This window comes from Nelumbo lutea, chromosome 1, assembly GCF_056320005.1.
Source record: "Nelumbo lutea isolate HS-2025 chromosome 1, American lotus-T2T, whole genome shotgun sequence".
NCBI lineage: Eukaryota > Viridiplantae > Streptophyta > Magnoliopsida > Proteales > Nelumbonaceae > Nelumbo > Nelumbo lutea.
This window is the reverse complement of record NC_142684.1, coordinates 22,158,699-22,447,056: the sequence shown is the minus strand read 5'-3', so window position 1 is coordinate 22,447,056 and position 288,358 is coordinate 22,158,699. Positions and strand designations below refer to the sequence as shown.

At 38.0% G+C, this 288,358-nt stretch overlaps 5 protein-coding genes and 2 long non-coding RNA genes across 12 annotated transcripts; 2 read left to right on the top strand and 5 right to left on the bottom strand.

Annotated features, from left to right (window-relative positions):
• Positions 1 to 12,029: 12,029 nt before the first annotated feature.
• Positions 12,030 to 20,234, bottom strand: EMB1968 (ATPase family associated with various cellular activities (AAA)). Of its 2 annotated transcripts, none has more exons than XM_088964168.1 (12): positions 20,118 to 20,234; positions 19,893 to 19,971; positions 19,729 to 19,808; positions 19,119 to 19,241; positions 18,956 to 19,025; positions 18,777 to 18,850; positions 18,385 to 18,505; positions 18,206 to 18,268; positions 13,884 to 13,943; positions 13,312 to 13,437; positions 13,134 to 13,226; positions 12,030 to 12,344 (listed from the first exon to the last, which is right to left on the bottom strand). In XM_088964168.1, the coding sequence occupies exons 1-12, from the start codon at positions 20,159 to 20,161 to the stop codon at positions 12,243 to 12,245; spliced, it is 1,035 nt and encodes a 344-aa protein (XP_088820294.1). In that variant the 5' UTR covers positions 20,162 to 20,234; the 3' UTR covers positions 12,030 to 12,242. The 2 variants fall into 2 exon arrangements, with proteins under 2 accessions (XP_088820294.1, XP_088820295.1); XM_088964169.1 differs by having other exon boundaries at positions 13,134 to 13,217.
• A 7,334-nt stretch (positions 20,235 to 27,568) lies between these two features.
• Positions 27,569 to 30,638, bottom strand: LOC148873921 (uncharacterized). Its single transcript, XM_088966492.1, has one exon. The coding sequence runs from the start codon at positions 29,856 to 29,858 to the stop codon at positions 27,717 to 27,719; it is 2,142 nt and encodes a 713-aa protein (XP_088822618.1). The 5' UTR covers positions 29,859 to 30,638; the 3' UTR covers positions 27,569 to 27,716.
• Positions 30,639 to 47,759: 17,121 nt separating this feature from the next.
• On the bottom strand, positions 47,760 to 58,231 carry LOC148873920 (putative plastid-lipid-associated protein 4, chloroplastic). 2 transcript variants are annotated; one of them, XM_088966638.1, is made up of 8 exons: positions 57,166 to 57,281; positions 56,158 to 56,548; positions 55,873 to 55,986; positions 54,354 to 54,449; positions 51,989 to 52,063; positions 51,277 to 51,344; positions 49,179 to 49,263; positions 47,985 to 48,525 (listed from the first exon to the last, which is right to left on the bottom strand). In XM_088966638.1, the coding sequence occupies exons 2-8, from the start codon at positions 56,539 to 56,541 to the stop codon at positions 48,400 to 48,402; spliced, it is 948 nt and encodes a 315-aa protein (XP_088822764.1). In that variant the 5' UTR covers positions 56,542 to 56,548; positions 57,166 to 57,281; the 3' UTR covers positions 47,985 to 48,399. The 2 variants fall into 2 exon arrangements, with proteins under 2 accessions (XP_088822765.1, XP_088822764.1); XM_088966639.1 differs by lacking the exon at positions 49,179 to 49,263 and having other exon boundaries at positions 47,760 to 48,525; positions 57,166 to 58,231.
• Positions 58,232 to 112,275: 54,044 nt separating this feature from the next.
• Positions 112,276 to 198,797, top strand: LOC148873919 (Small GTP-binding protein). 2 transcript variants are annotated; one of them, XR_016104788.1, is made up of 22 exons: positions 112,276 to 112,568; positions 112,692 to 112,868; positions 130,618 to 130,704; positions 131,291 to 131,347; positions 131,464 to 131,529; positions 146,051 to 146,113; positions 148,142 to 148,186; positions 148,385 to 148,485; positions 152,887 to 152,983; positions 172,179 to 172,250; positions 185,668 to 185,822; positions 185,923 to 185,980; positions 187,861 to 187,941; positions 188,070 to 188,156; positions 189,117 to 189,188; positions 189,311 to 189,445; positions 189,544 to 189,617; positions 194,790 to 194,877; positions 195,634 to 195,716; positions 197,535 to 197,610; positions 197,842 to 197,882; positions 198,296 to 198,797. XR_016104788.1 is itself a non-coding variant. In XM_088963638.1 (22 exons), the coding sequence occupies exons 1-22, from the start codon at positions 112,314 to 112,316 to the stop codon at positions 198,389 to 198,391; spliced, it is 2,061 nt and encodes a 686-aa protein (XP_088819764.1). In that variant the 5' UTR covers positions 112,276 to 112,313; the 3' UTR covers positions 198,392 to 198,797. The 2 variants fall into 2 exon arrangements, 1 of the variants encoding a protein (XP_088819764.1); XM_088963638.1 differs by having other exon boundaries at positions 195,634 to 195,711.
• An 18,951-nt stretch (positions 198,798 to 217,748) lies between these two features.
• Positions 217,749 to 219,313, top strand: LOC148873918 (uncharacterized). Its single transcript, XR_016105389.1, has 2 exons — positions 217,749 to 218,115; positions 218,812 to 219,313. It is a non-coding gene; the product is annotated as an uncharacterized LOC148873918 (long non-coding RNA).
• Positions 219,314 to 229,972: 10,659 nt separating this feature from the next.
• LOC148873917 (putative 6-phosphogluconolactonase 1) lies at positions 229,973 to 232,039 on the bottom strand. Of its 3 annotated transcripts, none has more exons than XM_088982724.1 (3): positions 231,741 to 232,039; positions 231,159 to 231,294; positions 229,973 to 230,881 (listed from the first exon to the last, which is right to left on the bottom strand). In XM_088982724.1, the coding sequence occupies exons 1-3, from the start codon at positions 231,803 to 231,805 to the stop codon at positions 230,402 to 230,404; spliced, it is 681 nt and encodes a 226-aa protein (XP_088838850.1). In that variant the 5' UTR covers positions 231,806 to 232,039; the 3' UTR covers positions 229,973 to 230,401. The 3 variants fall into 3 exon arrangements, with proteins under 3 accessions (XP_088838850.1, XP_088838843.1, XP_088838837.1); XM_088982717.1 differs by lacking the exon at positions 231,741 to 232,039 and adding an exon at positions 231,526 to 231,690; XM_088982711.1 differs by lacking the exon at positions 231,741 to 232,039 and adding an exon at positions 231,436 to 231,672.
• An 18,597-nt stretch (positions 232,040 to 250,636) lies between these two features.
• Positions 250,637 to 253,547, bottom strand: LOC148873916 (uncharacterized). The gene is made up of 2 exons (XR_016108860.1): positions 253,404 to 253,547; positions 250,637 to 250,931 (listed from the first exon to the last, which is right to left on the bottom strand). It is a non-coding gene; the product is annotated as an uncharacterized LOC148873916 (long non-coding RNA).
• Positions 253,548 to 288,358: the final 34,811 nt, after the last annotated feature.

The window sequence follows — 288,358 nt, the reverse complement described above, 5'->3', positions numbered from 1 at the left end:
GATATGATCTGATTTGTTTTCTTTAAAATTTAATAAATTATTAAAAAATAGAATATACCAATTTAAATAAAGAAAAACAAAAAATACAAGTATTTTTTAATTATTTTCATCATATATACATGCTTTTTATAAAAAATAAATAATATAACAAATTTACAAAAATAAAATAAAATAATATATTTATAAATAAATAAATAAAATATATATATATATATATATATTAAATATATAGTTATATAAATAAATATATAACATATATCGGATCGGATAGGGGTGATCTGAATCCGATATGATTTCTGATCCTATTATCCAACTCGGTCAAAGATTCGAATAGGGGTGATCCGAATTCGACCAAATAGGATCAGATCTCAGATCATGATCTGATCCATTTGCAATCCCTAAGGACAACCAATGTTGTTATCTATATTCTGGCCAAGCAAGAGGATATAAGGACACAACTGTATTGGGTTCAGTTGTAATTATTTTTGTTATTTAGATAGTTGAGAGAGGTCGCACCTCGTGTCTCTCTTTGATAAGCTTGTATTGGATATTGAATATAGTAATTATTATGATCCATGAATATTGAATATAGTAATTCTTCCACTATTCTTTTATTATACACTCTTCATAATTTGGATTCCTTTACAACCGTATATCCATGTCTCTTTTTGCAACTGAATTCTCAGTTGTTGCAAATGGTTTTGATGATGCGCGATCTAGTGCTCCCTACTGGCAGACAACTCGGACGTTGGACTGAGTAGGTCGCCTGGCCACACTATAAGAAAGAAGTGATTAGAGTGTTTGAGATGCTTTACCTAGGATGGGAACTCCGATGCTTAAGTCAGCGAATTGATAATGTGATTGCAAGAATGTGAGAGAGCTAGAGTGTGTGAGAGCTAAATCGCACGTACCTTTTCTGTGAATAAGGATGCCTTTATATAGGCAAGCTGTCGTGAAGCTCACGAAGCGCGTCTGAGATCTCTGACATGTCTGGTTTGGAGGTGGTTTCCTTCTCAAAGATGGACTTTGCATAAGCGGGTAGTGTCCATCCAATCACGCCCAAAGCAGGCGGGGTGACAACCAGCTCTTCCGATGTGACGTTGTGATCCCAGGGAAGTTGGAGACAATAACTTGTTCATGGAGGAGTTTGCCTGGCATGTCAAGCAGGTCACTAACCGAACTTGGGTCAGGTCGGCAGAAGCAAGTCGCCTCTTATGCCGACTTGATGTCTTGTCGGACCGTTCACAATTCAGCCTGTCAAAGTGGTGCCGAGGTCGTCAAGGCGCGTGTGAGGTGTCCAAGGCGCTCCCAAGGTTTTCTTACATGGTGTTGAGATGTCGTCTTGTTATTTTGAAGTGCCATGTGTCATCACGTCACTGGAGGGCCAAATTGCCCCTCGTTAATTACCCCCTACTCCCAAGTCGAGCCCAATTCGACAAAGGGAGTAGCTCGTCACAAAGCCTTTGGCCCAGAATGAAGGGTCTGGTTGGTTCTCCGTAAGCTCAGTCTGATTCTCCCACCCAGCCTAGAGAGCGAGTTGTCGCATGTGCCAAGTTCGAATTTTTTTGGGGTGTGCGAGTTCAAATTTTGAATCTCACCACCAAGTGCCGAGGTGGTTGAATGGGGCACACAAATTCGAATTTTGAATTCACCGCCTAGCACTAAATGGGCACACGAATTCGGATTTCAAACTTTGCACCTAATGCTGAATGGAACTCTCTCTTTCTAGGTTGTCAAATAGGGCACATCTCCGCCATCTATCTAAGGGTACTTTCTCTATAAATAGGGGATCCCCCAGCAGGTCTCCACTACACTGTTTGGAGTCTTCTCTTAGTTTCCGATGAGTTTTTGCTTTCCACGCTATGTCTAGTGGGTTGGATAGGAGTATCCCCAAGCTGCTCGAGATGAGGTGGGGACCTCGGCTCAAGAGTGATGAGGATCCCATAGAGGGGACTCAACCTCTCTACAACCTAAGACCAGGTCAGAGTTCAGACCTACCGAACTGAGTGGGGAGGAATTGATTGCCTTGGTAGCGACCTTTTAGATCCCCAAGTCCTATGGTTTCATTCTGCCCAGAGTGGATCAATGTCCTTGGAACCATGGGCGAACTAAAATATGTGTCTTCAAAGAGGTGCTCATGGCCAAGCACCATTTCCCACTGCACCCTTTTATCTACAAGGTGTTGTCACACTACGGCATCTCCTTAGGGCAGCTCCACTCAAATTCCATTAGGACATTGGTAGGAATGATATCCATTTGTTTCCAACTCGGTTTTGAGTTCAGCTTTGACATTTTCCACGGACTCTGCCAAATAAAGAAAATGTACTAGGAGCCTTATTGTTTTTATCTGAGCTACTGACCTAGTTGCAAGTTGTTGAGCGACTTCCCTTCGAAGGTGGCAGATTGGAAGTCGAGGTACTTCTTCCTTTCCTAGGAAGGCAGCTGGCCCATGGATACCACTTGGAGGAGTGAGGCAAGGAAGATCCCTAGTGTTGAGTTCGACGATGAACTAGTGGTCTAGGTTTTGTTCCTTGTAGAGAAACACTCTTTGGCTGACGAGTTCTTAGCTGAACCGATGCTCATTGGGGCCAGACTGAGTCTCGTAGGTAGGTCGCCAACATGTTACTTTATTATGCTACTCTCTTTTGATACTCCAATCTATCCAGATCGCTTTCTCTTTTTAGTAGGTATATTAGACACAACGCCTGTTCTGACTGTGATGAATAGGGCTCCTCGGAAAAAGAGCATGGTGGTTGAGTTAACTCATGCTTCGGAGATGGAGCAAGAAGAGGCGGAGGCCGTCGACTAAGTAGCCCAATGTTATGGACATCGACGATGATCATCTCGGTCTGACCTCCGTTGATCCCACGAGCATGTCTAATCAGTTCGCTCCACCCCCAATGTACATGTTCCCTGATGCCGCCTATGAGGGAACCAGTTTGTGTCAGGCCTACCTCCCGAACTGGGGTGTCACAGCCACAGATAGAATCTGAGACCCTCGCATCGCTTTCAAGGTGAGCACTGACATACTTCTTCCTAAGGACAGGAGTGACTTCAGTCAATGAAGTGTTGCCAACCTCAGTAGCTCGATATTCCAGGGCACACTATCGGTAAGTATTGGTCCTTCAACACTTGGTCTTCATACATGTTCACCTTGCTAACTGTTTCTTATTTGTAGGCGAGTGGTATGACCTAGGATTTATACGATTGTGCCATCACTATGGACGCAACAACATGTAAATGATAGCCAAGATCGAGTTCGTTCGGTCATAGCTGGAAAGTACTTAGATGGAAGCCTAAGAAGATCGTCGACTATTCCTCAGTGCATAGTCCAACCTGACTCGCCAACTGGAGGAGGCGAAGAGAGGTAGACTAAGTATGCCGAGGACATCTAGCGGGCGAAGCAGCTCGGTGCTGAGGAGTTCCAGAGGTTTCTCGAGTTTGAGCGTGTAAAAACAGAGGCTATTGTGCCTTATCTCAAGAAGGGATTTTGCCTGTGTCATTGCTACCTTTGGTAGCTGCATCCAAACTACAACTTTGGGCATGTCTCAACCAAATTGGTTCCAAACAACGTGAGCACCTACATGGATGCTGAGCCGAACACTTCAGACAACATGGAGGACGGTGAGGACAAGGTTGAGGAGGGCATTGGAGACGTCAACAACTAAATTGCTTTTCTTGGACCCCCCCTTTACAAATTGTACTTCGAGCCTTTGAGCTCAGCTTTCTATTGAGCAAACTGCCCTTTTTCTTCTTTATTTTGTAGCGATGTAACTTTTCTCTTTATAATGAAATCACCCTTTCACATGTCTTGTGTCACCCTTTGCACGTCTTATTTTCTATCTTTACAAAATAGGCAAAGTGTAGAACATTAACTGAGGTGCACAGATTGTTTAGATGCCAAAATGACTAGGCTTACGATTTTGGCTAAGTCAAAATGCTATCAAACTGTCAAACTGCCTATGTCTTTCGAGGTCATCATAGGAGTTCTTAGAAATGAAAGTGGTTCGACTTCCCTAGTTTGTTTGACCAGGTCGTCATAGCGGGCAATCTATGATTTTGCTCTTGCAAACATAGCTCAAAACTTTTGAACTCATAGGTAAATATCTCCTAAGGTTATCAACGTTTCACGCACGGGGTACATGCCTCCCCTCCAATGTTTCTAGCTCGTGCATGCCTTCGTTGATCACCTTGAGCACTCTATAGGGGCCTTCCTAGTTCGGACCTACCTTTCCTATGTCAGACTCAGGTACCATAACTTTCCTGAGCACTAGGTTGCCAACTCGAAATTGGCATCTCTTAACTCGATTGTTATAGTACTGAGCTCCTCATTACTGGTAAGTCGTAGTCCAAATGTAGGCTAAGTTACAGACTTCCTCCACTAGGTCAAGGTTAGTCCGTAGCTCATCCTCGTTAGCCTCCTCGCCATATGTCTTAGACCACAAGGTCGATACTTCAATCTCAATTGGGATGACAGCCACTGCTCCATACGTTAGGTTGAAAGGAGTCTCACCGGTCGCCATCTTGATGGTGGTTTGATAGGCCCAAAGAACACTGGGCAACTCATCCACCCACAAACCCTTAGCTCAAAAAAGCTAAGCTTTCAATTCATGGAAGATTGCCCTATTCATCACTTCGAACTGCTTCCCATTGTTTGATATCAACACTCTGGGAAGTCTGAATCTACAAATGATGTTCCTCTAGAAAAAATTTTGGATGTTGCAAACTATGATGGATACTACCAACTCAGTTTCCACCCACTTAGTAAAATATAGGGGTGCAACTTGGGAGGGCCCAGCCCGAGCCAGAACTGGCCCAACCGGAATTTTACACAGGCTGGGCTTGGGCCCAAGAAGTCGGGCTTTTCTATTTTTCAAGTCGGGCTCGGGCCTAGCCCTTAGGTAGTCCGAACCCGGCCCGAGCCCGACCAAATTATATACATTTATACATATATGTGTATATATGTGAATGTTGCATACGCATTTACATATATACATACATATTTGTATATATAACATTTGTATAGATATTTTGCATATATATTTACATGCATACATAAATATATGTATATATATTTGCATAAATACATTTATATATGTATGATTTTAGAGTGGGTTCATTGACCAACCCGAACCTGGCCTAGGCCCGAGCCCAACCCAAGTGCATCAAATTACAGGGCGGGATGGGCTCGGGTTAGGAAAATCAGGCTTGACCTTGGGCTTGGGCCTTAAACCAAAATTTTAGGGTCGGGCTTGGGTTGACCATAAACTCGGCCCAACCCGCCCAACTTGCACCCCTAGTAAAATAGTCCATCACGACCACCAAGAACCTCTTTTGCCCAGTTGCAGGTGGTAAGGGACTAAGAATGTCTATGCCCTAGTGTGCAAATGGCCACGAGTTGGTAAGGTATATCAGGTTGGAGGCAAACTAGTGTGGTATGTCAGCATGCCACATACAATTGTCACACTTCCGAACTAACTCCACTACGTTTGCCTTCACTGTGGACCAACAGTAGCCTTGTCGTAGGGCTTTCTGGGTTTCATGGATCTCGCGTAACACCTGGTTCACTTCTATTGGATGCAAGCAGTGCAAGTAAGGGAGCATAAACAACCTATAGTATAGCTTCATGCCAAAGATAACATATGGAGTTGGCTACTGCTCTATCCTCTAAGTTGCATTGCATTGCGTTCTACTGGTAGGGTCCTGTGGCGTAGATGGTCAACGAGTAGGTCAATCCAACTCGGTTCCACAGCCAAACTCTTCTGCTACCCTTTCTATGCTAGGTCATGGCAGTCTACAATGTAGATTGTTCTCTTCGTGATGTCCGTTGCACTGGCCAACTTTGAGAGCGCATCAACCTTAGTGTTCTCAGACCTTGGAACTTGCTAGATGTACCAAAAGTAAAAGTTAGGCATGAGCTCTCTAACCTTGGCTAGGTAGGCCAACATGGCAGGCTCCTAAGCTTCATACTGTCCATTCACTTGGTTCACCACTTGGTTCACCACTAGTTGGGAGTCGTTGCACACCACTGGATATCAGTGCTTCATACTCAGCTTCATTGTTCAAAGCTTGAAATGCGAATCGAAAACAATACTCCAGCTTTACCTTGCTAGGTCCATAGAGGATTAGCCCAACTCTACTTCCGCACTTGTTGGATGAGTCATCCACATGGAGGATCTAAGGCTCCTCATCCCAAGTTGGATCGGGCATCGCATTGGTAGATGCCTCTAAGGTGGCCACAGGCTCAACAACTTCAGAGGTCGGCATGCTAAACGTGTACTCGACGATGAAGTTTGCCAGAACTTGGGCCTTGATCATTAGGCGTGGCTCGAACCGGATGTCATACTTGTTGAGCTTGATTTCCCATTTTATTAACCTTCCTGAGACCTCAGGCTTCTGAAGGACTTGTCTCAGAGGTCGATCAATCAGGACGACAATGGTATGGGCCTGAAAGTAAGGACATGGTTTACAAGTTGTTAGCATCAGTGAAAAGGCCAGCTTTTCGATATTCGGGTACCTCATCTCGACGGTGTGCAGGACTTTACTTACGTAGTAGACAAGTCCTTGAACCCTATCCACCTCGTGAATGAGAACCGATCTGACTACCTTGTCACTATGAGAGGTAGAGTTTTATCTCATCTCCAGGCTCCGACCTAGTTAGCAAGGGTGGTGAACTTAGGTATGTTTTCAGCTTATCAAATCAGAGCTAGAAGTCTTTGGTCCATTCAAACTCTTGGTTCTTTTTTATGGCTTTAAAGAACGAAAGGCACCGCCTAGCTGATTTAGACATAAATCGGTTTAGAGCAGCTACCTGGCCTGTTAGCCTTTGAACTTCTTTAATCAACCTAGGGGGTCTCATATCTAGGACGGCCTGGATTTATCCGAGTTGGCTTCGATGCCACATCGGTTCACTATGTACTTGAGGAACTTGCCCTACCTAATCCCGAAGATGCACTTGTTTGGATTGAGATTCATGTTATATTTTCTTAGAATGTCAAAAACACTATTTAGGTTAGAAATTAAAGAGTTTGGAAACTAGGTTTTAAAAATCATATCATCAACATAAACTTCTATTTTATTTCTAATTAAATAAAATAAATACTTTGTTTACAAGACGTTGGTAGGTCGGTCTAGTGTTTTTTAAACCAAAGGGCATAACTTTATAACAATACAAGCCCGTTTTAGTTACAAAAGCAGTTTTTCCTAGTTGGTTGGATCCATCTAGATTTGGTTATAGTTAGAGTAAGCATCCATGAAGCTCAATAGCTCGAACCCCGATGTTGCATCTACCAAGCGATCTATCTTAGGAAGTGGGAAGTTGTCATTTGGGTAGTGTTTATTGAGGTCAGTGTAGTCGACGCACATGCGCCACTTGCCATTAGCCTTTTTCACGAGCACCGGGTTTGTAATCCAACTCTTGTATTGGACCTCTCTAACGAAGTCTGATGCAAGGTGCTTCCTTACCTCCTCATCCACTATCCTCCACTACTCCTAGGCGAGGTTCCTTTTCCTCTGCCAGACTGGTCTAACTAAATGGTCAACATTCAACCTATGAGTTATGAAAAAGGGGTTTATGCCAAGCATTTCTACTACTAATCAAGCGAGAACATCTAAACTATTAATTAAAAAGCTTACTAGTTCAAAGCACAATGGTTTCGTTAGGCAGGCTCCAATTTGCATCGTCTTTGCAGGGTTTGATACTTGAGACCAGCACCAGGACGATGTCCTCCATGGGGCGAGTTTTCTCATCATCGTTCTCCAGGGGCAACTCCAAGTCAATGTCCGTGGCTTGCTTTCCTTTCCCTTTCAACATGGCCATATAGCACTTTCGCGATTCATGTTGATCACCTCACACCACTCCCACTCCATAGTCTGTCAGGAATTTCATCGGTAGATGATAGGTCGACACCATGGCTCTGAGTGCGTGCAGGATCGATCGACCCAAGATGGCATTGTAGAGCAAGGGAGTCGCGACCACTAGGAAGTTGTGGTCAAAGTGAACCTGGTTCAGTGGCGAGCTTGCTGTCATTAGCACTTTTATTCAGCCTAGAGGCCACATACTTCTCCACTGAAGCCGACCAGGGGAGACGTCGGCCGATAGAAGGTCCTTCCTCTCTAGATCCATTCGCTCGAATGCCTCTAGGAAGATGATATCCGTCGACCTATCAAAGTCGACCAGAATCTCCTTTACCTCGAAGTCATTTATCACTAACTTGACCACAAGGGAATCATCATGTGGATACTAGATCCTGTGAGCGTCATCCTTGGAGACATAGATTACTTCTTCCATGCAAGGGCACTTAGGTGGGTTCTCATCCTCATGCATGAGATATCGAATTGAGTTCTTCCCAATTGAGGTGTTACATCCTGCCACGATGGACCTGCCCGTGATCATGTTGATTACACCATAGATGGGCCACTATGTTGGTGGTGGGTCTCAGGGAGGCTAGTCCATATTCTGATCCCTACTCGACTACAACACTTATCTAGGTTGATCGACAGGTTGATGACAGTCTTCTTGCTTTATGAATTGCTTCAGGTAACCTTGGTGGATCAGCTCCTCGATCTTGTCCTTGAGGTCTCCTTTCATCCAAGGTAACCTTGATGAATTGCTTCCAAGTAACCTTGATGAATTCCTTTTCTGTGTCATGGCCGATGTCCCGGTGGAACTGGCAGTACTTCTTTGGATTCCTATTGGCGAGGTCTCCTCTCATCTGAAGTGGCCATCTGACATATTTGGTTGTCTTTATCTACATTAGGATCTCCCCTCTCTTTGCTTTCAGTGCAATGTAGTTTTGGTTATGAATGAAAGGAGTGCGAGAACGTCGACCTAAGGACATGTTGCCTCTGTAAGGGGGACCTGCTCCTTCTCCGTTGCGACCTACTATGCCATTTATGAGAGGATCTGTTGTGCCTTGGCGATTTACTCTTCTACCTCTGCTTGTTGCTCCTAGATTCATCTTCTGATCTCCTTTATTTTTCGTTCAGCTCTAACAGAGACCCAAGCGCTTCTTCGGCCTTTGTGAATCTGGTGGCCTGGTTGAGGAACTCCTCTATAGAGGTCAAAGGGTTCAACTCGACCTTCCAACACAAGTCAGGGTGTCGGACGTCATTGACTTCTGCGGTGAGTTGTACAATCAAGTTGAGGTTAGGTATCTGAAGCCACTCTAGGTTGAACCGCTTGATGTAGTCCTGGAGCTTATCATTGGGTCATTGGACCACGTTTAGAAGACAAGTCGCTAACTTCATACACTACTTACTTGTCGCAAAGTGAGTGGTGAAGAGGTCGGCGAACTGGCTCCAACTCAATTGAGCTTGTAGCTAGTCCCGAGTACCACATCCGAGCTGTGCCCCAGAAGGTGGTCGCGACGACCATGCAAAGGCTCGCATCATTGGCCCCATGCAGCTGCATCAAGGCCTGGAAGTTGTTGAGGTGATCGACCAAGTTGGTTGTTCCATTGTATGATTCCAATCTAGGGGCCTTAAAGTCCTTAGGCCATGGGGCCATGAAGATTTCAGCGGCCAATGGCAAAATGCAGATCATTGGCTGTGCTGACGAGGTGGCGATCTGGCTCACCTCCTTCTCTTCTTCCTTTTCTACCTCTTCATTGTCATTCAGGGCGAGGTGGCTCTTTCCTACATCACATTCGGGTTGATTCCACGATGGGAACTTGGTTCAGGTCTCCATGACAGCAAGGTGGGTCCGGTACTTGGTTCTGGTTCTGGTCATCGGGCTGATAATTCTAGTTGATGTTCTGCCCGTTGTCCTAATGTTATTAGTGTTGTTGTTGATGCTGTTGCATCACTACTAATGCCACAAAATGGCCTTACCACGTTGTCATCTATAAATTTATCCCGCGGACAAACTGCACCAGCTCGTGAAACTAGCGACCATCAATCCCGATAGGAACCATCGACCGCTGAAAGAGGTACGTTAGGATTCTACGCGACAAGGATGCCTAGTAAGGTCAAGGGCATAGTGAATTGCCAAGTAGTGACAAAGGGGATCTCAGTGTGCATGGCATGGTGGTCCTGCCCCCCTGTGGTTTCTCCATCAACACGTGCGTTGTTGTTGATGGGGGTGTTGTTGGAAGATGCCATTAGATCGAAGTCTTAGAGGTGAGAACTCAGCTTTGTGTAATGTGTTCCCACAGACAATGCTAATTGATGATGCGCGGTCTGGTGATCTTTGCTGGCAGACAGCTCGAACGCCAGACTAAGTAGGGCACCTATTCAAGCTGTAAGAAAGAAGTGATCAGAGTGCCTAGGTTGCTTTACTCGAGGTAGCACTCCGATGCATAAGTTAGTGAACTGATAATGTGATTGCAAGAATGCGAGAGATCTAAAGTGTGTGGCAGCATAAATCGTGCATACATTTGATATGAATGGGGATGCTTTTATATTGGCAAGTTGTCGTGAGGCTCACAAAGCGCGTCCAAGATCTCTGACTCATTTGGTTCGAAGGTGGTTTCGCACTCAGTGATGGACTCCGCGTAAGCGGGTAGTGTCTATCTAGTTACACTCGAAGCAGGAAAGGTGATAACCAGCTCTCTCGACGTGGCGTTGTGATCCCGAAAAGTCATAGACGATAACCCACTCATGGAGGAGGTCGCCCAACACGTCATGCAGGTCACTAACCGAACTCGGGTCAGGTCAGCGAAAGCAGATTGCCTCTTATGCCAACCTAATGTCTTGCTTCTTACACTGACCTGATGTCTTGCTGGGTCGTTCGCAGTTCGGCTTGCCGGAGTTGTGTCGAGGTTGTCAAGGCGGGTACGAGGTGTTCGAGACACTCCTGAGGTTTGTTTACGTGGTGTTGTCTGGTTGTTTTGAAGTGTCACGTGTCATCACATCACTAGAGGGCCAAATCGCACCTCATCAATTTCAAATGTACTTTCAAGTAGGGGTGGGTTAGGGCCGTTGGAACAGGTTTAAGATCAGCCTAAATCCAACCCTTAGATTTGGGCCCAAGGCCTAAGTCCAAACAGATCCCAAGGTCAAGTCTGACCTATCTTATATGTGCATATATGTATGTAACTAATAACTATATGTATAATAGGGCCCGGCTTGGATTGGAATGAGGTTGGGTTGGGTTCAGGCAATGTAAAGTATAGGCCCAGATTCAGCTTGAAAAATAAAAAGCACAAACTTTTGGGCCCAACACAGCCCGAGGACCAAACAATCAAGCCCTCCATGTAAAACTGTGGACTGGGTCGCATCGAGCTCGGCTTGGGCCGGACCAAGTTGCAGCCCCATTTTCAAATGAATCTATTATAGTATCCAAATTGTTGAAGATTTTTGTTCTTAGATATTTACACCTGGCCAAAAGGTTTGGATGAAAATAAGCAAGTAATAAATATTGGGAAAGAGGATTATTTCTCAGGCTTCTGTAGAATAATGTTCTATTTGTTCTTTTATTGGCTCCTAGTCTTACGACGTCTTAGAGATCCTGCTGTCATAGGCAATACCTGAGGCAGACAGAATTCAATGCCTTGGTGGTAAGTGGGTTCACATTCCATATTGAAAATGCAAACTTGGTTGCTGATTCACTACAGAAGCAGACTGTTTATAACCTAAAGAAGCTCAGCTGCTGATCAATGCTCTATTATTACTTTTCTATAATTCTACTTTTGCAGGAGGAAGAGTCTGCTCTTCTTGAACCATTATTAGGAAAAAGATGACAACCAGTGCTGGTCACTGAAAAGAATTGCAAAGCTGTGTTTATAAAGAAGTCTGTTTCTCTCTCCTGTATATATTATAATTTTTTTCCTAATTCAACTTTGGCATATATGAAAACTTTTAGGCATTTCAAAGAATTTTCCTCGCCTCCTGCTCCTGGTTTACGGTGTCAGAGCATTATGGGATGTGACCCAACTCGCTGCAACTTGGGCGGGCTGGTTTACGGTGTCAGAATTTTCCTAATGCATCGAGGTAGGGAACGAGATTCACTCCTTTTTAGTTGCAGACTGAACCATTCCAAATGGATGAGACCCAGAAGACGACGGTTGCACTAAGAAAATAGTCAAAGATTAAAAGAGACTGAAAGAGAAGGGACCTTTGAATAGAAAAACTAAAATGTCGAAGATGTTTAAATAGCTAGCCCTTCCAATCTAGAAGCTACATTTTTTCTCTATAGTCAAGCAAGATGCACCATCTATTTAAGTAAAGATTGGACTGTTTGTTGATGTGCCGAACAGTCAAAACAAAATCCCTTGTGTTGTTCCACCTCTTTCTATGCAGCTCTACTCGTATGAGAACTCCATTGGCATGTTACAAAGTGCTCGCATTGTATTGCTTGCCACATCCATAAGCTGCAGATACTCATCCGCTCCATCAACTAGACACTGAATACACAATAGAACAGGAGTAAGAATATATTCCAATACAAAACAAGCAATGGATTTATTCCAGTTTCAGTAAGAAAAAAAAAGACATTAGTTATTATTTTGTTCTCTCAAAGTAGTTCCATGTCCTTATGGTGGTGTACCGTGTACATGGGCGAATGGCCATGCTTGGGTCCTAATGAGAGGCCAAGTAGTTTGGTGATTACTTTTTCACAAAAAGATAAACGGGTTCAAGTCTGATAGTGGCCACTTTGTGCAGTAAAGAAATGCCATAAGTTAGGACCGTATCCAGTCCACCCCTTTCAATACCCCAGACAGCTGGGACCAACATTGGCCATTGAGTAATGGCCTTTAGTGGGCTGGGGCATACTTCAACTAAGCACAGCCTAACCTAAAATGGTGCTAATCGGTATGTTAAGTTTTTGTTAAAAATGTGCTAACCAGATTTGAAGTTTTATTAAAATCCTAAAATTTTTAATTTTTGCAAATTTGGAATTCCAACCAATTTAAACTGAACCCTGGTATTTATAGTATGATGCAAAGGGGCCATCACTTGGTGTAATAGTAAAATCTCGGGCTGGCAGGCTATGCTGAGAACTGACACATTGTGCAAACAAAATGACAAAGGTACCGTATCCAGTATAACCCTCCCAAGACCCCAGATTGCTGGGACTTGGGACCAACATTGGGTAATGGCCTTTTTATTCAGCAAGGACAAAGGTCTTTAAAATTGAGACTTTAAACATTAATCAAGTAAACAACACAGACAAACAGATCAAGGATGGTAACCTTATCTGCTTCAGCCAATCTCTTGCAGATTCTTGCCTTCTGTTCATCTGATATATCATTTGCTTCTACAATCACCTCAAACAACTGGCAGAACTACTACGCGTCACCAAAAATATTGATCTAATAGAAATAGACACCAATGGAGATAAAAGGCGCAAAAGAAAATAAGTGATAGAACCTGAGAAAGCATCTGAGAAACTGGATATCCCTCTGAAATTACATTACTGACTTCCTTGTTGGCCAACTCAAAATCACCACTTCTACATGATGCTAATAGAGCCTGAACAACATCTTGTGGAATTACCTGGTAAATTGAGATCTCAGCAGTTAGGGGCACCAATAGAAAGAAGGTCATAAGGGAGGGGGGGGGGGGAGTTTTTAAAGGTATATACTGTTTCCTTAACAACAGGAATGTTGCACTCTAACAATTAATGTTTTATGAAAAATTTTCAGCGCAGCATTTTTATGCTTGCTTAATTGTATGGAACTGTTTAAATACTCATTAAAATGCCAGGCTTAACACATAGGCGGCAGTTATTCTACATTAGTTATAAAAAATAAAATCTCAAACCCCTTCTCTGCAGGAGGCCCAAGAGGGGGAAAAAAAAAAGAGAGAAGGCATTCTTTCATTTCCTCTAGACAGGAATATTAGATATATTTATTTCTAAAAAAAAAAGAAGAGAACAAAACAATTATTCAGGAAAACTTAAATGAGGATATGGAGAGGAGCTGAAATATCAATTTACATACCCCAGATACACTAATTAGGTCCTTGGCAGAAATAGATGAACCAAATAAGCGAGCAGCTCCCTGAAATAATTCAAAACATTAATCCAATCGTTTTTGCTAATTCAAATATGAGAATCTTTGGTCTGTTAGATATATATAGTTCAATTATTAATGGTTGTCAAGAAAAGAAAAGATATTTAAAAAGCCAATATTAAGGGGCAACTCAGTCTCAGTATCATACATGGTTTATTGTACAAAAACACGATCATGGGGCAACAGTCTCATTATCATCAGTTCAGAAAAAATACATAACAAATAATCACCCTCAGTGATGCAAATTCCCCTCAAGCTACGTATTTGGAATGTGGATATGGCACGGATGGTCAGCTCTGAAAGTCTGAAGGGAATGGAGAGGGGAAAAATGAGAATTATCCGGACACCGCAGGGGCTGCACTATGCACCCTCTCCAGTGAGGGATCAGGCCTCCTATAGTCCCTGTAAGTCAGTGATGGGGAAGGAAGTCTAACAAAGGTTCAGACTTCCTTCCCAGAGAGAGAGGGTGGATTCAGGTATTGGGTCCCCCGTTTGGCTTATAGTGTTTTAAAAGGCGTGGGAGGTTACACCTGAAGGTACACCTCTAGGTGAGGCGCCCCCAAAATGCCCTGAGGCATATGCCAGAGGCGTTGATACCTCCGAGGTGTATGCCTCATATGCCTTTTTCATGAGAAGTGCTAGAGGTGTAATGCCTCGTGTGCCTCACGCACACCTTATACAAAATGACTGAAAAGAAAAGAAAAAAAGAAAAGAAAGGGAAAAGAAAGAAAAAGAAAGAAATGAAAGGGAAGGGAAGATAAGGGGAAAGAAGTCTGTGTAGCTCAATTTAGGTTTTTTGTGCCAGGGGGTTCTTGCTCCACTCAGCATTGCCCAGAACAATCCATCTTAAGGAGGCTTGTCCCTTCCTCTTCCTCCCCCCGCTCTTTCTTCCTCATCCCCCTCCTCTTAAAAAGGCTTACGCCTCTTTGTGCTCAGGAGGCTTATGCCTCATGCCTCCAGGTAGTAGAACGCCTCACATCATGCCTCGGCATTTTAAAACATTGTTTGGCTATGGGGCGCTTATTTATATAATTTCCCCCTTTTAAAGATAATTCTAGAATGTTCTTGGTGCTAGGTTAGTGCAGACGGTTCTGACCAAGTAACTTGGATTGCGGTCTCAGGTTGAACTGGGCCAGCTCAGTCTAGATTCAAGTTGGACCAACTGGGTCTATGGCGGTTTGCAAGTTTACAATTATCAATATTGTTCTGTAAATTATTTCGAGAGATAATCAAGGATTATGAAGTGCAGTTGTGAGCCAAGCATTTCAATATTCAATACAAATAATGTAAATCTCCTGTCTTGCTCCAACTAGAAATCCAGCAACCAAGAAATTCTTTCCTTGTTTAAAGCTTTAATAAATTCCTAACCACCAAGAAGTTTGTTTACAAAAAAGATAAAGGCACAATCTTTTCACAAATAGAACATTTTCACAAAACTCAAGGTACCCTCCTTAAAAATGACATGAAATAAAATAAAATACTGATCCATATACTATGCTTCAATCAAATTTAGAGACATACATGGTATAGGCAAATCTTTCCTTGATCTTTTACTGTTTAAAGGACTTCTATGAGTGCAAAACCACAAGCATACCTGGTCTCTTACATTCCCAAGAGTGGTGTAAAACTACCCCAGGCGGGCCCTTTGCATTAATTTACCAATGGATGCTAAAATGTATAGAAAGGAATACTTTAATTATATATGCTATGTCTACATCTTTACATTCCGGATAATAGTTATTTATCAGAGCTCAATCCACAGTGCAGTAATTTTTCTGATAAGCAGGGAAGTTATATCAGGAGAAAGAAGATACAGAGTGCGTGAAAGAAAGGCTACAAAAGCTAAAATTCTTTACAACAGTAAATGTAGCCCCACTATAGAGGAAATCCTTCCCAACCCCTAATGCTTCACACTCATTAACCATATCTTTTGCCTCCTTTAAGCAGCCAAAGGGATAAGGTGATTACTTAGATGCAGCGATGTTGGCCATTAGATCATGCAGAGGAGAAAAATGACTTTTGTTTCTTGTCTATAATAACTGGATCAGTCACTACATCATGAAATTTATGCTTGACCTTAGAAGATGTAACGTGCTTAGATAAACCGTGGCAGTTATAACGGATCTTAAGCAAACTCTAAAGTTAATTTTCCCAGAAAATCTGTTCCATCTTCCGTGACAAGATTAGTACGATCTATTTAATTCCAAATTGTTATGGATGCAGATTACGAAAATCAGTAACCCGTTACAGCTGTAGCAGAACTATAGAAGCTATTCTATTTCCTGGTTTTTTCTTCATCCCTTCTAGCTATTCCACTACTTTTTTCATCAACAAACTAAGTGGCTAACCATTGACGAAAGTTATACATTTATTTTGACATGAAATTTGATTGTTTTAGATTGGTTTGTAATACTACAAATTTTGAAGACCTAGAAAAAAAATCATCGAAATGTCAATATTTTCAAAATTTCTTGAAATCAAAACAAAATTCTGGTTTTCAAGTTCTATAAGTACAGCCTTCATAAAATCTGGTTTCTTGGGTTTCCACATTTGAAACCAATGAAGAACTAAATTAATCCCTAATGTATAATTTGAATAAAGTATTTTATAAAAAAAAGGTCATTAACCTATGTTTAACCCAGTTACATGGTGTCTTGGACGGGTAGACTAGACAAAAACGTAAGTTTGGCATTTTTTTGCATGAATTAAGTATTTAATAATTCCTATAAATTGTTTATGTAGAAGCTTTTCCTGATAGAGATGGGTCATATATCTTCTAAAGATCTATTGAAGGTAATCATCTTGCAAAAGAGTCCAATAGTATGAGAAGAAACAAGTCAACATTAATGCAAAATGTAACCTTGCATATTTCATCTCTATGAAAATAGAACACAAGTTTTTGCTTTCATCAACCAGTATTTTCAATGGTCATTGTCTCAGATGATCAAACTGCTGACCCTGTGACCTGCACAGCTGACTGGTTCCTACTTCCTAGGTTTTGGACAATTTTGATCATTTCACTGGGCAAACTGCCTGGTAGAACCACAGGGACAACAATACTTCATCAAATATCAAGAAAGTTCATTCCACATCCACAATAGGGGAGAAACAAGTTACACAAGGAGCATGGCTTAAAATGTCCCTAATTCCCCTAATATTTGCACAACATGTTTCCATTTCCATAGGTAGCGACATGAAGTCTTACCGGAATTGACATATTCCCCAATGAATACTACCAACACTATGTGGAGTACAAGAAATAGTTTCCATGACATATTTCCATTTCCACTTCCATGGGTAACAACACGAAATTTTACTGGAACCAACACGTTCCCCAATGAACACTACCAACACTATGTGGAGTATAAGAGATAGCATTATAACATAAGTTGGTGACAATATTGTAGATATGTTGAATAACAATGGTATTGCCCACCTAACTTACACAATTATCACTTTAAGCTAGTTCAACATTCATTTCAATCATCGAGTTAAACATTAGTTTTTGTTTGTGTAATAAATTATTTGGTTGATCTATTACAACCATTTACATTTTTTATGGGTAACAACATGAAATTTTACTGGAACCAACACATTCCCCCAATGAACATTACCAGCACTATGTGGAGTATAAGAGAGAGCATTATTCTCAGTATTGTAGATATGTTGAATAACAATGGTATTGCCCACCAAACTTACACAATTATCAATTTGAGCTAGTTCAATATTCATTTCAAACATGGAGTTAAATATTAGTTTTTGTTTGTGTAAAAAATTATTTGGTTGATCTATTACAACCATTTACATTTTCTATGAGCTTAAATTTTTCTTTAAATCATTCTATCATGAAGCTTTAAATCTTAAGGCTTCAGAATGTATTCATATGTCTATAATCTTAGTTTCTTAGCTTTGTTTAATGATTATAAGAACAAGACAATAATTTAAAAATGTATGCCTATGCTTCTTTTATCATTTCATAAAACACCATTCTATATTTTGTATATTTTACAATGTTTCCACCATGTCTATAATTTTTACAATATTTCTGACATGTTTCTATATTTGGATGACCGATATCTCCACTAGCACTGGCACTGGCACTGGCATTTTAAACCTAGGAAGGGAGTTGGATGACCTAAAGATTAGACTTTGGTTTGAAGTTTATCTTGACCAATGAAAAATATCAGGCACATGGTAATGGCTTAAAATCATAAGCATGAGATAAAACAATAGTGAAATTTTTAAGATACCTGCAAGTACGTTATGGCCCGACGAAGATCACCTTGAGAGATGCTACTCAAGGTTGAAAAAGCCTAAGCAAGAGCATGTATAAAGATGTTGAAGTTAACAGTATGTACCATGCAAAACCAGTTTAATGTTGAACCATTAAATTCACAATAAATAAATAAATAAAGCCACTAATTGGCACCTCTGAGTCCAGATTGAGACCTTCTTCTCTACAAATATGCATTATTCGACTACTCATGACATTTTCGGAGAGTGGCTTGAACCTAAACTTTGCACACCTGGAAGCAAGTGGCTCAATGATCCTAAATAAAAAGGAAGCATGTGAGTTATTTTCATTTTCTCTTTCCCTTGAACATCCTTTTTATAAGAAAAAGCCAAAAGCATAATTTTTTTATCAATATAAGCAAAAGCATAATTAGATTTTAATTGTATCAACAACTTTAAAAGAATAAAGAAAGAAGGAAAATGTAGCCTGGTTCTGACAACACCTCTCTCTCTCTCTCTCTCTGAATATCCTTGCATAATTTTTCACAGTAATAATAGGAGAACAGAGGAAGGAAGTAGGAAAGGCACCTGCTAATGTAGTTACAAATGAAGAAGAATCGTGTGACCTTAGAGTAGGTTTCCATAGTACGTCGCAACGCATTCTGTATGACAAATATATATAAATACTACAACCATCACATTTTGTTTAGAAATGATTCAACAAGTGGTTCTTAAGGATCATAAGAAGAATTTTGTACTCAACGTGCCTGAGCATCTTCTGTCATTGAGTCAGCTTCATCTAGGATTATGATCTTGTAGGGTGGGCAAGGATGACCCCTGAAGTCAACACAACAAAAGCATCCATATGAAATGAAAGAACAAACACGAGATAAAGGGAGCAAAAAGAAAGGGAGTATGATGTAGCAATACCCTTGACGGCCACCAGAGCCTACAGCAACAGCTGCAAAATCTTTAATCTTAGTTCGTACTACGTTGATCCCACGGTCATCACTTGCATTTAGCTCCAGTACTCTAGACTTGTAAAGTTCAGGTCTGTGAAAGACTAATATAGTGAGTTATTTTTCAGACAAATTTGGCTAAAGAGTAAAGAAACACATCAAGTAGCTATAAATACATTAGTTTCAATTGTAAAAATCTTGACCCTTATCTATTTCTTCTAGTGTATAGTCATAACATCCAAATGAACATCTGATGTAATCCCCGTTTCCTCATTCCTTAGGCTATCATTAACCTCCTCATTTCTCAATAAACTCTAACTTTCCCTTTTAACCAAACAACATAAGATCAAACATTCCTTTTCTCCTCTAGCCTATTAAGCTGGATGAGGATGACAAATCTGATAATTCTATCACTTGCAAGAGGGCAACCTTAGAAAGAGAATGACTATGCCCTAGCAAAGAATCCCAAATAGAAAATGAGAACTTCTCATGAAATATCTACCTACCCTATGATTCCTAAGAAGTTAAAAAATGAAAGAAATATGAAAGCGCCATTAGAAGAAAGCAGTATAACGGCATACCCAAATAACTCGTGAGCAATAGCGAGGGCAGTTGTTGTCTTTCCCGTCCCCGGAGGGCCATAGAAAAGCATGTGTGGGCACTGCAGCATAAGATTGGAAATCAAGAACATGATCAACACAAGCACAATTCAAGCAATATCTGGGCCAACAGAACTGATACTCACATTTGTAGTCTCGAGGGTATTGGTTAGAACCCGAACAACCTCATCCTGGTGAGCTACGTCCTTCACTTGCTTTGGTCGACTGTTAACCAAAGAAAACAGCAAAAAAAAAAAAGAAAAAAAAAGAAAAAGAAAGAGATTCTTCATTTTTCTTCCTCAAACCTGAAATAGAAACAGAAGAAGCAACCATTTTTTAATGGAGAAACAAAGATAAGAGAATGATATTACTATTTCTCCACCCACGGCTGCGAGCTCGGAACTACAGGTGCCATCTCTCTCTCTCTCTCTCTCTCTCTGCGACTCTCCTTTCCCGCCTTATTAGAGGACTCCTGTGTAAAATTTGGCCATTTTGGTCCGTATATCATAAAGACCGTCTAGGAGAGGCAACTGTACACGTGGCATGCAAGCATGAATGATTGGAGTGGTTCCAGAATTTATAAATTCAACGGTTCGGATGAATGGAAGCAATCTACCACATATAGACTGGACGGTCTTGATTTATGACTTATGGTTCCATGGCCAAGTTGATGATTGGCTAAACTCAATCTAACCTGTTGATCAAGTGAGTTTTGGTTCGTTGACTTCGTTCCCTTGCTGTTTGGTGTGGTTTGGAGTATATCAGAGGCCAAATCAATAAATTAAGGTTTTAGAATTTTTTAGATCAAATTAAATCAATTTGGTTTGATTTTTAATACAGTTTGGGGATCGGTTAGAATAATAAAAAAAAAGATATTAATTGAATATGAATAACATAAATACCAATACCAATAGAAAAATAATGAAATAATGAGTTTGATAAATTGATAAACTTATAATATTTTCTATAAAGCATTATAGAATTTATTAATTAATAGATCATATTTTGTTCTTCTTCATATTTAATTTGACCCAAACAAGTATGTACATCTGTTAGTAAACAAATAACATATAAAATTATGAACATTTGAACAAAGAAGGCTGGAGCATATTTTATATATAAATCTGTTAATAAATTTGCAACAAACAATATATCGGTTTATTTTTAACAATTTATAACAAAATCCAAAAAAAGCTTAAGAACAATGTAAAATAATCAACCAAATAAATGTGTAAAAAATCAGAACATGCATTAAAACATTTTCATGTAAATAAACATATAATTAAAAATAAATAAATCCTAAACCTTTTGGTCCAAAAATTCTGAACATGGTTGATATGTTCTGCTAGTAGTGTAATTTGAGTTCTGCCAGTAGGTATATTAAGACACCCAAAAAGCACTTGTATACTGAACTCAACCTGAAGTTCAATGGTAGTTGTAAAAGTTTCTCAGGCCAGCATTCGGGGATTAATCCTCAAATCAGGTGGCAATGTGATTTGGGGTTTCAGTGGGCCAGTTAGTGTAGCTAATGCTTCAGAAGCTGAAGTTAGAGAGCTCTTCTAGTGGGTTTGTGGGCTGTCAAATTCATCTAAATTTACAATGTACCGAGTTTACAAAAGCTGAAGTCAAACTAAAACAAAAGTTCACTAATTCCAGCTGAAACATGATTATAGATGGCACTAAGGCCTTGTTCACTTTTCAGATAGTTACTTATCTGGGTAAATATATTTATCCCGGTAAGTGTTTTCCAGGAAAAACTTACCTAGGTAACTGCATTTATCCATGTTTTTTAATTTCTCATGTAAATAAGGTAATGACCATTTTAGTCATATAATTCTATTATTAAAAGGGGCATTTTTGTCTCATTCAAGTATTGATAACTTCCCCCTAGGTGGGAAAGTTATTTACCCACCTAGGAGATGGATAGGTAAATCTAAAAAAAAAAAACATGAAATTGTTTGTCAATGGGAACCAAAATCCCATTGACCAACTTTCCCCCCCTCTCAAAACCCAAGAAAAGAACACCCCTAAAATCAAATTGGAATCTGGTGAGTACCCCTTTGAAACTAATTCCAAGTGAGGTAAGGCTACTGAAACTAATTACAACTATCACAACAACAAATCACCACCACAAACCAGAATAGAGTAAGCCTTTATCTTTGATGGATAAAGAAAGCATACATGTACATATTAACATGAAATTAAACCATGTTAATAATCTTTTTTTCTTTCTGTTTTTCTCAACAATCCCACTGTACATGCCTTAAGTTTGGTCGGTACCAGACAACCCACTCAACAATCCCAACACTTGAAACCAATTAACAAGGTTAATTAACATCTATTTCTAAACACTGCTCTACATCAAACCATTTATTTTTTATATGGAAGAGCAGCTATTATCTGTTACGAGGAGCAAACTAGCAACTATATATGAATAATGGAAGAGACAAAAGTAATTTAAAATCCAATCAAAGGAAACTGTAAAGGCAAACTAACAACTATATATGAATAATGAACATGAACATGAAGAAAAGAAGCCTATCAAACTCTCGAAGAGGGCTAAGAACCAATCTCTTCTCTCTCAAGCTATCAGAGTGGGCTTAGAGAAAATAATTAAAATCGATGCAATAGGTATATCTGTTTACTTCCACCCATAAAGAATGCAAATTTCACTTTGGTTATTTTGAAACAAAGTTCCCTCTTATTTTTTTTTATGGAAAACCTTGTTCTGTAAACATTTTTGCATCGAAAATAAATGTATTTTTGAACCCTAACCAAATAAAAGCAAATCTAAACCAGAGTGCAAATTTGCAACGGTTCAGATTTGCACTCCAACCAAACGCAGCCGAAATGTCATTATCAGGTTAGTGGAATTCATTTATTTATGGAAATTGTTTCGATAAATATACTCCATGCAGGTGTTGATGTTGGTGCATTTTCCGGCAATCCTGAGCCGGATTTGTTAGTTGGATGGTATCAGCTTGGTGCCTTGTATCCATTCTTTAGAGGTTATGCTTACCATGACACCAGAAGGCGAGACGAGAACCTTGGTTGTTTTGGTAATATATGTCCAATTGATTTCACATTCTAAGTTTACTTTTGATTAATAGTGTAGAATTTCACTCTCTCTCAAAAAATTATTTTTTCCCTTTATTGGAGAAAAGTTGTCTTTCTTTATAAAGAAAATGTCATATTTGAGTATTTGAGAAATTGAGCGTACCTCTTGGTCTATTGTTGCTGTAAAGATTGTATACCAGAGAGTGCACACTTCTGGTTAGATAAATCTTCATATCTTATTTTTTGATATGCAGTTGCCAAGGTTTAAAATATCAAGACATGCCAATACGTTGGTTGGGGCGTATCAGCAAAAGTATCAATCCTTTTTTTTTTTTTTTGACAAACTGGTTTAGAGAGGTGATGGGGTCGATTTAAGGCCCATCTGCCCTCTGAACCAGGTAAGATCCCAAAACACCCGCTTTAGTGGTGTATTGGGAGTTCATCAATACAATATGTCTCGGCCGTTACCTATACTACTTTAAAAAGCACATATGGTCTCAAAACTATTTTTAAAATTTTCTAAGGATAAATTTTACCCTTCTATATTTAAATTTATTAATAAAAAATTAGGGCAAATAGGGCGATTGGTTCTTGATTTTAAATGATTTGAAAATAGGTAATTTAAAGATATTCAGTTCATTTAATTCTCTCTCATTAAATCCAACATTTGAGTTATTAACTTGTATTCATGTTCATTGAATCATATATTTAAGTCATTTTTGTTTCTTCTTATCATTAAGTTCTACTAATTAAATCCATACTTAATGAACTAATTATTCTAATAATATAAAAACTTATACTTTTAAAATTTACCTAGCAAAAATAATATTTTCATCTAGATGGTGGTACAAAATTAAATCATTTTGAGTCAAATGGGATAATCCATGTTGCCACGACTAAATAATAAAATGAAAAAAAAATAGAAATTAAAAAAAAATTGGGAACATTTTTAACATACATATTAAACAATAATAAGTATGATAAATAAGAAATGTTTTTATTAATGATGGAAATGGAATGTAAAATTTAAAACCAATTGGAAATAATAATATTTTCCTATTCTCTCTCATTAAACCCAATATTTAAGATATATTTTTCTCATCATTAAATTCTTGTAATTAAGTCCACAATGTTAATTTTAATAATATAAAAATAAATATTTTGAAAAGTAATTTAAAAACAAAACCATATTCTTCCCTCCCAGTGGTGGGCAAGCAATTCAACCATTTGGAGTTAAATGGATTAATAAATAATGTCATAGTTAAATAATAAAAAAATAAAATAAATAACTATGAAATGTAAGAAGTATTTTTGTCAATTGATAAAAATGGAATGCCAAATTCAAAATCTACCTAAAAATTAAATGATGTCATAGTCAAATAATAAAATTTTTAATAATAGAAAACACAAAGAATCACAAAAAAAAAAAGATAGAGAAAATTTTGGGCACATATCTAATGTTATATATTTATAAAAATAAATAAAATATTGGGTACATCTCTAATATTGTGCATTCATTATATTAACAAAAATAAGTTTTATACATAAGAAATAATTTTTTCAATGATACAAATGTAATACAAAATTTAATGCCAACCTAGAAATCAAACAATTTTTATTTTTAGATGGTGGATTAATGGTTCGAGTCAAATGATATCATAGGCAAACAAAAATTAAGTGTGAAAAGTAAAAAAATATTTTATATAATGTAAATGAATATATAATTTAAATGGAAAATTATATTCAAAGTCGATTATACATTTAAAATTAGGTTGCAGGTTGGTCTAAAAACTAACAAAACTCTGACAACCAACTCTACATTTCAAATTATAAAAACCCCCACCATGTCTTCAGAGGCTTATGTTGCTATTGTCAATATGGGACTTTTAGTCCATGTTGGACACAACAAAAAACCTATACCGAATATAGGTTTTCAGTTTCTCTCCCACTCCCTTTGTCTCTCGATCTCCCTCCCTTCTCTCTCACTCTCACAATCATCTCTTGATCTCTCGCTCCCTGTATCTCTCCCACTCTCTCAGCTTCGGTCTGTAGCCAAATTAAAACATCTCTCTCTCTCCCTTTATTGTTCTCCTTCAATATTTCTCATTCTTCTCCCTTACTTTTCCTTTCACTCAATATCTCATTCTCCCTCAATCTTTGTCGTTCTCCAATTGGTGTAAATTTCATAGCCAAGAGTTTCTTGTGAATTTTTATCAAATTGGTGTAATAATTTTTAAACCTTACCAAGTTAGTCTCATGTTCTTTTATACAATATGATTAATACCATATAAGTGTGTAAGAAAATAAAACAAACAAGAGAGAGAGAGAGAAACTGAAGGAGAATGATAAAAATTAAGGGAGAATGAGAAATTGACCAAGAAAGAGAACGATGAAGAATTATAGGTAGAGAGAAATTGATATAAAGAACATAAATACAAAAACAAAAAACCATTTTTATTTTTTTCAAATCACATAGTTGTTGAGCAGATAAAAATGATTGTGAGGGAGATTGTGTGTGTGTGTGTGTGAGAGAGAGAGAGAGAGAGAGGGAGAGAGAGAGAGAGAGACTAAAAACGTTTTTTTTTTCTAATCACCCAACATTAAAGGGAAATTTCAGTATAAGCTTTTCGTTGTGTCCAACATGGATTAAGAACCCCATGTTGGAAACAACCCACATAAGTCTCCGATGACATGGTGAAGGTTTTTATAATTTGAAATGTAGAGCTGGTTGTTGGAGTTATGTTGCTTCATGGATCAACTTGTAGCTTAAGTTTAAATGTACAACCGGCTCTAACTATAAATTTTCCTAGTTTAAAATTAATCCAAAAGCGATGCTATTTACTTATCTAGATGGTGGGTCAATAATCCAACTTTTCCAAGAAACCCATGATGTCATAATTGAATAACAAATATTTAATTTTTTTTAATCATATTGTTACTTTTGCTAATTTTCAATTTCTATCTTAACTATAATATATCTAAAATTCAAGTAATTAATATGAAGAAAATTTTCTCATGTGCAACGCATGTACTTAATTACTAGTACCCTAATACGTTTCAATGTTTTGGTAGTTGCTGATTTCTAATAGGGCTCTCAAATATAGAGTGCATTCATTAGGGAATGTGTGGGTTAGTATCTTGATCTACATATTCCCATGTTAATTAATTCTACTGAGTTTGAATAAATGGGGCAATGGGTAGTCCCCAATGAATGCTACTTGTTTCATTAACTTCTGTTTTTCTTGATGAAAAGGCATAATTCCCTTCCAAAACTTACTCCATAAGTGGATTAGACATCCCTTTATCCCAATTAAATCTAGCAACCCTATACTCATAAGCTATAACCCTAACTTCATACTGCATATTCCCCTACTCTATCATAGCAGTTCTTTATTGGATTTTTACAAAATAGTAAAAGGATTTCAGGCCTTCGTCCTTATTCTTTAACTAAGAACACAGAGTAGCTTTAATCCACTTAGACTTTGTGAAATCCATAAACAATTGATAAAAGTAAATAAATAAATAAACAATTGATGAAAAGGCATAATTCCCTTCCAAAACTTACTCCATAAGTGGATTAAACATCCCTTTATCCCAATTAAATCTAGCAACCCTAGACTCATAAGCTATAACCCTAACTTCAAACTGCATATTCCCTTGCTCTATCATAGCAGCTCTTTATTGGATTTTTACAAAATAGTAAAAGGATTTCAGGCCTTCATCCTTATTCTTTAACTAAGAACACAAAGTGGTTTTAGTCCACAGACCCATCTGGTTCCATGGTAACACTAAAATGGGGTGATTCAACCAGTTGATGGTTCAAGCAATACTCCAATCTAAATTTAAGTTTCAAAAGTATATATGGGGGTTGAGGAGTTGATTAACCTCATGTCAAGGGGTGTTCATTGGACTTAAGTAGTGAGGATAAATGTTTCATTTATGGTTCATTCGTTTTTTGGATTTTGAGAGGGAGAAAAGTTGGTCAATGGATTTTGGTTCTCATTCACCAAGATACCCATATTCTTTATTCAAATTTATGTGGGGTTAATGAAAAAACTATTTCCAAATGCCCATCTAGGATTTTTGTTAGAGGCACTCTCAAAGGGTTTTCTTTGGGGGCCCATCTGGGCTCTCCTTCCCCTTCCTCCTTCTGGCCTTTCTCCCTCTCTCCCTCTCTCTCTATTTTGAGAGAGCCTTCCTATCGAGTTTTTCTCGAGGCTTCCTCTTGAGTTTTCTCAAGGTTTTGTTTTTTGTTTGTAGTTTAAATCTGTTCGTGGTTCTCCGACAGATGCTGTTCAAGGTGAGTTCCGTTCATAGTTTCTCCATCGATGGTGGTCATTTGGAATTCTACTAACAAATTCACTCACCGTATGTAGTGGATTGGAGATGTGCTTATCTACTTCAGTTGGTGATGTTTATTCACCTTTATTTGGTTGCAGAAGTTCTTTATGTTCTCCTTCATCAAATTCTATATTTTGTTTTCTTGAGAAACTGTTTATGGGCTTTTCTGATTGGCCTTTTTGGCATTTTTTTTATCAATTTCTTGATTGAATGGAATATGAAGCCTATGGGCGGTTCAAAAAAAAATGAAAAATTTATTTCCCCTGGGTATCGCTTATTTGGATAAATGATACCTATATGGGTAACTTTCTCACCTAAGGGGAAAGTTCCCAACACTTGGATGGAACAAAAATTACCCATTTTAATAATAATTTGTTATAACTAAAATGGTCATTATCTTATTTACCTAAAAAATAAAAGAACATGTAAAAATGCACTCACTGGAATATATTTTTCAGGAAACTCTTACATAGATAAACTCGAAAAGCAATCATAACGTACACGGTATCACACGTGCATACAACATACTATTTTGCTACAGTAAATGTATATATTGCCCTAATGCTGTTTCACTATGCTGAGGCTTGTTGAGTCCGAGTTTGACAGCCCAGGATCCCAGCCTTATTGTCACGTCTCAGGCCCAGCCAATGACAATCATCAAACGAGCACCGCGGCCCACCGAACGGGGACTCCACCACATCAATGGGCCTCATGAACATGGGCCCCCAAGATGGCGTACCATCCTCGTATGAGTTATGCGTCAGCCTGCGGATGCCTGAGCCGTCCGATTTAGCTATGAAGATTTCACCGTACGGCTGATAGTGATGCGGATTCGCTATGGGCTCAGCCGATACCGCCGCATAGTCGGACGTAAACACAAGGCTCTTCCCGTCCGGACTGAACCATGGGTGGTTGGTCCGACCGCCTTCACCGCTATGGACCACCTTCTTGAGCCCGGTCCCGTTGGGATGTATAAAGTAGATTGCGAAGCTGCCTCCGCCCGGGTTGTCCCGGTCCGACGCAAAGGCGATCCACTCACCATCTGGAGACCAGTTGCACATCGTGTCCGTCCATGGCCCCTCTGTGAGCCTCCGGACCCCAGCTCTCTCCCCTTCTAAAGCGTCCATCACGTATAGGTTCTTGTGACCGGAGCGGCCTGACCTGAACACCACCCACTTCCCGTCCGGAGACGGTGACGGAAAAGCATTGTTTTGGCCGCCGATCGTTAGTTTCTTGTATTGACCCATTTCGTCACCGTCGACGGTGATGGAGATTACATCAACTTCAGTGCTTTCCTCGGCGAAGGTCGGACCGGCACTGGTGTAGATCACCCCTTTTCGTTTCCAGTCCCAAGCAGTGGCGAAGGCGGTACCGGGGAAGACTTCACGCTTGCTGGAGCCATCGCGATTCACCACGTAAACGCCTGGAAATCCGGCATAGGCGATTCTGTTTCCGTCCGGGGAGAATGATGGAAAAGACCCGTCGATCCTGAAGAGGGAGATCTCTGGTGCTGGACTTGGTAGATTTTCGAGTAAAAGCGGGCTTCTTGTTCCTCCATTGTTGCTGCCTCTGCATCTGTGGTAACCCACTCGGGTCGAATCGGAGGACAGGAATGGGTTGAAGTGGTGGGCTTGTGGCGAAACAGGTCGAGTGACCTCTCTAAACTCATTGCGAACAAGGTCGAGCAGCTCGATATGGCGGAAATCGGAAGTGGGTCTCCTCGTGGCCAGAGCGATGAAACTCTTGTTCCCAGGTGAAGCAGCTGGCGTGAAAGCATGGACACCCGGTGGTGTGACTCGTTCTACTACCACCGATCCAGCACGAATCGACGGAATCGTTCTCTGTCGAGGAAGAATCGCTCTGTAGACACTCCACCAACCATCATAGCTTTTTCGGTGAAAATACAAAGTAAAATCATCAAGCCAACATGGCCAACCGCCATGTTCGACGAGTTTAATCCTCCCGGACCCATCACGAGTCCTGAAAACGTAGATATCCGTATCGAGCTCCTGAACTTCCCCGTCCCATCCTCTCTCCCCGGACGAGGCCACTGCCGTCCAAAGCCCAGAAGGTGATACAGAAGGGCTGAAATCGGCCACACCGTAAGGCGTCAACCTCCGAGTTTCCCCTGTTCCGACATGGGTCGAGTACACCGCAGCCCAACTTTTTCTGGGCACCTTGGAATCCTCATGTGTCGACACATAGATGAGATAATCACCCGAGAGAGAAGGTCGGTCTTTCATGGAAATCCGATCTGCGTCGCTCTGTTCTGGGTTCAACAGGGGAACCTGAACTCGACCTGGGGTTTCAATAGCAGCCCTTCTTGTGGGGCTGTTGTAGTCAAACGCATGGAGGTAGATGTTAAAGGAGCCATAGCGCTCTGTGACATAGAGGAGAAATTGCAAAGGATGTGGGTCAAGGGTTAAGGTATGGTTTGAGAAAATAAGTGACACGGCTGAAGAAGAGGAGGGAGAAGGGAAGTGGCCGTTATAATTGACTGATTCGCCGTCTGTGATTTGAAGCTCGTCGTCGTGGCTTGGTGTGTGAGAAGTCGGCTGGGTGAAGATGTCGAATGCGTACCGTGCCCTCCCGAGCGTAGCGAAGACTATGCTGCTGCTGCTCGAACTGCTCCATGGTCCGTCATCATCCGCTGTTATCCAGAATACGATGGTGGAAAGATAGAGAAAGAGGCTGAGAGATGATCGAGGCCTCATCTTTGGGGGCTCTTCTTCGCCTGACGAGAGCTTGCTATGGGGAAGACAAGTTTAGGAGTCGCAGGGGAGAGAGAAAGAGGGACAAATTATTTGAGAATGACCAATCAGTCCATATCAGAATTTTATAACCCCCGGCGAATGCATCCTGACCGTTAATTGATGCCAAATTCACGGACGTGATTTAACGGCTAGCATGGCTACCAGGATTCATCATGGGCGCACACTTGCTCATGGGGACAGTGTTGGACCGGCAATGTGCTATCGACTCTCAAGGGAGGCTTGGCATGTGGGCTTGGCTCAAGCATGACCCTTCCACGCCAGTCCCTTGTCCAAGCTGAGTGAGCTATCCCATTGCCTCTAACGCACGGATGTGTTCCGGCCCAAGCGGTTGCCTATCATCATAGCACACAGGTGCTTGTCATCATTGGCATTCAGGAGACCCATTACATCAGTGCCAAATTACTTCATCGGCGCATTGTCGCCTTGCATTATGGTTGTCCCTCTTTAGCATGTAAGTGGCGCCTCTCATGAACCGATCTGAGCCAGAAGAGTGCCCTGGCCATTGGACTTGAAGTCATGATCCAGTGCTACCGACTTTGGTGGAACCATCCTATCGGACAACTCCTAATCTCCATGCATATAAAGGCTTGCCGCACGGGTTTATTCCCATGTAGGACTATCCCCGTGACAAGGGGGCTGACAAGGGGGCTGGAATTCAGAATTCTACATCGGATGTATCCGTACGTCTCCGTAATCAATTTAATAACAACTTTTTATCAATGGCAATGTTCATCATCTTCTCAGCCTTCCTTTTTATTCATGCCAGCCATTTCAACGGGTCAATAGGTCCCAACAATCCATCCCATGTGTCGGAGGTTCCAAAAGTCAAAAATACGATGGGCTCTATGCAGACGGGCTCTTCTAACAGAAAAAGTAGAGCTCCTTGAAAGGGCTGGCAAAAGGATCCCCGGTGAAGTTAGGTTAGTCGATGGAGTTTTGTTGCAGGGAATGAAGCCAATGCGCGCTGCTCTACTTCTAGCTCTCGGGGCCCCAACGTTAGTCACCGTTATCTTGTATGTCTGCGTAATGTTTTGGGCACCATTGTCAAAAAGCAAAGCGAACGATGGGTAGTTCAAGTCGCCTGGCTAAAGAACTTGATTAGTAGGAGGACAAGTTAAACTCCGCCGAGCTACGACAGCCATTTGAGATGAAATTTAGTTCAAACTGCACAGGTAGTTCAGGTAGTCCACAGTGCCAATATCATAAATTAGCCCCGGATTGGGGATGCTCTCTCGGGGTTGACATGTCTTGATCCAAATGCAAAAGGTATTGCTAAATCTGAAGAGGAAAAGAACCAGCAGCATCATCTCTGATTTGGAGTAAATTTGTTGTTTAGCATATAAGTTGTTGTCATTAGAGCTCATTTGATCGTTGAGGGAGACCAGTCTCTCTCTACAGATTTAAGGAGGGCAGCCAGGTCACTCACATGTGGACATGATGACATGGATGTCCCTGAGATTATGTTGAATTCAACACTTCTTTTATCACTCTTCAGCCGAGTCAAGCTCATTGTAGGAGGTCAGGCAGCCAATATATTTATCCCTGGTGCCGTAACGTCTGGCATAGGGTTGGGTCCTTTTGCCAGCCCTTCTCTACTTCTTTTGCTTGAAGTGTTGGAGAAGATGGGGTCACTGTAATTTAGGAAGAGAAGCTCTGATGCGCGTCTAAAGACACTGTCTTTAGAACGTTATTTGCCCCCACTCAGTTTTACTGAGTTTGCTGTTGGGTTACAGGCAAATTCGTTCACATGATACAACAGAGCCTTCGGCAAGAATCTGCAACAAGCAAAGTTGAAGAGTCTCTAAAGAAACCTTTTGTGAGACTGTAGCAGACAGGACTGAGAGAGAGAGAGAGAGAGAGATAGTGAATTTCGAAATTGTGTTTCTGGAGTCTGATTCATGCTCCTTAAATAACTTGTGAAGAGGTATGAGGAAAATGTAGGTGCTGGTTTAGAGAAGGCACCTTGAACAGTCACAATTTCAACCATTATGATTGTTTAAAAAGTTGTTAACAGTTGGTGACTGTTAACTTTGAATTGTGCCTCTTGATCACACTTGATCAAATCGTGACCGTTGATCTCATCAATGGTGATCAACGGTCATCAACGTACCAAAACCAGAGCCACCCATTGCAAGCCACGCGGGTGCGAGCAAAGTGCGCCTCTAAAGCGCCTCATTGCGCCACACACACGCGTGCATACGTACGCGCGCGCGTTGCGCGGTATCGAATCCCCATACTCTCCTCTACTAATTCTAAGGAGTGTAAATCAACTCCTATTGAAATATTGAAAACAAAACTTATAATTTTCCAATGTGGGACAAGTTCAAAACTGGGTTTTGTAAGAGAAAAATTGATTTTTTCAAACAAGTGTACAAGTGCAATTTCTCATGTAATTGACCAATCAAACTCATTGGATTTAATCTCTTATGAGATTAAAATCCAACAAACCCCCACATTGATTGATTAATTACATAGTTCTCTCTCAATCCAAACTACTATGACACAGTTATGCATACAAAATGTGTTTATCAACTTAAACCTCTTGTTAGTATAATTATCTCAGAGCCTTGTCAAAGTTATTGGTGGTAAGACCTTAAACCAACTACTCTCAAGACAGACCGGAGACACCTATACACATAAAAATGTTCAGTCTCTACAAGAGTTTCAAATTTTGCTCAGCACTGTTATGGCCATGTGCTTCTTTCCTGGTTTCATGAACAATCCCGAGAGCAAACCCAAACCCTCATGAGAAGCGGCACCACTTCTATGTTCACATAGGTGAAATTCCACTATGTGCTCCGTTATTTGACACATTTCAGAACTTCATTAAGAGTTTATCTCAACCTTTTATCATAACGGACAATACTATTTATGTTGTGACGGGAAATTTCTCAATGTCAGTGCTAACAGTCACATTGCTGTAACTTGTTGTTACCCATTAAACCCAAAACTGATGGCTTTTCAGTTCAGGTTGGGTTACCATTACAAGTGACTAAGTAAAGGGTTTTAATCCCATCTCTTTGGTTGTCATTCTTACCAATTCTCTGGTTAAATCCTTGGTAAGAGGATCAGCCAAATTTTTACTTGACCTCACATAGGTTATAGTGATGACTCCATCTTGAATCAGTTGCCTAACAAATTCATGTCTCAGACTTATATGTCTAGACTTACCATTGTAGGTACCACTGTAAACCATTGATAGAGTAGCCTCACTATCACAGTAAATGAAAATTGGAGGCATAGGACTAGGCCAAAGTTTTATATCCAATAATAAATTCCTAATCCATTCAGCCTCTTTTCCAGCAGTCGCTAAGGCTATGAATTTGGATTCCATGGTCGAGTGAGATATACAAGTTTGTTTCTTGGATGCCCAAGAGATCGCACCCCCACCAAAGACAAAAATCCATCCAGATGTGGACTTGTTATCTCCATTACCGGTAATCCAACTTGCATCAGTGTACCCTTTTAGTACAGCTGGATAATCACAATAAAACAAGCCAAGTTCCAAGGTTCTCTTGAGATAACCAAGAACTCTCTCAATTGCCTTCTAGTGCTCTGCACCGGGATTACTTGTAAACTGATTGAGTTTACTTACTACAAATGCAATATCAGGTCTGGTACAAAGCACAGCATACATCAAGTTGTGCAATTGCTCTACCAATATTTTCTACTAGTTTTATACTAGAATCATATGGCGTGCTATATTCTTTAAAACCTAAATGCTTAAATTTCTCAATATAATGTGATTGGCTTAGTGCATAGCCCCTACTATGCTTTTTAACTTTTATTCCCAAGATGGTATCTATTTCTCCTAAATCTTTCATCTTCAAAACAGAGGATAAGTAGTTTTTAGTTTCATTTATGCCAACCATATTTGTACCCACAATAAGCATATCATCTACATAAAGACACACAATGACTCCATAATTTTCAGTGAATTTTGAGTAGATGCATCTATCAGCACTATTATGTTTAAAACCAAAAGCTAGAATGCGAAAATCAAATTTCTCATGCCACTATTTAGATGTTTGTTTTAATCCATATAGTGATTTAACCAGTTTATAGACTTTCTTCTCGTTTTCAGGAAGAATAAATCATTATGGTTGTTCCATGTAAACCTCTTCATTTAAATCACCATTTAAGAAAGCAGTTTTAACATCCATTTGGTGAACAGATAAGTGATAAATGGATGCTAATGCTATAAGTATTCTAATAGAAGTTGTTCTAGCCACTGGTGCATAGGTGTCAAAGTAATCAATCCCTTCCTTTTGACTAAATCCTTTGACTACCAATCTAGCCTTAAAAGTTTGCACAGTTCCATCAATGTTGTATTTTCTTCTAAACACCCATTTACATTTTATTGGTTTTGATCCTATAGGCAGATCTACTAGTACCCATGTGTTATTTGACATTATTGAATCTATTTTATCATTTATAGCTTCCTTCCAAAAGGTAGCATCTCTAGAGGTAATGGTCTCATTATAGGTTTTTGGATCATTTTCAATATTTATGACAATTGGTATTTTATTTAAAATCTTATCTCTATCAGCCTCAACCAAAAATATAATTGATTGAGTAGAGATAAAATCTGAACCTAAGTGTTTCTCTGTTCTTTGTCTTTGACTTCTTTTAAATCCTATTGTAGGTGTTATAGTTGTGTCATTTCTTCTTTCAGTCTCATTACTATCAACAGGTATTGAGATTTGAGTTTCTCTGTCATTTTCTGTGGATTCATTTTCTGCAGGTTCAGAACACAGTTTATTTTCAAAGAATTCAACATTTCTAGTTTCAATTATTATGTTGGATTCTAAGTCTAGAAGCCTATAGGCCTTGCTACTTTTCTTAGCTCTGAGTCATAATTTGGTTCTTTTAGGACCTGAAACTCTATAATATGCTAAGCACCCCCACACTTTTAGATATGCTAAAGTAGGTTTCTTCCTGTCCATAATTCATATGGGCATTTGTTATTAACTCTAGAAACAATTCTGTTATGTAAATGGCAGGCTGTTAGGAGTGCTTCCCCCCACAGGTTTAAGGGTGTATTAGCTTTTAACAACATGCAGTTTATCATTTCTGTAAGTGTTCAATTTTTCTTTTCAGCCAAGCCATTCTGCTGAGGGGTATAGGGAGCAGAATACTAATGTATTATTCCAAATTCTTCACAGAAAGAATTAAACTCATTTTTAAAGTATTCAACACCCCTATCACTTCTAAGGATTTTAATTTTCTTTTCTAGTTGATTTTCAACTTTAGTCTTATATAGTTTAAACATGTCAAAGGCTTCATCCTTAGTTCTCATAAGGTAGACATAGGTGTACCTAGAAAAGTCATCTATAAATGTTATGAAGTATCTCTTGCCTCCTCTAATTAATACACCATTGAGTTCACAGATGTCAGAATGGTCAGAATGGATTAGTTCTAGAAGTTGAGAATTTCTCTCAACACTAGGGAAATGTTTCTTAGCCATTTTAGATTTTACACATATTTCACATTTTCTAGTCGATTCATTACTGTAAGCAATTATACCTAGTTTGTTCATGTTTTTTATGGATTAAAATTCAAGTGTGCTAATCTATCATGCCATAAAGAGAAAGAATCAACAATATAAGCAGAAACTTTTCCTTCATTAATACTTAATTTGAACATACCATTACAACCATATCCCTTTCCAACAAACATCCCATTCTTGGATATGATTAGTTTGTCGGATTCAAAGGCAACTTTGAATCCTCTCTTACAAACAAGATTTACTGAGACCAAGTTCTTTCTAATGTCAGGAACATGGAGAACATTTAGGGGAGTCAATGTCTTTCCGGAGGTGAAGTTCAACTCTACGTTGCCTCTTCCAGCAATTTTGGCACATGTTTGGTTTCCCATCTGTACCTCCTGGCCATCAGTCACTTCTTCATATGTCTTGAATAAGGACATGTCTCTACAAACATGGACTATGGCGCTTGAATCAAACCACCATCCAGAAGACGATTCTGCCATGTTGATTTCAGTAATCATGGCCATGAGATTGTCTTCTACCATGTTTGCAGACTTGGTTCCGTCTTTCCGATGTCGGCAGATTCGGGCATAATGCCCATTCTTTCCACAAACATAGTAGGATCATTTCTTGTTGTTGCTCATTTTGAAGTTCCCATCCTTCTTCTTTACTTGTAATGCAGGGTTAGTCTTCTTCGATCCGTTTTCCACAAAATTTACCTTAGAGTTCAGCATACCGGTCAGCGTCTTATCCCTACTGTCTCTAATTCGAGACTCTTCTTCAATACAAAGGTGTTGCTGAATTTGCTCCAAGGTAAGTTCTTCAGCCTTGTGTAGAAGCTTCTTCTTGTAATCCTTCCAAGAGGGTGAAAGTTTGGCAATGATTGCTCCCAATTGAAAAGATTCAGGAAGGATGATGTTAAAGGATAGAATTTTATTGACTATCACCTGTAGTTCATGAACTTGCTCCAGTATAGGTTTATGGTCGTTCATGGTGAAGTCAAAGTATTCTGCATTAAGATACTTATTCGTACCTGCTTCTTGTACCTTGTATTTGAATTTCAAGCACTTCCAGATTTCTTTTGGAGATGCAAGTTCCTTGTAGAAGTTGTAAAGCCGATCTGATAAGGCATTCAGTATGTGTCATCGGCACATAAGTGAATCATCTTCCCGTTTTGCTCTTTCCTTCTTTAGTTTCTCAGAGTCTTTGTTAGTGGGTTCAGGAAGTGATTGCAGATTCGGGTCCAACAGATAGTATAACTTCAGTGTGGTCAGAAAGAAGATCATCTTGTCTTGCCATTGGCTGAAATTTGCTCCATCGAACTGGTCTAGTCAAACAAGATCTTGGTTCATCATTTTGATTGAAGTCATGCTTGCTTCTGCCTCCATTGCAGAATAACGTTCTAAAATTGTTGGGGAAGATGGGGTCACTATAACTTAGGAGGAGAAGCTCTGAGGCGCGTCTAAAGACACTGTCTTTAGAATGTTATTTGCCCCCACTCAGTTTTACTGAGTTTGCTGTTGGGTTACAGGCAAATTCGCTCCCAGGATACAACAGAGCCTTGGGCGAGAATCTGCAACCAGCAAAGTTGAAGAGTCTCCAAAGAAACCTTCTGTGAGACTGTAGCAGACAGGACTGAGAGAGAGAGAGATAGTGAATTTCAAAATTGTGTTTTTGGAGTATGATTCATGCTCCTTAAATAACTTGTGAAGAGTTATGAGGAAAAGGTAGGTGCTGGTTTAGAGAAGGCACCTTGAACAGTCACAATTTCAACCATTGTGACTATTTAAAAAGTTGTTAATAGTTGGTGATTGTTAACTTTGAACTGTGCCTCTTGATCACACTTGATCGAATTGTGACCGTTGATCTCATCAATGGTGATCAACGGTCATCAACGTACCAAAACCAGAGCCGCCCATCGCAAGCCACGCGGGTGCGAGCAAAGTGCGCCTCTAAAGCGCCTCATTGCGCCACACACACGTGCGCACATGCGTGCGCGCGCGTTGCGCGGCATCGAATCCCCATACTCTCCTCTACTAATTCTAAGGAGTGTAAATCAGCTCCTATTGAAATATTAAAAACAAAACTTATAATTTTTCAATGTGGGACAAGTTCAAAATTGGGTTTTGTAAAGTGTACAGGTGCAATTTCTCATGTAATTGACCAATCAAACCCATTGGATTTAATCTCTTATGAGATTAAAATCCAACAGGAAGAACCAGTCTCGCGTAGAGCTCATCGTATTTCCAACTTCTAGAACCTTTGGCACGCGGGATAGACTGTCGGGACCTGTTAATCCGTTGAAATGGCTGGCATGAATATAAAAGAAGGCTGAGGAAGATGATGAACAATATCATTATTCTTTTTTTTATATTTTTCTAAAAAATTATCTTATTTTAATTATTTTATATAAAAAAATATTTTTTATTGATATTAAAGACAAAAAGTTTTCCTTATCTGCTAAAAACCCAATTTAGAAATCTGCATACTTTTCCGAATCTTTTCAAAGCTCTAAAGATCATGCGGTCGGTTATTGGACGCTCGTTAATAAATGGCCAAGAGGAAGCAAAAGTCTAAGGAGTAGAAGTTATGAGGACACACCATGCATATGATTGGATAGTTGGATTAATATTGGCGCAACGTTAAACCAAGCTGACGTGAGTGAAAGGAACAACCGATTCACACTAATCCAAGACATCTAAAGACCAATAAGAAGCATACATGCAATCTAAACAAATTTTGTTTTCTTGTTCCAAAATAACAGATCCGTTTGCTCTCGTTTTTTATCTTTTATGTAAGTGCAAAGTCTTATCTATATATCTCCAAAGGGAATAATGACGGGTGCAAGCCACTTATTTCCTTTTTTTTTATTTCTCTTTTTTATTAAAAAGTAATGATTCCTCACTTTTTTTTTTTAAATTATCTTTAGTGATGAAGTAAAAAATGGTCCTACCAATAAATGAGGCATAGAACTTATTCACTCCTTCAGGTTTGATGAGGTGGTTCAGATCGAGTTCAGCCTATGGTGTGAGTCGAGTTTTAGTGCCGAGCTATGAGGCCGAGCTGGGGGGGTCCAAGGTAAAAGCTGAAAAGGAAGAGAGGTTAGAGTGTTTGGGTATATTTTTACCCAATGGGACACTCCGATGCTTAAGTTAGTGACTAATCCTTTGTGAGAGAGGATATGAGAGAGTGAGAGTTTATGTGTGCATACCTTTTAGAATGGTCCTTAGGTCTTTTTATAACTACCTAAGATTTAGGTGCTATCTAGTAATGCCTTTGAGCTTTGTACGGAGTTGTTTCCTAAATCCTAGGGTATACTGGTCAATTATTTGCTAGATCCATGCGATAGTTACAAGTTGCATGCTGGTCTGGGGGCGGTCAATTCGGTGGACCATTCTCTATATTGTTGTTATAACGCTTATGCGGGCGTTGTTCGCGGGGCTGTTTCGGGCGAGCTAGGGGCTGACGGAGGATCGAGCTCGCCCCAACTCGGTCGCGTATCTGATGCTGACTGCCACGTGTTACTCCAGCGAGTTGTTCTATTGTGTCGAATGTTGTGGGCCAAGCTTGCTCTAGCTCGGATTCGTACCTGATATTGACTGCTGCATGTCGAGCCGGTGAGTTGTCTTGCTGAGTGGGATGCTGTGTTACTAATAGCATCCACGTCTCCATCATCAAATGATTTAACCAAAATGCCCCTCATCAATAGCCCCCACTCTTGAGTCGCTATTTAGCAGACGAAGAGAGTAGAGGTTTTTTTTTTTTTTTTTTTTTTTTTTTTTTTACCCTGGTTCTTTTTCTCCTGTAGGCAAACTCTTATGGCCAGGCTTTGTTGGATCGTGCCTATTCTTGTCAGAAGGAGCGAGCTGGCCTGTAGGTCAACGTCGATTTGCTCAACGCTGAGTGCAGAAGTTCAGGTTGGACTTAGAGGGGGAGAGTGGAGAGCGTCAACGTTTGCAGCACGAGCTGTCCGAGGCGAGGTCGAGGTGTTCTCAGAAGGAGTGTCCAGGGGCTGAGCGAGCTAGGGCAGAGGCGATGGCTTCTTACCTGACGTCTCCTGAGTATGAAAATCAAAAGGCACTGGACGGTGTTCCTTCAATGAAGAAGGGCTTCAAGTTGTGTCGCCACTATCTCAAGTCTCTCTACCCCAATATTGACGTCAGCTCCATCACTTCTCAAAGAGTGCCACCCGAACTTGTCAGCTAGGTGGATGAAGAGCCCCCTAATCCCGAAGGAGGAGGAGGAAGATGATGAAGAGGAGCTTGATGGGGGAGAGGGTGAAGAGGCTTATGACGGTGTTGATGGTGATGAGTAGCCTACTTCTCAGCTCGGTTGAGGGATCTGTTGTGTTGTCTGGTGGTTCTTCTCTGTTGTTTTTGGGGGTTTTTCAAGCTCCTATCAAGATTTTGGGGGCCTACATGCTCCACATTTGGCTAAAGAAGTTTTTTTTTTTTTTTGTAGTAAAGAAATCTTGTTTTTCTCAATATTCCATGTATGTCAATTCTATGCCATTCAATCGCGCCATATTGTTCTGAGTTCTTGTGCGACCTATCGAGTTGTTTTTTGGTACGGGCGAGCTATTTGGATCCTTGTTCATGTGTAATATCGTCATAGATTATCTATGTTCCAGGCTCGAGGAACTTTTTTCCCTTCGAGTGTCTCGATCACATATGTGTTTCCACCAAAAACTTTAGAAACCCTCTAGGGTCCTTCCCAATTCGGACCGAGCTTCCCTACTCCAGGCTCAGGTGCCATGATTTTCTTGAGAACTAGGTCATCGGTCCTGAAATTTTGTTTCCTGACTCTAGCATTATAGTATTGTGTAACACATTGTTGGTACGCTGCAATCCAAATGTAGGCAAGTTTTCTTGTTTCTTCAAGTAGGTAGAGGTCAGCTCGCAGCTCTTCCCCATTTGTTCCTTCGATGTACGTTTCAGATCGCAAGGTTGGAATTTCTAATTCTATTGGTATTATGGCATCGGTACCATAAGTCAGGTTAAAGGGTGTTTTACCAGTTGCCGTTTTGACAGATGTCTTGTAGTCCCATAGAACACTGGGTAGCTCGTCTACCCATAGTCCTTTGGCTTGAGATAACCAAGCTTTGAGTCATCGTAGTATCGCTCTATTGGTGACTTCGGCTTGCTCATTATCTTGGGTATGTGCCATCGATGTGAGTCTTTGTTCTATTCCCATTTGTTCACACCAGTCTTGGAATTTAATGTCTTCAAGCTGTTTTCCATTGTCGGATATTAACACTCTTGGCAGGCTGAACCTGTACACAATGTTTCGCTAGAAAAAATTTGGGACGCTGCAAGCTGTTATTGTCACTAGGGGTTTTGCTTCCACCCACTTAGTGAAGTAATCAATAGCTACCACCAAAAACTTTTTTTGTCCCTTGACCGATGGGAATGGCCTCAATAGATCTATGCCCCACTACGCAAATGGCCATGGGCTGATTAAGTATCTTAGGTCAGTTGTGGGTTGATGTAGGATGTTCACATGCTATTGGCGTTGATCACAGCGTTGGACCAGCTCGGTTGCGTCTACTTCCATGGTGGGCCAGTAGTATCCTTGTTGTAGGGCTTTTTGGGTGAGGACCCTACCCCCTTTGGTGTCCTCCATAAAGGCCCTCATGGATTTCTCGTAGAACTTGATTTGCCTCATCTTGCCTCAGACATCATAAGTAGGGCATCGTGAAAGATCTTTTGTAGAGCAGCTCGCCTACTATCACCTGCCGCTCTACCTGGCGAGCTGCATTTCTTTCCACTGGTAGCGCACCATGTTTCAAGTAATTGTATAGTGGGTCATTCCAACTTGGCTCAGCGGTAGTGATATTGGCGACCTCCTCACTCACTTTTTCTATTGAGGGTCACGATAGTTCTTTGATGTAGATAGTTCGTTTTGCTGAGTCCAACGTGCTCGCTAATTTGGAGAGGGCATCAACCTCTGTATTCTTCGATCTCGGGATTTTTTGGAGATACTATGACTTGAAAACTGGTAGGAGTTCTCTAGCTTTGGCGAGGTATGCCATCATGGAGGAGTCTCGAGCCTCATAATTCTCATTTGCCTTGTTTACGACGAGCTGTGAGTCTCTACATATCACCATGTGTTTGGCTCCTACTTCCTTTGCTAATGCCAATCCTAATAGTAGGGCTTCGTATTTAGCTTCATTTTTTTATGCTTGGAATAGAAACTGGAGCGCATATTCCAGCTTTGTTCCATATGGTCCGTATAGTATTAACCCAGCTCTGCTTCTGCCCCGATGAAATGAACCGTCCATGTGAGGTATCTAGGGCTCCTCGTCCCAGCTCTCTTTCTCGCGAGGTGGGGGTGTCGTGCTAGATAAGGCTTCTATTGTTAGCACCATCTGCTCGGTCGATGGCGAGCTAAAAGTACACTCGACAATAAAATCTGCCAGGACTTGTGCTTTGATCATTGTGTGCGGCTTGAATCGGATATCATATTCACTGAACTCGATTGCCCATTTGGTGAGTCTTCCTGAGATCTCAGGCTTCAAGAGAATTTGCTTTAGCGATTGGTCCATTAGCACCACTATGGAGTGTGCTTGGAAGTAGGGTCTCAACTTCTGGGCGGCTAATACTAAGGCGAAGGTGAGCTTCTCGATGTTTGGATACCTCGTTTCAGCGGCCTGAAGTACTTTGCTAACATAATATATGGGTAGTTATGTTCTGTCTGCCTCTCTGACAAGGACTGAGCTTACCACTTCATCACTTGTAGAGAGGTAAGAGTTTGAGCTCGTCTCCCGCCTCTGGCCTATTCAGTAGAGGAGGTCAGCTGAGGTATTGCTTCAGTTCATCAAAGGCGAGCTGACATTCCTTGGTTAGCTCGAAGTCTTGGTTCTATTTTATGGCCTTAAAGAAGAGAAGACACCTCCCAGTTGACTTAGACATAAACCGGTTCAAGGTGTCTATTTGTCTTGTTAGTCTTTGGGTTTCCTTAACCGTCTTGGGTGGTTTTGTATCTGAGATCACTTGGATTTTTTTTCGGGTTGGCCTCTATGCCTTTCTAGCTGACGATGTAGCCCAGGAACTTTCTTGAGGTCACACCGAAAGCACACTTGTTTGGGTTTAATTTTAGGTTATGTTTTCACAAAATTTCAAATACAAGATTTAAGTCAGAAACCAATTCTTTTGAAAACATAATCTTTACAACCATATCATCCACATAGCATTCTACTTTATTACTAATTAATTTTGAAAAAACACAATTCAGTAATCGTTGGTAGGTCGCTCTAGCATTCTTTAAACCAAATGGCATGACCTTGTAACACTACAAGCCTATCTCGGTAGTAAATGCAATCTTCTCCCGATCTTCAGGGTCCATCAGGATCTGATTGTATCCCGAATAGGCATCCATGAAGCTGAGCAGTTCGAATCCTGAGGTCGCGTCCACCAAGTGGTCTATGCTAGGTAGGGGGAAGTTGTCTTTTGGGCAGGCACGGTTTAGGTCCGTAAAATCTATACACATCCGCCACTTGCCATTTTCTTTTTTCATTAAGACTGGGTTCGCTACCCAGCTCAGGTACTAGACCTCTTCTATGAAGTTTGCAGCTAACAACTTCCCTACTTCATTTACTATGTCCCACCTTTCCGGGGCAAGGTTTCTCTTCCTTTACCGGACTGGTCTAACTATAGGGTCCACATTAAGTTTATAAGTTATTAGTTTATGGTCGATTCTAGGCATTACAGTTGCCGACCAGGCAAAAAAATCTAGATTTTTTAATAAAAAACTTACCAATTTGGACCGCTGGGGATCTTTTAGGTGAGCTCCTACCCGTAGCATTTCTTTGGGTCGGTTTTGGAGACATGTATTGCCACCGTGTCTTCGGTTGGGTGAGCTCTTTCCTCAGTGTTTTCTAGTGGTGGGTTCAGGTTGATGTCGACTATCATCTTCCCTTTAGCTTTCAATGAGTCCACGTAGCACTTCCGAGATTCTATTTGATCACCACGTAGCACTCCTACCTCGGTGTCTGTTGGAAATTTTAATGCTAAGTGGTATGTGGATACTACAGCTCGCAATGCATGTAGAATTAGTCATCCCAAGATCGCACTATAAGGCGATGATGCCGCTACTACTAAGAAATTATGTTCTAGGCGAACTGTGTGGGGTGGGGAGCCGGCTTCAATCGGTAACCTAATCTTACCAATCGAGCGAACTACTTCCCTACTGAATCCTTTCTCTTAAAGGCCTTTCTCAATTCCTTTATCTTAAAGGCCTCAGCGAATAAGATGTCAGCCGAACTGCCTGAATCTACCAAAATCCTTTTTACCTTGAAATCATTGATTAGCAATTTTACCACCAGTGCATCATCATGAGGGTATTGGATCCCCCGCATGTCATCATCATAAAATAAATGACCTCTTCCATTCTGGGACATTTGTGGGGCTGGTCATTCTCCTATTCCAGCTTACATACCGCGTTTCTCCCAGTAGATGAGGTGCATCCTGCTATAATGGGTCCCCCCATGATTACGTTGATTGTCCCCTAACCTATTTTTATAGGGCCTATAAGGTTCTAGTTGGTGGTTCTTGTTGCCTACTGTTCTACGGTGCTTCCTTATTGGCTTCTATTCCTTGGATCCACTCATCTTTGATGAAGCATTTCAGGTAGCCTCGCTTGATAAGGTCCTCGATTTCAATTTTCAGGTTCCAATTGTTCTCAGTGGCATGCCCGTAGTCTTTGTGGAAATGACAATACTTGTTTGGATTCCTGGTGTTGGAGTCTCCCCTCATCTTGGGAGGCCATTTCACGTAATCATTCGATTGGATATGCATGAGAATTTCCTTTTTGTGAGCATTTAGTGGTGTAAATATCTTGTTGTATGCGGGAGGTGTTTTCGGTCGTCGTCTTGCTGTTGTGCCTTCTCCTTGGGGATTTGCTTTTATGAGGCGATCTACTCCTTTGCCCGGTTCAAATGATGCTTGCTTCTTTATCTGTTTGTTTCCTTTTTCCTGTAATCTGAGTCTCCCCACCTACTGCTTCTTTCGCCCTAATGTATTCATGGGCGATGGTGAGGAACTTTTCCAGGTAGCTAGAGGGTGGAGTTCTAGCTCCCATTTCAACCTTTTGTGTCTAACACCTTTCTTGGTTGCTATCAACTGTACGGAGGGATCCAAATCAGGGATCTGCAACCTTTCCATGTTGAAACGCCGAATGTATTCCCTAAGTGGCTCTTTGGATTTCTGAATTATGTTGAACAAGCACGTAGCTGATTTAGAATGTGATGTGCTTGTGATGAATTGGTTGATGAAGAGTTAGGTGAATTGCTCTCAATTTTATGGACCTTGGAGCCAATCCTGAATACCATAACCAAGCTTCTTTTTTCAAAGTGGTGGGGAATGTTATGCACATACTAGCATCATTAGCTCCATGAAAGAGCATTAAAGCTTGAATGCTGTTAACATGCTCCACTGGATTGGACTTCCCTTGGTAAGATCCCATGGTAGGTGCCGGGAAGTTTTTAGGGCATGGAGCTTTGAGTATTTCCAGTGCAAGCGGGGTTTCCCTAGTTAGACCAGGTTGATCAGATAAGGAAATTATTCTCCCCGTTGCCGTGCTACCTTCTCTTGGTTATGCTTCACCCCTTACCCGGGTGAGCCATGTCTTTCTCCCTACACAATGCTTTTTCTTTCTTCTAGTAACCTTGGTGGAGCTCGCCGCATTAGATTCAGCGAGGGCCTCCGCAGGTCCTTGTTCATCCGGTGCCGCAATGCCTTCTTCGTTTGGAACGTGGATATGACTGCACACATGAGATTGAGGCAAGCCTTCTTGATTCTGGTGGTTAGATGGGGGGTGCTATTGATTGTCATAAGGCTGACTGCCCCAGGGTGCCGGTAGTTTAGTCATCACCGGCATTTAGGTTGACTCCGCTATTGAGATTGGGGCTGCTGCTGGTGTGGCTACTGGGATTGCTGTTGTTGTTATCCAGTGATAAATACAAACTGATTTTCCCACGACCACATTTGTTCGGTCATGTTATTGACACATCGTACCAAGTGATTAAACTGTCGCATATCCACCGCTATAGGTGTTGTTGGTTCCATGGATGGGGGAGGTATACTCACATTCTCTGCGTGTGGTAGTGGAACGTCGATTTGACTGATGGTGATGGTTGGGATTTGGCCATTGATGTTGTTGGTGGAGGGGTTTTCTGAAAGTGCCATCTAAAGAGCTTTTTCTTAGTAAAATGAGAGGGATAAAAAGATGAATGAAAGGGAACACTGGCTTTTTGTTGCTTTTGCCATAGACGATGCCAATTGATGAGCCAAAAATGGTCACACCAATAGATGAGGCATAGAACCTGTTCACTTCCTTAGGTCTGATGAGGTGGCTCGGACCGGCTTCAGCCTGTGGTGTGAGTTGAACTTCAGAGCCAAGCTATGAGGCCAAGTTGGGGGTCTGAGCTAAGAGCTGAAAAGGAAGAGAAGTTAGAGTGCCTAAGTATATTTTGACCTGGGGGACACTCCGATGAATAAGTTAGTGACTGATCCTTTGTGAGAGAGGATATGAGAGAGTGAGAGTTTATGTGCGCATACCTTTTGGAGTGGTCCTGAGGTCTTTTTATAGCTACCTGAGGTTCAAGTGCTGTCTGGTAATGTTTCTAAGCCTTGTACAGAGCTGTTTCCTAAATCCTGGGGTGTATTGGTCAGTTATTTGCTAGATCCACGTGGCAGTTACAGGTCACCTATTGGTCTGGGGCGGTCAACTCGGTGGGCCGTTCTCTGTGCTGCGGTTATAACGCTTATGCGGGCGTTGTTTGCGGGGCTGTTTCGGGCAAGCTGGGGGCTGATGGAGGATCGAGTTTGCCCTAGCTCAGCCGCGTATCTGATGCTGACTGCCGCATTTTACTCCAACGAGCTGTTCTGTTGTGTCGGATGTTATGGGCTAACCTTTCTCTAGCTTGGCTTCGTACCGAATATTGATCGCTGCATGTCGAGCCGACGAGCTGTCTTGCTGAGTGGGACGTTGCGTTACTGACAATGTCCACGCGTCCATCATCAAGTGGGTTGACCAAAATGCCCCTCATCATTTATCTTTCCCTAATTTTTATTTATCTCTTAAATTATCTATAATTCTTATTTATCCTCTTCCTCACCTTTCATTGAGTTCATGGATGCATGAACCCACCAATAAAGAGTTACCATGTAGTATTTTATATTTTAGTTTTAATTAACAGACTTTCTATTGTTAGCAACTGGAATCCGATTGAACTGGATTCAACCGTTTTAGTATATATAATAGATCTAAGTTTTCCTCATATTTTTATGATCTTAGGATTCAGCAATTCCATTTATAAAATATCTAGAATTTGTCATAATTCAATTCCTAAAATACCCCCAAATTCCCTTAATCCTATTTGTAAAATATCCACAAATTAAATTATTTTTAAGTGATAGGGAATGGGTGCCTTGCCTCAACACCCCCCACCCCCTGGGGATAAGGCGGGGATGGGGTAGAGGGATTTGGAGGAGTACTCCATCCTGTCCATCGCATGGGCCCCGCTAGTATTTTTTATTATTTTGTTTGTATTTATACTATACACATTTGCATTTGCACTCTTTCTCAAGAGATCTGCTTGTATATTACTGCCGAGCAGGAAAAGAGAAATGGTGGATTTGCTGGCTGCTGTTCAAACTCGAGTCTAATTAGGTTGCCGCCCAATTGAAGAGAAATTAATGATTTATTGTAGTAGAAGAAGAAAGAGGAAGGAGAGGAAAAGTCGGGGGCTGTAGCTGAACATGGGGAGAAACGATCTGTTGCAAGTTGTCAAGTTGCGGCAGGGAGATGGGGGTAAAAAAATAAAAAAGAGAAAGAAGATGAAGAAGAAAGGAGAGGGGAGGGACCACAATGAACAGTTGATGAATAAAATAAGGAGGAAAGAGGGAGAGAGAGGGGGTGGAAACCTGAAACTCCATTGGAGCATTTCCAAATCTCTAGATATATTTTCTTAGATGCCCCAAGAGATTTTTCTTGTCCAAATATCCATCACTCTGCTTCTGCATTGTGTTTTGCTGTTGCGGCTAAAGCGATAGATCCGTGCTCAATTAGGGAATGAAACAGGTTACCCCAATATGATGCTCAAGCACACAGAGGAACATGGATTCCAGAGATTTGAAATGTTAGTGCTTAGCAGCAATTGTAAGAAATGACTATCCTAATATTTTTCTGTAAATCATTTCCTTAGCGGAGGTTTGGTTCTCTTAATGCAAATTTAAACTATCAATGTGTTTCTCAATCAGAGGGTGCCAAAACCATACATGTTGATGAATACTACTTGGCTCCTGCATCAATAATATGGAATTTGAGGTTAAAAAGAAAAGCAGACAAAAATTCAAGTAATCCAATTTAAGTATGATAAAACAATTGAGTACCATCCTTACTCCATGGTAGTGAGAATTATCCTGTATTATCTCTCATGTGGTCTCAGTTATCCTATGCCATCTTGTTCTTGTTTCTTACAAACAATCTCCAGTAAATGAACCTCCATTCTAGGATTTTTTTTCTGATAAGTAAATATAAAAATTTTCATTAAAAGGAAAAAACGAAGTACAAATTGGGTAGGTGTTAAGGCAACTCCTACAAACATAACAACAAAAGAGAAACACCAATTCAGACAGACCATCCAAGTTACATATTTGTAATCCCAAGACCTTCCCCAAGAACTATCCCCTAGGTCCTTTACTTAATTAAGTTCTAGCACTACAGGGCCCAAACTGACAGAGTCTGTTGGTTATATAATCATTATTATTAGATTCTACCAAAATTATTATGAAAATACAAAGCACATTGACCAACTAGTGTCTGAAGTAGCTAGCAAGGAATCATCTGTAGAATGTCGAGAAGCAATTCTGCATTCAGATACGTGCTCAAAAGTCAAAACAAAATTTGGCCTGCAAGATGAATCCATCTATCCTCTTCAACTGAAATATGGTGGGAGGAATGGTCAAGAAGACTTGCAGGGGTGTCCCATTCTTATGGGGAAGAAAACATAATATGCAAATGTAAGTTGCATTGGAATTTGCAGATTAGACAGGGACTCTGTAAGATGGATCGACCATTTTCAAGATGAACAAGTTTCCTTTGTCTCCCCTTGAAACTCTGCACCAAATAACAAAAAAAGCAATTACAATTATGATAAAAATTAATTTACCACTTTAAGGAGAAAAGGAACTTGCTCACAAGCTAGAGCTCACCATAAACTATAAAACTTTGAAGTGAGTGAAGAAAGAACCTATGGAATTATGCTGATTAATTTTGTCATCTCAATTTAGACTAATTCTTTCCACTGTGTGTTAATGTTATAAATAAATATTGAAGGTTTATAAAATTGTTAGCTGTCCACTTTTCATTAAGGCATCTTGTAGATACAAGAACAGTAGTAGTAAATTTACCAAAAATTGTTCAGACAAACAAAAAGTTGAGTTCTGTTTGTATTCCTTTTGCCATTTAGCTAGTAGCTACTGATGTGGTTGTTGTAATAAACTGAAAGAATTTATACATTCCTTCCAGATTATTGAACAATGTTTTGTTAATCTTTTGTTGCTCGTTAGCTTGTAACAAGTGGATAAAAATGCTGATCCAGATTTCGAACATGGTGAAGGTTTTCTTTGTTCCAATCTTTTTTTTGTAGGTAAGAATTAACTTTACTAAATATGTGAGAAGTTAACTATGGCAGGCAGATTTAAATAAAAAAAAGAAATAGAAAGACGATTGTTGATCGAAAAAAGGATATACAACAATCACAAAAGTACATTATGCCTCACTCCCCATGAATAAGAAAAGATCAATGTTTCACAATCACATCCCAAAAGCCTTTGTGCTGATCTCCTGCATATTCTGGAACTCTTTCAAAGTCAATGTAAGTGTTAGAATGGATGTCTCTACAAATTCAAAGAAGTGATCTTAACTTTGTCAAAAACAAAAAGAAAAAAAAACTCATGTTCCTTTCCTTCAATAGCCTTCAAAAAAAAAAAAAAGAATAAATTGTTATCATTCATAAACTTGAATGTTTCTCCTCAAGACTTTTGGTCATTGTTGAATTGTCTGAACAGGAGATGCAGGAAGTTTTCAATCAACCTTGAAGAAGAAAATCAGAGTAACTCCATACATAAGACACCATTTTTTCAATAAAATTTTATGATCATAAGAACCTTTAGTAGACCCACCAATTAGCCACATAAAAGCTTCCAGTCTTGGAGAATAGGAGATTGTTGAATCATTCCCAGATCTTCACCAGAAACAGCTTTCCCCTTAATGAGTTTATTGCAAAAAGATCTCACTGTGAACATCCTGTTGTTTTAATTTCTTTTCTTTCACCGAAGCTTTTGGATATCATCCATAAAACTCGATTAAGTCAACTCAGCCTGAACTCCAACTATTTAGGATAATCTAAATGAATCATGCCTTGCCATTTTGCTCTATCAAGAGCCATGTTTTCTATCAAATTTGAATAGCAGATGAAAATCCAATATGTACGATTAGGAACCTGTATCTATCCACACTATAGCTTCTCAATGCATTTATCTTTCAGGATGATATAATTTGTTTCTGATGTTATCCAGACTATCTGGTTAGAGTTCCATATGTTTTGATTTTGATATTCTCAAGATGCTTTTGATCTATGATAGCTAGACCAGAGTATGCTTTATAGAATCAACACTTGTAAAATTTGGTAAATAGTTTATTCTAACATACAATACTGATGCAAAAACTAAAGATCCAAATATGGAATTTTCTGATTCTTAATGCATTTTTTGCTTTCTAGATAGTAGGGTTATTGGCCATTTTATATGTTGTCTGTGTGGTTCTTGAGATCTTAGGCATCCCATTGAGTGATTTTTGGGTTTTCTCTCTTCTTTCTCTATCTATTTCCTCTTTAATATTGCAATTGGAAAGCAACCATTACAACTATCAACAGTCATAAGTTCATCAAAAGGCATCGATTCAACAGTCTCAAAGAACTGGAACTGATCTAGGTGAGTTTTCTGTTATTTTTCTGTCCAAACCAAAAGAAGAAATCCCCATTCCATTCATTTTTGTCCTTTGTGCCAAACCATATCTGACTGCTTCCATGTTTGGATTCTGCCTATCTATTCACAACCTTTCATCTCCCCAAATTCCACCTGGAATCCAACATTCTATAGTTATCATTTTTACTTTTCACAACCTAGAAGACGTACTTGAACCTTACAAACTTGGTCGCCATCTACAACTTTCCTTTTCAAAGTTGTCAGTCTTAAGATGAATTTGCGGTTCTTGCAATTAAGCCCCTATACCTTTTCTAAACTAACCAACCTCTACTTGTAGTCCTAAAATCACCCTAAATCAGTCCTAGCCCTCCTAGACTCATCCTTCGATCATTTAAGTCCTACATCAATTTGGTATCAAAGCAGCAATCCTACATTAAATACTGTAAACAATCAGTATTTGTTAGAAGCTCGACTAAAAGCAGTAGCTAAGTACTGAGAAACAAAATGTATAAACACATTAAATGCGGTACCCATACCCATATCCATGTTCCAGACCTCAAAAGACAGAATCTTAGCCCAATTTCCAGTATTCAATTCTGAACCTGATCATCTTAGCTTTCAAGCAGTTAGAATGAACAAGCCATGATACTAGGACTTAAAGCAAAAAGAGCCTTCAACTTCCAATATAACTTCTGGTTTCTGTTGGTCTTCTTCATAACCTCTAATCAAAGAAAATAACATTCTAGTGCATGTTTTAACTGTAGTTCTGTGAGACCTTATTTCAGAAACAGCAATAAATTCTGAGCATTTATAGTTTTTCTTGGACCATGCTTTCTGAATGTGTCTACCATATATACTGAATCTGATCGTTGTAGCATACCGTAATTCTTCATCCAAGTATGTAATTTCCAGTTCACCACGAGCCCTTCCGGGTGCCTTAATTGGTATCTGCACACCATAGATGCAACAAAATAAAATAAGCAACAACAGATACAAGTTGAATTTAACGTGAAACTTTTCTACCAATTAGAATTTGGAAATTTTAGTTAAATAGTTTTGTCCCCTATATTCAATAGTTAATGCATATGTATGTAAAAAGTTGAAATATTTGAATGACCATATTTAATTTATTGAGACAAAATAGTTGCATTACAAGATTCCTAAAGAAATAACTGAGCCAAATTGTAGAAATTCCCCTGTTTCTCAACTTGTAAGCCTTATCTAACTATGTGCAGTCATCCGCATGAATCTTGCTCCTATAACCCATTGTATATAGGGTGGTGTATTAAGGATGACCATGGCCCAGGCTGGATTGGGATAGGCATCTATTTTTGCCCATATATATTTTAATTTTTATAATCAAAATTACAGAATATATATAATTTGTTATATGCATTTTATTATATTAAAATATCAAAATTTCCAGGCCTGGCTGGACTTACAAATGCGTGCCCAAATGATCAACCCTATTGTTTATGCAGTATAACATGAGACTCAACCATCATGACTATTGTCAAAGTAATTAATATAGCAGACATAAACATCGAGAATTTACATTCAACAAATATGCTTCAGTAAGAGGAATCACTAACCAGACCAACAATTTTGAACTTATCAAATTTAACAGCCACCTTTCTTGCATTGAGAGGGGTTAAGTCTGCTGTTACCTGTAAAAACATTGATCTCAACTTGTAAATGAAAAATATTAGGCTGAGACTTTGAGGGAAAGAGAAAAGAACTTAAACCATCATCATTCTTTTCCTTTTTAACTTCCAAAAAAATATTTGTCGAAATGACCTAGTTCTGACCTAGCATGCAACATTTGAAGATGAAATACAATATCACAAAGATCAAAAAATTCATCTCAACCTGAAATGTTCCAAGAAATACTTGGACTTAAGTGGGGAAAATTTTTATAGGAGACTTAACTGGGCACGTAGGGAAAAGAAGTATAGGATATGATATGGTGCATAGAGGATTTAGGTTTTGGGAGAGGAATGAATTAGGAGGTGCAATACTAGATCTTGCAGTAGCTTATGATATAGCAATTTTAAACACCTTTTTCCAAAAAAATGATAGACACTTCATAACATTTAAAAGTGGATCAAACATAAGTCAAATAGAATTTTTCCTTACGAGGCGAATAGAACAAATGATGTGTAAAGATTGCAAAGTTATTCAGAGAGAAAACTTGACAACACAACATAGACTAGTGGTGGTAGATGTGCACATTAGGAAATGAAAGAGAAGTGGGGAAGCAATAGGTGTCCAAGAATTATGTGAGAAAACCTGAAAGGGGAAAGCTAGCTCAATTTAGAAACAGATGATAACAGAGGCGAATTGGAATTTAGATGGAAAGATCAGTGGTATTTGGGCTGAAATAGCAAAAAATATAAAGAAAGTAGCAATGAATGTCTTAGGAGAATATGAAGAGAAGTGGCAAGGTACTAAAGAAACTTGGTGGTGGAATGAAGAGATTCAAAATATAATTAGACTAAAACAAGCATGCAACAAAGAATGGCAAAAAACTAGAAATGTAGAAAATTGGGAAAAAATATAAAATCATAAGAAAGGAAGTTAAAAAAAGAAAAAGTGAATGAAATAAAAAATAAGGCTTATGATGAGTTTTACCATAAATTAGACACCAAAAAGGGAGAAATCCAAGAGTTATTAGAAAACTGAATTGCACTCCTCAGTCATTGGTTTACTGGCTTCAAAATTTAATAGAACAAAGCTATTTATAGAGATGCAAGGCTCTCTTTACAAAGAAATGGTAATCCTAACTTGCTAATCAAACAACCTAATAAGACAAAGAAACAAAAACAAAATAGGAAAACATAAAATATCTCCTGAGCATTTTCTGGAATATTTTCTTGTTGTCATCTTCTTATTCAAGCTTAGAGTATTGGACTGTGGGCCAAGTTTAAAGTCCATTAGCCTTAAGTGATGGGACTGGTTCCAAAGAGATAGTAGTGCCTGCCCAATCAAACCGGATGATTCTGGCATAGGCTTGTATCACCTATTTAAAACCTCAGAAGAAAATGTATAAAGTTACTTCTCAAGAAAAATCAGATGTGAAATGGAGCAAAAAAGTTTCAAAATGTAATTCAAACTTGACACTCTAGAACCTCTTCTGATAAACCATGTCACAAGTATGTTTTAAGTTTTTCTTCAAGTCCTTTATGATTTGATGCCAATGGCAACACTATTTACATAGAAACCTTGGAGTTTAGTCCGCGTCTTATGGATGTTATACGAGCAATCTGTTTCATGTGCTATTAGATTTTTTTTCTTGAGAATGGTAAAGTATTCTATGTACTTCTGTACCAAAGATTCTATGCACCAGAATCCATGTAAACTAAGGTTCTGTACAAAATAACAGGTTGTACAAGTACAATGTTTACAAGTTAGTCTGATCCAAAAAAGATTCAAAACTAAACTAAGAAAGTAAGGTACAGGCCTGAAAAGTTGCTGCAGCAATAGCCGGACTGAGAGTACCCACTGCTCTCAGGTTATCAAGCTTGTTATAAAGCAGTATACTGGATTTCCTTTGATTATATAACAGCTATTTTTCCAGGCTATTAGTGTTTAGCTAACTATTCCTCCAGATTATTAGTGTGTTAACTCTTTGTTTAATCTACACCAAAGATATTTTGGAAATAGAAAACAATTTAAGGAACATAGATCATATCAAATCATATAAAGATCAAGTTAAATATTATCTCTAAAACATCCAAATTATATTCCCCAGTCTATTGTCCAAGGCAATACAGAGCATAAAGAAGCATGTTCACATAAAATTCGTTGAGGATAGGCAAAAAGATTGGATTTTATCTACTCCCAGAGCTCCAAGATTAAGATTAGGAAAACTCATGTTGTTGATGCTTCAATTAAGAGAAAGAAGAAAGTTATACAAAACTGAATAAATAAAAAGGAAGCATTACTCAGAAACACCACCTGATTGAAAAATGGCCAAGATTCCATGTTTTGGGCCCTCAATGTATCCACATTAATTGCCTGGTAGTTTACACGTGATCTTAATAATTTTGGTCTCTGCCACAATATGACTAAGTGAGTAACATATTTTTACATGAATTATTTGGAAAGCAAGAGAAAATCAAACAGGACCTAATGGTATATTTTATACATGCTAAAAAGAGGCTAACAAATGTGGAACATGATGAAGTAACTTTATAATGTTTATGAAGTCTTTAAAGCAAACCATGTGTATTCTTCAGAAAGTTAACGATATGAAATAGAGAGAAAACAGCAAATTGATTGAACATACTGGATTGCAAGGGAAGTGCACATATCATATTTTATATTTATAAATCAAAAAGAAAATCAATTAGGACCATTATGTGTCAAGGGATTGAATATCTGCATCCCAAAAAGAGAGGAGTTATAAGGATCCAAAAGAATGACATGGAAACATATGTGAAAGGGATCTCATTTACGTCTGAATCAAAGGCCAATTTGGTATTCATCTTATTGACAACATGCTTATGAGTACATGTCCCCCATTTCCCATCCTCCCCTGGGATTAAGACAGCAGAGATAATATAAGGAATCATATTTTAATAAAACCCCCATTATAAACTCCAAATCATACCTCTATTGATAATATTCAGTAAACCAATACATATGTTGTCCACTTTGCCAAACAGAACCATGAATGAATTTTGTTTAGCCAGTACTCTCATGAACGGTTATATCTACCAGTTCAACTAAGTTAGCATGAATAATTTCGTTCTTTTGATCTTCTCTTTTAATTGCAACAAGAAAAGTTCTATCCAACCATATGGGACTAGTTACACGAATTCTTTTTTGCAATACTATATTAAGGGCCATATTCTTTGATAGACTGTGAGACCTCAAATCAATTGCCATTACCTTCTTCCTTTGTCCTTTTTGGCCTGGTCCTAGCTCTTCTAAAACCATCAATTTGCATAAGATTAGGGACTTTTTTCTAATGCTCCAATTTATGCATATCTAACCTTCTTCTAGTTTCCCTCATTTCATGACCTATTGGAGTTCCTCCCAAGTTCTCACAAGTATACTCGTTTTAATCCTATTATTTCTAGTTTTGCCTCTCATCCAGAAGAAATTCTTCATGTCCACTCATTTGAATATCTAGCTTGTTTATTGTCAAACACTGTTTCATAAAACATTGCTGGCATTGAATTCTTCCTCTTTAATAACCAGAGTATTTTGCTCCAACGTTTTTGTCCTATGTCCTATTATTCCACCATTGTCCTCATCAGATATGATCGTACTCTCCCTCATTAATAAGAATATCAGTATGGATGCATTCATGAGCAATATGGCACAAACCCAAATCACAAGTAGTACTAACAAGACTTATCAAACAGGGGAGGAAAAGATGTGCTTAGGAAATTGAACTCAATTCCTGAAGTGGACTTTCCATAATTTTTTTTAATATTAAAAAAAAGAGAGGCAATACCATCATTCATACCTGGGTTTGCAAAATTGATTTTGAAGTAGTATATACAAGCTCCCATTTTCCATTCAGCAAATCAGATTTAAGCGGCTGCTTTGTTGGATTAACAGCTTCTAGTTTGCGCGCAATCTAATAAACATTCAATGGAGAAAAATCAGGAACTAAAATTTGACTATTCGAAATATCCCAGGTTCTGATTCTTGTAAATTTGCGCATCTTATCCTGAAGCGAGAGAGAGAGAGAGAGAGAGAGAGAGAGAGAGAGAGAGAGAGAGAGAGAGAGAGAGAGAGTAAAGTTCACCTGATCGATTTGCTCTAGGTCTTCAGGAGTGGCCTCGGCGCCTCGGTCGAGAGGAGCAATGGCCTCTAGGAGCTCCTCCTTGAGGGCCGTAGCGTCCTTTGCTTTCTTGAAGAAAGAAGGAAGAAAAGAAACCCTGGTTCTCCATTTCGAATCACCCGTAGCGATTGACAGCTTCTTGATGCTGCCATCGTTGCTGGGTCTGGCTGGGAAACTCAAGGAGATGAGTGAAGAGTAAGAACTGGGTCCTGTAAAAAGAGCGGCGGTGGAGCGAATGTTGATCGCAGTAGCTTCTGTAGCAGAAGATAAGGCCATGGAGAGGATGACGGAATTGTGGGGAGCTGCAACTGAGACACTAATTGGGTTGATCGATATGTGTCGCCACATCTTGACCCTACAATTTATAAGAAATGTTTCCAAAAACTGTATGCCAAACACAACCAGAATCTATGATTCTTAGATTTGCCAAGTGTGTATAACTGTCAGCGTTGACGGGAGTTACTGAGTTAGTTGGTAGTTAATGAATTGGGATTTTTTCCCTGGATAGTGTAAACGCTCCAAGTTACCTGCAACGTGGCAGGTGGCCGTTGGATAGGTTCGACGTTTCCACTTTCCACAGCTTTTCTTACACTAAAAATTGGCCTTAGCGTTAGTTATTTCCAAAATACAATTCAACAAATCAGATGGCTGAAAATAATCAGATCTCCACTTTATTTTCTGGGATTGGGACCCGGTTGATGCATTGATGGTGGTACGACTGGTGGATATACTCCCGATATGAGACACGGCCACACGGGGTAGTTGCTGGCACTCGATAGAGCCCAAAATAAATTAATAGTTTTTTTTGGATAAATTTCTTAAACCACCCTTATGATTTAGTTCATTAATCTTATTGTTTGAAAATTGATTAAGGTTCTTATTTTTTCTAAAAATTACCTAAAAGTTTTCCATCCGTTAACATTCCGTCTAAACCTAACATCACATGATCATTATATTTTTTAAAATCTGTACCTTTTATGTTCGAAAAATCCCCAAACCCTTCAAATGCGTAGTACTGCAGAGGTTTTTCCGACCAAGCCTAGTTCCGAACCTCATCACCGACTGCTGTTTTCGATCTGTAAGCACCTCATCGACTGAACCTGAGATGAGGTAGGCGAGGTGGGGGAGGGAGGGTTTGGCGGCAACAGCTGCTATGTTGTAGTATTTCATCACCGACAACTATAAGCACCTCACCGACTGAACCAGAGATGTAGCAGCGAAGTGAGGTGGGGCAGGGAGGGTTTGGCGGCGACAACTGCTGTGTTGTAGTATCTCAATACCGGTGACAACTCAACTGTAAGCACCTCACCGACTGAACCAGAGATGTAGCGGCGAGGTGAGGTGAGGGAGGGAGGGTTTGGTGACGACAGCTGCTGTGTTGTAGTACCTCATCACCGGCGAAAACTGTAAGCACCTCATTGACTGAACCGGAGATGCAGCGGCGAGGTGAGGTGGGGAGCTCGCAATCGAACAGGGACTTCTCTCTTCGCCTTCTCCGCAATCGAACAAGTCGAACAGGGATTTCTCTCTCCTCTTCGCCTTCTCTACAATCGAACAAAACCAAACAACTCTGCTAGGCTTCATCTTTCTCTCTCTTCTTACTCGTCTTCTCTACAATCGAATAAACCAAACAGGGCTCTCTCTCCTCTTCTTCGTCTTCCATGCAATCGAACCGTTGTCCCCTGTCCTAAAACGAACCCTCTTCTTCATCTTCTTTGAAATTAAGCATCTATCCTGAAGCGGACCCCTATGGGGAACCAATGAAGCGAACTCGGTTACTCATCGTCTTCCTTGCAATCAAACCCTATTCTTCGTCTTCGTTTTCTTGGTCACCGCCGCTGCAACTCCTAGCAGCGGCATCGTCTTGAATCGAAGACCCTGACCACAGAGTGACGACGTCTCTCTCTCTCTCTCTCTCCTCCCGCTTCTTTGAAGATGCCAGATGATTACAAGTTCTCTGGCCAGGGTCAGAGTGAGAGGGGTTGGGCAACGTTCAGGGGTGGTGCGATTTTGTCAGTGGCTCTCCTTTCTCAGACACAAATGGCTGAGAAGGAAACCTTAGAAGAAGAATGGAGGAGCTTCGAACTTTGATTTAAGGGCAAAATGGATATTTCAGCCCTTCTGTCAATATTTTAATGGTAACGGTAATTTTCAGAAATAGTAAGAATAGCCTTAATCAATTTTTAAACAGTAAAGTTGCACTTAGTCAATTAACTAAATCATAAAGATAATTTAAGAAATTTATTCTATTTTAATTTGATCTACATATTAATTCCCACCTAATATTGTTACCCATAGTTTTTTCTTTTTTGCCATGCCACCAAACGTTTTTCTGAACTTGATCCACAATGCCGAAGGGAGTAACTAACAAGGTTTGCATTGTGTCATTGAAGACTTTAGTAGGTGTTTGGTACTATGGCCATTTTTAGTGAGATTATTGAAAACGGCCACATAATACCTCACTGAAAATGGCCACGAAATGGCTTATTGTTTGTTTGGCAACGTTGCTGTTACGTAAGATGAATTGCAATAGTTTCACCTACATTTTATTTGGTTGAGATCATTTTCCCAGGAGTGTTACCTTAATTCAATGTAAATATGAGTCCTGATGAAGGGTACCACCTAGCATGCAATTAGTATTTGTCTGTTTGATACTTTGGCCACTTTACTGTACTAGCACGAGTTTAATTGACTATCGTCTGTGAAAGCAGCTATGGATGATTCCTCTGGTAGCTTGTGGTAGCTTGTACTACTATTGTTCTTCTTCAATGCCTCCATTGGGATTAGCTAAATATATAATCTTGTTGATCATAGAAAAGAGATTTTTAGACCATTTCCACTAGTTAATTGATTTCATCATGTCCCTTTGGCAATACCACTGCATCTGCAATGTCGTTGGGAACTTGTTGATCTTCCAGTATCATTGGATGTTGATGATGATTTCTTTGTTCTAAAAGTGAGAATGCACAAGGGCGAAGCCAAGTATATTGGTGGGGGTTTCTTGTCCTCCACCCCCCAAATTCTTGTCAAAATCATTATTTATATATGATTATTAAGTGGAGGCTGGATAAAAAATGTATTAAAGTAGATCTTTGCCCCTCTCCCCCCCCCCCAAAAAAAAAAAAAAATCAACAAAAATGTAAAGGATCACTCTCTCTCTTTAATGTTCCTTTAACTCTCAAAATAAAAAAATAAAAAAAAAAATCTTTAAAAAATATTGTAATAAACCCAAACCTTCTCAAGCCACTGGGAATGCAAATGCATCATTGATATTCCTATAGTCTCCAACCATGATTCCTCATCCTCTTTGTCCTTCATCTATATTATCATCTTCTTTCTTGTTCTCTTTAATTCTACAAAGGATCAATTGTTGGAACTTGCTACCCACTTGTCCATCACCTTCTTGTAATATTTTGTGAGTAATCTCCCACAGACTGTTGCTTTAATGGTTTGATTACCCGGATCAGTGGTTTTTTTGACAATTTCAACAGTTTTTTTTTTAAATAACGGTTTAGTCCAAAATCAGACTTGAAGTCCTGACCAATTCTTGGGTTGAATGGTATGACCGTCCAGTATGGTCCAGTTTTCAGATTAAACAATGCTTCCACCTACCTCCTTTCTCAACAGGATAAGTTACCACAAGATTTGATCGTGATGCATTTTCTGATTTCTTCTATCTTGGAACGAAGTAATATCTTTCATTTATCAAACCACCATAAGGTACAACCTAAGTAACTGCCTACATTAATTAAAACACCAAGAACATAAATAACATATCTAAAAAAAAGATTAAGAGTCCATTTGGTTTACGAGAATAGGGGTTTAGAATCAGAATCGAAATGCATGATTCATTCCAATTCCAACTATTTGGTTGGACGGAATTATAATTCAAATGGTTCATTCTGATTCCAACAATTATGATTCTAATTCTAATTCTAGTATGAACCAAACAGTGAGCAGAATAGACCATTCTGATTCCAATTTTAATTCCAATTCCAATTCCAACTATAAACTAAACGGATCCTAATATATTTATATATTCATCTATGCATATATGTACCAAAAAGAAGGTGTACATGATGATCTTTTCTGATGTTATCAAGAATTGATTGCACCTTGGTCCAATGACATAATAGATGATCTAGTTTTTACAAATATTTCTATAAGATGCATAGTCTTTAGTACATATTGTAATAGAAACAGAAAAAGATAAAAAAAAAAAAGATAAAATAAAATTCAGGTTTTCAATAAAGAAGTTGAAGTGATAAATCTTTAACAAGTAACAAATAAAGAAGAAAAAAAAGGGCTAAGAAAGTAATAAAAAACTTACCTCGTAAAAATTTAGGCTCAGGTTGATAAACATCGAAGTCTTTAACATCATTGGAAGGCGATGGGGGGTGATTTGGCCCTTCAGTGACACCGCAACATGTGGCATCCCAGAACTGCAATATGACACCTCGACACCACATAAGCATTGACTTTGGGAGAACTTCAGACCTCCTTGACCCCACCTCAGCAAGTTGACCTATGGACCGCCTTGAACGGTATTAGGTCGGCATAAGAGGCAACCTACCTCCACCGACCTGACCGAGGCCTGGTTGGCGACCTACATGACGTGACAGGTGACCTCCCTCACGAATGGGTTATCGTCTCTGATTCCTCCGAGATCACGTCGCCACACTGATGGAACTGACTCTTGTCCTGCCTGCTTCGGAGGCAATCGGATAAGCATAAACGCTTTATGTGGAGCCCGTCTCTAGGCATGAAACCACCTCCGATTGAGACATGTTGGTGATCTCGGATGCACTACGTGAAGCCCATGACAATTTGCACCTATGTAAAGGCGTCCCATTCCTCAAAAAAGGTACGTGCGATATAGCACTCACAACTTTCTTGTGTTCTCACTTTCTAAACATCCAAAACTCTTCGCTGACTTAAGCATCGGAGTACCCACCCCGAGTAAAGCAACTCGAGTACTCTGATATTGTTCTCTTGTAGCTTGACTAGGTGATCTAACTAGTCAGGCATTCGAGTTGTCCTCTAGTAGGAAGCACCAGATCGCACAATATCAATTGGCACTGTCTATGGGAACCGCTACATAAAAGCTAAGTTGTCACCAGCTCTTTGAATTAAGCAATAACCTCATCAAGCAACAACCCTAGTAGTAACATCAACAATGCCGACGACATGTAGGTTGACGACATTGCCACTAGGGGGTAGACCAGCCCATGCAAAATGTAGAGATTCCATCTATCACAATTTTGTAGATTACCGTCCCCCTAACACTACTAGGCATCCTGGATACCTAGGGATTGACAGTCCCTATAGGCTACAGTTGAGCCCTCAGTGGTTCCTGTTGGGATTGACAGTCTCTAGTATTATGAGTTGGTGCACTACATCTACGGGATAGACCTGCAGATGCAGACATGGGAGCACGGGGATCTAACTGCCACAATTGTGCCTCGCATGTAGATGCCATAGGCACTACAACAACAATAATAATAGTAGGTCATCGGTCAGACCCCCATGCCGGCATTGAGTGCGAGTCGGAACCAACAACTTTGTGGCCTGAACTAGAACCAAAACCAAGTGTCGGATCCCCCACCATCAGAATGATTAGAATTAGGTAGGGAACTGCATTTTGGAAGCTCAGGATCCCACCTATGTCCCCTCCGAAGAAACTAGCTAAGTTACCTCCTCGGTTGGGCCAACTAACACCTGCTCTACTGAGGGGTCCCGAAGGAGGTGCCGCAGACACTTATGCCACACCACAGGAAAGAGTTGCTTCACCCCGATGGACAAGGATGAGGCAAAGAAGGAAGAAGCAAGGAAGGAAGAGGTGAGCTAGATCGCCACATCATCTACGTCGCATGTGTCCTGCACATCCCCATTGGTGGCTGAGATCCTTGTGGCTCCCCGCCCCAAGGACATCAAGGCCCCCAATAGCCTCAAGTCTTATGATGGCACTACCGACCTGATTGACCATCTTGACATCCCCATTGGTTGTTGAGATCATGGTCTTCCCAACCACTTTCCGAGGCGTAGCTTGGATGTGGTACTTAGGGTTGATCGTGGGCTTAATAAATACATGGAGACAGTTCACGGACCTATTCATGACTCACTTTGCGATCAACAAGCGATGCTTGAAGTTTGCAACCAGTCTTCTAAACATAGTCTAGCACCATGATGAGAAGCTCAAGTACTACATAAAAAGATTTAACCTGGAGAGGTTATAGATCCCCAACTTCGACCCCGCCGTCTAGCTCACTATGGCAGTTAACGATATCCGACACACTGACTTGCACTGGGAGGTCAAGTTGAACCCTTCTAATTCCATGGAGGATTTCCTCGATCAGGCAACCAAGTTCACAAAGGCTGAAGAAGCGCTCGGATCGCGGATAGAGCTGAGTGGGAAGAGGAAGAGGTTGGAGGATGACAAAGGCAGTAGTAAATAGAGAAAAAAAGCAGGTCCCCTATGTGCAGCAGGTCATCTTGTAGAAGATGTAGTAGGTCACCCTGTTGTAGAACCAGATTGCTGCAAAGAAGTAGTAAATCATCATGCCGACGCTCCCAGACTCCTCTAGTCAGAACAAAGAATTGCACTCCCCTTAATGCTAAAAGGGGGAGATTCTGATAGAGATTAAGTTTGTTGAGTACATGAAGTGGCCACCTCGTCTCAAGGGAGACCCATCAAACAGACACTGAGAACTTCTGTAACCTTAAAGACGAGATCGATGAGCTGATCAAGAGAGGTTACCAGAAGAAATTCATTAAGAAGGACGATCGAGACCACCCCACCAACTAGCCAAGAAGAGATGAGCCTCCACCAAGGAGAGGTCATCCCTCATGCAACCCACTACAAGAAGACCACTCGCTAGTTCATGAAAAAGAGAATCCGTCAAAGCACCCGCGTATTGAGGAAGTCATCTACTTCATAGAGGATAACGCATGCGGAGTCCAATACCCACATGATGATGCCCTCATATCAAGCTTGTAATACATGACTTTGAGGTAAAACATCCTGGTAGACTCTGATAGCTCAATGAATATCTTGTTTCCAGGAGCCTTTGAGTATATGTAGCTACAAAGGTAAAACACATCCTCCCTCTTTTGACTAATGGGGGCAATGTTTGAGTTAAGTTATAATGAGGGACACAAATGTAACTTTATAGAAGGTAAAACGGATATTTGAATATTTTTGTCTATGCTTAACGACTCTTAGAAGATTAGACGATTGTTAGAAACAGTAAGGGTAGCGACAGTCAATTTTCGAACAATAAGGGTACATTTAGTAAATGAACTAAACCATAAGGGTAGTTTAATAAGTTTACCCTATTTTATATTTGGTTTTTTGAAAATACTGAATTAATGATTACTCTTGATTTGAATGTATCCCTCTTTCCCCGGTATCCTTCTTCCATCTCCCCTCCCCCCTATTTTTCGGTTTGAGCACTGAGATTTCACCGACGACGAAGGATTTTATCCCATTTGCACCTTGGGCTGGTTCTGGTTAGAAACCCCACCTACATAGTCGACTGGTAGGAGACCCATCAGCACAGGAAGATCCTAAAGTTGTTTGAACACAACACCCACCATCGTTTTTCTTTTCCATTGCAGAAGATTGCCAGTTTCAAGCCACATTGCAAATAAGTCCCCAGTCAGGTAAGATATTCCTTCCCTGTATGTTTTTATCAGTTCTATTGGTATATGGTTTGTATTTTGTTTCTTCTAGTGTGATAGGTTCAAATGAACTCTATCTACATGTGTTTTCAAGGAATAGAAAATTTGTTGTATATAGAAATTTCTGATGAGAAGAAGAGTTTCAGTAAACGGTGGTTAACCAAATCGGGTTAACTGTTCCCATTTCATAAAGAAGCTTAATCCCAACCCCCATCTCTCCAGAAATAAATGAATAAAAGTAGAAGCACAGTAGATTAATACAATAATAAGATAATATTTATTTACATATAAAAGAATAAGGTGGATAATAATTATACATCCAAAAGAAAAAATAAAAGTGAAATAAAAATTTGATGAAAATGATATTAGAGTGGCAATTATGTAATATAATATGTGGAAAGGTAGAAAAATAGAAGTAGTAATAAAAATAAAATAAAAACAAAAAATGAAATTAAGAAAATGAAAAAATATATAAGTAATAAAAAATATAAATAAATAAAGATATATATAATAAAATAAAAGATAACAAAAAAATGTGCAAAAAAAAATAAATAAAGAAAAAATGACAATAAAAAGCAAGAAAAGAAAAGTTTTTCTTTTATGATAATTTGTTTTTGGCTTGCTCCATTGTTGTTGCCAGTGTTTTCAACCTGTCGTTGACTTGACCGATTAAATCATTTGAACCGTCACTTGGTCAAGATTCCAGGTTTGGTTCGAGTAAAACCTAAAGAAATGCCAAAAACCATTCGACTTGGACTGTTGGACTATTGACCCAATTGATCCGGTGACTGGGTCGCGGGTTGCATACTAACTATTTATGCAAACTTCGGGAGGCCATAACTTTGCACCCTGATGTTCGATTGAAGTGATTTTTTTTTTTTATTTCGGGTAATTTTTTGAGAACTATGCATCCCAGCAAGCCATAGGCACCTTGCCCCCACCATTTTCGTGAGAAAACCCCTTTTTTGGCCTCAAATTGCAATTTTTAATACTTTTGTAAATAAACAATTAAAGACTAAATTAAAAAAACATAAATTAAATATAAAAGAATACATATATCATAGCTGAAACATAATTATACATTATTTATTGATAAAATATGTATTTGTACATATATATACATATATACACATGTATTTATTGATAAAATATGCTGATGTGGCACGATTTGAACTGTTCGGTCCGGTTGATCGAACTGGTGACCCATGACCCAGAGATAAAAATGGTTTGGCCTTTGGGTCGGTTTTTAAAACATTTGTTGTTGCTTAATATTGATGTTTCTTTGATATTCCATCTGGGCCCCACTATCTGACCCGGGAGTGGGGTGGGGGTGCCTAACCCCTCTCCTTTCCCATCCGAATCTTACTCGGACTGGTTTAGATAGTGCCTTGGGTTTGGAGTCAATATTAAATGAGAAATGAATTTTTGACATAATTCCCAAAGGCTCCATCACATCTGTTTCATTTGAATGATGGGTGGCAACTTAAATCAATGACATTTAGATTTTCACAAATTTTTATAAAAAAATATAGCTGAAAGGATGTGGGTCCATTTAGGTTGGTATTGGCAAGGTTGAACCCCATAGGGGTAGTGCGGGCTCAGAAATTGCATGGTTACTGAGTTAGGGTGGAGCGGTTCAGATAGGAACATTGGAGGTTCGAGTTAGGGTGGAGGAAAATTTGTATAGAACTTGACCCATTGACATCCATAGTTCCATTTAACAATAATATTTATATAAATAGTTCATACAATTTAAGATGGAACATATATAGCTATGTATTTAACATATAAATAATAGGCGGCAAATAAATCGGATCAGATCTTATTGGAATCTGAAGCTGGATTTGGATATCTCCCTTGATTGTAACAAATTGCTTTGAATAAAAATAGTCCATCGGTTAGTTATGAAATATTATATATTATATATTATTTATACATAATATATATATATATATATATTCTATATGTTATTTATATAATTATATTATACATAATATTTATATTATATCATCAGGTTTTTTATATCTTGTAAATATTCGAATTTGAATTCAAATCATAATCTTGAAAATCTTAGAGATTCTTATCTGATTTCTTATCAAATTGGGTTGGATATACCCTTACCAAATCTGATCTAGTCCATTTGTAATGCTAATAAATAATATATTGTGCAGGACTAGGCTAGGCTGGAAATGATCACTTCAAATGTTATCATATTTTAATTTCAAATGTGTCACTTTAACAAATAAATAAGTTTATTATCAAATTACAGGTTTAAAATATGATCGCCAATTGCAATTGTGTTTGGTCTGGGTCAAGGTAGATTCGGTCCCTACCTGATAAAAAATATGTAGATGAGTTCTGATAGTGTTTGATTGTTTCCAACTTGCTGTTGACTCAGCTGCTTGGACTTCTCCCAGGAAATACTTACCCATGTTCTTTTTTTTTTTTTAATTTATCTGGGTAAATGAACTTCCTTACTTTCCAATGTTCTTTTGCAACACCCACTTTCTTGGGTAACTTGTTATTTTTTTCACCTCTTGCCAATTTTACCCTTTGGGTTAATAACCCCCCAAAGAAACTGGTTTCTGCTTACTCCCTGCCTAAGCGCATCATTTCCTGCTTAACATATAAGAAATTATAATAGGTGCATATCTATCTATCTATCTATCTATCTATATATTATTTTAGGCAAGTTGTTGAAAGTGTCTTCTTATGTCTTAGAGCCAATTGAGCTATAGAATGTGGTATTGATGTGTCTAAGATTTTCCCGACCATATCCTTGTGTAAATCTTAATTATTGCACAATACCCTAGCATTTCCCAAGCATATCTTAATATTTCCCTTACACTGCCTTTCAAAAACACTTTCCAATACCAATTACCAAGCCCTTTGAACTTTGCCAATTAGAAAGCATCTCGAAACTGATATAGTAAAATATTGAACAACCGTAGCACTCCATCACCTCGTAAAAGGATAAGCCTCAGATAGTGTTCTTGTTGGTGCAATATCAATCACTTAGCACTTTGGGTTCTGTTGGTACTCCTATTGCCGTTAGCACTCCTGTTGCCTAACTTGAGATTTATTGGCCAAAATAAATTGTCCAAAAAGTTCCAAGAAGTTTAAAAGATGAGGTGCTTATAGAACTGAAATTCCTGGAATGCATCCAAAAAGATGTCAAACATGCAATTAAAATCCTCTTGTCAACATGGTTTTGTCTTTACTCATCCAAGTTCTAGAGACAAATTGGAAATCAACAATCTTCAATGGCATTGGTTTCTGGGTCCAATAGAATGATAAAGTTGATTCCAAGGTGGTAAGAAGATGAGCATGATACTACAAGCCTTATTAGTATATAGCCAATCAACCCAATTAATTATCATAAAACATTTATGTTTCTTTCTTTTCTTTTTCTTTTCTTTCCCTTTTTTCTTTTTCATTACTTTCCTTTCCTTTCCTTTTTTTTTTCTCTTTTTTTTCCTTCTTTTTGTCCTTTTATATGAGGTGCACATATGCCTTATGAAAAAAACATATGAGGCGTACACCTCTAAGGTGCCAACGCCTCTGGCATATGCCTTATGGTGTTTTTGGGGCACTGCCGCCTCTAGGCGTACGCCTCCCATGAATTTTAAAACACTATTAGGGACAATATCAATTAGCTTCACTTCCACCCTATTGTTTGCTTTGAAATTGCCCTGCTCTCTTCCACCCTTCACCCACCCACACGCACACCCCTTCAGTTCATAGGTTTTACCTCATTCAATTTGCAATTGCTCTGCAATTAATGTTGGATGTCCCTTATTTGACAAGTACAACTTTCATAGCCACAAATGATATATTATCCTTATTGATTCATAAATGAGCCAAGGAATCTCCCCTCTCCAATTTGTTTCTCAAATTAGTTAGCACCCACCTTTTTCACAGGGTGAACCAGGTTTTATTTGGGGTTCAGATCTATGGATCAGAGTTGGTATGACCACAACCTAGACCAAACCTAACCTGTCACCATCCCTAGGATGAATTAATTAATTTCATTATATATATATATATATAGAAAGCAGTTGAATTAAAGGGGTTTGATTAGGGAGAAAACAATTAAACTATGTATAATTCCACCATTAGCATTTTTTTTTAGTGGCTTTTGCCTTCTGAGTAGGGAGAAGATTTCTATTTAGTGGGGGTGGGAGTGGGAGGGAATCACATGGGAAGATTGAATCAAGTTAACACATTTTTCCTTCCATGGCCATCTGCAAAACATAGTTGGAACCTTGTGCAATTGTTGTTCTCCCCCATGACCTGGTTGGAATCATAATACAAATTATTTTTGACAACTGAACTTGGATCATGTGTGAGGTTTTTACCAGAGGTTAATTTAGATGTAAGTACACTTATGTTGTGTGTATTTCGCTTGGCTAAAAATGCACGGAGACAGAAGGTTGAGAGAATTGTTCTTAAGGAACTTGACAAAATTTGTTAAGAACTTCCCCTTCAACTTTCTGTCTCCCTGTATGCAACTAAACATAGCCTTACTGTAACCATAAAAAAATGAAAAACACAAAGGAAGAAGGCACACAAATCTTTATGTGGTTCACTTCCATAAAAGGAAGCTACGTCCACTAAAGGGTATATGAATTGTTTTCATTAGTTAGAGAAGTAAATGTAGTAGTACACAGTAATAGGATGAGACAACCATATTATCTTCTTCTCCTCCTCATCCTCCTCTTTTTTCTTACTCATCTCTCCCTTTCTCCTGCCTTCAAATATATTTTAACCACTCCAAATTGTGGCTCCTATGGCCAATGATGCTGAGGTAAAAAATGTGGAAATGGGACCATTGTATAAATCCCGTAGGTATCCATCATCCCTTATCTGATTTGTTGCTGGCTGTGGTTGTAGACATTGTAGTAGTAGTTGTAGCTGCTGCTGTTGTTGTTATTCAACCACAAATACCCAAGAATTATAACATCAATCACATCATACACAAGATTCACATCATTATTTTCTTGTTGACTTGCCTGTAGTGTTATCTCCATGGGCTGTGGTTGTGGCAGTAGTGGCTGTTGCTGCTGCTGGTAGAGCACTCCATCATAGTAGATACTCTCCTGCATAAGAACTACACTATCCTCGTTGTGGTTGTTGTTGCTACTGTTGTTGTTTTTCAATGTCTACACTGGGATGAGCTGTATTAACTTCCGGAGAATAGCTAATAGAGTTTTCAATCATCTCCACCATTTCATTCATTTTTGTCTCTTCATCATCCACTGACAACACTAGTAGTACATATGCCACACTATTCCCTGGAATGACACCAATGCTTCCTTTGATCATTTCCTCATCCCCCTCTGGCCACAACGCTGCATCTGTAATGTTGTTTGCACCTTGTTGATTTTCCAATATTGTTTCTTGCTGATGATAATTTTGTTGTTCTAAAGATGGGATTGAGGACACAAACGCATCATTGAGATTCCTATAATCCCCAACCGTGTTTCCTCCTCCTCCTCACTTTTCTTCTTTATCATCACCTTCTTTCTTGTTCTCTTTAATTCTACAGAGGACCCACTGTTGGAACTTGCTACCTACTTGTCCATCATCTTCTGTAAGGCTGAACTCATGCATAATCTAGTTGGTTTTTTCTCTAGATTTGCTAGATTTCTTGGTATCCTTCTTGTATTGGTAGAATACAAGACTCTTCTTATACCCCACGATCCTCCTTTTTTCATCAAAAATATTTTTATTGCCTTGCGTTGCCTTCCACCAACCTCCTTCCTTAATAGGGTGAGTTACCACACGATTTGGTCTTCATGCGTTATGTGATTTCTCTCTTGGAACAAAGTAATACCTTTCCTTTATCAAACCACCGTAAGTAGGAACCACTGTAAATGCATAAATTAATTAAAACATCAATAACATCAACAACATAGATAAAAATCATGAGCTTGCCTTATGGGTCAAGCTCCTATAGTGCAGATAATAAAAAAATGATGAGCTAATCGCTTACAAATTTCTGAGGGAATCTTATAAAATCTGGAAAATAATTTGTAAAGCAATTTGGACTTTGTTTCCAAAACAGGGGGTCCTAATTTACAGGAATGCTAAAATTAAAATCTGGAATTGTCCTTGGATCTATGATGGAAATAATTTTAGAACTCTGGTAGGAGGCCCACCAGCAAGAGGGGATCAAGCTCTAACAGTGAAAGAGGTGATCATGAAGAATGGGGATTGGAATGTGACAAAGCTAAATAAGCTGTTTTCCTATAAAGAAGTTCAATTCATTTTAGGAACCCATGTCTTCAGAACTCTGGATTGGGAAATTTTTCTATGGCTAGGAGCTCCTAGTGTTAAATATTTTATCACTCTTTTATGATTACCTTGGGCAGGATTCAAATGTAAGAACGGAAGAAAATCATAAATGACTAATTCAGAAGGCTTGGAAACTCAAAACACCTCCAAAATACAAAATCTTTTATTCCCACTAAGTCCTTTCTAACCAGAATTGGTATGCAGGTGGAGAATGTTTGCTTTCTGTGGTATGCAAGGAGAAGATGTTTTACACCTTTTTGTGAAATTTCCATTTTTGAAAGCTGTTCTGTTTGCTTCTTTATGTGGCCTTAGAAGTATGGTGTCTCATTTTGATTAAGTCAATGAATTTCTGCATTTTATTTTATGTCAGTGCCATTCAAAGGAGTTGGATAATTATATGTTAAGTAGGTTGGCCACTGTTTATTTTCTATTTTGGAAGGCTTGGAATGATATAATTTTTAACAATCTTGCTCATTCTCCCAACTGGATGGTGAAAACAAGAAATAATTTGTGCTCTGAATTAGGTCTCTCACATCCTGACTGATGGACTCCCCTCCCGAGCCAGTTTTCGCTAGACCTATGCCTCCTTCAATCTTATCTTCTATTAGCTCTTTTGATGTTATCTGTACCTGTGATGGAGGGGTGGAAGACTGCTAATATTTTCTGATGCTAAATCAGTGGTTGATTTTTTTGGACTCTGGTTATTCTCCTTTACCATGGGAGGTCTCTCATTAGCCATTAGGTGGATACTACTAAATCTTTAGGTCTTTTAATGGGGCTTTTCATTCAATAGCTTCTCCAATGAATAATTCAGGTAGTGACGTAATTATTCGGGACAGACTGCCTCATTGTATAGACTGTTTTTCTCTTTTGTCTCTGTTAATACAGTTTTTTACTTATCAAATAAAAAAGAAAAACAAAACATAGATAAAAAAGATTAAGGGTCTGTTTGATATGTGGGATTAGAGGTTTGGAATCGGAATCAGAATGGTTCATTCCGGTTCCAATTATTTGATTGGGTGTAATCTGAATCCTATTCCCATTCCCTTTCCGAATGGCCATTCCCTGCCCCTCCCCAATGGAATGAGGATCCATTTCATCCAATTCCAGTTCCAGTTCTAATATGAACCAAACAGTGAAGGGAGTGGGCCATTCCCATTCCCAGGTTCACAGACCCTAATATGTTTGTAATATTACTTCATGTCTATTGATCAAAATGGTGCAGAGTATTCATCGGATGGGATTGGGGGTTAAAACCAAGAATCGGTCTAAACTCAGTACACTAACATAGGAAAAAAAAAACACATAGTGATCGAGAAAGAAGTCAACAAGAAATTGAAGAACAGACAGAAAAAAGATTATCTATGCATATGGGGTGTTAAATTAAAACAAGAAAAAAACATAAAGAACAGCATAGATTAAAATATTTAGTTATTGACATCTGTTAATCAAGAATCTGTCTAAACTTGGTCCATTTGACGTAGAATAAAAAAAACACGTACTGATTAAGTAATACAGGCAGAGAGAAAAAAAATATTTAAGACCAGTTTTATTTTTAAGAAAGAAGCCAAACCAACAAGAAATGAAGTAAGAAAATCTTACAAGGTAGAAACGGAGGCTCGCAGCGATAGACATCAAAATCTTGAACGTCAATTGAAGGCATGCCAATACCCAAAACCTTGGGTCTGAGATAACAATGGATCAACTAGTCTTCGTCAGTTGGCTGAAATCGATATCCAACAGGAATATCATGTATGAACAACGTATTCTTCTCTTCCATTTCGTTTGGCAGTACGTACTCCTCGATCAATGCTTGCAATTCCAATTCCAATTCCAAGATAACAACGATCGTACGTGAATGAGTTAATAGGCTCTACCAACTACTTATATTACTTATTTATAAACAAAGAATTGAAAGACGGTGACCCATCAAACAAATGAAAATATATTCCATCGGATTCAGATGGATGCCCCATTTCGGGTCGGATAATATGGTTCGCTTAAAATGGATCTAATATTCGGATCACCCCTATGGCAATAAATCATTTTGATTCCAATTCCAGAGTATTTTGATTCTGATTCTGAGTCCGACTGTAAATCAAACGGACCCTAAATTTTAATTGGTGTTCCCCACATGTAGCTGTGGTTGGGACTATAGGCGTACAATCACTTTCTCGGAACTAAACAACAGACCATTTCTATTCCTGTCTGAACTAAATAAACTATGGGAATAAACTATTTCGATTCAAATTCCGAAGGATTTTGGTTCTGATTCCAATTCCAATTCCGGCCGCAAACCAAATGGACCCTAAACTGTTATTGATGTTCCTCATATGCAGTTGTAGGCTATAGGGGTGCAAATACTTTCTAGGATTCGGATCCCCTATCTCGAGTTTTGGGTCCGATTAAAATGGATCTAATTCGGATCACCCCTATCCAATCTCTAAGAATCCAATCCAATATTGTATGTTATTTATAAATCCGTTTATATTGTGTTATTGTAATTTTTTATAAAATAGAATGTATATATAATGAAAATAGTTGAAATCCATGACAACATGACAACATGTGCCTCCGAAGCGGGCGGGACAGGGGTCCATTTTGGCGACATGGTATAAACGGATTTATACCATTCTATTTTATGTGAAATCCATGTGAAATCCATGACAACATGTGCCTATATAAAGGTGGTCCATTCCTTAGAAAAGGTACATGCAATATAGCACTCACAGCTCTCTTGCATTCTTGCTTTCTAAGCATTCAAAACACTTCGCGAACTTAAGCATCAGAATACCCACCCCGGGTAAAGCAACTCGAATACTTTGATACTACTCTCAAGAAGGGAGCGCCAGATCGTGCAACATCAAAAGGTGTGTTAATACCCAATATATTGGGTTTAATATCCAATAGGCAACATGTATCAATGCCATTTTCAAGCTCTATAAATCGCTAGTCATTGTTCTATGTATGTTTTTTCTTCTTTGTTTCCCCACCAATACCAATTGCATCTCACTCTCTTAGTTTACCTATTTATACCAAAGACATTGGCATGGGTTTGTCGGTTGTGCAATACCTCATCATATTAAAATGGGTCGGGTCAGTTTTGGTCCTTTCGTCATTTGATCATTTGACAACATTTCAAAATGTTTCTTCTCATATATACGTACAATTTTATCTAATTTAGGGGTAATTACGAGCCTGTTGCAAGTTTGTTTTGTACATTGACAAGGATGGATGAATGCAAGTTTGTTTTGTACCTTGACAAGTTTTGGTTTTGGGGAAAAAAGGAAGGAAGATGTAAAAACTTGAAACTGATTGTTGTTGGTCACCGGTATTTGGTGTCATAGTTGTTAATGGCTGCCATCCAAACCGGTTAGGGTTAGTTTTTTCATGGCAGAGATGCAAAGGGGAAAGGGGAAGAAAAACAAAAACTTGAAAACAACCAATACTTGAAACCTCTGGTCGCCGGTAATGGTTGTTGGTTGCCGGTATCCGGTGATGGTGCCTACCATCCAAACCGGTTAGGGTTAGTTTTTTCATGGAAGAGATGCAAAGAAAAAGACTTGAAAAAAAGTCAATACCTGAGGTTAACTCCAATCACCGATGATGGTTATTGTTTGCCGCCGGTAATGGTTGTCTGTCGCTACCAGCAATGGTAGTTTGTCACGACGGTTGGAAGGGGGAGAGAGACAGAGAAGAGAAGAGAAGAGAACCTATGAATGAGCAAGAGCAGAGGAGAGGAGTGGGAAGTGAAAACTCGAAAAAGTGGATGGATTCCACCTTTTTTTGTTTTTAATGGCTTTAAACTCTCCAACACGCTTCAAATGTTCACACAAAGTGGAGGACGCGTGGCGCATCCTCCCATTGCACAAACGTGCCCTGACTGAAGCCGAACTCGAGGGTAATGGAGCAAGGATAGGGATGGGTGGACTGTCTTGCTATATATATATATATAGATAGATAGATAGATTCCATTACAACTAATCTTACAAGCACCCACACAAAGAACCTCTATGCACCCTTACATCCCTCTCAACCAATGTTTTAAAATTCAACCCAAAGGCCAAATTGTTTTTACCTTTGGGTCATGGGTGATCGGTTCGATCGGCTGGTCATACGGTTTAGACTGTGCCACAAAGAAAAACAAGGGTTTTGTAGCCATGAGAAATAGGGGTTTTTCATGACCACTGACTTTACAGTGGTCAAAGATAGAGAGCTAGCGTAACAATTCTGTTCCTAGGCGATAATAGGATAAAATAGTCTTTTTATCTTATTGTTAATGGTAAATTAAGGGGTCTTAATGGTAAAGGAAGTATTAGTGAATTGTCAGAAACAGTAAGGGTAGCATTAGTCAATTTTCAAACAGTAAGGGTACACTTAATTAATTTGCTAAACCATAAGGGTAGACTCCAAGTACATGATACCCATCACTTAGGCTAAAAAATGCCTAGTTAATAAACACAAAAAACAATGTATACACTGAATTTTTAACTACAAAAAGGAGATAATTTCTTAAAATCAGGAATGCCAAATGCAACGCAAATTTAAATTTTTGTGTGTCAATGTCAAATTCCTTCCAAACTTTACACAAAAAGGGTATTTGATTTTTTTATTTAAACAAAAAAACTTTTTTTGTCGTCTTTGTATGTAAGTGCCCAACATAATTTGCCTAATTAGGATACCCAATGGTAGGGATGACAACTTTCCCCTTCCTTGATGGGAGCTGACTTCCCTGACCCGATGGGGTCAGAGATGGGAATTGAGGTCCCTGCCCTGCCATAACCCCGGTTATATATATATATATATATATGTTATTTATATTAAACATTTATTATTTATATATATATCAAAAACATATTTAAAACATTATTTATAATTTAAAGTTTTTATTTATTTTCAGTAAATTTATTTTTCAAAAAATACTATTATCTAAAAAAATTTTGGGGATTCGAGTCCCCGCGGGGAACCCATTCCCATCGGGGATCGAGGATGGAGGACAAATTTTATCCTTGGCAGGGATCAGAGATGGGGATGGGGGTTAGTTTCAATATCGGGGGCAAGGACGGTAAATATGATCCCCACCCCGAACCTGCTCTGTTGCCATTCCTACCCAATGGAAGTCCCATTTTCAATTTTTGTTTCTCCTTTTCTAATAGAAATTATAGTCAAAGACAGCTGCGTATATAAATTTATGTTACAGGTATTTGGTGTCATGAAGATGTACAAACTTGAAACTGATTGTCGTTGGTTGTCGGTATTTGGTGTCACAGTTGCTAATGGTTGCCATCCAAACCGGTTAGGGTTAGTTTTTTCATGGCAGAGATGCAAAGGGCAAAGGAGAAGAAAAACAACCAATACTTGAGACCTCTGGTCGCTGGTAATGGTTGTTGGTTGCCGATATCCGATGATGGTGCCTACCATCCAAACCGGTTAGGGTTAGTTTTTTCCTGGAAGAGATGCAAAGAAAAAGACTTGAAAAAAAGTCAATACTTGAGGTTGACTCCAATCACCAGTGATGGTTATTGTTTGCCGCCGGTAATGGTTATTTGTCGCTACCAGTAATGGTTGTTTGTCACGACGGTTGGAAGGGGGAGAGAGAGAGAGAGAGAAGAGAAGAGAAGAGAACCTGTGAGTGAGCAAGAGGAGAGGAGAGGAGAGGAGTGGGAAGTGAAAACTCGAAAAAGTGGATGGATTCCACCTTTTTTTTTGTTTTTAACAGCTTTAAACTCTCCCGCACGCTTCAAATGTTCACACAAAGTGGAGGACGCATGACGCATCCTCCTTTTGCACAAACGGTACCCTGACTGAAGCCGAACTTGAGGGTAATGGAGCAAGGACAGGGATGGGTGGACTGTCTTGCTATATATATATATATATATATAGATAGATAGATAGATAGATAGATAGATAGATAGATAGATAGATAGATTCCATTACAACTAATCTTACTAGCCTCCACACAAAGAACCTCTATGCACCCTTACATCCATCTCAACCAATGTTTTAAAAATCAACCAAGAGGCCAAATTGTTTTTACCTCCGGGTCACGGGTGATCGGTTCGATCGGCTGGTCAAACAGTTTAGACTATGCCACAAAGAAAAATAAGGGTTTTGCAGCCATGAGAAATAGGGGTTTTTCATGACCACTGAATTTACAGTGGTCGAAGATAGAGAGCTGGCGTAACAATTCTGTTCATAGGCGATAATAGGATAAAATAGTCTTTTTATCTTTTTGTTAACGGTAAATTAAGGGGTCTTAATGGTAAAGGAAGTATTAGTGAATTGTCAGAAACAGTAAGGGTAGCATTAGTCAATTTTCAAATAGTAAGGGTACACTTAATTAATTTGCTAAACCATAAGGGTAGACTCCAAGTACATGATACCCATCACTTAGGCTAAAAAATGCCTTGTTAATAAACACAATAAACAATGTATACACTGAATTTTTAACTACAAAAAGGAGATAATTCTTAAAATCAGGAATGCCAAATGCAACGCAAATTTAAATTTTTGTGTGTCAATGTTAGATTCCTTCCAAACTTTACACAAAAAGAGTATTTGATTTTTTTATTTAAACAAAAAAGCTTTTTTTTATTGTCTTTGTATGTAAGTGCCCAACATCATTTGCATAATTAGGATACCCAATGGTAAGGATGGCAATTTTCCCCTTCCTTGACGGGACGACTTCCCCGACCCAATGGGGTCGGAGATGGGGATTGAGGTCCCCGCCCCGCCACGACCCCGGTTATATATATATATGTGTGTGTGTGTGTGTGTGTGTGTGTTATTTATGTTAAACATTTATTATTTATATATATATATATATGTTATTTATATTAAACACTTATTATTTATATATGTATATATATATATATATATATCAAAAACATATTTAAAACATTATTTATAATTTAAAGTTTTTATTTATTTTCAGTAAATTTATTTTTCAAAAAATACTATTATCTAAAAAACTTTTGGGGATTCGAATCCTCGTAGGGAACCCATCCCCATCGGGGATCGGGGATGGAGGATAAATTTTATCCTTGGCAGGGATCAGAGATGGGGATGGGGGTTAGTTTCAATATCGGGGGCAAGGACAGCAAATATGATCCCCACCCTGAACCTGCCCCATTGCCATTCCTACCCAATGGAAGTCCCATTTTCAATTTTTGTTTCTCCTTTTCTAATAGAAATTATAGTCAAAGCCAGATGCATATTTAAATTTATGTTACAGGTTGGTTTAGAAACTAACAAAACTCTGACAGTTGGTTGTACATTTCAAATTATAAAAACCTCCACCATGTCATCAGAGGCTTATGTGGTATTGCCAATATAGGACTCTTAATCCATGTTGGACACAACAAAAGAATTATACCAAAATCAAAGGATCTACCTCTCGATCCCTCTGTCTCTCAATCTCCTGCTCCCTTTGTCTCTCCCACTCCCTCTCCCTCTTGATCTCCCTCCCACTCTCTCACTCTCACATTCATCTCTCGACCTCCTCTCCTTCTGTCTCTCCCACTCTCTCAGCTTTGGTCTATAGCCAAATCAAAATCTCTCTCTCTCTCTTGATTTTTCATTATCTCTCAATCATTCTCTCGCTCCCTCCCTCATTTTGTTTTAATTTTTCATAGAAACTTATATGGTATTAATCAGACCATACAAGTTATAAGTTAGTCAAGGGACCAACAACTTGTATAATCAAGTTATAAATTTCTATCAAGTTGGTGTAAATTTCATGTCCAAGAGTTTCTTGTGAATTTTTATCAAATTAGGCTGAGGAGTTAGAACCATACCAAATTGGTCTTATGTTCTTTAATATGGTCTGGTTAATATTGTATTTGTGTAAGAAAAATAAAAAAAGAACGCGAGAGGGAGCAGGAAAGAAATTGAGAGAGAATGATAGAGATTGAGGGAGAAGGAGATTGACTGAGAGAGAGAATGGGGGAGAAGGAGAGATCGACCAAGAGAGAAAATAAGGGAGAAGTATATTAAACAAGAAGCAGAATGAGAGATTGAGGGAGAATGGTAGATTGATAGAGAGGGAGAGATTAACTAAGAGAATGTAAAACCCTTTTCTCAAATCTCAGTCGTTGAGTAGGGAGAGACAATTGTGAGAGTGAGAGAGTGGGAAGGAGATCGAAAGTTGGAGTAAAAAAAAAAGTGAAAACCCTTTCTTTATTTTCAAATAATCCATGTTGTGTCCAACATGGATTAAGAATACCATGTTGGCAACAACCACATAAGCCTCTGATGACATGGTAGGGGTTTCTATAATTTCAAATGTATAGTTGACTGTTAGAGTTTTGTTGGCTTCTGAACCAACCTGCAGTGTCATTTTAAACATTGAGTTGGCTTTGACTATAAGTTTTCCTTCTTTTTTTTTTTTTTGCAAAAAAAGGAAGCAACTTCATTATGTTGTTAGTATAGGTGCATCTGGAGTTCCATACTTTATGGTCAACTGGCCTTTACATGCTATACAAGCCAAAGTGTGAGCATCCTTGTTTAATGTTCTATTTACATGCAAAAAGGATAAGGAGGTAAAGCTTTCATAAGACATGTAATTCTTGTCTATTGCAACTTATCTTAGGGATGGCAATTTTCTCCATCCTTGATGGGGACCCGACTTTCCCGACCTGATGGGGTCGGGGAAGGGGATTGAGGTCCCCGCCTTGCCCCAACCCCAATTATATATGTATATATATAAATGTTATTTATATTAAATGTATATTATATATATATATATATATATATATATATATATATATCAAAACATATTTAAAATGTTATTTATAATTAAAATTTTTTATTTATTTTAAGTAAATTTATTTTTCAAAAAATACTATTATCTAAAAAACTTTCGGGGATTCGGGTCTCCGCGGGAAACCCATCCTCGTCAGGGATTGGGGGTGGAGGACAAATTTTATCCCCGACGGGGTGGGGGTTAATTTTAGAATCGGTGGCGGGGATGGAGAATATGATCCCCGCCCCAAATCTGCCCTATTTCCTTTCCTAGTTGCTCTAACCAGTTCTCCGACTTGTTCTTATCTTATAACAGAGTTCCTAGTTTTAAGGTGTCAGTAAATATCAATAGTTGTTGTTGCTTTAGTTGCAAAGTTGCTTTCTGTCATATTATAAGTGCTCTCAATTCAACATCGTAGTTGGATGCAACCAAGTAGTGAAGAAAAAAAAATATTGGAAATCTGCATAACATTCACCTCTGAAAATTTTAAAACTAAAGAGAAAATCAAATAGGCACATACCTTCCATTTGGGCTACTCAAGACTTGAAGAAAACTCTAACTCAGTTTGCTGGTCTGAGACACTCTCCACTTGACCCTAGGCTTCCAACAATGGGATAGAAGCGACTAAGAGGATGCCTTGCCAAGTGGTGACCGTCTCTATTTATAGGCATTCTTGAGGCATTCAGAAAGTCCTCCCATCAAGGACTTTGAAATTTCTAAACACGTTACATTCTGCTTCAGCTCTTTATTAATTAATAGGAGTCTATTGATCTCCTACAACGTGATCTTCAATGATACCACTCCAACAATCAATGTGACCGCTCCAGTAATCTCCCACTTAGTCTGTTGTTTGTTGTTTATTTATTTAAGATTGAAATTTTTTAAAAAATTGAGGCAAGGATGTTAACTACCTTGGTTTTGATGATTTCAGCAAATACTTGAGCATGAAGAGATCATTGTCAATTTAATACAAGCAAAACCCATTTTCATGTCAAAGTACTTACATAATCACCACCCCAAGTTACAAAGTTACCAAACTGGGCATAATAGAATGAGCTCACAACCCTAGTAATGATCAACAAAACATAATGGTATATGTCATCTAGATTTCAGAATGACAAAAGATAACTGGTAGTGATCAACTACCTGAATCAAATGTGCACATAATAACAAATATTTGAAATACAAAACAAGCTCCCACTAATTAAATAAATTCATTTACATCACAGACTCCCATATCACTAACTTGCAGTTTGATTGTCCCAATTGGAAGTCTTTTAGTTATAGGATCTGTTAAATTGCTTTCTAAGGCCACATAGGATATATTTATTGACCCATCATGCACCTTTTCATGAGCAAAATGATACTAGACACTGATATGTTTAGCTCTTCAGTGATGTCGTGCATCCTTCGAAAGTGAAATTGTACCATATCATAATAAAGTTGTAAGGGTCTGGATACAGAGTCAACGACAAACAATCCTCTTAGAAAGTTTCTCAACCATATGGCATGCCTTGTAGCCTCACAACAAGACATGTATTCTGGCTCCATGGTAGATAAAGCCACACATGTCTGCTTTTTACTCCTCCAACCATCATAAAAACATACCAAGAAGTAGATTTTCTGGAATCTAGACATCCCTTATAATCAAAGTTAGCATCTCTGGTCACCTCCAGATTTTCAACTTGGCCATATATGAGCATATAGTGCTTAGTTCGTTGAAGGTATCTCATTACCTTTTTAGCTATTTGCCAATGTTTCCATCATAGATTGCTTTGATATCTCCCAAGCATTCCTACCATAAAACTCAAGTCAGGTCTAGTACAAATCATGGCTTACATTAGGCTTCCAACTACATATGCAAAAGGGATGTTCTTAAATTTTTTGTCTTAGGACATTGATCAAGACTTTAAGTGTCCCTTTTAACAAATGGAGACTCCAAAAGAACAACCAAATTTCTTTAGCATTCTCTTTATGTAAGTTTCTTGTGAAAGGCCAAGAAGTCTCAACTTCTTATTTCGGCATATTTGAATTCCCAAAATATAGGATGCCTCACCAAGATCTTTCATGTCAAATGAGGTAGATATGAATTGCTTAGTTTCTAACAACATTGACCTATCATTTCCTACTAAGAGAATATAATCAACATATAATATTAAAAAAGCAACTCTACTTCCACTAACCTTCACATGGATACATTTGTCTAAAACATTCTCTTTGAATCCAAGCACTGCTATGATAGTACAAAATTTTATGTACCACTGTATCAAAGCTTGTTTAAGTCCATAAATGGATTTTTGTTCTTTTCCTTATATGAGAAAACCTTCAGGTTGAAGCATATAAATAACTTCTTCTAATTATCCATTGAGAGAAGTAATTTTTACATCCATTTGAAATAAATCATAGTCATAGTGAGCTAGCAATGTCATTAGTGCATGGAATGATTCCTTCTTGGATACTGACGAAAAAGTCTCATCGTAATCTACTCCTTCTCTTTGAGTGTAGGTAGGGTGGTTAAGCTAAGTAGATGGTCTCCTTGAAGGACAGAGGAAGTCCAGGGGCAAGGAGTCAATCAGAGGGCTAAAGCAAGAAGAGTGGAGAGGGATGGCTGAACAAGGAGTCTAATGATAGGGTTAATCAATGACTAAATGAATGCCTTTCGTTATGAGTGGGACCTCCATTTATAAGGAAGATCCCGAGATTCTGAAAGGAAGGAGCCAAAAATTGTTGGTTTTCTATTAGGAAATGAAATATTAGATTCGTTGTCAGTCATTAAGAAACATTGCTAGGGTTTTGCCACGTGTTCCTATGGGATCTCTTCGAGGACTGGCTTTCCTTTCACCCAAAGATCATGATAATCCACGTGTGCTACTGCCTTTTGCACCTTAACCGACATGGCGCTAGTGACGTCACTACGTGGCGGGTAGCCTCTTATTATGCCTATATGGCGCCTGTCACACTCATTGCTTGAAATTACATGTGCAGTCAATATTTAGGCATGCTTCTTAACGAACCGGGATCCCATAGCGGTTCATCGCGGGACTGAAAGTGTGTAAAAACTTCTCGCATGTTCAACTTGAGTTTATTTTTGGGCTTACGTTAAGCGTAGGTTTATCGCAATCGTGTGATGAACCATGGGTTCATTGCAAACCAACGAAGTACTATGAGTTCATTGCAGAGGAAAGATGAGCTACAGATTGATCGCAAGTGTCCATATTGTATCAATTTAGTGTTTTCTGTGCTCTAAGTGAAGGGATGAGAGATCCATCATATAGATGCCCAAAACTTGCGGAATAAGGTGGGCGAATTTCAAAAAAAATTCTTTCCCTTCAACTGGGAATCGCATTCCATATTTTAGAAAATCATATTTTCAATGATCAATCTTGAATCATAAATCGAACCAGATCTGAACAAAAAGAGTAGGAGTGGATTATACCTGATACGAAGAAATAATATCTCCCAATGAAGGTGTTGACGCCCAAGGAATGATCCAAAGACTGCTCCGACTGAAGATGGCATAGTGTAGGATGGAGAAGAATCAGCAGTGTTCTCTCCAAGAACCTAATCCTTCGCAAGAAATAGCAGAATGGCACGTGAGCATAGCTTCCTATCAGTCCCTTCACAAGAAATTGATGTCAAGATCGAATCTTGATTTCTCCCACTGAACTGGAGATTGAACTGGCAGGTGAAGCAACAGCAGGAAGGAGGCGGCAAGAAAGAATTTTGCAGGGATGCTTAATTCTTCCTTCTATATTTCAGCTTTGAAGAGGATGTGAATATGTGTCTTCTAAAAGCTGCCGCCCCCTCTTCTTTTGCAACCTTAATGGGATCAACTCCTAATCCCATTAGGAGTTGCTAATCCAAATCATATTTGGACCAGACATCACTTTAGGTGATAAAGGTAAACCCTTATCTTATCTACAAATTAGATCAACATTCTCCTAATCTCATTAGGAGGTTTCCATATCTGAATCACATTCAAGTCTAGACTTTCTGAGTGAATAGGGTTAAAACCCTATCCTATCTGCTAATCCATTCCCAGAATTCACCCATTATTTAACTACTTAAATTAGCCCAATTCGAAATAGGCTTTAGGCCCATTAAGGTTATGTGCTCACTTAGCCTTCCTAACTGCTACCCAGTTGGGATTCCTTGTATGGCATGGGACCCAAACAATGATCTACACATCAACCACATGGGTTCAGCCCAGCCTTTGTTACAAGACCTGACCGAATACACTATTACGGATAGTGCACCCCATGAAACGCATCATATTGGCCCTATGGGCCCAACACTTACCCTAACTGGTCCCTGGGCCAAACCACCTTGTAACACCCAGGGACTGTGGGCAAATGCAAGATTAGCCCATCAGGTATTACCCCCAATGGTCTTACACTTAACCTCTCAGCCCATAATGATCAAACACTGCCCGACAAGAGAGGACCTCTCCCTCGGCTGCAAGGAACATTGTTGCACTCTCTACTTATATGGATCCCGAGAATTAAAACCTTTTGCAAACATTTTTGGAAACTATAATATGTATATATACTTTTATATCTCATATAAAATATATTTTGCAAAACAAATCTCAACAATTGAAATCGGCTGCAGGCAGTCTCAGTTTCCTTCAGTAAGACTACATCCCTGATCATTACCTTTGTCCGACAAAGGGGCTGATCCTATCACTATGATTACCCACTCAGATGAATTCTCAGACTGTCCCAACATACCCAGGTTTTGACCCCTGCTAAGGATCTCACTGATTGGTACATCAAAGACAACCCAATCCGACACCTAGTGTAGTATTATAATCGAGTCTAGGGGTTGGGTGTAACTTTTCAGTTTTGCCCATTAATCTCCAAGGTCCAGGGCAATACTGAAAATCTGGTCCGGCTCAAAGATTCAATTAATCCTACACTGCATGTGCCTTGGGTCTCACCCTGGTGGCTGAGACAGGCCACCCCAACCGACTTGGTGGCACATCAGTGTCAGCTTTATCAGGATAGGTCTCCCTACACTGACCCACAGGCTATGAACAGTCTAAACTAACACGATTCTCATTAAGTATCCAGTTTAAGGGTATTACACAAAAACACACCACAGGAACTTGAATCAAATATGTACTTTATTCATTTAAAATAAACTCATAATGTACATCATTCTGATTGAAGCTAAGGGCATACAAAAACTGTCTAACAGCTCCCACTTGCACTTATGTCCAATCTGGTACAAGCTGGAGTCTCATGCTTTCCACATGTTTCTCAAACACTTTCCGTGATAGTGGCTTCGTCAATGAATCAGGACGTCCCCTCTACCAACAATCTTCTGTAGTACGTGGTACTTTCTCTTGATGTGCTTTGACTTCGAGTGGGCTCGTGGCTCCTTAGATTAAGCAATGGCTCCATTGTTGTCACACAACAATGGGATGGGTGATGTGCAAGATGGAATTGCTCCCAACTTGTGAATGAACTTCTTCATCCACACGGCTTCTTTGGAAGAAGCCTCACTTGCGGCAAAGTATTCGGCTTCGGTCATAGAGTCTGTAGTGGACCCCTGTTTGTTGCTTTTCTAGCAAACAACAAATGATCCTATCGTGAAAATATATCCAGATGTAGACTTTCTAACGTCTGAATCCAATTGGAAAATGACATCAGTATACCCCTAGATCTGTAGTGAGCTACCATCGAATATTAGACCAAACCCTTTTGTCATTTGAAGGAACTTAAGAATGTTTTTCACAGTAGTCCAGTGCTCCAGCCCTAGGTTGGCCTGAAATCTGCTTACCACACTCACTGCTTGAGCAATGTCGGGCCGAGTGCACAGCATGGCATACATGATGCTCCCTACGGCAGAGGCATAGGGAACGTCCTTCATGCCCTCAATCTCCTCAGAGATCTTGGTAGACATCTTCTTGGAGAGAGTGGCTCTGTGCCTCAAAAGAACATTTCCTTTCTTGGAGTTCTCCATGCTGTACCTTTTGACTATTTTGTCAATGTAAGCAGATTGGGATAATCCTATTATCTGCTTCGATCTATCTCTATAGAGTCGAAGACTCAGTATATAGGAGACTTCTCCAAGATCTTTCATAGAGAATTGTTGTGAAAGCCATACTTTCACCATAGTCAACATTCCTACATCATTCCCAATGAGTAGAATGTCATCTGCATACAAAACCAAAAAGTAACTTTATCCCCACTGGACTTCCTGTAAAGACAGGGTTCATTCGAATTCTCCTTGAAGTCAAACAATTTGACAATAGAGTCAAAACGGATGTTCCAACTCCTTGAAGCTTGCTTAAGTCCATAAATGGATCTATTAAGTTTACATACCATGTCCTCCCGACCAGCAACAATGAAGCCTTGCGGCTGCTGCATATAGATATCTTCAGTAAGATCTCCATTCAGGGATGCAGTTTTGACATCCATTTGCCAAATCTCATAATCATGGTATGATGCTACAGCTAGTAGGATCCTAATGGATTTAAGCATGGCCACAGGCGAAGTGGTTTCCTCATAATAGATGCCCTCTTTCTAAGTGTACCCTTTCGTTACCAGACAAGCTTTGAAGGTCTCAACCCTACCATCGGGGCCCTTCTTCCTATTGTAAATCCATTTACAACCAATTGCTTTTACCCCGGAGGGTGGATCTACAAGAATCCAGACTCCATTGGTCTCCATTGAGTCCATCTCAGCTTTCATGGCCTCCACCCACCTCTGGGAATCTATGTCCAACATAGCTTCCGCATAAGTCACGGGATCCTCCTTACTAGTCAAGGTTTCCACCAGGTAACTATACTAGTCATAACATAATGGATTGGTGGCCTAGATACCCGAGTGGATCTTCTAGGTTGGTCACTACCTGAAACTTGTAGGACATCTCCCACTACTCCTGAGCTCTCTTCATCAAGAACTACTTCCTGACGATGTGTGTCCAGGATGTAATCGGTTTACAAGAATTGTGCATTTCGGTTGCAGAACACCTTCTGCTCACTGGGGTCATTGAATAAGTAACCCACATAGCCTTTTCGGTTGCCTACAAATAGGCAACGAATGGTCTTGGATTCCAACTTGTCTGCACTTGTTCTTTTAACGTGTGCTGAACAACGCCAAATCTTCAAGTATCTGACACTTGGTTTCTTTCCGGTCCAAAGTTCATATGGAGTGTTCGGAACCGGTTTGGTTGGAACCCAATTCAGCACGTAGGTCGCAGTCTCTAATGTGTAGCCCCAAAAGGATGTGGGTAAATTTGAGTGTATGAGAAATGACCGGACCATATCCAATAAGGTCGTATTCCTCCACTCTGAAACACCGTTAAGTTGTGGTGTAGCAGGTGGAGCCAATTGTGATACTATCCCATTGTCCTTTAAGTAGTCATTGAATTCGTCAAAGAGATACTCGCCACCTCGATATGATTGAAGGGCTTTAATTTATCTCCCTAACTGTTTCTCAACCTCTTGTCTGGACTCTTTGAACTTTTCAAAGGATTCAGACTTGTGTCTCATTAGGTACACGCAACCATTTCGTGAGAAATCATCTGTAAAGGTGATGAAATACACGTGTTGATTACATGTCTTAACACTTAGGGGACCACATACATCAGTATGTATAAGGTCAAGTGTGCCTGTACATCTTTCAGGCTTACCGTTAAATGGTCATTTTGTCATCTTACCTTGTAGTCAAAGCTCACAAGTGGGAAGATCTTCTATAGTTAGAAAAGGCTATAGTTGGAAAAGCCAAAGGACCATCATTTACCAATTTTGTGATTCGGTCAACACCGATATGGCCAAATCGGTAATGCCATAGGCACGTGGGATTAACTGTATCATAGACTCTTTTCATGGGGATTTCAGCCGACGTAGTTTTGGTTATGTTAGTTTCTAGAGAAGGATGTACAACATAGAGACTGTTCTCAAGTTCCCCGTATGCAATGAATCTGTTGTTTCTTTTAATAGTAATCGTATTACTAAAGAAGATACAATAACCATCCGCACACAGTTTTGAGACAGAAATCAAATTTATTCTTAAATTTTGTACATAAAGACAATCTTTTAGTACAATAGTTCATTCTCTAAAAATTAACTCCACGGTTCCTATGGCCGCGGCTGCAACACTTGCAGAAGTCCCCAAGTAGAGCATAACTTCTCCTTCACTCAGCCTTCTGCTTACCTTGAACCCCTGCAGTGAGTTACACGCATGAGTTGAAGCCCCGTAGTCAATACACCAGGACGCAAAAGCTACCAATAAATTGGTTTCTATAACACAGGATTCGAAATTACTTTTCTTGGATTTCAGGTAGGTAGGACAGTTCCTTTTCTAGTGGTCAGTCTTCTTGCAGAAGTGACAGGCATCTGATGCTTTATCTTTCTACTGCTTCTTACCCTTAGTGGCTTTCTTCTGAGGCTTCTTTGCCTTCCTCTTTCTCTTGTCTGTTTTGCCAGCTTCAGCAAGCATAGCTACATGCTCATCCTTTTTAATCAGTTCTTCTGCTAGTTGCAACATATTGTTGAGCTCTTGTAAGCTGACATTCAACTTGTTCATGTTATAATTAATGATGAACGGATTAAATGAAGGAGGCAAAGAATTAAGGATGGCATCTATCTAGGTTGCAAGGTCCAGTACAGATCCAAGAGCTTCAAGCTCATTGATGTAGCCCATCATCCGAAGACAATGGTCATGAACTTGTTACCCTTTGGACATTTGTGTGGTCATGAACTGTTTCAAGACCTTTTGTCGAGTAGAACGATTCTGCTCTTCATACATCGTCTTGAGACTGTCCAATATATCCTTGGCAAGTTCGATTTGATCAAACTGCCTCTGTATTGGATTGTCCAAGGAGGTAATGATGTAACATCAGGCAAGGGAGTTTTTCTCCTCCCAATCCTGATAGTCTCTCCTTTGGGCCTCAGAAGCCCTATCACCCGAATGCTCCAAGGCAGGATTTTTAGTCACTTTGTCTAACTTTTCAGAAGTTAGGACCAGCATAAGGTTCCTATACCAGTCGACATAGTTTGGGCCCTTCAACTTGTTGTCGTCAAGAAGCTTTGCAAATTGTCTGTTTGCCATTTTCTGATAAAAGAACAAACATCAGTCCACAACCTAATTTGATTCATGTTCATTACATAGATATGACTTTTAATCTACGTTCCATTACCATTTATTCATCTCTGAAATTTCCCTCCCTTCTCAGTGACAGAGACTGCGAGTTGTCTCTGGAAATGTGGGAAATCACATAGGGTGCATGGAGCCAATTGTTTCAGCTGCATAACCCCACCACCTTTCTGTGAAGGATCATATCCACTCATCATATGAGCTTTCCCTTTGGCCTCTGTCAGACAAGGTTCAGAGCCATTTTTAGGTAAACCTTTCTGTCTAGTGATTACTTACCCATCATATTTGTGAACACCAATGTACCATGAGAGAGTTCCCATTTTCTGGTGAAGCCCCTCCCACATCGGCTTATGACGCCTCTATCATCTTATGAAACACTTAGACAAGCCCAATAGCAAATGGATAGCCCATTTTCTGGTGTGTTTCCTCATTACTGAAAGACCCATCCTCATGCTAATGATGGAAGGCCTTTAGAGAGTTCATCAAATGAATCTCCCTATCACATGCACTCATATTAGCTAGAGGGAATAGTAAATTACGCCCTAGTTTGATCTAGGTCAAACCAAAAGTGGCTTCCACTGACTTTCATAAAGCCAGATTTCGGTGGGCCCAAATCGGATAGGGTTCCGCACGTAACCTCTCCATGAGGCATGGGGCCCACCACCAAGGGAGGTCATCCAATGACCAAAAGGGACACCATGGCAATGATGTGCATTCAACCATGGTGTGCACAAGAGCCACTATCGATTCAGCATGGGCCAAGCACTTATGGCCCATGTACGTAGCACATCACACATCCATACATCACATGCAAGGATAAATTGATCCAATCAATTAAATATCTGTACGGCCCCTTTGAAGCCCATTTTCAATCTATAATATTAACTATTAATATTATCTAGGTATATGGGCTGAATTAGGGTTGATTGGTTTGGCCCACATAGCTTTATCCGCGAAGTGGGCTTTGAGCAGTTTTAACAACTTAAAACTAGGCCTCTACAGGTTGGGCCGAATTAAACATTTAATTAATTATCAATCCTCAGGCCCATTAGTGGGAAGAAATAGGGCTGACATTCATCCTTGATTGAACCCTAGATTCGGCCCAACCAATTTGGACCAACCTGGTGCGAATGGGTCTAGGGTTTGATCTTTAATTAAAGATTTAATTCAAGAATTAATCTGAAACTAATTAATGATAAAAAATAGGCAAAAATCAGTCAAATAGGGTTGTCCACACAATCCATCCTGCAAAACAGAGGTAAGATCACAGGTTGCAATTTCACAAATTGCAAATTGCAGATAACGATTCTCCCATCTGCGAAATCTCCTTTTCTGCGACGCCATCTTCGATCCAAAATAAAATAAATAAAAAATCTAATTTTTATTAATAATTACATCAGATCAAATGCCTATACATTGAGTCTAAAAAATAAAAAATAAAAAATTATTTTATAGACCAAAAGTAATAGAATAATCAGGAAACTACAAAATCGCAAGTTCCCTACGCCAATCAAGATTTCTATCTCCATGTGTATGAACAACCCATAAATCAAGAAAATTATAAAGAGCAGTTCTAAATAATAATCAGATTTATAAAAAATTAATTCCAGATTAATCGCCCATTAACTGGAAACAAATTTTCCAAAGAAACATCAAATCTGCGCAAATCGGGAAGAACGCCTTCTGCCCATTTGCGCAAGTTCAGATTTGATCCAATTTGGTTCAAGACTTGAACCTGGCTCTGATACAACTGAAGGGATGAGAGATCCATCGTATGGATGCCCAAAACTTGCGGAATAAGGTGGGCGAATTTCAAAAAAAAATTCTTTCCCTTCAACTGGGAATCACATTCCCTATTTTAGAAAATCATATTTTCAATGATCAATCTTGAACCATAAATCGATCCATATCTGAACAAAAGCAGTAGGGAATCACATTCCCTATTTTAGAAAATCATATTTTCACGCCCAAGGAAGGATCCAAACACTGCTCCCACTGAAGATGGCGTAGTGTAAGATGTAACAGAATCAGTAGTGTTCTCTCCAAGAACCTAATCCTTCACAAAAAATAGCAGGATCGCACGTGAGCACAACTTCCTATCACTCCCTTCACAAGAAACTGATGTCAAGATCGAATCTTGATTTCTCCTACTGAACTAGAGATCAAACTGGCAGGTGAGGCGGCAACAGGAAGGAGGCGGCAAGAAAGAATTTTGTAGGGATGCTTAATTCTTCCTTCTGTGATTTCAACTCTGAAGAGGATGTGAATTTGTGTCTTCTAGAGGCTGCCGCCCCCTCCTTCTTTTTCAACCTTAATGGGATCAACTCCTAATCCCATTAGGAGTTGCTGATCCAAATCATATTTCGATCAGACATCCCTTTAGGTGATAGGGGTAAACCCTTATCTTATCTGCAGATTCAACCAACCTTCTCCTAATCTCATTAGGAGTTTTCCATATCTGAATCACATTCAGATTTGGACTCTCTGAGTGGATAGGGTTAAGACCCTATCCTATCTGCTAATCCATTCCTAGAATTTGCCCCTTATTTAACTACTTAAATTAGCCCAGTTTGAAATGGGCTTTAGGCCCATTAAGGTTATGTGCTCACTTATCCTTCCTAACTGGTACCCAGTTGGAATTCCTTGTATGGCGTGGGACCCAAACATTGATCTACACATCAACCACATGGGTTCAGCCCAGTCTTTGTTACAAGGCCTGGTCGAATACACTGTTATGGATAGTGCACCCCCTGAAACCCATCATATGGGCTCTATGGGCCCAACACTTACCCTAAGTGGTCCTTGGGCCAATCCACCTTGTAACACCCAAGGAGAGTGGGCAGATGCAAGATTAGCCCATCAGGTATTACCCTCAATGGTCTTACACTTAACCTCTCAACCCATAATGATCAAACACTGCCCGACAAGAGAGGACCTCTCCCTCGGCTGCAAAGAACAATGTTGCACTCTCTGCTTATATGGATCCCGGGAATTAAAACCTTTTGCAAACATTTTTGGAAACCATAATATGTATATATACTTTTATATCTCATATAAAATATATTTTGCACAACAAATCTAAACTATTGGTTGCCGGCAGTCTTGGTTTCTATCAGTAAGAGTGCATCCCCGATCATTACCTTTGTCCGACAAAGGTGCTGATCCTATCATTATGATTACCCACTCAAATGAATTCTCAGACTGTCCCAACATACCCAGGTTTTGACCCCCGCTAAGGATCTCACTGATTGGTACATCACAGACAACCCAATCCGGCACCTAGTGCAGTATCATAATCGAGTTTAGGGGTCGGGTGTATTTTCTAGTTTTGCCCATTAATCTCCAAGGTCCAGGGCAATACTGAAAATCTGGTCCAATTCAAAGATTCAGTTAATCCTACACTGCATATGCTTTGGGTCTCACCCTGGAGGCTGAGACAGGCCACCCCAACTGACTTGGTGGCACATCAGTGTCAGCCTTATCAGGATAGGTCTCCCCAGACCAACCCACTGGCTGTGAACATTCTAAACTAACACGAGTCTCATTAAATGTCCAGTTTAAGGGTATTACACAGAAACACACCACAGGAACATGAATCAAATATGTACTTTATTCATTTAAAATAAACTCATAATGTACATCATTCTAATTGAAGCTAAGGGCATACAAAAACTATCTATTACTAAGGGGCTGAGCAAGCACTATGTTCCTACATTGAGTGAATCCCTTAGCAACTAATCGTGCCTTAAAATTTTCAATGGTTCCATTAGATCTTCTTTTGGTCTTAAAGACCCATTTTCAACCATGGGGTTTACACCCCCTTGGCTAGTCAACCAACTCCCATTCTGAGTTATGTTCCATATATTTAATTTCTTCTTTCATGGCTTCCAACCATTGCTCAGAATTCTAATGTTTTAAGGCTTTTGAATAATTTCCTTAATCATTATCCACATGATCAAGTTTAGTAAGGTATACTATGTAATCTTTTGAAATTGCAGGTCTTATAATTCTCTGAGGTGTCTGTGAGGGTCCAACATTAACCTTATTTGGACTAACATGTGGAGGGAGATTTGGTAAAACTTCATCAATCAAGTCTTCCATTTGAATTTTACCCCTTTCAAAATTGTCATTACTACTTTCAAAAAACTTCACATCCTTAGATTCGATGATGTTAGAGTTAGGGTTTGACATATCATACAACTTATATCCTATTGATCTTTTTGGATACCCCACAAAGTCGCAACTAATGGATTTGGATGAAGTTCCTGGAGATAGAATCTTAGCATCCGCAACACAACCCCATACATGTAGGTGATTTAGACGCATATAGAGTTATGATGAAACCGAGACCATTACAGAACTGCAGAATTGGGAATAAATGCCGGTTACACGTGCATCTTTTAAATTACACATGTGGGCTTCATAAAAGCGACCTGCCAAATGATGACATCACCCGCGCTATGTCAGTATAATATGGTCACATATGGAGAGAATCTAAAAGGGATAGGATTCTCTAATAATGATCCCTTAATAGTCAAACAAAAGGAAATGTCTCATTTTCTAACAAAAAAGATCCCCTTTCCTAACAAGAAAGAACTTCTTCTTTGATAACTCTATCTTTTTCTCTGTAAAAGCGGGAGAGCAATTATTCCCCAAAGGGGGGGAGACAACAAAATAACAGTTTTGACCTAGGGTTTGACACAAAGAGAGTGACTCCCTTCTCTCCTCTCTTCTCTTCCCTTCCCCACGTCCTCTCTCTTTCTTACCGCTATCTCTAGACCTTCGAAGACTGACCAACCTCCGCCTTATCGTGGTATTGCCAATCGGCGATGAAATCCCTCCCTCATCCTCCCTCTTCTTCTTCTTTTTTTGTCTTTTTTTCTTGTTCCTTTTTCATATCGCAATTCTTCGCTATTCAACGTCTTCAACCAACGAACTAGCAGCAAAGCGACAATAAGTCTTAGTTTCTCACACGCTATCTATTCCTCTATTCTCTCCATCCATATCTCTGAAGTCCACCACCAATCATCCAAGGTGTCTCTCCAGCTGTTGCAACGATCATCCAAGGTGTATCTCTTGTTGTTGCAAGTCGTTGCAGCATGTCTTCACACGTAACCAACGGTGACAACAAATCCTATCTCTAAATCCTCTCCTCCCTAGAATTTTTCAATCCCTCCACCTTCCTCCCACTCTCTCCTCCTCACTCGCGTAAACACTACTCGTCGCCACTGTTCATCGTCTTCCTCGATTGAATAGTGGTGGTAAACCCTATTCAAGTCTACCTCTCTCCCTATTTCTTTCTCTCCCTTTCTCTTACCTTCTATAACTTTTTTTATCCTTTCCCATTGTCAAAATTCAATGATTCTTGAGGCTGTGAACAGCTAAGAGATAGGGCTACAATTCATCTATTGATAGTTGCCTCTAAATCAATCTCTATCTAGGCAAAAATTAAGGGATAAGACGTGGATCTGGGCATAGCAGATTGAGGAGTCTGGCAACACAATAAAAAATAAAAATCTGACCAAAACGGGACGATTTGCAGAGGTTATTTTGGCATTATTTTCTCAATCTTTCACAGAGGAGAAGAGGGGAGAATGACGTCCAAGCGTGGCTAAAGCTTCAACAAGGCTAGGGAGGATCTTGATTGATGGGTTTTACTTGTTATTTTACTTTGATTCTTTGAGAGATTTCAATTTTTTATTTTTTATTTTTTGAGAGAGTTCTTTTACTATTTTGATAAACCCTGAAGTTATAATCGTCAATTTCCATATATAAGATTAGTCATGCTCTTTTTATGTGCAATTTGTTAGAAAATAATTGATTGGGTAGATTTATTTTCTGAGTTGATCCTTGACTGCAATACATTCAATCTGATATATTGTCATTCTTGGGTAGTTTGTAAGAATAGATCATTCTGTTCTTTATCGAAAATTAATTCTCTCAGAACAAATACTTTTGTTCTTGTTGTTGGCTTCAAAGTTATATTTTTTCAATTGTTTGTTTTGGATGTGAAACTTGCAATTGAGTGATAAATAGGAATCAAAGTCGAGACTAGTTAAGCAAATCGACCAAGTGAATCTCGAAACCTTGTTAATCACAATATTACTTTTCATCCTTTAATCATCGTTATTTTTATTCAAATATTTTTGCTCTTTTTATTTTTAGAAAATAATTTTCTCTAGGTTATTCACTCTTAGCGATAACTCCTTTTGTTGGTTTAATCAGCTTCTCTTTGGATTCGACACCTAAAGCTACGCTTCAATGACCGCTTAGGCAAGGGTAATAATTTTGGGCAAGACATCAGTAGCCTTCAAAAGACTGGCCTTGGCCACTTTAAGGTGAAGATCACACACCTACCAGACGTCACTTAAGTGTTTCTCGATAGAAGACATTCTATTAAGATATAGAGAGAGCTGAACATTAAAGTAGCCAAACATTCATTTCACTTGTCTTTTGATACAATAACTTCTATCAAGAAATAGGGAGCAAAAGTACAGAAAGTATTGAGTTTTACCTTACAAAATGCTCCTATGGTGTTTCCATCACTTAACCTTCAAAAAACTCCAATGACCTAGAAAGCAAGAACGAGTTAACACGACACCCTCTCAAAAAGACAGAGGGACTGAATCACAAAATGAAAATTCTCGATTCCCATCCAAGAACATTATTAAGTCGAATACCACAATGCTTATTGACAAGTTCATACTTGTCATTAAGTAGGGGGGCTATCAAACATACCCAAATAATTTTTTTTTCCGCAGGCAAAGTTTGTAAAGCATCTCATCAAGAACATGAATGATCACCAGACCTAATGCAAAAAGATCAGAATGCCACAACATCTACAAATATGTTCTTAATCATTCCATCATGAAACCTTGAAAAAAACAAGATGACAAAAATGCTTATCAGTAAGATTCCACTTACCGATAAGTAAGGGGGCTAATGTAGGTACATAGTGGTCACTAAGACCATCAGAATACAAAGGGTAGCAAACCAACGCTACATGGATGCCTGTAATGAATCCATAACCCATCACACATTTGCAATGAGTTCATCGCAAACTCATACTTGATTCGGGTCGTCATGAGCATTGGCTAGCGCGAATCCGCGATAAACCTTAGGCATACATAAACTTGTGGTAAAGGTTAAACACGTGCGAATCTGTGATAATCTATAAAGACGTGTACGGATTCGTGATGAACTTTGGACACATGCAGAGCTGCGATGAACCCAAGAGCATTACAGAACTGCGAAGTTAGGAATAAATGCCGATTACACGTGATGTGTGGCTCATTGTGACACTAGCAAGTGCACTAGCCATTCAAGTAATAAAGTAGTGAGTGAAGTATCGTTCCCACGAGGATTTAGGAAACAATTACCAATACTAAATTGAGCACTTCTTATCTGATCAACAAATAAATCAAAACTCTAATGAAAGCTAAGAAATCCTAAATTAAAATCTATCTAAATCATTGGTCCAATTGCCTTCAATTCAGGTTAGAAGAGTAAGCAGTAAATGTCAATCTCAGAATTCAGCAATCTATCAATTTGGATCATTCGAATGAATCATGATTGAGCCTTGGTTTGGTGAAACCCCAAGGTCATGAACAGCCTCTCTCAAGAGCATGTTCATCCTATGCATGAGTGACGGTTCTTCTATCTCAAGCAAGAATCTAATCCCCATGCATGCATTTCTTCAAACACTTCTAAGGCATCAATTCAAATCTGAATTGATCACCAACTGAATTGTGCAAGTTATCTCTAACCTTGCACTCAATTCAGTTCTTGAATAGTAGATCTGAATTCCTAGAGTCTCTCTCAAGCACTCTAGGAATTTCAAGCTGTAGATTAATTCGCCCAATCTGAAATTTGCATATCTGAATTCTCTTTCAAGCAATTCAGATCTTGCAATCTCAGATCTGGGAATTTAGATCTGAGTTTTGAAGGTTAGTTGGCCGAATTGATCTACAATCACACCCTTATTCAAGAAACTTCAAGTACAATACATGACCATTTGAATGAATCAAAAAGAATTAGATTGCTGAACTGAAATTTTACAAGCTGAAATACATCAAAGAAGAATGGAAAAAAAGGAGAAAGAAGAAAGAAAATATAACAAAGAAGCTGAATTCGAATCAAAAGAGAATGAAACTACAATTGATTTATTACAAAAGATCTTTGAATCACAAACCCTCAATTCGAACTCACCTTCTCTTCTAGCTTGCTTGTCTTGAACTTCCTTCAGACCTTCTTCTTCTTCTTCCTTGCACCTAGCCTTCTTTTCTTCTCTTCTCTCAAGGTGGCCGAACCTCTAAGAGTGGGAGAGCCTTCCTCTCAAGCAATTGAACCCTTTCTCCCCTCCTAGAGGCCTCCTTATATAGTTTTTCAAAGGGGCTCTTGCCCCTTCTTGAAGCCTCTAGAATGGGGTGTATTACACCCCTCATGAACCTTCTAGAGTGCTCCCTCCTTCTCTTCAAGAAACTTCTAGGAGTTGCCGCCCCTAGCTCCCTTTGTGCTGCTATTTGGGCTACAATTTAGCTTGCTTTTGAGGTCAAGTGGGCTACACTCTAGGCTGTTATTTGGGCTAAAAATGGGCTGGGCCGAAATTTCCTTCTTGCTAGGCTTCTTCCCTTGGATTTTCCAAAGAGTTTCACTTGCTCTTCTTGGGCCGAATGAAATTCTCTTGCTCTCATGGCTGAGCCGGGCTGAACTTGATAAATTTTGGGTTTTCTTTTCTTGCTTTTGCCTTCTTTTTTTGTTGATTTGGCTCCCCCTGAAATCTTTCTTGCAATCAAGCTAAAATAGGGCAAAATTTAATTAAACCATCATAAAATTTCATGCGAAAACCTCATAAAATATAGATAAATTGTAGGTTCATCAACACGTGTGCCTTTAAATTACGCATGTTAGCTTAATAAAAGTGGCCCACTGAACGATGATGTCACCCACACCACGTCAATATAATGGAGTCACATACGGAGAGAATCCTGAATAAACATGATTCTCTAATAATGATCCCTTAATAGTCAAACAAAATGAAATATCTCCTTTCCTAACAAAAAAGATCCCCTTTCCTAACACGAAAGAACTTCTTCCTTAATAACCTTAACTTTCTCTCTATAAAAGGAGGAGAGCAATTATTCCCCAAAGGGGGGGAGACAACATAATAACAGTTTTGACCTAGGGTTTCTCACAAAGAGATTGACTCCCTTCTCTCCTCTCTTCTCTTCCCCACATCCTCTTTCTTTCCTGCCGCTATCTCCGGACCTTCAAAAACTGACCAACCTCCACCTTACTATGGTACTTACACCCTCTCTTAATAGTCTATTAAGACTATCTTTGGATATGTGCCCTAACATTCGATGCCAAAGCATAGATGAAGGTTCCATCTCTTTTCTTTTAAGTAGCAAGCTATCAATATGACAAGATTCAACATTCACAAGCAACAATGATTTTTCATATGATTGATCAAGATTTAACTTGTAAAGCCCATCTAAACAAGTTGCAAAGCCAATATTATTCAAACCACAACTGATAGTAAGACTTCCTCCAGAAAAATAAAATGAATACCCACAAGTATCTAAATTTGAAAGTGAAATTATGTTTCTTCTAATAGAAGGCCCATAATAAGTGTTAGTAAGATCAAGTGTGATTCTAGATTACAAGATAAGTCTATAAGTGCCAACTCCTAAGACTTCGACATGCTCTGCATTACCCAAGTAGATGTAGATGCTCTTAAATCAACCTTCCTTACATTTAGGAACCCATGTGAATAGTGCACCCAGAATCAATCCACCATGTGTTTAAGGGTATGTCCACAAAATTCAATTCTGAGCACACTAAGGCTAAGGGGTTACCTTGCTTGGTCTCCTTCTTTGGCTTCCAACAATCAGACTTATAGTGTCCTGGTTTTTTGCAATAATTGTAGGTAATTCCTTCTACCTTATTCTACTCAGGCTTAGTGAAACTTTGCTCCTTAGGGTTATACTTATGGTTTTTCCTTTTTTTCGTTCTTCTTAAACTATTTCTTCTTTAATCCTAGAGCAGAAATATGTGCAGATTCAATTCTACCTTTCTATTGTCTCTCCTCTAGAACACATTGGTTTGTCAGTTCATTCACACTCCATTTGTGAGTACTAGTGTTGTAATTAACCACAAAGGTTTCAAATGACTTAGGCAAAGCATATAACACTGCATAAACAAGGAAATTCTCTTCTAGGTTTGTCTTCAGATCACGTAGTTCTTAAACAATCCTAGATACTTTATTGATGAATTCTCTAATATTCTCAGGTTGTTCAAATTTTGCAACAAAGAGTTGGGAAAGCAAACTCATGATCATGGCCTTTGTGGAGCCTATAAACTGACTCTTGATAGTATCAAGGGTTTCCCTGGCAATATCAGAAGTGGGAATGCCAACTTTCAATGGTTCAGAAATTTGACTTTGAATAATAAGAAGAACCATTTTATTGGCTTGTTGCCAACTGTTATATCTAGTGTGAGCTTGGGTACTTGCATTTGTCAGAGGTTGTAAAGGTTTGGGTTGTGTGAGGCAAATGTCATACCCACAAGATCCCAAGACTATGTGAATCTAACTTCTCTATCTCTTGTAGTTGGTTCCAGTCAAGAGTTCAACGGAGAATGATTGAAATTGAGCAAATATGTTTTGAGTGTTCAAGGCTGCCATACAAATATAAATACCAAATTTACACATTGGGAGTGAAATAAACAAACTGCAAATGGCAAAGTTATATATGAAATCACCCTCTCTCCTTTGGGTTCAAGAATGATTTCATAGTAACCAAGTGAGTTTAATTACACTACAAGGAAAATCATACATGTATATATTGACTATTAATCACTTAAAGCTTTGGATTCAAGTAATTAATAATAAATATACACACATGAAATTCCCTTGATCACTCCAATTAAACCACAATAAATAATGTTACCTTTGGGTTAATCATTCACGGGTTCAATGGAATGGTCAACTAATGGATTGGTTCGGACGGAAATAGTTTGGCATGCGTACTGTGCCGGACATGGTATCGTGGCCACGATGGTCCACCATATACGGTACAATTTTGTTGAAAATGGGTCATAGTTAACCCAAAAAATTCATCTTCTTCACCTAACTTGCTCAATCGGGTTTTACACAACCCGAGCTAAAACACTAGTTTCAGATCATCTATTTTTGGTCATTTCTGGCAACTGGTCAGCCTCCAATAGATCAAATATGGACGGCAGTCAAATGGGGATCTGTTTCTAGCATTTATTTCTTTGGAATCCAACCAAATCACCGGTAAATGCAATTTTTTAAGCATTTTAGATGGCTTTGATACCAGTTTGAAGAAAAAAAATTATGGAAATCCGCATAACATTCACCTCTGAGCATTTAAAAACTAAAGAGAAAATAAAATAGGGGCATATATACCTTCCATTTTGGCTACTCAAGACTTGAAAAAAACTTTAACTCAATTTGTTGGTCTGAGACACTCTCCACTCGACTCCAGGCTTCCAACGATGGGATAGAAGTAACTAAGAGGATGCCTTGACAAGTGGTGACCATCTCTATTTATAGGCAATCTTGAGGCATTTAGAAATCTTTCCATCAAGGACTTTGAAGTCATTGAACACGTTACATTATGCTTCAGTTCTTTATTAATTAATAGGAGTCTATTGATTTCCTACAATGTGATCTTCAACGTTACAACTCCAACAATCAACGTGACCACTCCAACAACTAGGACCTGCCTTCCGCACTGGTCTGGACTCAATAGCATTGGATGATGAAAGTGCATCCTGCATGTCCTATGGTGGGATCAAAAGAACCACCAATTTGTAGGTAATGAGTGTTAGTGGATGGCATATGTTGAGGCGATGCTATAATTGGAGCAGTTATATACGATCCAAGCTATGATAAAACTTGATTAATGATTGAGATGGGAGAAATCAGTTCATTGTTAAAGATGAGTTTGTTCCTTTCCATCTAGATGTAGTAGAGTATAACACAACCCTTTCTAAAGAGGTAGAGTTGGGTCTCCTTATCAACTGAATTTTGTAAAGATTGAAACTAGCCAGAGATAACGATAAAGATTGATTGATCTGTAACTCTGTTCGAGTTGAGTCCTACTTGTCCTAGCAACCATATTGCCCTGGTATATGAATAGGTGAAGAAGATATGGGTGTCTATCTCAAGTGTTGAGAGACAAAAAAGGACATTTTAGGTCATTTGTTGATAGCCAAGCAGAACACTTGTCTTTGGTGAGCATTCCGTTCCATATAAGCTTCCATACAAAAATTTGGAATCTTTCCAGAATGTTGGTACTCCAAAGGTGTTTCCATGCAAGAATGGAGTGGATGAGGATGGTAGAGTAGAGGAGAGCTAGTGATAGGTTGAAGCAACTAAAAAGTTTCTAGAGATGTTGGTTTCTAAATTAGTCAGTCCGAATCCAAATTGTGGTTCAACTGTGTTTTTAAGATGTGTTGAACACTAGAGGCCTCAAAGCAATGAGAAATGATGGAGTGATTCCAATTTTGATTGTTTTGGATGAGGTCACAGACTTTTAGGTTCCTTGGATTAGGGGAACTTAATTGCCACTCATGGTGAAGGGACACCACCATGGATAGTTGGTATCCAGGGATCGTGAAAGGCATGAACTGACAATCCATCCTTTAGTAGCCAAAGCAAGTTCGACTTCAGATCTTTCAAAATATCATGAGCACATTTCCACTAATGTTAACTTGACAGACCTCTTTTTTCCTTAAAAATGTTGGATTTAGGAAAATACTTGGATTTTATAGCCTTAGCACATGTAATGTTGTGTCTGATCTCTAAACCTCCCATTTTCTTTGAAAAGAAAATTTTGGACCAAGATATTGCATGCTTCGTCTTGTGCTTGTTGTTATACCACCAGAATTCTCTCATTGTTCTCTCTATGCTGGAATGTGTCTCTACTAGCAAAATGGTGGTTTGCATTGTATAAACTGGTATGGATTGGAGATTTGACTTAAATGAGAGTGTTCCTACCTGCTTGAGAGAGAAGCTTAGTACTCCATTAATTTACTTTTTGAGATAGCTTCTCTGTCAACTCTTTGTAGGGCCCACGCTTCTCTCCTTGAGACCTTAGTGGATGCCTAGGTATTTGGAGCCTTTTAAGGGTTGTTTAATGTTGAGCATGTTTGAGAGGAATTTTTGGTGTTGATATGGCACATTTCGTTTGAACATGATGGATGACTTTGCATAATTTATTTTTTGTTCACACAATGCTTCGAATTCCCGTAGGATGCAAGACAAGGATCGGGCTTGTGTAGGATCAACTTTACAAAATAGTATGACATCATCTGCAGATAGTAGGTGTGTGATTTCTAACCCATTTCACCTCAATTTAATATCCTATAGAACTCCTTCAGTAAAATCTTTCCCTAGCAGTTGGGTACGGTTTCCATACCTATGATGAAGAGGTAGAGGGAGAGAGTGTCTCTCTGTTGTAATCCTTTGCTTAGATTTAAGTGGTGATGTGATTCTCCTCCTATTTTTCTTGAGAATGTGGGAGTGGAGATGCACTGATGTATTAAGTTACGACCCTTTTCCTTTTTTGAGTTCTTAGCATGTGAATGATTTCCTTGGCTAGTAGGATATTGTCTGAGATTTGTCTATCTTTTAAGAACCCATACTGATAAGGAGAGGTGTACATGTTCTTGCAAGATAGGCTATAACCTTTAAACCACCCATTTGGAAATAATTTTATATAGTATGTTATAGAGGCTGATGGGTCTATAGTTGGATGTATCTACTAGGGCATTATTTTTAAGAATGAAAACCATATTGTATTATTTATTTCTTAGGGGAGTTGTTATGTGTGAAAGAATTCAATCATCATGTTTGATATCTTAGGGCCATGAATATTCTAGTATTGTTGGTACCTAGAACAATTAAAATATTTAGGCCCCATTTGGTTCATGGGAATAGGGGCCTGGAATCGGAATCAGAATGGGCTATTCCGATTCAAACTGTTTGGTGGGCAAAATCGGAATCCCATTCCTACTGGAATGGCATTCCCCCATGTTTGAGGCAATGGCCATTCCCTACCCCCCTGGGAATGAAATCCCATTCCTACTGATTCTAATTCTCATTCCCATTCCTAATATGAACCTAACAAACTATTGAAATGGACCATTCTAATTCTGATTCTGGAAGATTTTGATTTTGATTCTGATTCCAACTATGAACCAAACGGACCCTTATTTCCTCCTTTGAAGTTCTGAACAAAAGCCACCAACTATCACCAAGAGGAAGAATGTGTCCTAAAACGAGTATCTTGAAAAGAATGGAGCTCCAAATTGTGTCTATAGCTACCATAAATAAATACCCAACAAAAAGAAGCTCCAAAACAACTTGTCCTTGTAGAAGCCATTTCCAAATACAAGATTAATTTTGATCATTGGTATGAAGGATTGAAGAATTGGATTAAGGCATTCAATTGCTTCTACCAAGTTCCAAATAAGCATGTTAAGGAGGTCAGAAAACAAGTTTGTTAAAGGCGATACTAACCATGGACAAAGTTCTATTTTAAAACACTATGATTGAAGAATAAAATGAAGAAAAAAATAACAAGGAGAAAGTAAGAATTACCCATTGGTTGTGAACAAAATACAATGGAAAGTTGTAGATGGAGTTTTGCTTATCTGATTGCATAGAAATGGAAAGTAGTAACTCTAAGGCTATGTTTGGTTTGAAGGAAAAAGTAGGGAAAGGTAAGGAAACCTTCAAATCTTGTATGGGTTTCCTTACTTTTCCCTTCTTGTACTTACCTTTTCCTTCAAACCAAACATAGCCCAATCTCTTTTTGGTAATTACAAGGAATTTGATGATATTTTCTAGCAAGATTTCTGCACTTGTAATAATTATATGATATTTTAACTACTAATTGTTATTTTTGTATGATGTCAGTTATATTCAGGCAACTCGTTAAACCAAAAAAAAATGAGTGGGTTAGTATTCATGGGCTTTAAGTTAACCTATTTATCTTATTTAGATCAACTATTAGAGCTCTAGATTTTACTTGGGGGGAGATACGCACGATTCTGTCTTTTAAATTGTCATTAAGGCTCAATTTGGATGGAGTACAAACACAAATATATACGATACAAATACATACAAAATAATACAAAAATACATAGTTTTGCACTCTACATATTTGTATTTGTACTCCTTCCAAACTGAGCCTAAGTAGCATTCTTTAAAATGGAAAAGTACAATTTTATAGCTTTCCAAGTTGTAATCATGATACCAAAGGGAGAATATAGTTGACCTCATCTGATAACTAAATTCTTCAGCATCCGTATGGTAACAAAATATATGCTCCTTTCACGTGGCACTATACGAGGTAGAAAGATGATTAGGTAAATAATGCAAAAGGAAATATTATAGAGAAAAAATACATATAAAAAAAGGACAATGAGAGGAAGTATCTAGTGCCTATCTATCATGGCTACTATAGTGTTCTATAGTGATTTCTTTAGCCCATCATAAAGATAAAGCATGACAGAGCCCTTACTGATAGAATTTAGTTCTTCAACAAAATCCATAAAATACAGATTTCTATTTAAAATTTTAAATCAAAAGCTATTATGCACTGCCAAACAACTTCTAGTGTCCTAATAATTAAGTCTGCCACTAATGTCAAGGATCAATGATGCATCTAGTTCACGACTTGCATCAAACATTGGTTTTGTTCGGGTGATGGTTGAGTTGGCCAAGTATGTCACGTGGAAACCTTCACGGCCGTCCTTTCTCTTCAGCCACATCGACACCACATGTAATGGAAAAGGATGACTAAGGAGTGTCTTGCATATACAAGGAAGCAGACTCCGTCAGGGAAGAGGAAACCTCCCAAAGACCTCGACGGAAGACTCAATCGGCAACCCCAAAAGCCCTATCCATCTAGGAGATGGACACCCAACTATAAATAGGTATTCCCCGCTTGAGGCAAGGGACTTTTAGAAGAACACTCTTTGAATATTTCTCTGCAATATCTCTTAGGTTTGGACCAACATTATTTCAACCTGCTCGGCCCGACCACCTCTTTCTCTACCAAACTGACTTGAGCATCAAAGTACTTACCCAAGGGATAACTCCTCGGGTCTTTGACCTTTCTCTTGGTTATAAATCTCCTTTTGTCCTTCCACCTCAGCCTCATCCAATTGGTAGGATTATCTAATTGTGTCATTGGTTCGAAACACCTCAGATAAGTCAGCATCAGGTTTTATGGGGCTCAAGTTGAGGGGATGGTAAACATGTATGTGAAACTAATATAGTAAGAAGAATTTCACCTCTAGCCACCGGTATCCATCTAAGCCATCTTATTAATGAAATGTAGAAATGATTCATAATTAATACAATGAAGAATGAAACATGAAATTCATTTTATTTTATTCTTTTATGGTTTCAGACATATTTAAATCTTTTTGGAAATAGTAAGTATATTGTCCTAATATGAAAGAAAAAGTACAAGTACAAGCCCCTGCACTTGGTACGAAATTAAGAATAATATACTGAGTTTGGCACATAGGCAGGTTTCCTACTCACAAACATACAAAAATTAGTTCAATATAAGCAAAAGATGTGGCAATGCCCTAAAACATTTGACTCTAGAATACTCCCTCTTCCACTAGGCTATTAGCACTTGAATAGAATGATCTTGGAACCCTATTGGCTTATTTTTAATCTGCATAATCATGACCCATGCATCCATCCTATCACAACCTCATAGTATACCTGAATATCCCCTATAGAAGATAGTCAGAGCCCATGAATAAGAGATAAGAGTTAAGCTCTCAGAAAATTGCTTGTGCCTACTAGTCTAGAATATGCTATGATAGCCACAACTTCACTTTTATTGAATATTTCAATTCCCCACTAAGGTGCCTAGAGAATAGTCATTAAACTGTTGATCAAAATAATAAAAAGAAGAAAAGCCAACAAAGCTTAGTTCAATAGTATTCTCACTGTTGGCAACTAATAAGGATCAAAATTGAGCATAAGGGCAAGGATGGAAAGTTGTTAGAATAAGGTGCCACCTCATCTCGGAGTGTCACCTCAGCTCGGAGTGTTACCTCAGCTCAATTCATTGGTTGTTAAGAGAGACCTGCAACCATAAGAGATGTTAGAGGCCTCGGGTGATCCCAAGGGCATGGACTTCGATGGTTAAGTCAGTAATGGCAAGGGAAAATAACTTGAGCTGGAGAGCTTGTAAGGAGAGCTGGGGAACACATATGGATGGGATGAAGAGTTCCGTGTGATGAGTTGAAGAGCTCATAGGGGGAGTTGGAAAGCTCGTATGGAGAGCTAGTAGGCTCCAAGTGCTGAGGTGTCCGGCGTGCCTTGTGTTAGAGATAAAATAGATCCCTAACACGTGCTTATCAAGTGTTCAATTAGCGGTTAGTTATTATTATCTAGATAACTACAAGTTTTGTAAAGCAGATATATTTAAGTTATGGAACTATAAAAAAAATTATAAATACAAAACCATCTCACTTTTTTTTAATGAGGAGTGAGTTATTTTGTTCAATTATGGTTTCAGAGTAATCAGACTTACATCATACTCCATTCATGATAACATCTACAACAACCTCTTTAACTAGTTCTACTGTATTTGCCCTTCCTATTGTAAACATTTCACAATTAATTTCTATCAAGCTTGATGATACAAACCATCTAGTATGGAAGTCTCAATGGCTTCTTATTCTTCGAAGTCACAAACTCTTGGGCTATGTGGGTGGCACACAGAAGTGTCCTCCAAAATTTTTATTCACTCAAGGCGCAACTCTTACTGCTGAAATAGATGCTATAACAGAAATGAACCTAGAATATGCAAATTGAGAGATACAGGACCAACTCTTGATGAGATGGCTTCAAGCTTCAGTCACAAAAAAGTGTGTTTGTTCAAATTATTAGCTGCTCAACATCCAAAGAGGCATGGAAAACTCCTGATCGATTGTATTCTTCAAAGTCTTCGGTGAGAATCATGCAGTTATGGTTGGAATATCTATGTAACATGAAAGGTATAGTAGATAATTTAGTAGTAGTTGGCCAACCATTGTCTCAAGTAGATTATGTTCTCTCTCTTTTACCAGGGCTTGAACCCGAATATGAATCATTTGTGGCTTCCATAATTACCACATGCCCAGATCAAGTATCTTTTGGTGATGTTCAAGGTATGCTTTTTAATCATGAAATCAGACTTGAACATCTTAAGTCCTCTCTAGACACATCTCCTTTCTCTACAAATGTTGCTACTAGAAACAAACAAACTATAATAAATTACCAACAGAATACATCCAAAAGCATAGGAAATAGGATGTACAGCAATAACAACAACAACTCTAAGAACAAAACCTATCCTCGCTAAATTTGAAAGAGAAATGGATTTAACTGTTACTTTAGGTTTTATAGGAATTATGAACAACACCCACCTCAATCACAACAATGATCAGCATATCATGTTTCTTCTTCTCAATCTCAACCTCCTGAAACAGTTGGTATCCTAATTCAGGGGCAATGAATCACCTCACTATTGATTTGCATAATATGAACATTCACTCTGAATGCTCAGGCACTGATCAGATCAAAGTTGGAAATGTTGAAGGTTTGTCTATTTCTCATATTGTTTCCTCCATCCTTCCCACTACAACTAGACCTCTTGTTCTTCATAATGTTCTTTGTGTTCCTCGTATTACCAAAAACTTATTATCTGTTAGTCAGATTACTAATGACAACAATGCCTATTTTGAATTTCATCCTTCACATTTTGTTGTAAAGGATCTATACACAGGGGCATAGGTTCTACGTGGGGTGAATGAAAATGGACTTTACAAACTGGTGGCTGAATAGTATCAATTTGATAACAACAATAGTAGTAGCAATGCCATGAATAAGGATTTCTTTGTCGATATTGGTGAGAGAGTATCCTTTGATGTCTGGCATAATGGGCTTGGCCATCCAAGTCACAAGATTGTCCGTAGCATCATCTCTTCTTCACATCTTCCAATCACATGGAAGATAGTTCCCTTTTTTTGTTCATCTTGTCAACTTGGCAAAGGAGATAGATTGCCATTTTCACCTAGTGTTTCTCATGTTAATGCACCACTAGATATTATATATATTGATGTATGGGGACCAGCCCCAGTTCTATCAATTGATAGGCTCAGATATTATATGATATTTGTTGACTCATTTACTAAGTTTACATGGATATATCTTATGAAGCTCAAATATGAGGCTCTCTCTCATTTCATTACATTTAAAGTGCTTCAATCTAACATGGGGGGTGAGTTTCATAAATTCACTTCTTATTTAAATCAGCATGGCATTCTGCACAGGTTCTCATGCCCATATACATCTGCTTAGAATTGGTCAGTTGAAAGACGTCTCTGCCACATTGTTGACACTGGACTAACCTTACTTGCCTAGTCAGTTGTCCCTTTATCCTATTGGTATTATGCATTTCATACTGTTGTTTACATTGTAAATAGATTACCTACCCCTGTTCTTGGGCACATCTATTCAGAATGGGTCAGCTGAAAGACGTCACCGACACATTATTGACACTGGACTAACCTTACTTGCCTAGTTAGTTTTCCCTTTATCCTACTGGTATTATGCCTTTGATACTGTTGTTTATCTTGTAAACAGATTACCTACTCCTATTCTTGGGCACATCAATCCTCTTGAGAAGGCAATGGGTAAGAAACCCGATTATTTATGGTTAAAAAGCTTTGGTTGTGAATGTTTTCCATTCACACAACCATATAACTCTCATAAACTTGATTTTCATTCTTTACCATGCACTTTCTTGGGGTAAAGATGTCTTCATGTTCCCATAAATAGAGTATACATCTCATGGCAAGAAATTTTCAATGAATCCAAGTATCCATTTAAGGTTGCTATCGTGATTCAACATGATACAACTTCTAGCTCCTCTTGGACTTTGATGAATGTACCACTCATTATTGAACCACCTCATGTTCTTACACAACATAATGGCCCTATTTCTTCATCACTTCAAGCTCCACCTGCTAATTTCGATGTTGGTGTTTCTTCACCTGTCATAGTTTCTGAACATAATACAAATTCTTCATTGTCTAAGACTACTCCTAAATCATCTATAGTTGGCACTCCTGCTATTGAGTCTCGACATCCCATGTTTACAAGGTCAAAGACTGGTTCACTTAAGCCATGTGTGTCCACTTCTACACGACATCCTTTATCATAATTTGTTGATCCAACATATTTCTCTAAAGCAAATAAACATGCTGATTGGAGACAAGCTATGTGTGATAAATATATAATGCTTTAATGCATAATAGAACTTCGGAGCTTACACCACATACACCTAAGATGAACATTATTGGATGTAAGTGGGTATTCCACAACAAATAGTGTAGATGGAACCACTAAAAGGCACATTTGGTTGCAAAAGGATTTCATCAAAGAAAATGTCTTGATTTCTCAAAATCCTTTAGCCATATTATTAAACCTGCCACTATACACATGGTTCTTACATTGCACTCACCAATAGTTGGCTTGTTTGTCAAATGGATGTGCAATCTTCATGGCAATTTGCATGAAGAAGTCTTCATGGAGCAACCCCTTAGTTTCAAGGATGAAAACTTCCCTTCACATGTATGTCATTTACAAAAATTGTTGTATGGTTTAAAGTAGGCTCCCAAAGCCTGGTACCATCATCTTAGAGATTATCTTCTCCTCTTGGGATTTAGGGAATCTAAATCTGATTCCTCTATTTTCATTAAAATTTGTGGGGCTGATATCACATATATTCTTGTTTACATTGACGATATACTAATTACTAGATCCTCTTCTCATGTGGTCCAAGATGTTATTAACTCTATGGTTTCTGAATTTGCAATCAAGGATCTCAATACTCTCCATTATTTTTTGGGCCTTGAAGCTCATTGGTTGCAACATAATTTATTATTATCACAACGAAAGTATATTGAGGATTAGTTGAAGCATACGGGTATGGATGGGGCAAAGCCTTGTAATTCCTCTTCAGCTACTGGTTCTAAGTTATCCATACACAGTGATGACCCTCTATCCCTTTCTAATGCTTCCCTTAACAGAAGTAATGTTGGTGCACTTCAGTACTTGAATATTACACATCATGATATCACATACTCTTTTAGTAGTGTGTCAATTCATGCACTCTTCTGTGACTGTTCACTGGGTAGTAGTAAAATGTATCCTTCAATACCTAAAATGCACAATTGATTGTGGTCTCATGCTTTGTCCTTGCTCCTCCATGTGCCTTAGTGCCTTCTCAGACTTTGATTGGGCTGGTTGCCCTGATGATAGGAGATCCCATGGTGGATATCGTGTTTTTCTTGGTGAAAATCTCATTTCATTGTCTAGCATTGAAGCATAGTACCACTCTTTAGCTATTGCTTCTTGTGAACTATCATGGCTTCAATCTTTGCTCTCTGAGTTAGGTTTTTCATCATCCTCTCCAATCCTTTGGTGTGCTAATTTAGGAGCTACATATCTTACAACCAATCCAGTTTTTTTATGGGAGAACCAAACATGTTGAAATTGACTTTCATTTTGTCCATGAACGTGTGGTTCAAAAACATCTTGAAGTTAGATTCATTTCCTCTGCTGATCAACTAGCAGATATCTTCACCAGTTCCCACTTTTCCTTTCTCAAGACCAAGTTGAAACATTGCTTCACCCTCGTTCAACTTGAGGGGGGATGTTAGAGATAAAATAGATCCCTAACACGTGCTCATCAAGTGTTCAGTTAACAGTTAGTTGTTATTATTATCTAGATAACTACAAGGCTTGTAATGTAGTTGTATCAGTTAGCAATTATATTTAAGTTATGGAACTGTAAAAAAAATTATAAATACAGAACGATCTCACTCTATTTTAATGAGTGGGTTATTTTGTTCAATTACCTTGTTCATAGTAGTGTACTACCATGTTCAATTGTGTCCAAATGAATGGGGGACTCACCTATTTGTAGGAAAGGGGCTTCATCCAAGAACCGACATGCCTCTCACACGTGGTCGGAGATCAGTCCACTTATCGCTCCCTCAGTTGACACATTGTGTGTACGTAGTTGGTAGTGGACCTGTATGGAGGGTGCTAGCATTGATGTTCTGATCAACTCAACTACGTGTTGCTTGTGCATATTATGAATTGGTGTCAGATCAGCTTGTTAGGACCAAGTGAGCTTGTAGCTCATCAGGACTAGGTTAACTCGCCAAGACAGGTTAGCTTGTAGCTCGTCAGGAGTAAGTTAGCTCACTAAGACAAGTTAGCTCGTAGCTCGCTAGGACCAGGTTATCTCGTAGCTCGTTAAGACCAAGTTAACTTGTCAATTGACAACTTTTCCCCCAACATGCTACCACTTGGCAATTTCTAACTGATGGTTGGTTTTGGCCTTATCAGCAACCATGGCGAGAATCATCAATCTGCAAAACATGGGGCTAAGCATTAATATTGACTTTCTAATAATTGAGTCAGTTGCAACTCCACTGAGTATATACCCAATGGATTACTCAAATGGTAACCCATCCCTGCTTTAAGAATTTCTAGAAATGATATCTTTCCATATATTGCAAAGAACCACATGAAATTGAAATAATCATATAAATTTACCCCTAACACTAAGATTGTAGGAAGGAGGATGTTGAATACACATCCTAAGAAGCAGAGCCTTAAATAGCACAACAGAAAGAGAGAAGTAGTATCGGGTTTTAGATATGAAGATACATTAGATGAAAAGATAGTTCACTTATCTGCTATTTGCTATGCACAAGGTAGTATGCTCATAATGTAAATATTAACTACATGTCAAAATGAGCTAACGTCTAGCAAGGATTCTTCTATTGAGAATATCTTTTGTCTCATGATAGTTCACTCTTCTATTGATAACAAAGGATGTTTGTTTCAACAGAAGAGTAATTAAACGATCTATTGTGAGACAGAGATTATGTGTGTGTATATGTTTTTTATAATCCACTTTTTCTAAAGCTATAATAAACAACCCATGCTCAATGAAATACTCTAGAATTCACACAATTGTGAGGGAAAGGATATAGGTGCCTTGTTGGATAGTTGTTGATGCCCTATAATGAAAAGCCTACTACTATCTAAGGGTATCTGGGCCCCACCGTAGCAACTAGTGAGAAAAATAATGAAGCAGCTGCATTACCTTGGCTTAAACATGTACTCTTTTCTTTATAATCTATACCTGAAGACAACCTCAAGTAAATAAGTAGAGCCTCAATTTCAAAATTTCCAGTGTTAACATTTTCAAGCTCCAAGTAGATGAGGTTGTGTTTGTCTTAGTTTTGTTGTTATTTTGTTAACTTCTCTTAATGATTTGAAAAATTCATCCTTGTCTCATTCTAAAGTCTCCTTCTTAGATCTTAGGCCCTGTTCACATTTTGGTTACTTACATGGGTAAATACACTTACCAAGGTAATTGTTTCCCAGGAAAGATTTACTCGGGTAAGTGCATTTACCCATGTTCTTTTATTTCCCATGTAAATAAGGCAATGACCATTTTATCCATAAAAATCCATTATTACAAGGGGCATTTTGGTCCCTTTTAAGTGTCGGCAACTTTCCCCCAAGGTGGGAAAGTTATTTACCCACCTCGGAGATGGGTATCACTTACCTGGGTAAATGATACCCAGGAAAATAAACTTTCCCTGGTCTCCACATAAATCTGAAAAAAGAACATGGGATTTTTGGTCAATGGGAATCAAAATCCCATTGACCTTCCCCCCCTCTCAAAATCCTGAAAAAGATCGCTCCCTTAATGTAAAGTTTGTTATTGGTCTATTCGTATTCAATTTCTTTGTTAACTTTGTCACTTTTATACAAAAAGAAGGAGCCATTGCTTGGTGCAATGGTGAAAGATGGTGCGAAAAATTATTATACTTTCAGATGTTAGACTTCAGAGCAAACAAACAGGCCTTAACCGGAGTAGATTCCTATTTTAGTTGTGTTTCTTGTGTCCAGAACATGGTGATCGGCTTTCCGGAGGGCCTTAAATAAAGCCCAGTGGTCTCCTAGAAGTCTAGAATGTTATGGGAGTCCATTTGGCCTGGGCCCCAATAGCAAGGCCCAGCTCAATTGCCCTCACTTTTTTGTGGCTCAAAACGCTCGCGCCACACACCCAGGCCTCGTAATATAAAGACACCAACTGCCAAGCAAAAAACCCGAGTGTTCAAAGAAAAAAAAAAAAACCAACTGTTGCTCCAAGATGGCCACGGCCGTCACTCGGCTCACACTTTTCTTATCCACAGACACTCCGCAGCAGCGTCGCCGGTGCACAGAATTCAAATTATCCACCGCTCTTTCTCCCTCCCAAACTCGTCTATCCCTGCCTTCCATTTCTTCGGCTACCTCCACTCGTCGGCGGAGGCTCGGCGTTTCCTGCCAGACTGCAGGAACACAACCCAAAGGCGTTTCCGACGCCGAATTCGGCACCGAATTCGGTCAGGATCGTCTGCTGAAGGTACCATGTCGTAAGAGAGCTTTCTATTTCTTCTTCTTCTTCTTCTTCTTTGTCGTCGTCGTCTTCTTCTTATTGTCTTTTTTAGGTGGAGTTGGGATTTACATTTTGGATGCTTTCGAGCAGGTGCCCGTTTCAAATATTAGAAATTTCTGCATTATTGCGCATATTGATCATGGGAAGTCAACTTTGGCGGATAAGCTGTTGCAGATGACTGGTACTGTACAGAAGAGGGAGATGAAAGAGCAGTTTTTAGATAACATGGATTTGGAGAGAGAGAGAGGTATCACAATCAAACTGCAGGTCTGCATTTTCTTACTATGCTTTGCACGCGTTGCTTAAGTTACTGTTGAAAATGGCATTCTTTTCTCAGCAGAGGAGATGAAAAGAAAATGATTCCTTTATCCATTCTGTTCAGTAGAAGTAGTTTCCTGATTTTTTTTCCCTAAGGACTTTGAATTTATTTATATTGTTGATTTCGTGAGTTAATTTAATTTTAATGAAGTAAATTCTATTTCCTCGTACAAGCTGTTCTCAATTAACATAGCATGCTTTTTGCTTTAAATTTCATTGCTACTTGTTTAATCAACTTCCTGTTCTTTCATGCTATTCGTCCAATTTAAGGAAAGATGTGAAATTCTTTATCCCATTTTTGATTTCGTTGCCATACAAATGTTATGGCTATATAATATTTGGTTCACTAAGGGCTGCGTCCTGCTCTAGAAACTTGCCAAAGTATCTATTTGTTTGGTGGTTGTTGGTTCAGCAACAAATCTTTGGATCCCTACTTCTCATGGTTTGTTTACTTGCTCATCCTTCTTCAATATTCTAACCCTTCCGGAAGCTAGTGGGGGTCCATCTTTCCCTGTTAAAGAGGTGTGGAGTAAACTTATTCCACCTAGGATTGGAAGTTTTTGTTGGGAATCATATTTGGAAAGAATCAACACCTGTGATTTACTTCAAAGTAAAAGACCAATAGATGCTTGTCCCCTTATTGGTTCCTTCTTTGTAAGGTCGATGGTGAGAACTGCTACCATTTATTAATCTCCTGTACTTTTGTTAAAGGTTTATGGGAATGGTTTTCCTCTTTGTTTGGATGCAGGTGGAACCCACCATCAGATGCGAAAAGTTTGTTTGAACCTTATTTTTTTCAGTCTGCCAAAGAGAAGGGGAAGAGTGATGTGGCGTTGTGTTAAGGGCTGCTGTTATTTGGACCACCTGGGAAGAAAGAAATTCCAGAATATTCTCTGGGAAGGAGAGGAGCAGGGAAGCCATTCAAGAGGTAATTCTTATCAGGGTTATACATTGGCTTAAATCTTTGGAGATATTCAACAGTGTGTCAATGGATGACCTGTCAAGAAAATGGAGAGAAGTTGCTTTTTCAGCCCCGGGTAAGGAAGTGACTCTAACCACAATGATTAATTCCTCTTCTTACATGTTATGATCAGACAGTGATGATCTCACTCTCCCCTGGTTTGAGCTTCATTAAGTTCAACTTTGATGGATGCTCCCTAGGAAACCTAGGACCTTTAGGAAATGGTGATATTTTTACTTAGGCTTGGACCCAACTGACTCAGTGGAATTATCAAAAGTTGAACTCTTATCATTGATACAGTGTGTTGGACTATCCTTGTTGACCAGCTCTCATGGGACAGCTATTAAGGGAGGCTCACAGATCATGATAGGATGATGAGAGACTGAAAAAGGTCCAGTGATCCTAGATGTTATGCTGCCAAACTAGAGAACAAATCTTTTATATCTAGAGGAAGCACTTAATAGCGCATGGAAAAGGAGGTGAAATTCTTAGGATTACTTGTGGCATTTGGGGAAGGCTTGGGGGGGTTCCTAGGGCATGTTGATTTTCCCTAGGGATGATTTGGGTCTTGTGCAGTTAGTCCTAACTAATAGACAAACCGAATAACAACCATAAGGTAACTTGCATGGATTAAGGTAGCTTAGTGATACTTTTAGGGTCAGGTGATTTATCCTAGTGGTTTCTCTTTCTTTCTTTAAGGCTATTCTTTCAGGCCAAAGTGAAACAAGAATGGAATGATATGCAGTAAAATAGGTTTTGGCAAGAAAGAATTGAAGAAAGAGGAATTTTCAAGCAAGAAATATCAAGAAAGCGAGAAAGATAAATGTTAGAGTGAGCCGAATAAGGGTAGTTTAGTCAACTTGTTTTTGTTAAGTTGTATGCTTATGTGGCAGTTTTATTAGAGACACTCTGCCCCACACTTAAGTAAGGGCAGTTTAGTCTTTGTACAAGTAATTAGAGACTAACTAGTATTAAGGGGTTGACCGATAGGGTTAACCCATCAGATTCGACAGTCCCTTCATTTTCCTTCTTCTTCCTCTCTTCTTCTTCTTCCTCTTGCTGGTTCGGGTTACTGTAGCAGCAGCCGAAACATGGTATCAGAGCCAGGTTCCTGACCTACTTCAGTTCGTGAACATCTCAACAGTGTTCGTGACCTCTCTTTCTTCGTTTCTGGGCTGTCAATGGAGAAAACTGGTTCGCCCTAGGTCTGAAACATCTCAGCTCGTCTCTCTCTACTGCGCATAACCTTCTTCATTAAGAAAATGACTTCAGCAGTGAATGGTTGGTTGAAACTCTCAAAAGAAGGTCGGTTATTTCTTCTCCTTGTGCTGTTGGTATTTCTGGGTAGAAAACCTTCAAGAACCTGCAAGTACTGATCAGAACCTAGAGAACTAGGTTTATTGTTGCCCTAGTTCTTGGAGAAAATCCCAAGAACAGACTATGTTTACAGTAGCCAAATGGTGTAAGGGCTGCTGTAAGTGGCTGAATGGTGTAAGGGCTGCTGTAAGTGGCTGAATTGTGCAAAGTGTAATGCAGTGACCTAGCTGAGTTCTTTGTGGTCGTGTATTGCCCTCTTAAAGGTGTTAAACAGGTCTGTACCGGGTGTAACAGATATGACTATGTGGTGGTGCTTGTGATGCACAATCTTTGTTGAGTGGTTGTAAGAGGGATTGCATGTGATTAGTAAGTGTTGAATTGATGTTTATGTGGTTCGTGGTGTTGTGAAATCAGTAGTGGTGTGAACAAGAACAAGGCTTGTGTATCTATTATTGTGCTTAGGGACTGCTATAGGTGCTGGAACATCAAACTCCTAATAACAACACTTAGTTGGTAGCTGGGAATTCAGGTTAGAAGCAGCGGTGAAAGAGTATCATGGCAGCAATGGGAGATGGGTATAATGATTAGAAACCTAGTGTGGTAGTTTTCTCTGATTATCTAGGTGTACGGATTACCTCAATTAAACTGAATGGTGAGAACTATGTTCCATGAGCCAAATCAGTGGAAGTTTTCCTCAAGGCAAAGAGGAAAGTGAAGCATGTAAAAGAAGATAAACCACCGGCTGACTCTCCAGGGTTTGGTGATTGGGAACAAGAGGATGCTCAAATCATGACCTGGCTATGGAATAGTATGGAACCAAAAATTAGTGCCAACTTCATGTTCCTAGATACGGCTAAGGATATATGGGAACATGCTAAGAAGCTGTATTCTGGACAAGATAATACTACAAGGGTATATCAACTTTATCAGGAATACTTTGATTTGCAACAAGGAAACAAAACCCTAGAAGAGTACTATGCCTGCATGAAGAATCTTAGAAATGAACTCAATGTCTATCATCCCCTCACTCCAGATGTTAAAGTTCAGCAACAACAGAGGGAACAACTAGATGTTACAATATTCTTAGTGGGGTTGAAATCGGAGTATGAACCAGTTAGAGCCAAATATTAGGGAGCTCTATTCTTCCTACACTTGAGGAAGTATTTGCACGGCTTCGTAGGATTTCTTTTGGACAGATAGAGAATCCCACACAGTCTGATAGATTAGCACTTGTGATAGCCAGAGAAGGTGGACGTGGTACAAGAGGGGGAGGACATGCTTCCCGAGGAGGCTGTGGCAGTTCCATGTTTGGCCGGGGTGGTGGTCGTGACTCAGGGGGAGGCCGTGGCAAAGGAAAGAGTAACTCTGCAAGTTAATGTACCCATTGTGGCAGGGAGGACACTCAGTGAATTTCTGTTATGATCTACATGGCCCTCCCTCTAAATGGGCTAATCATGCTGTAGCTGGTGAGGTTGATATCAGTGATAGTAAACTGGCAAACCTAACTCCCTCTACATCTACATCTGCTTCTGGGAGGGAGATGGTAAGTGTACCGCGTGATGAGTATGAACGGTTCCTTCAAACCACTTCACAGCATACCACTGCTACTCTAGCCCACTCAGATTTTGCTTGCATGTCATCTAAAACCTCTCCATGGATTATTGACTCTGGAGCCTCTGATCACATGACCGGGACTCTAGGTGTGTTCTCTTATCTTTCTGAAACTTCCACATCACAAACTGTTACACTTGCCAATGGTTCTTCATCTCCCATCTGTGGTGTTGGTAATGTTGACATGGCTTCTCTTTTCTTTATCATCTGTTCTATATGTACCTAAGTTTCCCTTCAATCTTATGTCTGTTAGTAAATTAACCAAGACTCTTAACTATTCTATTACCTTCTTTCCTTCCTCTTGCGTTTTTCAAGATCTCAAGACGGGGAAGAAGATTGGTGGGGGGCATGAAGCTGGTGGGTTGTATTATCTTGACGGTGGTGGATCCTCAATTGCTCTTCAGACTTCACTTACTCCTCTACAGTGGCATTGTCGACTGGGACATCCTTCTCTCAAGGCACTCAAGATATTAGTTCCGTCTTTGAGTCATTTATCAGTTTTACAGTGTGAGTCATGTTAGTTTGGGAAACACCGTCATGTTTCCTTCAGTCCTAGAGTTGAAAGTCGTATGTTGAGTCCTTTTTCTTTGGCTCATTCAGATGTTTGGGGCCCGATCAAGATAGAGTCTTATAATGGGTACAAGTATTTTGTCTCTTTTATTGATGATTGTTCAAGGATGACATGGATTTACTTAATGAAATAAAGAAGTGAATTATTCTCCATTTTTTAAAAATTTCATGCTGAAATACGTATACAATTTGGTGTTCCAATCAAAGTTCTTCGTTCAGATAATGGTCGTGAATACTTTCTTACTTCGTTTCAACAGTATTTAGAACAGCATGGCATTATTCATCAAACCTCATGTGCATCCACTCCTCAACAAAATGGTGGCTGAACGAAAGAACCGTCAGCTCCTCGAAACTGCTCGGTCTATTCTTCATCATATGAGTGTTTCTAAACGGTTTTGGAGTGATGCTGTATTCACTGCATGTTTCCTCATTAATCGGATGCCCTCCTTCATTCTTAATGATCGGTCCCCCTTCTCTATCTTGTTTCCCACTTTATCTCCATTTCCATTAACTCCTTGTGTCTTTGGCTGTGTGTTCTTTGTTCACAATCTGAGTCTTGGAATAGACAAGCTAGATGCACGCTCCATTAAATGTGTCTTTCTTAGCTACTCTCGGACTCAAAAAGGGTACAAGTGTTATAATCCCATTACTCGGAAGTGCTATGTCTGTCCTGATGTCACCTTTTTTGAGTCTGTCCCCTTCTTCTTAGGACCTGAAACATCTTCATCTCCACCCTTACTTCCTCTTCCTCTTCCTGTCAGTGATCCAGTTCCGGATGTTCCTGTTGGAGTAGACTCATCACCTCATCCAGTGTAGATCATTATTGAACGACCACTGATCCGGCAAGTGTATACACGTCGAACGACACCGGCCCCTCCTCCAGCTTCTACCTTATCTGCGGATCCTGTCATGGCTCCTGTTGCTGAACCCTCAGAACTTGACCTACCCATTGCCTTACGGAAAGGTAAACGTAGTTATATTCTCCATCCCATTTCTAATTTTGTTTTATTATCTCGCCTTTCCACCTCACATCGTTAGTTTGTTTCACTTTTGTCATCTATTTCCATACCTAACAATGTCCAAGAAGCTCTTAGTTCACCTGGGTGGCGGTAGGCAATCGAGGAGGAACTCTCTGCTCTTCAACATACTCAAACATGGGAGCTCACTACTCTTCCACTTGGTAAGCATGTTGTGGGCTGTAAATGGGTGTATATTGTTAAATACTTGCCATATGGTAGTGTGGAGCGCCTGAAGGCCAGACTCGTTGCTAAAGGTTACTCACAGTTGTGTGGAATGGACTACATGGAGACCTTCTCTCCGGTAGCTAAGATTGGCTTTGTTCGCGTGTTAATTTCCCTGGCAGTTATGTATGATTGGCCTCTGTTTCAGCTTGACATAAAAAATGCCTTCCTTCATGGTGACCTTGTGGAGGAGGTATATATGGAGCAACCACCTGGGTTTGTTGCTCAGGGGGAGGATGGTAAGGTGTGCAGACTGAAGAAGGCAATTTATGGGTTGAAACAATCGCCCCGTGCTTGGTTCCGGAAGTTTAGTGAAGTGGTGAAGAGTTTTGGAATGAAGCAATGCCAGGTTGATCACTCAGTGTTCAGCTATGACTCAAAAGCTAGAAAGGTTTTATTAGTGGTCTATATGGATGATATTGTCATTACTGGCAGTGACAAATTGGGGATTGACAAACTAAAGGTATTTCTGCAAAATCATTTTCAAACAAAAGACCTTGGGACATTGAAGTATTTCTTGGGCATAGAAGTTGACTGGTCAAAACAATGTGTAAATCTGTGCCAAAGAAAATATGTTCTTGATCTACTGGAAGAAACAAGACTGTTAGGTGCAAAACCGGCTGAAACCCCTATGGAACCAAATGTTAAGTTGAGCAATGATACAGGGGAAGTATTTGAAGATCCTGGAAGGTATAGACGACTAGTGGGGAAGCTGAATTATTTGACTATCACGAGACCAGACATCTCCTTTGCAGTCAGTGTGGTGAGCCAATTCATGTAGAACCCTCGTATACCTCATTGGGATGCAGTTCTTAGAATTGTAAGATATCTGAAGGGAGCTCCGGCCCGTGGGCTAATGTATAAACCAGGAGGAAAACTTGAAGTAGTTGGGTACACAGATGCAGACTGGGCAGGCTCAGTGTATGACAAAAGATTTTCTACAAGCTATTGCACATTTCTTGGAGGAAATCTTGTGACGTGGAAGAGTAAAAAGCAGATGGTTGTGGCTAGAAGCAGTGCTGAAGCCGAGTATAGGGCCATGGCACACACTACCTGTGAATTAGTGTGGTTGAGGAATCTCCTACAAGAAATCGGGTTCCACATGGACAAACCTACGAAATTGTACTGTGACAATCAAGCTGCACTCCATATCTCATCCAACCCTGTTTTTTCATGAGAGAACGAAACTCATAGAGGTTGATTGCCACTTTGTGAGGGAGAAGGTTCTTGCTAGAGAGATAAGCACAGAACATGTGGGCTCGGGTGATCAGTGGGCAGATTTGTTTACAAAAGCTCTAATCTCAGGGAAAGTGAACTATCTATGTAACAAGCTGGGATTATATGACATATATTATCCAGCTTGAGGGGGAGTGTTAGAGTGAGCCGAATAAGGGTAGTTTAGTCAACTTGTCTTTGTTAAGTTGTATGCTTATGTGGTAGTTTTATTAGAGACACTCTACCCCACACTTAAGTAAGGGCAGTCCCTTCATTTTCCTTCTTCTTCTTCTCTTCTTCTTCTTCTTCTTCTTCTTCCTCCTCTTGCTGGTTCGGGTTACTGTAGCAGCAGTCGAATCAATAAAAAACACTTCAAGAAATCAAGAAAGATAAAAAACACTTCAAGAAATCAAGAAAGTGGAATTTTACATAGTTTCCTTTTCTCCCCTTCTTTTTTTGGGGGGTACAGATATACCACCTAAGTTCAATGCCTTTTTTTTCCTGGGAAATTTTCCATCAAAAGATTAACACATCTGAGGGCCTATAGAAAAGGAGGCCTAGTTGGTTTCTTGCCTCACCACATCTGCTTGTTATGTAAAGCAACTGGTGAATTCATGCACCATTAACTAATCTCTTGTTCTTATGCTTCTAGTATTTGGGAGCACTTATCAAAATTTTTTCCTTATTTTTTTCTTTAGTTTTATTGTGACTGGAAAATGAGTAATGCCATAAATTGCTGACTTTTTCTATTTAGGAAATATGATGGTTAAAGTTCATTTTTTCTTGTTATATATTTTTTGAGCAGCAAGAAAATTTAATTCATTAAATTAAAGAGAGAAAAAAGTACACAGTGGTAAAAAGACTGCCAGCCCAAACAAAAACCAATTACAGTGAAGCCCAAAAAAATAGCTATCTCATGACCCCCTGTTTAGCAAGAGTATCAGCCATTCCATTTACAGTCCTTTTAACCCACTTGAAATCTACATTTAAAATCTTGACAATTGACAATACTTTCCACTTCCCTAAAGGCATGACTGAAAGTGTATTAGTTCATTTTTCTGTTATATTAGTTTTTAGTTAATCTATACTACTATTAAAGTATGAATGAGGGTGTGGAAATTTTCTTTTACCAAAATACCCCTATTTTCGAATTTAGTCATTCTTTAATTGTGAGGGCTGAAAGTGTAATTTGAATTGCTGCTTTTCATCACCTTATTTAATTCCCTCTCATTTAATATTGTATTTAAGGTATTTCTCACTAATAAATTCTACTAATTAAATCCATATCCAATACTTATAACAATATAAAACCCATGTTTTTTTTAATTGACCCAAAAATAAAATCATTCTTTTGGCTAGGTGGTGGGTAAGTAATTCAACTATTCAAGTCAATGGGTCAACCCATGATGTCATAGTTAAACAGTATTTTTTTAAATAGAAATAAATACAAAAATATAAAAAATAATAACATAGAGACAAATTTGGGCACATCTCTAATATTTTATATTGATCATATTAATGAAAAATAAGTTTAATAAACAAGAATCATAAGTCCTCCACATGAGCCACATTTCATTATTTTTATGCTAGAAGCATAAAGAGCTTAGCCATTGATGTTATACCTAAGAAAGTTAGTGAAATTAAGGTTTCATATGTACTATGGAACAAGGCAGAATTTAGAACAACACTATATACACACACACACACAAACACACTTTTGTAGATAAATAAATTTAAGAAATGAAATTCTGATTACATTATTGCAGGCCAAAATTTTACTTGGAAGAGTTTTATTGAAGATGGAAATGAAATATGAAATTTAAAACCTGACGAAAATATACAATTATTTTCCTATTTGGTGGCAAGTCAATGGTTCAACTTTCAGGTCAAATGTTTTAATCTTTAATTCATAATTAAATAATAAAAATTAAAAAATTGATACAAAACACAAAAAAGGAAAAGATATATAAATCTATACTACTATCAAAAGTGTTAATGGGAGTGTGGAACTTTTGTTTGGCTAGAATACCCAATTTTTGAATTTGGTCCCTCTCTAATTCTAAGGACAGAAATGTAATTTGAACAACCACTTTTCTCCTCATTCAAATTTCTTTCATTAAGTCTAATATTTAAGGTATTAACTCCTATTAACATTCATTGAATCCTGTAGAGGAAATGGGCCGAATGGCCCATAAGCTGTCATTCTACGTTATGTTTATGTTTTTTCTTTGTAATGGGCCTTATTCTGGGTCCATACTCTTATATACTCTGTTTTGTAATTTCTTGCCCATCCAAGGGCCCCTCTGTAATATTTCAAAGATTAAGTTAATAAAATGATTTAGAGTGTTAGAGGGAGGTTGAGTTCGAACCTCTCTTCTCTAAGTTTCTCATTGCCGCCAGCTCTCTTCCTCTCTCAACTTCTTAAGCTTCTCTTGTTCTTTTTTTGGTTTTGTATCTAATCTCAAGCTGTTCTATACTACAAGAGGGTTGTTTTCAACTTGGTATCAGAGCAGGCTAGACCTTGGCGTGACCCTCATGTGGTTCTAGTTCAGACAACTACATGAGGAGGTTCTAGGGCTGAAAGTTTAAAGTCATTCGCTGGTTCTTGGAGGTCATTGGAGGGTGCCCAAGTCTCTACACACTTGGAGAATGGTTCGGTGACCAGGAAGAATCAGAGAGCAAGGTGTTCAACCTGATTTGGAATCAGAGAAAAGGGTTTCGAAGTTATCTCAGAGAGCAAGGTGTTCGGCCTGGTTTGAAGTTCAAATAAAAGATTCTCTTACTGTAAGTTTTCTCAGTTATTGCTGGGTTATTTCTATTGCTTGGGAGGACTGTTAAAGCATTCAAAACCCTCCTCCATTCCGCCCTACTGTTGCTGGACTGATTCAACTCAGAAATTTCTGGGTTATTTTGGAGGGCAGTTCGGCTGTTATTGGACTGCCAAGTTGCTGAAACTGTTTTGGACTAAGTGGTACTAGTCTCAATTTCAGTCCAGTCCTTTTCTTGGACCTATACGGAACACTATTGAAGTGGTTTCTGTTAGTTAACAATAGGCTGTTAACTACTGCACACAGAGTGTTTGACTAAAGGTCTCTTAAGGACTGTGGACCTTTTTTTCTTCTCTTTGGGACAATGGTTGTTGGGGACCTGGAATACTTTGTGTTTGGAGGTCTGTTGGTTGTCCCTTGAAGGCTGAAATAGTATTTCTTACTCTAGAAAGAGCTGCCACCAAGAACCCCTGTACCTTGGAAAACTTATTAAAATCCTGTGAGCTGGTTGTTGTTGCCGATTCAGCTCAAACTAAGTTCATCAAGAACCCCAGTACCTTGGAAAACTTATTAAAATCCTAATTGGAGACTTTGCATGATGGATTTCTCGAACTTTGAAAGCAAGAATTTTGCTGAATATGGATAGACTTTGGGAACCCCAACCGATTTTGTGTTGGCTGTAATTACAGTTAAACTTGATGGGACCAACTACTTGGCATGGTCACAATCAGTGAAAATCCATATTTGTAGCAGAGGAAAATGGGGGTTTATTTCTGGGAGCAAGAAAGCTCCTCTAGAGGATGATCCTTCTTATGAGAGATGGATACAAGAAAACTACACAATGATTGGGTGGCTTGTGAATTCAATGCAGCCACAGATTAGTCGGCACTATCTTTAGATGAACTCGGCTAAGGAAATCTGGGATAGTGTTGCAGAAACTTACTCCCAGAAGTTGAATGTTGCCAGAGCCTACAAACTGAGGAGTGATGTGAAGAATCTAAGGCAGGGGGAGAAGTCACTTGCAGCATACTTCTCAACCCTGAAATCTCTATGGCAAGAGATTGATTTGATAGAGGCTGTGACATGGGATACCCCTAATGATGCTGAAACATATAGGAAATTAGTTGAAAGGAACAAGGTCTTTGAGTTCCTGACAGGGCTGAATTCTAAATGTGACATCACAAAGCAGAACATTTTGTCCAAGGAAGATGTTTCATTGTCTCAAGCATATACTTTGGTTAGCAGTGAAGAGAGTAGGAGGCAAGTGCAGGTTCAAGGAGTCGGCATCAATGATCATTTTGCAAATATGGGAATTAAACCCAAAGGGGTTATAGGAGCTCCTAGTGGCACAGGAAAGGAGGTGGTGTGTGAATATCGCAAGAAGCCGAAACACACCAAGGACAAGTGCTGGAACATGCATCCCAGTCTTGTCCCTATCCGATTCCAGAAGAAGAATGATAGTAGAAAGACAAGAAGTGCACATGCAGCCACAAGTACAGATACAGAGGTTGAGTCTGCCAATGCACAGTTGGCAACCATGAAAGCTGAATATGAGTAGTTTGGAAAGATGATCAGCCAGCTTGAAGGTGTAACTTCATCATCCAACCCTTTTGGAAGTTCAGCCACCACATTTGCTCACTCAGGTATAAGAGCTTTTGCTAACCATGCATCCACCTCAGGTAACCCCAAGACCCCTTGGATCATAGACTCAGGCGCTTCTGATCACATGACCAACATTTCCACTTTGTTTGTTTCATATGATTTGCTTCCTGGTTGTGACAAAATCACCTTAGCTGATGGTTCTTTTGCCCCTATTTCTATCAAGGGAACTGTTAAGCCTACAGACTCCTTGCTCTTATCTTCCACTCTTCATTTACCTAAATTGAATACAAATTTATTATCTGTAAGTAGCTTGACCAAGTCATTGAATTGTTGTGTAACCTTTTTTCCTTCTCATTGTGTGTTTTAGGATCTGGAATCTTGGAAGGTGACTGGGAGTGGCCATGAAGCGAACGGAGTATACTTGCTTGACACTCCTGGCCAATGCCTTGATTATCCCAAGAACACTGCTTTTGGTTCTACTTCTTTAGAGTCTGTTAGTCGAATTATGTTGAGTCATTGTCATTTTGGTCATTTACCTTTTTCTGCTTTAAGTCATTTACCTCCCGAATTGTTTAAGGGAGTTAGTGTGTCTAGTCTCAATTGTGAGTCATGTCAGTTGTCAAAGCATTGTAGAAACAATTATCCTGTGAGAAATAAAAGATCTTCTTTTCCTTTTCACATTGTGCACTCTGATGCGTGGGGGCCTTACCACTTATCTTCTATAGGGGGCTACAGATATTTCGTCCTGTTTATTGATGACTTTTCTAGATTCACTTGGATATACCTGATGAAATCCCGTGATGAAGTTCCAAGACTTGTGAGACAATTTCATGAGCTTATTTTAACCCAATTTGATACCAGAATTAAAGTTTTCAGATCTGATAATGCAAAAGAGTACTTTGAAAAGAGCTTATCCTTGTATCTCTCTGACATGGGGGTTATTCACCAAAGCTCTTGTGTTAGAACTCCTGAACAAAATGGAGTTGCTGAAAGGAAAAATAGACATATTGTTGAAGTTGCAAGAAGCCTTTTGTTTGCCTCACATGTTCCTACAAGATTTTGGGGTGATGCTATTCTTACTACTACCTATCTTATAAACCGTATGCCATCCAAGGTTTTAGGGTTTAAATCCTCCTTCAGTCTTCTTCATCCAGACAGGGATCTTTTTCTGATTCCTCTTCGTGTGTTTGGTTATACTTGTTATGTTCACATTCTAAGTGCCCAAAGACATAAGTTTGAACCAAAAGCCCACAAGTGCATTTTCCTTGGTTATTCCCCCACACAAAAGGGTTATTGTTGTTTTGATCCTAAGACTAACACTCGGCATGTCTCTATGGATGTTACTTTTGGTGAGCTTTCACCTTTTTATGGTTCCCCTCAGGAAGGACATTGTCAACAGGGAGAGAGTTTGTCACAAGTATTTGCTCTTCCTCTTCTTGTCCTAGTTGAGTCTCTTGGCAAGCCCGTATCCTCACCAAATGAACCAAAGGAGGATCAACCACTTCATTCATCTTGCCCTAGTGCTTCTATTTCTTTACCTCCTCGTCCTACCCATAATCCAAAAGTGTATCAAAGGCAAAGATCTAGAAATGAGCGAGTTGTTTCCCTTACAACAGATGAGACTCATACATTCCCAATCACATATGAGATAACAGGTATTGCTCCAGCCCCCTTGGAACCATCATTCCCGGATCTTGATGTCCCCATTACTATTATGAAAGGAAAGCGGAAGTGCACTGCACACTGCATTTCCAAACACCTTTCTTATGATCTACTTTCTCCTTCATACTTTGCCTACCTTTCTTCAGTTGCTTCTAACCCTATTCCTAGGTCTGTATCAGAAGCTTTTGGGATTCCAGAATGGAGAGATGCGATGAAGTCTGAAATGGATGCTCTACACAAAAATGATACATGGGAAGTGGTGGATTTGCCTGAAGGGAAGGATCCTGTTGAATGCAAGTGGGTCTTTACTATTAAATACCGGGTTGATGGGACTATTGAGAGGTACAAGGCCAGACTGGTTGCAAAAGGTTACACACAGACATATGGGATTGACTACTTGGAGACCTTTGCCTTTGTTGCCAAGATGACATCTGTGAGGGTTCTCCTATCTTTGGCAACTCACTTTGATTGGCCTCTTTATTAGTTAGATGTAAAGAATGCATTTCTGAATGGTGATTTACATGAGGAAGTCTATACGTCTCTCCCTCCAGGAATGTATGGGAAAGATATGCAAGGAAAGGTATGCAAGTTGAAGAAATCACTTCATGGACTCAAACAGTCTCCTAGAGCCTGGTTTGAGAAGTTTTGAGCTGCACTTGTTAGATTCGGCAATGTCCAGACACAGTCAGACCATACTCTCTTTGTGAAGAAAAGTCGATCTCTAGCAGTGTATCTCATTGTGTATGTTGATGACATTATAGTGACTGGTGATGATGTCTCAAGCATTCGGGCCCTTAAGTCTTTCCTTCGCACAGAATTTGAGATTAAGTATCTGGGAGAGTTGAGATACTTCCTTGGCATAGAAGTTGCTAGATCTAAGGATGGGATTCTTATCTCCCAGAGGAAATATGTCATTGATTTGCTGTCTGAAACTAGAAAGATGGGTGCCAGACCAGTTGCAACTCCCATTGATATGAGTCACAAATTTTCAGCTTCGGATGGAACATTGTTGGAAGACAAAGGGGTCTTTTAGAGACTTCTTGGGAAACTCCTGTACTTGTGCATGACTCGGCCAGATATTGCATATGCTGTCAGTTGTATTAGCCAGTTCATGCATGCTCCCAGAGATACTCATATGGCAGCTGCAGAACGAATTTTGTGTTATCTGAAAGACTTTCCAGGAAAAGGAATTCTATTTACCAAGCATGGTCATCTGAAGCTTGAAGCCTATACTGATGCTGACTGGGCTGGAAATATTGATGATAGAAGATCTACTTCAGGGTATTGCAGTCTGGTGGCTGGTAATGTTGTTTCTTAGAGGAGTAAGAAACAATCAGTTGTGGCTAGATCATCCGCAAAAGCAGAATATAGAGCCATGGCACATGGAGTCTCTGAATTGTTATGGCTAAGGTCCTTAATGGAGGAGCTTGGGATTGATCATGACAAACCAATGATGTTGTACTGTGATAATTAGGCTACCATCAACATTGCTCACAACCCAGTACAACATGATCGAACCAAACATATTGAGGTTGATAGACACTTTATTCGAGAAAGAGTCTCTTCCGGTGAAGTGTGTCTTCCATTCATTGCCTCTAAAGGACAATTGGTAGATTTCCTCACCAAGGGTATTTCCAGAGCAAGGCTTCAACATGGCACTGGCAAGCTGGGCATGACTGACATCTATGCTCAGCTTGAGGGGGAGTGTAGACGAGATGGGCCGAATGGCCCATAAGCTGTCATTCTATGTTATGTTTATGTTTTTTCTCTGTAGTGGGCTTTATTCTGGGCCCATACTCTTACATACCTTGTTTTGTAATTTCTTGCCCATCCAAGGGCCCCTCTGTAATATTTCAAAGATTAAGTTAATAAAATGATTTAGAGTGTTAGAGGGAGGTTGAGTTCGAACCTCTCTTCTCTAACTCCCTCGTTGCTGCCAGCTCTCTTCCTCTCTCAACTTCTTAAGCTTCTCTTGTTCTTTTTCTGGTTTTGTATCTAATCTCAAGCTGTTCTATACTACAAGAGGGCTGTTTTCAACTAATCCTATTGTTGGCTAGAATACCCCTATTTTTGAATTTTGATCCCTCTCTACTTGTGAGGGCATAGAGTGTACTTTGAACTACTGCATCTCTCCTAATTCAATTCCCTCTGCTTAAGTCTTATATTTAGAGTATTAACACCCATTCTTTCATTGAATCCTATATTAATTAACCATATTAAAGAAAGATAAGTGTGATAAAGAATAATTGCTTTTACTGAAGATAGAAATAGACTTCTTATAGAAAAAATAACAAAGTTTGTTAAGATGGAAAAATCATTGATTTTTATAAAGTAATAGCTAAATTAGTGGTTGGGGAAGAAACCAAGTTCATTTGGACAAACTTTCCCAAAACAATATATCAAGTAACTTTGAACACCTTAAAACCAGAACTTCGCTCAATCTCTCAAGGCTGAAAACTTATCTCTCCCAAATGCCAACCAAACTGCAGTCCTTCCCTTCTTTTCAATTATATGGAAAAAAGAAAAAATCAAGTGTGAACAAATTCAGCCCATACCCAAAAGACAACATTCAATTTAATATTGTTTGCTAAATGGAATATCCAAAAGGAACCAAGACCAGTTTTCTTTGTTGTTACAATTTTTCTAAATGGGTTTGTGTATTTTGTAGATTTTAAATGTGGGTATGTTCTATTTCAATTGTTTCATTGTCACATATCATGATTATAGAACCGAGCTGCCTATTGTTATTGGAGGCTCCAATGCTTTCCTCATGCCAATCATCTCCATCATGGATCCATGATTCATTTTAAAACTCTCTGTCTCTCTCTCTTTGTCTCTCTCTCTCTCTCCCTTGAGCTATGTGGTGGAATAAGTGGTTAGGGTTCTCTTATTGTTACTGAATTTGTCAATTTTGTAGTAGTAAATAATATGGATCCATGAGGGGTAATCCTATCCAAAAAAACTTATTTTGTTTCCTGGTCATTTATTTTGGACATTATTTTCTTATTGTTACTGAATTTGTCAATTTTGTAGACTTTGTTAATATTTTTGCAAAAAGCCCTAGAAATAAAATAAAAATTTAAAACCAACCCAAAAAATGGAGTTTTTTCCCTGTTTGGTGGCGAGTCAACAATTCAACATTTTGGGTTAAAATGTGTCAACCTTTGATGTCATAGTTAAATAATAATAATAATAAAAATTAAAAAGGATGAAAACACATAAAAGTATAAAAAAATAAAAAAAAATTGTAGAAAACATTTGAGCACATATTTAATATCATATATTCATCATATTAAACAAAAATAAGTGTTACAAATAAGAACAACTTTTTATAGACATATAAACAAGAAAAAATTGTAGAAAATTTTGGAAACATATTATTTACTATCATCATCTTCATGAAGAATTGCCACGTGCAAAGCACGCAGATAATAGATACTTACCAGTGCTTGTAAGTGCATGCATTATTGCACACAAGATTGAGAAGGCCAGAGGTTTTTTTTCAAGAGTGAACAATTATCATATGCAGCTCTTCTCTTAGTGGAGTGAGATACCTTATTTTTATAAGAACAACCGTTCAGTTATTCATTTGACATGTTTAATCAACTAAATAACTTATATCTTTGTTTCATTTTATTTTATGCTTCGTATCAGTCATGCAAAGAATCTCTGATCTATCCTCAAGCTGCATCAGAATGAATGTCGAAATTGGTTTGTCATTTCTCCCCATCCAAATCTTAATAAATTGATGGAGTATTTGTAGAATTCTCATGGCATTCTTTCCCCTGCAAGAAAATGTTCATTGTAAATGTTAAAGGATATCCCTTCTTTACAGAAAGGGCTGGAGACCTAGAATCATAGTTTATAAAATTATAATGTAGTGCATTTCTTTTAGGAGGCTAGTCTCTCTCTCTCTCTCATATTACATTCTTAGCAATCCATATAAAGAAACTCAGCACCAGTGCCAAAGGAAAGTAAGATTTCAGTACTAGTGCCTAAGAAGAGTAAGATTATGTGACGGAAACAGTGCGAACCATGCATATACTAGTCATTTTTTTTATATCCTAACCAAGTACTGCTATTATGACCAATTATTTAGGGCTGCAAATGGATAGGATCGAGTTTGGATAAGGATATATCAAAATCTAATCTGATAAGAGTCTGAGATATCAGAATTTGATCTGTTTAAGGCCGACCAGGATTCTTTTACATATCTGAATACCAAATTCAAATCTGATTTGATTAAAGCATCTGTAAATAGCATTAATTTATAAAATTAGATGTAAACCAAAAGAATATATACTATAAATTTAAAAAAGTTTATCTAAACCCCAAATTCCACTAGATTCTAAAGATTTTTAATACCAAAAATGATATTTTATATCATCACCAGCATCATCCAAGCCTTATCCCAACTATATGTGGTCGGCTACATTCCAAATCCAACTTAAACAAATTGGATTAAATCCACTCCATTTGCAGCCCTATGATTATTTCATAAGATTTATGTTAGTTGATGGAAGCATCGAGTTATTTGTTTAGCTAGATTTCCTTGTTTACATACTTGATATGTTGTATGTAATTCTTTCTGTTGTATTCATATACATTATGTTTAGGACTTCTTACATGGTACTGTTTATTTCTGGATGATTGCATTTATGATCTGTCTAATATTTGTATGATGATTGCATTCGTGATCTGTCTGTAATATTTGTATCTTGCACTTCATTTTTTTCGGTTCTTCATTGCAGGCAGCCCGAATGCGCTATGTGCTTGAAAGTGAGCCATATTGCTTAAATCTAATTGATACTCCAGGGCATGTTGACTTCTCATATGAGGTATATACAGCTTATCTGATCCTTTCATACTGATATAGCTATTTTGCGTCTGCTTGATAATGAGGCACATGAGAATTTAAGAATCTATCCATTCTTTCCTTGTTTGGTGTGTAGAAACGAGTGACAAAAAGCATAGTTGCCAAAATACTACAACTTATGATACAATTTACGATTTGAATTGTGAATGCCATGTGGCTTATGTCTTCTTACTGGGTCTCTGAATCCTATTTCTTGGGGCTTACTAAGTCAGATACTATGTATTCTTATTAGAGATCATAGCCTATCCATGCAACACAGGACATGAGCAACCTAGTCTCATGGTTAGGTAAATTATCATAGATAATTCATTAAATATCATTTCTACAATTTAATTTTTTTATCTGTGATATGTAACTGATTGAAAAGGAAAAATAGTTTGTCAGTCATTTGCATGGGTCCTAATTTACTATTTCATGGTTCTCTTGATCCATTTCCATTATTGATAAAAAAAAAAATAAAAAGAAAGAAGCATTTCCATTTTGAGAAAATCTTACTGATAATATATTTTAGTTTGTTCTCACATCTTACTCTACCATTTGCTAATTAGGTCTCTCGTTCTCTTGCTGCCTGTGAGGGAGCTCTCCTTGTTGTAGATGCTTCTCAGGTGCCTTTTTCTTCTAATACTGTTTGAATTTCTATTTATCCTTTGATTTTTAATTCTCAATGCAGTGAGAAATAGCCATGATTTGGCCACAAAATACCTTATCTACTATGATGCAGGGGGTGGAAGCTCAGACACTGGCTAATGTTTACCTGGCTCTGGAAAACAACCTAGAAATTATTCCTGTGAGTAATAACAGTGATCAATACCTACACCCATATGATAATCTTTTTTAGTTCTTTGCTTTATTTTTATTTAATAACTGAAAGAATGAAAAGCAACAGAATACAACAAGTTGTGAAAAAACAGACCCAATACAGAATTAACCACCTGGCAGGCCCAGCTGAATTACAAATGCTTCATTTTGCCTTCCCGTGTAATAAGTTAATTCAGATGCTCATAAGGAACCCAAGTGAAGAGAAAGTAGGATGGACTTCTTTGATATATGCAATGTGGTAAGAGGTTTTTTTTAAATAAATAAAAAACAAAAATCCATTAATATAAAAAAAAATATTACAAGATATCAAGGTGATAAGGCATCACCCGATACAAAATCAAAAAAAAAAAAAGAGAGATCACAAATAATTCTTCACTCAAGATCTCCATTATCTAACTCTAAAGCAGACCAAAAGCTGGATCCAAAAGCTTCTTTTCTGAATCCCCTTAAATTAGCAGCAAAATCCATAGCAGCAGCTTGGAACGAATTCCTGCACAAAGCTTCTCCTTGGATCTTGATTTTCCATAAAAAACCTCTGTTTCTTTCCTTACGAACATTCCAACAAAACTGCAAAAGGTACACAACTCCAGAATTTTTTTGCCTTTCTATTCCCACTAAGAGTTGGCCAACAATCAAAGGTGTCATTTGGAATTCAAGGTGTCCACATCTCCATGTTGACAAGATGGTAGAACAATTCCCAAATAAATTTTGTGTAGCAGCACCCAAAATACAGATGAAACACATCCTCCACTTCAGATTCAAAAGCACACACCTATTAGCCAACTGAAATCCTTCACTTTTCAAATGATCTTGAGTGAGATGATCAACTAATTGTCATCTTCTATGTGCAAAGGGAGCTTATGTCTGCAAGGATCATGAATTGATCAATGGTTAAGATAGCATGCCACACTGTCCAATGAAAAAGAGATTTTACTGCAGAATAAGAAACCCTCCATATCAAGGAGTGGAACAAAGAGAAATTTGGAAAACTTGAGGTCATAAAGGAGGAATTAGCCAGGAAAATAGAGGAAGTGGACCAAAAGGAGGCCCGGAAAGAGTGCAGGATGGAGGATGGAGTAGAAAGATGGAACTTAAAAGTGCAATTGGAAGAGATCCTAAGAAAAGAAGAGATTTCTTGGAGGCAAAAATCTAGATGTAAATGGCTTCTGGAGGGGGATGGTAATACCAGATTTTTCCACTCCCTAGCAAATGGGAGAACACCAAATTTCCAATATAGAGGTGGAGGGAAGAGTAGTAAATGCAAAAGAGGACATTGAAAGGTGTTTCGTGGATCATTTTAAGTTGATCCTTGCATCCTATGATGAAAACATTGCAGAATTGGAAGATTTACAGTGGGACAGAGTGCTAGAATTCGAAGTTAACTTCCAAGAAAGAGCTTTCACTATTGTGGAGATACATGAAGTGATATTCTCGATGGATAGATCTAAAGCTCCTGGGCCGGATGGATTTTCAATGGCTTTCTATCAGGATTGTTGGGAAATCTTGAAAGATGAATTAATGGATGTATTTGTGGAGTTCTATCAAGAAGGGAAGTTATCGCCTAGAGCAAATGCAACTTTTATTGCTTTAGTGCCAAAAAAGGAGGCCAAAACCCCTAAGGATTATAGACTGATAAGCCTTGTGGGTAGCTTGTATAAAATCATTGCTAAAGTCCTGGTTGGTAGGTTGAAGACTGTATTGCCCTATGTTATCTCTTAGAACCAAGGAGCTTTTGCAGAAGGGAGACAGATTGTGGATCAAATCTTAGTGGAAAGTGAGTGTGTGACAGCTAAGAGAAAACAAGGTGGCAAAGGTTTGATTTGTAAATTGGACCTAGAAAAAGCTTATGATATGGTGGATTGGTCCTTCCTGTTGAATTTAATGGAAAAGATGGGGTTAGGTGAAAGATGGAGGATGTGGATTAAAGAATGTATTAGCTCGGTGTCGAAGATTAATTAGTTTTATGATGTTTTTCTGAGTAGATGTTTTATGTTAGTTGTTAAATAGGAGGTGGGGACCATAGTAGTTATGTGAGTCCAAATTTTATTATGTTTTTTGAGTGTTATATATGCTGTTTTGTGTTTTGCCGCCCTATAAGGGCATAGTTGTCTTTGTACTGTTTTATTATTTTAGTATAAATAATAAGTGAAGGGGGCGGCCAGATTATTGCTCTCTTTTTTTTCAACTTCTCTTCTTCTCTTCTCTCCTTCTCTCTTCCTTCTCTCTTCAAGAAACTACTTTCTTTCATATATATATATTTTTTAATTCAGCAGATTTCTACTTGGTATCAGAGCATCGGCTAGGGTTTCTTGAAGCATTCTCATGCAGCCCTAGATCAGCTGACTGCATGAAGTAGTAAAGGGCTGATCGATCTGCTATAGATTGCCCAGTTCTTGGAGTTTTTGGTGGGATCTAGACATCAGGAAGGTGATCTACTGTTCGACATCAAAATCAGGAAGAACTGGAGTACGGGGAAGAGTCCCAAAAAAGTTGGACTCTTTGTTTTTGATCTGATCTTGGGCGCCTAGGTATTGTTAGTTTTCTTTTGATTTTCTGAAGAGGGCGGTTTGGTTTCTGAAATTTTCTAGGCCTTCCGGAGTGATCAATTCACTTTTCCCTCTGTTGGGAGGCGTGGGGAGGAGAGAGATTTCCCTCCAGCTAGGGTTTTCTTCTTTCGGAAGGGTTGGTTTTTGTGTGTGTGGTATTAAATTATTTTTTGAAGGTCTCCAATCAATTTTTTTTTTTTTTTTTACTGTTGAACTGTTTGGAGTAAAATGGAGAGTTGGAATACCGAGATGAAATCTACCGGTACTGTGGGACTAGGTGTTGGAGGTAGTAGTGATATTTTTGGGTCTGGGATCATTACTACAGTAAAACTTGATGGTACAACTTATTTGGAGTGGGCACAATCAGCTAAGATGGCTAGTGGTGCCCGTGGAAAATTAGGGTATCTCACTGGGGAGGAGAAGAAACCTGATACAGACTCTTCCCGATGGGTGCAAGAGAACTACATGGTAATGTCTTGGCTGTGTAATTCTATGTTACCTCATATTGCAAAAAAATTCCTATGGGCTAATATTGCTAAGGAGATTTGGGATGGAGTGACTGAAACCTACTCTCAGAAGCAAAATGAAGCTAGAGCCTATCAGTTAAGAAATTAGGTGTGAAGTATGAAACAGGGAGAAAAACCTCTTGTTGTGTATTTCTCCATGCTGAAAACCCTATGGCAGGAAATAGATCACTTAGAAACTATGGTATGGGAAAGTGTAAATGATGCAGCAACTTATCACAAATTGGTAGAGAGGAATAGGGTTTTTGAGTTCTTGGCAGGGCTGAACCCTGAATTTGACATTGCTAAGCAACATATTCTTTCTAGGGAGGGTGTGACACTCTCTCAGGCTTATGCTTTTGTCTCTGGAGAGGAGAGTAGGAGGAATGTAATGCTGAGACAGCCTAGGATTGACCAGTCGGCTATGGTTGGTACAACAAAACCTAAGCCGAATGGAGACAGGGAGAGTAATGAGACTAGAAGGGAAGATAAGGAGGACTTGGTGTGTGATTATTGCAAGAAGCCTAAGCGTACCGGGGACACTTGTTGGAAGCTTCATCCAAATCTTATGCCTGCTCGAATAAGAAACAAGAAGGAAAATGCAAATGTAGCCACTACAGGAGACTCTTCAACCCCTCTCTCCCAAACTGATTGGGAATCCATTGCAGTAGCAGTAGTGAGAACAGAATTGGAGAGGTTTGGACAACTTATGAGTAAGAAAGGTTCACCCAGCTCTAGCCTTCCAGATGGACGGTAGAATGTAGGAGCCAACTGCACCATTTCCTTTGCACATACAGGTAGTTCATATGCAACTGCAAATCTTGCATCCACTTCAGGTAAAGAGGGACTGTCCTAGAATATAGACTCAGGAGTAGTTGAGCATATGACTAATGCCCCTACCATTTTCAGTTCCTATCAGTTGTGATCTGGTAGAGATAGTCTCTACAGCAGATGGTTCACATATGCCCATTGCTGGGAAGGCGACAGTTAGAGTGACCAATGATATAACTTTGTCTTCTGTTTTACATGTCCCTAAACTTCATACCAACCTACTGTCTGTTAGTTCTTTGACAAAAAATTTGAATTGTTCTGTGACCTTTCTTCTTGGTAATTGTGTTTTGCAGGATTTGGAGTCGAAGAAGATGATTGGGAGTGGTCGTGAGGTGAATGGAGTCTACCTTCTGGATGAGATTCTGAGACATCAGGGCCATCATGTTAGCAACAGCAGTAGTAATGGGTCAGAGTCAGTAAACTAGATTATACTTTGGCACGATCGCTTGGAACATCTTTCTTTTAGTTCTTTGAAATGTCTTTTCCCAAAGTTGTTTGAGTCTATTCAATTATTTACTTTGGAGTGTGAGAGTTGTCAGTTAGGAAAGCATTGTAGACAGTCTTTTAAACCAAGTAATAAAAAAGTACTTTTGCTTTTAATATTGTTCACGTTGATGTATGGGGGCCATATCAAATCCCTTCCATAGGAGGATTCCATTACTTTATCTTGTTTGTGGATGATTATACACGATATTCTTGGATATATTTGATGAGATCACGTGATGAGGTTCCTAACTTAGTACGACAATTCCACCAGATGGTTCTCACACAATTTGGAGTGAGAACTAAGGCTTCTAGATCAGATAATGCCAGAGAGTACTTTGAGAAGGACCTAACCACATATCCCTTAGAACAACAGTTCATCAGAGCAGTTGTGCATATACACCACAACAGAATGGAGTTGCTGAGAGGAAAAACAAACACATTGTGGAGGTGACAAGGAGTCTTACGGTGTGTGCTTCAGTTCCTGTGCAGTTCTTACAGCTGTACATGTGACTAACCGTGTTCCTTTACGGACTTTGGGGTTTAAGGTTCCATTTAGCCTTCTTTTTCCAGATGGAGAGATATTTCATATACCTCTGAGAGTTTTTGGTTGTGTTTCTTTTGTTCACATTCTTGGCCCTCATCGCAAGAAATTGGATCTTAAGGCCAAGAAATGTGTTTTTCTTGGGTATGCTCTGAACCAAAAGGGGTATTGCTGTTACGACCTAGTGTCGAGGAGCAGATTTGTCACTATGGATGTTACCTTTTTTGAATCCACATTCTTCTTCTCGAGTGGTTTTCCTCAGGGGGAGAGTTTTGGGGAGGAGAACTCACAATCTGTTCCTCTGCCTGTTTCTATGGTGCCTCCATCAGTTCAGCGACCACCTGCACCATCAGTTCAGCCAACACCTGAACCTCTAGTTTCATTACCTGAGCCACTACGGGCAGCCTCATAACAATATCATCGCCGGCAGATGATGGTTGACTCCACACATCCTTGACCCACACCACTCTTTGTTAGTCCTTTTGAAACTCCAGATTCGACAGATATTGTTCTAGGTATTCCTCTTAAGCTTGTTATGTTTTCTGATGATAATGTTTTTGTCCCTAACACCATTGTTGCAGTTGATACCACTGAACTTGATCTTCCCATTGCACTTCGTAAGGGGAAGAGAAAGTGTACAGCCCACTGCATTTCACACCACCTTTCCTACAATGCCTTGTCACCCTCCTACCTTGCTTTTCTTTCTTCCCTGGATTCTGTGTCTATACCCAGGAATGTTACTGAGGCTCTCTCCAAACCTGAGTGGAAAACAACCATGCAAGATGAGATGGATGCTTTGTTTAAAAACCAAACTTGGGAAATAGTTGATCTCCCCCTAGACAAGGAGACATTTGGATGTCGATGGGTATTCACAGTGAAGTATTTGAGCTTGTTATGTTTTCTGATGATAATGTTTTTGTCCCTAACACCATTGTTGCAGTTGATACCACTGAACTTGATCTTCCCATTGCACTTCGTAAGGGGAAGAGAAAGTGTACAGCCCACTGCATTTCACACCACCTTTCCTACAATGCCTTGTCACCCTCCTACCTTGCTTTTCTTTCTTCCCTGGATTCTGTGTCTATACCCAGGAATGTTACTGAGGCTCTCTCCAAACCTGAGTGGAAAACAACCATGCAAAATGAGATGGATGCTTTGGTAAAAAACCAAACTTGGGAAATAGTTGATCTCCCCCTAGACAAGGAGACATTTGGATGTCGATGGGTATTCACAGTGAAGTATAAGGCCGATGGCAAGATAGAGAGGTACAAGGCAAGGTTGGTAGCAAAAGGGTATATACTCAGACCTATGGTGTTGATTATCTGGAAACCTTTGCACTAGTAGCTAAGATGAGTTCAGTTCTTATCCTTCTATCTCTAGCAGCCACCTATTCATGGCCCTTGTTCCAGCTTGATGTAAAAAATGCTTCCCTCAATCGTGACTTATAGGAGGAAGTATATATAGACATTCCAACAGGCTTTTATGAAAATGTTGGTAAAGGAAAGGTGTGCAGACTCAGAAAATCTCTGTATAGATTGAAACAATCACCTAGGGCTTGGTTTGATAGGTTTAGAGGGGCACTCATCTGTTTTGGATACACACAGACACAGTCTGATCACACCCTCTTTGTGAAGAAGAGAGATGCTTTGGTGACAATTTTGATTGTGTATGTGGATGATATAGTGGTAACCGGAAATGATCTAGAGGAGATTGATAATCTCAAAAAAACATTGCAGCAAGAATTTGAGATCAAAGATCTTGGTGAGTTCAAATACTTATTAGGGATTGAAGTTGCATGATCCAAGCATGGGATCTTCATTTCATAGAGAAAGTATGTACTTCACCTACTGCGAGAGACTGGGAAGATGGGGACCAAACCAACAGACACTCCTATTGATCCAAATCATAGAATTAATGGTGTGGATGGTGAATTGGTAAAGGATGTGGGGAGATATCAAAGAATGGTGGGCCGACTGCTGTATTTGTGTATGACACGACCAGATATTTCTTATGCTGTCAGTGTTGTGAGTCAATACATGCATGCACCTTGGGTTCAACACTGGGAAGCTATTGAGAGAATACTTGCATATTTGAAAAAGCACCCCGGCAGAGGCATTATTTTCTCAAATCTTGAGAATTTGAAACTAGAATTCTATACAAATGCAGACTGGGTAGGATGCTTAGATGACAGGAGGTCTACATCAGGAGTGTGTACCTTTGTAGGTGGAAACTTGATCTCCTGGAAGAGTAAGAAGCAAGCGGTTGTGGCAAGGTCAAGTGCAAAGGCTGAGTATAGATCCATGGCTCATGGTGTCTCAGAACTTCTTTGAGTTAGATATCTTTTGAGTGAGATTGGGGTGAAATCAGAGGAACCTATGATGTTATACTGTGACAATCAGGCTGCAATCAATATTGCCCACAATCCAATTCAGCATGAGAGGACAAAACACATTGAAGTTGATAAACACTTTATAGGGTAACAACCGGAGAATTTTGTTTGCCTTATGTCTCTTCAAAGTTGCAGCTGGCTGATGTTCTCACTAAAGGGGTGGCAAGGAATAAGCTTGAACATGATCTACGCAAGTTGGGAATGTGTGACATTTACTCCCAACTTGAGGGGGAGTGTTGAAGATTAATTAGTTTTATGCTGTTTTTCTGAGTAGATGTTTTATGTTAGTTGTTAGATAGGAGGTGGGGACCACAACAGTTATGTGAGTCCAAATTTTATTATGTTTCTAAGTGTTATATATGCTGTTTTATGTTTTGCCGCCCTATAAGGGCATAGTTGTCTTTGTACTGATCTATTATTTTAGTATAAATAATAAGTGAAGGGGATGGCCAGATTATTACTCTCTTTTCAACTTCTCTTCTTTTCTTCTCCTTCTCTCTTCCTTCTCTCTTCAAGAAACTACTTTCTTTCTTATTTTTTAATTCAGTAGATTCCTACTGGAACAACTGACTTAGAAATAGAAGGAGATTCACTATTGGTCATTTCTTGGGCCAAAAACATCACATCAGTACCTTGGAAGCTCAAATTTATCTTCAGAGAAATTGACACACTTGCAAGGAAGTTCAACTCTCAGTTTGGTTGGGTCAAACAGGATGCAAATGGGATGGCGGATACCCTCGCAAAACAAGGGGCAAATAGATCTTCATTGTACTGGGCAGAATTGTAACTATTTGCTGGAGATTGCAGTTTAGATGTCCCTCTGAAATCTTTATCTATTGTAACTGAATTTCTCTGTTATTAATGATTTTTTTTTCTGATTAAAAAAAAAGAAATCCTCCGTTTGGTTGGGATAAGACTTTGTTGAGTTATTGCATTAGAAGTGTCCTTCAGATAATCTTGGATGGTAAATTCCCTTTGTTAATCAAATAACTATGTGACCATTGTCTTTCCCAAAATGAACAACCAATTCCATAGGCCTTATAAGAGGTAAGCTGTGGACTGATTTCTCAGTCATTGAAGTTTTCTCTAGTCTCAGGATTAGATGATGTCTTCTGCTTCTCCTTGCATATAAATTTACCACTAAGTTACTCCATACCCTTGGGTGCTATAAATCTCAGGAAAAGAAACCCTAAAAATAAATTTCTTCACATAAAGCATCCTTCAAAACCTTACCCTTGAATTAGGATCCTCGATTGAAAACATTCTGAATGACTTTAATGAAAAAGCTGTTTGGAACTTTTCTACTAATTGATGCTATTGCTGTTAGCTCAGAAAGATAATCTCCATGGGCTGGTCTGATCTTCCTACCAAGATCATTTACTAGAAGTTCCTTACGCAAGATTTGTAAAGAATGAAAATTGTCTTTCCACTCATTTTTGGTAATTGGGTTTCATTTCATATTTGATAAAATATCCACCATTCCAGAGGAGATCCCACTGTAATTTTTCAATCTTAATGGAAATGCTAATAAGCATAGAGAAATGGGGAATGATGCAGAGAATAGGTTTATAAAACTCATTTTTGATGGGGGTAGCATGGGAATTCCGGGGTCTTCAGGTATAAGAGGAGTTTTCAGAAATAAGGAAGGTCATGTTTTGGCCATGTATTCAGCACCAGTTGGCATGGGTGATTCTCTTAGGGAGAAGATCTTGGCTGTCTTGGTGGGTGTGCAAAGGGCTAGAATCATGAACTGGAAACACATAGTTATTGAAGGAGGTTCAAGACTGGTGATTATATGGTTGCAAAAAGACTGGACTGCTCTTTGGTTGTACACTTGACAGAAATGAAATAAAGAATTTCGGATGGTTAGTTAGATGCATGGAAGTGAGAATTCAGTGGATACAAAGAGCTGCAAACAGCACAGCTGATGCATTAGCAAAACAAGGGGTGGGAAGATATCAATTTTTGGTCTCTTTTTGTAATCTTGTATTTTTAAGGTGGATGCAATATTATACGTTTCTGTTTAAATTAATAAAATGGTTGTTATTGATAAAAAATGACATGGTGCAAGTAGAGAAGATCGGGGACTAGCAAAGCAAAGAATACTTTAATGGGAGTGACTTAGAACCTCTATAAAGATATATTCACTTCTCCATTAAGTAAGCCTATTCTCCATCCACATTATGAACCAACATGAAATTTGCCATTTGAGTTGATACAAAGCAGGTCTTTGATGCCAGTGGTAGATATGAAAAAGGCAAAATTCTATAATCCTAGCAAATTGCAAATTCCCTAGTGTTTAACTCCCTGTAGCTGTTTTTTTTTTTTGCAAATATTAAAATAAAGGCCTAAAATTGCATAAGAACATCTGAGGGTCTTCTATTTCCTCTATAAGGGTCTCTGTTTCAGTAGAGCAAGGGGTTTGATGATTACTTCTGTTATGGTAATTGATAAAGTTCAGATCTGTATACCTGTTGGTTTCAGATTAATCAGAGAAGAAAGGATAAAGAAGAGAGAAAGATAAAAGAGAGGGAAGAAAGAAGGGTGAAGAGAGAAATCTGGTTCGAACGAGAGAGAAAAATCTTGTCTCTCCAGTCGGCCAGGATGTATTAAGCTTTCTATTTTATAGAGCAAAATGACTCTTGTGCCCCTACTTAAGTATGGTACACATCATCTAACTCAGTATTACACCTCATATTAAACATAAACAAAAAGACTAATCTACCCCTATATAATCGACACTACACTCCCCTTCAAGCTGGAGAGTATATATCATATAACATATGTAGTCTACTCTCGCCCGATTCAACCCTTTGGTGAACAGATCTGCCCATTGGCTTCCTGTGTTAATCTATGCTGTAATTATTATTCCACTAAGAACCTTCTCTCTCACAAAGTGACAATCAACTTCTATATGTTTTGTTCTCTCATGAAAGACTGGATTGGAAGAAATGTGGACAACAGCTTGGTTGTCACAATAAAGCTTCATCGGTGTGTCAATTGTGTACCCCATCTCCTGTAGAAGGTTTCTCAACCACACCAGTTCACAAGTTGTATGTGCCATGTCTTTTTATTCAGCTTCTATATTGCTTCTTGCCACCATTGTTTTTTTCTTACTCTTCCATGTCACCAAGTTACCCCCAAGAAGGGTACAATAACTTGTAGTCTACCTCCTATCAAATACATAACCAGCCTAATCAGCACCGGTGTATCCTTCTATTTCAAGTTTTCCTCCACTCCTATATAGCAAACCACGACTAGGAGCTCCTTTCAAGTACCTTACAATCCTTAGAACTGCATCCCAATGAGGGACCCGAGGATTCTGCATAAACTGACTCACCACACCAACCACAAATGAAATATTTGGCCGAGTGATAGTTAGGTAGTTTAGCTTACCCACTAACCTTCTATACCTTCTTGGATCTTTAAACTCCTCACCCGTATCGCTATTCAACTTAACATTCAATTCCATGGGTGTTTCAGTTGGTTTGGCACCCAACAACCCTGTCTCCTCTAGTAGATCAAGGACATACTTCCTCTGGCACAAGTTAATACCATGTTTGGACCTTGCTACCTCTATCCCTAAGAAATATTTTAGTTTGCCAAGATCTTTTGTTTGGAAGTGATCATGCAAAAAGGTCTTCAACCTATCAATCCCAAACCTATCATTGCTAGTAACAACAATATCATCCACATATACCATCAACAAAATCTTCCCAACATTAGAATCATAACTAAATACTGAATGATTGACTTGACACTATTTCATGTCAAGCTTTTTCACTACTTCAATGAATCTTCCAAACTATGCACGAGGGGACTGTTTAAGTCCATAAATAGCTTTCTTGAGCTTACACACTTTACCATCCTCCCCTTAAGCAACAAACCCGGGTGGTTGCTCCATATACACCTCCTCAAGAAGATCACCATGCAAGAAAGCATTCTTGATATCAAGCTGAAACAAGGGCCAATCATGCATAGCAGCTAGGGAGATAAAAACACGAACAAAACCAATCTTGGCAACAGGAGAGAAGGTCTTTGTGTAGTCAATGCCATATAACTGTGAATAACCCTTGGCAACCAACCGAGCTTTCAGTCTCTCAACACTACCATTAGGCAAATACTTGACCTTGTATACCCACTTACATCCTATAACATGCTTACTAGGGGAAAGAGTGGTGAGATCCCACGTATGATTATGAGCCAAAGCAGAGAGGTCTTCTTCCATTCCTTGACGCCACCCCGAAGAGATAAGGGCTTCCTAGACATTCTTAGGAATAGAGAGAGAAGATAACAACGAAACAAACTGTCAATGAGAAGGAGAGAGGGGAGAAACGGAAACATAATTGGAGATAGGATGAAGGGTACAACTACGTTTACCTTTCCGTAGGGCAATGGGAAGGTTAAAGTCAGACACAGGGTGTGATGGTGTTGTGGAAACTACTGTTGGATCTGTCAATGGTAAAGAAGTTGGAGGGGCTGGTGCATGTCGATGCGTATACACTTGCTGGATAGGTGGTCGTGCAGGAGGAAGTGGTATCGGAGGCGAAAACTTAGTTGTAGCTGGAACAAGAGGAATGGGGTCCGGAACAAGAACTGGAAGCGGAAGGAAAGTGGAAGGAGAAGAGACATCCGATCCAGAAAAGAAGGGAATCGACTCAAAGAAGGTAACATCAGGACACACAAAACAAACTGGGACTGTAACACTTGTACCCTTTTTGGGTTCTAGAGTAGCCAAGAAAGACATACTTCGTAGATCGTGCATCCAATTTGGCTAGTCCAGGGCCAAGGTTATGGACAAAGAACACACCCAAAAACCCAAGGGGCAAGAGGAAAAGGAGACAATGTAGGAAACAAAACAGAGAAGGGAGACTGATCATCAAGGATGGACATAGGCATTCGATTAATAAGAAAGCATGATGTAAGCACATCACTCCAAAACTGTTTGGGTATATTCATATGGTGCAACAGGGACCAAGCGGTTTCTAAGAGATGGTAGTTTTTCCGTTCAGCTACCCCTTTTGTTGAGGGGTGTAAGAGCAAGAGGTTTGATGAATAATGCCATGTTGTTCTAAATATTGCTGAAAGGGTGTATAAAAATATTCTTGGCCATTATCTGAACGTAGGATCTTAATATGAACATCAAATTGAGTGCGGATTTCAGCATGAAACTTTTGGAAAATAGAAAATAATTCACTTCTTTCTTTCATAAGATAAAGCTATGTCATCCTTGAATAGTCATCAACAAAAATAACAAAGTACTTGTATCCATTGTGTGACACTATTTTATTTGGAAATAGTTAGGGGGCCTACCAAATTAGATTCATTACAGTCGCATAGAGAACTATCAAATTTTAGTTTTTTTTTTTCCCATATTGAAAATAGACAAGGGCCCATTACAGGTTCTTTAGGAAACCATTAATTTGGAATTTTACATTGGGAATTGGTAGTAAGGTCCATGGAAATAGATCCATCAAAGTTAATTAGGCCCCACAAATGGACCCACTGCATCAATAGCAGGCAAAGGGGAGGCCCCTCCAAAACAAATCTTTATAACAATTTAATAATGAGACTATTTAAATTAAATCTGCATTCAGGCAGATGCCAAATCAGATCTAACATGAAACCCTATTTAAATCAGTTATATTTCACCAAAGTTATAACTATTAAGGAAGGGGTTGGACCCACTGGATTGGTCCTATCACAGTTTTCATATCAATAATCTTGGATCCTTAGGCGGAATACAGAATACTGAACTATTAATTGGGCCTTCTAAAAGGATACACTGTATTAAGGAAGTAAGGGAAGGCCCCCCACCAAATCAATTCTGTATTTTGATTTTAACAATGAGACTTTAAATGGATTCACCGAATGGAGGAAATAAATATTGCATCTGATGCAATAACAAAATTTACTCTCTGCTACAATGTTGGAAGATGATGTATAATGCTATCAATCAATTAAAGCTTAGGTTGCTTGAATAAACCAAAGGGATGCCTCCTATAAGGCACTGATCCAAGTATGCTAAAATCAATGTTTTAGAAACCAAATCTGACTGGCTGGTTTAATCTGGTTGGACTGGAATATAACCAATTTGGTTCAATTTAGGGGCATGTTCTGTACAATGGTGTCAACCAGGTGTTGTGAGTTTTGGACTTTTGAGCCTCACAGTGATGTGTTTGAAATTGTTCTTTTTTTTTTTTTTAACTCACCACATCCTTGGTGCTGTTTTGTACTATGTTGGCGTGGTGTGTTCCAAATATTGGGACTTGAAATGTACTGACCCACAGGTGAAATGTACCTATTCAGTTATATGAAGGAAATAAGGTGTGATGTGTTCTGGATCACGAGAAATGACCATGTTCAAAATGTCACAACATTTTGTATTCTAGAACCATGAATTGCTGGTTCCAGAACATGCCATACTCTAAAAGAATGTTTGTTCGGTGTGGCTTGTTTTGGAACCAGTTGGAACATGAACTCACCATGGTACTGAACACCCCCTTAAAGTTTCCAGTTTTGGCAGTTATGAGGTTGATTCAACTAGTTAAACCAGGAGACTAGAACTGGCCCACTTTCTGCATTGTTGTTCTGCTTGGTTTTCAAAACATTGGTCAAGAGTTCATAGAGGAACCTAAAGATAAAACTTTGCATTTAATAATAGAATAACTTGCTTTCTGCACCCATACATTAATAAAAGCTTTTTGATTACCCATAGAAAATGTTCTATATATAAGGAAAAAAAACTAATTACTTGCACCTGGTAAATCAGACACAACCATTTATCCAAGGTAGCCCTCTTGAGAAGAAGAAAAGAAGTAATAATAAAAGTACCCTTCTATTAGAGATCAACATTCTGTTAATAAATTTGTAATAACTCGCCCTAATCATGACTAAATTTTGTAATCTTGAACTCGGACTTGTAGTGACTCTGGAATCAGACCAATTTTATCCTTTTCCTTTTCTAAGTTGCAACAATCAAAAGTATGTAGTATTCTTTACTACAGGAATATAATGGGATGAATACAAGTCCTTGGGGAATCAATGGAATTGATAAATATTTTGTAGATGTGCATTTATGTCAAAAAAGTTTATTATGAAGTAGCAAAAACTCCATTCTCAAGTAAATAAAATTAAAATATTCAATGGTTAAAGTTGTGCTAAGTCAAAACAAATTTTCTCTTCCATTACAGGTTTTGAACAAAATAGATCTCCCAGGTGCTGAACCAAATCGTGTCACACAAGAAATTGAAGAGGTTGGTATTTGAAAATGATCCTATTTGCGTTGTATAGCTTATCCAATGCCTGTTTTTTTCTTACTTCTCAAGTACTAATGACCATGGATCATGGAAAGCTAATGCATGTAGTTCAAGAGTTCTCTTTGGAAGATTTGGCTTTGGTACCTAGGGTAAGCATCAATCTGGGCCCTATAGGGCCAACATTGGCCTAGCCCTGTCCAACCCTAGTTCAGATTGCAAGGCTCCATGGAAGATTTGTGGCAACTCTCTACCAACAAATACTGATTGGATGACAACTTAAAAGAAATCCACTGCCTTCTTTTGTTTTATGCAAATAAAGCTTTAAAATGACTGTGGTTTATTAGGTTGATTAGTCATTAATCAACTAGCCAACTTAGTCAATGCATAGTTGTCCTAGGCAACTGAATCATGAGTATTGACCAAACTTGTTAGTGATGCAGTAGGTTTGGCCCCACTAGCTAGTCAACAGACTAGTTGACACTTTGATAACACTAATACACACGCACACATGCACACACACTTTTCACAGTACAATGAAGCACACCTTGATCTATGATTTATGACTTGTCCAATATAAGTGCTGTAATATTACACCCTGATATAGGTGCAACATTACAGCATTAATATTGTAAAAACATGGGGTACAACATCACAATGTTTCTGTTTCACTTATAAAATACTAGTAATGCAAGACGTATTTTTGAACTACTGTATACAGGGTGTAAGTGTAACATTACATCATTGTTTGCAGACAAGGGATGCAACATTAACAGCCTAGATGTACACCATTTATATACCTATAGTGGTTTTGTTATAATGGTACAGCTAAACATGTTTTTGCACTGCCGATGTTTAATCACAAATTCTATATAGAAACAAGTTATGTGGTACCGATACCATGAAACCACTGTAGGCTGTGAATGTTGCACTGTGCTTGCAAATAGTGATGGTGTAATATTGCACCCTGTGCATGGTAATCTTGGGGCGCAGCAGTATAACCCCAAATGTGCACTATTTACAGCCCTATGTGGTACTGGAACTGTCAAATGTATTTCTATAATATAAAACTCCTCATATGTAATATGCTATGTAGTATAAATTCATATTGTATTATATAATATATAAATATTAGACAGGTTCAGGTGAACCTGAATTCAATCCAAACTCAACTTTGGCCGTAGTTTTCAGCCTTGGATGGGGGTGTCAATGGACCTGTTTTGGATTGGACCCTGTCCAAACCAAAATCAATTTAGATGGACCAACAAGACATATTGAATTGGACCAGTCCAGACTTAATAGTCCAAAGTGTTTATTGGATTGGATTGGATTGGACCTGGTCCATCCATTCATAAATTTGTATCGGATTGGGTTGGATTGAGCTAATATCTGATCCATTCACAGAAGATAAGAATATAGGTGTCAATGGACCTGGTTTGAGTTAGAATTAATCTAAATTAAATCAAATTTGATAGGTTGGATGGTTCAGACATTGAATTGGACTGATCCAAAATGGTCCAAAATATTCATTGGATTGGATTGGACCTTGTCCATTTGTAATGAACAAACATTGGACTGGATCGGATTGGACCAAATCCAGTCCAATTGACATCCCTAGCCTTGGACTGGCCCTAATTTTATGGGCTAGGCTTGGGGCCAACTCAGTCCAATTCCCATCCCTGAATGGTACACTTAGAAATTGGGAAACCCATTTCCTATCAAAAACACTTGCATTTTTTCTTTTCTCAGTTTAAATAATTAAGTTAAGAATACTTCCTCATATGAACTATAGTTACAAATACTTCCTTATATCAAGTATGTTTGCATGTGTTATAATGATGGGGATACTTACTAGATCTTTTCCTGTATGTGTTCATTATGTGGCATACACATGCTGGCTTTTGCCATATAGGACAACATCTTTGTGCCCTTGGGAAGGAAATGTATCACAGGCAGACACTGTTAACTGTGATAAGCCTCCTGTATTGGACTATTGATTGTAAACTAACATAACATCTTTGTCTTTAGGTTATTGGATTGGATTGCAGCAATGCAATTTACTGCTCTGCCAAGGTTAGTATATGTTTTAAATTTAACACATGGCAAAAATTTCCTATAAAATGAAGTGGCATAAACAAGTGATCTACACTTGTCTTGTTAGAGCACCTCTCTCTCTCTCTCTCTCTCTTTTTCTCCCCTTCTTCATCTTCTTCTTCTTGGCACTAGCAAAATTATACACAGGCGTATGTTTGATTTTTCTTTCTGTTGTAGGAAGGAATAGGCATAAAAGAAATTCTAAATGCCATTGTTAAAAGGATTCCACCACCTAAAGACACTGCTGACAAGCCTTTAAGGGCTCTTATATTCGATAGGTATCTATTCAATCTATCCTAAGAGATCTGTCCCATGCTAAATCCTGGAATCATATTCCTTAATGCTTTGATATTTTTGCTACTTGATGCATCTTTCATTTCTTCTTTATTGTAACATGTTTCTTGCAGCATTCGTTATTGATAATCATGTTTTTGATGTTATATGAAGTAGCATAAACTTGTACTAATGATTGTTTATGACCATTTAGTAATTATGTTTGTTCTCTTTGCATTTGCTAGTGGTGAAACATTGTTCCATTTGCTAATCTCCTGTCCCTATACTTCTAGCATTTGGGGTTTTGCTTTTGATCTCTTTGGTTGTAGATGGTCAGCTCCAAGGGATGTAGAGAATGTATGTGAAGAAAGTTTTCTCAACCCAAGGAAGAAAAAGGAAAGATGATGTGGAGATGCATTAGGGGGGCTATTCTTTGGATTGTTGGGAAGAAAGGAACTCAAGAATATTCAAGGAGGAAAATAAATCTAGAGGAAGCGTACAGAAAACAAAATGATTGGGTCGCAAACTGGCTCAAGGTTCCTGCCTTGTTCATGGACTTATCTGTGGACGATATAATTAGGGGCTGGAGACAGATTGCTGATTCTTCATCTTCATCCAGCATGTTTCTGTTGGATTCAACTGTCTGCCTCCTTTGAATTGGGGGTGGGGGGGGGGGAGTTATAAGAAATCAAGTGGTTACTATCATGGCTATTTCTCTGGCCTTGTAGGGCATGACAACTCTGTGAAAGTAGAGTTCTTGGCATCACTACATGGAATGAGGTTTTATAGATCCCTCAAGCCTCAACATCACAAATCTGTTAGTGGAAGGAGATTCAAGGACTGTAATCAGATGACTGCAGCATTAGAAACCAGGTTCATGGTGGTTTGGACAAAATATAATGGAGATAAGGAAGCTGTCAAAGGTTATGAATGCATGATTTACCTGGATTCAGAGAACAGAAAATGGCATGGCTGATTATTTAGCAAGACAAAGGGGTCAATAAGGAGCAAATGTAGTAGACAACAATTTAAGAAGGTTAACTGTGACAAGGGGCTGCTAGAAGCTAGGTTGCTTCTCATTTTTTGTATATAAATCCATTCTCTTTTATTAGTCAAAAAAGTTTCTGTTATGTTATCTGTAAAAATATGGAAAGATGAATAGGGCCGTTTAAGGGAAATTGTAGCTCCTGTATATCTCAAGGGATGACTGCTGTAGAGTATATACCCCTTAATTCATCAATGCACTCTCATCTTGTGAAATGAATCTAATACAGTTTGCATGGTGGAATTGAATCTCTTGGTATATTCCATGAAGCAGCTAATGGGGAGATAGATATTTTCCATCCATATGATTTATCAATTGAATATTACAGTTAATTTGGAGAATTGGAGATCTTTCAGTAGAACCATAATACATATTCAAAAGAATTTATCTTCTCTCGTCAAAGGAGATTTTCAGGTGGTTATTAAATGGATGAAAGACCCTAGTATTTTGAGAAATCATATTGGAGAAGCTAGATATATGAATCCAAGATGGGCACCTTGTTCAGTTGGGTGCTAAGGTTGGCTAACTCTAGTTAATAGACTGGCTAGGGAAGGAGTGAATCATCCAGAGTATCATGGAATATGGTTTTCAAACAGATTTCTTTCTGATAGCTTCCCTAGGTTGCGCTACATATACCAACATAAGAATCATCCTATCACCGACTAGGCTCACTTGTTTTAGGTAAATTTCTTGGGAATTTTGTTTTAGGACTGCATATCTTAGCTCTCAACATAAGAATCATCATATCACTGACTGGGTTCACCACTATTTTAGGTATTTCTTGTATTTTTTTTTGTTTTGTTTTAGGAGGGATTTGCACAAGTTCGAAAGTCGAGAAGCTAGTGGTCTTGTATACCATATTTCTGATGCTCCTGATCAAATTTGAGATGGATGGGAGGGCAAATCATTATATCTAAAAAATAGCATATTATACATTTTAACTTGATATTTCTAACACTACAATTAGTTTAATTGAAGAAATGCATGTCAAAATGCTATTAATAGCGAAAGAAAGCTATAATTTAGTTTACTAAATGCTTTTAGGGAGAAAGCAATGAAGAGGAAAAAAAGAACCAGGGACAGAGCCCATGTTCTATTTAATGTGTGTTTGTGAGAGAGGGAGACAGTGAGGAGGGGGAGAGAAGAACAAGGGGGTGAAGCCCTTGTTCTATTTAATGAGAGAGAGGGAGGGGAGAGAGAGATAGAGAGAGGGAAGGAGGGAGGGAGGCATCATCATTCATCATCATCATCATCTAAGCCTTGTCCTAGCTAGGGGTGCAAGTTGTATGGGTTGGGCTGGGTTTATGGCCAACCCAGGTCCGGCCCTAAAATTTGGGCTCAAGGCCCGAGCCTGAGGTCAAGCCCGATTTTCCTAATCAGAGCCTAGCCCACCCTGTAATTTGATGCACTCGGGTTGGGCTTGGGCCCAGGCTAGGCTCAGGTTGGTCAATGAACCCACTCTAAAATTATACATAAATAAATGTATTTATGCAAATATATATACATATATTTATGTATGTATGTAATATGTATACAAATGTTATATATACAAATATGTATGCATATATATGTAAATATGTATGCAACATTTACATATATACACATATATATGTATAAATGTATATAATTGGGCCGGGCTCGGGCCGGATTCGGGCTAGGCCCGAGCCCAGCCCATGAAAAATTCTGGATTGGGCCGATTTGGGCTCAGGCTGGGCCCGCCCAAGTTGCACCCCTAGTCCTAGCCATTATGGGGTTGGCTACATAGGTCCTGTTCTGCCATTCTGTTTTTATTTAGTGCCATATCCATTGTTAAACCCATGTGTTTTCAATGGGCTCCCGAATCATTTGTCGCTATTTCAACCCATGTGTGATTTTTTATTTTTATTTTTATTTTTCTTACTAGTGCTGTAGAGATGGTCTTCTCTGTGTGTGACCATGCCATCTTAGACTACCTTCCCTCATTTTGGTCATCTATTGGATCCACTCATAGGTTCTTTTGAACAATTCATTTTTGATCCTAATCCTTCCTAGTTTTCCCATTCATCCATCTCAATATTTGCATTTCTGCTAAACTCATTTTCTGGACACATTTTTTGACTGTCCAACACACTCTTCTCCATACAACATTGCTTGTCTGGTAACTGTTTTTAAAGAATTTTCTTTTTTTTGCTTAAGTGGTATTCTCCTATTGCATAGGACTCCAGATGCAATTGTCCATTTTGTCCATCCTACTTTGATTCTGTGGGCATCATCTTCTTCAATCTCTTCCTTGTTATGGATTGTTGAACCAAAGTAACAAAAGAGGTCACATTGAGATATCTTATGGCGCCCAATTACATTGCATATGTTCTATGTTAGTTCTCCATAAACCAGATGCACTTGTCCATTTTGTCCATCCTACTTTGATTCTGTGGGCATCATCTTCTTCAATCTCTTCCTTGTTATGGATTGTTGAACCAAAGTAACAAAAGAGGTCACATTGAGATATCTTATGGTGCCCAATTACATTGCATACGTTCTATGTTAGTTCTCCATAAACCAAAATTTGTATTTAATCCCTAATTCCCTATCTAGAATACTATGTCATCAACATACATGATTGGACCTCCTCTTGAATGTGTTTTAGACAATTCGTCCATGAATAGTGCAAATAAATAAGGGTTTAATGCTGAGCCTTGGTGATGTCCATCATTACTTGAAACTCTGATATCTCTTCCATAGGTGTTGTAACGTTGGTTGTTGCACCCTCATACACATTCTTAATTAGGTCCACATACCTACTCAGTATTCATTTCTTTTTAAAACCCACCAGGCCACCATATTATCTTTCTAGAAAATTCTAGATCAATGAATACCATATTGGAGATTTTTCATTATTTCCCTAAACCTTTCTATCAATTGTCTCAATAAAAAGATAACTTCTATGGTTGATCTTGCTAGCATAAAATCAAATTGATTTTTTGATATACTTGTTTCATGTTGTAACCTTTGCTCATTTACTCTCCCAAAATTTCATAGCATGGCTCACGGGTTTAATCCAGTGATAATTATTGCAACTTTGAATGTTACCTTTGTTTTTAAATATAGCCTGGCACTGTGGTGCCTATATACATGTAGATGGTCTTTTCTGGTCAATAGTTGGTGCCAAAATATTTCTATTGTTCCTATTTAATACACACTTGAACACAGTTATCCATTTTATAAATTAGTTGGAGATGCTATCAGAATGTGCTTTCCTTTGAAGCTTGTGAGACCTTGTTATATCATTTAGTTTGACCTGTTTTGCTTCTATCTTCTGAATATGTACTTATCTTTTACCTTTTGAATGTTCTTTTTGACTGTATCTGTGTTCTCTATGCAGTTACTATGATCCCTATAGGGGTGTTATTGTATATTTCCGAGTGATTGATGGGAGTATAAAGAAAGGTGACAGAATTTTTTTTATGGCCAGTGGGAAGGTAAATTACTTTGACAAGTCCTTTTTTTTTGGTTTCTTTATTTATGTTTTGAAGCTTAACTTAATATGGATTGTTTTGGATTCATAAGCATTATATTTAAGCCATGAGGAACTTATCACCCATGAAAATCGATAATTCTAGGGTTTCCATGACCACAAAACTCTTGAGTGAAGAAATACGAGGGGTGTAACAGAATGAATGTCCACAACCATAATGCTCAACTTTTATTAAGAGGGTGAAAGATAAGTTCAATTATGAAAATACCCTTGGACTGGTAGCAGACCTACATTATTACAATAAAATAGAGAAAATAAAAGGCAATATGGATGGCACTCATATTATCTAGATTAAGTAGTGTATGGTCAAAGAAGCATGCCCAATTCATGACGAAAACCCCAGAACTGATGGAGTACATTGTGCATTGTAAGAAATTATTTTGGGGAGGCTCTTGAAGTAAAAGCTTATTTTATTGGGTCTCTTCCATTAACCGGGTTAAAGCGTGGGTTGCATGGGAAGCTCACAAAATTGCCTTAAATTTTATGCACCACTTTGTGTCCATTGAAGGTGACTCTCTGCTCATCATCTCTTGCCTAAAGGGAAAGACAGACATGCTGTGGAGACTAAAGATGATCATTGAGGAATGCCTGAAGTCTAGGGAGCTGATGGAATACGGTGTGCCTTACCATCATGTTTTATACGAGGCCAATCAAGATTTGGATTGGGTTGCTCATGAAGCTCTCTTCTCAGGACTCTCTTCTTCAATTCAACTCTTTTGATCTTATGGTCTAGCATCTATTTGAAGGTGTGATGTTTGGGGCTGAGCTACCCCCCCGATTTGTGTAGCTCCTTCTGTCTTTACCAACATAAAAAAAAGAAGCCCTGAAACGAAACAATGCCACGACAAGCAGAATTCATGGGATGATGTTGAGCTTCATTAGAAGATGTGAGTATAGTTGGATTCTTCTTGCATTTCCATGAGATGAGGGAGGTACCAAGGAAAGCACACCAGTTCGTAGTAGAGCAATGTGTGTTAGGAAAAGCAGCCCAATCAGCATTAGAATAGGCCCGAAGATCGAGGGTGGACGAGAGAAAGAATAGCCCTCTCTTAGCTGTGCCTGGAGGTGAGGAGGAAAGATCTAGTGAATTGTAGAGATGAAGATGACATAGAGAAGAGACAAATGTGGTTTCGGCTCAGATAGTGTAGTGTCACGAGGTGACAAGACTGATGCTATGTGACTCGACCCTACTGAGAGAAGGGATGATGGAAGAGGTTTCAAGAATACTCTAGAAGCTTTCAGAAGCCCCAAGACACTTCAAGAGAGCTCAAGGAGATTCCGGAAGCATTCTTGAAGCCTCATGGACACCCTTGAACTTTGTACATACTTCTAGAACTATTCTAGAGCATTCATGTATCTAAGGGAACTAAGATAAATCTAGAAGGACTCTAGAAGCAAGCCTAGAACATTCATTTTCTAAAGAAATCCTTTAAGGAGGTGGAAGTGCCTATAAAAGGGGACCCCCTCCCTCATTTGCACTCAATCATGTAACCAAGCAATCAAGTGTTGTATCCCTCTCTTGAGCAATACAAAGAGTTCCTTTGAGTTCTCCATCTCTTTCCTTGTGTGCTTTGTGCCTTTGTTGCCTAAGTGTGTGTCTTAGTATGAGGGACGAGTTGGTAAGCTACTTGGTCTCAAGAACCAGGAGAGTGCTCTAAGCAAGGAAGGCTGACTTGTGGAGTGGCGGACTACTGCCCAAGTGCCGTACGAGACGCTAGAGTCTAGGTCCGTGACAGTAGGCAATGTTAGGGTTTGTTAGTATGAGATAGATGAGGCTGCCAACAAGTTGTCAATGTAAATTAGGATTGGGTAGGAACCCTACTTCATTTTTCCTATACTTGATCAATTCCATAGGAGTGTGTAGAGAAGATGGGCCGAATGGCCCATAGGCTGTTACTGTATGTTATCTTTATGTTCTTCTCTGTAATGGGCCTTATTCTGGGCCCATACTCTTTTATGTTTCTCTTTTGTAATTTCTTGTCCAACTAAGGACCTCTCTTGTAATTACTAAAAGATTAACTTAATAAAAGTGTATTAGAGAGTTAGAGGGAGGTTATGTTCGAACTTCTCATCCTCTAACTCTCCTTGCAGCAGCTCTCTCTTCTTCTCTAATCTTCTCTTGCTAGTTTTCTTTGTTTCAAACACAGTCCCTACTTCTAGGACTGTTTTTCAACTTGGTATCAGAGCAGGCCACTACTTGGCGTGTCCCTCATGTGGTTCTAGTCCAGCCAACTACATGAGGAGGTTCTAGGGTTGAGAGTTTACAGTCATTCGCTTGATTCTTGGAGGTCATTGGAGGGTTCCCAAGCTTCTACACACTTGGAGAAGGGTTCGGTGACCAGGAAGAATCAGAGAACAAGTTGCTTTGCCTGATTTAAAATTAGAGAAAAGGGTTTTCGAAGTCATCCTAGAGGACAAGTGTTCGACCTGGTTTATTGTTCAAACCAGAGACTCTCTTACTGTAAGTCTTTGCTCAGTTGTTTCTGGGTTAATTTTTTCACTGTTCTGGACTGTTAAAAGGGCCGAAATTTCTTTGGAAACAGTACTGCTATTCGGCTATCCTCTGGTTTGATTTAATCCAGAGATTTCTGGGTTATTTTTATCTCTTTTCTGGACTGTCAAGTAGCCGAAATACCCCTAGAATCACTGCTGCTGAGACTGCTTCATTCGGCCAATGTTGCTTGACTGCTCCTACCCAGAAATTTCTGGGTTGCTTTGGAGGTCCTATTCGGCTGATTATTGGGTTGGGAAGTTGCTGAGACTATTAAAACTAAGTGGTACTAGTCTCATCTTCATTCCAGCCCCTTCTTGAAGGCTGAAACAGTAAACAATGCCCTATACTTTGAAGGCTGAAACAGTAAACAGTGGGCTGTTAAGTATTGCACACTGAGTGTTCGACAGAAGGTCTCTCAAGGACTGTAATATTTTGTCTTCCTCTTTGGGACATCGGCTGTTAGAATCTGAAATACCTTGTGTTTGGAGGTTGCTGGGTGTCTTTTTGGAGGCTGAAACAGAAAAGAAAGAACTATTACCGAACTTTGCATGATGGATTTCTCAAACTTCAAAAACAAGAATACTGTTGAATATGGGCAGATTTTGGGAACCCCAACCGATTCTATGCTAGCTGTAACTACAGTCAAGCTTGATGGGACCAATTACTTAGCTTGGTCACAATCAGTGAAAATCCATATTTGTAGCAAAGGAAAATGGGGTTTTATTTCTGGGAGCAAGAAAGCTCCTTCAGAGGATGATCCATCTTATGAGAGATGGGTACAAGAAAACTACACTGTGATTGGGTGGCTTGTGAACTCAATGCAGGCACAGATCAGTCAACATTATCTGTGGATGAATTCGGCTAAAGAGATCTGGGATAGTGTTGTAGAGACTTATTCCCAGAAATTGAATGTTGCTAGAGCTTACAAACTGAGAAGTGATGTGAAAAATCTAAGACAGGGGGAGAAGTCACTTGCAGCATACTTCTCAATCTTAAAATCTATATGGCAAGAGATTGATTTGATAGAGGCTGTGACTTGGGATACCCCTAAGGATGCTGAAACATACAGGAAATTGGTTGAACGGAATAGGGTGTTTGAGTTCTTGACAGGGCTGAATTCTGAATATGATATTACAAAGCAAAACATCTTGTCCAAGGAAGATGTTTCATTATCACAAGCATATACTCTGGTTAGCAGTGAAGAAAGTAGAAGGCAAGTGCAGGTTCAAGGAGTTAGTATTAATGATCATTTTGCAAATATGGGAATTAAACCCAAAGGGGTTACATAAGCTCACAGTGGCACAGGAAGGAAAGAAGTGGTGTGTGAATATTGTAAGAAACCGAAACATTCAAAGGACAAGTGCTGAAAGTTGCATCCCAATCTTGTACCTATCAGATTCCAGAAGAAGAATGATAGTAGAAAGACAGGAAGTGCACATGCAGCCACAGGCACAGATACAGAGGTTGAATCTACCAGTGCACAGTTGGCAGCCATGAAAGCTGAATATGAGAAGTTTGGAAAGATGATCAGTCAGCTTGAAGGTGCATCTTCATCATCCATCCCTTCTGGAAGTTCAGCCACCATTACATTTGCTCACTCAGGTATAAGGGCTTCCGCTAACCATGCATCCACCTCAGGTAAACACAAAACCCCTTGGATCATAGACTCAGGTGCTTCTGATCACATGACCAACCTTTCCACTTTATTTGTTTCATATGATTTACTTCCTGGCCGTGACAAAATAACCTTAGCTGATGGTTCTCTTGCCCCTATTTCCGGCAAGGGAACTGTCAAGGCTACAAACTCCTTACTCTTATCTTCCACTCTTCATGTGCCTAAATTAAATACCAATTTGTTATCTGTAAGTAGCCTGACCAAATCATTGAATTGTTGTGTAACATTTTTCCCTTCTCACTGTGTGTTTCAGGACCTGAAGTCTCAGGAGGTGATTGGGAGTGGCCATGAAGCGAATGGAATATACTTGCTCGACACCCCTGGCTAATGCTTTGATCATCCCAAGAATGTTGCTTTTGGTTCTACTTTTTCAGAGTATATTAGTCAAATTATGTTGAGTCATTTACCTTTTTCTGCTTTAAGCCATTTGTTTCCAAAACTGTTTAAGGAAGTCAGTGTGTCCAGTCTCAATTGTGAGTCCTGTCAGTTGTCAAAGCATTGTGGAAAAAATTACCCTGTGAGCAATAAAAGATCCTCTTTTCTTTTTCATATTGTGCACTTTGATGTGGGGGGGGGGGGCATACCATTTATCCTCTATGGGGGGTTACAGATATTTTATCTTGTTCATTGATGACTTCTCTAGATTCACCTGGATATACTTAATGAAGTCCCGGGGTGAAGTCCTAGGACTTGTGAGGCAATTTCATGAGCTTGTTCTAACTCAATTTGGTACCAGAATTAAGGTTTTCAGATCTGACAATGCAAAAGAGTATTTTGAGAAGAGTTTATCCTTGTATCTTTCAGACATGGGGGTTATTCATCAAAGCTCCTGTGTTAGAACCCCTGAACAAAATGGAGTTGCTGAGAGGAAAAATAGACATATTGTTGAAGCTGCAAGGAGCCTTTTGTTTGCCTCACATGTTCCCACAAGATTTTGGGGTGATGCTGTACTTACTGCTACCTATCTCATAAACCGTATGCCATCCAGGGTTCTAGGGTTTAAATCCCCCTTCAGTCTTCTTCATCCAAACAAGGATCTCTTCCCAATTCCTCTTCGTGTGTTTGGCTGTACTTGCTATGTTTACATTCCAAGTGTGCAAAGACACAAGTTTGAACCGAAAGCCCACAAATGTATCTTCCTTAGTTACTCCCCCACACAAAAGGGTTATTGCTGTTTTGATCCAAAGACTGGCACCCGACATGTCTCTATGGATGTTACCTTTAATGAACTTTCTCCTTTTTATGGTTCCTCTCAGGATGGACTTTGTCCACAGGGGGAGAGTCAGTCACAAGTTTTTTCTCTTCCTCTTCCTGTCCCAGTTGAGTCTCTTGACAAACCTGTATCCTCACCAAATGAGTCAAAGGAGGATCAATCACTTCATACCTCTTGTCCCAGGGACCCTATTTCTTTATCCCTTGCCCTATCCATAATCCCAAAGTGTATCAAAGGCAGAGATCCAGGAATGAGCAAGTGGTTTCCTTTACAACAGATGAAGCTCATACATTCCCAATCACAGATGAGATAACAGGTACTGCTTCAACTCCTTTGGAATCATCTTTTCCAGACCTTGATGTCCCCATTGCTGTTAGGAAAGGGAAGCGAAAATGTACTGCACACTGCATTTCCAAACACCTTTCTTATGACCTGCTTTCTCCTTCATACTTTGCCTATCTCTCTTCTGTTGCTTCTAACCCCATTCCTAGGTCTGTCTCAGAAGCTCTTGGGATTCCAGAATGGAGAGATGCCATGGAAACCGAAATGGATGCTCTACATGCAAATGGTACTTGGGAGGTGGTGGATTTGCCTGAAATGAAGGATCCGGTTGGGTGCAAGTGGGTTTTCACCATTAAATACAGGGCTGATGGAACTATTGAGAGGTACAAGGCTAGGTTTGTTGCAAAAGGCTATACACAGACATATGGGATTGACTACCTAGAGACTTTTGCCCCTGTTGCCAAGATGACATCTGTGAGGGTTCTTTTATCTCTGGCAGCTCACTTTTATCCCTGTTGCAAAGATCTACATGTGCCTTCCCCCAGGGATGTATGGGAAAGATATGCAAGGAAAGGTATGCAGATTGAAGAAATCTCTTTATGGTCTCAAACAATCTCCTAGAGCCTGGTTTGAGAGATTTAGAGCTGCATTTGTTAAATTTGGCTATGTTCAGACACAGTCGGATCACACTCTGTTTGTGAAGAAAAGTAGATCTTTGGCAGTGTATCTCATTGTGTATGTTGATGACATTATAGTGACTGGTGATGATGCCTCAGGCATTCTGGCTCTTAAGTCTTTCCTCTGTACAGAATTTGAGATTAAGGATCTGGGGAAGTTGAGATACTTCCTTGGCATAGAAGTTGCCAGATCCAAGGATGGGATCCATATTTCCCAAAGGAAATATGTTCTTGATTTATTTTCTGAAACTGGAAAACTGGGTGCAAGACCAGCTGCAACTCCCATTGATATGAGTCACAAACTTTCAGCTACAAATGGAACTCTGTTGGAAGACAAAGGGGTTTTTCAGAGACTTCTTGGGAAGCTCCTGTACCTATGCATGACTAGACCAGATATTGCGTATGCTGTCAGTTGCATTAGCCAATTCATGCATGCTCCTAGAGATACTCATATGGTAGCAGCAGAGCGGATTTTATGCTATCTGAAAGGCTCTCCAGGGAAAGGAATCCTATTTACCAAGCATGACCACTTGAAACTTGAAGCCTATACTGATGCTGATTGGGCTGAAAATATGGATGACAGAAGATCTACTTCAGGATATTGCAGTCTGGTGGCTAGTAATGTTGTCTCTTGGAGGAGTAAGAAACAATCTGTTGTGGCCAGATCTTCTGCAGAAGCAGAGTATAGGGCCATGGCACATGGGGTCTCGAAATTGTTGTGGCTAAGGTCCTTAATGGAAGAACTTGGGATTGATCATGACAGACCCATGATGTTGTACTGTGATAATCAGGCTGCCATCAACATTGCTTACAACCCGGTACAACATGATCGAACCAAACATATTGAAGTTGATAGACATTTTATCCGAGAAAGAGTATCCTTCGGAGAAGTGTGCCTTCCATTCGTTACCTCTGAAGGACAATTGGCAGACTTTCTCACCAAAGGCATCTCCAAGGCGAGACTTCATCATGACATTGGCAAGCTGGGCATGATTGACATCTATGCTCAGCTTGAGGGGGAGTGTAGAGAAGATGGGCCGAATGGCCCATAGGCTGTTACTGTATGTTATCTTTATGTTCTTCTCTGTAATGGGCCTTATTCTGGGCCCATACTTTTTTATGTTCCTCTTTTGTAATTTCTTGTCCAACTAAGGACCTCTCTTGTAATTACTAAAAGATTAACTTAATAAAAGTGTATTAGAGAGTTAGAGGGAGGTTATGTTCGAACTTCTCATCCTCTAACTCTCCTTGCCGCAGCTCTCTCTTCTTCTCTAATCTTCTCTTGCTAGTTTTCTTTGTTTCAAACACAGTCCCTACTTCTAGGACACTGTTTTTCAACTGAGTGTCAACCTACTTAATGTTAGTGAGATGAGCAAGCTTGATCATATTTGTAGAGAGACTGGGCCGAATGGGCCCTAGCCCATTATTGTCTTATTATTGTTCTTCCTAGTTGCTTTGTTTATTAATGGGCTTTTCCTTTATGGGCCTGCTAATCCTTTTTTTTATGTTTTTTAAGTAGATTGATGAGATGGCTGCCCACTCAAGGGCAGACTTGTAATTTGATTAGTTTTAGTAAGATTAATAAAAGTTAAGAGAGGTAGAAGAGGAGACCGTTGTACTCTTCTTCTTTTTCCCTCCTTCTTCCCTTTTCCTTTTCTTTCTTTGCTTAAATGTGAAATTATTTTGCAGAATTTTATTGGACTATATCACATCTTGGTAGAAGAGGAGACCATCGTACTCTTCGTCTTTTTCCCTTCTTCCTCTTCCTTTCTTTCTTGCTGTCTTCCTCTTCCTCTTCCTTTTCTTTCTTTGCTTAAATCTGAAATTATTTTGCAGAATTTTATTGGACTAAATCACATCTTGGTATCAGAGAAGTCTTTAATATTTTGTTTTTCTTTCTTTTTCCATACACCCTTTGATTAGAAGAGTTCATGGAGAGAAGTTGTTGATTGTTCAAAGAACTTTTATGCCTAGTTGGTAAAGGGTTTGGATAGTTAGAATCTGGCTATAGATTGCCAAGAAATTGAGGCTACTAATTTTTTTGTCCAAAACCCTAGTTGACTAGAGAGTTTTTTCGGGAAGCTTTGGTAGGAGTAGTTGCTTCTTCTCTCTATCTCCCCCAAAGCTTGGTGTAGTGAAACCCTAGATTTGGGACCTTTAGGTACTAGACTAACCTCAGTTAGGTCCATAAAGACTAAAAACCTTGTTTGTGGATATTTGTTTGGTCAATGAAGCAATCTGGAAGTGGGACGAAGTAGATTCTGATGTTCGGGGTTGGTCCCATAGATTCTATTTTGACTGGAGGGACTACAATCAAACTAGATGGAACAAATTATCTGGCTTGGGCACTATCTATAAGGATTTATCTTGTAGTAGAGGTAAATTGGGGTATCTCATGGGTAGTAAAGAGAAACTGACAGAGATTGATCCTATATATGAAAAATGGATGCAAGGAAACTACATAGTGATTGAGTGGTTAGTAAACTCTATGCAGCTTTGCATAAGTCAACATTACCTCTAGATGACTTTGGCCAAGGAGATTTGGGATAGTGTCACAAAAACATATTCTCAGAAATTGAATGTTGCATGAGCTTATAAGTTGAAGAATGATGTGAACAATCTCAGACAGGGGGAGAAGAGTGTAGCTGTCTACTACTTTATGTTGAAGTCATTGTGGCAGGAGATTGATGTTATGGAAACAATTGTATGGGAGAGCACCAAGGATGTAGAAACATTTAGGAAACTGGTGGAAAGAAGCAGGGTGTTCGAGTTTCTTACAGGACTCAACCCTGAGTTTGACATTACAAGACAATATTTTAGCTAGAGATGAAGTAACCCTTGCTCATGCATATTTTATGGTGAGTGGGGAAGAGAATAGGTGACAAGTACAGTTACAGGGATCAACTTTAGAACATTTTTCACATGTTGGAATTAAGGTTTAAAATGTCGATGTCGATGAAAATGTCACTTACCAAAATATAGGACATGTCAGAAATGTCGAGGAGAAATATTGTAAAAATTAGAGACATTGTGGAAATATGCAATGATATTTTGTAAAATGATAGAAGAAGCATTAATACATATTTCTAGACTATTTATCTTATTCCCAACCATTATATAAAGCTAAGAAACTAAGATCAATAACAAATTAGTAAATGACAAAGTTGTCCTATAGACTTCAAAAGTAAACAATTAACACCTAAATTGCCTAATTTATTATATAAATAAAAATAAGGTTTGGCATTACATTCAAACCATCACATAAAGCCAAAAAACTAAGATTGGTAATAAAATGATAAAAAATGAAATCACCCTACAAACTTCAAGAGTTAGTGTTAATAGTTAAACTACATGATCTATTACATAAATAAAAACTCAAATTAAAATCACATCCAAAAAGAATTTCTAGGTGGCTGGTGGTCATCATCTCCATTAGGTGGGCAATAATACTATTGTTCAGGTGGTTTGCAATGTTGTTGCCAGCTCATCACATTTTGATAATACCACCTCTTGTAATCTTCTACAAAGTATTGATTGTTTGCTTGGTCAGTTCTTTGAGAACCTCCTATTTGGGGGTATTGTTCATATCCATATCCATAGCAATAAGAGGTCATGTTAGGATCTTTTCCAAAGAGCCTATAATCATAATTTTGGGTTCCAATCCTAAATGCTTGTGATTGAGTTTGGCTATCTTGACTTGAAGTAGATATTCATAGCCATATGATGATGTAGAACCCGCAGTGCCCTAATTATAAGATCTAGAAGAATTGTCTATCTCCATTGAGCTTAAGTTTTTTGACAATGGTTGCTCATAATCAGCTTCTACTCTCTTCCTCTGTCATTGATATTGCCTTCTCAGTTCATTTGTAGAAGTGGTAACATGAGAAGCTTGACCATGATCTAACCTTGATCCTCTAATATTTGGGCTCAAATGTCTTTGATTTTGACTCTTATTGTGTTCTTGGATATTTACCCCATCATCACCATCACCATTACCACCACCATCATCACCATCACCACTATCCCCATCACTTCCACTTTTTGTGTTGCTTGGAGTTACAAATTCATCAAACCAATTTTCATCTTCATCTTCATCTTCATCTTCCTCTTCCTCTTCCTCAATTTGTTGTTGCCCTTGATTTTGAGATGCCATAAAATCATTGACATTAATTCCCATCTCATTGGCTATTTAAGAATTTGGCCTTCCACTTGGTTCATCTAACAAAGGCTCAAGAGACTTTATCCATTCATAGAGTGGGTTCTTTTCATCTTCTTTAGCATATACATCTAAGAGGTCCAAAGGATCAGTATAAATCGCTTTTTCTTCATTACCTTTAAGATGTTTTGCCTTGAGCCTCAAGTTGTAGTGGACAAAAGCTAATTTTTTAAGCTTTTCAGGACCCAAGCGGTTCCGCTGTTTTGTGTGGACAAAGGAGAACGTGCTCCAATTTCGTTCACATCTTGATGATGTAACTACTATACGTCTCAAAATAGGAGCATCAAGTCCATACATCCTCCACCATTCAATTGTAAATATTAATTTTTTTAGTGTCAGTTTGATTGTTCAACTATATTTAAAAATAGATTCATGAAGTCTAATTTAAAAAAACAAAATAGACACTCTCTAATTCAGCTTTGAGTTTTGGCATTATGATATCATTTACCTGGGTGCATTTTTGTTCTTGAACTAATTGTTACCCCATAAAATTAATAACAGACAGCCTTGTAGAACTTGTCCAGCCATCACACATAATTGTTACCCCATATTTAGGCCAATTCAGCTTAAGAGATTCTATATATACTTTTATTTCACTCTTTTCTTCATCCAAATAAGGCCCATTATCTCATAAGGGGTGGGTGGCTTTACACTTAGGCCACATCTTGCCTAAATTTAAGATTATAATAAATTCTGATTTCTTAATACTAAATTTATAATAAATTATGATTTATTATAAAATTTAATAAATTTATTCTGATTTTTAATAAATATTTTAAAAATACTAACTAGTTAATATTTTATTATTTGAAATATATTTTATATTTTATATTATAAAGTAATTAATTTATTCTTTTGTTTTTATTTTTTGTTAATTCTTTTTTATAAACATTTTATTTGAAATATTAAATATAAATTATTAATGGAACGATTTATATTAATATATTGTATTATATTAATATAATATACTAATATATTATACTAATAAATTAACATTTCATTTGGTATCTTTTTTGAAGGTTTACAAAATTGCGGTAAACCTTCATCTATTGTAGAACAGAAAAGTGCATGATATATTTGTTGTGATGGTCTATGGAAATTTCATAGACCATCACACATAATAGTAAAACTTTTAAGTTACTTAGAGAGGAGATAGTTTAAGTAATATAAGAGTAAAAGGCAGATTACATTCGAATGAAGCTGAGACTGAGAGGCTATGCTTTGCAGCTTTGCAACAGAACTTCAACCTTTACAGCTGCAGAAAGCCAGAAACTTGAAGGCATGAAAACGAAGATCAGATTGCAAGCTTCAAGTTCTAGGCTTCTAGCGGAAAAATCTTCCTCATGACTTCACCTCAAGTTTTTCTTTTTTTCTTTTTTTTTGCTCCTAAAAAATCTGGAAGAGGGTTTGCTTACTCTTACTTGAGATTCGAGAATGGCTGAGATGAAAAGCCTCAATTTTTGGTTGTTGGCTGTTTCTCCAGCGGTTCACCCTCCAAGTCTCCAACTGGTTGCTGATTTAAATCCAAAACCAAGCTTCATTGCTCCAAAGCCAAGCCCCTTTCAACTTCTACGCTTTTGGTTCCAACCTCCAGGTATGTAAAGTTGTAAACAAAAAACCCATTCTATGAAACCCTTCTTTCCTCTTGTTCCTTTCTTATAAGCTTCAATGAGTGTATGATGATTTTTTGTAAGCATGTTGTCTTCTTTCTTTCCCCTTGTTCTTTTTTTTAAGCGTGTATTTGTGTATGAATGATTGTAGGCATTCGGTTTGCTTTTAAAAAATGTCTCTCTTTTTTTTGTTTGATGTGAAACATTGTTCTATTGTTGTACGTTAGTCGACATGCCTGCCGACATAATAGGAAGGATTGTCTTTTTTTGGTTATTTGGACCGACTTGCTCGACATTTCCAAAATATAGGAAATGTTGACCGGAAAAATGTAAAATTTATATTACCATCAACTTTCATGTCGGTGAGCCTCAAAATTGACATATGTTGGGCGACATTAGCAAAATGTCACGACATTTGAAACCATGGTTGGAATAAAGCCAAAAGGGACTGACTAAGAAGAAAGAGGTGATATGTGAACATTGCAAGAAACTGAAACATACTAAGGACACTTGTTGGAAATTTCACCCTGATCTTCTCTCAAAAAGGTTTTAGAACAATAACAACTTTAAGAATAATTGTCGGCCTGGAAAGCCCAATGATTTAAAGGGCACGCCTAGGTGCATTTCAGGGTAAGCGCCTTCCCTAGGTCCTAGGCGTAGCCCTTTCAAAAAGCGCACGCCTAGTGCGCCTTAGCCTAGGCGTGCACCTTTTGAAACTTTGACACTTTTTTGCTTTTTTGTGTCTAGCGGTTGAGCTGGGGGCTTTGCCCCCAGACCCCGTGCCACGCCCCTCAAAGCAAGCCCAAACAAGTTCACGTTAGGTCTTAAATTCTTAGTTCTCACACAAAAAATAATGATTTTATAGTTTTTATTGCTTTTTAAGAAGACATTTTATTTTGACAAATGGATGAACAAGTCCCTAACTTGGACTTGTTTGGGCTTGCCTCGAGTGGCGTGGTACAAAGGCAGCTCGTAGAATCAGGAATGTAATATGTTTTACATCACATTAGCTACTTGAAATAATGCAATTGAGAAAAAAAGAGATTGTGGGTTTTATATTCTTGAAAATGTTTTATATATTTGATTTTATTTTTAAATTCTCATTTGAATATGCTTTACATGTTATGTTTATGTATTTTAATATTAGACAATAGGTTTTTCAAAACATTTATTTTAAAATGGAAGTTTATATTTTTATTAATATTATGTTTAATAATTTTTTGCGTTTTTTGCATTTTTGGCTTTTTTTTTAGCCTCTTTTTTATTTTTTATTTATTTTTGCTCCTTGCTTAAAAAGGTGTGCACCTCGCCTTGTTCCTTGTGCCCTAGGCGCAAATTGACCCTTGGACCTTTTTTGCGCCTTTCACTTTTAAAACACTGGGAAAGCCTAAGAATGCTAATGTTGCCACAACACCTGAAGGGGAAATAGAGAAAGTGAAGAGAAATCTTCTATGGAGTAGCTAGTAGTAAAGGTAGACTGTGAAATGTACGGGAGGCTAATTAATCATTTAGAGACTATCGTTGCAGCTTCCAACTCCTCAGGCAACACCTCTTCATCTGCATTTGCTCACTCAGGCACTCGTGCTTCTACTAATAATGCTACTACTTCAGGTAATCGTAAAATCCCTTGCATTGTTGATTCTAGTGCGTCGGACCATATGGCCAGCATATCTAACCTCTTTTGTTCATATCAGCTCCCCTCTGATAGAGAGAAAATATCCCTTGCTGATGGGTCTCTTGCTCTCATATCCGGCAAAGGAAATATCAAAGCCTTTGACTCCCTTGTTTTATTCTTTGTTCTTCATGTTCCCAAACTTAATACAAACCTTTTATCTGTTAGTAGCTTAACTAAATCAATGAATTGCAGGGTAACTTTCTTCCTTACTCACTTTGTTTTTCAGGACCTAAAATCTTAGAGGATGACTGGGAGTGGCCATGAGGCAAACGAAATTTACTTGCTGAATACACCTGATCAAAGTCTTGGACCACCTAGTGGAGTTGCTTTGGAGTCTATTTCATTAGAGTCAGTTGATAGAGTCATGTTATGTCATTTAAGATTTGGTCATTTGCCTTTTTTTGCTTTGAGTCATTTATTTCTAGAGATGTTTAAGGGAATATCCTTGTTGAGTCTTCATTGTGAGTCATGTGAGCTTGCAAAACATTGTAGATAGTCTTATTCAATGAGTAGTAAAAGATCAGTTTCTCCTTTCCATATTGTGTGGGGGCCATATCATTTATCTTCTATGGGGGGTTACAAGTATTTTATCCTTTTCGTTGATGATTTTTCTCGCTATACTTGGATTTACCTTATGAGATCCCGAGATGAAGTGTCAATTATTGTGCAAAAATTCCATGAACTTATCCTTACCCAATTTAACACTTGGATCAAAATATTCCGATATGATAGTGCTAAGGAGTATTTTTAGAAGAACCTTACATCCTACATTGATTCCTTTGGGATTATACATCAGGGTTCTTGTTCCTACACTCCACAACATAGGAGAGTGGCGGAAAGGAAGAACCGTCATGCGATTGAAGTTGCTAGAAGCTTCCTTTTTTTTCTTCTCATGTTCTTGTTAAGTTTTGGGAGGTTGTTGTTCTTATAGCTACATACTTGATAAACCGTATGACTTCTCGGGTTCTGGGTTTTAAAACCCCTTTAGCCTCCTCTTTCCATATGAGTATTTCTTCTCTCTTCCTCTCCAAGTTTTTGGGTGCACTTGTTATGTTCATGTTCACAGTCATCAAAGACATAAGTTCGAGCCTAAAGCACACAAATGTGTCTTCCTAGGATATGCCTCCATTCAAAAGGAATATTGCTATTTTGATCTAGTTTGTGGCACCCGCTTTGTGTCCATGGATGTCACATTTGTAGAGTCCATCCCTTTGTTTGGTACTTCTCCTGAGGGAGAGCATTTAGAGGAGTTATTTGCTATTTCCCCGGTTGTTCCTCTTTGGTTTCTCTTAAGTGTTCTGTTGAGTCTCCTTCACGTGTTCTTGCTCCCCCTCCTCCTCCAACTCATCCTCCCACGTTTACTTCTTATCTTATTGTCCAAAGGTGGTAGGTACCAAAGACAAAGACTCATGTATGAGCAAGTTGTTTCCCCTTCTTCAATTGAGCTTCTTGCACCTCCCATCACTATTGAGGTAGCAGATAAACCCTCCTCTACCTCTTCTGATAGCTTCTCAGACCCAGACCTTGATCTTCCTATTGCCCTTCGCAAAGGCAAACAGAAGTGTACAACCCATTGCACTTCCAAACACCTATCCTACAACCTTCTTTTCCTACCTGTTACTCCTTTCTTGCCTCTGTTTCTAAACATGCAATTCCCAGGTCTATCTCGGAATAACCAAATCAGAATGGAGGGATGCTATGATGACTAAGCTAGATGCTTTTCATAAGAACAATATTTGGAAAATTGTGGACTTGCCTAAGGGGAAGGAACTAGTTGGTTGTAAGTGGATGTTCACTATTAATTTTCATTCTGATGGTACTATTGAGAGGTTTAAGGCTCGTTTAGTCGCTAAAGAATACACCCAAATGTATGGTATTGATTACCTAGAGACTTTTGCCCCTATGGCTAAAATCACTTCATTTCAGGTTTTGCTATTTCTAGCTACTACCTTTGGTTGGTCACTTTATCAACTTGATGTTAAAAATGCTATCTTGAATGGAGACCTACATAAAGAGGTCTATATGTCTTTACCTCTAGGGGTGTATGGGAAGGAAATGCAAGGCGAAGTGTGTAATTTGAGGAAGCCTCTTTATGGCCTCAAGCAGTCTCTTAGAGCCCAGTTTGAGAGTTTCCGGGCTGCCCTTATTACTTTTGGTTACACACAGACTCAGTTTGATCATGCCCTCTTTGTTACGAGGAGAGACTCCTTGGTGACCCTTATGATTGTTTATGTTGATGACATTGGGGTTACTGATGATAACACTTAGGAAGTGATTAATCTCAAAAGATTTCTTACCACTGAGTTTGAGATCAAAGACTTAGGTGAACTCATATATTTCTTGGGAATTGAAGTTGCTCGGTTTAAGGATGGTATCTTCATTTCTCAACGTATGCCCTTGATCTATTTGCAGAAACTGGCAAACTAGGTGCTAAACTAGCTTCCACTCCTATAGACCTAAATCACAAGCTTTCAGCTACTAATGGTGAATTGTTGACTGATAGGAGAGTGTTCTAGAGACTGCTTGGGAAGTTGTTATATCTTTGTATGACTTGACCAGATATTTCCTATGCAGTTAGTGTCTTAAGTCAGTTCATGCGTTCTCCTAGAGATACACATTTAGCAGCTACGGAGAGGGTTTTGTGTTACCTGAAAGGGATTCCAGGGAAGGGTATTTTGTTTGCTAAGCATGGACACATGAAGTTGGGAGCATACACTGATGTTGGCTGGGCTAGATGTATTGATGACAGGAGATCCACTTCAGGTTACTATGCTATGGTGGCAGGGAACATTGTGTCATGGAGGACTAAAATGCAATTTGTAGTGGCTAGATCCTTGGTTGAAGCAGAGTATAGTGCATGCACATGGAGTTTCAAAACTATTGTGGCTGAGATCTTTAGGAGAATTGGATATTGACCCTGAGAAGCCAATGGTGCTATATTGTGACAACCGGTCCGCTATCAACATTGCACATAATCCTGCTTAGCATGACATAACTAAGCACATAGAGGTTGATAGTCATTTTATACAGGAGATAGTTGCTTTAGGAGAAGTTTGCCTGCCATTTATTGCTTATGAAGAACAGTTGGGCTGATGTTTTGACATAAGGTGTTCCCAAAGGAAAACATGGTACACTATATAAGCAAGTTGGACATGATTGATATCTATGTTCAGCTTGAGGGGGAGTGTAGAGATTGGGCCGAATGGGCCCTAGCCCATTATTGTCTTGTTATTGTTCTTCCTAGTTGCTTTATTTGTTAATGGGCTTTTCCTTCATGGGCCTATTAATCCTTTTTATGTTTTTTCTTAAATAAATTGATGAGCTGGCCGCCCACTTAAGGGTGGACTTGTAATTTGATTAGTTTTAGTAAGATTAATAAAAGTTAAGAGAGGTAGAAGAGGAGAACATCATACTCTTCTTCTTTCTCCCTTCTCCATCTTATTCTTCTTCTTTCTTGATGTCATCCTCTTCCTTTTCTTTGCTTAAATCTGAATTTTTTTTGTAGAATTTTATTGGATTAAATCACATCTCGGTCCAAGATATATTTCCTTCGCTTCACAAAGTGGTCATGGGATGATGAGTGGACCTTTAATCCAAGAGAGTACGTCTAGAATTCATTTTGAAGGATTTTTGGAGTAATAACTTAAGTTGTTGATTGCCATCTCCATCATCACCTGTAATAAGAATGCCATACACATATATGAGAAAAAGAGTAAGACCTTGTTGATCACAATGGATGAATAAAGATGAATCGTGAGCATTTTTTTTGTATCCAACCTCCAAATAGAGGTGTAATGTGGGGTGGACCGGCACAACCCACTTTTGCAGGCCATCTGCATTGTAGCGAGCCAACCCATGGGCCTGGTGGGCCATGCCTGCTTGGCATGAATTCCCCAAAAAGGAAGCCCGACATGGCCCAAGGCCCAGGCCTAGCGGGCCATGCCATTCCAAGCATGGCTCGTCATTGTAGCTAGCCGGCTGCCAGCCTGCAGGTGGCACTTCCGTTTTGCACCTCTACCTGCATAAGAACATAATGGAAGTTCTCTGGAGCTTGCTTAGAAGGCTTGAAGAAACGGAGAGGCAGTAGAGAGGCTGCAAGCAAGGAGCTATCGATTGGAGGTTTTGAAACTCAGAGTGAGGTAGATGACATTGAGAATTCTGAGTGGTTAGACCCAAAGGTGATCAAATAAAAGGAAAAAAAGAAAGAGAACATGGTGCCATTTAAGAGTTTATATCCCCCAACTTCACTAGGGATGGGAGCCTCCAAGAGTGTTAGGGGTAGAGGAAGAGGTGACAGTGGCAAAAAACAAGCTGCATGGTTTGTGGAACTGTACTTGCGAGGGAGTCCCCTGAAACAAGGTGATTGAACAAGGGATTATGGGTTTTTGGTAGCTGAGGTTTAGGTTCTCAGTGAATAAGCACTGTGTTGCTTTTTTGTGGAAATGGGTGCAGGTTTTTTTGTAGTACTGGCAGTGTTGAGATTGTGGGGGCTGTTGTATATTTGTATATTTTGAATTTGACTGTTTTTTTGGTTCTGCCACAAGTCTCACTTCTTGCGTTCTATTTTTCTTTTTAATATTATATTTTTTATTTATGTACTGTCAAAAAGTTGTAGTTCATATATTTTGAATTCCAACATTATATACCTATAGAAAAAGGCCTAAAAGTTGATCTTTGTTACTTACATAATGTAATATAGTAAAAATGAGACTTATCATGTACATTATCTGTATACTTGTATGAAAATAAGCAAGGAAGAAATGGAAAATGTAATGTAGAATCCTCTCTAAACAATATATGGAATATTGGAATCTGACATGCGTTCCTCTAGGAAACTGCAACCATTTGGGAGATTTTATGCAACACTTGTGCACCCTTTGGGCCCAGGGTTCCCAATTAAGCAATCATGATCTAAGTTTGATGATGCCCTGCTTAGGGGGAGAGGGGAGTGGTTGACTGTACCCAAATCTTACATAGAGATGGTTCTGTCCTAGAGATTGTTAATTACTTGTATAAAATAGACTCAACTGAGATCTTATGGAACATGTTGACAGTTATGATCTGATGTGCTACCTGCCTGCAGTGAGCACTTGGATGGATTGAGCACTGTCTTCAAATATGCCAGAGTTTCTCTCTTGCCAGATACTCTAATAGGATGAGCAAGCATGCACAATGTGATAATATATATAGAGCTTTAGTACATAGCATACTTTAGTTTTCTATATTTTACTAATTTTGGTGTATTGTAATTGTATCCTCTATGTTAATCTCAAAGTTATTTTATTTGCTTATTACAGGATTATTATGCTGATGAAATAGGTGTTTTATCACCCAATCAACTACAGGTTGATGAACTCTATGCTGGTGAGGTAAACAAGTATAGAGTGTTTTTAGTTTGAAATGTGATGTCATCTTCTTTTATTTTTTCTCTTTTTTTTCTGTTCGGATCGAATTACTAGAATTTTTATTTAAAATGAGAAGATAGAAAAAATTACTATTGCCTTGATCATAAAAGAAAAAAAAATATCACAGTCTTGATTGCATATCTTTTTTTGCCTTTTCTAGAGATCTCTGTTGTCATTTGACTATGAAAACAAGATAATCGGGAGATGTCTTGTACACGGGATTGTTATGAATTATCTGATATATCTTAAGCTGGAAACTTTTTTGTTTCTTCCTTTGGAATATTGCATATCTTTTTTTTGCCTTTTCTAGAGATCTCTGTTGTCATTTGACTATGAAAACAAGGTAATCTGGAAATTTCTTGTATACGGGATTGCGATGAATTATCTGATATATCTTGAGCTGGAAACATTTTTGTTTCTTCCTTTAGAACTGGTTATTGTGTTTCTAAAATCTAAATAGGTAGTTGACAGAAATTTTTAGATATGATTTAAAGCATGTAAGAATGTAGGTTTTATTACTGTCTAAAATTCACAAGTTTAATTGCTAAAGTTTGTACCAATTACCGTAGGATGGAACAATTGTATGGGAAAATAAACTAGGCCTTGTGCTAAGAAAATTAGAGCAGAAGCAATCTTGTTAGTTAGATGATGGATGAATAGATAAATTGACAGAGAGAAGGGGATCTTTTACTTGTATTTGTAGATTTAGGGGGATTGTATCATAGGGTCCCTATTGGAGGCTATGGCAATTACTAGTGCTAGACCAAGTAGGGTAGAGAAAAAGAATACTGAGTTTCAGTTAACATTTCAATGCTTAGGCCATAATTGTTTGCATCAATTGTGGATGGGTTGACCAAGCATTTTTCGGAGAAGCTGTATTGTGTAAATTGTTTGTGGATGGGCATAGTTCTGATTAACAAGGCTAGAGTGTGGTTAGACACAAATTTGAAACTGCCTTTCTCTTCTTTTTCCTTTTCTTGAGGAGGCAATGAGCTTGTTTTTGTATGAAATGAAAAGTGTAAATGAAAGAATGTAAAATGGTTTACAGAAGTAGGAAGCATGCATCAAATTTATGATCAGAGAGACCGACCTACTGACAAGAACTCAACTCCTAAGGCATTGAGCTTTTGCGATAATAAATCCCTATCCATGCCAAGTCTAGCTAAACCAATTTGGCCTTTTTATTTGAGGATGTTCACAACTACTAATTTTCACATGAAAGACCTCCCAACAAAAAATCTCTAATATTGGGTGGAACTGGTCTACCCTGTTGAAATGTTTGCCCATAAGGGGCATTTTAATCATTTGATGGAGCCTTGTATTTCCCCTGTTAAGAATCACTTAACAGGGGCATTTTTGTATTTTTGCATGTTCTTATGAAAAGAATAACAGTGCAGGTCCGTAGGTTGAAGAAGACAAGTTTGTATCTTCTTCCTAGAGATCTTTTTCTTTCTCTTTTTACTTTCTTCTTGTTTTCTACTGTGTAAGACAAATCTCCCTACCTTTTTCCCTCCTTTTTCTCTTTTATTCTCAAGTTATAATATGTTATCAGAGCACTGAACTTGTTGGTTACTGTTCACGCCTCTTTTTTTGCCCTAGGAGTTGAGAATTCCTTTTTGAGACAAGCAGCTAAAGGGACTTAAAAGGACTGACTGTCACTTAGGAAAAGAGGTTTTAGTGCCTTGAGTTGGTTGTTTAAGGTGTTTGTGATGGTGTACTAAGTTGGGGTGTAGGTTTGTCACTATGGATGTTACCTTCTTTGAGTCCATATATATATATATATATATATGGTTATAGAACCTAGGGAACTACCCTTGGATACGTGTTGTTTACTTAAAAAAATCCATCGCCTAGGCAACTAGGCGACAAGGCCCCCCATGTCACCTATCCTTGTCTTGGCACCTTGAAAACTATGAGTTCTAGGTCAGTTGAGTGTGCTATTGCTTCTGATCCTATTGATGCTATTTCTGTAAGGGAACGAGAAGGTGTATTGCCCGTTGCATTTCACACCATCTTTCCTACAATAGCCTATCTCCCTTCTACCATACTTTCCTTTCTTCCTTTCTCTGTAGGATTGTTGGTGAGGCTCTCTCTAAACCTGAGTGGAGAACAACTATGCAAGAAGAAATGGAGGCTTTGATTAAGAATCAAACATGGGAAATAGTTGATCTTCCTACAGAGGAGACATTTGGGTGTAGATGGGTGTTCACTGTGAAGTATAGGGCTGATGGCAGTATAGAGAGGTACAAGGAAAGGTTGATTGTAGAAGGGTATACACGAACCTATGGTATAGATTCTCTGGAGACCTTTGCACTAGTGGCTAAGATGAGCTCAATTTGGATCCTTTTGTCTTTAGCAGCTACTTACTCAAGGCCACTCTTCCAGCTTGATGTCAAAAATTCTTTCCTTAATGGTGATTTACAAGAGGTGTATATGGACCTTCTAGCTGGATTTTATAAGGATGGTGAAGGAATGGTTTGTAGGCTGAAGGAGTCATTATATGGTCCGAAGCAGTCACCTAGAACATGGTTTGATAGTTTTAGGGGGCATTAATCAGTTTTGGATACACACAAACCCAGTCAGATGACACTTTCTTTCTGAAGAGGAGAGAATAACTTGTGTAGTGCTGATTGTGTATGTGGATGATATAGTTATAAGGAATGATTTGAACGAGATTGATGCACTCAAGAAGTCACTGCGGTAGGAATTGGAATTAAGGAACTAGGTGAGCTGAAATATTTTCTTGGGTTTGAGGTTGCAAGGTCTAACATAGGATATTTAACCATTAAAGGAAGTAGGAGTTAAACCAGCTATTACTCCTATTGACTAGAACCACAAGATTAATGCTTTAGATGGTGAGTTTGTTAAGGATGTAGGGAGATATTAGAAAATGGTAGGTCGACTGCTGTATTTGTTCATGACACACCCAAACATTTCTTATGCTGTAAGTGTTGTGAGTCAGTATATGCATGCTCCTCGGGTTCAACACTGGGAGGCCATTGATAGGATACTTGCATACCTAAAGAAACATCCTAGCAGAGGGATTTTATTTACTGATCATGGGAACTTGAAATTTGAAGCCTACACAGATGCAGATTGGGTAGGTTGCCTAGATTGACAGGAGATATACATCAGGAGTATATTCCTTTGTGGGAGGAAATTTGGTTACATGGAAAAGTATGAAACAATCAGTGGTGGTAAGGTCAAGTGCAGAAGTAGAGTACAAATCTATGGCCCATGGATAGGCTTGTCAATGATACCCGTAAACCCACGACCCGATATGGTAATCTCGGATTTGGATGGGGTAAATGTCATATTGGATCGGATTCGGATGGTAGTAGAATCTGATTAAAAATCGGATCAAACTTGGATTCACTCCCATACGATCCGATAAGAAATCCGAGTCTGATATATAACTTAATATATATATATATATATTATATTTATATATTATATATTATATTTTTTATACATTAATGTAATAAATAAAATCTCTTAGGGGTAAATAAGGAAATTTATTCTTCAAACCCCCAGTCGATCAGCCCTAAACCCTAAATCAGTCAACATTTTCTTCTCAACCCAGGTTTTCTTCTATCTCGCTATCGCTTTGCTACTGTTTTCTCCTCTCCCAACTTTCACTCTCTATAACAACCAACAAGATTGCAAGATTACAACTCTCACCGTCGCCTTGTTGTCGTTCTCTCCTCTCTCAACTCTCACTCTCTGCAACAACCAACAAGATTACAAGACTACAACTCTCGCTGTTGTCGCTGTTGACTCGTCGTTCTTTATTCCACCCTTTTCTTCATTCTCGCCATTCCCCTCTTTGCAATTGAAGTCCGAACACACTCATTCTCTAAACTAAAGATAACGACAAGTTCCTTAATCCTTATTTTTTATTTTGATTATTTTGCTTGATAATTTTTTACTTGTTTTGTTATTTGGTTTCTTCCTTTAGTTGTAACTAGGTTAGGCTTTTGTTCTTGCTCTCTGTACAAAGTAATTCTTTTTTTTGTTTTATTTTGATAGATCAATTATAGATTACAGATTACAGGTTGAACTTACCTTACAAATTACAAATTAAAAGTGGTTATATATTACAGATTACAAATTACATGTTTAATTTAATCAGTAACCTTACATGTTTAATTTGATCTCTTATTCTTGTTTTTTCTGAATAAATTACTCTTTTTCAAGTGAAGAATTTTTTTATTTCAAAACTTTTGAAATAAAAATTCAAGTTTTACAGATCTATAGTAGCATTAGTCGGATTAAAATCCAAAATCCAAAAAGTCCGATCGGTTTTGAACTTGGATGCCCTGCACACAATCTGATCGGATTTTGGATCGGAGTCAGATGCAACTAATATCTTGTTGAATCGAACTTGGATTTAGATGAGTCCAATCTGATTATAGGCCATCCCATGGTGTTTCAGAGTTGCTTTGGATTAGGTCCCTGTTGGGTGAGATTGGGATTGATGCAAAGGGGCCTATGATGTTATACTCAAGGTTCAAAGTATCGATAGGATACGCCTCGTATCGGGCGTATCGTATTGTATCTTTTGGTCTTGATACACCTATTTACAAGTGTTTCGGGACCCTCATTTATTTTAGTAAAAAAACCATTAAAAAACATCTTTAAAAATCAATTTTTGAAAAAAAAACTAAAAAAAAACCCATTGAGTAGATATTTTTTAGTACCGATACACCCTTACCAATACATCGGGGCGTATCGATACTTTGAACCATGGTTATACTGTGACAACGAAATTGCAATCAATATTGCCCACAACCTAGTTCAACATGACATGACAAAACATATTGAAGTTGATAGGCACTTCGTAAGAGAGGGGGTATAAATACAAATGGAAGAGGGTGGCTAGAAGTGATTGCTTTCTCTTCTCTTCTTCTCTCCTCATAAAACCTTATAATTTACTTCCTCTTTTTCTATAGTTTTTTTTTTTTTTTTCAGTAGATTTCTACTCCCATTATTGAGGAGCCCATTCGACCATCAATTCATAAGGTGTACGTCGGACATGCTTGGGAGTTTGCACCAGTTTGTACACCGGCTCAAACTCTATCTTCCACCTCTCCACCAACATTGAGCCATTGATAGATCCTCTTCCAAGTTTTGATCTTCCCATTGCTTTACGTAAGGGCAAATGTACTTGTATTGACCATCCCATCTCTCGTTATTGCTCTCTTGTTCATTTGTCTACCACACATAAGAAATTTGTGTCTCTTCTATTTCTTGTATCTGTCTCTAGGTTTGTTTAGGAAGCTCTTGCCTCACCTGATTGGAAGAAAGCAATGGATGATGAATTTTAAGCTCTCCAGTCTAGCCACACATTGGACCTTACCTTCTTACCTATTGGAAAATAGGCAATTGGTTGTAGGTGGGTGTATATGATCAAACACATACAAGATGGTAGTATTGATTACTCTAAGACCTTATCCCTAGTGGCTAAGTTGTAATCTATATGAGTTATTACTTTTCTTGCTGTCTATTTTGATTGGCTCTTGTACTAGCTTGATGTTAAGAATGCCTTCCTTAATGGTGATCTTCAAGAGGAGGTGCACATGGAGCAACCTCTTGGGTATGTTGCTCAGGGAGAGGCTGGTTTGGTATGTTAGTTGCGCAAGGCAATCTATGGACTTAAGCAATCACCACGGGCCTGGTTTGGTAGGTTTAGTAGTGGTGTTTAGGAGTTTGGTCTTCTCAAAGAATCACTCAACCTAAAAGCTTAAGCTGTTAGGTGAGGCCCTTGAATAGGTTGATATTCTCTAACACACCCCCTCACATGAAAGCCCATTGGACTTGAAGTGTGAACAAGCATAGGCTCACCCATACCTTGTGGTGAAACTTAATTAATTATAATGGGGGTAATGAGGATCGAACACTAGACCATTTGGTCAAAGTGGCTCTGATACCATCTCAAAGAACCACTCAACCTAAAAGCTCAAGTTGTTAGGTGAGGTCCTTGAATAGTTTGATATTCTCTAACAGGTCTCAAGCAATGTGGACTTGATCATTCAGTCTTCAATAGGGATACCACATCCGGGAAGATCATTTTGGTAGTGTATGTTGATGACATAATCATTATTGGCAGTGATATTAGTGGGGTTAATGATTCAAAATAATTTTTGCCATAACACTTTCAAATCAATGATTTAGGATCCTTGAAGTATTTCCTAGGTGTTGATGTAGCCTGCTCGAAGTGGAGAATCTCTTTGTCACGATGCGAGTATGTCATAGATTTGTTGGATGAGGTCAGTCTACTAGGGGCTAAACCAATTGAGACCCCTATAGATCCTAATGTGAAAATGACTGATAGTCAGGGGAGCCATTCAATGATCTTGGAAGGTGTTGAGTGGGCCGACTTGTGTTTAGTTTATTTTCTTTTAAATTAAGATGTTGTTGGGCCTTGGGCCCATTAGTTTTTATTTTTTAAAGAGCTGTAATTACTTAGTTTGAGTTGCCATCCAACTAAGGGCATCCTTGTAATATCTCATACTTAAGTTAATTATAAATAGAATGAGGGGCTGGCGGCTAGGGTTATGTTAATCTATCCTAGTCGACCTTCTTCTCTTTTCTCCCCTTTCCTCTCTTGCTGAAATCCCCAACTGTCTACTCTTTCTTTCACAAGAAGCTTGGCTGAAATCAGCACATAAGGTTTTCTACTTGGTATCAGAGTAGGTTGAAGGTTCTTGAAGAGATTTATTCCTGCAGCCCTAGATCAGCCGACTGCATGGAGTTTTAAGAGGCTGATCGAAGCTTTCAGGTAAGCCCAGTTTTTGGATTTTCTTGATGGATCTGTATGCCCTGTAGCTGGTCTAGGGTTTCTCATCAGAATCAGGAAAAACTAGAGAAAGGGGAAGAGTCCTGATTTTGTTGGACTCTTCAATTTTGACCTAGGTAGTGGCGCTCTATTTTTCTAGGGTTCCTTTGGGTTTTTTGTAAGGGGCGATTCAAGTTCCATGTGGTTTGGAGGCCTCTAGAGAGGGCGGTTGCTTCTTCTCTCTCTTCTCCCCATCCCACCGAAAAGGAATCTTTCGTGGGGAGAAAGTCTAGGACACCAAAGGAGTGTCGTTGGTTCCAGAAGGTATTCTGTTTATTCTTGTTGCATTTTTTAGCTATTTTTTGGACCTCTTTGAGACACATGGAGGGACACAGAGTTGAATATAAGCCTGGGAATGAAATGGGACCAGTGAGAGGAGGTGTTGGAGACCCCTTCGGAGCCGGAACCATTACTACAGTTAGGTTGGATGGTACAAATTACTTAGAATGGTCTCAATCTGCAAAGATGGCCATTGGGGCTCGTAGAAAATTGGGGTATATTACTGGTGAAGAGGTAAAACCCGAAACTGGCAATTCCCGGTGGGTGCAAGAAAATTATATGGTAATGACATGGTTGTGTAATTCTATGTTGCCACATATAAGTAAACTTTTTATGGGCAAACACTGCTAAGGAGATATGGGATGGGGTTGCAGAGACCTATTCACGATAGGAGAATGTTGCTAGGGCTTATCAACTGAGAAATCAAATTATTGCTACTAGGCAGGGAGATAGATCTGTTGTAGCTTATTTTTCAGTCCTTAAGACCCTGTGGCAGGAGATGGACCATCTAGAGACCTTTGCTTGGGAAACCACCAAGGATGCGGCTACCTATCAAAAACACTTAGAGAAGTATAGGGTGTTCGAATTCCTTGCTGGCCTTAACCCTGAGTATGACATTGCACGACAACATCTTCTTTCCAGGGACAGTGTCACTCTCTCCCAAGCATATGCATTCGTCTCAGGAGAGGAGTGCAGGAGGGATGTAATGATGAAGAATCTCATGTCTGATCAGTCTGCTATGGTAAGTGTTGTGAAACCTAAACAGAATGGCAATGAGAACAAGAAGGAAGACAAAAGGGACTTAGTCTGTGACTACTGTAAGAAACCAAAGCATACAAGAGATACTTGCTAGAAGCTTCACCCACATCTTGTGCCGACCAGATTGAAGAATAAGAGAGGAAATGCACATATGGCAGTTACTGGTGACACTCCGGCCCCCCCTACTACAGTTGCCTTGGAGTCTGTTGCAGCTGCTGCAGTAAGGGCCGAGCTTGAGAGGTTTGGGTTACTTCTGAATCATAGGGATACAACTAGTTCCAATTCAGCCGCAACCGGACAACAAGGTACAGGTAGCATAGGTGGAACTCACTCTACCTCCCTTGCCCACACAGGTAGTCCACATGTCACTGCAAACTATTTTTCTGCTTCAGGTAAGGACAGATCTCCTTGGATTATAGACTCAGGAGCCTCAGAGCACATGACCCATTGCTCCACCATTTTCTCCTCTTACTAGCTCAGTTCTGGCAGAGATAGGGTCTCCACAACTGATGGATCCCATGTTCCTATTGTTGGGAAGGGATCTGTCAAGATTAATGATTCCATTTGTTTACCCTCTATCCTCCACGTTCCTAGATTGAGCACCAACTTGTTATCTGTTAGTAGTTTGACTAAGAATCTGAACTGCTCAGTAATTTTTTCTCCTGGACATTGTATTTTGTAGGATCTGGATTCAAAGAGGACAATTGGGAGTGGTCGTGAAGTGAATGGAATCTACCTCTTGGATACTCTTCCAATTCACCAAAGTCATCATGTTTGCAAGGACAGTGAGTCAAAACTTGTGGATCGGATTATACTTTGGCATAATCGTCTGGGTCATTTGTCTTTTTCTTCTTTAAGTTCTTTGTTTCCAAAACTGTTTGAGTTTGTGAACCTATCAAGGTTAAAGTGTGAAGGTTGTGTACTTGGAAAGCATTGTAGACACTCTTTTAAACCGAGTAATAAAAGATGTTCTTCTCTTTTTGATGTTATTCATTCGGATGTGTGGGGCCCTTATCATGTTCCCTCTATGGGCGGCTATCGCTATTTTCTTCTGTTTGTGGTGATTTCTCTCGATATTCCTGGATTTACTTGATGAAATCACGTGACGAGGTGCCATCCTTGGTGAGGCAATTCCATCAGATGGTATTAACACAGTTTGGAACTAGAATCATGATGTTCAGATCTGACAATGCTAGAGAATATTTTGAGAGACATCTTGCCTCATATCTGTTAGAGTATGGTGTTGTCCATCAGAGTAGTTGCTCCTACAGTCCACAGCAGAATGGTGTTGCAGAGAGAAAGAACAGACACATTGTTGAGACGGCAAGAAGCATGATGATCACAGCAACAGTTCCGGTTCCGTTTTTGGGTGATGCTGTTCTCACGGCAATATATCTGATTAACAGGATGCCTTCTCGTATACTTGGATTCAGCACTCCATTCAGCCTTCTTTTTCCTCAGGGGGAGATGTTTCATATTCCCCTAAGGGTGTTTGGGTGTGTCTGCTTTGCGCATATTCTTGGTCCTTACCATTCGAAGCTTGATCCCAAGGCAAAGAAATGTGTCTTCATTGGATATGCAGAGAATCAGAAAGGGTACCGTTGCTATGATCCAGTCTCTGGGAACTGGTTTGTTACTATGGACATCACCTTTTTTGAATCTGCATACTTCTTCTCAAGGAATCCTTCTCAGGGGGAGTGTTTTGGGGAAGCAAGTCAGCGGTCTATCCCTCTCCCAGTTCCAGTTCCTATGTCTACTACTGTGCTTGACAACCATCCGATATCACCTACCTTGCCACCCCCTTTGCGTTCCGTCTCACAGTATTACTCACGGCAGAGACTTCATAAGGATGTTGATTCCACTACGGCAGAACTCATACCACTTCCTGTCGACCCCTTGGAGACTCCAGATTCGGCTGATACAGATCCAATTCTTTCTCTTGATCCCTCTACTATTTCAATTTCCATTGGTCCCACTAACACTATTACAGATAACCTTGATCTCCCTATTGCTCTTAGAAAAGGGAAGAGGAAGTGCACTGCTCATTGCATATCACAATACTTATCCTACAGTGGACTTTCTCCTTCCTACCGTGCTTTTCTCTCTTCTCTTGATTTTGTGTCTATACCCAAGGGTGTTAGTGAGGCTCTCTCCAAACCTGAGTGGAAGGCAGCTATGCAAGAAGAGATGGAAGCTTTGATTAAGAATCAAACATGGGAGATTGTGGACCTACCAGAAGGCAAGGAGGCAGTTGGACGCAGATGGGTTTACACAGGAAAGTATAAGGCAGATGGAAGCATAGAGAGGTACAAGGCAAGACTTGTTGCAAAAGGATACACACAGATCCATGGCATTGATTATCTAGAGACCTTTGGACCAATCGCAAAGATGACCTCTGTTCGGATACTCGTTTCTCTTACTGCCTCATACTCTTGGCCCTTGTTTCAACTGGATGTGAAGAATGCTTTCCTAAATGGGGATCTACAAGAAGAGGTGTATATGGATCTTCCAGCTGGTTTTTATGATAATGCTAAAGAGAGAAAGGTATGCAAGCTGAAGAAGTCACTATATGGCTTGAAACAATCTCCCAGAGCATGGTTCGATAGATTCAGAAAGGCCCTGATTGTTTTTGGCTACACTCAAACTCAATCTGATGACACCTTGTCTGTGAAGTGCAGGGGATCCTTGGTGTCAATCCTAATTGTTTATGTGGATGATATTGTTGTCACTGGGAATGATCTAAGTGAGATTGATAGTTTGAAGAGGAACCTGCATAAGGAATTTGAGATTAAGGACCTTGGAGAACTGAGATACTTCTTAGGCATTGAAGTTGCAAGATCGAAACATGGAATTTTTATCTCTCAAAGGAAGTATGTGTTGGACCTTCTCCAAGAAACAAGGAAACTTGGAACAAAGGCAGCTAGCACCCTCATTGATCAGAACCATAGAATCAGTGCATCGGAAGGTGAACCAGTAAAGGACCTTGGGAGGTACCAAAGACTTGTGGGTCGGCTACTATACTTGTGCATGACAAGACCGGACATCTCCTATGCAGTGAGTGTAGTGAGCCAATACATGCATGCTCCACGAGACCAGCACTGGAAGGCAGTTGATAGGATCCTTGCTTATCTGAAGGGACATCCAGGCAGAGGCATATTGTTTACTAATCATGGATAGCTCAAGCTAGAGACCTATACAGATGCGGACTGGGCAGGATGCCTCGATGACAGAAGATCAACTTCAGGAGTGTGCACCCTAGTTGGGGGTAACCTAGTCTCATGGAAGAGTAAAAAACAAACAGTTGTGGCAAGATCAAGTGCAGAAGCCGAATATAGGGCCATGGAACATGGAGTTTCAGAACTTCTCTGGATCCGTTCTCTATTGGAAGAAATCGGTGTTCAGGTAGAAGAACCTATGATGCTATACTGCGATAACCAGGCAGCAATTAATATTGCTCATAATCTAGTCCAGCATGACCGAACTAAGCACATTGAAGTAGATAGACATTTTATCAGAGAAAGGGTAACTTCTGGAGAAGTTTGTCTTCCATACATTTTTGTGATCTGCAGCTTGCTGATGTCCTCACAAAAGGCGTTGTAAAGAATAAGCTGGAGCATGATCTACGCAAGTTGGGGATGTATGACATCTACTCCCAACTTGAGGGGGAGTGTTGAGTGGGCCGATTTGTGTTTAGTTTAATTTTTTTAAATTAAGATTTTGTTGGGCCTTGGACCCATTAGTTTTTATTTTTTAAAGAGCTGTAATTACTTAGTTTGAGTTGCCGCCCTACTGAGGGCATCCTATCTCATACTTAAGTTAATTATAAATAGAATGAGGGGCTGGCGGCTGGGGTTATGCTAATCTATCCTAATCGACTTTCTTCTCTTTTCTCCCCTTTCCTCTCTTGCTGAAATCCCCAACTTTCTACTCTTTCTTTCACAATAAGCTTGGCTGAAATCAGCACATAAGGTTTTCTACTGAAGGTACAAGAGATTAGTTGGCAAATTAATTTATCTCATCATAACCCGTCCTGATATCTCCTTCTGTGTAGGGGTTCTGAGTTAGTTCATGTAGAAACCCACAGTCATTCCCTGGGAAGGTGTTGTAAGAGTATTGAGATACCTGAAAGGTTCTTTAGGCCGGGGATTACTATACAAGAAAGGGGGAGAGTTAACTTTAGAGGGATATTTCGATTCAGATTGGGCAGGAGGTCTACTACAAGGTATTATACCTTTTTATGTGTCAATCTGATTATTTGGAAAAGTAAAAAGCAAAGTGTAGTTGCTAGAAGTAGTGCTGAAGTTGAGTATAGAGCAATGACCCACACCACTTGTGAGTTGACATGGCTGAATCATCTTTTTCAAGAGATAGGTATTTTATAGGAAAGCTTGACAAGTTGTTTTGTGATAATCAAGCCACTATTCATATTGCTTCCAACCTGGTTTTCCATGAAAGGACCAAACATATAAAAGTTGATTGTCATTTTGTGAGAGAAACAGTGACAAATGGTGATATTGTGACTCCTTATGTCAAATTAGAAGAACAGCTGGCAAATATTTTTACCAAGGGCTTGTGCCGTACCAAGATGGATTATATTTGTAACAAGTAGGAGATCTATGATACATTTACTCCAGCTTGAGGGGGGGGGGGTTTGAAATGTTTGCCCATAAGGGGCATTTTTATCATTTTCTATAGCTTTGTAGTTCCCTTGTTAAGGGCATTTTTATATTTTTGCATGTTCTAATGAAGGGAATAACAGTGTAGGTTGATAGGTTGAAGAAGACAAGTGCATATCTTCTTCCTAGGCCTTTTACTTTCTTCTTGTTTTCTACTGTGTAAGACAGATCTCCCTACCTTTTTCCCTCCTTTTGCCTCCTATTTTTCTCTTTTATTCTCAATTATAATACACCCCACATAACCAAAGCTTCCAATAAGCAGATCGGAAATTAGTACATGAAAGAGCTCCCAACAAGGGTTTTATCTTTATGTGCAATATCTTGGTTGAAAAGCATTTATTACTTTGACCTTTCCTTGTCTTCTTACTACTAAAACTCTCAATACCAAACTCTCTTCATCAATTGATCTTTCTTTTGCCACAAGTTTTTGGGTCATCCCTAGCTTCCTCCTTTCTGCAATTTACCCATAAAGTTTAGGGTATATATATATATATATATATAGGTGTTTCTGTTCAACATATACACCCTCTAAGGACCCCAAAAAGGTCTATTTTCAAAAATTAAGACTTGTTTATATATTTTAATTGCAAAATGCACTGCTTTTATGTATTTCAACTTTCTTTTTTTTTTCCGGGAAATGGGAGGTTTTTATCTATTCCTAGTGTATAACCAGGACTGCTGTCCTTTTTCTTCTGTTTATGATCATTTATGAGGACTTATGGTAAGTCACTATATATTGTTTGTCTTTGCTTTCAAAATTGTAATTCCTTGTTCACTCATTTCTCATTTCTAAGTGTAATTTATTTTTCCTCTTCCCGTGTGTCTTTAGGTGGGCTATCTCTCAGCCTCTATAAGAACAGTAGCAGATGCCAGGGTTGGGGATACTATCACTCACTATACTAGAAAAGCAGAAAAGTCACTGCCTGGATACGAGGAAGCCACTCCAATGGTGTTCTGTGGCCTGTTTCCTGTTGATGCTGACCAGTACTGTCTTGTGCTCCTCATCTGCATTGTCTTGGCTTAGACTTAAATGTGCTTCAAGATTTTGCTGCTATAAATGCTTCCATGTCTATTCTGTTTGTAGGTTTCCTGAGCTACGGGATGCATTAGAAAAGCTGCAACTTAATGATGCAGCATTAAAGGTTAGGCACACAGTCCCACACACCATCTTTATCTTTCTGTTTCTTCATTCAGGAGCTGAAATTGTAAATACCTTAGATACTTTAAAATTTTTAAGTAGAAATTGAGAAAATGATTGAATGGAAGAAAGAAGAGAAGATGAAGGAAAGGAATAGTTTTTGGGGGAAAACAAGTGAAAGCCAAATGAGGGTGGCCAATCCTCACAATGGAATTAAGCCAACTCCTCATATCTATCTTTGTAAAACCAATACCTCAGACCCATCTTGGTAAAACTTTACCAAGTTGGAAATTAGGCAATTGAAGTCCAATTTGCGGAGGTGAGCAAGTTTAACTGATCTCTCAACAGCCTGTTTCCTTTTTTGTTTAATATAACATGAACAATGCAATTACCAAACTGCCCCTGCCACAGTACATCACCATGTATAACATTAAGATAGCTCCCAGTTACACCCAATACCCCCCTTTCACATATGCCCAATTCATTGAGTATAGTAATTAATTGTCTTTGACTTACCTACAACTTCTGTAAGAATATGTGCAATTTGACCACCATTCGCACAAAAGTTAAACAGATATCCTTGAAGGCAACCTTTTCTCTAATAAAATGCCTGTCCACCTCAACTTCTGTAAGAATATGTGCAATTTGACCACTATTCGCACAAAAGTTAAACAGATATCCTTGAAGGCAACCTTTTCTCTAATAAAATGCCTGTCCACCTCAATGTGTTTTGTTCTGTTATGTTGTGCTGGATTGTGAGCAATACTTATCGTAGCCTTATTACCTCAATATAGGTTTATCAGGCCTTCTGTGGTCCACACATGAGCATCACTTGGTCTGATAGCACTTAAAACACACCAGAAAATAAGTCCGGAACTGTTGGTGAGTACTACAGATGTTCATCATAATTCCCATAGAGCCACTCATCTCTTTTAAGAACATGGGCCGGGCAGTAAATGTGGTCTACAAATCAGACCACTAAAGGCTCCTAACTCAGCCAAAAAGCATGAGATCACTTCTGGATGATCCCAATGTTAGGCAAAATAGGATCTACCAATCTCATTCAAAACAAATCTCTCTTGACTGCTCCATTGACAAGAAGGTTGTTTCCTGATTTTTTTTTTTTTTTTTTTGAGTTTTCAAGGAAACAATCCAAAAATGGTCAAGATGCTTCAATAAGTCATGAAAAAATGTCCAATAGCACCAACAGTTACTCATCTATCAAGATCTATAAGCACCCTACTTTTCCATTTGACATCTGTACAGTGATGATGTCATCAAGGTACCATGATGACTGTCACAAAGTCCAGACATCAAGTCTATCACATTAAGGAAAAAATGGTTCTGTTACCAACTTGGAATCACAGTTGAGAGAAAAATGATTGAGAAGAAGAGAAATATGAGGAAGAAAGAGGAAAAAAAATTTGAGAAAGAAGCAGGGGATATTCTCTGGATAGCCTACCTTCTTATATTCAATATAACATGAACAATATTATTATACTGCACTGCTACAGTATATCACTTCACCATATATAATGTCAAGATATCCCCCAATTATATCTAATAGCTTTGTTTACCTCTCAAATTACGTTTCACATGAAATTGTTGACTAGAGGTAAAGTGAACTAGAAACTATGGAATGCAATGCTTTAACATATGCTACATGGCTAAGATTAAGGGTGACTAAATGTCTCAGCACTGTGCAGATAACACTGTAGTGCCTTGAATAGGAGATGTTGGCCTTTTATTTTCTGTTTCTAGTTGAATTTGGGTAGGTTTAGCCATTCAGAGTCCAGAAAACACTTGGTGCTAATTTTTAAGTTGCTATACAATATGGGATTAGTGTTACATATTGGTCTCACTCTCACTAGGTCAACTTTGCAGTTTGAGCCAGAGACCTCAAGTGCTATGGGTTTTGGCTTCCGGTGTGGGTTCTTAGGCCTTCTTCATATGGAAATTGTCCAGGTATACATACTTCCAACTGTTCCTCTGTATTGTTTTTTTGCCATCTATGCTGTTCCTAGGTTAGTTGCAATATCCAAGCTTGTTGGAAATCTAAACTGAGTTTTTCCTGATGTACTTCCACCTTTCAGGAAAGGCTTGAGAGGGAATACAACTTGACCCTGATAACTACTGCTCCAAGTGTTGTTTACAGAGTGGATTGTGTAAATGGTGATACTGTAATTTCTTCTCAAACCTTTACTGTCTCTGTTGCTATGGAATTTTCATTTCTTGAGTATTTTATGGCCTGGTTCATGCAGAATGATTGTTGACTATCTTCTAATATATTCAGCAACCTAAATGTATTTGTGGTGCTTTTCATGATAAACCTTTTTTTTTTTTTTGTTTGGCATATTTTTGGTCCTTTCATGAATCTAAGCCATAGGATAAACTATTTTCTTGTAGTTCTTTAGTTTAGTTTATCCACGAAAAAATCCCTATATTACTTAGTACCTGCTAAAATGGCGAATATCATATCAGTGCTTAATGGGAAAGAGAAAGAGCTTTCAGAATACAGATATGATAACTGGACACCTGTACAAGAGTTCCGTATCTTGTTGGATACTTCAATTTTTGTGTAAAATTCATTTCTGATACTGTATCCAGCAGTGTCCTTGCTGTGTCCAGATAATATAGTGCCAAAGTTACTTTTATTGTATCATCAATTTAATTTTGTTGATTAATAACAAATGTCTGTTTACTTCTCTCTTGTCTTTTCAAGAGAACCTTGGTTCCATCTTCATAACTACTATTCATTGAAATCCTTGTGAAGGCATTGAACCGATTTTTTGATTAAGTTAGCTCAATTAGGCTTTTTCACATTTTAACTTCAGTACCTAAACATGTGAAAATCAAATGGCAAAACCAGGTATAGCCTTAATACATGCAGTCATATTATGACTAGATCAATGCATTTTAAAGAATAATTGTATTTTGTTTTACTTTTTGATGATTAATATTCATATTCCTTTTTTGTTTTCTTTGTATATTCAATTAAAAGTGATGTTTATGGTTTTGCCTTCAGTGCTCATCATGATATTTTTAGCACTATTCTTATGAGATGTGCAATAGTGAATAGATAGCTTTATTAACTATGAACTATACAAGAAAATTTCTTAAAAAGTATTTGCTTGATTCAGGTTGAATGCTCAAATCCATCTTTACTTCCTGAACCTGGTAAGAGGAGGTCGATAGAGGAGCCGTTTGTTAAGGTTATTTGTTCTACTTAAAACCAATTTTTCTCTAGACTTGTTTGATTATCTACTAACTATAAATGCTGGTTTGGAAATTTGGTTATTAAAAACTATTAGTTGACTTTTAGTTGATTTTATAGATTGAAATGCTCACACCAAAAGATTATATCGGTCCTCTTATGGAGCTGGCTCAAGATCGAAGAGGTGAATTTAAGGAAATGAAATACATCACTGAGAATAGAGCATCAATCACCTATGAATTGCCACTATCAGAGGCAAGCTTTTGTCTTTGTACAATTTGTTATTGTTGTTGTTTTGTATTTGGAAATATTGTTTGCTTTACATTTATATGTTCCATTGATTTGTAAAATAGATGGTTGGGGACTTCTTTGATCAACTGAAGTCCCGAAGTAAGGGCTATGCTAGCATGGAGTACTCCTTTGTTGGGTAAGTACTAGTTTTGATTGCACAATATCAATTCTTCCTGGCTTAATAAGGAAAATTTTATAATTCAAACATGCAATTTAGATTTACAGATAGCATGGAAAGTTCCTTAATTGGAATGCTACTTATAATTTTAGTCAAAGATACGAGTTATTAAAATATCGTCTTCTACAATATTTATGAAAACTGTTTTTTTTTTTGTAGTTTCTCTCTCTTTTGAGGTGTCAATTAGCATGTTAGCAATTATTTTAGTTTCATATTCGTGTTGTATTAGGTTGCATGTTTGAGGAAACAAAGATGGAAGAATCACACAAAGCACTTATACATGCGAAACCTTTGTGCTAAACATATGTAATTTAACCACCTTAACCTATAGAATGGAGCATATGTTATCTATTATCTTTGGCTTTAGTTCCATATTTTTGTATCTCATAGTGTTGCATGGACTCGGGCATGGGAGTCAAAATCTGACACATGTCTGGTGTCCTTGGATGAACCCAAAAAGCTTGGATTTCTGGACACATCTCACATAAATAATATTTTATTAAATGTTGTAATTTTTTAATATTATTCTTAAAATGCATTGGGCTATACAAGCACAAAATAGTTAAATTACTTTCATGATTTACAACTTAAACTCACAACTTGCTAGCAAAAAAGAAAAAAGTCACAACCTTTTCTTATTTGCCATGTAACCACACTAGTTGTTTTTTATTGTTTTATTAATTCCATTATTGATTAGAAAAGATCTAATAAACAATGGATTATAAGCTATATATAAGTTGGGAAAATACAAATTCTAGAGTGCCCTATTAGATAGTTTAAATGGTTGGACCACTGTTACATATAGGCATTTAAAGTGAGGATAAATAAGCTTTGAGAGTTGATGTGGCAAGCATTTTGGTAAATCTGCCTAATTTGCAACGTAGCCAAGTCCAACACACATTTTGGAGAGTCGAACATGAGTTGATTCATGGACACGTGTCAATAACGAGCCCTCTCCAAAGATGAGGTATTTCATTGGATCATAAATTATAATGTTAGGTTCTTGGGTTACATCTATATATGTAAACAAGTAGAAATTATTATGTAGGCAAGTGGTTGTACCAATATCTGGTTTTGGTTTATAGTGCGGTTAGGTTTCTTTCAACTAAGCAAATTATTTCATATATACATGCCTAAGTGTTTCCATTAAGGAGTGAGACTAGGCATAAAAAGGCTCTCTTGTACAATTCTAAGAGGGTGGGCATATAACTTGGCTAACCCGTCATGAGTTGAATCTCTTGACAGTAAAGTCGACTAGGAATAAGAGAGAGAAGGGAAGAGAAGAAGAGAGAAGGTAGAAGAGAAGAAGAGAGATTGGTGACAATGGAATAGTTCTGGCGGCTCAGATTCTATTAATATTTATAGGGCATCTAAAATAAAAGGGAAAAAGACCCTTGTGCCCCTGCTGTAAATAAAGTACAATAACAGAAAATAAAAAAGACTTCAAACTGACCAAACAGACCCTAACAAGACAAAAAATAATAAACAAGAAATTAAATAAACTATTTCAACACTCCCCCTCAAGTTGTAGCATAGATTTCAATCATGCCCAACTTGTTACACAAATCATTATGCCACACATGATGAAGACCCTTGGTGAAGATGTCAACAAGTTGTTCTTCTGAGCTGATATATGGAGTGTACACTTCTCCACTCACAAGTTTTTCTCTAATAAAATGCTTGTCCATTTCAATGCGTTTCGTCCTATCATAGAGGATTGGATTAGCAGCAATGTTGATTGTAGCTTTATTGTCGCAATAGAGTGACATGGGGTGTTAACTGCAAAACCCAGTTCACCTAACAGGTTTCTTATCCACATGATTTCAGCAACTCCATGAGACATAGCTCTGTATTCTACTTCAGCATTGGATCTAGCCAGCACACTTTGCTTCTTACTTCTCCACTCACAAGTTTTTCTCTAATAAAATGCTTGTCCATTTCAATGTGTTTCGTCCTATCATAGAGGATTGGATTAGCAGCAATGTTGATTGTAGCTTTATTGTCGCAATAGAGTGACATAGGGTGTTAACTGCAAAACCCAGTTCACCTAACAGGTTTCTTATCCACATGATTTCAGCAACTCCATGAGACATAGCTCTGTATTCTACTTCAGCATTGGATCTAGCCAGCACACTTTGCTTCTTACTTCTCCAGGTGACCAAGTTTCCTCCTACAAAGGTACAATACCCACTGGTAGACTTTTGGTCATCGACTGCCCCTACCCAATCAGCATCAATATATACTTCCACCTTTAAATGGCCATGTTTCTGGAACAACAAACCAGCTCTTAGAAACTTCTTGAGGTATCTAAGGATCCTCTCTGCAGCTTCAAAGTGAGTTGTCCTAGGGTTGTGCATGAACTGACTAAGGATACCCATTGCATAAGCAATATTAGGCCTGATCATAGACAAAAATAAGAGTCTCCCTACAAGTCAATTGGTAAGTCAATTGGTTTCACCCCTGACTGTCTTCTAGTTGATGGTTAGGTTCAATTGGTAAGTCAATTGGTTTCACCCCTAGTTTGCCTGTATCTTCTAGTAGATCTAGTACATATTTCCGTTGGGAACTAAAGATGCCCTTTTGAGAGTGGGCAACTTCAATTCCAAGGAAATAACGTAAGGGTCCTAGATCTTTCACCTCAAATTGAGTGGCTAAGAATTTCTTCAGTTTCTGTATTTCAGTCTCCCAGTCTCCTGTGATAACTATGTCATCCACATACACAATTAAAGCTACAATTTTCCCTTCACCTTTCTTCACAAACAGAGTGTGGTCTAATTGGCATTGTTTGAACCCCATTTGGTGAACTGCTAAGTGGAACTTACTAAACCAGGCCCGAGGTGATTGTTTCAACCCATATAAAGATTTGTTTAACCTGCACACCTTCTGCTCACTACCTTTGGCACAAAAACTTGGAGGTTGAGTTATGTACACTTCCTCTTCTAAGTCACCATTCAAGAAAGCATTCTTAATGTCCAACTAGTGAAGTTCCCAGTCAAGATTTGTTGCCAATGAGAGAAGAATCCTGGAGCAAATGTCTCTGCATAGTCTACTCCATATACCTATGTAAAACCTTTTGCCACCAATCTGGCCTTGTACCTTTCAACAGTTTCATAAGCCTTATGCTTCACTGTCAACACCCACTTGCATCCCATTGGTTCCTTCCCTTCAAGAAGATCCACTAACTCCCAAGTGTCATTTTTGTGCAATGCATCAATTTATTCCTTCATTGCATCTGTCCATTCAGGTTTGGATAAAACTTCTGCCTCATTCTTAGGAATAGAGACACTGTCAACGGAAGAGAGGAATGCACGATATGAAGGTTAAATATGGTCATAGGACACAAAGTGAGAGATAGGATGATTAGTAGTATAGGATCTAACACCCTTTCTCTTAGCAATAGGAACATCAAGATCATTAATGACAGGGGAATCAACATTGAGAGGTTAAATATGGTCATAGGACACAAAGTGAGAGATAGGATGATTAGTAGTATAGGATCTAACACCCTTTCTCTTAGCAATAGGAACATCAAGATCATTAATGACAGGGGAATCAACATTGAGAGGTTCAGGCATATCAATAGGAACAAGTGTACCTGGTTGATGAGGAGGATCTACCTCTGGAGAATCGGATGATATTGGTTGCATAGTTTCAAGTTCCACTGCTCTTGAACTCTGCTGGCTCCTGTGGCGGAAAAGAAAGACACGAAATAGAGGAGGATCAGGAAAATGAGGTAAATGAGTCTGAGCCTGGGTGTGTTTCTCCTCAACCCTACTCTCCCCTTGAGGAGAAATCGAGAAGAAAGGTTGACTGTCAAAGAAGGATACATCTACGGATACATAGTACTTGCGTGAGGTAGGATCATAGCAACAATAACCCTTTTGAGATAAAGGGTAGCGAAGGAAACACAAGGAATAGCATGAGGATCAAGTTTACCGCGAGTAGGGGACAAGTCATGAACAAAACAACGACACCCAAAAACACGCATTAGAATGGGGGACAACGGAGCTGTAGCAAACAAAAGTTGATGTGGGGCCTTATACTCTAGTAATCGAGATCAGTGATTTAAAAGGCGCGTCTAGGCACATAGGTGAGGTGCATTTTGGGGTATGCGCCCCTCCCAGGTCCTAGGCGCACTGATGCGCCTTGCGCTTCAACCTAGGCATGCGCCTTTTTGCATTTTTTTTTAGTCTAACAGCTGGGCCGGGGACCACGCCCCTTGAAGCAAGGCCGCTTCGATTCACTCACTTCTCTCACTTACCGAAGCAATATGTTTTACATCACATTAACTACTTGAAGAATGCAATTAAGGAAAAAAAGAGATTGTGGGTTTTACATGCTTGAAAATGCTTTGAATGTTTGATTTTATTTTTAAATTTTCATTTGAATACACTTTACATGTTATGTTTATGTATTTTAATTTTAGATAATAGGTTTTTTAAATAATTTATTTTAAAATTTAAGTTCATATTTTTTATTAATATTTTGTTTAATATTTTTTGAATTTTTTGCATTTTTTAAAAAAATTTTGCCTTTTTTTTTGAATTTTCTGACTTTTTTTTTTGTAATTTTGCGCCTTTCTTAAAAAGGCGTGCCTCACCTTGCGCCTTGTGCCTCAGGCGCAAATTGGCTCATGCGCTTTTTTGTGCCTTGCGCTTTTAAAACACTGCTTGTACCTATAGTATGTCCTAGCCTCCCGGGTCCTTGGGTGTATCTACATATATTTTCCATTTCGTCATAAAGGTAAATTTATTCTTCTTGATTTAAATTTTATTTTTCTCAAACTGCTGAACATGCTGTTGCTGTCCAATTATTTCTGCTTTTGTGCTTTGATTTTAGGCTAGCCTGTACTGCATCATGTCTTCACACTCCTGCCTTCACGCTATTTGTATTTGGGACAGTAATGCCTGGTCAGCATTTGTTTCTCCATTTGTCCCTTGGGTCAACCTTGATGGTTGTGTGTGCTGTTTTTGCTTAATGTTCAGTGTCCTCATATCTAGAGGTTGAAAGTTCAAGTGCCTTTGGAAATTTCTGCTACTAACAGATTTTTATCTAATGAGAATAGATGTTATTGAAATACCTCCCACCAAAGTTTAATTTGTGATTTTCTTTTCTTTGCTTAATTTCCAGGTATAGGGAAAGTGAATTGATAAAGCTGGATATTCAGATTAATGGTGATCATGTTGAACCATTGGCCACTATTGTCCACAAGGACAAGGTGATAATGAATTTTCTTTTCTGCTGCCTAGTTCATCAGTTTAATTCTACATAAGGTGTTTTCTGCGTTTGTGCAATAGAAAACTGAACACTTTTGTCAAAGAATTGATAATTAGGTGATGCTACTAAATCTTGTATACAAAAAAGATATGAGGAATCCAATAAGACTTGCGTTTTGCTTTATATTTTGACTTTTGCAAAATAAGGATATGGATGTGTGTGGAGCTCTTGATGCCTTTGTGTGTGACTCCCCAAGGAAAAATGTGATTTAAAAGATATTCTTCCTATTAGCCTGGAGACAGCATAGTATTTTGTGCTTGTCTTGTATCGAAGGAATTGCTCTTACATCATTTTTAAGAGACTTATGATGGATGCACAGTTATGGGAACTCATAGGAAGAGTTCAGGTGGAGGCTGAGGTGATTTATAGTTTTTTATTGGATCGGTCAAAGATGCCATCAAGGGTCTGACAGAGAGACGAGCTATGACTTCTTGAGTGTGCATCTGGTTCAAATGGACATGAATTTCAGCAAATTCCATGGAAAATATTGTGGCTAGAGAAGGGATGGTGAGAGCTTAGTTGTGCTAGACTACATAACCACCCATAACTCAGACTTGGATGCAGAGATGTGATGCTACTTATTGATGTTATAAAAATGACAATGATAGTTATATGATGATTGGATGATAATATAGGTAGCTTATAATATAAATGATGTAAGTTAACAATGTTTTGTACCAATGGAATCAATTTGCAGGCTTATGCTGTGGGAAGAGCTTTGACACAAAAACTGAAGGAACTTATACCAAGGCAAATGTTTAAAGTACCCATCCAAGTAAGGTTCATCTCTTCCTCTAATGGATTGTGCACTAGAAGTCTCTAAATCTTTGAAATCCATAAAATAATCTCGTGTATCCATATAAAATATACTTTTTTTATCATTAACTAGTACCTGTTGTCAAGCTCAGTTGCAGAGAAGTTTTGGGAAGCTTTATGATTTATATTTGGGTTGCTATTAGTTTAAGATGTTTCGAATTTTAATCCAGTTTACTTCTGGATTATATGCATAATTGTCTTATATAACTTGTACAGTTTCTAATAAGCATAATATTTCCTGCCAAAGATGAAATTTACCAGGTATTTACTTTCTGTGGGATCTATATCACAGTTGAGATGAACCATTCGATCAGAAAGTATGAGATGTCCCTACCAAAGCTCCTATGAAATATATTTGAATTCTTGACCAAAAGATATCAAGCTGATAAGGGAAAACCAGCAATAGGTTTTTACTAAGATAATAAGCTCCAGAACTTTTTATGTAAGTGGTGGGGTGATATCCCTTGTCACCAAAACCTTGTATCTTTCTGTTTTATGAATAAAATGTTTTCTTTAGCTCAAGAACAGCAATGCCTCAACAAAAATATTTGAAAATTTCTTTCTATTTGATTTCCTACGAGTGCAAACCTTGGAAACTAATCCAAGAAGTTAAAAACTTATTGTTCCCATCAAGGTCTTAATTTTATGGTGATCTAAATGTTATTCATGTTTTGTTTCATGACATTTAGTAGTGCTTTTGTAAAGTAACCCAGAATTAGTTCTCCCAACATTTTGGTCCGCCATTCTATAAACACTGATTTTGAAATGCTACTATTTCAGTGAAATAAGTTTGGAAATCCAAGAAATGAGGTTACTTGTAACATCCTAGGAAACTTTTATTTGATAAAGATGATGCAAAACTGACTTATTCATATGCTGGTCTTAAATGCTATTGATGTTACATTTCCTGGCATATAGCCTTGCTCTTATAAAATGACCTAGAATTAGTTCTCCGAACCTTGTGTTTCTCCCTATAAACATTGATTTTGATGTGCTGCAATTTCAGTGAAACTAGATTGGAAGTCCAAGAGATGGTGTTAGTTGTACATTGCACATGTTAGGAAATTTTTATTAAATAAGGATAATATAGAAAAACTTGTTCATAATCTCTGCACCACATTATGCTGACATTGCACTTTTTTCTATATAAGCTTCTCTTGTAACCCTGATAAATACTCAATCTTCCACCTAGCACCCTTGTAGATCTGGAACACCTGAAGCTTCTCTGATAACCTTATAAACTTGATATTTGCCTGTCAACTTGTCCAGTAAAATATATTGACCTGTAAAACCTGGACTGTTTTTATTGAAAATGTTTTTTTTTCTGGCAAAAATAAGTTATTATTGAAAACGTTACTATCACAAGAAAAACAGCTTTAAGCTTTATAAATTATCATTAAAGATATAATGAAAATTAAGTTTCTCTTTAAAACCATTACTACCATAACAAAAAACAACTTTGAGCCCTCAAATCTATCTTTTTTTTTTTTCCTGTAAAGTGTAAACGAAATAGAGAAACTCCAATTGGCGTGCATCCCATTAGAGTTCAAGATCTCTTTACTCTTGGAGGAAGCCAATAAACCCCTTTCTTAAGTCAAGCAGGTTTCTGCTTATTTAGTTTTTCTTTTTATTCTTTTTTTAACACCAAAATTTACTTCTGGTGGAAAGGAAAATTAAAGGTCAGGACTGTATCTTATATATTTAATTATTGTATGAATCTGTGATATACTTGTATTATCTTTTCTGGTTATCATTATTAATGAATGTGTATATTTATGACAGGCATGCATAGGTTCAAAGGTGATTGCTAGTGAGACGTTATCAGCAATCCGGAAAGATGTTCTAGCCAAATGCTATGGTAAGAGGACAATGTGTAATGGTCATCAAGACCAATCTTCCCATGCTAGAAGTATCTCAAAATGTTTACGTGATACATTAGGATCTTTTTTGGGGGTATTTGCAATATCATCGTAGAAGTTGGTGTATCTGTAATATTCTTTCTGCAAAATATGCATTTTATCATTGATGCACTGATTTTAGGTGGATTCTTCTTACCTTAAAACACGAAACTAATTTATATTTCTTGTAGGTGGTGATATTACAAGGAAAAAGAAATTACTGAGGAAGCAGGTATGCTCATTCACACACTTTATATGATATTTGGTCCAGCCTTTGGATATAGAGATATAGTTTCCTGAACAGATCCTATTTTGAAACTTTCCTACTAAAACTATCATGCAGCCCCTTTCTCCTTGTCCTTGTTTATCAAACCCATGAAAGATTAGGAGCAATTTGCTTCAGCAAGTTATCATGGTCAGCTCTACCATGTGCTTACCCCTACCAAAATCTCCTAAAAACATACCACAAATTACAGCTGGGTTTAGTAATCAGAAGAACAAAGCTAATATAATCCTAGTGCTCCTGTTTCATGCTTGTGTATTGTTCTGAATGATGATAGTCAGCGTTGTACCCAAACATATTACTTAGCTAATATGGAAATAGTATTTAGTTGTCAATAACTGTTCTTGTCTTCTTTTGATCAGTCTGAAGGAAAGAAAAGGATGAAAGCAATAGGTAAAGTTGATGTACCTCAGGAAGCCTTCATGGCTGTGTTGAGATTAGAAAAAGAGGTACTATAGACATTACTCCCCAGCCATTTCCTGTATCAAAATTACCAAATCAAGATTATAGTCAAAGTTCGAGAAAGACTAATTTTATGGCCACGAAGATGTAATTAGTTCTATGCAATTTTCAGAATAAACTGCTTGTTGCTTCCGTTTCAATGCTACTATATTTGATAAAATGCAAGTATTTAGGACTAATAATTTGAGCTTAGCAGAGTGATTCCCTTGGAAATTCCATCAGATTAATGCTTCAGAATTCAATTATCTGCCATCTGAGAGTTTAGTAGATACTTCCAGCTTACATGGTTGGTGCACAGGCATCAAGGATTTGGACATCTTTTAAGTTTGCTCTGACATGTATTCTAGAGTAAGGGATGAAAATTTTGGGTTTTAATACAGATGGATTTCAATTAGCCACAAATTTATCTCGGTTCCACTGCTGCACATTGATCTGTTAATATTGTTTTGAAATTGTACTTCAAGTTCAAAACATATACATTATAATACTTCATGTACTTGAACCATAGCGATGATGATCTTAACACCTAACATGTAGGCCATTATTGTTAAACACTCAATTTCTCCTTTTGGCAGTCTTTCTGTAGCAGTATAGCTTAGTTGGGTTTTCTATTACCTAATTTTATCAAACAAGTTGGTTCAATTTTATTTTTATAGATGATTCACCTCTAATTTTTCCAATGGATTATATCATTACAGTGGAAAAGATAAGGACATGATTCACTGACATGCACCAAGTAATCGTGTTATTGAATGGTAGTCTTAGGCTGGTCTGAGCCTCTGAGGTGGGTTAAATCACCTAAGTGGCATGTGGAACTCTTTTGGTATCGGTAAATGTAATGATAACAGTCCAATGTACTGTGGTTTCAGCTATGAACAACGAAATAGAATAAGAAGACGAGTGCAGGGTATGTAAACCTAAGTCAAATATGTCAGGAATCTGAAATTGAAAAACTTTAAATTCGAACAAAAATTTATAATCAAGAATCCAAATCCAATTTGACCAAACTGAAAACACGCACTTGGTTCATAAGCTTCCAGAAATTGAAGATGGGTTTTGGATGCAACGCTGTGTTTGGTTTTTGTGCAATTTTATTTGTACTAGTACAAATACATGGGAGTGCAAATGTAAAAGATGCAAATTCTTGTTTAATTTTGTTTTGGATTTTACCTTATTCTGCTGTCTTAATTTACTTCATTTTTGCTGCACTCAAACAAAATAAGCTAATTTTGAAACAAAAATAGGTCAGAGTTTACACTCAAATCATTTGCACTGCCATGGTTTTGCTTCAGTGCAAATTTATTTATATTGCAACCAAACACAGCCCAAGGTTCGCAATATCACAATGTATACGTGTGTGTCATACGTATCAGTTTTTCAATCCACCAATAAGACCATTACCTTGAGACTCTAGGGAGGATAAGTAATTTACGTTACATTCTATTTTTTACAACATTTTCCTATCCTTGTTTGTTAAGATTTGGTTGTAGAGAGTATACGGCTTTACTTGTAAATCAGAGAAGTTTTTGGACAATTCAGGTTTCAAGGGTGTTTGCAAGATTGAGAAGGGGACTGTTCGGAGTTGGGCCTATTAAGAAGGTAAAGAAGTCCAAAAAGATGAATAAAGGAAATGATTGGATTTTGTCCTTAAGGCTAGAAAGGGGTTGGGTATGTTATGTCTATTAGTGAAGGATTGTGAAGGTGATGGGCTGACACGGTATGGGTGAGGACAATGATGATGGAGAGGATGTAGCCATGTAGGGGAATGAGATGGAGGACTGGGACGATCAGAATACCCTAGAATATGATGAAAACATCAAGGTAGATGGAGGACTGGAACAACACGGGTCTTGATGCAAAGTCCACCACTAATGAATGAAAGCTACTTAGTTGGAATGTAAGAGGGGCAGGTAGGCCTCGGTTGCAACACTATGTTGTTAACCTCATTAGAATTAAAAAAACCTAGTATTTGCTTTTTGATGGAGACAAATGCAATATATATATATATATATATATATATATATATTGTTAGATCATTTTAATATGAATTATTTTGTTCTCATTGGTCCTATTGGTTTCTCTGGGGAACTTTGGATTTTATGGGATCTTAGTCAATGCAATTGGCCCATTTTCTTGTGAATGAGCACTCTTCAAATAATTATTGGTTTTGCACATTTATTTACGCCCCTCCAAATAAAAAATGAACGAAAAAAAAATGTGAAGATGGGTTAGCAAATTTGCCTCAAATATTGTGGTTGCATGGTGTATTGTTGGAGATTTAAACAATTATATATCCACTGAAAACAAAAGTAGGGGAGGAGAAGTTTGTCCTAGCCAGATCTGTGCCTTTAATGACTTCATATCTGAGTGCCATCTTATGGACTTGGAGATGAAAGGGAATCAATCTACGTGGAAAAATAAATTTAGCATGGAGGTTTTCTAATGCAAATCTCATAAATTTACCGTTTTTAGCATCAGTTCACTCGCTCCATCTCTTCCACACTGATTTATCTATCAGTTAGGGTACCAAACCATTCTGGTTTGAATCAATGCAGTGTTTAGACCCAAATAATGATGATGTAGTGAGCCAAGCTTGAAACAAAGAGGAAAATGGATCCAGAGCTATGCAATTTGTTAGGAAAAGAAATAACCTCGTTAAAACTTTAAATGAATGGAATAAAAATCAATTAATTGATATATTCATAATGAAGGAAATTTTAATGGATAGGATTGAGGAAGCCCAAAATAAGATCTCTACGGAATTTGATAATGTTGCATTATTAAATTTTGAGGGTGCTCTCCAAAAATAGCTTGATAAGATCTTAGCTCGTGAGGAGGTATACTAGGCTCAGAGATCTTGAATAAATTGGATTAAGATGGGTGATAAAAATAACGAAATTTTCTACATTACAACCACCATCAAAAGATCTAGGAATAGGATTATTATAGGGGTGAAAATTAATGGCTCTTGGGTTGATAAACAGGTGGTTGTATCCAACTATTTCTCTGACAAGTTTGAGCAAAGATTCAAATATGAGGGAACTAGTGGAGTAAATGATTTTATTAGTTATATTAGAAATTGTATTTCTGAGGAATGGAATAGGCTAATCACTAAAGAAGTTACAAATGAAGAAATATTTGATGCTATTAAAACAATCAAGGACCTTAAAGCTCCAGGTCGTTAAATGCTCTATTTTAAAAGAAAAAATATGGAATATTGTTGGAGAAACAGTTTGTAAAGTTGTCAAATCTTTCTTTCACAGTGGAAAATGTGTGTGATTTTAAACAAATCTTTCTAAGTGTTTTTTGTTCCAAATAGAAAAATTAATGATAACATCCTCATTGCCTATGAAATATTTTATTCTATAAAGAAAAGAAATGGGAGCTCAGGTATTATGGTTTGCAAAATTGACATGGAAAAAGTTGGAGTGGGACTTCATTGTAAAGGTCCTTAGAAAATTTGGTTTTCATGAGAAATGGATATCTTGGATTATGGAATGTATTAAGATGGAGACCTATCAGATTTTAATTAACGGTTGTCCCACTAGAGAATTTAAGCCAAATAGGGGGATCGGGCAAGAGATCCTTTTTCCCCATACATTTTTGTTCCATGTGTAGAAAATCTATCAAAGAAGTTGGAAAGGGAGTCTCAGGAATCAGGAAACCCTATTGGGTGTAAGATTTCTAAAGGCACTTATTTTGCAATTTACAAATGACTGTCTTATTTTTGCAAATACATCTATTCTGACGTGCTTGAAAATTAAAGACATTTGACAAAACTTGCAAAAGCCTTTGGCTAGTGCCCAAACTTTGCTAAATCTTCTGTCAAATTTTTAAAAAGTATTCCTTATAGACTTCAAAAAATCCTAGCAAAAATTCTTAGAATCCCCATGGAAACAAATCCAGAATTGTATTTGGGGTCCCCTCTAATTAATGGCAGAGTCCCCAAGAACACATTCAAAAATATTAACGAAAAAGTAACTCTAAAAATGGCTTGATGGAAGAAGAATTCTCTTTCTTTAGCTGAAAGTTTGATTTTTCTCAACTCTACAATTAACATGATTCCCCAATTCATCATGAGATCCTTGAAGATCCCTAGTAATTTTATTAATGAGATTGATAAAATCCAAAGAAATTTTTTGTGGACTAATGCAATTGAAAGATGGGGTGGTTTGGGTTGAGAATGCTTTATTGGTAAATGAGGCAAATTTGGTAAAGCTGGGAAGGAAAATGTTAAATGATGAAGAGAATATTTATGTGAAAATCATGAAAAATAAGTACTTGAAAAATGAAATTTCTAGAACGTTAAAGCAAAAAAGGGAATTTCTTGGGTTTGGAGAGGGATTCTCATGTCTAGGGACATTATCAAGAAAGGATTTCGATGGGCAGTAGGCAATGATAGAACTGTTAACTTTTGGAATGATCAATAGGTAGGTAATAAGACAATAGCAGAAATTACAAATCAAGAGGAGATAGAGAATAACAATCTTCTTGTCTCGGATGTGATTGACCATGATACAACTTGTTGGGATGAGAACAAAACTTGCAAATTGGTCCATAATCAAATCTGGTTTAGGAAAAATTGATATTTGTCCACTCAAACTCAAAGGAAGACAAGATGGTTTGGGGTCCTAATACTAAAGGAAAGTTCTCTATCAAGACGACATATATGTTGAAGTACCCATTATGCGAGTTGTAGTTTCTTCAACAAATTGGTTGTATAATGTCTAGAATTTAAATTGTCCCAAAAAATTAAAGTGTTCATTGTCCTTTTTCTTAATAATAGACTTCTTTCAACGAGTAATATTAGGAAAAGAGGAACTAACATCGATGTCTTGCGTTGTTTTTGTGGGACTGAGGAGGATACAGATCATATTATCAAAAGTTGTGAGATTGCAAAACAAATTTGGATAATTGTTAACCCAATTATTGAAGGTCCTTTTGAGGATGACCAAACTGTCAAGGATTAATGGTGGTAAAGGAAGTGTGGGAGAACCTAGAATGTACAAAAAACACTTACCATGACCTTGATGTAAAGGTGTGAAAGACTATCTTGTGGAGAAGTCCCAAAATGAGGATCATTAAACTAAACTTTAATGCTTCATGTAATAATATAGGGAATTGCTCAGTTGTTAGCATTTCTAGAGATCACTTGTGAAATGTGCCCTACTCGGTGTTTTTTTTTTTTTTTTTTGTAAGGAAACTTTCCATCAAAGAAAGAAACGCAATAGAATAAAAACTAAGAAACAAGAAACAAAAGGAACAAAACCTAAAGAAACTCAAAAAAAAGGAAAACACATTAACTTGGACTAACAACAGCAATAATATCTTCTCTAATATCAATAGAGAGACAGAGAGAAGCAGCATCAGACAACCAAAGTTGAATCTTCAAACCAAATTTTGTAGCTGCGTGGGCAACCCAGTTATATTCTTAAGAATCCACTAGAATTTAACATTCTTTATTGCACACAAGAGCTTAATATCTTTGCAAACAAAAAAGATATCTTGATGCCAAGAGCTTTCTTTACCAGTGATAAAAGAGATCAATTGAGAATTGTCAGATTCAAACAAAATATTATCCAAATTTGAGTTCATAGCAAAAGAAACAACCTCAAACAAGGCTTTTGCTTCAGCCACTAGAGGAGAGGAAGCACAAGAAAGACTACACCCAAACTCCCCAACAAAAACCTTCAAAATCTCTAACAACAAAACCAAAAGCCGCCTTTTTTGAATTCAAAAAACTGCCATCAACATTACATTTCAAAAAACTAACTGATGGGGACTTCCACCTAGTAGGGATCTATCCCACTTCAGTGCCCTTTGAATAGGTTATTGATTTCCTCTACAAGGAGTGATATTTCCCCTCAAATGACTTGTGAATAGATCCAATTATAGCAAAAGGAGAAGAATCATAGTTCTCAAAAAGCAAACCATTTCTGTATTTCTAAATAAATCATAAAGACAAAACCACTTTTGCCAAAATCTCAATATGAGATTTGCCTAGAGATAGCAACAAACTATTAAACCAGCTTCAAAAAGAGTTAAAACCACAACTATGATCTGGATTAATTCCCACCCTTGATCCTAGCCAAATGCATCTAATATTGTCGTAGAGCAACTAAGCATGAATAATGGTTTTGGTTTCCTCCTCTTTTCCACACCTACCACATAGAGCTGAGGGCAACATGCCTTATAAAAAGGTTTTTCATTACTATAATTCCATTCAGGCAACACCTCCACATAAGCTGCTTGACTTTTGGCTCTATTGGGATTTTCCAAAGAAGCTTCCAAGCCTTAGTTTGGAGAGGAAGGGTAGCAGAAACATTCTCGTGTTTTCTTATAAGTTTCTGAGTAATAGAATAAGTTGACTTGATTGAGAAATTTCCACTTTCTTTTCAAGCCCAAATAATTTTATCCTCCAAAGGGTTTGAAGACATGTCTATTTTGAGGATTTTTTTAGCAGTGAAATTTGTAAACAAGTCATTTATCTTTCCCACTTGCCAGCATCTTCTAGACTAACCCATGCAGATCAACCACTTTAAGATTTACTGTAGATACAGGACACAGACCATGAGGCTTGTAGCCTTCCACTTCAGGAATCCATGGATCATTCCACACACTTATTTCAGTCCCCTTATTCACTTTCCATATGATTCAATTACTGAGAACTCTTCTACCTTCCATCACACTCCTCCATCCCCAAGTATTTAACTTAGCTTTCAGAAATGAGTGTTAGGAAAGTATTTTGCTTTGACTAGCTTTGCCTAAAGACTAGTTTCATCTAGGCACAACCTCCAAGCTAGTTTAGCCAACAAAGCTAAATTAAAGAAGCGAAAGTCCCTGAAGCCCAACCTCCCATTTGATTTGCTCTTACATATTTGATCCCAAGCAATCCACCTAATACCTCTAGCACTTTCCTTGCCCCCCACCAAAAGGATTTTTGACATTTAGACATGGAATCACAATTGTTTTTTGGGATTAGGAAGAATGACATGAAGTAGATAGGAATGGCCGTGATTACTGACTTTATAAGGACTTTTTTTCCCTCTTGGTATAGTAGAGATCCTCTCCACCCTTTTGTTTTATTCATCACTCTCTCAGTTAAATACTCAAAAATTTGAGTTTTCTTCCTACCTATGCAAGTGTAAGTACCCAAATACATAGAAGGATTTTCTACTTTCTTTATGTGCAGGGAATTGGCTACAAGTTTTTATAATCTTGAGTTTATATTGTTATTGAAGAAAACTTTAGATTTGTTATAGTTCACTTGTTGAACCAAAGCTAAATCATAAATTGAGAGGGCTTCCGGCAAAGAGCTTGCTTCTCGGAAATCAGCCTTTGTGAAGATGTAACTGTCATTTGCAAAAAATAAATGCAATATTATTGGAGCTTGTCTACAAATTTTAATCCATGACAAACCTTTATTCTCAACCTTCATTCATTGCCAAAATTCTCAACAAGATATCAAAGCAAATAAAAAATAAGTAAGGGGAGAATGAATGCCATTAATTAGAATCTGATATGAAATAGAGGAAACATAACTCATCACCCACTTAATCCACTTTTCCCCCAAACCCATTTTCTTCTTTTTTTTTTTGAAAAAAAAAAAAAACCACTACAACCTATCATAGGCCTTATTCATGTCTAATTTAATAGCTATCAAGCCTTTTGAAGCTTTTAATTTGTATGATTAATGAAATGCAGAACTTCATGACCTATTAAAATATTATCAGATATAATGCTGCTAGGAATGAAGGCACTTTGATTGGGGGTGATTATTCTGTCTAAAATTGGTTTGAGTCTGTTTGTCAAAATCTTTTCTATTATCTTGCAAACTATGTGTTATCAAAACTTATATGTCTGAATTGAGAAGCTGACCCTGGATGTATCACTTTTGGGATGAAAGCTATGTAAGTAGAATTAATCTCTATGTTTAAAATGCCCTCTAAAAAAAATAATCCACTTCCTTTTGGACATCCTCCTTAACTAGGTCCCAATATTTTTGAAAAAGAAGATGTGGATAACCATCTGGCCTTGGAGCCTTACGAGGGGCCATATGAATATCCTCCAATGCAACCCAAGCTCTATTTTTTAGAGCTTGGGTTGCATTGGAAACTCATAATCTAGCACTGAATTTCAAGGATTACCAAATCACAAGGTTCAAAGTATCGACACGTATCTACCCGTATCAACCGATACGTATCGTTCTGGGACTCCTCCGATACGCCCCTACAGTGGGTGTATTGGAGGTCTAACTGGTTCAAGGGGTAGAGGAGACCTAGACCGGTTGCAAAAAAAAAATAAAAAAAAAACAACCAAAATGTGTATTGATTCGCTCGATACGCCCCTATCGGAGTATCGGGCGTATCGATATTTTGAACCTTGCCAAATCATCATCAAAGGTGGCTCCAAATTAGTCATTTCAATTCATGTCTTCTTTAAAAGCTTGATCCCTCTTGGAGATTGAAGAGCATCATCGCAAACTTCTTGGAGCTGAAGGATAGGTTTGAGAAAGGTATATCTTATCTTTCTTGAACCTATCTTTATCATTATGTCTATTGCGAGGCAAATCAGGCGATGGATTGCTTGGCACACATAAAGCTCAATCAACTACTTTGGATGCTTTGGCATTTAATTAATATAGAGATCAAATCAGCCCCCACAATGTTTCACAGTGCATCCCCGTTGTGTATTGGGAACATCTCCCGATAATAATACTAGAAATGATGATGTTACCATCGGGAGATGTTCCCAATATACAATAGGGATCTGCTGTGGGACGTTGTGGGAGGCTGATTTGAACTCTTTAATATAAACATCCCTTAGGATATTTCTTATGTTGAGCCCTGCCGGCTGCATCGAGAAAAACTAAAATAATTAAAATCCGAGAATAAGCTCTTCACGGTCCAATATAATCCTTGGTTTGCTAGCCACTATTGCGGAGAGTTAAAGTTAAGAGAAGAATGGTATTCAAAGAATGGGTCGAATTTCACTATATTGAATAACTGTACATAACTGAATATATATACAAAATAATAAAAGAAAAAATTAGAAACAATTACAAGAATAGAAACAAAGAGAATAAGAAAATGAGCTTCAGTAGGAAACTTGCTAAGATGAGAGTTTCATTTTTGCATTGATTGATCTCTCTTTGGTAAGAGTCCTTTGTATAGTAGCTGGTTCTTCTTTGGAAGGAAGACTAAAACCTTCTTTGGTAGGAGATCTAGGGCTCTCTTTGGTAAAAGTTCTAGAGTTCTCTTTTGTAAGAGGGGAAATCGACTAAGATTGGTCAACTCCTCAATACGGAATTTCCTTCTGTGTGGGTGTCAATGCAGATGATTCATGCTAGATCTTTGAACTAAATGCTTGCAATCTTCGACTAGGGAGAGACATCTCTAGGGGATCATTGAGCAGCCTCGAAGAATCGTGTCTGTGTTTCATTCATCCCTCCCTAAACGACTAAGCCATAGACAGTTGGAACCAACATTGGTTAATGACCTTCTTTGATTTAATATATAAATTGAAGGAAAAGGTAAGCTGGCCCTTTACATGCAGATATTGGTAGGCTAATTTTATGCATAAATAATTACTTGCTTTTCAAAAAAAATTGATCACTTTGGATCCCGTATGTTTGTATTTGTCATATAATAATGATGAGTCCAGACAGCTTTGCTCCCGGTTAAAAGTAGTACCAATCACAAAATGATTTTGGATCTATTGATCACAAGACGTTGACACAAGCCACACACATTGGATAACATGAATTCCCCATATAATTAGACACAAAATGGATATCTCATAACATTTAATTACTTAATATTATCTCTGATGGTAGATAAAATTCCTTTCTTTTCACCATGATTTTCAGTTCTTAGATGGCCAACACGTACTTGAGTAAAATTTAGCAATGAGTTCATTTCTTGAAATCCCAAGAAAAATAAATGTTCACCTTAATTTTGTAAATTGTAACACTAGTTATTATGGGGTGTTCTGATGTTCTCCAATGTGAATTGTTTTTTGCTGTTTTAATCCGTCTGGGGCTGGGGGAAGGCTTAACCCACTTGGGCTCGATCCAAACAGAACTTCTAGTGTAGCAGCTTCTACAATTTCTTCTAGATATGGGCAAACACAACTCAAATGCTATTTGAAAGTGTTTTCATTAATGTCGTCTTCATTGTTGCAGCTCACGCACCAACAACCAACTGGAAATGTCTCGGTCCTCAGTGATTTGACTGATTTCTTCCCCTCTAGCACTAACATTAGAGGTGTAAAGTGGGCCGTGCCGCTCTCTTCGGTGAAAATTTTGGAAGTCGGCCTGGCACGGCCCACGGCCTAGGCCCAAGTCTGTGTAGGCCCGTGCCATACCGTATTGTGCCATGGGCCAGGTTGGTCTATGAGCTAAGTCTTGAGTCAGGTCGGGCCGTGTATCGGCCAAAGCAATTTATTTAAAAAAAAATTGACAAAAAACTTAAAATTTTAATTTTATATGAATTTTATGTATATAATTATTTATATATACAATAATTAAATAATGTAATAAAATTAAAAAACTTATTTATTTTATTAATATATTATATACTATATATTACTATAGTATATATGGGCGGTGTCGTGCCACGGGCAGCACGGCGCACTCGGTCATGCTGTGTCGTGCCGGCCCGTGGACCTAAAACCCTAGGCCAAGCACAGAACAGACCATCATGCCAGGCGTGGCACGGCCCATGGGGTATCGTGTCGTGCCATGCTGGACCGGTCCAAATTCATGCCAGACCGCGAGCAGCACGGCCCGATTTACACCTAAATAACATCATATTGATCTCCAGTAACTAACAACTGATCATTCAACTCAGAGCCACCCTCGCTCCCATTGGTTTCCTACAGCACAATATGAAGCTTCTTCCTTTGGCAGCAGAACTCCAGACAGGCCTTACCTTCCCCACCAAACCCAACCAGATACGCCCAGCAAGTACGGTACACTCTCCTCTCCATATCCATAGATTTGCAGAAATGCACTAAACCATATCCTGGGTGGTATAGACCCCGGTACTGTCCAATCCATTTATCTAGAACAAGAAACCAGAAAGGCTAAATTCACGGAGAAGAGAACTGAACTCATCTTGCTTCTTCATGTAAGATATGGTTTTCTAGTGATATATATCGACCCCGACGACATGCAGTGATCATGATCTTCTTTGAGATGATGTAAACAATGCGCCAAAGATGAAAGGGCACAATGTCTCTTGATGTAGGAGCAACAGACACAACAAAAAATGGTCTGTGCGTGAGTGAATCAGTAACCCAAGACCATCCATGTACGTAGAGAAGGGAGTGCAATTTTCGCTCGTGAAATGAAAAAGAAAAGAGATAATAAGGACCATGAATCACAGGTTAAATTGCAGGAGACACTACCCTTACTTGGACAAGACACATCGAGTCGAGTCCCAGAGATTTCTGGTTATAGACTTGGGGAATGGAAAGCAAGTCTCGAAAGGAGAGATGCATGTTCCTTTATTAAAGCCAGAGTGGGGTTTCTTTTTTTGCTTTGGAGAGAGAGAGAGAGAGAGAGAGAGAGTAGCAGAAAAGAAGGAACAACAAAAAAGTTCTTTGCGCTTGCAATATACACTTGGGTGTGGTGGTTCTGTCTGTGTATTCTACTATTTTTGGCTTTCTTCATAATGGCCTTCCAGGTTTGTGGTGACATTGTGGAGGTGAGGATACTCTTTATTTAAGGTGCAAAATGGGTTTGTATATATATGTGGGTTATTTCACAACAGTAGTAAAGAGGTGATGTATACAATCTCTTGTACTCCTTTTTATATTGATAGTGAATCAATGGCTTACTGGCTTTGCCCGTGGATGTAGTCCTCATTGGGTGAACCACATAACTCTTTTGTTTCTCCTTGTGATTGTTTATTATTCATACTTTCCTTTATTTAAACTTCTGATTTTTGCATTTTGTGTTGCTGGATAGTTGTTGGTATTGGGTTATTTTGAGTGCTGTGAATGTTAACAACTTGTTCAAGTCCTTGGGCATAACATTTAACAAGTCCCTTGACTCCCTTCTCTGCCTTCTCAGCCTTGGGTGTTTTTTATTCCTCGACTCCTAGTTTTCATTGGAGAAGAGGATATCAAAAATGGTCTGCAAAATGGAGAGACTCAACCTTAAAGTACCCTTATGGTTTAGGAAATTGACTAATTCTACCCTTGTTGTTTACATATTGTCTTGAAGTACCCCCCAAGTTTTCTGACAATTGATATCGTCATTAAGCACTAATGAAAAAATGATTGTCAAATTTGCCCTCCACTATTCATCAAATTTTCAAAATAAAACCCAATTGATGAAAAAATTTCAGGAAGATCAACTTCTAAGTCCACTCTGTCTCTTATTTCATACTCCATCTCTATAAGAAAGCATGGATTTTGGAGCAGGCTTTGGTCTCAAAGGAGATTATCTGTCTTCGAGCTTTCCACCTAGGGTCTTGTCAAAATGGAGCAATGTTGTCTCTCAATGGTACCAATATACATAGAACCTCACTTCCAGCTCATTTGGTCTAAGCTTTTGACTTCCAGAAGACTAGAATAAGAAACAAAGAAGAAATTAGCGTTTAACATCCAAAGAGAGAGAGAGAGAGAGGGGTTCAGCACTGCACCAACCGGAAATTAGCATTGCATGATTCATCCAAGTCCTCACCTAGTGGGGATTGCTCCACCCATATCTCCTCAATCATCTTCGCCACCTCTGACATTGTAGACCTCTTCTCTGCTTTGCTCCATCAGCAAGCCAACCCCATATTTAGCATCACCACCATCTCCTCTTCTATGTTCTTGTACCTCAGTAGCTCTAGGTTGAATACTTTCGTCGTCCACTCCTCCCTCACCACTGACCTTATCGACTAGGAAAGATCAACACCTTGTTCGCCTTGCAGACTTAAGGCATGATACTGCAATGACAACCTCCTTGTCAACACCTTTAGCAGTAGAAACCCTAGGCTATAGGCATTTGCCTTCTGTGGCAGCTTCTTGGTTTGGCATGAACTAGGCTCAAAAGTAGGGCTAGATAGAACTAGGATGATTTGGGGATTAAAAACTAATGATCTGATTGTATTTATTTGGTGTATATATACACGATGATTACAAGAGATAACGATGGGGGTTACAAGAGATAATGAGATAATGATTAGGTTCAGTGAGGGATAATGATTATCTCATTACAATTACAACTCAGATGGATAATCTCGTGTACAACTAACACCCCCCTCAAACGAAACTGGGGGAGCTATAGTGAGCTTGTCACAGAACTGAACCGAGTAATGTGAAGAGGTTTGGTGAAAATATTTGTTGTCTAATCGACAGTAAACAAAAAATACACTTGAAGTTGCTTTTGTTGGACCTTGTCTCATACAAAATGATAATCTAAGGCAATGTGTTCGCTGCGAGCATGGTGAACAGGGTTAGAGGCAAGGTATGTAGCCCCGATATTGTCACACCACAGGATGGGAGGAGAGGAGGGAGGCATGTCCAACTCTTGAAGTAACATCTGAAGCCAAGTTAGTTCCACAGCAAGATGAGAAAGAGAGCGGTATTTTGCCTCTATACTAGAGAGGGAAACTGTTGGCTACTTCTTGGATGCCCAAGACACCAAGTTAGGTCCATAGTAGATGCAGTACCCACCATGGGAGCACTGGTCGTCAAGGCAACCAGCCCAGTCGGAGTCACTAAAACCATGTAATTGAAATGATGAATTCTTGGTAATAGTGAGACCCAAATGAAGGGTGTGTTTGAAGTAGCGCATGATGCACTTAACAGCGACCCAATGAGATACAGATGGTTGAGACATAACCTATGATACTTTGTTCATGGAGTAGGCTAGATCAAGTCATGTCATTGTAAGATATTAAAGAGCACCTACAGTGCTACGAAACAGAGAGGGATCTTCAAAGGGTGAGGAAGGATCTGCAACAAGCTTGGTATTGGTGGCCATCGGTGTGGAACATCGCTTGGCTTCAGTCATCTTTGTGCGCTTGAGAATCTCATAAGCATATTGAGATTGAAAAAGATGAAGATCAGTAGATGTCTATGTACATTGAATGCCAAGAAAGAAGTGAAGTGGGCCGAGATCACATAAAGAAAATTCATTGGAGAGGCGACCAATAATGGACTGGATCATTGAAGCATTGGAGCCAGTAATGATGATGTCATCCACATACACCAGAATGAGAGTGATATCTGATGATGTGTGATAAATGAAGAGCGAAGCATCAACCTTCGATTTTGTGAATCCCTGAGCAAGAAGAGAATCTCACAATGCAAACCAGGCTCTTAGAGATTGGCGGAGGCCATAGAGAGAGCGATGGAGCTTACAAATATGATTTGGATATGAAGGATGAGCAAAACCCGACGGTTGGACCATGTAGACTTCTTCGTCAAGGAAACCATGGAGGAAAGTGTTACTTACATCCAATTGACAAGTGGTCCAAGAGAAAGAGATAGTCATGGCAAGGATTAAGCGCACAATGGTTGGTTTAACAATTGGACTAAAGGTGTCTTCAAAATCAATGCCTTCCTGTTGTTGATAGCCTTTAGCAACGAGGCGTGCCTTGAAGCTTTCAATAGACCCATTAGACCTGCGTTTGATCTTGTAAATCCATTGGCAGCCAATAGCTTGTTTGTTAGATGGAATAGGAACCAAAGACCAGGTATTATTTTGTAGAAGAGCATCAAATTCAGCATTCATAGCTTCACGCCATCGAGGATCTCTTGCTGCTTGTGTATATGATGTAGGTTCATCATCGTCCATCGTATGAGAAAACATAGCATATTTTGGATTTGGGTGATAAATACCAGATTCAGATCTGGTTTGCATGGCATGGAATGATGTGGCAATGGACTCATAATGAAGAGGCGGTTGAGAAAATGTTACAGTAACCTCATGAGTTGCATATGATGGAGTAGAAGGAAAACCAGATTCTGTATGAGATGGAGATGGCGATTCCACACCAGATGAAGGAGAAACCAAGGAAGACAGATTAGTGGAGTGGTTGTTAGTAACATCATTGCCGTCATGGTGAGGTGCCGAGGCATGACGGACTACCAGAGGAGGGCTCAGTAATGATGGGGATGGTCGCTGTTCCGCCTTTGGGGAGGATGCAAATCTTGCATAGGAGAATGAATTTTCATGAAATAGCACATCTCTAGAAGTGTAAATGCGGCCAGTCAGAACATGGAGACAATGGTAGCCCTTATGATCATCTGTATAGCCAATAAAGCTACACAATTCTAATAGAAAATTGAATTTCTCTCTGTTGTAAGGCCTAAGAGGTGGATAGTAGTCAACCAAAAATTCTCAGTAAACAGTAATCTAGGGACTTACCAAATAAGAGCTCAAGTGGGGACGCATGGCCAGCATTCCATGATGGGAGTCAATTGATCAAGAAGACGATGGTGGTAAAGGCTTCCAACCAAAAAGAATGAGGTAGGTTTGCTTGAGCAAGAAGGGTTAGCTTGGTGTCAATAATGTGCCGATGTTTTCATTCCACGACACCATTTTGGGCATGAGAGTGAGAGCAACTGAATCGTTGGATGATACCTAAAGCTTTGAGGTAGGATTTGAATTTAAGAAATTCACCCCCTTCATCGGATTGAAGCATTTTAATGGGTCTGTCGAACTGTTTTTCAACCATTGTGCAAAATAAAATGAAGGTATGGAGTACCTCAGATTTCAGGTATAAGGGGTATATCCATGTATATCTACTATATGCATCTACGAATGAAATTTAATAATGGTGACCATTAGTAGAAGCAATAGGGGCATGGCCCCACAAATCTAAATAAATTAACTGAAGTGGTTCAAAAATGACACTAGTAGAAGGAACATAAGGAAGACGATAATGTTTTCCTTTAGAACAAGAAGAACAAAAACTAAATGTGGGTTTGGTAGTGATAGGAAGCTAATGACATTGAAGTATATCATGCACCAAATGGACTTGTGGATGTCCTATCCTCTGATGCCAACCATCTTTAATTGGTCCGATGAGAAGAGGTGTCCCTAGCTGTTTGTCCTTCACAGTAAAACTAGAAGCATCAAATTCAAATGTGACATCATTGTCTTCACAAAATTGCTTAACAGAGAGTAAATTATGTTTAATCTCAAGCACATGTAAGAGTCGATTCAATTTGAAAGTATGAGAATTGGAATGTAACAGTGAACTTCCAATATATTGTATATGCAAACTTGTACCGTCCCCTACTACGATCTTATCATTGCCTTGATATTCAAAATGAAGAGAAAGATTGTTGAGGTTTGATGTCAGATGGTTTGTGGCTCCAGTGTTGGGGTACCAGCCAGTGTTAGAAGAATCTTGTGTATTTGATGCAATCAAAGCTTTGGATTGTGGTAGAGAATTAGAAGTTTGATAAGTAAGATTAAATCAGTGATAGCATGAGAGAGCATAATGGCCCAAGTGACCACAGACCTGACAAGTGATCTTAGGTTGTGACTGAGAAGAGGGATGGTTACCATGACCACGACCGCCACTTCAACCTCCTTGGGATAGAGCACCACCACGTCCCTTGTTTGGAGAATTGTTATTATAAGAAGGTTTTTTGGAGGGGTGATGCGTGGAAACATTAGCAACCAGGTTGAATTCTGATGAAGTGTAGTGTTGTTCTAATCGTTGCTCGTGTTGAAGGAGCAAACCATGGAGTTCTTCAAGGGAGATGGGATCAGCACGAGTAGTGATGGCTGTTACCAGGGAGTCGTAAGTGAGGTCCCGGTCCTCCGGTAGTGTATAAAATGATATCATCAATGGATAGTGTCCGTCCAATAGTAGAAAGAGAATTTGTGAGCACTTTGATTTTCTGTAGGTATTTTGACATTGACTTTGACCCCTTCTGTATATGATGCAAATCATTTTTTAATTGCATGATGTGAGCCCTTGAGGTAGAAGCATAAATGCGGTGGATACTACTCTAGGCTTCATGACAAGATCTGCAACCTACTACTTGTAGGCCTTTAATGGTATTCAAAAATCCAAATTCGAAACTGAGATTCGGCATAATTGAATTGAATTCGAATAGTTTGAATTGGATATTTGGTCAAATTCGAATATCATTTTTTTACTGATTAAATTATCGGATCGAATTCGGCAATGCATTGATCTGATTCGATAAATATTCGAACTGATTATATATATATATATATATATATATATAATATAAAGATTGTATTTTTATATATATTAATATATTATATAATATAAAGATTAAAAAAATAATGAATAATGAGTTTGAAAATCTCATCAAACTCTTTCATTCGAACGAACCTGAACCTAAGAAAGTCTCTCGTCTTCTCAAAACCCTAAAAGTGTAAAACACTAACCCTCCAACCTCTGTCACTCCCTTCACCATTGTCGAACACCGCCCAAGCAACCACCGTCGGTCCATCACCGGTCATCGCCCTTCATCGTCGTCATCACTCATCTCGTCATCTTTATCTCTCTTTTCTCAGTCTCTGTCTCAGTGATAGTGAGACAGTGAATCGCCGTCGGGAACCCATCACTATTCACCTTCTTTTCTCAATCTCGGTGACAGTGAGACAGTGAATCATCATCTTCTTTTCTCAGTCATCACCCTACAACCGATGATTGGCATTGGGAACCCATCATCTTCTTTTCTCAGTCTCGGTGTGAATCGCCAGCATCACCTTGTGCTACAACCCACGACTGCCACTGGGAAACCACGCCTGCCACCGTCCCCTACCTCTTTTCCCAAGGTAATTTGATTATAGTATTGGAGAATGGTTCCTATGCTAAAATTTTCAGATTTTTTAGTTCTTTTTCTAATGAGATAATGATTTAGATTTTTCAGCTCCTTTCCTATGCTAAAACTTTCATATCACAAATTTCTAATAGTGATTTAGAATCTTAGATAATGATTTACTAGTTTTTTGGTTTTTGGTTATGATATAGAATTTTTAGATTAAATGAGATAGAATAGATTACAAATTTAGGAATTTGTTTATTCATTTTCCTATTGTGATGAGATAGAATAGATTATAGATTTTTGAATTCTTACAGTGTTTTAGAATAGATTACAGATTTAGGAATTGGTTTATTCATGTAGATATTGGTTATGTTGCAATTTTTTTGTCCTAATTTCTAAATGATATTGTGAATATTTATTGCTTCTCATTTGTAGTAATTTTATTTTGTTTCTTCTCATCTGTTACAAATTCAAAAGTAAGCATCTCCTCCAACACCCTAAATGTGCACACAATACACCCATCCAAAGAAGTGCTAATAAATGGTTTTACAGGCAGACAACTGATAGGTGTGCCCAACTGCCCATAACAGTTATAGCGAAGATGGTCTAAATCAACTGAGCAAAGAGGATTATATGTCTGATAGGTGCCCCCCATTTCTGCATTAAAATTTGTAGTGCTTGTTGTTAAAATCTTATCCTTACATTTTAGTTGTTTTATTTTTAAGATTAAGGAAAGTGGAGGTTGCTTTACAGTTTGAAAGAGATAGATGTAAATCACTAGAAGATCAAGTAAGCATTTCTTCTCCTTCCCCACTTCAACCAATTGTACAAATTGGGTTGGTCTTGTATTCCAATTTACTATATATAATATTGGACATGGCTTGGGATGATGGTTGTTCCAAGTTCCCATCTGGTGTGAGAAAACAAACTCTTGCTTGTGTAGTGTATTTCTTGTTTATCCAAAACTAAAGCCAAAAACATGGTTTTGAATTTCTGGTTTCAAAAACATGTTTTCCTTTGGTGGTTTGATGTTATGTTCCATAAAACATACCATAGTCGGTAAGAGATTATAATCAAATGAATAATAGCTTAGTGTTCTTTTTATTTTTCATAATTATTCATGCTTTGGTCCCAAATCCATTTAAATATGAGTTGGTATAATTAATGTAAGCCTTAAAACTGACATTTGTAAGAGAGTGTTTAGTAGAATTTGGGTGTATGTACCAAATAGTAACCCATATTAGGCTTATAAAGTGAAAATGGTTTTATTTTTAAAAGCATCTTTTGGTTTAAAAAACAGAGAGTTTTGTACCCTAATCAATTTGAAAATATTTTGACCTTTTTAAGAAAAATATATGTCCAAGAATGCATTTATGTTTTTTTGCTGATTTGACCTTTTTGAAAAAAAAAAAAACCCATAAAAGTTCATCTTCGAAAATACTCCCATAATAGCTGGACATATTGTCCTCAATGACTTTTTTTGTCCAATTAATTTGACCAATTCTCCTAGACACTAAATTTAAAGTTGTTAGTTTTCTGATTCAGACATGTCTTGGTTTTTCTATATCTTGGTCTCATTAAGAGGACCATAATCTTGTAGTCTTTTCTTTGTGCATGCTAGTTTCTTGTTTGGTTCTGGCTCATTTGACCATGCCATCACTAACCATTTTCTTTGTTTATGTGTGGGCCAGCATTACCGAGGCTTCTCCTGTGCCTGTTAAACTTTGATATAATGCTACAGGAATATGCACAAATTGAGATGATTATGGCTCTCCTTTTGCTGTGCAACTGATAGAACCAGTTCATTCTTGCATGTTTCTTGTTTTCTAGGCCCAGCTTAATGAGGGAGAGCAAAGGATTGAGGAGATGAACAAGGAACAAGAGGCTTTGATAGACATATTTTCAGAAGAGAGGAATCGGAGAGACAGTGAAGAGGAGAATTTGAGGACAAAAGTTGAAGGTGAGGAAGATGTTTCTCCTTAAATTTGCTTCTCAACTTGCATTTTGTTTTCCAGTGTCATAATTTCTTCCTACGTATTTGTTTCATGAGGTGAATTTTATTTCTTGAAGGATGCTTCTAGTACTATTACTTTTCAATTTTAATAAACTCTTTCTTGATCATTATTTCTAATAAAAAAACTTTTTTAAGAGCAAAATCTAGGTGATGCTGTCATGCTAAATATCACGACATTCCATGAGATTCCTCTTAAACTAGAAACTCTATAACAATGAAGATGGAATGTCATGGTGCTTGCTTTAAACCACACTTCAAAATGTATACAATGTCTATTTGATATCTTTTTTAATCGGATTCGAATCGAATCAGATTCGAATTCATATTCGAAAAGCCAATCAGTCGAATTCAAATCGAATCGAATATTCAATTTGATAATCGAAATTGAATTCGAACTCAAAGATTTGATATCCATTCGAATTTGAATATTAGTGTTCATAATCATTTTCGAATTCGAATCTAACTTGATTCGATTCAAATTCGATCCGTTTACAGGCCTAACTACTTGAGCAAGAGCACTCTCAGATAGAGTTGCTAGTAATCAGCTCAGTAGCAACTTATCTTGAGTTTGCCACTGAACATAATCTGAAATTTTGGCTGAAGTCCTTACGCCATCTTTTTCTATGGTGATTGTGCATTCAGGACATCTATTGGAGCCATCGAGATATCCCATCAATCCAAAGCCATTGAGCAATGGCTCGTATTGAGCTTTCCACAACAGAAAGTTGTGTTTATTGAACTTTATCGAAATGAGGTTGGATAGATTTCTGAAGGGAGAAATAGCTGGTGAGAGGGAGAAGGTTTGGGTTGAAGAAGAGGATGAGGCCATGGGGCTTTCAGCTCTAATACCAAGATAGAACTAGGATGATTTGGGCATCAAAAACTAATGATATGATTGTATTCATTTGGTGTATATATACACGATGATTAGAAGAGATAATGATGGAGTTTACAAGAGATAATGAGATAATTATGAGGTTCAATGAGGGATAATGATTATCTCATTGATTATCTCATTACTAAGATAATCATTATCCAATTACAACTCATATGGATAATCTTGTGTATAGCTAACAAGGCCAACCTAAAATGGGAGATGCATACCACACCATTCTTATCAAGAAACATGTTCAACGATTTCACATTCTTGTGTGTAATCTTTGTTCTTCTTCTTCCTTCCTTGCTCAAACGCAAAAGAAGATTAAACTAAGCCGATTTCTACTTGCTTTACTGGACCAGTATCTTTGTTTTAAATCACAAGGATTACTACTTCAATTTTCCCTTCTACATCTTTTTCATCTATTGTTGGTTAGATTGTTTGAGTGAGTCATCTCCTTGGTCAAGAGGGGTTTGGGCTTCTATCTAAAACCTCTACCATACTCTCTTTTAGGGTTAACTACTTTAAAGATTTTCCCTCTTTTTAGTAATTTTACGGAGTGTAAAATGGTATCTATCTTAGTTTAGTCTTCTAATTCTAAAGAAAACTTTTAGAAAGCTTGCATTTTTTCCCTCTTCCTTTCTAAAGAACATGGCTGCTGATATGGAAAACTCAAGCTCCAAAGGTCAAGCATGGTGGGTTCATGCAATTTATTTTTGGGATTCCTACTTTGTTTTTGTTTGTCTTCTCTCTTAAGAAAAGAAGAATCTAAGATGATTTTATCGTTTGTATTTTAGCAAGTTTTGTACTATGGGGTGTGTGTGATTGGAATGATGTCAGTGAAGTAAATGGAGACGGAGACAAAAATGGAGATGGAGTGGATTTAGACAATTTATCAGAAAGGGTATTTTAAGAATGTTTGGAAAATATATCAATCACGTGATGTCACGTGTTACAGAGTGTGACATAAAGTTAACGGTAAGGGAGATTTTAGACAATTGTCAAAAACTTAGGGTACTTTAGGAGAATATGTAAATAGTAAGGGTAGAGTTAGTCAATTTCCTAAACCATAGGGGTACTTTAAAATATTTGCCCTTAAAAATAAAAAATAGTAAGCAAAAGGCAGTTCATAAGCCATTCCTTAGAAGGTTCCCTAGAAGCTCATATTTCAAGAATGCAACATATAATTTAAAGATTTCCTAAAAAAATCAGACATAATTTCTTAGAAGAAACTGATAATATAAGCTTGTGCATATTTGGTGACTAGCCATTAAACCTTGCACTGTAACCATCCTTACCTCCTAGTATTTATTGTCAACAGAACTCCAATCAAAACTTTTCCTTTCGCACAAAAGTCATGTTATATACAAAAGTTAAAAAATTCTAAGCTTTTATTTAGACAGGAAGAAAGATTAAAAAAGTTTTAAAAAGCCTAATTATTTTAACTTATATGTATAATAAATGTATATAAGTATAAAATGTTAAACTTATCAATCAGATTAATGTACATTAGACATTTATTGTAAATGAATCAAAGTACATAATTGATTCATGTTATATCTAGTATGTTTCTGTGTAATTACCCTTAAACTGGATGCTTATGAGACTCATGTTAGTTTACAATGTTTTTAGTCGTTGGATAGACCTAGGGAGGTTTATCCTACCAAGACTGACACTAATGTGTTGCCAAGTCGGTTGAGGTAGCTTGTCTCAATTGCCAAGGTGAAACCTGAAGCACATGTAGTGTGTGTTTACTTGAAACACTGAATCCAGACCATTTTCCAGTTATGCCCTGGACCTTGGAGACTGGTGGGCAAAACTGGAAAGTTACACTTAACCCTTAAACTCGATTATGGTATTACACCGGGTGTTGGATTGGGCTGTCTTTGATATGCCAGTCAGTGAGAATTCACTCGAGTGGGTGATCATAGTGACAGGATCAGCCCCTTTGTCGGACAAAGTGAATGATCGGGGACTGCGCTCTTTCTGATGGAAACCAAAACTGCTAATAGTTGATTTTATCCGTGTTTGAGATTTGTTTTGCAAAATATATTTATATGAATATATATATATATATATATATATATATTATGTTTTATGAAAAGATTCGCAAAAGGTTTTAATTCCCGGGATCCATCCGAGAAAAGAGTGTGACACTGTACCTTGCAGCCGAGGGAGATGTCCTCTCTTGTTGGACAGTGTTTGGTCATTATGGACTGAGATGTTAAGTGTAGTATCATCCACAAATCTATATGTAGTATCATCATGAACTAGTTTACCCAACAAGAAAGACAATAAATATTTTATATGTAGTATCATCCACAAATCTAATTATGGTTTTCAAAATTGGACTGGACTGGAAAAACTGGGAATCAGTCACCTAACTGGTTCTATTTTCCCCAAAACAAGATTTTCTCACAAAACTATTGATTTTGGTCAGCGAATTACTGAACCGGATGATTAACCGTTTTTTATTTTTTTGATTTTTTTTTATTTTCTTGTTAGAACTTGCCGAGCATTCAATTTGAGCGACTAGACCGTAAGTCGAACAACCGGACCATTTGACCCAGTAACCAGACCCCTGACCGATTCGGTCATCGGGTCGGTTTTAAAGCCCAATACCTTGCTATAGTAGATGTTATGCCCATATTTCAACTTACACAAGCGAACCATTTTCAAATGCAACAATTTTTTTTTCTTACAAACTGAAAATTCTTCATATCATAAACCTTGGTTCACATCAACATATGTAATGTGGTAGGCCAGTTATTCGATAGCATTATTGCCCCAGCTATAAAAATGAATAATGTTTTAAGCTTTTATATGTTTATTGTATTAGATATAAATTTGCTTAATAGACCTTTATAATAAATATTATATTGATTTGCATAGTTTAAAAAGCTCATACATTTGATCCAGTTGCATTTGGTAAGGAATTGAATTTAAAAAGATTTATTGGTTTTCCCATTATAAGTTGTTGTGACAAAGGACCCAGATTTCAATAATAGCCCCTTTGTTGGATCAATTTTGGGCCCTAAACTATTTTACTATATACATATACATATACAGATTAATGGATACAACTAACAACTAATAAAAGTATATGTGCGTTGCACGTGGTAATATCAAACGATGATTATGATAATAGTCAGCAACCAAATGACCTTACTGGTTAAGTCATTAACCTATTTAACCAAGAAAATGGACTATGATTAAGATATTAATTCAAAATTTTCATTGTATTTTAGCCATTTCTATCTTTACTAACAATAATTCTTATTTTTCGAACATATTTATGTTTAATATGAAGAATAATGTTCAAAATTTTCTTTAAAATTTATAAAAAATTCTATATTTTTATTTTTAAATATTTAATTTATGAGATAATAAAAATTACTTATTTACCAAGAGAAAATGCAATTCCAATATATTGTTTGAATATTGGTTTTTAATATTATGGTCAAATCAATTATATTATATATATATATATATCATTTATGTATAATATATATGTTATTTATATTGTATTTTTGTAAACTTTTTATATGATCAAAATAGTTAAAAAAGTACTTATATTTTTTGTTTTTTTATTCAACTATTATATTTTCTTTTCCTTTTAATAATTTTGTTATTTTTTTTTTAAATTAAGTCGGGTCGTATCAGATTTGGATATCCAACATATTGATCAGATTCAAATTTGAATCAATATTTATGAGATCCGATCATATCTTCGGATCAAATCGAATTCAAATATACATTGATTCAACTCCGATCAAATCTATTTGCATCCATATCAAACCACTTGCCTATTACCTAACTAATTAAATCATTGAACCATTTGACATGGTTAGTGGGGTCATGTGTTAGACATTAATATTCTTTATTTTTTATCCTAATTTTCATCCAATTTCTATCATTAATGAAAATAATTCTCATTAGTCACACTCTTTTTATATGATGAATATATAATATTATAGAATGTATCTCAACTTGGAAAACATTCCCATTGTCCCTTCTTCCATAGATTGGATGATTGTTTTCATTGATTTTTGTTTCATTTGTAAATTGTTCTAAGTAATGTTCTTGTGGTTGGAATCCTTTGTACAAGGAGAGTAAGGATTTATGTAGTCATAGGGTCCATTAAGTCTAAACTTTATGACAATTTCATATAGTAAAGGGTCAACATCTTTGAAAAACAACTCTATCTATGTTAGAAGGTGTGTGTATTTTGTCTTGGTTTGCTAATGTCACTAGGGATTTGGACCATGTATGATGAGGGTAATATATAAAATGATGGTTAATAGAAGATGCATTTATGTCTCCTAAATCCTGATACAAGTAACTTCTTAGCAATGAATTGTTGTAAGGCACACCCACCCTAATCATTATTGTTAACTATCATCCTTTCAACAAAGGATTTACCAAAAATCCCTTTCAAAAAAGAGCCCTTTTTAATCCAAGAGATCAAGATAACTTGTATTGTCCTAAACTACCCTAATCATTATTGTTAACTATCTCCTCACTGTTTATGTATTGTCCTAAACTACCCTTACTACTGACAATGGTTAAAACCGTGTTAAATCGCAATGATTTTGTTGAAATGTCCTTTCTACCCTTCTGTTAAGTAATTACAATAATCAAGGAACTAAAAAGATCTTTCTTATCTACCGACCAACTGACAAATCAATCGGTCGATCCATCGAAGATGAAGGGGATGAAGAGCTTTGAATCCTCTCACTCTCTCACCTCCTTTCTTTCTCTCCCTCTCTTTGTATGTGGAATGGGTAACTCCCTCTTTCTCTTCTTGTCATAGAAAGTCAGTTACTGGAGAAACAAGAACCCCAATTAAACCACCTCAAAACTTAGTCCAAGGGAGAAGAGAAGAGTCATGGTGGACTCAGAAAACTTGCTTCTGGAAACGGCAGGAAGAAACGACAGGAGGAACCAACATCGATATCCTCCACCATCAAGAAGAGTTGTGCGTCAAGAATCCTTACTGGCGTTGAGAACAAACAACGGAGCCGATTGCAGCAAGTTATTGAAGTTTCCCTCTGAGTTCAGGCGAAGTTTACACCGAAACCACTTCCCCTTTTATCAATCTCTTGGATATAATCCCCAGTCGCAACTACCATTAGAGAAGACGATCTGAAACTGATTGAGATCCCTCCTGTTCTTGCAAGCTTTGTTGTTCGATCGAACTAAACCACCATTAGAGATTTCTTTACCAGATAAAGTGGCTCGCATATGGGAGTTCATTTTGCTTCCGTCAACATTTTGGTTATCTTCTACAATCGCCATCTAGGCTCGAAGGCAAACCACCCGTGACGGAAATCAATTGAAACACCCCTGATGGCTGTTGCAACAACGAACCCGAACCAAAATGCGACCAGGTAGGATTCATCATTATCATCCCAGGATGAAACCTGGGATTGCTTTGTGCCCTCACTCCCTTCGGTTCGTGTTCGGTCATGATCTAGGTATGCCTATAAGTTGGCTGCGAAAGATGATGCTTTGAATGAGTTGCGGAATAAGGGGAGGAACAACCAGGACCTTAAGGGATTTGGGAAGAGTGGGTTTGGGTGTGGGAAACAGGAACCAATCGACATAGAAGATCTTCTGTGCCAACCTAAAACACAAAAGAGCAAAGAGAGAGGGTTGGATTGATTTATGGGTTTCTAGGTATTTTTGGTTGTCGTTAATGGTGAGCGTAGAAAAAACAAAACAGAATGTAAATCTCCTTCTTGCTCTGCCTTGCATCTTATTCTTCATTCCAACTGCCTTGTCCTCTGTAATCGCATTCCCGTGAGACCTCACCTCCTCTCTCTTCATGATCTCTCTCATTCTCTCTCTATCGGTCACCATTCTCATGAGCCCTCCAACATCCGGTTCGAAATAGAAGCCAAAGCCCCATCGGCTCTCACCCCCTCACTCCCACTCCTTTGTCGGTCACCATTCCCGTGAATCCTCTGAAGCTCCGACATCAGAAATATTGGAGACTCTTACAGAATGGGACAACTCTTACACATGGTGTCATATGTGTGTCATTTTTTATGGAATATTAACAGCAGGAATAGAGATAGTCAATTGTCATATAGTTTATCAACAAAATAAAATTTTAAAACCAACAACAATATCATCAATAAACTAAAGATGTACAAACAAGAGAGATTCATTGCACTTCTTCTAGGCGTGCAGTTGCAGGTCAACTGAAAGTGTAACTTTTCTTCCTTTGACTGATGAATCAAACTAAAATTACTAAAAGACAAGAGGTTTCTTTAACATCAACTCCATGACTGACACTAATGAGATGAATATAACATGCCCCTCCTCATGTACACCAACGCCTAAATGGAAGAAACCATCTAGTTCAAGTCTCAAAATTCAAGGATTATCTAACCACTTGGGGAGTGGAGACCAAAACAAATGGGCAATATTTGTAACACGTTATGGATCTTCCTTATTACTTGGTAGATTGATTTAGCAAATTGATGTTTAACTTTAACCATATTTGCACACTTAGGTTCCCACCAATAACTTTTTGTTATTGGCTTGCAATTATATTCCACTTAAAATCATCTAAAGATCTAGAGCCCTAAGATCTAGAACATGTGAAGTAACAGTGGGATGATGGAGATCCAATAGCAAGATAACAATGGGAACAATGGCAATATACATGTTCAAACATAGGAGCATGGCTATACTATTTTAGTCACATATAAAAATTATTAGTGGGAACAATGGCAATGCACATTTATACATAATATTTTGGCTAGAATAAATAACAATGAAAAAAATGGGGAGAGAGGATGCACTCATTCCAAAGGGGCAGATATCTTTTAGGGCTCCAAAAATTTGAAAAATGGATAAACAATGGGAAGGAAAATCATAAGGATGAAATGAATGGAATAGGAAAAAATGAAAAAGAGTAGTGAAACATACCTATATTTCCCATATGGAGCAGTCAAAATAAGGAAGATGAATGAGGCAAATGGTATTATAAAATGGATAGAATGAATGAAGCTAGGTTGAAAATTACAAAGAATGGACTGCAAAATGGTAGTGAAAATCTCACTTGTTTGTGTGATCAGTGACAACGAGGAGTTCTCTTGCAGAAGCATGAAACATAGGGGTGTCAATTGGACTGGATTTGGTCCAATCCGATCCTGAATCCATTACAAATGGACCAGGTCCAATCCAATCTAATATATGTTTTGGACCATTTTGGATCGGTCTAATTTAATGTTTGAACCATCCAATCTGTTCAAATTCGCTTTAATTTGGATTGGTTTCAACCTAAATCCGGTCCATTGATATTTATATTCTTATCTTATATTAATGGACCAGATATTGGTTTAATCCAACCCAATGAATTGCACTTTTTAACAATTTCTACAAAGATCAATTTGGTAAAGTACCATAGGATGACCAGAGGGCAGACTTGGGGCAAGAGAGTTGCAGGGGAATGTAGAATGGTTTGCAAATGCAAGCTACAAGGAGCTTGAAAGGAAAAAAACAAAATATCTGACTGATCTCTCTGTGCATGGACATTTATAAACTCATTAAGCTCAGTTTGGAAGGAGTATAAATACAAATATATACAGTTTAAATACATACAAAATAGTACAAAATATAAGGTTTTGCACATTACATATTTGTATATTTACTCCTTCCAAACTGAGCCTTAATAACAATTCTCAAAGTATTGCAATATGGAAGCAGATGAAAAACAAGTATAGCCGTATTGCTTAAACCATTTAATTGTGGGAATTGGTTGAGAAATTTAATGACTGATCCAAATCCTTCTTTAGAACTGTTCAGTAAAGTTATTCACTCCAGAGGGTATAATGTATTTATAATAAAGATATTAAGGCTGTGTTTGAAAATGATGCAAAGAGTGTAAATCCTAATTCAGGGTAAATTTGCATTTAAGTGGGCTTTTGATAAGAAAAGGCATATATGTTTTATTGGAATTTGTATTTGTATCCATTACAACTAAAAATCTGTTTTGTTAGAAGATAAATTTATTAATGTAAACTAATCCAACTTTACAATTTATATGAACAAATTTACACTCTACATATTTACATTCACACTTATTTGCATAATGCGGCCAAACTGTTGAATAAGGCCACTTAACCCAATGAAACGATATCGCATGGTTATGGCTGAGAGGCAGACAATCTCACAAAAAAAGGTACATTCTCTGCTCGAAGGTTTGAATTACTGGGAGGAGTATTGATTCAAATCTTGTTGGGAGTTTAATTGGAAGTCAGGCTAATAATTCTAACTGAGCTTAGTACACATGGTACTGGTGAAGAATTAAGTAGATCTTGTCATGTGGCAGCTACAGAATAACCCATGAGCAATGAGGAATGTAAGTGCATGACAATGGACTGGCTGGATTATTATGGAGCCAAACTGATCACAGAACCACGGTAATTTCTCTCGGCCAATCCGCCTATACCCACCCATATGTATTGGCCGATACGTTTTTAACTATAATAAAATGCATTGGAGGAATTTCGGAACGACATGTGTCGGCCGATACGTATCGATACGTATCGATAATTGAATCTTGAATATAACCATAATAAAAATGATGGTACAAAATTAAACTATTTATATGTTGGTAAAATAGGTATTTTTAACCAAAACTATCATATATACTCTCTATGAAACAAAAGTTATAAAAAAGAGTCATTTACATATTATGAATTATACAATTTATAAAAAGGAGTCATTTACATAGAATCATAAACCGATATGATTGGTTTGATGGGTTCGATCCATTTGATGTGGCCTTTATGGGTTTGTTTGGAAAATTGTTTGTTTTTGAAATGACCTTTTGTGGTGCCTTACAGTTAATGCTTGGATTGCATTACCTTAAAATACACGGAAATATTTAGAAGTAAAATTGCAGTTATATTTATGTATGCCTCTCCTACAGGCCCACAAGGCCCACAACTTTGTTTTCTGTCCTTTGTAGGCGAAATCAAATACCGCTTGAAGGACTAATAAATCCTGGAATCTAACACACTACAGACCTCGACAAAGTAGCCCCAGCTCTCAATTATTTGATTGTGAACACATCATTCCATTTGCTGTACATATAACAGTTACATCTATTTTCTCTTACTACCAAAAATAAATATTTGATCTGATAGGAACTTATTAACTATGATAAGTGTTAACATAAATGCAAGTTCTAGGGTATAGAAATATTTACCCAAAAACATAAACACACTGTAAGCAAGCTGTAAATGTTGCACTGAGACTGAGACTTAAATGATGAACTCATTGTATAGCTAGATTTACAGCCCAACTGTACACTGATAATGGGGTGCAACATTTACAGCCTGATTGTGCAAGATTTATAACCCTAAGTGCCTTCCTGAAAAACCCAGTTTGGTGCCAGAAAATTTCTCAGAAATAAATTGACAACATATATAATGGTCTAAGGCTAAAACAACCACCACTGTAGTGAGGATGATAGTTTTACCATTACTTCTGTGGCAATTTTCAACATGAAATTTATTGTGAAGTTTAATGCGAATCTTTCCCCTCTTTTGTTTTTGGTATATGGTAGCACGCACCACTAATATCTCCCTCCCCTTTTCCCCAAATCGGTTGTGGGAATCGATTCCACATCAATGTTGGAGCGAACCATACCCTCTCCTTAAGGTTGTGTTTGGTTTGAAGAAAAAAGTAGGGAAAGGAAGGGAAAGATGGCCGGGAAACCTTAATAAATCTTGTATAGGTTTCCTTCCTTTTCTTACCTTTTCCCTCGAACCAAACACATAGCCTAGGTGAGTTACTTAGACTCAATTCATTGGGAGAGTAAACTCCCTCTCCCTACCCTCTCCACCACACCATAGACCAAACAATGTGAAGAAGAACAGGCTTTTCAAAGTTCTCCAAGTCTTTACTACTTACGAATTGACTGGACTGTTCTACCACCTCTTAGTACTCTATCCCTAACCAATTGTATTGATAAAGATATGTCAAGTTGTCGGAATGCAACAATCTAACAAATCCTCACCAATCACCAATACCAACTTGACCAAGAACAAAAAGAACAATGTTCAAAGATTATAAATATATAGATAAATCATAAATGTCTGTAATTGCTACAAGATTTTTCTTTGTTTTCTGTTTTTCTTGAAGCTGAGGGAAACCCATTAACTCAAGATGATATTTTCCTTGAATTGACTGCCTACTGGCCTTGGACTAGAAAGTGAAAGCACGTCACAAATGCAGAAATGAAAGTTTCCATGAACTTGATTTTACTGATAAACGCTGCATAGACTCACTTTTTTAGCCATTTCAACATTTCTAAGTTAATGGGTCAATGTTAAAAGCTAGATCATGAACTCAGCTGCTTTTGCTTCTTGCTAGAGACACAGCAAGGTTCCAGGGAGCCAGCTATCCATGAATTTATAGGTTAAAACTCCTAAGAGCTCCATGCCTTAAGCACATAATCTTCTGTAGCTAGTCTCATTTGGCTTGATTTAACAGGAAATTAAATTAAAACACCATAAGTTCATCAACCCTAAAAACACCATAAATGTCTAATTAGCCTACTTGGATTCAAGGTCCAGATTTTCATCCTAATGACAGCATGAAGGGCCTTTTTGACACAGTTTGGACCAATTTTCCGACCCACATTACAAAAAAATAATTTGACTAGGTTTCTATTTTATGGACCAAGATGTCAACCATAAACAGAAGAAAAACTAAGACAGATTTTATCTGGATCAGATTTTCAAACTTTGTCCCACAATTTCAAGCTATATTATTTTACTTATTTTCAGATATTACCCAGAGAAAATGGTGAAACCTCTCATTTTCGCATATATATATATATATATATATATATATATATATATATATATATATATATATATATATATATATAAGTCCAGATACTTGAAAATGTATGATAGAATTCCTTTATTTTGGAGATACTTATATAGCAAGGGGATTTAATTTGTGCAAGTGTTCAAAACATAAGGAACCAATTGATTCCAAATTCCTCCATGGAATCTATGGAATCGGAATCCTGTCTCCAAATTCCTCATTGACGACCAACAAAACCAACCACAAGGGTTTTAACTTTCATAGCTTCTACTTGGGATCCCACCAGGCCCAGATGGCTGGACCAACGTAACATTTGGGTAATGGCCATAGAAGACCCACCGGCCACCACGATGGCACCACCTTTAAAGGAAAAAAAAAAAAAAGGAATGAAAAGGAGGCGAAGACAGGGAAAAGAAAATCCCGGGAATTAGGAAACGTGAAGGGGCTACTGATGACTGATGATTGATGAGTGAAAGAGTGGAAGAAGACTTTATTCATTCATATTCCTCTGAAGTCTGAAGAGAGGAGGGAGGCAGCGTAGGCATCGGCAAACCAGGCGAGGTTGCCGTCAGTGGGTGAGACCAGCTGCGCCGGGTGGGACCCACGGGGGAGTGTGACCCCCAGAGCTGACATCAGGGCTGGGGCCACCCCAGTGCCGGTGGCGACGATGGCGACGTTGGCAGCAGAATTGATAACTGGGAGGGTGATGGTGACGCTCTCTCTAGGCGCATCGTAGACGGGTGCAACCCACTGAGACTTCACCTCCAAGGCCGAGTGGTGGGGGAACAGGGAGGCGACGTGACCGTCCGTGCCCAGAAGCAGGAGGATCAGGTCGAATCTTGGGCAGTCAGTCGAGAGAGATGCGGCCACAGTCCGATCCCGAACCAGCTGCCTGATGCGGAACTCGTAGTCCTCGGCTGCTTGCTCCCCTGGTACATCATGAGCCACGGAGATAACGTGCGCCGGCGGTATGGGGACCTGTCAAGTTTGTAAAGCAGAAGAAGAGGATCATACTCATACAAGAGGTGCCCACTTTAGCTGGGTCTCTCATCAAAGCTGGAGATCTAATGGCTGTTGAGCTATAGCTAGGGTGTAGCCATTGAAGATATATGGCAGAGCTTAGGGTGATGCACCAGATGTCTTAGGCTAAACTATAGGGTTTGCCCATGAAAGCAACCAACTAGCTAGAATTTTGCCCATGAAAACAAGCTGCTGAAAGATACTGTTTACTGTTAGAGAGAGAGAGAGAGAGAACCTTGGAGATGAAGGCTTCTTTGGCCTGCCTGTAGTTGCTGTCTGGATGTTTCTTGGCCACAAGGTTCTCATCAGCCCAAAGCAGATGCCACTTAGACCACTCCAATGTTCTCAGATATGGAGCCTTGGTTAACTTCCTGCATCAGATCAGAGAACCAGAGAAACCCATGAAAGTTAACACATAAAATAACAACCCTAAAGCATTAACATTATGACTCCATTCTCTCTCTCTATATATCTGAAAGAAGAAGAGATCAACATCAGAAAGAGAAGAAGACCTCAAGAGGGTGGGAAGATTTCCTCCAGAAAGAACAAGAGAAAATGCACCCCTCTCCTTCACAGAAGCATCAGAGATCTGGGTCACATACTCTGCAAGCCCAGTCAATAGCTCTTCGTTGCTATCGAAGACTCTCACTCCTGAGTATCTATTCTCCATTCCCGAGTTCCAGCTAGAGTCTCCTCTATATTCCAAGTCTGCTTCACTTCTATTCATCTCCAAACTTTTGGATTTATTTTGCTTTATAGCAAATGAGATTCCATGTAAAAGAGAGAGAAAGATGGAGATAGAGAGAGAGAGGCTTACTTTGTACGGTGACGTCTGCACCCACTCCTCCAAAAGTACATGAATCGCAAATGAGGTGGCACCATCCATCGACGTTGTTTCAAAGTAATAAAATACACCAACCTCTTAGGCTCTTACCTCCTTGAAGGGAAGAGAAGCTCTCTCTCTATTTGAATTTTGACCCAGATTTACAAATCCACCCTCCATGCTTTCCCTTTTATGGCAATTGAGTTGAGTGCAGTTAGGCAAAAAGAGAACAAGTGTTCATTTGGCAAACCACCCTCATAAAAGCTCCTTCATGAAGATAAATGAACTGACTTGAAATGCTCCACGAGGTGGATAACTTATTTAAATAACTCCATGTTCAGATTGAGTGTGCACTCCTTTTTTTTTTCTTTGTCCTCTTTGGTTTTCCCCCTTTGTCATTAGTCATTACTGTGTTGTCAAGGTCCGGGTCTGGTCCGGGTCAGGGTCGACCCATTCTAATTTCCAACCCCACAAGTAATAAACGTGCAGAATCAGTTAATTACGAGAAAAATCAGTATTTTATGATGGAAAAGAAAAATAAGTACTAATGTAGGGGCATCTTTACTCTTTAGAATATATACCAATGTATATATATGACTACTACTATATCACACCCAGACCCATATAATTAAGGGACTTTTAGACTGTATTCCACCTCAAAATTCTGATTTGAACCGGAGACCTACAATAATTCAAAATTATAAATAGCTCCACCTATAAAATGAGTCGAACAGATCAATGGTTCGACTGTTCAGGCCAATATGTCATTGATAAATTCAACAGTTTTTAGTCAGAGATATAATTTGAGATAAAACAAAACCGATTGTCTATAGGATTCTCAGGCTGAACAGTCAGACCATCCGGATCAATGACTAATGTTTGATTTTAGGGTGAAATGCAATGGAAGATAAAAAGCTACTTGGACATCTCCTAGAGTAGCTGAACCAGTTATATATGGAAGCAAGCAGCCGATCATCTGGGGCCAAATGGAATAATTGAACCATTAAGAGAATAGTATTTCCACTATTTGCCAACCTTTTGGCATGTTCCAAGTTATATATGTATGCCTTGACTGTCTATCAGTGGTTAATTCACCACCAGTGATTGAGTTTTGATTTTATCTTTTTGGGTGGAGGGATAGAGGGAGGGAAGGGGGGTTTGGTAGGGCAACAGTAAGTTGATTGAGAGCAGCATTTGCTAAAGACTGAGCACTTAAGACTAGGGTTGTTGCTTTAATATTTTCAGCAATAACTCTCCTTTTAATGTCCAACAAACTTAGAACTTCATTGTACTCAATTAAACACATCTATGAGCAGTGCCTGACACTTTCATGTCCTCACCCTAGTGATTTTGAGTGCTGCCCCTAAGTATAAAGAAGTGAAATAAACCCATCCATGCCCAAAGCCAGCTATTAAAACCCAGTACAAAGGAGAAAACCTAAAGCCTTAACACTAACACCTGGCCCCAAGGCCCCCACAATACACAAAAATACAAAACAAAAACAACAACAACCAAACAAAACAAAAACTAATCTCGAGTCTGGTTATAAATGATTCTGAGATCTCATATTTGGGATATTACTGGGGATCCAAGGAATGCAAATGACTCACAATCTGAGCCAGCTTTAATTTAGCCAGTGCATCTGCCAGCTCATTACCTTGTCTAAATTATACATACCTTGGAGAAGCTCAAAAGTCCTTTACATTAAATTCTGATATGATGAAAATCACTTTTTTCTCACCTTTGAAAGGAGTATAAATACAAATATGTAGAGTATAAAATTTTGTATTTTATATTATTTTGTATATATTTATATTTGTATTCTTTCTAAACTGAGCCTATATATCCATCCACAATTGAACCAATGAAAAATTTTCACTATTTTCAATAATGCAAACGTCAGTTTTAATTGTTGTCGAATTAGGCTTTTTCTACATATTTCTAATTTGTATACAATTATTTTTTGCTTCCTTAACTTGAATACAATTGGGCTATCGTTTCACCACCGGACACCTAATTGAGGACACAATTAATGCCTCCTAACTCCCAACAGTTCATGTCCTAATTACTAAGTTCTTCATTAGGAATTTAGTACGGGGAATCAAGGGTGGGGTGTATATGAGACCTACTTGGACCACAAAGAACCTATGTATGATTCCTCAGGTTTCATTTGCCCTTGTCTATTTGGAGGGGTGCTAAGTAGGGGTGTCAACTGGATTAGATTTGGTCCAACTCGATCCAGTCCAATATGAGTTTATTACAAATGGACCAGGTCCAATCTAATTCAATGAATGCTTTTGACTATTTTGGACGATCCAATTCAATGTTTAGACCATTCAATTTGTTCAAATTCGTTTTAATTTAGATTGGTTTCAAATAAAACCTGGTTTATTGACATTTATATTCTTATCTTATATCAGTGGACTAGATATTGACTTAATCCAACCCAATCCAATATAAATTTATTACGGACGGGCTATGTCCAATCCAATCTAATAAATATTTTAGGTTAGATTGGTCCAATCCAATATGTCTTGTTGGTCCGTCCAATCCATCCATATTGATTTTGGACTAGGTGGGGTCTAGTCCAAAACCGGTCCATTAACAGCCTTAGTGCCAAGTGACCATCGGAATTATGATTGGGCCATTAAAACCAATGTTTTAAAAACCGACCCAGAACTAGAATCATTTTAACACTAGTTTCTGAGTCGGCGGTCCAATCGTCCGGTTCCAACAGATGCCCCGTTTTGATGGGAAATTTTAAAAATTAAAATAAAAATTGCCAAAAACTGTCAAATGGGTTGATGGTTCGATTGCCTGGGCCAATGGGTATTTGCCAATTCAACGGTTGTTGGTCAAGGACCGGATTTGGGGTAAAACAGAACCGGTTGCTTGGATTGTTTTCGGGCCGAACAGTCCAACAGTCTAAATCAACAACGATTCCAAAATATTGATTAAAACTTCAAGATTAATTTGATAAGAATACAAATACAAATATGTATAATATAAATATATACAAAATAATACAAAATACATGATTTTTTCATACTATATATATTTGTGTTTATACTCGTTCAAGACTGAGCCTCAATAATGTTGTTGGTATATGAACCTTCTCCATTGATCTTCGATCATATCTAGGTTGTACCACTAGAGCCAACAATCTGCAAGCCAACTACGCCTCAAAGGAGAGCTTCTCTGTAAAACCATACCCGCTTTTCCCAAATTCTACCTATAAAGTGAAGACCATTGAACTTGGGTTTGATATTGGGTTCTCACATCAAACACATTGAGACGCCAACCAGAGTAATCTCAAAGGCAACACCTGGCTAGCGAATATTCCTCCTTGTTTGTCAGCGTCATGGATCACAGTGGCGCCTACCATCAAAACTGGTGGAGACTGGAGCTCCATTGCTTGGCAAATGAGACTAGTTCATGGGTATTATCATCACACAACACAGACACAACAGCAACAACAACAGGACCTCCTAGGGAATGCAAGGGGGAATCCTCATAATAGATAAATGGGTAATTCCAAATTCAAGATCATCACCTCACCCTCTGTGGTTCTGTGACCTTGCTCAACAAATCCTAGTACCAAGAAAGTTCAACAAATGCTGCTGTTATCCACAAGGTAAAAAGTAGCTCAAGCCAATCAGTTGCGTGTCCCCAGGTTCACACATTTTTTTTGTTTTCTGGGTACCTGTATCAGAGATCCGTACCCCCTCGAGCCATGGCTTGCATTTGGATTCTTCTGTCATCTGTCTGCACTCTGGACTCTGGAGGTGTTTTAAGTGTTGATATTGGAAGAATTTCACACCTAGGGATTACTCCTACTAAGGTCTTTCTTTTTCATATATAAAAATTAAAAAATATCCCATATTCCTACTACCTAGGGATTTGGGATTTGGGATAAGAATAATGTTTTGGTGTTGAAAATTATTTTATTTGATTTTTTTTCAACAGTTTACAATACACTAACAAAAGGATAACAGTATCATTTATCTATCCACTCTACGTACGAGAAAGTGCTTTGAGTAGGATTGTCAATGGGTCAGAACAGTTGTGAGGGTAAATTGAAAATAATTATGGGATAAATAGACTGTACTTTACCGTAAAAATCTGAAATTACAGCTCGTTTAATTTATTAATAGTTTCCTATAAATTGCATCCTACCTATAAATTTAATATCCATCGATGATCAATATTCATCCCACTTATACAATAAGGTTAAGATTTTTAAGGTGAATTGAACAATAAAAACCCTATTAAATTATATTAACTACTCAATTAATAAGGTCTAGAAATATATTATCATTGTCATCATCTAACCCTTATCCCAATTATATGGGGTCAGTTTCATGAATATTGTTTAATAAGTTATGATCCATGATGATAATGAAAGGTCACACTTGTGGAATTCTAACTTGATTTTGATATTAATTATAAAAGTTAAATCAAAGTATCATATAATGTAGGGTTTATGTTTATATCTTTATTTGCTCATACATATATGTTTCTTTACACACATATGTATTGACATTGTTACAAAGATACCCCTAATATAATACCTTTCTGATCTCATAGTATATTTGTAATATATGGTATCAATTATAAGTGGGATCTATCGGGTCAACCCTGACTAACTTGATCATATAGGGTCTAGTTTGGAAGTGGTTTTGCACATTTGCTTAGTAGGTCAGAGTCCGGTCTATCCTGATGTAGACCAAACCTAATCCATTGACAATGTAAAAGAAAAGGCGGAGAAGTACAGATAGGCCCAATGCAAATTTTTTATTTCTATTGCAGAGCTATAAATATTCAAAATGCCAAAAATCCTCATTCTATACGTCAATGCCCGCCCATGAATTAGCATCAATTCCGAACTGGCCTAAAAATTCTGACCCTGGGCCGAACCGTCATTCTCTCTCAAAAAAAAAAGTAATTTTGAATTACATAACCTATATGCATTTTGTTTTACATTCCTTAATAAAAAGTCCAATAAAAGGTGTTAATACTATGTAGGAAAAATCTAGGGTAAGTTACAAAGATCCGTTGTATTATGGATTAGGAACAATTACCCATGAACTTTCGTTTGCGACAAAGGCCACCCTCTATTATGGGGTTAATGACAATTACCCCCTGAACTTTTACTTTGTGGCAAATGCTCCTTGCTCATTAAGTTAGGTGGCAAATCCACCTGAACTTTTCTTTTTTTTTTTTTTCCTTCCCTTTTCTCTTAAACCCTAATTGACCCAAAAATGCCTCCATTTTCTCCAAACGGAACCAGATAAAATAATAAGAATCATTTCATTGATATAGAAAAAAAAAACAAGTTTCTTTAAATTCTTGTTTCATTTATTGATATGAATGTCTCTCTTCAACTTAAAATATAAAACTTATCCACTCCTTTCTCCAATAAATTAAGAAAAAACAAATAAAACCTTAAATTTCTATCTATTAGAGCAATTGAGAGAACTTCAATATTATATTTAGGAAACTGATTAAATCATAAATTCATTCAAATAAATAAGAAAAAAGTAATTTGGGGATTTAAAAATTAAACAGTTGAATGAGAATCTTTTTCAAAGTTAACTAATGGAACTCTAATTGAGGGGGGTATTTGTCGCAAAGTGAAGGTTTAGGGGTCTTTGTTGCAAATGAAAGTTCAGGGGGTAATTGTCATTAGACCCATAGTAGAGGGGTGGTAATTGTCATTGACCCCACATGACACCAAAAGGGCTTTGACTTATCAAACCTCCCCTTTTTCCCCCTCCCACCATAAATTTTGATGAAAACCCACCTGATTGGCTAGCACTTTTATGATGTCATGTAAGTATTTTTGGTATCATGCCTTTTCAATATCATAGTCAAAATGAACATCAATACACAAAAAGGCATCAAGATTTCCATGGGATCATATATAACATGGTTGGTTTTGTATTTTTGAAAATAAAAAACATCTATCACATTAGCAAAATTATAAGAAAACAAAGGATAAATTACAAGTACCCCCATACTATGGGATCAGTGACAATTAGGCCCCTTTGAACTTTTATTTATGATAAAAACCCTCCTTTACTAAGGGGTCAATAATAGTTACACCCTTAAACACTTTCACTTTGTGACAAATACCATCCTCTATTAGAGCTGTGTGAGTCCATTTTTCTTATTTATTTGAATGATTTATGATTTAATTAATTTGAAGTTCTCTTGGTTTGAATTTGAATTCAAATGGTCGGATACGTATCCACAGAAAATGTTGCTAGGATAGGACGCCACAAATCATCACCGAGATTTTTACCCAAGGGGAGTACTATCTGAATGATGGCAAAGAGCATGAGGACTAATAAGGAACCAAATAGGAAGGGCCCCAGCCCCAGCCGAGATCAAATCAGCCCCTAGGAAGTAAAAATCATGGTCCTTTTTGGCTGCCCAGAATGTATAGAGAGTAAGGCTCTGAACCATAGTTTTAAAAAACGATTCTGAAATGGAATTGTTTTGGCCACTGGTTTTCGGGTGGACAGTTTGACCGTCTGATTTGAATGGATGGTTCATTATGACAATAAAAATATAAAAAAAAATAATTAAAAATAAAAAACAGCAAAAAGCCATTGAACAGATCGATGGATACCGATCAACGGTTTTGAGCCAAAAACTAGGTTTGGGATAAAATGAAACTGATTGTTCGGACAGTTCTTGGACTGAAAAAACCATGCTTATAACGACGATAGCAACAGCAATTGTGAGAAGCAATTGGATGGTCAAGATGCAGTAGACCTTACGAATGAAGAACCAACGGAGCTCTGGGCTCTCTACTTCTCTAGCATCATAGGATAGAGTTAGCGGTTCCCAGCCTCGACATCGCCTGGTTTTCCCTACGACGGTGGCCACATCTTCGCAGAAGAGTAAGTCCATGGATAGGAAGAAGAAATGGTTAGGGTGGTGGGGTGGTTGCCTTCTTCATCTCATTTGCTTCGTGTCTTTCTTTGTCAACATCTACTATCACCACCACCAGTAGGTTGAGAGTTGTTTCACTAAACATGTAATCGACTTTGTAGCAGAAACACTGTCCTCACCGTATTTATGGCCTTACATCAATCGAAAGGCTGATACATTTCATGGATTCAATTTCGTAGTGGCTGGGTCCACGGCAATCCACCATGACTCCTCAGTCCTTGCACACTCACCTTACTTGCTTTAATAAACTCTTGCAAGGCCATGGATGGATGTGGAGGGTCGACCATCAGCCTAGTGTGTAGAGCAGAGTTGGGTGACTTGAAATCAGCCCCCCACAAGGGGGCGCCTCATAGCACATCCTCACCATGTGTTAGTAACATCTTCCGATGATAAGTACCAGAAATAATGAGACATCATCAGGAAATATGCACAATACAAAACGAGGATGTGCTGTGGGACATTGTGGAGGACTGATTTGAACTCGAGTTGGGTGAGGGACTATTTTTGGGTCAATTAAATTTTAAGAGATAGTGACAAAAAGAAGAAAATAGAACAAATTTAATAGGGTATTCTGTTAATTTATCACCTTCTGTCATCTGACTTCTTTGTCACAAAAAATAAAAAGTGCAAGGATCTTTATCACCCCATAATACAAGGGTCCGTGTAATTTACCATTTATTTTATTATTGGTTCTTTTATATATGTATTTTACATTATTATATTACTTTTATTTTTTTATTAATATTAGTTTTTTAAATCTATTATTAATTTCTTAATCATTATTTTATTAATTTTATTTTTATTAATGTTTTTAATTTTTTAATCGATATTAATTTTCAATGTTTTTATCTCCCCATTGACCCGACTCATTGAACCACTCAATCCATCACATGGTCACGATTTTGGGTCCAGTTTTAGTAAAACCTGGTGGATGGTCAAAAACTATTGAGTTGGTTAAAAATCGTTTGACACAGATGGTTATATCATTGACCCATTCGACCTATTGATTGGGTCACGAGTTGCACTATGCAAACTTCGGGAGGCCATAATTTTGCACTCTAAAGTTCAATTGAGTTGATTTTTTTTGGGTAACTTTTCGAGATCTATCCATTCCAAGGGCCAAGGGGCCATAGGTGCCTTGCCTCGCTATTATTTTTTTTTTTTGCCAAAACCCCTTTTTTGGACTCAAATTGCAATTTTTAATATTTTTTACAAATAAAAATTTAAAACATAATTAAAAATACAAATTAAATATAAAATAATACATTATTTGATGATCAAAAACATATTTATACATACCTACACACATACATATACATATACACATACATACATACATACATACATACATACATACATACATACATATATTTGTGTGTGTGTAGGTATGCATATGTATATGTATGAATTAATGTACTACTAACGTGGCACGGTCTAACCTATTCGACTCAAACGGTCGAAACAGTGACCCGCGACTTGGAGGCAAAAACAGTTCATCCTCTAGGTTGGTTTTTAAAACCAAGATTCTAAATATCGATATAGGTTGATATGCCGATATGATGTATCAGCCTGTATTAGTGCTTTTTTCCTATGTTTTATTGTTTTTTTTTCAAAACCGGTTCAGAGGGGTCGGTTTAAATCTTGGCTACCCTCTGAACCATGGCCTTACCCTATACAATATGTATCGGCTGATACGTAAAAGTATTTTGAACCTTGTTTAAAACATTGTGATTTTTTATCACATGTTAAATTAATTCATACTATTGATTTGCATTTCACTTCAAAACACCCAAAAAAATATTACTCTTGGTTAGATCACCTCACATTGTATATATGAGATACATAGAATCAAAATATAGGGTGTGGCCTAAACACCACATACACCTTGCAAAACACCTATATAGGTGTGGTGTGATTCAAGCTACCAAATTTTAACCACAATACAAAATGCCTATTCTGCTATGGTGTGGTGTGGTTGAGAATACACCACCCAACTTCTCGACCACACTACAGAGCACCCCCCTTAAGGTTTTGGTTGGTTTTCCTGAGTTTATTAGAGAAATGAGTGGATAGTGTTTATATTTTAAGATGAAGAGAAACATTCATGTTAGTGAAATGAAAAAAGAATTTAAAGAAACTTGTTTTTCTCTGACAATGAAATGATTCTAGCTATTTTAGCTAATTTGTTTGGAGAAAATGAAAGTACTTTTAGGTCAATTAGGGTTTACGATAAAAGGGCAAAGAAAAGAAAATAAGAAATGTTAGTAGGCATTTTTTATAATTTAATGCATTCCATCATCTAACTTAACCTTAACTACCATGAGGTATTTATGGCAAAGTGAAAGATTAAGGGGGTCTTTGTCATAAATGAAATTTTAAGAGGTAATAGTCAGTGACCCCATAATACAGGGGGCGGGGGAGTCTTTGTAATTTTTACCCCTAAAACAAAACCAACTCTGTTTTCCAACACCCCCTACATGTTCATATCACCATTGGATGTTGTAATAACAGCAGAGGATTCGAATCCTTAACTAAAGGGATGTTTTTCTCCAACTTCCATGGAGTGGTTGCCTTAGATATGTGACGCTTGTATGGAAGATATGGATAAAATAACATCAAAACTATTACTATTATAAGATTTTGAGGGAGCAGGAATATATCCTGTCTACTGGAAGTGGAAGATATGAAGCAGGAGGGAGAAGGAAAAGAGAAGAAATTTGAGAGACAGAAGCAAACTAAGTAGCAGAAGTGTGTTTGGTGGGGGCCCATCTGATTGTCGTTTAGTTGAGATTCAGAGAAACATGGAAGAATATGCAATTGGGATAAAAAAATAAACAAATCCATAGGGCAATAAATTTCAATTACATGGGCTTGGGTTAGGGTTTGGGCCCATTGGAAATTTGACAGATTCATTGTACCTAGGTCGATCAAGTTGAACGGATTAATTTATATTATACTATTAATAAAAGAGTCAATAGTCCCATTTTCTGGACTTTCCATTATACATTTCTATCCTTTATCTAAGCAGCATACAATAGGCATAAAAAAGGCATATATGTCATTTACTTTCACTCCAAAAACTGCCCACTTATAGCAGTTAAGAAACTGCCCACTTAGCTCAAAAACTGTCCACTAATAACTGTTAGAAAACTGCCCATGAATTGTAAATAGTTTTGTTTTGGAGATGTTGTCATGTGCAAATGCACTTACACGTTTACTAGTACGATATATGTGTGAGTGAACAAGATTTCCACCAATTCCAGTCATTTAAGACTATGTTTGGTTTGAAGGAAAATGTAGGAAAACCTATATAAGATTTGTAAAAGTTTTCCCTTCCTTTCCCTACTTTCCCTACTTTTTCCTTCCTTTCCCTACTTTTTCCTTCAAATCAAACATAGCCTAAAGGTTGGTAGGGGGCAGGTGGCCCTCCGTTGTTTCCATAGGGGTAAAAAGTAACTTCATTAAAAGTTTTCTAAACTACCAACTGTAGAATGAAGTACGTACTAAGGGCCCATTTGGTTTGGCTTGTGTCAGGATTGGGATTGAAATTTAAGTTTGAATCCAAATCCCTTGGAATTGGAATCAGAATTGCCTATTCCCAATACATGTATGATTCAGATAGAAACTGAAATCAGATTTCAATCATTGATGTTCGGTTCTAGACCTAGAGCTGAAGATGGATTCAATTGATTTTTTTTAGTTTTGTACTAGTTTATTAATATTGTTATTAATTACTTTATTATTACTTTAATAACATTATATTAATATATTATTATTTTATTATTGTTTTGTTACTATTTTATTACTATTTAATAATATTTTATTGGTTAGGATTTGGAGGCTTTTATGTCAAGAGTTCTTTACTTTTTGAGAAACTCTAGAATGAAAATCATATTTGATTAAACAAATAGTTGGAATCAGAATGGGCCACTCTAATTTCGATTCACCGATCAATTCTAGGGAACTAAATGGACCCTAAATAACATCTAAACTCTAAGCCAACAAAATAGCACACTAAGACCAATCAATCAATTTCAACCATGCAAATAGCTTGCTAAGTTTTCATCTAATTTGGCTTATCCAGATGATGCACCCAATCATCTTGAATAACTAGGCCATCAATGAAGTTATCTCAACCATCCAAGTAATGCACAAAGGTTATAATTAATCTCTACTATACAAGTAATGCATGAAAATATCTAAAAAGTGCCAATTGATGGTGATTTTGTTGGTAAGTTCTCTTGTTGATTGTAGTGGAGACTTGGGAAAAAAAAAAGAAAAAAAAAACTGTGTAGTCTTATGAAGCATAAAAGAAAATAGCTAATATGTTTAAGCCGTATCTATATCTATACTACTATTAAAAGTATGAATGAGAGTGTGAAACTTTTGTTTGACTAAAACACTCCCCCTATTTTTGAATTTGGTCTCTCTCCAATTGTGAGGACAGGAAATATAATTTTAACTATTACTTTTAAACTTATGTTTAATTCTTTATCATTTAGTCTTATATTTAAGATTTTAACTCTCTTCATCTTTCATTGAATCCTATTTTTGACTAAAATGCCCTTATCTTTTAATTTGGGCCCTCTCTAATTATGAGGGCAGAAAATGTAATTTGAACTACTTCTTTTCACCTCATTAAATTCTCTACCATTAAGTTTTATATTTAAGGTATTAATTCTCATCCTCTCTCATTAAATCCTATATTTAAGTTATTTTTTCAACTAATAAATTCTATGATTTTGCTTCAAAGAAGCTTTGTCAATTAGATTTATATCCAATACTTTTAGCAATATAAACCCATGTTTAAAACCAACACAAAAAATATCATATTCTTCCATCCTAGTGGTGGGTAAGTAATTCAACCATCCAAGTCAAATGGGTCAAGCCATGATTTCATAGTTAAAGAATAAAACTTTTAAATTGAAAAAAAATACAAAAAATAAAAAAAATATATAGAAAAGCAAGGAACATCTCTAATATTTTATATCAATCATATTAAAGAAAATTATGTATGACAAAAAATAAATGTTTTTATTGATGTTGGTAAGGAAATATAAAATTTGAAAACAACCCAAAAATGAAATTGTTTTCCTACTTGGTGGTGGGTCAACAGCTAAATCTTTTGGGTCAAATGTGTTAACATGTTAACCCTTGATGTTAGAATTAAATAATAAAAATAAAAAAAAAAGATAATGACACAAAAAAATAAAAACTATAAATTCACTAATATTTTATATTAATCACATTAATATAAAAATAAGTGTGATAAACAAGAATAGTTTTTACTGATTATGGAAATGAATTGAACTGGCCCAAAAATTAAATTTTTTTCCTATTTGGTAGAGGGTCAAAATTTTGACCTTTGGGTCAAATGTTTCAACCCTTGATATTACAATTACATAATAAAAAATATAAAAAGACAAAATTCAAAGATGTATAAAATTGTAGAAATTTTGTAGAAAGCATTTGGACATATTTCTAATATTTTATTAATCATATTAAAGAAAAAGGTGTGTTAAAAAGAATTTGTTTTTATTGGTGATGGCATTGAAATACAAAATTCAAAACTAACCCAAAAGTAAAATTGTTCTCATGTTTGGTGATTGGTCAATAGTTTAACCTTTTAGATCAAATATGTTAACCCTTGATGTCATAATTAAATAATAAAAATTAAAAAAAAAATAAAAACACAAAAAAGATACAAAAATGAATAATTTTTGTAGAAATCATTTAGACACATCTCTAAAATATAAAAGGAATGTTAAGAAATTTAGACACATGCTGTTACTATCATCACCATCATTATCATTTAAAACTTTCATGTTACCTAAGATGTGGAGCATAAAAAATGGCTTCTGAAATCAATTAATGAATCTCAACCATCCAAATGGTATATCATCAAAACTGGGTTGGGGTTGGAGCAGGCTTCTTTAATTCAGCCCATTTCTGTTATCTCACCAAACTCGAGCCCAGGTTCTCTTCCCAAGCTTGTTGCCCAGTGTTGCACTCTCAAGGGCTGGTCCCTCTAGGCATTGCTTGGCAGAGGCTAAAGGCCATACAAGGACCTAATGGGAGGGAAGGGGTCCCATCTTTGTCTCAAGAAGGTGTTGAAGCTGTTCTTGGTTCGTTGGTTCCCTCAGTTTTGGGAGTTGGTTCCCCTGATTGATTAAGTTCTGCAAGAACCTTTGGCCATGACAGTTAACTCCTTAATGGAGTTGAATAGCTTCCCTTGTGCTCTAGAACAAAATGTGGATCAGCTCTCGGTGTTTGGCAACTTTCTTGGGATTTTCTTTGAAGATGGTCAAGAATCTCGAGTTCATGATTGGTTGAGAAGCAAGTAAAAGCTCAAATCTTAAGCCCCATATGTACATCTCAGTGTGCGCATGCATTGAGAACATCTCCTGTACTTGTTGAAAGATGTTTCCAATACACGGTTAGGATATGCTGTGAAACGCTTTTGGGACGTTTTCTGTGGGGGCAGATGTGAATTTGATAATTTGGGGTAGTGTCCTAGTTGCAAAAGGTCTAAGAACTTCTTAGCCTTTTATGGGGTGGTAGTAGCCAAACCCCCTTCCATGGGGTTTTATAGAACCCGAAAAAGGGGTAGAAGAGGAGATCTATACCCTGGTTAGTTTTGCTTTGTTTATATGGTTCCAATCCTTGCTGCTTTGGCCCAGGCTAGGAGTGGTGGCACCTAGTTTTCCATCATAAAATATATACACCGATACATTGTGATATTTTGAACTTTGTCTTTTACAAATGTATTAGATAGGGTAGATATTGAACATTGTTCTATATTGATGGATCTCCTATCTAAATATGTTGTTATTGTACGTATCAAGCTTCCCAATATCATATCTTCTGTGCATTTCTTGAGATCCCTAATAAATAATACAAACATTAAGGTGCCAACTAACATGTTGGTGAGGTTTTTCTTGGTTGTAGCAGATACATGGGATTGAAATCATGCCTTCACTTGGGTCTTTCAGGTGATGGGGTTTGGGAGAGGATTGACCTTTTCTGATCTTAGCTTAGAGAGCCTACAGTTACATGGGTTTGATCTCACACCTCCACATTTAGAGGGATGTCGAGTAACCATCTCAATTTATGGGCAATGGATTGGTTATTTGGTTAACATACTCCTTAAATTATCAAACTTTTTTACTAAGGGGTTCTTTAATATATAATAGTATGGGTCAGGTAGGCACAACATTGTAAGCACATTTAATGAGTAGTTACAAATTTTTTGACACATGTCTATTAAAATATGTCCCATCCTACCCTTGAAAATGATTAAAAACCACTTTTGATGGTTGCCAAAATATTTATCAAGTGCTCGTTGAATGTGCTTACCATATTGTGCCTATTGGATCCAGATACGTTTAACAACAACTGAAACAGTTGAACAAAACTATTTATTGCTTTTATCTTTTAGTGAATCTATATAAATATATTAAGCTGAAATGTGTACGTAACATGGCCTGAGGATGAGGGAAATGGAATCTAACAGTATTATAAGAATGCCAAAATATTTATCAAGTGCTCATTGAATGTGCTTACCATATTGTGCCTATTGGATTTAGATACGTTTAACAACAACTGAAACAGTTGAACATAACTATTTATTGTTTTTATCTTTTAGTGAATCTATATAAATATTAAGCAGAAATGTGTACATAACATGGCCTGAGGATGAGGGAAATGAAATCTAACAGTATTACAAGAATGCCACTCTCTACCAACTCTCTCTTTTGCTTTTTTTTCCTTTCAAATTACAAGAATGTCACTCTCTCCTACCAACTCTCTCTCTTGCTTTTTTAGTTTCAAATTACAAGAAAGCCACTCTCTCCTACCAACTCACTTTCTCTTTTTCTTACAAATTACAAGAATGCCATCTCTCTCCTTATAAATTACAAGAATGCCACTCTCTCTCCAACTAAGGGAGACCTCAGCTCGACATCTCGACTATTAGGGGATTTGTAATCAAAGGTAGTCGAGTTCGAGCCAAGCTGAATTCGAACTTTGAGCTAGATGACACCTCGACCACTAAGGGAGACCTTGGCTCAACACCTTGATCATTGAGGGAGATCTCAGCTTAGCACCTCGACAATTGAGGGAGACCTCAGCTCGACACCTTGTCAACTAAGGGAGACCTTATCCCAACACCTCACCTGCTAGGGAAACCTCAACTCGTCACTTTAGTAGCTGAGGAAGACCTCAGCTGCTTGAGAAACCTGTAATCAAAGGTAGCCGAACTCGAACTTCCAAGCTTTTGACTCGAGCCAAGCTTGAGCTCGAGCTCAAGTCTCTAATTCGAATCAAGCTCAAACATGATAGTTTATCAGCGAGGGAGACCTTAGCTCGGCATCTCGACTGCTAGGGGACCTACAACCAAAGGTAGTCGAGCTTGAACTCCTGATCTCAAGTTCAAGTCTCTAATTCGAATCAACCTCGAGCTTGATAGTTTATGAGTGAGCCCTTGCAACGCAGGGCTCCTTCGCGAGTAAGTCATTAAGTAGTTAGGATATGAGCTCCTTGATATTTGAAATGCATGTTGAGTGAATCACTTTTATGAATTCAGATCTGCACCTCACAAGGGGGCACCCCACAATGTCCCACAACACATTCCCGCTATGTATTGGGAATATCTCTTGATGATGACATCATCGGTTCTAGTACTATCATCAAGAGATGTTCCCAATACACACGAGGATGTGCTATGGGACGTTGTGGGGCGTCGATGTGAACTTCACTTTTCTGTTCAACCACTTCGGCCATTTTTAACTAGCAATGACTCTTACTACACTAAAATTTGCTCAACTGGCAGGGGATGGTAAGATAGGAAAAACTTTGCTTGTTTGGACAAAATAGCATGTGTTGTTTGGGGGCTTTTTGCACATGGCACATTATCCTGCTCAGCCCAGATGAGATCCCCATAGAGTGAGCCCCACAGCACATCATTTGGTAACATCTTCATATGCCCAATGCACACATGGGGATGTGTTGTGGGTGCACGCTATGCTCCACAAAGGGCACCCCACAAACACCCCACAGAATATTCCAATAGTGTATTGGGAACACTAGGGATGCAAATGGATCGGATTGGATTCAAATCAGGGTATATTCGAATTTGATCTAACACTGTTCATATCAGATTCGAAGATCCAATCGGATCTGATAGGACTCGATCTGAATTCAAATCCTATTGGATCTTCGGATCTTATTTGATTCGACTTATTTTCTTTAAAAAATAATAAATTATTAAAAGAAAAAATAAAATATACCAATTTAAATAAAGAAAAAACAAAAAAATACAAGTATTTTTTAATTATTTTCATCATATATATGCATGCTTTTTATAAGAAAATAAATAATATAGTAAATTTATAAAAATACAATATAAATGATATATTTATAAATAAATAAATAAATAACATATATATGTATTATATATATATATTTATTTATAAATATATAACACATCGAATAAGATCTTCTTGGATCGGATATGGGGGAGGGGGGATCCGAATCCAATTCGTTTTTTGATTGGATCATAGAATCTGATCCAATCCGAAGATCCGACTACGGGTGATTTGAATTCAACCAAATAGAATCAGATCTCGGATCATGATCTGATCTATTTGCACCCCTAGAGAACATCTCGCACTAACAACTTAAGGAGATATTCCCAATACACACTGAGATGTGCACATAGGGCGCATATATGATCTCCACTCTATGTGGAGTCCATATGAACTCTTGTTTGTCTTTTAAATTAAGGGTCTCTAAAACTGACCATGAGTTTTCAGCATTTCTCTTAAATTCACCACAATTTTTCAAAATGTCTAAAACTCACCGTGTCACTAACTTGACATTAAATAGACTAATGGGTGCTAATGTATTACCATTTTAACCTTCGTAGAAAAATATAAAATATATACACAATAAATTAATGGGTGTTAATATATTACCATTTTAATATTTAGACATGAAAATAAAGGAAAAAGTTCAAAAAATATTTTCAAATATAAAATACATAAAAACATAAAAATTACAAAAAATATAAAAAATTATAGAAATTGCAAACAAAATAAAAAATATTTTCAAATTATAGAAACTATAGAAATTGAAAAACAAAATCAGAAAATAAAAATTGTAGAAAAAACACCAAAAATTAAAGAAAAATACGGAAATTACAAATAAATAACAAAAAATACTGGAAAATTTATAGATTGTAGAAAATAGAAAATGTAAAAAAACAGAAATTATAAAAAAACCTTGGTAATTATAACAAAACACTAAAAATGCAAAAAAAAAAAAGAAATTTGAAATTTGAAAAAGACCAATTTTCCTCTTACTCGCCATTCAAGGGTAATTTGGTCATGAAAATTGTTATTTATGTTGACATGGACACCTTTATTAAGAAGCATTAACCGAAGGAGAGTTTCGGAAAATAAAAACATACTGACATAGTGAGTTTTAAACATTTTGAAAATTTGTGAGTTTAAGGAAAATGTTGAAAACTCATGATGAATTTTAGACAATTTCCCCTAAACAAAAAAAAAAAAAAGATTTTAATTACTATTTTACCCCATACACATGCTAACGTGTCATGCAAATGAACAGTTGACGTGACGGACGAATGCCGTGTACCTTCTCAAACTCCCTTTCATGCACCAGAAAGTGGCATGCGTCTAACAAATGAAAGTTGGGAAGAGCTGCCCTAACTTCTACAGCAAGAGAAGCTACAGAGGGAGATTTAGACAACCAACGACGCTACGAGTTCTCACCCCAGTCTTAACCTGTCCATAATGCACTAACCGAAGCAGGATTCCATGTTGCCTTTGGAATTTACACCTATCTTGCCACGTGGTAAATTCTTGAACCGTTTAGAGTTTTATCCAAATTAGGTACTTTGTGTGTTCCTTAGGGGTTGTGATCAAATATAAATGAACCAAGCTAATACTACAACATCATCATCTAAGCTTAATCCCAGTTACATGGGGTGGGATGGCTTGAATGTTGATACACATTTTACATATGTCCTGACTTAAAAAAAAAAAATTAAGAGTATCTCACCCCTTTGAATCATGCGATACACAATTTTTTATGTACCATGCATATAAAGATGGAAAAATTCTCCATTAGTATTTTGTACTTTGGGTCTAGTGTCATTTTGGTCTCCAAGCTTTAAAATGCCACAATTTAGTACTCAAACTTTTAAAACATGATAATCCAGTACTTGCCGTTAACTAGCTGTTAACCAGCATTAAGTGGTATTTGAAAAAGACACAAATGCTCTTCAAGTGTTATTTAATTTTCTTTATCAACCATCTAAACATTGACAAAAAATTAATAGTCCCAAAACTTTGTCTTTTCTATTCAAGAAAGTTGGGGTCACATTTGAGTGGGCATTTTGGTGACCTCAACTTTCTTGAAGAGGCAAGGATTTGAGACTATTAATTTTTTGTCAATGTTTAGATGGTTAATAAAGAAAATTAGATGACACTTGAAGGGTATTTGTGACTTTTTCAAATGCCACTAACGGCTGGTCAACAGTAGGTACTGGATTGTCATATTTTGAAAGCACAAGTACTGAATTGTCGCATTTTAAAGTTCATGGACCAAAGTGGCGGTAGGCCCAAAATACAGGGTAGGTACTAATCGGGAATTTTCCCTATGAAGATTTGTTTGGGCTGTGTTTGGTTTGAAGGAAAAAGTAGGGAAATAAAAGAAATGGTAGGAATTAAAACCATTGCAAACCTTGTAAAGGTTTCTCTATTTTTCCTTTCCTTTTCTTACCTTTTCCTTCAAACCAAACATAACCTTAGTGGCATATGCAAGATGAACCAATCTGATTAATAATTCTAATATAATTAAATATTTAAAAAATAAATAAATTGTGATAAGATATATTCAACAAAAAGTCTTGACAAGATATAAAATTTCTCATATAATAAAATTACTGAAATAATATGCCGCAGATGACATTAACAAACAGCTATTGAGCTACATATATTCTTAATTATCTATCAATTTCTCTGAATTAAAAGGCTCCTTCTCCAATACACATACATTTATGAAAGCCTGTAATACAACCACACGCCGTAGCTATAGTTCTTTGTCCATATATCCTCTCGCATGAATTTACACAATCATCTATCCTGCATCCATTTGGCATTTCTATCACACGCTTGTACACTTTATATGCATTGCTGAACCCTACCAAAAGCAACAAATGTTGTCAGCTTTTTCAATTTTAGGGTCAAATTTGGGCTTAATGGGCCCAGGCCCAATTCAGTGGAAATTCTTCAAATTGGGTGAATTGGGATTGGGAAAGCACTCCATCTGCTACAAACAGGGTATGCATAATACGGAAGAGTAAACACACCAGTGATCCGTACATGGGGCCTGGGCTCCAAGTGTACAAGTCACGGGTGTGTTCGTTCTTGATTGGTTGTATAGCCCATTGTACACACTTCTGTTTGTAGTAGATTTCGGCCCAGCTTTTATTTTGAGAAATTTTTAGATCAAACCAAACCATTTTGTTACAGTTGGTCAGGATTCTACTACGTTTTGGACCATTCAATTTTTCTTTGATTTCTAAAATTCAAAAAGAAAAAGAAAAACCGAATCAAAATCATAAATAAAAATTTGAAATTATCCCATACTGAACCAGACCATTTCTAAATCCAGACCAGACCAAACAGTCAATTCAATTTGGTCTGATTCAGTTTGACGGTCTTGATGGTATAATGATAATCAACGTTTTAAAAAATGACCCGGAAATGGAACCTACTGGTCACTGGTTTTTGGGTCGACGGTCTGACTGTCTGATTCGAATGGATGGCCCCGTTCTAACAAATAAATTAAAAAAATAAAAAAATAATTAAAAATAAAAAACAATAAAAAAACCGTTAATGGGTCAATGGGTCGATAGTTTGACCACTTGGGTCAACGGATTATTGACTTTTTTAACAGTTTTTGGCCAAAAACCAGATTTAAGATAAAACGGAACCGATTACCTAAACAATTCCCAGGTCAAACGGTCCAACCGTCCAGATCAACAGCATTTCGAAAACCTTGATGATAACACCTCTAATCAAATATAATTATTCCTTTTATATCCTCTCTTGCTCGGTCTTACTTTTTGATCAAATTCAACTTTATTGAAAGACTACTTTTGTTGCAACGAAACATGTTAAACGTCTCTTACAGTGGATGTAGTCCTTACCAAATATGATTAGACACTAAGGAAATGAGTGCTTACTCAATCATTTCGAGCCTCGGCATGCAAACCAACTGATGAATGGGTCAAATCCTAGGCTTTTTAGCCACAACACTTACACGAGTTTGCCGGGAGCAGCATGGGCTGGATTAGCCTTGATTTGACCCAATTCAAAAAGGAAAAAAAGGTTTGGGAACCCATTTAACTTTGGATTGGATAAGGGTTGAGGTGTTAGGCTATCCAACCTTTTTTTTTTTTTTTTTTCTTTTTTTAGGCCAATCCAAATTAATCCCAATTCATCATATTTTCATGTTATTATGTGTATAATGTCAAGGTTTTGAAAATTGGTCTAGAAATGGAATCATTTTAGCCATCGATTTTTGGGTTGAAAGTCTGATTTATGATATTTTTAAAAAATTAAAAAAAAAAATAATATTTAAAATAAAAAATAGCTTAAAACCATTGTTTAGGTCGAATAGTTTAATGGTTCAACCTTTTAGGTCAATGGTTTGTTGGCCTTTTCAAAGATTTTTGAGAAAATTTAGGCCAAGTAAAAAATAAAATCAGATAGGTGAGCATATTCCTAAGTCAAATGGTTTGAAATGCCCCTATAGGGGTGTTTCAGGGTCTGACCTGTTTCAGGTGGTAGACAGGCCTTAAACTGACATCCCCTCTGAACCAATTTGAGAAAAAACCCTAAAAAAAGAGAAAGCCAAGATACAAGCTGATACGCCCCAACCTTGGTCTGTATTATATGTATGTCTGTATCAACAAATTTAAGGGAGAAATTTTTCTAATCAGATTCAAGTATGTTACTTCTAAAATACCATAAATTTTGTCTCTGTACATGTAATAATGCTAAAATCATGAAACCTTGATCCACTAATCAAGAAACTGAACCAACCCAAACCTGACCCAACACCAATCAGAAAGATGGGATTGGATTAGGGTTAGGGCTGATCTAAAACTCACCTAACCCAGCCCTACTTGCACCCATAACCCCAAATATGGGTTGGGATAGTATTCCTTGAATACCCAACTTTCATAGATGCAGTGCATGGATTTTATTTTGTCACATTAATCCTTCATTTTTTATTAAATATGGAATATTTTTTTATGGACTCATGGGGCAAAAACACATTAATATATTCTTAAATCTTTTTTTTTACTCAGATTTAAGATTTAATATATTCTTAAACCTGAGCACTAACATTGTTATCGAAAACAAATTAAGAGCATTAACATAGATTAAAACCCACGTGAAATCCATATAAACCACCTTGTGTGGACATGAATTCTCTCTGGCACAGTGAACAGAAAAGAATCCCCTTTGGAAACCGTTAAAACCTTCAAATGAGTGGCCAGCATGGAACTTACAGGAGAAAGTACGTGATCAAGACCAAAACCAAAACTAGAGGAAATATACAAAAGCCAAAGCAACATAATTCCAGAGTTACAGAACATACCCAGAGGAAAGACGAGAAGAACAATAGAGAACAAAGCGACAGCAATAGACCCTTTTGTTCTTTCTTCTGCCATGGTTAGCATCTAGACTTCTCTAGTTCTTTTCTTCCCTCCTTTGGTTGAGATTGGAAGAAGAATTAATGAGCAGAGATTCATTAGGGAAGCAGATATTTATAGCCATCCCATTCTGATATCGTTAGTGACTTATTGAATGCAGAAATCTTCTTAGATCTGCTGGAAGTGAGGGCACACAATAAAGAGATTCGACCATATCATATTCTTTTTCAGTTTCAATGCACCTAAATGAAATTTCAACAGGACACCACCTTGTCATTATCTTATCTTCCTTTCTTTCATCAATCGATCAGTAGAGAGAAAAAAGCGAGAATTAACTCTTATGGAGAATGATTGTCTAGTCTCACTCCTGGGTTTGTGCGATGTAACCTGTTGAATGATTACAGAACAGCACGGAACTCAGAACACAGTCTAGCCAATAAAGACAGATGCAGCCAATGAAGGTTTTTATACTGGGGCTCACCTCTGGCCGCAGAAGGTTGGATTTCTTTCTCTTTTTTTTTTTTTTTTTTTGGTTTTTGGCATTATAGATTGCTGGGTTAATGGCGTAGATAGTGGGCCTTAATTATCTTTTCCTTTATTGAAGCCTTAAAAGGCTAAATTCATTGATTCATAATGAAATTGCTCAGATTACAGATTCAAAGAATGCAAGTGGTGGCAAAAGCCGAAAAAAATGGACTAGATCTGAAACGAGCGAAGACAAAATAAAGAAGGAACTCCACTAGAAAACAGACCACACTACTAGCTAATTCATTCATCTGTTAAATACACCATCCAGATATATTGTAGTGAAATTTTGTGGACAGAATAGACTCGTGTTGACTTGATCATCATAAACCTAACCCTAAATAAAGAGTGATGATCCAATTAAGGTGATTATGCTCTTCTTAAAAAAAGAAAGCGTATCAAATAGCCTCATTATCATCCAAGCCTTGTCACAACTACATGGATTGGCTGCATCAATCCTATTTTGTCATTCCATTCCATTCAGTGTCATATCTCTTGTTAATTAATTATGAGTTCTTGAAGCATTTCATACTTAGAAAATTTGTAGTAATTTTAATTTTATGTATTTCTAAAAATTTGTTACAAGTTGAATGTTGTAAAGCATGGTTTTTTAAACAGACCCGGTGAGCGAATCTGTCAGGGGTCCGGTTACCGGGTCGAACACTCGGCCCGTTCTAACAAGAAAATAAAAAATTCAAAAAAATAAAAACAACAGTCAAAACCGTTTGAACGGTTAACCGCCTGGTTCAGCGGTTCGCTGACCAAAATCAATGGTTTTGGGGGGAAATCCGGTTTTTGGGGAAAACGGAACTGGTCACCTAACCGGTTCCTGGTTTTTCCGGTTTGACCATCCGGTCTGGTTCAGTTTTGAAAACCATGTTATACTTTTAGAAAAGCGTAACTAACAAATTTGCACGTGAAAATTTTAATTAGTTGATGATGATAATAATAATATGTATCTAATTTTTTCATATATTTGTACTTGTATAAGAACAATTCTTATTTATCACACTTGGTTTTGTTTAATATAATGAATATATAATATTAGATATGTGTTCAAATGTTTATAGCAAAATATATGTATTTTTTCATAAGTTTTGTATTTTTTTTATCCTTTTCAATTTTTATTTTTAATTATGACATAATGGGTTGATTCATTTGACTGGGATAGTTGAATAGATTACATGGAGCCTGAATAGAACAACTTTATTAATGAGTCAGTTTTAAAAACATGGGTTTCATATTGTTAAAAGTATCGGATATAAATCTAATTAATAGAATTTATTGGTGAGAAAAAATATCATAAATGTACAATTTAATTAAATAGAACATGGGAGTTAATACCTTAAATATAAGACTTAATTAGAAGGAATTTTTTATCCTCGCAATTTAGAGAGACTAAATTCAAAATATGAATGTTTTAATAAAACAATTTCGCCACAAGCATATCCATACTCAATGTTTTTAAAACCGATCCGAACAACGAACCGGTCAGGGGTTCGGTTCCCGAGTCGAACTGTCTGACTGTTTGAACCAAACAGATGGCCTATTCTGACAAAAATAATAAAAAAATAAAAACCAGCCAAACTATTGAACGGTTCAAACGGTCTAACTGATCACAAATCAACGGTTTTCAGGAAAATAATGGTTATAGGGTAAAACGAAACTGATCACCTGACCGGTTCCCAGTTTTTTTTGTCTGCCGGTCCAATTTTAAAAACCATAATCATACTTTTAATAGTAGCATAGATATAGATATCTAAAAATTTATTGTATGGCACTATAAAAACACTAAAAAAGGGGAAAATTTTGGAGTAGTGCTCCCCAGCTGCAACTCATTTTGGGGTTACGGGGTTGAGGTTCTGTTCATTACTTGTTACATGCGCCACATGCTAGTTATAAGATAATATTATTCTCCACTTGAGAGAGAAAGGGGGAGAGAAATTTCAAACTCTGCATTATGGTTTCATGATATACCAAAATACAACTGTCTGTACACTCCTAGGAAAGGGAATGGTGTTGCCCACAGTTTTAGCTCAGTGGAGCAAATGATAAAAAGAGTGTACTCTTTATCCTGGAAGTAGTCTCATCTTCCATGTTTCTACCTTTAATATAGAAACAAACAAACAAACATATTTAGTGATGCTGCCTTTGAATCTTGAACTGTCTGTGAAAACCTGTCCATCTCTTAAAAAACCACATGCTGTACCCCCATTTTCTTTATTTCCACCCTCCCTCTTCACCTTCATTTGACTTTGTTTTCTTCTTCTTCAATTATTGTTTGTCAGAAATTGTGTTCAGGTGGTGAATGAAGAGGAAAGGGGCATATATAGATGGTGGTAAAACATTATTATATTAGTTAGATTTGATAAGGATATGACTGGATAAAATATTGGATTCTAAATTTGCATTAAAAATTCCAATATGACATAATGCCACACCCTTAGGCTGTGTTTGGAAACGATGCAAATGGAGTATAAATTTTGATTCAGGGTAAATTTGTACTCTGGTTTATTTTTGTCCGTGTTTGATAACATTACATTTATGTATTGATAAATCACAGAAAATACATTTTTCAATGTATATTTGTATTAATACAAGTGGGTTTTTGATAAAAAAAAGGCATATGTTTTATTGAAATTCGTGTTTGCATTCAGTACGGCCAAGTCTATTTGGTAAGAAGGTAAATTTGTTAGTACAAAATTTATCCAACTTTACAATTTATATGGACCATTTTACACTTTACATATTTGCATTCACACTTATTTGCATCGTTTCCAAATGCAGCCTTAGTAATTAATTAAAAGGGTATATATCATAACTTGGAAGTGCTTTGACATTTTTAACTTTGCTTGAACAAAATTGTAGACTGTGTTAAAAATCAGTTTGGCCTCAGAAAAGGCTAGAAAAGTTGCATTTGGTTGCATGCTATTTGCACTGGTGTAAATGCATTAGAGTACGGGTGTTTGTTTCGGAATAAGGTAGGAGGAGGGTTATTTGTTTCAGAGTAAAGTAGGAAGCAAGATGATGTGATTCCCAATTTATATGAGAGAGAGTTGAGATAGGAGGAAGGTGGTGAAAATTTTGCATCAATTTTTTATACAAAATTTATACTGCTAGTGAATGCAAATGACTAATGAAACAGTAAATATAATTTTTGTATCAAGCAGGAGTGCAAATCATAGTTATGAACAAACAAATGTAAAACTGAATTGGATGCAACATTTGTATCTGATTTACATTTGCACTGCAACCAAATGAAGCCTTGTTTTTTATCCATGTCCAACATTGTGCAATTTTTTATATTTTTGTATTTTTATTATTTTATTTATGGTAAAATGGATTGACCGGCCATTTGACTCGAACCTATAGGAACCGCTGACAGCCACCCTAATAGAAAAGTAATTCCATTTCTGTGACAATTTTAAAAATATTGCTAAAAGGGTTCTTTAAACAATGGCTGAAATAGCTGAACTGAACGACTTTAGTGCATAAAGTAATTAACGAACAAAATATTTGAGATTACAGTAACCAACCAAACTTCAGTAAGAACCATCAAAAGAGCCCAACCTCTTGAATAGGAGATCTCATAAAAAATCGAAAACCAAACCACACAAAAAAATCCGGTTAATCAAACTGACCGGTATATATATTATAATAATATTAATTTTCATATATATTATATATTATCTATATATTATATATAAATATATGTATTATATATATTTCTAGTATTTATATTATATATTTATTTATAATATATATTATAAAATATAAAAAGAAAAAGCCGGATTAGTCAAAAACCGAATAGATCAACTGATTAACCAATTGATTTTGGTTCGTGGTTTTCAAAAACTGAAAGACTAATTTAGGTTTAGTTTGGAGAAAAGGCCCACGGTTTGGTTAATTTAACTATGAGCACCCCACTCTTGATCATTAACTTATTCGCTATATTCGTTCATAAACAGAGCAAAAAGTCAACCACTTTATCAAAACAGCCCTTAGGAAAGATTTTTTGAAAGAAAATTTCTAAAAGAAACCTAAATCCAAACTGTTTAAGAAATCCGAACCCATACAAATGGTCCATTCCTAAGTGTTGATTTTTTTTTTTTTTTTACATGGGTAAACTTTCACTGCAAAACAGATTTCATATCTAATAGTAAGGGTGTCAATGGACCGGTTTTGGATTGGACCCCGTCGAGTCTAAAATAAATTTAGACAAATTAAACAGACCAATAAGGCATATTGGATTGGACTTGGCCCATCTATAATAAATTTATATTGGATAGGATTGAATTTAGCCAATATCTAGTCCATTGATATACAATAAGAATATTGGTGTCAACGGACCAAGTTTGGTTGAAACCAGTCTAAATCAAAATGAATTTGAATAAATTGGTCAGTCCAAACATTGAATTAAATCAATCTAAAATGATTCAAAATATTCATTGAACTGGATTGGATTGGACCAAATCCAATCCAATTGACACCTCTATCTACTAGAAACCCTTCCTCAAGAGAAAAAGAAACCAAAGAAGTGAATGGCAAAGAGACTTTAGAGAAGCTTTTTATTTCTTTGTTTCTTGCTCTTTATAATAGTTAATAATAATGGTGATTTGAAGGTGCCAACTAGCTAGCTTGCTCGTAAGGTCTAGCTGGTTGTAGTGGAGACCTGTAGAGAGATCTCATCTTGCCAATCTTGTCCTCACCATGGTTGGTGGAATTCGAGGGAGGGTTAGATCGATTTTGTAGCCCATTTGCCTAGCAAGAAAACAATGATTGTTTGTATATTGGTGATTAGGTTTTCAAATGTAACACGTGTCATCTAATCAAGATGTTATAGAGGCTATATATGTATACCATCTAAGGTTAATTAATATTCCTTTATTATGATGTGATGTCTACGTATCATTTGTACATCAAATGTTTATGCTTATATAAACGTGATAGTGACATAGTTTGTATTTGTGCATGTGTTTGTGGATTTGGTAGGTGAGACTCAATTCCAGAGAGGATTTCCTATAGGAAAGGCATGACTTGTGAATTGGGCTGTGAATTAAGGCTGTGTTTGATAAGTTTTTTCGTACAATTTTTTGGGTTTTGTCGAGCTTAAAAATTTGAAAATCATTTTTTTCTATTTGGTAACCAAAAGTTTTTTGGGTTTGGGAAAGACCCAAAAATACCAGAAATACTAAATTTTGAGAAACTTCAAGTGAAGCTTTCTGGTCTTAAAATGTGATATATAGCCTTTAAACGTGTTTTTAAAAGTCTGATAGACGAACCACTTACCAAATGATTTTTATCTTTCAAGACAAGACCTCAAAAAGTCAATTTCTTAAAACCATGGTTTTTAAAACCGAACCGGTCAGGGGTCTGGTTACCGGTTCAAATGGTTCGGCCATTCGACCCGAATGATCGGCCTGTTCTCACAAAAAAATTAAAAAACTTAAAAAACGGTTAAAACCATTCAAACGGTTCGAATGATTAACTGGCCAATTAAATGGCTTGCTGATCAAAATCAATGGTTTTGAGGAAAAAAGTGAATTTGGGGAAAAACAGAACCGATTTTGACCGTCCAATCCAATCCGATTTTGACCGTCCAATCAATTAAATGGCTTGCTGATCAAAATCAGATGACCAATTCCCGGTCTTCTAATTCGACCGTCCAATCCAATCCGATTTTGAAAACCATGCTTAAAACCATACTTTGCATTAGGGTTTCATTATTTGCCAATATTTACAACTATTTTTACACTCCTAGGAAAGGGAATAATAAATGTTGCCCACCGTTTGGCTCAGTGGAGCATCGTAAGGAAGTGTACGCTTTTTGTTTAAGAACAAACAATTTTGGTTCTGCCTTGTGATTTGTGATTGATGTAAATGGTTGTTTTCATCTTCTATCTTCGATACAAACAAATTTAATCATGATGCTGCCTTTGAATTTTGAGCTGTGTGTGAAAACCCGTAGATCTGTTGAAAACCCTTAGTGTGTAATGTTTGGTTGCAGCAAGACCAATTAATTAACCAGCTAGGAGATGCCCACTGAAACTTTATATTAATGCTTGGTTTTGCATATATAGCTAGACAATCAAAGAAAGAGAGAAGATGACAAACATCTTTATGTCATTTTGCACTCAATTGCACTCCACTCAATCCCCCCTGTATTTTCTCCTCTTTTCTTCTCTCTTGAGTTCGTTATAAACTTTGGATTGTTTATGGGAGGTATCCATATTTTTAATGGAGTTTGGTAGTTTTACTGTTAGTGGGTCAAATCTTTATATATTTTGAATTGACCCCACAATTTTTTTTTGAGTGAATCAATTTTGAAAAAAAAAAAAGAATTTAAACCTAACATAAATTGTAAATAGTCACTAAAAAGATTTTAGAAGCCAAATAGGTTCAATTGCTCACCCTTACAACAATGTAGCTCCACCTATGCCAGTCATCATCATCCTTTATCTCCACTATCTTCTCCTTCCATTTGATTCTGTTGTCTTTTTCTTTTTAATTAGTCTTGTAAGAAGTTGTGCTCAGTTATATAGTGAACTGATGATGAAATAGAGGGGCATAGATGGGTGTTAAAATTTATAACTCATATTATTTGCAGCATAAAGCTTATAACTCATATATAGCCATACATCCTCCTCTGAACCTATCAACCCCTAATGAATTTGATAAATTACTTACCTGTGACATCACCCCTCTCCCTTCCCATATGAGGTAGGTGTTATATTATAGCACTTTATTGTACTAGTAAATTTGCACACGTGGCAATTTTAGATGATGTAGTAATATACATTCAAATATTATGTCCCAAAGAAAGTAATATTATGTCTATAAAATAATTCTATATTAGAGATGTTCTAAATGTTTTCTACAAATATTATGTATTCTTTTGTATATTTTGCAATTTTGTCTTTCTTTAATTTTTATTATTTAATTATGACATAATGGCTTGACCCATTTAATCCAAATGGTTGAATTGCTTACCTAATACCTAGACAGAAGGACAATTTCATTTTTTGGTTCAATGTTGAAAAAAAATGAGATTCAAGGTCCATTTGATTTGCGGATAGGACCGAAAGTAATTTTAGTAGTCTATTTATTATTTTCTTATTACTTTATTAATATTTTCTGAATATATAATTATTATTTTATTATTACTTTCTTATTAGCTTATTAATTTTTATCATTTTGATTATTGTTTTTGAATTAATTTATTATTATTGAATACTTAATATGCTAGTATTTTATTATTACTTTAATTATATTATATATATTATTTGCAATGAATTATTCTTATTAATTAATGAATAATATTTTAGCCTTTTATTATTACTTTGTTTTTATTATTTTATTCGTATTTATCATTAATTTATGCATATTTTATTAAATTATCATTATATTATTATTACTTGAATAATATTTTATTAATAATTTATTATATTATTATGTTTTATTCTTATGTTCTTATTGGTTTATTAATATTTTATTATAGTATGATTATTTTATAAATATTTTACTATTATTATTGATATTATTATATTATTATTATTATTATTATTACTTTCATAATATTTTATTGTTTAATTATGTATTTAATTATATTATTATTACATTAATTATATTATATTAATATTATAGTATTTTATTATTAATATTTTATTACTATTTTTATTACTATTAACTTATTATTAATTAATTAATTAATAATTTATTATTTTATTAACATTAGGGTTTGGGGGGCCTTTTGTCATGAGTTATTTATTTCTTGATAGACTCTTGTTTGGGAATCCCATTCCCGGGGGGAAGGCTGGAATGGCTATTCCCTTAAGAATGGGAATTGACATCCCATCCCACCATATGGGCATTAGCACCTTAAATATACGACTTAATGAGAGGGATTTGAATGAGCTGAAAAATAATAGTTAAAATTACACGTTTTGGCCTCATAATTAAAAAGGGACTAAATTCAAATTTCATTTTTTTTTATATTTTCATGTGTATAAAATTAATTCTTATTTATGGAACTTGTTTATATTTTATAAGATGAACATAAAATTCTAAGAGATGTGCTCAAATGTTTTCTTTTACAAAATTTATGTACTTTTCATTTTTCTCATTTTTATTATTTAATTATGACATCAAATATTGACACATTTGACCTAAGAGTTGAATTGTTGACCCAGACCAAATAGGAAATCAATTTCATTTTTTTGGTTGGTTTTGAAATTGTATTTTATTTCCATCTTTTTTACATTTTCTATTTTATGAATTTGTTATTATTTTAAATATTTTATTATTAATTATGATATCATGGATTCATCCAATTAACCGGAATGGTTGAATTGGCTTACCCACCACTTGGATGGAAGAATAATTTTGTTTTTTTGCTAATTTTAAAAAAGGATAAATTGCTGAAACCTCCCCTAAAGTTTCTAACCATTGTTGGAATCTCCCCTGAAGTTTGGTAATTGCAATCACCTCCCTTGAACATTCTAATGTAGTTGCAAATAGACTCCCTCTCTTAAAATCCTCTAATAAGAGGTGCTTAAATGTCCAAAATACCCATGCAGTTACTATCGAGGTTGGTTTTTGCATAATAAACAATACAAATTTTATGAATAACAACAAAAAAAGAAATTTAAATTGCAACTTTGAGGGATTCATATAAAGGGAAAATTTATAAAATAATTCAATTTCGAAAAAGAGATTGGAAGGGTTTGGGGTAGTGATTGATATGAAGGGAAACTTTAAAAAATAAACGTTTTAGTCAAATTAACTACATGGTTATTTCGGACATTTTCATGCCTCTTGTTTGACGATTATAAGAGAAGGGGTTTACTCACAACTGTGTTACAATGTTCAGAGGAGTTGATTGCAATTACCCAACTTTAGGGGAGGTTTTCAGCAATGGTCAAAAACTTCAACGGGGGTTTTAGAATTTTACCTCTTAAAAAACATGGGTATCATATTGTTAAAAAGTATTTGATAAACATGGGTTTCAAATTACTTTTCAAAATATTTATTTTTATACTATTAAAATTAATGTTGTGTCTTTAGTCCACAAAATTTAATGGTGAAAAAAATAGATCTTAAATATAGGGTTTAATGAGAGAATATATCCAATTAGTTTTAAATTTTACATTCAATTTCCATCATTAATAAAAACATTCCTTATTTATCATACTTATTATTGTTTAATATGTCGAATATATGATGCTAAAATGTTCCCAATTATTTTTTATTTTTATATTTTTGCATTTTATCTATTTTTGAATTTTATTATTTAATTGTGGCAACATGGATTAACCCATTTGACCCAAAATGGTTTAATTTCTTATCACCACCTGGATGAAAATACTATATTTTCCTAGGTAGATTTTAAAAGTATAAGTTTTTATGTTATTGGAGTTATTAATTTATTATGTATGGTTTTAATTAATATAACTTAATGATGAGAAGAAACAAAAATGTTTTAACTATATGATTTAATGAAGGTGAATGTAAGTTAATTCCTTAAATGTTGGATTTAATGACAGGTAATTGAATATATTAAAATTACATTTTTTTTCAAATCATTTAATATCAATAACTGATTACCCTATTTGCTCTCAAATTTTATCAATAAATTTAAATATGGAGGGGTAACTTTTGTACTTAATAAATTCTAAAAATATTCTTGAGGCTATTTGTGCTTTTTAAAGTAGTATAGATATAGATTTGGACTAAGTTAAATTACCCAAATATGATATGTCTAGATACAATATTTGATATGAAATTTGCATTGAAAATTAAAATATTTGATGTAATATCCGATTTCAAAAAGTGATATCCAATATGATACCACACCTTTGTACAGGGCGGGTATCATATCTAGCATGTGCTTTGACATTTGCAAGTCGCTTGGACAGAACTTAAGCTGTGTAAAAGGTTTGTTTGGCCTATATAATCTGACATTATTTGATCTTTTTTCTCTTTTTTTTTTTTTTTGTTTATCTTTCTTTATTAATAGGTATTCTAATGGGCTATCGTGGGTATTTTCCTAGGAAATTAAGTAAGAAGTTCCATTTTCACTTAATAAAGTAGCATTAGATAACATGTCATGATTATTACCCTTTCTTATTGTTATCTTTCTCTTTCAAATTTAGTTAATTATTTTTTGTTACAATATTATTTCACTTAGGCTAAGTTTGGTTTGAAGGAAAAGGTAGGGAAAGGACGGGAAAGACAGGGAAACCTATACAATGTTTGTAAAGGCTTCTCTACCTTTCCCTGCATTTTCCTTCAAACCAAACTTAGCCTAAGCGTTATCCCAACTATGTAGGGTCAGCTTACCTAAATCCTGTTTTGCCATTTCCTGGCAATTTCAACCCATGTCTTTTTCAGCCTTTTTTGACTTGCAATAGCTAGATTGATTAATTCTTCTTAATTGTGAATACTCATTATAAGAAAAAAAAAGGGATAAGTTGACAGACCAAATCCGTCATTATAATATCTAGTGACATCAGTACAAGTGGCGCCACTATAGCCTATAGTGACAAATTTCAAAATCTGTCACTAATGTTAAGTCTATTGTGATGGTTACATTCATCGCTATAAAGCCTTGTTATAGTAACAAACAACATATAATTGTCACTATAAATATTTACCTATGGTGATAGATTTCAAAACCCGTTAGTGACGGTTACATTTGTCATTATAGAATCTTGCTATAATAACAAACATGATTGTAGTCATTATAGATACTCTCTGTCACTAAATTTGGTTTTAGATCCCTATAGTAGCAATCTTGTTTGTCATTGTATCAAGTTTTGAGTCTTTATAGTGACAATTTTGTCAGTCATTATATTCGGTTTTGGTTATCTATAATAATGGCTTTTCTACCACCTACAAGTTTTGACTTCTCCTACCTGTAACATATTTATTTGAAAAATAACCTATTTATATTAAAATATAAAAATACATGACAATTTGTCTTGTTACATATAATAAACCACAATAAAAATAAAAAATATTGATTTCAAATATCTTCATCCATGTGTGTTGTTATTCCTTACATATGCATTCAACCTAGAAAACAAATAAAATACAAATTAGATTTTTGAATAATATATATGAAAATTTCAAACACAAATTGGAACACATTGGATGAGTGTAGCATAGTGTTGTATGATTAAGAAACAAAATCTCCATAAAATAAGTGTAGCAGAGATTAAAGTGGATGAGTAGCAAGAATTGAAATAATACAATTAATAATGAATAAACTAGTGGGAATCTAATAATGCTTCAAAATGAGGGAAAGTAGATTTAAATGATGAAATAATCAGATGCCTAGTAGACTACCTACTAAACCAATACAAAGAATGGACTGATGCAAGTTCTATCTAAAATGAGCTTGATGACACATGACACATTTTATTGCTAAACCTGAAAAAATGTGCTTTGCATATATCTTGAGACTTATGCAGCATGTGGAGGCAATTCAGGTTCCAGGTTCATGGGAACTATTGGAATAAAAACTTGGAAGGAGTTATCATGGGAAGAGAAGTGGTTTAAGGTGTGTAAAACTCATTTTCATATTTTCTAGAAGCTAGCTAAAGGATTTCTACTGCTCCAACTAGACCAATCACTCATGGCCTTTTTCTATGTTAACATTAGGAGGGTATGGGGATTATTACTGCATAAATACAGGTAAACAAGTAGCTGCACTTTTGTAATCATGAAGATGTGGGATTGTGTACAATAAGCAGGATTACATCTATGAAAATGAGGAATATCAAAGTTGAGAAATCAGATGAACCCTGAAATTCTTAATACTTGATTCACTTTTCTTCTTGCCAGTGTTAAAAGAAAATGACCTACTGTTGTAATTTTTACATTTACATTATTTTTTTGTTATGTTATGTTTGCAAGGAGAGATAATGGAGAGAGCAGGCTTTGAAGGAAGCCCTATATTCTATGTGAGGTGCTTTGGTAATCTCTGGCATTATCATACTAATCTATTCTTAAGAGTTATGATATAAGGCATCGTCATAATATCACATGGATTTACCTAATAAAACAAGTAGATCACTACCTTCAGTTCATGATTTAGAGCCCATATCTCAAGCAACCATATTTAGCAAAATTTACAATTTTCTGTACTATAATTGTTAAAAGAGGAAATGATGTTTGTACTATAGTCTTATACTATTCATTTACTAATGTGTTTGGTATTGTTGTTGGACTCTTCTATACAGATTTTGATAGACAAAATGACTGGATGAACTTTGGGGTATACTAAAGCACCATGACAGATTTTCAAAGTAGTTGTTCAGAATGTTCTTATCATAGATGTGCCTAAACTCTAGGGTCCATGATGGGTTGTTCCTTTTCTAAGTGTATATAAAGTGTTGCAGCAGTTCTAGGACCCATCCTAGTACTATCAAAGAAGCCACCAAGAAGAAAGGAAGACCATGTTATGGTCCACTTCTTTAAATACCTTGTTTGGATACAAATTTAACCTCTGTTGTTTTTGCACAAAGTAGCCATTATCAGACTTGAAGCTACTCTCAAACCTAAATCTAAATTCTCACACCTGTCAGCCTGAAACCCGGTAATCATGTCTCATTAAAACAATAGTATTGGTATCCATCTGACATACCCACAACAGGGATGGAGTTGAATCAATTATTTCCTATTCAACTGTCTAGAATAAGAATTTTTGAAGCCTAAGGCTCAGTTTGAAAGGAGTACAAAGACATACAAAATAATACAAAATACAAGGTTTTTCACTCTACAAATTTGTATTTGTACTCCAAAACTGAGCCTAAATAGCTATTTGAATGTGCCAATGGTTTTTGTAGGTCTGTTCTAAACCATGTCAATGCAAGAGAACTGCTCAAACTTATATACCGTTTTTATGTGAAATAATTATCTTTTAATCAAAATTTTCCTACAATACAACACTTCCTAATTGGTTTGTTCACATTTACAGGGTGTACAAAGGACGGTGTAGTTAATTGACTCCATGGCAATTAGGTGGGCCTTGACTACATTCACCATGCCTACAGGTTCATCAGCCATAGAGAGATCCACCTAAAAATGATTCGACAGAGTCTTTGTCAACAAATTTGTTAGGTAGCTTTAAACAATGTCTTTCTCAGATTCTGGACCTGAGTGCTATGAACTTTTGTATAAGTCGGAAGGGAGTTCTTCCCGTACCCCTTCTCCCCTTTCCCCCTTGAGTCCTACTCTTGCCCCCTCCGACAGGAGGTCATGGTGCTGCGGGAAAGGGTAGCCCCTGAGGGTGTCGAAGGCAGCCATCGAGGCGAGAATCCTCCCTGTGAGAGTGCCACTTTTGTGAAACCGAGGGAGGCCGAAGGGGTCTGGCCAGCCGAGGGGGAGAGAACCCTAGACCATGTTCCCAAGACGAGGGCTGCCCAGGTAGTAGCTGAGACTAATGTCCTCCGCCTGGGTTTTGAGAACTCTATGGATGGGGACCGGGTCAAAGCTCTAGCAAGGCAGTACTTCATTCCCTCGTCCTATGGTATGAAGGTGTCCGAAGTAGGCGAACGGTTGTGGACTCCTAAGGAGGGGGAGATCTGCGTCTACCAACATTTCCTCCAGTTCGGTCTCCGATTTCCCCTTCATCCGCTGATTTCTGAATTGTTGAGGGCGTATGGGATTACTCTCAACCAGCTGGTGCCCAACACCGTTAGTACCATAGTGGCCATGTTGGTGGTGACTCGGTTCTAGGAGGTGGAGCTGATGCTAAGGCTCTTCCAAGCGCTGTTTGTGCCAAGGAGGCATTCCTCCGATGACGGCATGTACTACCTCCAACCCCGTAAGACCAAGCCGATAGACAACCCTTCTTCCGTGCATAACTAAAAGGGAAATTTCTTCTTTCTATCATGCCCCAAAGGTTGGTCCTTCAAGTTGGGGTGGGGAGAAGTTAGCCAGGCTATGAAGAAGAGTGTCCTCATGCTCACAAGTGAGGAGAACGATGACCTCGCATAGTTGCTCGACCCGGGGATAGTCCGAGCCCAGCCCTTGGTAGAGGAGGAGGTCCTACTAGTTTTTGTGGGGCTTAGCCCTGCTCCCCTTAGTAGGAGAGACCCTGTAGTCTTTTTACACATCCTTTTTCCCCCTCCCTTTTTCTTCTCTCTTCTCTTCTTCTCTTTTTTTTTTTTTTTTTGCTGCCTTACTGATGGCTTCACTTTGTTTGTAGAGGTGCCAATGGATGTCCGCCAGGCTGTTCTGGAACGTGCTCGCGCCATGCAGAAGGAATGGGCCAAGATGCCTCAAAGGCCTTCTGATGGGTAGAAGGAGAAGGTCGAGAAGGTCTCTACCCCTACAAAGGGGGGGTTTTCCCGCTAGGTTCCTACCAAAGGGACGAGGGCACAAGTCGCTGCCAAAGGGACCTCTTCAATTGCTCCCCCAAAGGGAGCGACTCAGCAGATCCACGTGAGGGGGAAGGAGCCCATCGAGGAGGGCCAACAGGGCACGAGGAGCAGGCGTCGTAGTAACCGGCCGAGGTGTTGAGAGGACTTGTCAACGAGGTCGAGGTTGGGAGGAAGAAATCGGTCGAGGGGGCCGTGGGGGGTCAACCACAACAGAAGGTGGCCCGCACTAGGAGCTTTATCGGTGATGCCTCAAGGGGGTCCCATACGGAGCGGATGGGGTCATTCTCTGCTCCCATGCCATTGGAGGAGCTCGTCTAGCGGTCTAACCAGATCTTCCGCCCCCTGTGAAAGGTCCGCGAGGGGGACTCGATCTGCAACGTGGGATTTTTCCAAGTACTGGTAAGTGGGTCCCTGCTGTCTCAGGACCGCTTCTGGATGTTGGGGATGGCCCCTGACAAGCTATACAACCAATGGTTGTAGAGCCTGGCCGAGGTAACACTTCGTTCCTCTTTGCTTCTCTTATTCTTTCGTTCTTTCTCCTCGATGCTAACTGTTTTCTTGTTCTAGGTATGCCTTCATTTTGTTGGTCTAGGGGATTGGATGAAGCTAACCCTAGCCAATATGGATAAGCTAGAAGCTAAGAAAGACAAGCTTCAGCAGACTACCACCAACGCCGTGGAGAAGTGCCGCGAGATGCATCAGTTCTTTGTTGACGAACAGAAGTTACGCAAGGAGGCCAAGGAGAACTTGAAGAAGACACAAGATCTTCTTGCCAAGGAGCAGATTGAGAGGGCTCGGGTCGAGAGCCTCATCTCCGACAAGCCAAGGAGGGCATCTCTGAGCCGATGCAAAGTGGAGGGCTGAGGAGGCAACTAAGAAGGTTGTCGAGGCTGAGTAGAAGATGGCTGGTGCCGAGAAGAGGGCCCAGGAAGCAGAGAAGCGAGCTAGCGAGCTAGTCGACGTCGCTTCCGAGGCTTATTTGGACAGGATCGAGGACACCAAGAAGGCACTCCTGGCGGTGCTTCTGGACTTCGATGCCGAATCTCTGAAGGTGAATTCCAATACTCCCGAAGAGGCTGCCAACTCTACACTTCCTCCTCCGATTGGTGGCGAGGCTTAAGCCAGGCTTTTTTTTTTGTGTGTATTCAGCTTGAAGGGCCATAGAACAAATTTGTAAAGCCAAAAGGATTTTTTTGTCCATAATGAAAATCAGAGGATTTTTTTTATCTTTTGCTTCAACTAAAGCACTTGTGTATTGTTGCACTTTGTGCTTTGTTGTGCTATCTTTCCTTGTATGTTTTCGCATCATTTTTTGCACTTATACTTTTGTTGTCGAAGGGTCCTTGCCCCTCCAAAGGAAAAAACTGGGACGAGCGTTGTTCTCTTTGGTTTACTTTGTTCTATTTTTGTGCATCAAGATCATTGCGAAGGGGTGGTTGAGGCAAAGCCTCCAAGGCTGACCTGAGGCATGCCTGGCCTAACACCCTTTTAATCATTCACTTAGGTGGGGCCATAGAGGCCTATGATGGGGAGAGGTTGAAGCGAGGTTCCAAGCTCACTTGGCTCTCTTCCCTTTACTTAAATAGATAGTAAGATGACCTGTCGATGTTGAGCGGGGCCGAGGCTGAGCTGGGCTCGCCTGTCTCCCAATCTTCTAAGTGTTGGGTTCAGTGGGGCCGAAGTGGCCTGCCATATTAAGGGGTGGCTGAAATGGAGCTGGGGCTCGTCTAGCTCTGTGGGGCCTAGGTCGAGCAAGGGCTCACCTAGCTCCTATATCCCAGCGTGTTAACCTTGACGAGGCCGAGGTGGCTTGCCATATTGGGGGGTGGTCGAGACAGAGCTAAGGCTCATCTGGCTCCATGGGGCCTAGGCAGAGCCAAGTCTCGCTTAGCTCCCTTGCCCCCGCACACTTGTTTCGACGAGGTTGAGCGCAACACTCCGAGGAGGGCAACTTTCTTTGCTGGTAGCACTAAGTGTGAAAGTTCAGGAGGCTAGCCGCCGCCAAGGTGGGGCGCTGAGGCACATGAGGCCCTCTACCATCTTGGCATATTTTGACTTGCTAAGTCAAAGCCAAGGTGTCCGCTACTTATTCGTTAAGTCTTGGCGTCGGTCAAGCAAGGGGGTATAGCCTCAAAGGAGGTCGTGCGCCCCTGCTAGTCGCGAGGCTAAAGAGTTATAATGGCTTAGTAGGTACACGCGTTGAGCATTGAGCCGAAGAGGAACTTTGCTTCATCCATTCCATAGTTTTAATAAGATATTACAATCATTTGTAGTACATCCGGAGGTTCTCCGAATTCCATGTCCGATGACTCGCTTAATTCTATAGGGCCTTCCCAATTGGGGCCCAATTTCCCTACTCCGGGTTTGAGGACCATGACTTTTTTGAGGACAAGGTCTCCCTCTTGGTAGTGTCTTTCTTTTACCCTGGAGTTGTAGTAGCGGGCCACTCGCTGTTGGTAAGCGACTACCCTTATCTGTGCTTGCTCTTAGGCTTCCTCCAACAGGTATAAGTTTTACCTGAGGCCTTTATTGTTCTCAGCTTCGGCATATGCTTCAATTCGGAGTGTCGACTGACCAATTTCTACTGAGATTACTGCTTCTGTGTCATAGATTAAGCCGAATGGGTTTCTCCCGTAGCTGTCCGAGGCATAGTTTGGTAAGCCTAGAGTACATTTTTCAGTTCTTCAGCACATAGGCCTTTAGCTCGGTCCAATCTGGTCTTCAGTCCATCTAGTATTGTCTTGTTGGTGACCTCGACTAGGCCACTAGTTTGGGGATAGCCTACCTAGGTGTACTGTTGCCTGATGCCAAAGGAGACACACCACTCCCAGAACTTGGTGTCATCAAATTGCTTTCCGTTGTCGATGACCAGCATATAGGGTAGGCCGAAGCAGTAGATGATGTTTTTCCAAAAGAAGTTTTAGACGGCTTGTGCCATGATGGCGGCCAAAGGCTCAGCTTCTACCCACTTGGTGAAGTAGTCTACTACGACAACAAAATAATTCCTGCCCCCTATGGCTAAAGGAAAGGGGCCAAGGAGGTCCATGCCCCATTTGGCAAAGGGCTGTGGGTTGAGGGCTGAGAGGGTGGTGGCTGGCCTATGGCATAAGTTGGTGTGTCTTTAGCATGGATCACAATTTTGCACCAATCTAGCTGCGTCCTTTTAAAGGGTATGCCAGAAATAGCCCTACCTTAGAGCTTTTTGGGCTAGGGCTCTCCCGCCAAGGTGGTTACCACAGATGCCTTCGTGAATTTCTTGTAACACATAATTGTCATCCTCCGGACGGAGGCATCGGAGGTAAGGCAAGGTGAAGGATATGCCAGAAATAGCCCTACCTTAGAGCTTTTTGGGCTAGGGTTCTCCCGTCGAGGTGGCTACCACAGATGCCTTCATGAATTTCTTGTAACACAAAATTGTCATCCTCCGGATGGAGGCATCGAAGGTAAGGCAAAGTGAAGGATCTTCGGTACAACTTTCCCTGTAGCGGGGTATAATGGGTTGCTTATCGTTTGAGTCATTTTGCCTCATTTCTATCTTCGGGCAGCCGTCTTGTTGACAGGAAGTTGACGATGGGATCCATCCATGAAGGTTCAACCTCTATGGGGAGCACGGTCCGGCTAAGGGATCCGCTTGAGGTACTCGCCAACTTGGAGAGAGTGTCAGCTCATGCATTCTCAGCTCACGAGACCCATTGCAGGGAGAAGCATTGAAAGTGGCGGGCTAGATCTTGGACTTTGGCGAGGTACTTGGACATGCTTTGTTCTCTACTTCAATGAGGATTTACACAATCCATGGCTGATTGCAGGGAGAAGCATTGAAAGTCTATATATGGAGCTTAAACAGGCTTCACGAAATCGGTTTGAAACTTTGACCCACACTCTACTTCAATGAGGGTTTACACAATCCACGGCTGATTGCACTCTGTTTACATCTCACAGCTTCGGATGCACTCTAGTTGTCCTGTTGAAAATGACTTGGTTATTCTGCCTTTTATGATTTTAATTAGGCTGGAAGCCCAACCACTAGGTGTTCAACCACAGGATATTTCGTCACCCTTGGAAACTCTCGTTTTATCTTGGAAGTTCAAGAAGCAATATCTACAATTTCTTGCTCATTAGCTGAAGCAAAATATCGTGCCATGGCCGTTGCAAGTAGTGAATTAATTTGGCTTACACAATTCTATAGTGATCTTGGACTTGATCATCCCCAACTAATGGAATTATATATTCTGTGACAATAAGGTAGCTCTTCACATTGCTGCTAATACAGTCTTCCACGAACGCACCAAATAGTGCCCTTGTATTTTCTTTCTGGGAATTACTAGATTACCTTGCCTCTCAAGACCTAACATAAAACAACTCTCTCAACAAGAACTAATTGGAAAGGCCAGGTTGAAGGGATTATGGCTGTAAACAGGTCGTGTCTAGCTCGGGACTGGAATTAACCCGACAAGATATACTAAGGACCCAAAACCAGACTGGACCCAATAGGGTCTATAATTTTGGACGTAGAATCAAACCTATGGATTCTTAGGGTAACCGGGTTTGACTCATTGGACTTGATTATAATAAATCTATTAAAAATATTAAATAGATGATATTAATTTATTTATTATATTATACATTTAATAATATATTAGTGTTTAGAAAACTGAACCCGACCAACGACAGTCGGACCAGTTGAACCATGACCCAGGACCTTAGCCAATTTAGTCTTACCCCAGTAACCGCTCTCATTAAAAAATGGTGAAAACCAGTTAACTGGCCAGTTTAACCAAAAAACTTGTGAATTGGTCTCAGTTTCATGAAACTTCTCAGATCCTTAACCAATTGAAATTTTAAAATGCATTTAATAAGATTTAAACCCATGACCAAAATGTTTAGAGAATTAGACTGAACATAGAACCGAAGAAGGGAGATGTTCACACATTAGCAACTCGGGTCAAATCATGATAACATGACATATACATATATATATTATGGGTCATATAAACACTATATATACTATATTTTACACATTTTAATATGTTTAAATATAGTGGATGGATGGCAAGTTCTTTACTTTTTAAAGCAAATGAAGTAATATGTATAATAAAATATCACTAATTAACATAAGAAAAGAAGTGAATTAGTGGTAATTAAGCAATATATAAAATTAAGTGGTTATGGGTTCAAGTCTTGTTAAATTTCATTTTAAATTTTCAATTATTTAAGGACCCAAGCAGTTTTATGAAATTGGGACCAGTTCGCCGGTTTTCCGATTAAACCTGCTGGTTAACCGGTTTTTAGCAAAAATGGTTATTAGGGTATGACCAAACCAGACAAAGTTCTAGGTCACGGTTTAACCAGTCTAACTATCCAGTCCGGTCTAGTTTTCTAAACACTTTCCATGACTTCTTATTTTCATTTATTACTTAATTACCATTACTCCACCTCTTAACTTGTGTTAATTAATGATTCTTTATTGTACATATTACTTTATTATGCATGAACCTCTGACCCATGAACATCTTCCTTTTCCTGGTCTCTGTCTGGTCTGATTCTTTGAACATTGATATATATTATACATATATATCTGGTTTGAATCAATTCAGGACTGGGTGGAATCGGTTTCAAACCAATAAGTTTTGGGACAATTTATCAAGAACCACAACTGATCCATCAGTCTGGTTCCGTCAGGTCTATTGGGTCCAACTTGACCCATTGATAGCCCTAAAGTGGATCAAGATGAGCAAGAGAGCTCCAGGGATCTGCTATCTAATGTTTGTGAATGATGTTTTGTTTTTTTGGAAAAGCTAATAGGGAGGTGGCTATGGATTTATTGGAGATTCTAACTAAATTTTAGCCCATGTTACCTGCAAATAAATCTTCAAAAGTCAGGTTTGTTGTTCAATCAAAATACACCTCCAAAGGGGCAAAAAATGATTAGGCAACAAGTAAAGATGTCCCCCTTCCTAAGGATTATAAATATTTGAGAGTGTCATTCCTGTAAAGGAAATGAAGATTTGAATCTCTAAAATTTGTGATTGAGAAACTATGGAGTAAATTGGCCCAATGGAAGACTTCATGATATATTGGTAAAAAGGCTTTAGTTTAGTCGATGATGAAATCTATCCCAATGTATTGTATGTCTATTTCTCAATTATTACCATTGAGGAAAACTCGACACAATTTCTGGTGGAAGGGCACAAAAGAGACAAAAGGTTTAAGGTGGACTCTAGCTAGTTGGAGTAAATTGGCTACACCTAATAAAGGAGGTCTAGGTTTTAAAAGATTTGATCTATTAAATAAAACCTTCCTTTGTAAATTGGCTTGGTGGTTTTTAAGGGAACCGAATGCACTTTGGGTAAATGTTTTGAAGAATTAACATCTCACTAACAATGAATTAATTCCTTATCGGTTCTCTACCTCTATATCTCCTATTTGTAAAATGATCTATAAATATTTATAAACTCTTTTGCCTAATTTAGGTGTTCAAATTTGTAAAAACTCTTCCTTTCATGTGTGGAATTACCCTTGGATCTTTGATAAAAAGTGTTTTAAAATTCCCTTCGGCCCTTCTACCAAATTAGATAAAAATAAATTAGTCATTAAGGTGGTGTTCAGCACTTCGTTCATCTTGTGGATGGACCGCATTCATTTCGGTTCCATCCATAGAATGAATACCTGTTCAATTGGGTGTGGATAGGACCGGTCTCGTCCACACCCCAAAATATCGTCAACGGGAAAAACTTGTGGATACATCCCATCTATGGTTTATTTTTGACCCCATGTTTAAAGGAGCAGGGGTCAAAGGTTGTGTGATTTAAGATAGACTGCAAATATGTTAGACAATGTATGCCCTTAGGTCCAATTAGAATGATGTACGTTATGACATTTAGTGTAAATGAATAAAGTACATATTTGATTCAAGTTATTATGGTGTATTTCAGTGTAATACCCTTAAACTGGACACATATGAGACTCGTGTTAATTTAGAATTTTCACAGTTGTTGGATAGATTTGGGGGGATTTATCCTACCAAATCTGACACTGATGTGCCGCCAAGTTGGTTGGGGTAGCTTGTCTCAGCTGATAGGGTGAGACCTGAGGTACATGCAATGTGGGTTTTCTTGAAACCTTAAACCGGACTAGAATTCCAGTATTGCCGTGGACCTTGGAGATTGATGGGCAAAATTAGAATGTTACACCTGACCCCTAGACTCGATTATGATACTGCACAAAGTGTCGGATTGGGTTGTCTTTGATATGCCAATCAGTGAGATCCTTAAAGGGGGTCAAAACCTGGCTATGTTGGGACAACCCGAGAATTCATCTGGGTGGGTGATCATAGTGACAGGATCAACCCCTTTGTCGGACAAAGTGAATGATCGGGGATGCACTCTCTCTTATAGAAACCAAATCTGTCGGTAGTCGATTTCAACCATTGAAATTTGGTTTTGCAAAATATATTTATATAGAGATATACATATATATATATATATATATATATATATATATATATATTATGGTTTCAAAATGTTTGCAAAAGGTTTTAATTCCCGAGATCCATGTGAGTAGAGAGTGCATCACTATTCCTTGTAGCAAAGGGAGAGTTCCCCTCTTGTCGGGCAGTGTTTGATCATAATGGGCTGAGATGTTAAGTGTAAGACCATTGAGGGTAATACCTGATGGGCTAATCTTGCATCTGCCCACAGTCCTTGGATTTTTATAAGGTGGTTTGACCCAAGGACCATTTAGTGTAAATGTTGGGTCCATTAAGAGCCCATGGTGATAGACTCAGGGATTCACTGTCTCCTACAGTGAATTCGGCCAGGCCTTCTAATAGAGGCTGGACTGAACCCATGTGGCTGATGTGTAGATCAATGTTTGGGTCCCACGCCATACAAAGATACCCAACTGGATAGTAGTTTGGAGGATAAGAGAGCACATGGACTTAATGGGCCTAAAGCCCAATTCGAACTGGTTTAATATGATTAATTAAAGAGGGGCAGTTCTGGAATTTAGATCACCAGATAGGATAGGGAGTTATCCCTATCCACTTAGAGAGTCCAAATCCAAATAAAGATTTGGATTAGTAAACTCTTAGATTAGGAGGGTTGATCTTTATCTGCAGATAAGATAAGGGATTATCCTTATCTCTTAAAGAAAGTCCAGATCCAAATACAAGATTTGGATTAAGAAACTCCTAATGGGATTAAGAGAACCTCTTTTTAAGGTTATAAATAGAGGAGAAGGGTGAACCCCAATTCACCCAATTAGATTATTGAAACAAGGGAGAAGACAATTGCAATTAGATTAATGCCATCTTCTGCTCTTGCCTTATCCTATTGCTACCGCCATAGCCAGTTCGATCTCCATCTGTAGGAGTGATCAAGAAAGGTTCCTCATATAAGTTTTTGGAGAAAAACTGATATGAAGTCGTGCTCACTCGCCCTCCATCAGATTCTTGGTGAATAATAAGGTTGTTGCTAAAGAACCACCCTAAGCCGTATAATCTTCAGTGGGAGTAGTCTTTGGTGATCTCCTTGGGCATGAACACCTTCATTGGGAGTTACTACTACTCTGTATCAGGTATTTCCCTCTCTTACCTTTTGGTTTCAGATCTGGTCTGTTTAAGGTTCAAGATTTATCATTGAAAATGTAGTTTTCTAAAATATGGAATGTGATTCCCACATGGGAGAGAGAGAAAATTTTGAAATTTCACCCAACCTACCTTTAGGGTTCGGCCATCTATATGATGGATCTCTTATCCCTTCAAGATACATAGAGATACACCTTCAGTTTTATCTCTGAAATTCCTATAATTGCATTTTGATTGTATGATCTAAAATATTAATTATTTTACTTATTTTTTAAATTTTTATACATTTGTAATGTTTTGATTAATAAAATAATATTTTTAAATATTTAAAATATATTTTTAATTCTTTAATTATTTTACCATTGTTTTTATAAAAAAATAATTTTTATTGGTTAATATTAATTCATTGATGTATTGTTTAAAATATTTATCACATAAAATGTAAAAATTAAATATTTATGATTAACTATGTGTATCATTCATAAAATGTATATGAGATACATGGAATAAAAAAAGTGTGGTATGAAGTGGTCCACACTATGCTACATAATGCCACTGTCCTGTCCACACAGTTTGTCTATAGTTCAAAACAATTGTGCACTGTGGTGTGGTGTGGACCAGTCCACACCCACCAATTTCTCATCGGCACTACAGAACACCCCCCTAAGGATTTCATTAATGAAAATAGAGAATGAGATGTGACAAAATTAAGTCAATCTTTTCTATAGGGTAAGGTAAGACTCATTTTGAATGCCCTTATTTTTAGGACCTTTGATCATGAAGTGTTTCTTTGGTTGGGGTCATCTAGTAGAAGATTCTATATTAAATGTTTCTAGCTATGATTGCCTTTGGAAGGATTCTAACGACACTTTAGAGGACTTTTAGAAAAAAGCTCACAAAGAAAATTTATACCTTAAAGATCCCTCCAAATTTCAAATTGTTCTTTTGGAGATTAATTAGATGTTTTGTTATTACTAAGAACAAGCTGATCCAGTTTGGGTTAACTATAGAATCTTCAAGCTCCTGTGATTTGGAAGAAGAGAATTCCATGCATCTTTTGTCAATTGCTCTTTTGTGAAAGCTATCTTGTTTGCTTCACCTTGGGGTTTAATGTTTCCTAGGAACGAATTTTACTCTTCTAGTAATGATCTTTTAGATATGTTTTGGGTGTTTCTACTAATAATGATCAATTAAATATTTCCTTAAGTTGGTTAGGTTTTGCATTTTACTTTATTTGGTCTGGTCGAAATAACATCATATTTAATCAAAGTAATTCATCTGGTTTTGGGTGTTGAATTCCTTAAGTTGGTTAGGTTTTGCATTTTACTTTATTTGGTCTGGTCGAAATAACATCATATTTAATCAAAGTAATTCATCTGGTTTTGGGTGTTGAATTTAATAAGAAGATTGTGTGTTGAAGCTGGTCTTCATGCAACAGATTATGTATCCTCCTCTATGTTGGGAAAGACTTTGATTTCAAATGATGGTGTTTCTTCTGATTTGTATGTTTGATTCTAACATAGTTTTCTTACAAGGGGAAATTGAAGTGTTTTGGATTGAGTATGGTAGCTGAAATTTTTGCTATCTATTTAGCCATTGTTTCTGCTAAAGTAAACAAGTGGAATTTTATTTTGATCCTTTTTTATGTAAAAAATGTAGTGGGTTTTTTGTGTACAGGATCTCCTTCCCTCCCTTAGGAAGCTTTTGATTGGGTGAATAGAATCAACAGTTTACATTCCTTTTTTACCACTGTTAAATTTAGTTTTGTGCTTAGGTCTTTTAATCAGGCTGCCCATTCTTTAGCTCAGTTAGTGAAATCTTTGGATGTGGAGATGTGATAAAATGGGACAGCCCGCCTGTTTGTAATGAACATTTTATTTCTGGGCTTTGTTAGTTCGTTTATCCAAAAAAGCATTAATTGTCTTTAAGGTGTTTAGTTACACAGATATACTTGAGAGAATAAAGTAGGAGTTGAGGATACGTATAGTCAAAAGAAAGGCGACAAGATAGTCTTTGTACTGAATTATTCACATAGCTCACAACCCTCTTTTAGGGATGGCAGCAGGACCGGTTCGGCAAGGGTTTTGTAAATTTTAGATCTTACCTGTCTCTCTAAACTTTGCAACTCATACCTCTCAAAACCTGTAGCGGATTGGAATTTGAGAATCTAAACTGTCTCTACACATGAAAATGTAAAGCCCTCCTCAACCTTACTCCCCCTGCATTCAAGAGTAGGGGTGGGTCGGGTTTAGATCCCATGTCTACTTTTCTATTATTTTTTGTTATATACAATCAATAAATAAGTAAAATAATACAAGCAAGCAACAAAAATTTCAATTATTTGATAAAAATATATAAAAAACACAAAAAACTATCAATTATCCTTCACATAAAACTCAAAATAGTATTACATTTAATGCTTAATACATAAAATTTATATACTTTCTAACAATATGCGAGTCATGGAGGGTTGGGTTTAGCCTACCCTATCCGTACGGTTTGTAGAATTTCAAAACCCGACCCCTCCCCAAAACCCATCAACAAGCAAAAGAAAAGCACCCCCATCGGGGCAAGTAGGGTAGAATTGAGCAAGGTTTAACTGAACGCTTTAGCTATTCAACGGACTGTGGAACCAATTATAAGGTTCCACACCAGTATTTAAATACATGGAACCCACATCTTTATAGCAGGGTCAGCTAATCCGAATTCGATAGAATTTGCCATCCCCTATCCTTTTTAATTTCTTTCTTTTGATAAGCAAACGAAAATTTCATTAAACAGAATCAGGCCTCAGTACATTAGAGTTTTGGATCAAAACTGAAAACCAAGAGTGAGGGACCATTATCCATTCCCCTTTTACACAATTTTGAGAAGCTAGAAAATGAGCAATCTTGTTTGCCTCCCTGCTTACATGAACAAAACTAGCATTTTTAAAGAACTTTCCTTCAGCCAATATATCACGAATAAAAGGCCAAATATCATTGGAAGCGCATAGTGACATTTTCCAATCCCAAGGATTTTGCTAACCCTAGCTATAGGAGATCCCGACTTAATTGACGCTAACAAAGTAGTAAGGAAGCCTGTTTTGTCATAAAAAAAAAGCAGCACACCAACAGGACACTTTATGCCCTGTTTGGAAACGGACCGATATGTGACGAAATTTTAAACCTTGATTTTATTTATAAATGCAAGAATAAAGAATCTGTTCAATTTCTTTAGTTCCCATTCATTTCTTGAAAGCATCATTAGTTCTCTTACTTATAATTAGCATAATCTATCTCAACTAAGGGTACAATTTTTTTGGGTTAGGGTTAAGAATTTATTAAAATTTTAATAGGCCCAACCCGAAACCCGAGCCCAAAACAATATAAATTATTGACTCGGGCCAACCCGACATGCAGCCCTAATCCCAACTGATGCAATTTATGTTGGTCCCGCTATTAGAATGCCCCCACCAAAACCTCCTCTGGATTTGAGCCAATTTTTCACATAGCTACGTAGAGGTAGACATGACAATGCCCCCACCAGTAAGGCATTGAGGACTGATTTAAGCAAAACCTCCTTTCCTGCTATGGACAAAAATTTTTCTTTCCATCCCCGTACTCTATCATCAACAAATTTGAAGGCATCCCATTTTGACCTTCCAACTTTAGCGGGCAATCCTAGGGCAGAAACTCTTTTAATCTTAAGAGACTTTGCAACCATTCTCTGCAGATGGGTAGGGATATTAGAGTAAAAAAAGATCTGACTTGGTTAAACTAGCTTTTTGACCATATCATACTTAGGGGTGTAAACAAATCGATTCAAATCAGATCAGGCAATATCTGAATTCAAATCCGATTAAAAAATTCTATATCTGAATTTAATTCAATATCTGACGGATATTGAAAATTAATATTCAAATTCAAATCCGATTAAATATTCAAATATTTGATTCAATTCGAATTCGACTAATTAATTATTTTAGTTAATTAATAAATATATAAAATAAATATTTTATTTATATAAAGTATATAAATTATTTATATAATTTAATTATTATATATAAATTATATAAAACATTTAAAAATTTTATATATTATATATAAGAATTAAATAATCGATCGAATTTAGATATTTATCAAATAGAATTAGGTCATATCTAAATTCGAATCCAATTAGCTATTCGGTATGAATAGGATATCCGAATTTGACCAGTTAGATATTCGAATTATCTGAATTTGATCATGACTCACCCACTAAAAGTATCACCAAAACCCATTTTCTCTAAATTACTATCAAGAAATTCTCTCCACTCTATCATAGGCCTTCATCATATCTAGCTTAACAATCATGTACTTGTTTCAGCCTTCCTGGAAATCTGCCTTCCTACAATAAAGGCGTTTTGGTGGGGACCAATCAGGCCATCCAAAACTTGTTTTAGCCTATTTGCAATAATTTTCTAGGGGGTATTGCATAACTTATAGGCCGAAATTGGAAAATGCTGGCCGGGTCCTTACATTTTGGAATCAAAGCAATGAAAGTATTATTTAGCTCTTTTAATAAGTAACCCGATTTAAAGAGCTCTTTAATTGCTTCAACCACACTTAATTGGCCCAACAATATTCCAATATTTTCAAAAAAGCAAATTTGACAAACCATCTGGCTTAGGAGCTTTAGACAGGTTCATCTGAAACAAGGCTGCTTTAATCTCTTCTTTCTTGACTTCGCTTTCTAAAAAAATCTCTTTGATTAGAAGATAAACGAGTAGAAATGTGATGAAGCACTTGCTCAATGTTTTTAGAATTCTCTGTCGAGTACAAATGCTAGAAAAAAAAAAATCAGTTATTTGGTCCCAAACTGCCTCCTCATCCTCAATCCACTCCCCATCCCAAACTGCCTCGTCATCCTCAAGGATTCTATTTTTGGCTCTTTGATGGATTGGTGGTATGGAAAAATTTTGTATTTTTATCCCCCCATTGAATCAATTATATTCTTCAGACTTTTGAGCAACAACATCTCCTCTCTCTTTAATTCAAGATCCAACTTTGCCTCCAAATCTGCTCTCTTGACATCCTTTTCATGGCAATTCGGCAAATACTGAACCAGTTTTCAGCAATGATACCAAAGGAACTCTTATTCCACTTTCTTAGACTTGACTTCACCTTTGAGATTTTATTTCCTAAGTTAAATATTTTGGTCCCTCTCCAAGACTCGTCCCAAGAATCAGCAATAAAACCCTTACAACCACTATGAGTTGTCCATGGTTGGCCCTACGTAGTGATCAGAACTGGCCGGCCCTCGGCAGATGTGTCACACGTGCATTTTGAAATAGATTCATACAATCTGAATTTGCAAAAGCTAAACAAGTCTTTCCTCCACCAGCTTATTACCTCCTTTCTTGGACCAAGTGTAAGGATAGCTCGTAAAGCCCAACTCCACAAACCCACATTCTTCAATTTTCGGCGGAGTTTGGTCTATTGACCTCCTAACGATTTAGAGGGTGTTCTGTAGTGTAGATGAGAAATTGGTAGGTGTGGACTGGTTCATACTACATCCTGTGGCATGGATCAAGTTCACACCACACACAATCCACAGTTGTTCTGAACTGTGGACAAATTGTGTCGATTAGACCAGTCCACACGTACAGTGACATATTATAGGCATGTTGTGGACCAACCCACACCACACTTTTTTATTCCATGTATCTCATATACATTTATGAATGATCTACACCAACGTTTTAAAAAATGACCCAGAAACGAAACCATTCTGGCCGTCAGTTTTTGGGTCAACAGTCTGACCATCCGGTTTGAATGGACAGCTCATTCTGAACGGGTCGACAGTTCGACTACCTGGGTCAATGGGTTGTCGACTTTTTTAATGGTTTTTGGCCAAAAACCAGGTTTGGGGTAAAACGGCCATCAGTTTTTGTCCAACTGTCCGGGTCAACAGTAGTTCGAAAACCTTGATCTACACAATTAATCATGCATATCGTATTTTTGCATGTTATATGATAAATATATTGAAAAATGCATCAATGAATTAATATTAATCAATAAATATTATTTTATTGATAAAAATATTAAACATTTAAAAATTAAGTAAAATAATTAATATTTTATTGACAAAAATATTAAAATGTGAAACAGATAATAGGATTTCAGCCTTTCAGGGAGAGTGTGAAGCAAAGGATTAAAAAGAGTGTGAACAGGCCCTGACCACGAGTTTTTGTCATGGATGAGAAATTGGAGTATAGACCAGTCCCATCCACAGCCAACCAAACGGGTGTTCATCCTATGGACAGGTCCTATCCACAAGATGAACACAGTGCTGAACATTGCCTTAATTGCCTATACCCTTTTTTTTTCTTTCGGGGACATTGATTAGGCAATTCCAATCCCCTATGCACTCGCAGAGCCAAACACCAACCACCCCATTCTCTATATCAAGCAAACACAGAAAGAAATTCCTTCTAAGAGCATGATTAGGTTCCCCATAAACAAAAGGTGCAGTCCAATCCAAGCAACACCACTACTGTAGAGATATTCACTAGAAAGCTAGAGCTACTCGAGTTCAAAATATTAAGGTTGAAAGAGTTGTTCCAGGCAAGAAAAAGGCCTCGAGAGAGACCATTTGGGTCTACAGCTTTCCAATTCCATGTGTCATTCACAGGTAAACTCCCTGCAACCCTATCGGCATTTGTCTTAGTTTCCATGAGAATAATAAATACGAGGTTGGTGGGAGTGGAGGAAATTCCACAAATAGAGATCACATCTACACCCCACAGAGGATGCCCCATAAATGCCCCATATGCACATGTCGGGAATTGTTAACACAAATTTCGCATTAAATTTGGAGCACAAAAAATTTAAAACAAACTCAAAGCAATTTAATTAACTTTTCTTTTGCAAAAAATGTAAGTGGGATACAATTTTTTTTCTTTTTGTAAAGAAAATCCTCTAATTCTCTTGTCTTGGACAAAATCCCAAACCGTGATTAAAACTTGCAATTATGAAAAGTAAGTAACAATCAGCCTTGTGTGAAAGAAAATTTCCTCACGATCAACCAATGATTAGAATGTATACAGTTGAAAGCAATATCCTTGCTTATAAAAGATTTCTTTTTGGATGTGGCAATTTGGTGGAAGCTTCCTTGGCAAATGATATCTTTTTTTTAATTGCAGTAAGTTGATAGAAGCATTTTTTATCACAGCAACTTGAAGATTGAAATTCCCCCGATTGATGTGATACAAAGTTACAGTAATTTTAGTACTTCGGCGGTTGAAGAGTTGGAGTCTTTATTCTTTCTTCTTTGATCTTGGTTTAACCGCCCTTCTTCCTTTTTCTTAGAAAAATAAAATAAAAATAGGCAAAGGAATTGAGGAGCCGAAATGTGAGAACCGGAGGAGGACCCTTGCTCTTCTTTCCCCATCTATTTATAATGGATAGATCCGGCCAAGAATTTGAATTCAACTAGCTGGTGTAAATGATACAAGCCCAATAAGATTGATAATTCGGTGATCAATTTGTGATCCCCATTTATTAGGGGAATGGATTGGATTTCCCTTCCAATTATTTAGAGTCAAGTGCCACTTGGCATAGGAGGTGGGCTCATGAAGTTTTTAATTCATTTGACCAACCATGATCTCCAAATTTGATTGATCAATCAGGCCTCGTTGTATGCTCATTTCCTTTTAAACGGGATTCTTTGTAATCTCAATCAAAGATTTGTCCAATCTGTCCACCGAATGACAGATTTAAATCTAGGATTTTTTATTTTTTTTGTTGGAGCATTGCACCGAAAATTCGAGGCTTAAGCCCATGACCCATTAATGTATTAATGTAGTGTAACAGGCCAACTCTTTTTTTAGTGGGCCCAATAATTTCTTCTAGTTGGTTCGTCTTTTTTTTTTTTTTATATATCAATAAATAACCCCAAGTTGGTGGTTTAGAGAATTTTTTTCTTGTTTTATTGTACCACTATTGTTCATACTCTTTGGTGATGGCGGATTTGGCCCTCCAATGATATTGTGATACGTGGCATCTTGAACAACTGGGTAACACCTGTAACCATTTAGGCAACAATTTAGCCAAGATGATGGTGACCTGGCACAGGTGCCAAACTGGCGGCCTGGCACAAGCGCCGAACTGGCGGCCTGGCACAGGCGCCGAACTAGCGGCGGCGACCTAACACAAGCGCCAAACTGGCGGCCTAACACAAGCGCCGAACTGGCAGCCTAACACAGGCACCGAACTGGCGACCTGGCACTAGCGCCGAACTGGCGACTTCGACCACCTCAGGTCGGCTAGAAGCACCTCGTCCAGGGCCAACCTGCAACACCTCGTCACTAGCTGAAGTGACCTCAATGCAAGGAGTGACCTCCCTCGAGGACGTGCTAGCCTAACTGAGGTCCAAGTGGCAACCTACGAGATGTGCTCGCCGATAAATTTGGCATGCATATCCCAACACTCCCACGATCCTTGGAAGTTGGCTCACGTACTAAACGTTCTAGAGGATAGTCAACGTGCATGGCGGTTGCCTCCAGAAATCTTCGGACCACTTAGACGACCTCTCAGAAATCTTGGATGCGGTGCATGAAGCCCACGCTAAACAATACCTATATAAAGTCACCAACCCTAGTGACATAGGGGGGCAAGTAAGCATATTCTAGCTCTCATACTTTGTGATTTTAGCTCGCAGTCTACTATGAGAGTACAGACTTAAGCATCGGAGCGACCTCGTCGGGCTAGCCACCCCGGGTCCTCTGACATTGATTCTTTGCAGGTATCTAAAGAATTACGAAGTTCAACAATCAAGTCAGCTCGCCACCTAATATGTAGCTCGGCACCTAGTCCACTCCCAACTCAGCATCCAAGTCTTCACCCAACAAAATTCCCCACTTTGGCCTTTGAGTCATCGGCCACTTGGAAGCAGACCGAATGATGAGGAACTTAGCAAAAAATTGATTCAACATTTGGCATCGTCTGTGGAAAACACTACAAAAAGCTAAATTCTCATCTTCAAAAAGGCTAAGTCCTCTTCTTCCAGAAAGCTAAATTCTCACCTTTTAGAAACTAAAGCTCTCACTTTCTAGTTTCCATTTTTCATGAAATCAAAGATTAAGCAGGAAGTTGATGGCCAATAGACTAAGCAGCTCTGCCGACTTTATTTCAATTCGGACAAAGCCTCATCAGTCCTCTTCGTGAGGTACCCTCTACAAGATGAGCTCTTCGTGGCTTCCGCGAGAGTTGGCAGCCAATGGGCTGCATGGGCGCCCTTACCGGTCGAGCCTTCCAAGGCTCCCGTGCGAGCTGGTGACCTAAAGCCAGTAGTGCTACCCCCGTAGGTCGAGCTCCCAATAGCTTCTTGTCGGAGTGAGTGACCAGCCTCCCTAACGATGTTGATGCAGCGCAACCGTAGCTCTAACATGTCAAGCTGGTAAAATACCTCGGCACCACATAAGACCCAGTCGCCTCTTTGGCATGGGCAAAATCAAGGGTAAGGAGAATGGACTGCAAGTCGCTCCTAGAGCCCAAGGGCTAAACTACCGAGCTGATAAAAGACCTCGACGCCACATAAGACCCAGTCGCCTCTTCGGCATGGGCAAAATCAAGGGTAAGGAGAGTGGACTGCGAGTCGCTCCTAGACCCCAAGGCAGCAAACACTTGGACTCTTTTGACTTATGAAGCAAATTGGATCGACGCTTATGAGCTCAACGAATCAGTCATTCCAAGCCAAAATGAGCAATCTATTACAATCGCCGAGTTACTTTCAGCTCAAGAGTGGGGGGCAATTGATGAGGGCGGATTTGGCCCTCCAATGACATTGTGACATGTAGCATCTCGAAACAACTAGATGACACTCAAAACCACTTAGGCAAAAACTTAGCCAAGATGATGGCGACCTGGCACAGATGCCGACCTGGCGGCCTGGCACAGGCGCCGAACTAGCGGCCTAGCATAGGTGCCGAACTGGTGGCCTGGCACAGGCACCGACCTAGCGGCCTGGCATAGGCGCCAACCTAGCGACTTCCACCACCTCATGTTGGCTAGAAGCACCTCGTCCAGGGCCAACCTACAGTACCTTGTCACTGGCCAAAGTGACCTCAACGCAAGGAGCAACCTCCCTCGAGGGCATGCTGGCCTGACTGAGGTCCAAGTGGCAACCTGCGAGACATGCTCGCCGACAAATTTGGCATGCATATCCCAACACTCCCACGATCCTTGGAAGTTGGCTCACGTACTAAACGTTCTGGAGGATGGTCAACGTGCATGGCGGTTGCCTCCGGGAATCTCGGACCACTTAAACGACCTCTCGGAAATCTCAGATGCAATGCGTGAAGCCCACGCTAAACAATGCCTATATAAAGGCACCAACCCCAGTGACATAGGGGGGGCAACTAAGCATATTATAGCTTTCATACTTTATGATTTTTAGCTCGCAGTCTACTATGAGAGTACTGACTTAAGCATCGGAGCGACCTCGCCAGATTAGCCACCCCTGGTCCTCTAAGATTGATTCTTTGCAGGTATCTAAAGAAGTACAAAACTCAACAATAAAGTCAGCTCGCCACCTAATATGCAGCTCGGCCCTCTGGTCAGCTCAGCCTAGTCAGCTCAGCACCTAACCTGCCCCCAGCTCAGCCTGGTCAGCTCGACACCTAGTCCACTCCCAGCTCAGCCTGGTCAGCTCGGCATCCAGGTCCTCACCCAACAAAATTCTCCACTTTGGCCTCTGAGTCATCGGCCACTTGGAAGCAAACTGAATGACGATGAAATTAGCAAAAAATTGATTCAACACTCTTGCAAGTCACGAGTAGGATTTTTTTTTTTTTGGTTTTGGTCGTTCACAGTTTGTACTCGTGGGGACCAAGAGTAATACATAAATGTTTTTTTATTTGATTTGGTTGTTCACAGTTTATACTTATGTGGGTCAAGAGTGATACAAAAAATTTATTTTGTGACTACACCTTTACAGGTTGTCTACGTACCCTTAGAGGGATCAAGCTATGATGTAGTTCATGAAGTGATTTGTACTTGTGATTTGGAGCTTTGTAGATAGTTTAGGCTTATGTCCGAGAGAGCATTTTAAGTTGTTTATTAGGTTAAACAGTTTATACTCATACTCGAAAGTTTTGCATCAAATTTTGAGTGATTTTAAAATGATGAATAGTTTATACTCATACTCTTGGAGTTTTGCAGACAGTTTATGCTCGTATTTGTGAGTACATTTGAGTTACTTTAAAAGATGAATAGTTTATACTCATACTTAGGAGTCTTGTAGACATTTTATGCTCGTATCCAGAAGCACATTTGAGCTACTTTGGAAGAATGAAATTTAGATATTTTATACTCATACTCAGGAGTCTTATAAACAATTTATGCTTGTATTTGGGAGCATAGATAATTTAGGTTCATAGGGC

Coding starts and splice junctions, on each gene's coding strand:
- EMB1968 (XM_088964168.1), bottom strand. CDS start 20,161: ATGGCACCTGTAGTTCCGAGCTCGCAGCCGTGGGTGGAGAAATA. Junction 18,851..18,955: donor CAATGACAGAAGATGCTCAG/GCACGTTGAGTA, acceptor TTTGTCATACAG/AATGCGTTGCGACGTACTAT. Junction 13,944..18,205: donor GGGCCATAACGTACTTGCAG/GTATCTTAAAAA, acceptor GAATTATTTCAG/GGAGCTGCTCGCTTATTTGG.
- LOC148873921 (XM_088966492.1), bottom strand. CDS start 29,858: ATGAGGCCTCGATCATCTCTCAGCCTCTTTCTCTATCTTTCCACCATC.
- LOC148873920 (XM_088966638.1), bottom strand. CDS start 56,541: ATGTGGCGACACATATCGATCAACCCAATTAGTGTCTCAGTTGCAGCT. Junction 55,987..56,157: donor ACCTAGAGCAAATCGATCAG/GTGAACTTTACT, acceptor AATGTTTATTAG/ATTGCGCGCAAACTAGAAGC. Junction 49,264..51,276: donor TACTTGGATGAAGAATTACG/GTATGCTACAAC, acceptor AAAGAGTTCCAG/AATATGCAGGAGATCAGCAC.
- LOC148873919 (XM_088963638.1), top strand. CDS start 112,314: ATGGCCACGGCCGTCACTCGGCTCACACTTTTCTTATCCACAGACACT. Junction 146,114..148,141: donor TCACACAAGAAATTGAAGAG/GTTGGTATTTGA, acceptor CTTTGTCTTTAG/GTTATTGGATTGGATTGCAG. Junction 148,187..148,384: donor CAATTTACTGCTCTGCCAAG/GTTAGTATATGT, acceptor TTTCTGTTGTAG/GAAGGAATAGGCATAAAAGA.
- LOC148873917 (XM_088982711.1), bottom strand. CDS start 231,650: ATGAATAGAAGTGAAGCAGACTTGGAATATAGAGGAGACTCTAGCTGG. Junction 231,295..231,435: donor AATCTTCCCACCCTCTTGAG/GTCTTCTTCTCT, acceptor GATCTGATGCAG/GAAGTTAACCAAGGCTCCAT. Junction 230,882..231,158: donor AAGAAGCCTTCATCTCCAAG/GTTCTCTCTCTC, acceptor CAAACTTGACAG/GTCCCCATACCGCCGGCGCA.